The sequence below is a fragment of the Drosophila navojoa genome, chromosome 2 (assembly GCF_054131105.1).
Source record: "Drosophila navojoa isolate 15081-1374.11 chromosome 2, UAZ_NAV_1.0, whole genome shotgun sequence".
Lineage (NCBI taxonomy): Eukaryota > Metazoa > Arthropoda > Insecta > Diptera > Drosophilidae > Drosophila > Drosophila navojoa.
In genome coordinates, this window is record NC_142890.1 from 19,972,238 (window position 1) to 20,228,880 (window position 256,643).

Sequence of the window (256,643 nt, forward strand, 5' to 3'; positions counted from 1 at the left end):
GCTGTTGTTGTAGTCAACTCAATCGCTTGATTGGAAAATGCCTGCAGGTGATTGCTTCGCATTCTCATTTATGAACCATGTTTACGTATAGCCATCAATTGTGAGAGTTCCAATGAGCAAATAGCACAAGCGCACATACACACACACATACACACGCACACACATATCCGCACTCATTGCACTTTGCTTATACCATTTTAATTAAAACGCCGCGCGCAGCAAAGTATGCAACAGTTTTTCCTTGGCTCTTCCTTTGGCTGCAGCAGCGAACGCTGCGACAGGCTGATTGGATATCTCCGCGAAATGCCTTCAGAATCAACTGTTCGCGTCGTCTATAAGGCTTTGTTATTATTTCATTCAGCGTTGAGCTTGAATAAAACTTGAGCTCTGGCACATAATTTGAAATTCGTGTCATTTATGAGGCAGGCAACGAGCGTGCCTTGAGCTCTCAGCGCCTAAGTTGAGTTGTAAAGCGCTCGAGATGTTGCATTTTAACATTTACACACATACAGCCCAATAAGATTAAGGCAGCAGCGAGCTACACTGGAACTAATAAATGTGAGGGGGACAAATAAAATAAAAATTTAATAAGAGACTTTTATTTAATAAAATGAAAATAAAATTAAGTTCAATAAAAAAATATTTTTTTTTTACAAAATTAAATTAAGCTTATCTTATTAATTATAATATGCATATTTGGCAATAATAAATAAATAAATAAAATAATAAAATAGGACAATTAAATAGGTAAATTATATGGCACATGACATCATTTCAAGTTTCTTTATTTTTTTATGTCTTTTGGCTTTCTCAACAACATCTCATTCCTAATACATTCTCGAGTATTTCTTCCAGTGCATTCATGTTGTCGGTGCGCACTTGGGTCGCAGACTCCCGCTACTCATATGTGGCTATGATGAACTGCAGAAGACAATGTTGGAATTTTTATTAACCATCAAAAATCCGCGTGCTGTCGCTTCTCTCTGTCTTTCGCGTGCTTTATGGCTTGCTCTCTGTGATTGCACCGCACCGACAACCGCACCAGCAGCCGCAGCAGCACCAAGCGAGTTAAGTTCAGTTCCGGCCCTGGCCAGGCGGGTAGCTCTGGCTGTGGCGTGCAGCACGCACATTGCAAGAGATTATCTCATGCAACGCGCATTTCAAGCACACTGGGAGAGAGAGAGAGAGAGAGAGGAACCTAGAGAGGAGCACCTTCGGGTGTAGCTAAGAGGCGCCACGGCAATCAACGTGCCTTGGCAGTCATCATAATGGCAACAAAGCGGCGGGCAGGACATTACTGGAAGCAGGGCGGTGGGCCGGGGAAGGGGATGCAGGCACTTGTGGTCTTAATATAAAAATCACTTTGTGTGTTGTGTTTGCCGCGCTGTGCGCCGTGCGCCGTGCGCTGCTTTGCATTTCTAAGCAGCGCTGCCTGCCGGGCAGGGGGCCCGCCAGGCTGCGAACAACATTGTTGGCGCTGTGGCAAATGTGTAAGGGATGCGGATAGAAAAGACGGGGCCAAAGGAAAAGTGCAATGCAGTTGCTTTTGTTTTGTGCCGCAACGGAAACGGAAGTGGCGTACAGCTACAACTAACAGCAACAACAACAGCAACAACAGCAACAACTACAACTACGACAGCAAGTTGTTCATCAGTCGAGTGAGCCTGCCAGCATATGTTCGAGTGTGCCCCACTTGCGCTCCATGCAAAGGCCTTACCAAATTGAGAGAGAGAGAGAGAGAGAGAGAGAGAGGGAGGGAGTGAGAGAGAACGCCCACCGACAATGGCAAAGGTCAGCGATGCGTATGCGTAATGTCATAAACAGCTGCCGCAATCAGAATCACAGCGGCAGTCCGAAACGAAAGTCGACCGAGACATTCTAAGCCCTGTGCAGTCAAGCAAAAATGTCGCCAGGCCACAGACAATACACGAGCGCAGCGCCCACACGCCCACACGCCGTACAGCCTCATCCACTCCACTCGACTCTCTTTTTCATTTTATCTATCACTCTGTCTATGCACTGGCAGCCTTTTCTTTTACTTGGCCATTTGTTCAACGCCAGTCCGTCTGCTGGCTGGGCTCGCCTGCCTGCCTGCCTGCTTGCTGCTTGCTGCTCGCTGCCTGCCTGCGCTGATGGCTTAAATGGATAAAAGTTAAGTAGCTTTGAAGTTGGCCAGATTAGCGCGCATATCTCGTTGACTTACATCCACGAAAACAGCTTGAGAAACAAGCTAAAAAAATGGCGCTTTTGGCAAGGGGAATGTGAGATTCGCTGAAGCTATGATGGCTTATTAAAGCTGAAAAATAAAGAAAAAACGCATTTCAGCTAAATGAAATGTAAATACGTGTAGACCTATGGCAGATGACTCTTTTTTTAATATTACATTTTATACAAATTTATAAAATTCATGAAATAAAAAAGTGCCGCTATTTAAAAAAATTTATTAAATAAAAATTTAATAAAGTCGAAGCATCTGACTGTAGATCAGTATTAAGCGAGCAAACAGCAAAAACTCTGTTCATATCTGCCAAGCGACATGCATAAAAAAACTCTAGATAAATAAATAAAAATCCGCTTTGCGTACGTCAACAATAAAACAAAGCTAAAGTTTTAAGCAACTATGCGAAACGGGCGACATTCAACTTTAGCCACTCAGCCACTCAGCCAGTCTGCCGCTGAACCACTCAACCACTCAGCTCGTCCGGTGGCTTTGTCTTTTTCAGCCATGCTGTTGATTTGGCGGCAACGCGACAGTTTTTGATGCCATGTTTTCATCAGTTGCGAAAGTTTTCCATAAGCTGTTGGCCAAACAATAAACAATGCCGCTGTCCATTGTGCACATCACTAAAAACTAACTGAATTTTTAATTATTCGTTACTCTCGGGCAAGAAATGGACAATAGAGACTTGCAAAAAGTTGTTCGACTCCTGCTTGAGTGGCACTCAATTCGGTTGTCCTTTCGTATTGATACACAATTATAAATTCGAAATCCTGCTGTATGAATCTTACTTTTGTTTGCAATTTTAAAATTGCCCCACAATTTCCGTTTATAAAAAATTATAAGCCGTATCCTTTTATCAGCGCTGCCGGGATAAAAGTATGAAAGCTAAAACAAAACGAGCATAAGCCGTTATTTGCCGAAATCCTTTTGAATTTTTTAACAGCTTTTACTACGTGTTGCCTGGCTTTGCACCTGCAGCCCTTCGCACACATTATTTCAACATGTGAATGGCATAGCCTTTAATGTCATGCTAAGCCGCAACCCATTTTCATTTGTTGCCCTCACATCCATCTCTCTCTCTCTCTCTCTCTCTCGGTCTCTCTTTCCCAATCTCTCTCTCTCTCTCTCTCTTCGAGCCCTGCTGTGCGAGAGGCTTTGTTTATTATTCGCTGCTCTCAGCAATGATTTGGCACAAATTAGCTGCAATTTATTTATGTGTGCAATTAGGCGAGCGGGCATTGAAAGTGTCGAGCGCTGCCGTTGACAAGGCAACTGAGCACGCATATTTAAAGCCCAGTGAACGCTAATGATTGAGCCACAAGGCTCAGCACTTAATTTGTAAGCGTGAATCTAATTGAAATGCACTCTAGTCTCTGGTGGCTATAATCGTGATTAAATAGAATAGAACAAAGACACAGTCATGACACCTAAACTCCTTGAATTAGAGAAAGGAAAATATATGATATAAAATACAGTAATATAAAAATTGCATTCATTAATTTGAAATATTTTTCCACGAACTTCACGAAATTTAATCCAGTGCTTGTAGCTGTCGCATGGCTAAAATTGCTTTTCTATAAACAATGTGTGCGGTTAATGATTTGGCTCAAGTTTCAGTTTGTGGAAAAATTGTTAATTAATACTATTGCGCTTGCTTTCTCATGATACTTAGGTTACAACGTAAATTTCATGCAGAACGAAGTCTGAATAAATATATATAATAGAACAATTATACACTGCCTATCACGTGTTTACTTTTGTGAAAATAATTGGAGTATTTGTTGATTTAATGGCGCTTGATATGTCTGCTTGCGTGCAGATAAATTATTTAATTGTTCTGCCAATTATAATAAATAAATAGTGCGGCATAAAAAGGATATGCATTGCTTTAAACGTGTTTTATGGTTCAATTTCTTATCTGGCTAGCACAATCTGAATCGATTGCCCCGCAATCAGTTGACCCAGCAGGTGACAAAAAAAAAATAAAATCATGGTTTATATATAATCAAATGGTGGAGCTGTTAACTGCTCTAATTCATTAGGCCACACTCCTTTTGGCACACACACACACACATTTACTCATACACTGTGGCGCTGTTCCTAATGAAGTTGGCCTAAAAACACAGCAGGAATTAGCCAACATTTTGTATATTTCGTTGACACTTTTATGCAGCAGAGCTGTTGGCCCTTTGCTTTTTGGCAGCTTTCATAATTGCACTGAAAACTGGAACACCTGCTGTGTGTGTGTGCGTGTGTGTGTGTGCGTGTGTGTACCATTAAATATGTGAATATCACACGAGAGCGGAAGTAAATATTTTATATTTGCATATTCGACACTAGTTTTTCATAGCAGCAACAAATTTGCATATTTTTCCACTTTTTTCTGTCGCATTTGTTTCCTTTCGCTTTTATTTTGCGCGCTTAATGAAGTCGACAAAGCAAAAACACAAAATGTAAATAAGAGCCACCAAATAAAAATAAAGAGAACAGAAATATATGTATATTTGTATATATATAAATTGTAGAACGGAACTGTTTAAGCCTTGCGACAGTCGCAATGACCCCCGAGCAGCTGCCTGAAAAGGCCTGAAAAAGCGTCCCAATTGGCCGGCAGCTAAATATTTGTTATAAATTATGCTCTTAATTAAGTGGCTCTGCAGGCATGAGCGTTTCACAGGCATACGTGAGCTGCCGCGGCACCAGCTCGGCCAGGCATCTCATTTGCGCCGCAGCAGGAAACGGGAAGGGGGAGCCAGAGCAACGAGCCAGCTAGTTGTGCACAGCAGCACGTGAAGCTACGCAAACGCATGACAATCGCACAAAGCGTCGCGAGCGAAAACAAAAATGCGACCTGACAGCTGTTCCGCTTGTTTCCCTTCGTGTTGTAGTCAATGCTCCGGAGCGTGAAAGTAGGCAGCATTTTTTTTGCGTGTGATGTGACCACAAACGTTTTCAGTGCTGTGTAAAATATTTAGACACTCTTTACTGAGGGTACTGAGGCGGAAGAGACTATGTGTGTGCTGGCAAGAGACAATAGCAGAAAAGCTACCTAGGCAAGTGATCTTGGCAGCACGAGAGAACGAACTTGAAGCTAAGATTTCTAATGATGTTCCCCATGAATGTTTTAATAAGTTTATGTTAGCCTAAATTATCATTTTACCTTGATACAAATCTCCCCACATAAAAACTATTATTTTAAATAATATTTGTTTACTCAATTCATTTGTTCCTCAGCTTTTATTTATTCTCCTTAAGTCTAGCAGAGCATCAGCTCTTCTAGATCGTAGCGTTTCGCAATGGCAATTGTTGTCGCCGAGCTTCTTTTTTCGTGTGTTCACTGCACAGGTAACCTGCAATTAAGCTCATCAGTTTAATGTGTTCTCTGTCATTGTGGTTCAGCCGGTGCGCCCGGCGGATGCTGGGTATTAATTTGATTCACCCCAGGCAGCGAGCAGAGACTCTGCCAAGCAGTCAGCCAGCCAGTCAGGTAACAAGCATGTCGACGGGTCCTGTACGTGCTTGTGAAATTTGGCAGGATACAAGGATACAGAACAAAGACAGACACACACACATACACACACACACACACACAAAATATATATATGTATAGCTACACTTATGCTCTGTTGTATGGGTTGCTGAAGTGGCTTAAATTTCAGTGCTAGACTCCGACTTGCAGTTGGCTACTATTGACACATTTCGATGTAAACTTGGCAGCGCTCATAAGCCAACACATGGAACAAGCATAATCCTAGCACATCCTTGCGCACACATTTGCTTATGACTCCCCCCCACACACACACATATATATACACACACACATGCATACAATGCCAGCAGCACTTGCTGAGGCCATCGAAAGCTCAACTGCTGTGCGGCTTACGTAGCGTATGTGTAATGTCCATAGCTGACGCTGTTGCTGCTGCTGCTCCTGCTATTGCTGCTCCTGCTCCTGCTGCTACTAGCCTGACTGTTTATTTGCTGTCATTTTAGTTGCTTTAAATTTGCAGCTTAATGGCAATTCTACGCTTGACCACACACGCCCCCTGCCTCTCATCCACTTGAGCTGTTTGTCGCACTCCCCGTTTGCTGTGGATGCCCGTTCCGCCTGTTGCCATTGACTGTTGTCCAGGCTAATATTGCTGCCCGATGTGGATGTTGGTGCATGAAAAATTGTTGCTTTAAGTGCACCCCAACTAAATCAGCTTTTGGTTGCAAGCATCCCATCCCATCAATAGGCAACTAGCAGAGACCGAGGGTGATAGCCCATTGCCCATATTCAAGTATCACTTGACAATGCAGATAGGCGGGGTGAAAGCCAGTTCAAGTACTAAAAAATTAAATTAAAGTACATAGATAATATTGTTAGATTTGGTATTGTCTTCAATTGTTTTGAGGAGTGAAAAACTGTTTCAAGCTCTCAAACTTCCAATTCCCTAAACTAGAATTGTTGTAATTCATTTTACTCATCTTTGCTTAAGATTCATTGCTCAGAGGTAGCCAACAGTTTCATAGAAATATGCTTGAATATCTCGAAAACTATTTATTTCCTTAAAGTAAGTCCCATTTGATGGATTACTTCTAGCCTGCTCCCAGACTAAAGCCGTTAGCACGTGGGCTTGTGGCAACCGCAGCAGGCTTAGCCTGCAGCAAGCCGAACCGCAACTGAAAAATGTTTTGAGAGCATGCCACAAAGTCGCTGGCCTTGTTGAAGGGTTGAGCGCGGCGCTGCACAGGGCCGAGGGATAAGCAACTGTCGCACATTATCGCTTTGACTTTATTTGTGTTTGTGCCAAAAATAAATATGCCATTGCCCCGCCAAAGGCGACGCACTCAGCGCACAAACGCTTACGGATGGTCCCCACTGACAATTGTCTGTCTGTGCCCGGACAGACTACGGGGACAAAGCACGTTTAGCTTTAAAGCCGCGTAATTTGTTTGCACACTGAGCGTGCCCTTTGTGGCCACACTCATGCTCTGACTGAGTGCCTCCCTCCCTCTCTCCCTCTCTGTATACCAACACATATATGTTTGTGGGTGTGCTTGTGTGCCGCTCTTCGGATAACAAACTGCGCCAGCCACTGGCAATTAAAGCCATGGCCATTGACTTTAGTTGCGGCTCACTGTGCTGCGGCTCTTTAGCCTAATTAAACCGGCAACGGGCGCTGGAAGCACTGAAAGCGCTGAAAGGCGGACGAAACCTTCTAATTTACTAAAAATTGGTTTATAATTTTCTAAAATATTTTCTCTTGCGCTGCATAAATTGCGACAACGCTGAAAATTTAAATTTGAGCGAGAATTAGAATTTATGCCTCATCTTTTTGCGTGCTTCAGAATTCCGCGCGTCGCTTCAGCCATAACATTTTGTGGCATTTTCTTTTGCAGCTCATTGTTGTTTTTCACTGAATCTCTTATATTTTGCTTTTGTTTTTGTTTTCGTTTATGTTTTGCTCGTTTTTGTTTTTGCCTGAGTGCGACCCCTAATTGTTATCTATGTTGGCATCTCTGTAGCCGGGCGATAGAAATTTCTGCGTGCAGAGAAAACATTTGCTTCGACTTCTCTTTTATTAGAATTGTAAATATGCCTTCCGTTGAAAATGCGAATGAAATTTTAATGAATTTAATGCTTGCCAGCCGGGCGCGTGTCGGAGATACAAGAAATATGAAGTATATATGCCCAGATACATGCACATCTATGTACATACAACTGAATAAGAATATATCGAAAAGGGCTGCCTTGCAGGTCCTCGAACGCATTTCGTTGGAAACGGTACTTAAACAATTTGCTAATTGGCTGATGCTCTGAAGGGTTCGCATTGAAAAACTCTTTTAAAAATTGTTAAAAATTCATCAACAAAAATTAGAGAAATCATGATGGGAGCTTTCCCTAAGTCTACAGAAGAAAGCCAAAAACAGAACCGAAAATAAATAAATTTTTTATTGAAGTAATGAAAGCGGAGATAATAGGCCTGCATTAATAATAAATAGTTGAAAGAATTCTACGTTTAGCCTTTGCTAGAACTTTGGCAATGCCAAGTAAACTACTAAAATTTATAACAAATTAAAAAAGATGAAAATAAAATCAAGCAAGTGAAGCGTAAAACAAATTGTAGATTGATAAATGAATCACAAAATATAATATTAAAAGTAAAGTATTATAGATTGCTCAAACAATTTAGTTTTCATAATACATTTTTTGTAAACAATTGAAATCCGCATTAAATTTTGCACAATATTCATGGAATTTGCATTTGAATGCATTTCTACTTCTGCTAAATAAACATTGAGCACTCGACTAGGTGATAGGCAACAATTATTTCAGTCATATGCACTTCCGATTCATTGAGCACAATTAAGCACTTATGCACTTAATTTTGAGCCACGCCAGAGGCGTTCAGAGTGCGAATTCAAAGTGCTGCAACCCGCATGCCTCATGCCACATGCAACACACACGCACGCAGCCCGCCCGCCCGCGGTAAGCATTTATGGCATCGCAACAATTTAAAGAAGTTGCCAGCGACGCGGCGCCCAGTTCGGCTGAGGCTGGTAAACACATTCCGGACAGGCAGAAGACAACACAGCTGAGCAAAGAAAAAACATTAAGGAAGGGACAGCTGGAATAAATGAAGCAGCTAGCCACGAGCTAAGCGACTAGCAGTTGCCCTCCATTAACGTTTATAAGTGGAGAATTTTTTTATTTAAATTGTTTTTCATTTACAAATATAACTATCAGTGGGTTTCCAGTCAAATGTTTATGTAAATAAAATATTATTGTATAAATTATTAATTGGTAGTTGATTAAAAATTTAACCATTATTATAAATAAACAATGAATATATTGTTTTAAAATATAATTTATTTATATTATTTAAGTAATTAATTAAATCAGTTGCCTTCCATTCGAGTGTGTATGTAAAATAATATTAAAAATGATTAATAGATATTTGATTAAAAATTTTTATAAACTAACAATGAATATTTTATTTTAAAATATAATTTATTTATATTATTTAAGAAATTAATTCATTAATTAATCAGTATCCTTCCATTCAAGTGCCTATGAAAAATAATATTATAACTTATTAAAAGATATTTAATTAAAAGTTTAACCATTATTGTAAATTAACATTAAATAAATTAAATATTTTATTAAATATATTTATAAATATTTTATTTTAAAATATAACTGATTTACATTATATAAGTAATATTATTTATAATATATATTTCATTTTGGGCATTTAACAGCTTGCAGTCTCGTATACCCCACCTGCTCCTCTTTCGCATTCGTTTTTATTTTAAGGTCTGCTTCGTGGAGAAATGCAAAGGAATTGCTCTTTGACAATGCCTGTGGGGACACACACGCATTCGAGCGGCTCTCAGGCCACGGAGCGCCCAGCTCAGCGACCACGCCCAGCTGCCACGCTGTGAATATTTTGCTCCGATCCACGCGCTCATCCTCGCCCAGCGCCGGCCCTTTGATAGTGCTGTGGCGCATCTGTGTTTTATAATCGAGCCAAAGCGGAAGCAGCGAACGGAACAGAGCGTAAGGCAGGCCAGGAACTCGCTCGTTCGCGCACCTACAAAGACAATGAGAGGGAGAGAGAGAGAGGCATTGCAAGTGCGAAAAAAGTAAATTAGTGTTTTGGCACTTTCGGCAAACAAAGCGTTGCCCGACCCCCCGCCTGGCAGAGGCCCGCCCGCTGACCCAACCAGGTGGCAGTTCATGCTGCCGGGCTCGAGCTCAGCGGCAAGCTGAGTTATCGTCCTGCCGCTGGTTCAGTTAGTTAGTTTTGTGTCCTTCACTTTGGCTGTTGTTGTTTTTGCGTTGTTTTCGTTTTTGTTTTTGCTTTTTTCTGCTGGCCCTTGCCGTGTCCAGTGTTTGTTTTGTGCGCTGTACATTTTGTTGTTCGCTTTTTGCGCCTTCTCCTCTTTGCCTTTGTTTTGTATTTGCCTCTTGGCGCTCTTATTATTTTGTTGCACTTTCCCCAGCCAACAACACGAGCATAAACAACCAGCCTGAACTCTACGAATTATACTATTTTTTTGTTTTTTTTTTGCATTTGTCAAAGGTAAACTGGGCCCTTCGCCCACACGCACAATGCCGAGTTATGAGTTTATATCTAATACGCATTAGTCTGTCGTCTCCCAAGACCTGCTCCCCTGGCACTCTGCATAAATTAATTAGCCAGATAAAGAACACTCAGTTCACCCGGCAGACAAAGGCTGAAATTAATTTCGAATTAGGCTGGCGCCGAAAAGCGAAACCAAAACCAAAAAACTGAATAATGAAAGCTGAGACTGGGACTGGGACTCAGCTAGACTCGGAGTCAGAGTCAGTGGCAGAGTCAGAGGCGGCTGAGATGAGTGCATAATTCGCAGGGACCGCAAGTCGGGCAATTAACATGAAAGGTCCTTAGGCCCCTTTGCATTGTGGCGTATGGCACAATTAGCGATAAGCCATGACCCCAAAAATAGGGCTACTGTTGCGATGCCCCAAGGGAAACAGCTGCTCAAACCCAACTCCATGGGCCCAGGACTCGGCTCTCGTCCTGTCTGCGTGGCATCGCGAGCCCCTTAGGGCCAAAGGCTTTTAAGTGGCATACAAGACTTAATTGTCATAAATCGATGTGAGCATAGTGGGGCGAGCGTAGCTCAGGTGGGCGTGGTAGATGTTTCGAAAGTAAGAATAAAATACTGGGAATCGAAATCCAATTTCACAAATTGTCGGCTTGCCCCCTCAGGATTTATCCCACAGAGCAGCAGAAGTGAGTTTAATTATAAATCTAATTTTATTTGACTTTTGGATTAACAATTCTGCCTCCATATGGATTGAGTTCCCTGGAACTACAACCGTTTGTTTGATTTTTCTTAAATCTATTTGCCTTATGTTTATTTTAAGAATGAGTCAGATTTCTAAAGATTAATATGATCTAAAAATGAAATATATATCTGGACATGTGTTTGCCCTATATATCTAATTCGAAATATATATAGAAAGTCTTCAATCAAACTGTAAAATGATTGTAAAACTGTATTTGAGCTGTGACGATTGCATTTGTTTAAATTGTGTTTTAATGAAATATGCGACACAATGAGGTCGTTGGGCCTCGTTGACAGCGCCCGCCCGCCCGCACACATACATATATATAAATAAAAAGAGGGAAAGAGAGAGAGGGAGAGTGAGATAGAGAGGGACAATGGCAACCGCTTGACAAATGCTTTTTTAATCCATTTGCCCAACAATTATGTGTAGCTGTCAGTTGTTTGGTGGCAGCAGGGATTGAGGCTGTGGGAGGCGAGTGGGCGTGGCCAGTGTCAGCCAAAACTATGCACAAACATAAACATAAATCCATGCATGACAAATCTGTGCGCCACAAAACTGTCAGCCGGGCGGCATTTGCCTCCATGTCTGACGCGCTCTGTGTGTGTGTGTGAGTGTGTGAGTGTGATAAGCAAATGGCACACATTTAAGTTGCCGGCGCCATTTTCGTTTTTTTTTTTTTTTTTATGCCTATGTAGCATTGCTACAGCTGCAGCCTCCCGACATGTGTCTATGTATTTATGTTTTTATGTATTTATACACAGATTATTTATACATACACACACATACATATGTGTACATGTATAAATGGCGTGGTTTTGGCGACTGCATGACAGACTGTTAAAATGTCAAAATGACACATTTGCCTAGTGTGTCATTAATATGCGACAACAACAACAGCGACAACAACAGCAGGCATCAACAACAACAGCAGCTCATGAGCAACAGCCGACAGCTGATAGTGGAATTGCCGATTGCCGATTGCCGAGCGTCGTCCGTCGCGCACGTTGCCTGCTAACCGACTGACACAGAAACCAAACGTATAAAACGACGCTGCCCAATTGCGGCGAATTGAGAGCGAATTGCGCCAGCAGCAGTTACTCTCTCGCGTAGGCTCTCAGTTACGCTCTCTTTGTGCAATTTCCCAGTATTTTAGCACTCAATGTGCCATTATTGGAGCGAGTGCAGTTCACATATTGCGACTCAGTGCAATTGCGTGGGGCATTTTATCTAATACGCCCGCTCGAAAGTATGCAATATTTCGATTAATTGTCTTTATATAAATACTTTTCATTGCATACTTTAAGGTGTCAATTGTTAATTGTATACTTATGCATATGTCTGTAGTTGTGTTTGTGTGTGTGAGCCATTTGTTAACATTTACTTAATGGCGCCGTCATAAAATAACTATTTATCCCACATATTCACAAGATTTCTTTTTTCATATTCTATAATATGCTTTTGCTTTCATATGTTGCTCCATTCGCTGCGAGAAAGCAATTTTCATGCCTTCCAGCCGTAATTTTTGACAAAGCGCGGAAAAAGATTGCCTGCTTTGTTTTCTTTTTTTTTATATTTTTATTTTGTTTTTGTTTTTGTTGCCGCAATTTGGGCAAACGGGCCGCTTGCAACATTTTTCATTTCGTGTTTCGTATTTTGAGCGCTAATAATTCATTTTTAGCGCAATTTGCTTAGTACTTTTCGGCCCCCGCCACCACCCGATTTTGACGTGCAACCTTTTGATCTCATTGCGGCGCAAAACAGGATTAACTCGGCTGGCTGAAAGGAATGCCGTTCACTCAGGTGAACTCGGCGCGGAGTTCATGAAATTTTCAAACCGCCAGAGCCAAACAAAAACCATTTCGAGCCAAGTTCTTGAGAGCGTGTGTGTGGCATAAAGCTTAAGCCTAATGCATGCCATAATATTCAGGGTCAAGCAGCGAGAGAGAGAGAGGGAGAGAGTGTGTGTGTGTGTGTGTTGAAATATACTTTTGCCTTGGCTTTGCTTCGCTTCACTCTACTCTGTTGTTTTACAATTCTCATAATAGCACCTGTCATTACGATGATTATTTTTCAAAATCACACACACAAGCACGCACACGCACATGCACATGCTCACGCACACTAATACAGTCGCTGTCTGCCGTTGTCTTCATCGCTGAAGGCACTAATCAACAATTTAAATCCATTTTCCGGGGCCAGGCAGTCGCCACCTGGCCTGCCTCTTGTCGGCGTTGGTAATTTGCTTGGCTGCTCATCTTTCACACACACACACACGCACACGCACACTCAGACTTGTATGAACTCTTTGTGCAACCGGATATACCGCTTTAATGGCTCCAAAAGGAAGTCACGCGTATTTTGTTTATAACCTGAGCCGCTGCCTCTCGCTGCCAGCGCCGTCTAATGTTTAAACTTAATGTCCTTAGCCATCTCATTGTTGCCTCTGCTGCTGCTGCTGCTGAGCACCTTGTGTCCTCCCCAGTGGCGGAAGTATAGGCTAAGAGCAGCAGCAGCAGCAGCAGCAGCAGCAGCGACTCCATGGCGCGTAAATCACGAACGGATGCGCCTACGTGCCAGCCGCCCTGCGAAGCGAGAGTGCTCCATACTCGCTCTATTGGGCATAATTAGTTTCAAATATTTGCGCTGAGCAAAATTTCATTTCCTTCCACGCATCGCACGGCGCCAACGCCTCAGCAGCAACCGAAAGAAACATGCATAATGAGAGCATCAGTGTAATGTGCTGGTTACTTAAGCGAGTGTGTGTGTGTGACTGTGTGTGTGTGTGTACTCTTGGGGAATTTTCAATTAAGCTCGCCCGCCTTCCACATTGGATAGTCTGTCTGCAAATATTGAGGGCCTTTTAGATGAATGCAATTAAAGATTCGTTCTCGAATCTCAATAAACTTAGCCAAGTTCTCTTGCATTCATTGAAAACCTCAGTTTGACGGGTCCAAATATCCTCCGCTTTGAATGCCTTTTATATATATATTTATATTTGTATTTAATGGATATAATTTCCAGCAGCTTTAATTGGCTTGCATTCTAGACTGACTAACTACAACTGGTTTAGCAAATGGTATTTTTCAAAGTGGATTGATTTGAAGAGCTGCAAGTGCTAGGCCACTCGTTGAATGCAAACATTTATGCAGCGAGGCATTTACGTTTCAGTTGCCTCTTCTCTGCTCGACTGAGCACTCCTGAAAATTACGTCAATTAGCTAAAAAGCTCTCCAGCAAGATTTGAAATCGAAGGGCAGCGGATGCTTGATTGCTCGAAATCCTTAATCGCTATTGGAGGGAGCTACAGATATAACGAAATCTTATAATCTAATAGATGAACTTCAACTCGAATAGCCAGTTGATAATGTATTTCATCTCTTTGAGATCATTGTGTATATTTTTATTTTTATTTTTATTTCATTTTATTTTTCTACATAACAGTTGAGAAGTCTTAATTGAGATGCTCAGATAAATTATTTAGTTAGTTAGTTTGCACTAGAAAATCAATAGCTGAACTATTTAGCCCCCATCAATGTGACTCACGATCAGCATAATGAATTATATTGTTCATAAACAGCTGCACAGATAACTCGACTGTGAGGGGAACAAAACGCATCGTTCATAGCTGGAACGATAGCAGAGACGTCTGGCTATGTGCATATGTAAAGAGAAATATATACAAATAATTCTTGGCTGATATGAGAGCTACTTCTGGCATTCATTTCATTTCATCGTTTTCCCATCTGCCCTGGCTAAGTAGTGTCTATAAGCAATGTTTGTGGAATCGAATGGCAGGCAATGTATTTGTAATCGACTTTTAAATATGTTCCCTTAAGTTTTCATGGCACTTTGGCAATTGGCATTACTTCACTTGCCACAAAATTGAAATGTTGACAAAAACTTTTGCACACGCAGAAAAGAAAACTCTCTCGGAATCTCAACGAACACACACACACACACCCACACACAACATCGTATAAATATTCAATCAAAGCTAGAGAACCACAGATATAAAAGTTGAGCTTAGTCTCTGTGCCGTAGCGTTCGTCGTCGGCAAACTGCAAACAACAATAAAAACTCTATTAAATACGCATAAATTAAGGCACGATGCGATTTTATCTGAGGCGCAGGGGCACATCTTCTGCTTCAATACCTGGATTTACAGTGGGATTTAATAGAAGCAACCAGCCCCAGCCAACCACCAACCAGCAACCAGCAACCACTAGGACAGCTGGACACCCACTGGGCAACTGAGGTTCATGTGCAAAGTTTTATGCCGTTCTGTGGCTTTGGCAGTGGCCTCTGGCTGCCTCATTCGCATTCAAATCAAATGAACACATTCACGACTCCAGCCACAAAATGCAATGAATTCAATGCAGAACTTTTGGGCACGGCACACGGAAAGACAGTGGGCGCAGAGCAGCAGCAGAGCAGGGGTCGGCCACAACACCTGTGCCTGTACAAGGCCGCAGCAGCAATCGGAGTGTGCTTGTCTATGTCTCCGGTGCTAAGCCACTCGCCTTAGTCGCATAAAAGTTCAGACAAATTATGCATTAGACAGTTCCACTGTGGTTTTTTTTAAGTTTTTTTTGGCATAAAGTCAATTTTTTTTTTTTTAGGTATTTCAGAATTTTGTTAATTTTTATTTTTTAAACATTCTAGTTAGACAAAAAAATATGTAACTTTAACATTTGACGCAATAGTTTTCTGATAGAGCGCTGTTAAAGTCAGCTGTTTATATACCATATGTTTTGTAGGAAATTGGCGGCAAAAGTTTGGCAACTTTAATTGTTTGTTTTGGCGAAAGTTTACACAAAAGTGAAAAGATTTAATATGGAAAACGATTGTCCAGGTATTGAAAACAATAGTTTATTTATAATTGTATCGTTTTTATGTGTTTCTGTTTAGTTGTACCGTGTTTTGTAAATGTGTATTTTCAGAATGAACTTAACAAGCGTAGTTGTGTTTCGTGGATCAGTACTTTTGTATGGCAAAGCGTTGCAAAAGGTTTTATATGCAGAGTTATTAACAAATTTGTACAGATTAATATGAAACTAATCTTTTTTGTCCGAATCCACACGTTTTCGATCAAATTTAATTTTTCTAGTACAATATGAGTTTAGTCGTGCTAATCTGGTTGACATTTGGAGCAACAACAATCGCTCAGTCGACGCAGTACAACAACATATATTGGCAAATATTGCACAAAAACACTTATATGAGGAGAACATAAGCTTAATAAATCAAAAAGTTAAAGGCTTTGTAAATTACATTCGTAAGCACCTGCCGAAGTGTAATTCAACTCTTGAAAGATTTAAGATAAAACACTCGGAATGGCTTGGCAAAAGCTTATTCATTGACATCACTGGTCAATATGCCTTAACAAATAAAATGGGTCGCGCAAAATGTGATTACGAAAGCGCTGGTCCACGTCTAAAAAGAAAATTAGCCGCCGAAATTTCTAAAGAGAATAACAATTCATCTCCCTTACTCATACATGCAGCCACAGTTTCAGCTAAAAAATCAAAAATGGCTATTGTTTTAAAAGCAGCTGGGAATTGTGAGAGTATTGATGATATAAAAAAAAAACTTTTTACGGATGAACCAAAACAAATGTCACCCGACAGTGCTCTTGCTTTTATATTGTGCGAAAGTTTTTGTGGCATATCACGATAAATATCCTTGGTATCCCATGTCGCCCACAGTTCACAAAATCTTAGTACATGGGTACCAAATAATAGATACATGTTTAGTTCCTGTAGGCTGCCTTGGGGAACATGCATCTGAATCAAGAAATAAACTATACAAAAGCGATAGAAGAGGCCACGCAAGAAAATGCAGTCGACTAGACAACATCACTGATGTTTTTAATAGATCAATGGATAGTTCGGATCCATTGCTGTCTAGCACCTTTTTTAAAAAAGGATCGCAGCGAATCAAGTTAAAAGTAATACCAGCAGAAGTGATATTCCTACTACAAGAACCACTTATAGAAATACCTTCGGAAAATAATGAAGTGGATTCGTCAGACGAGGAAGATGAGGGTGAACTTGAGGTCATTGCTTCAGAAGATGAATATTTTGAGCCAGAATAAAGTAAACCTAATTAAAAATTTGTTAAATTGATCTATTCTTTTAAATATATTTACTTAAATTTCATTTCTTTATAATTATTTTTTTCTTTTTTAAAATACAAAATAAAAAAAAAAGTATTTTATGCAACATTCACCAATATCGGCCAGATCGGTTATATGGCAGCTATATGAAATATTGCTCCAAATCATATAAAACTTGGTAGGTCATCTAAGGAGCGTAAAATATTCATACTATCCAAATTTCAATGTAATAGCTTTAAATTTAGAGTTTATGCCAAAAAAAACTTAAAAAAAACCACAGTGAGTTCGTTAGTTAGCCGGCTGGGGCGGGGCCCCGTTGCCACCCGAATTTTGTGGCTACGACATAAAAACCTCAGGTTTGTGCCCAAGTGCTCGAATTGCAGCCCGGACAGGTTCAAGTCGATGCGGATGACTTTGACGTTGAAGGACGCACTCTATCCGAGGTGTGAGTGAAATCTCCGGCAAAGCTGTATCCTCTCCATCCACTGGCTGACAACTGGGCGGGTGTGAGTGTGTGCGTGACGTGTGTAAACATTTTCATGGCAAATTTGTGAAAACATATGCCAGCATATGTAGCTATGGAAGCGCCTTTGTATCGCCTTTGACGCTAAACACGATTAGACTCGCATTTGCGCAGCTAAAACTCTGCATATTATGACATGCGAGCCTTGTGTAGCGAAACTTTCTGATTGAGTTTGAGCTGATAAGAAGGCGAAAACAATGCACTTATCTGGCAGTAAATTAGGTTAAATTTACGCACAAAGCAAACAAAGTAATGCTGGCAAACCTGAAAATATTGTCGAAAATCTAGTTGAATTTTACAGTTTCAATATGGCTTCAACTACTAATTGGATCTGGTCGAATTGAGGATGCTTTACATATAGATATATATTAAATACATGAGATCTGAAAGTGTACTACCGTAAAGGAATAATGCTCGCCTGCAGAGCTAACTAGTTGGATGAGACTACAGTTATTAAATTTTCAAAAGGAAAACTGCATCACAGTCACATAAATATGAATGTCTGTGCATCAGACTGAAGCTGGGACTCTTCAGAGTAGCGACATCAAATTGAGATCCACAAGTTTCATCATTAAATTCAACTAAAACAGCTAAAACATATTCGTAAACGAGGAGCCAGCAGATATAAACATTTGAGAAGAGCTCATAAAATGTTTGATGGCTCTTAGCTCTTAGCTGCTCGCTACTCAGTCAGAGGGCGGAGCGAATGTGTTGTGATTGCGTCTGTCAAGCGGAAATTGCAATATTTGCAGCCATCAGTCAAATCACATATCATAACCGGTATGAATTTGTTAGGGTTAGGCTCTGTCTGTGGTGGGGTGGGTAGAGGAAGATGGAAGATGGAAGATGCAAGACGGAAGACGGCAGCAAATAACAAGCGATATAAATTTTAATTTATCCTAAAACCCTCGAGCGCACAACTACAAAATATTAGACACTAAAAAGTTATCAAGAAATTGTGTGCCATTGCGAGGATTTATTACGCTTGTCCTTTTAACAAATTTTGCGCATTATTTACGGCTTTTTTGCCGGCACACACACACACACACACACACACACACATACATATACATATAGTCACCCATTTATCCAAGCCCCCACTCAGAGTTTCATTTGAGTTTTTGTGCAGCTTAAACATTTTTTAAAAGTCACCAACACTCACGCATTTGTCAATCTCTATGAAAAGGGGATTGCGGCTACGGCAAAGACCAAAGGCGGAGAAATAAGAAATGAAAGCCCCAAAAGCCCAAAAGCTGATCCCAATCCCAGTCCTGCGTAGCCCGCATGCTGCCTGCCAATCCTCATTGACAGCAGCACTTCCGCTTTGGCAGCCAAAATAGCTGCGAGCGCCATAAATTAAACTCATGTGCCACAAATTTATTTCATCCAACGTGTGTCACGCTCTCCCTCTCTCTCTCTCTTACTGAGTGTGTGTGCGTGTGAGTGTCGCCAACTTCAAAGTGAAAAGAGACTATTATATCGAATCGAAAGGGCAGGCGCCGCTGCCAGGACGCCCTTGGCGTAAGCGCTCTTTCAGTTTAGTATACGGTAATTGACATGTAATGCGGTTACGATTGACAACAACAACAGCCACAACAACAACAACAACAGCAGCAGCATCTGCTTGGACTGGCGACTTGCAACAATGTTGCCCACATCCGGTCGCCATTTTGATGTGCCCCTGCGCCAGTGTTGCAGTGTGACAAATTCCCAGACATTCGCACTGCCAGAGACCACAAAAGCAGACGCCCCGTGAAACTGAGCTTCAGATTGAGAGAACAGTGCAATTTACTAAATAAATTGATCAACGATAGAGTATATATATATATATATATATATATATATATATATATATATATATAGGTAAGTCATATGAGAATTGGCAAGTAAATAAATGTATAGAATTTTAAAAAATAATATATAGTATTTACTTTACATATTTATATGTATTTATCTCATAAGTCAATCAATATAAACTATTGAAAATATATTTATATCCGAGAAATTTAAAAAAAAAAAAAACAAATTTTATATAGAAATATTAGAAAATATTTAGATAAATATTTAAATATTTAAAAGTATAGGTAAAAGTAAATACAAAGCGAAATAAAGTATATTAATTCAACAAATTTAAAAATACAAATGTTTTTTCCACTCAAAAATAAATAAATAAAATAAATAAAATATATGTAAAAGCTTGTAATATATTTTTCAACAATTTTACATAGTACTTTGCCCCACTGTACAGTTGAGCTTAGTGCGACTGCTGTGGCTGGCTATAAAAAGCAACTGAAATGAAATGAACCCCATGAAAAATGGCCAAGTGTTTGCCAAGAAATGTTTGGTTTGCTTTTTGCCGGCCAGCCACCTGACCGTTGAGGCGTGCATTGGGGCACGGCAATCGAACAGGAGCCACAACAGGAGCAGCCACAGGATGTCAGCATAAATCAAATGGCAATGGCAGCCAAGAACTGCCACTGAAGCTGAAGCTGAAGCTGGAGCTGGAGCTGGGGATGGGACTGGGGCTGGGGCTGGAGCAAAGGGAACAACCATAAGAAATCATTTCTAATCCGAAAAGTTTTGTAAGCGCTGCGCAGACATCGTCGTCCATGGCAGCTATCAGCAGGCTGCGTGGCCAAGAGAAATGTTGCTTACTTGTTACCAATTCGAGCCGAGTGCCAACGGCCAATCTCACTCGCAGACACTCCTTCATTCTGTCTAACGGCCTCGGCGGAGGCCTCGGCTGGGCGGAAGGGATGGGGAGGGGGGTGCATAAATTGGACAACCAATTTAAGGCCTAAAAACCACTTTTACCGTTTATATTCGTGCGCGTGAACTTTTTTATTTGTGGTGCGCTCAACTTAAATGCTACGACATTGGCCTCACTTCGGCTCCTGCTGGGGATTTGCTGCTGCTGCTGCTCCTGCTGCTCCTGCTTCTCCTGCTGTTGCTGCTGCTCGTGTTGTCTCTACTTCGGCTCTGGTTTATGGCGGCAGGTAAGCACGTGCAAACATTTGTCGTGGTTATTTCGTTTGGATTTGAATCGCTGCTCGCCCTCGTAGTTTACAGCCTGCTGATGGGCCGGGTCTGTCGCTGATAATGCCCGACAGTCAACAGCATTGGCCACGCGTTCGTTCACTTGGCCTTAAGTTGGCTTTTTGGATTGTGGCGTTAATAGCCGCCCGTCCGATAAGATACGCTTCACACTGACTGACTGCCTTCCTAATGGGAGTAGCTGTAAGCTGGGGCGTGGCAGATGCTGCACGACCCTAAAGTCCATTCGCCCGGAGACTATAAATGGAAATTATTCAGAATTTAAGAAAATGAAATATTATATTTACAGTTAATTAACAGAGTCTTGCTGCAATATCTGACTCTCACATTTAGTTCACGTTCGTTTGCAAAATTGAAGAAGTAAATCTGAAATTGGATCGATGCCAAGGTTGCACGCATTCGCCCTTTATTCTCCCCATATGATTTGCATTGATTTGATGAAATAAATAATAATAGTCTCAGCAGCGTTAAGCTCGCTGGCATTGCCGCAGATGCCATAGATTTAGAGACGATCAGCAGGAGCTGGCAGGAGCCAAGTTATTCATTTTACTGCCCGAGACCCATTTAACCCCGTGACCTCACATAAAGGCACAAGGCCCGTTCGAAATAGTTGCCAAAACAACTTTTGATATGTCTTCAGACCTGGAGCTTCATCTGGCCAACAATTTTCAGGACATAAATCTGTAGAATGTTGTGCCTTAAACAGTTGGTGTTTTATGGCGTGCTAGAGAGGTCGTTGAGCTGCTGGCGAGACTAAATTGCATTCCTTTCTTTTTTGCCTATTTTTTGTTGTTGTTGTTGTACCTACTCAACTTTGGTAGTTGGAATTTCAAATTTTCCTTTGGCACGAGAAGCAGCTTCTTTTTTTTCTTTCTTTTGGAACAGCCGTCGGGCAGGACCTTGCCAAGCCTATTCGTATTCATGTATGCTCCGAAAACGGCTCCTTAATTTGAGCATAATAAGTGCTGCTGCTCGGTCACGCTGGCGTATGATGAATATTCATAATTCAAACGTCGCAGCAGCAGCGTCTTTTTTTTCCTGCTCCGAAGTTTTAACAAACAAATGAAAAATGAATTTCCTGCTTATGTTTATGCTTGGCATATGTTGAATGCTTCACTCGACTTGCTAGCACTTTGCACATGTCTGTGGGTGTGTCTGTGTGCGTGTGTGTGTAACAAAGCGGACAAAAGCGGAGCGTGAATAAATATAACTCATGCGAGCTGCTGGGCAACATTCTGAGATGCCAGAGGCAAGTATTTACACCTACGGTGCAGCATGCCGCATTCAACACAATAAAATGTTACGTAAATGTGTAAAAAATGCATAATATGCTTAAATGTCTGCGAGAGTGTGTGTGTGTGTGTGCGTGTGTGTGAGCGAACAGTCTGCAACAAAATGGCTGCTGGCATAACAGCACAACAACGACTACAATGGCTGCAGCCAGTGCCGTCTGCAGATACACTCATAATGATTATCCATTGAAATGGAAATGCCAGCCAAGGATTTCATATAATTCCCAATGCGTAAAGTGCGCTCTGAAAACTTTTCGCACTGCGCCAACAGCAGCTGAAGAAGAAGCAGATGCCAAAGTAGGTAAAGAAGAAGCAGCAGCAGCAGCAACAGCAGCTTGGTCTGAATCAGACTAGAATGCATCTCTGCAGCATGAATTGCCAGCCAAAGAATAGAATTCAATTTAAATAGATTTCCGCTTAGAGGAAATTTAAAAGTGCAGCAAAAGGCAATTGTTAACGCAAACTGAAGCAGCTCCTCTTCTTCTTCCTTCACAGACTGTGCGTGAGTGTGTGGCACGTTGATTGAAAAACTGCTAACTACATACACTTACACACTCACCCACACACACACACACACACACGTAAAGGTATTGCAACAGTCATGCATTGAAATGAGAGGAAACCGGAAACATAGTAGAAGAAGCAGAAGAAGAACTGATGTCTTACACTTGCCTTATGAAGACGAAATATAGATTCCCTAACAATGTTATCTTGATGAGCGCGACTGCTGGATGGAGGCAGGCCTTCATTATTTCCACTTCAGTTTTCAATTAAATGTCAATAAATCGATCCACTCGAAATGAAGAAAGTCTGCGCGTTAAATTAATATAAACTGTGCCAAATGCAGCCACAGTTCCATTAGCGATGCTCAAATAATTAAGTGGGAGCTCGAGCAGTCTGAAATGCTTTCGAATTCGGCATCGATGAGCTCAATTTCCTGCCGATTCCTGTTGCTTGTTTTCAGCTTAAGCGTTCCTTTTGAGCATCGTGTAGAATGACGATAGTTGCTGGGCTCGCACAAAGGTAAAATGCTAAGCAAACGTGCGTGCGAAAAAGGTAATTGAAAAATAGTTTCCGTTTCCCATTGCCAATGCCTTGGCTGTTGCTGTTGCTGTTGCTGTGGCCTTTGCGTTTGGCTTTGCCTCTGCCAATCTCATTTTCCAGCTTTTCTCGAGCAATTGCAACTGCCAGTTGCCAACTGCAATTGGAATGCGACTCAAGACGGCGGCGGCTGTCTGAAACCTAATTCTATATGATATTTTAGCAGCTCTAGGTATAGGCAGCTCAGGAAGTCGATCTCAATTGCCAGCAAAGAACGTGAGGCGAGTCTCTATTAAATTAAATTCAATTTACATAATTGTTTTGGCATATGTGTGGTGCAGCTGGCCATTAATTGGTCGAGAGCTTGCGGCATTCTCTCTCGGCCACATGCTGGGCTCATATTTCAGTGTCGGCCAAATCACAGCGAGCTGAAATACAAATCTTGGCCCATCTGCGGCAATAAAACATAATAATTAACATTTGCGACGACCGTCCGAGTTTGATAAATGGCGAATGGGGCGTTTCATTAAAGTGTTGCATACTCTCGAGCGTTATGCTAATGGCCCAGCGGGAGCCGAAACAAAGACGGAAGCGGAAACGAACATGAAAATTAAAATGAAAATAAAAACTCAACCGCAGACTTGCATGGAAACTTTTAATTACATTTTGCTAGTGCGTAGGTGTATGTGTCACTCTTTCACTCTTTCACTCTATCTATCTCGCTCTCTCTGAGTGTGTGCATTTGCATGTGTATGACAAGCAGAAAGAGAGTGACAAACCGGCTGAAGGGTGTGGGGGGGGGGCTGCGTGCAGCAGAGCTAGCAAAATGTAAGTAATGACTAAATGCGCACTCTGACAGTTTAACATGACAAAAATGTTCCCTTTTTTGCTGAGCTTGATAAATGATACGCGCGAAACACACAACAACAACAACAACAACGAACAGTTGAGGAAGAAGAAGACGAACAAGCAACAACTACACAGCTGACAGCGTGTCCCCAAAAAGTTGGACTGGACAAGCCCTGCGTAACTGGGCATAGTTTTTGTTTCCTTTGTCGGCCTCACTTTCGCTGCGATTCACTTCGGTTTCATTTTTGCCTGCTTCTGTGGACAAACATTTGAGTGAATAAAGGGGATTTCCGGCATAAATACGCCAACACCTCGAAACACAAATGCACAATGAATACGAATAGGACTGTGAATGCGCAAAGGCAAAAGGCCAAGCGAAGGGCCAAAACAGAAAGCAGAAAACAGAAAGCGAAAGCGAAAGCCTCGACGACGCAGCTAAGCGCTGAGTGAAATAAAATGGAATGCCTCAACAGAGTGGAAAAGGTCAAAAACAACCGAAAAAAAGGAGAAGAAAAATAAAAAAAAAGAAATAATAATAATAGCAAAATAAAATAACAGAGCTCGTATGAAAAGGCGAGATTATTATTTATGACTTTGTGGCAAGGGCAATTTTTGAGGTTGAACATGATGTTTCTGCCTGTAACTTTTGAACAAAAGTCTGCGAGCAGACGGAATGAATACCCTGCACCAGCGAGGAGGACTACGACAATATATAAGTAAAAAGAATGAAATAGTATTGCTGGAAAATAAGTAGGTATATAAATATATATATACTAGTGTATTATATAAAAGTTCTATCCATATAGTAAACATTTTCATATGATTTCATTATACTTTGGCAACATGATTCAACTTATAAGCAATTTCATCAAGCAACACAGTCTTCTATTAGAAAATAGTACTCTTTGCTTTACCTATTACTCATTTGCATAATCTATAATACATATCATGCAGATAGTGTAATAGCCATGCCCAGTATTGATCATCAGATACATTTACTTTACTGCAGGTTGAGTAGAAGGAAAAGTAAGAAAATGGCATTCGATGTATGCTAGGTTCGGCCATGAAGTAAATTGTCAAATGGAAATAAATGCAGACCCTAAATTGCAAAGTAATATGAAATGGTTGTCATTTGGTCAAAGTAGTTGCCCAAACGAAAATCGTATCCACATTCCGATAGTCGCTAGCCTAATGTAATTGCGCAAAGTGCTGCAATATTCGATATGCCCAGAAGTGGTTTGGGCCATCGGCTGTAGTGCAAAGGCCCGTTTCGTGGCACTTTAATTGCCGTAGAGCATAATTAATTAACCATTGTTTTTGGTCACCCCAAAGAGGAGTCAGAGCAACCGAATTAATGTGCTCACATTTCGTGTTCCTCTGTTGCTGAGCGGCGCCGCTCCACTACGGCATTTTAAATATTTAAAGCACAGCAAATGAATTTCGTATTAAGCCTGCAAGCCAGGCGATAGCCGAGTGAAGCGAAGGCGCTGGCCGAACGACGAGATGAAGTCACTGCAGGCGTTGGCCACTGCCCGCTGACTGTGCAAATTGCAAGTTTCATTGATTTTCGTCACACACTCGCAGTGTGGGGCCTCCTTATCCTCCTTGTCCGTGTACTCAGCACGGCAACAGGCCAGGGCTGCATTTTTAATGCGCACTGCAGTCAACCCAATATTTAATAAAAATTTATTTGAAATGTACTTACAGCTCTTGCAGCTGACCCTCGAATTAAAGATTTCTTTTACATATATATTTTATTTTATTTAACATATGTTATTCCATGGTGAAGAAGCAATAGTAGTACCTATAAGTCTGCAATTGAGTATAGATTAACTCCATTCTCCAGCAGAGAAAGAGACACCAAGAGAAAACACACGCCGCTATTCCTATTCGACTATTTGAACTTTGTCGCTGCCCTCTCCAGTTCTCTGCGTGCCATCAGCGACGTGTTGGCGGCACGCAGTGTGAAGTGGTAGACGAACTCAATGGCGCTCAGGATGCTGGCGCCGAGAAAGAGGCCCAGTATGCCGCCGATGGAGACGACGACGTCCAGCTTGGAGCGCAGCACTTGGCGACGATATTGATCCGTGGGCCACACTGGCATCAGCAGTGTTACGTTAGTGTCCCTCACATTCCTCTTGGTGCTGTGAGAGAGTAATAAGCATAAGAGATAGGTGTAGGCAGGGAGAGGGAAGAGGGAAGAGGGAAGAGGGAAGAGGGGAGAGGGGAGAGGGGAGAGGGGAGAGGGGAGGGAAATGCACCTGATTTGGTCCTCGAAAATGGACTTCAAGTCCCCCTCGGTGCAGGAGGGCAGGCAGTGGCAGTGCAACGTGGGCGAGCTGATGCGAAACAGCCTCTTCACGTCCTGCTTGACCATGGAGGAGCTCTCCAGGCACAAGTAGCCGTTAAAGTCACAGTCCGGATAGCGAGCGTCGGGATATGGGCTCATGTTGTAAACGGAGCAGTTGCACAGCTCCATCTGGTAGAGTCTGGTGCAGTCGCTGATGCAGGCGCTGAAGCTGTATGCCTTATACATGCTCCAGGGCATCACCTCGTCGGGAAAGTAGCAGTCGCGCGCTGCTACCGGAATGTCCTTCATGCCGGGATCGTTCACCATGGTCTCCCTGTGGAACTGCAGAGTCTTGTGCTGTCCCTCCAGCACGATGACATCCACCGTGGGTAGTGGTATGTTCGGAACATCCTCCTCGTTCAGCACGCTCACCAGAGCGGCGCGAGTCAGATGCAGATCCATTTCCAGGTGGCTACTTCGGTCTAGAATGGCCGGCAGCCAGTGCTGCGATTCGGGATGGTTGTTCTGCAACGAGTTGAACAGAAAGCAGCGGCCGAACGGCGTGATCATCGGCAGAAAGTACTTGCAGCAGTCGAACTCCTTGTCCGCCAATGTGCAGCGGTTAAACAGATCCGAGCAATTGAAGCCAAACTGCAAGAGACCCTTAATGAGTATTTCCCAATGATGCACAACACTCTGTGTCCAGTGTACCCTTAACGATAGTTTGCGATAGTCCGTCTTGGGGCACTTGGCGCACTTCTCACACTGCTCATACGGCTGACAGCGGACAAACATTCCCGTCGTGTACTGATAGGGGAACAGCACAAAGGACAGATAGGACTCCACCTCCCAGTTGTAGGGATCGTTCAGATCTGTACCCAGGCTGAGGGAAATTTGCAGATACATACATGACTCCATACGCTTTTATATAAATGTCATACCTCTCCACATACTCCTCCACGTTGCGGGGAAAGTCGGTCTTGAAGCGCAGTTCGCAAACGCTGATCGATGGGAACTTCACCTTGGCGAATGGCGAGAGACTCTCGTGGACAATGCTGACGGCGCGTGAGGTGAAGTCACGCTGATATTGACTTATGAGATGATAGACTCCCACGGTCGACACGATTATGCAGAGCAGCCAAAAAAGGCGCTCCGTGAAGTGCAGGCTGTAGCCGAGTGAGGCATTAGCTCTATATAAGAAGCTCGCAGCTTACCTACTTGTGATTGGCTATGTAGGAGAAGCCCGCCAGACTGCAGCTCTGGCAGTACTCAGTCACAACGTCCACAAATCTCCAGCCCACCGCCCTCCAGTTGGTCTTCACTTGGGACTTTTCCTGCTTCATTGTCGATCGCCAGCTAACTGACTGGCGCAGCCATGTTGTGGCTTTTATATACATTTTAATTTTGCCCCATTTTGCTGGGCCTGTGTTTGTGCTGCGGCGGCTTAATTGCATGTACGGCTGCTTGTTTCAGCCACTGGCCTTGGCTTCCGTTTCCGCCTCGGCCACCCTGGCTCTGACTCCGCCTCCCGCTCTGTCTGCGTTGCGCTCACTCCGCACGCTGCGGGTGGGTTCGCTGCACGGGAAAGCTCTTAATTGGTATTTGCTTTGTGCAGGTGTCGCAATAAGGACTTAAGTCCACACCCACACAACACGCACTCTCGTGCGTAAATATATATGAGTGCCTATGCATATATGCAGGCACTCGAAATTGTTATTTTAAAGCGGGGAAGTGGGTTAAGCCAGGCGACGGGCGGCAGGCGACAGGCGCGTCACCTGTAAATTTATCGATAGAAAATGCAGAGGAACTGCACAGATAAAGCACAGAAACAAAGTAAAGTTCATAAATATTTATGCAAGAAATCATTACCGAGGTACATAATTACTAATATAAAATTTTAAAAATACTGTGAAGATGTAAGATTTGTATAGAAAATATAATAATAATTTAATAATAATTAAAATAATAAATAAAGAGTATTGTGTATACCTAAAATATATTAGAAATTATTTTGAAGGTATTTAGAAAATTCAAAAATATTTATAACCATAAAATAACTCTTTTTTAAAAATATTTTAATAAAAAAATATATAATAATAAATTAGTAAATATATAAACTATTTTTGGTACACTGGAATACATAATATTAATAAAGAAATAAAAAATATAATTAAACAAGTCGAAAAGTCAAGCTAATAGTTACTTTTCCTCTTCATGCACGTCGTTAACTATATTAATTATTATGATTAAAATGCTTCATAAACACGTTGCCTGCACATACCAAGCTAGAATGCATGGGAACTTGCAACCAGCTGTGCCAGGTAGCGCGGCCATAATTCGTAAAGTTTTTAACGCCAGCAGCGACTCGAAACTCCTGCTCAATTATAGCCGCCAGGCAGGTGGGTGGGCTGGCAGGTGGGTGGGCTGGCAGGTGGGCAGGTGAGCAGGCGCAGTGGCAGCGCCACCGAATGCACCAAGTTATTAGACAAAACGAGTGAATGAGCGACCCATTCACAGCGAATACCCAGGCCCAGACACCCACTGAAACTCAAACTGGCAACTCAAACACTCAACGTGACGCATGCATTAAATGTAGTCAACATGTTTTTGGTGCTTAGAACTCGACGCCAAATTAGAATTATGCAATTACGCCTCATTTACGTTGTTTGCAGTCTGGTGGAAAAACACTTAAAAACAATTAGAGTGCTTATTGAAATTTGAAACGTTGCAGCGGTGGCTCGCTGACAACGTGCCACATACCGCATGCCGCATGCCGCATGCCGCATGCCGCATGCAACATGCAATGGGTCCCATGCAAAACTAATGCAAGCGCTTTAATTATTTATGCGACCAAACATGACGTTAAATTGTTCTTGATAATCACACGGAGGCAATACGAATTCAGGCAACGCCCGCAGACCATTTTCACCTCTTGCCTCAATTGAAAGCATGAAGTATAAAAAAAAATATATAAATATATACATACGATATGTATTTATAAAGGAATTCACTGCAATTGTTGTGCTGTCGCTAGCCCGTGGCAATGGGAGCCCTTTCAATTTATTGCCCAACGAGCCAAGAATTTTTATAAAAATGTTGGCTATTATCACAGCTCACAAAAAAGGTTAAGATATTTGTAACACATTTATATTTATATACATATTTGTTAAGCATTTTATTGGAGAACAATTAACTATGAATGAATACTTAATTGATATCAAACTTAAACAATTAAATATTTCATCAAGAACAATGAAGAAATTCAATGCGCACTTTTTACTGAGACATCCATTTGAAATTTAAATGAAGGCAAGTTAATTAACACTCAGCCATCAGACTATTTATTTACCCGCATACAAATCTGCATCTGACAGCCTGCTCGATAAAACATTCACACTTAATAATATCATTTAAGCAAAGAGTGGGCGGTGGAACAAAACACTTATCATATATACGCCCCTCCCTATATAGCCATAGAGCATTATTTTGTTTTATTGCTGCACTCGAAGTAACAGGTTTATTTCTCTGGGAGTGCGACACAAGTCGCATTGAGTGCGAATAAAGTTGTTAAATATTTCTCATTTGCTTATTTTTCGGATTTTCTTTTATTTTTTTGTACTTTTGCATATTGTTGAGAGCACCAAAAATGGAAAACGAGTCATTTAAATAAAACCAAAATGCAAAATATTTATGTAACAATAAATAAGAGTTGAATAAATAAACTGCGGCAAATTAAGACTGTAAAAACAAAAGCTGTTGCCTGAAGAGAATATACTCTTATAAAACACCGAATGTGGGAATAATATTGTATTATATTTCATTTACTTAAAAAATAAAATTTTATTTTAATGATTACTCATTTAATATTTATTTATATTGGTATATTAAAATACAAATAATTTGAATGAAAATAATTAAAATCAATTGTTGCCAGAAAAAAATGATTTTAATTATTTATGATATTTTTCTATTGTTTTAATAGATGAAAATGGAAATTATGTTCCCTTAAAAAAGGTCAAATTTTGATGGATATATTATGTTGAAAATATTTATTAATGGCACAATTTTAATAGGGAATCTATCAATAGTTCAGTAAGTGGAAATACCCCTAAGCAATTATTATCAATTCCAATTATTTTATGGATAACAGCGCATTGAGTATGTCGATTTTGTTTTTTTGGATGAGATACGAGTGAGTCAAAATGTTGTTCTTGTTGTTATAGCGACCACAAACGCAGTCAAGAGCGGAGAGTGAAGAGTGGATAGTCGAGAGTTTGCTGGTCTGATTTTTGGCTTTTGTTTTGAAATCAGTTTCTATGCAGTTTATTTGCATGTGGCAGCTCGATGCGTGGCGGCAAGCATTTCGCAGGTGTATCGATAAAATGTCAGGCGCAATAGCAGCCGCAGCCAACATTGACAACAACAGACGACAAGGCAATTTAAATACTAACATGTGTACGAATAGAGTCAGCCAGCGGGCTGTGGAGTGGAGCCAGGTGGACTGAGTGGCGTGCTGGAGTCGTGGGAGAGGGGCTGCGTCTGCGGCTGCTGCTGATGTCGACACACAATTAACTCGAAAATACTCCAAGCCATGTTAAGTGTCAATTAGCTGGCATCAGCTAAGCGCCATGCATACGAAATCAGCCAAAATGTAATCAAGAAATATTATTTACATTTTACACAACAGCGCGAGCGAGGTATTTGATGATGTTCAGAAACTTTGGGATAAACTATCAAGTACAGCGTGGATTGAAATATTTATTAGCTGGAAGTTCAAGGCCTGAAGCCGCTACTTTGGCAAATATTTAACATTCACATGTGCCAGCAGCGCACTGAAAATAGTTTTTAGCTTTGCCATAGCTGAACAGATAAAGTTTGCCGCCCTGCACACGTGGGCCATTGAGAAATCAGTGCTGGCCCCTTGGCTGTGCCCCCTGCCCCCTGGCGTTGAACTCACATAATTTGCCAGCATTTCATCTAATAAATGAAATTGATTTTGGCCAGCCGCACTAACCAAAATTGGGCAGCCACAATGAACGAAATCGAGAATCAATAAAAATCAAAATGTGAATAGGTAAAACATGAATGCCCAAATATATTATGCAGCCGCAAACAATAAACGTGGCTAACAGAAATGACAGCAGCAAAAAAGTTGAAACAGGAAAAATCGTGTTCAAGCGCCACGTTTGGTCGTCTGATCGACGGGTCGGCAGCATTGGCTAGGGCCATGCCCCACGCCCTCACGCCCCCGTGGCCCAGTCCTCATGTCTGGGGCAGGCTTGTGCAAACAAAATGTGGTTGCTGCTTGTGTTTTTACAGGCTCTGACAATATTGCAACGGGAAAGAACAACAAACAAATGCCGCCCCAACATGAATATTTGTTAGGGCCTGCGCCGCTGTCAACGGCACGTAAACAATTGCCAGACCAATTGCTGGAACGGGATGCGAACTCTGAGCCACGAACGAGCGACGGGCATCTAGTTTGCATGCCACTGCGCCCAATTGGGTTTGTCCTATTGAAGGCATTAAAGACGAGCAGAAGAAGAAAGCAGCGCAGATGCAGTAAAAAGTAAAATGGCACTAACCATGCAATAATCATAACAATAACAACTGCAAACCAAAGGCTGGCCACAATGTTGCTGCAGCAGCGGTGGCAACAGTTGCCAGCAATATCAGCGATAAAAGTTGTAACAATTATCATTTGAAAGTGCATTGTTACAGTTGTCAGAAGCGGCGCTCAAGTGGCTGCTACGCCAGCAACATTACCAACAGCAGCAGCAGCAGCAGCAGACGGCAACAGCAGAAACAATGCGAGACACGACAGCAACAGCAACAGCAGCTCGTGCCGGCAACAGCCACAACAAAAACAACAACAACAACAGCAATAGCAATAGCAACAAACAACTTGTCTACGTCAGCACTGTGAGAATTAATATGCAGAAACTGCTGCAATTGCAATTTGTTGTAAGCGCTTGAAGAAACAATGAGAATGACGCCGCCGTTGAAGAAATATTTTACATATTGTGGCATAAATTTCCATGATTATCGTTGAAGAATATCAATTAGCTGCGCGCATTTCAATGGCTCGTCCAAGACATTGTCTAATGTGGAGCAGGCGCACATAATGAGTTATAGAATTGTCATTCACAAGCGATTAAATTGAATGAATTATGGCTAAGCCGGCGCTGCATTTCAGCATTGCGGCTTGAATAACAAACACGCATTAGCGCATTCGATAGCTCCGTGATGGATGCGACGAGATTCCGTGGAAAGAAAGCTAAGCGAAGGCGGCAGCCAAAATAAATCAAGCTAAGAATTTATTTCGACAACTTGTGATATGAGAAATTGATCGCATTGGAGTATTTCTAAGTAATATTTGTCGGAGTTCAATAACATTGGTTTTCTCTGAACCCTATCCCTATCCCTACCCCTACCCCTCCCCGATGTGTGGGGACTGCCACGCCTGCTATCATTCAGTTATAAATATAGATACATGTTTTGCGGCATTTAATTAATAGAGAAAATTACTATAAAAGCTTTACTCTACAACTTCTTTGGCAACCTTGGGAAAAAGAGATTGAAATTAAGGTTCAGCTATCTTGCCAGAGTTTTCAAAACAATTAAAGCAATTAACTTGATACCAAAATGTGGTGCTGTTGGGCGTTTTAATATTGCAGCCACATAAATCTTTTCATTAAAGTTCAATTAATCAAGAGCTTCCTGCCATAGCGCATAAATCTCATAGCGCATAAAGTGCAGCAACAGTAGCAGACAACAGCTAGAGATACAATTAGCAATGCAGTCAAGGGCGCACACGCACACACACGCACACACACACACGCCCACATTGCCATTCCAGCTATTTGTCACCATTTTGTGGGACGCACACACAGGCCAAGCAAATGTGCAATGTGTTGTACTTACAACGATATTTGCCACGCCTACAGCCAATGGCGCAGTGCACTGGCTGCCGCCCACAGTCCACAGTGCAGGCCGGACAGGTAGGTAATAACAGCGTCTGCCAGCAAATATTTACATTGGAGATGCGCACGTGAGCAGCTCGTGAGCTCGTGACAGGCACGCCAGCAGCTCAGTCACGCACGAGTGCTACGATTGAAAGAATGAAGCCAGCCCGATATTCTCTGCAGCTCCTCTCCAGCTTGCATCTCTGTTCGAGCTGGCGCTGGGCTGGGCTGACCACCAAGCGCTTTGCAGCAAAGTTAAACAGAGCTCCAGAAGGGACCGAGACGATGTTCTTGGTCAGGTGCACTGCATGCCATGGGCGTGGCTGTCGAGCGACAGTGGGCGTGGTGTTTGTGTTTCTGCTGGGCAATTAACAAGCAATAAAAGCAAGCAGCAGGCACAAGGCAGCCCTGATAAATGTTTTGTCACTTAACAAAAGTGCCAGGCATGCAATTAAGAAAAATAGATTTCGCAATGCCCAATTGAATTTAACTACAGACTGATTGACTGACAGCGGTGGGCGGGGCAGGTGGCAGGTCTTGCGGGCACGTATCTTGCTTGAACTTTTGCCAAAAATAAAAATGTTCGATCCGCTTGCACTTTGCAGCCCAAATGCGGCAATCAACACCTGAACAACTTTTCCGAGTTTATGAATGGAAACTGAGTCAGCAGAAGGCGGCAGTCAGCAGCCAGCAGCAAAGGCAGCCAAAGGCAGCGTGGGTGGTCGCCAACTCTAAATGCAAATTAAAAAGCCAAAGCCAAAGCCAAATGCAAGTGCAAAAAAGTGTTTCACGACTTACGGGCGCATTCATTGACTGCAAATCGAAACGTGCGCCAGCAACGGCCACGCCAACGCCAACGCCAAAGAGCCAACTGTAACGGAGTAACGGCGTACGGGGGCAGCGGCGAGAGCGACGTCAAAGCCAAAGTGACGCCAACGCCATTGACAATTACCAGCTGCTGGCCTCCTGACTACCTGACTGCCTCTTTGGCAAGGTTATGGCCCAGAGCCGCGCAAATATTTGGCATGCCAAGCGACAAAAACAGAGAGAACAAGAATGTATATAACATTGCATTACGCATACGCAATGTACGCCCAGGCAAATTTCAACAAAGGAAATTACTGAGTGAGAAAAATAAATTGAAATATGCAGACCAAGCGGCTTACTTATGACGAATCCACAGTGCACAGTGGTCATCAAATGCAATTTGAGAATTTCTGTGTATATTTTATAATAATGCATCATAAATAAACTAAAATTTTTTGGATTATAATACATCTTTAATATTTTCCAATTCAAAAACTAAAAAAAATAAGAATAATTTTATATTTTTGCCTCACTGTGCGTAGGTGGTGTTAATATTTTACACAGTCACCCCACAGTTTAAAATAATTGCCTTTGGGTGGTCGCACTCTCCGCACTCCCCGCACTCCACGCCCCGTATCAGCCCATAAATGCCGTACTCCAGTGCGCCCCGATGGGAATCTTGAATGGCCATCGCCGCTAAATGTCACATGCATATAAGCGGAATTATGACAAGCATTTTAACGACTGCCACTGATACGCGCCTGTGGGCTGGGCGATATGGCAACGCCGCGGCTTACGCTGCCCGTAAGCCTATAAAAACGAACGCGAAATTGAAACCCAAACAACGGAGCCTCGGCAACAGCATCAGGCCACGCCGCCAACCGCTGGCGAAATGAAAATGCGACAAACGCATGGCCGATGTACGTGAGATTGCGCCTCTGTTAATTGGCAAAAATTGGCCAAAGTTCGCCAGGGAGGGGAATATGAGAAGGAGCCGAGCAGCGAGGCCACAGGATACAGAGCTGGAGAGGGGCTGGAGATAGCAGGCGGCCGGGCATGTACATAAGTATTTATGCGATAATGCGTAAATTTTAATGAAAAGCAAAAAAATGAAAGAAAAAACAAAATATTTGCGCTGAGGCCCGTAAAGTATGCTGAGGCAGGAGCCGTGCCATCCGCAGCGCGTCTGTGCAATCGCCTGAAAGTTGATTTAATGAAGATTTCATAAAATGGCGTCGCCGTCAAGTGTCTGACATGTGGAAATCTGCGAATTTATGTGGCACGCACGTGCGTTGCGGTCTAGTCATGCGGCTGCCGCGCCATCCCGCGTTGCTTTAATTGGGTGGCTTGGGAAGGGCCTTGTCTGCCTGCAAAGGCGAGTGAAATGAGATGTAAAACTAAAGAAAAGAAAGAGCTGAATGCTCAGCTAAGCAAACTTCACCCGAACTTTCCCATCGCGTCGCTGGGCAGCCCTCTTGTCGATGTACGTCTGCAGCTCCTGGGGCGGCTTAAAGACAGTCCTGTGAAACGGCCAACTTCATAAGTGGAGAAGAAATCATAGCTATAATACTCACTCGCAACTGCCGCAAATCGGAGTATACTTGCAAAAGACTGAAATGGTCAAAGCAGGCATAGATGAGCAGAGTAAGGCTAAAGCTGCAAAGGAGACTACCCACCCGCCAAGCAGCTGGTGCAGACGAATCCCAGTTCGACGAACTTGTTGTGGCAGAAGCACATTGCGCGCAGATCCGCCTGGGGCTGGACCGGGTAGTTCAGATGCTGGCGCACATGGGGCGAGGGTAGGAACAGGCCGAGCAGGAACGTGGAGAGTGCGTCAAAGTTGCTGGTCGAATAGTAATAGCCGCCGGTTATGTCGGCTGCATGCCGCAGCATGTACGACGACTCCAGCTCCAGGGCGCACACATCAATGGTCACGCCCATTTTGGCAGCGGCATGAAAGACATTCATTTGCATAGTGGCCAAAGGTACCGACGGCTCCTTGGAGCCGCTGACAATCAGAATGCGACCCCGGATGTTCGCGACTTTGGCGATCTCGCGTCGACAGCGATTAAGGTAACTCAGGACCACGCCTACGGCACCAGGCAGCAGAGTAGTCACCGTCTGTTCGGTCTCCTCCGTGGCTTGGCACTTCAACCGGGCTATCTCCTGAGATATCAGATTGAAGAGCCGCAGCCTGGTGAGATCCTCCACAATGGGCAGCTCCTCCAGCTGGGAGTCGTTCTCCTTTTCCGGGTCTATCAGCTTTTCGGGATAAATGGGATTACTGTAAACGATTGGCCATTAGACCGTCGCACCGCACTCGATCTCATCGACTTACACGGCATTGCTGGAGCAGGACCATATGACCAAATCGTTTTCGCTGCTCCCCAGCAGATGCGCTTTGCCGAGCAGTGTCAGCGAGCACACAACTTTGGTGAAGAGCTCAAGGTCACGCTTCACATAGTTCTGATTGGCATCATAGTCTACAATGATGATCAACATGTTCTTCTCCGGCAGTTCTGCTTGGCAGCAGGCCCTCTTACCTTTATGCTAGTGTAACAAATATAAATATATAGCTTACCTGAGGCCCTGAGTGAACTGCGGCATCCTTGTCCAATGGGCGCTTGTTCCTGCTGTGCATCCATTTTACGAAAATAATAAAAGTCTCCGTCAGCTGTTAGTTCCGAGTATCAACCAAAGTCTCTAAATTAATCAGTAAAGTCTCGAAACATTAACGTCAGTTTGACAAAAGCTTCAAGGTTTCCATATAGGTGTAATGTGGCATGAAAGGCTTTGTCGAGCGGTGTGGCATCCTGGTTGCACGATAACAACAGGGTGGCAGCTCCATTAATAGACAGTGTTGAGAAGGTGTGGATGAAAGAAGACTAAGAAGATATTAGAAGAAGAAAGACGTACACGCTGTCACAAATACTCAATCTAATTAATACACAATTATATACAAAATAATTGTTACATATATTCGAGTTTAAATTAGATATTTCACTGCCTATTTAAGTTTCTTGTTCGATTTTTTTATGTATGTCTATTATGTTTATTATATGTTGAGACACCTCATCTGCATGTGCCTAGAATCACAATTGAACAATGCATTGTTACAACATGACCACGCACAAGCATTTTCGCGCCCAGGCATGCCACGGCAAACACCCGACTCAGCGAACAAGAAACAGTGTTGCATAATTATGCAATTTGGTTATGAGTTGCTGTGCCCAGCAGCCAAGCAGCCAGATAGCCAGGCAGCCAATGGTTAGTGCCGTCGATTTTTGGCGATTTAACGGCTGATTTGGCTTTTTTGGTCGATTGGCGCAAATCCTTTTTTAGGCAAATTAACCGCGAGAGAAAAAAAAAAGTTATGAACAGCTAAGCGAAGAAACAACAACAACAAAAATAGAAACACACAAGACAAGACAACACGACGCAAAATTATGAACGTGATTAATTCATAGATGGTGGCGCTTAGCCATTGTTTTTGGCCACGTTAAATGCATTGCACGATCCACGACGCGGGGTCCAGCCGGCCCCGAGGGGCCAACCATGTCGAGCTGGCCTGAGGTTGACATCCACCAGCTGAACTCCAGCCAAAAGCTAAATATGATTATGTGCGCTCGATTTAATCTCAGTCGATTTATAAACACCGCCCCGCAGCCCCCCACCGCGGCCCAGGCTCAAGACGTTGCCATACTCGTCGACTAACTGCTGCTTTTTTCCATATTTTTGTTGTTGTTGCTTTTTTTTTTCTTCTTTATAATTTTTTATTGATTTTTACAAACGACAACGCAATAGCAAAGCCAGGCAACATATGTGACCAGTTGCTGTGGCTGCCAAGCACATTAAAAATGAAGAGATTTTCCTTGAAAATTATGCCACCATACAGACATATGTGTGTGTGTGTGTGTGTGTGTATGTCTTTGTATTTTGGTCAAAACGACTTTGTGTTCAAAATTGGAAACCAAAATCTGTAAGAAAAAGAAAAAAAAAAAAAAAGTGCCACGCAGCAACAGCGTGAGTAAGTCAGACAGACACCCACTTTTATGATACTCGCACTCGCACTCGCACTCGCATTCACACTCACACTCACACTCGTACTGCTGCATGTAGTTGGCGGATTACGAGTTGCCAGGGAGCCACAGCTGGAAGTAGTCAACGGGCCAGGCGGACTATAGTCGACTACAACAACAACAACAACGTTAACGATGACAAAAAATTGGCTACTTAATTTGGTAATAACAATAATTACGCCTGACTGACTAAACGCTGACCAGCAGCATCAGTGGCCCGTCTGGCATGGCCAAGACCAGCTTCAGTTAAAAAAAAAAAAAAGGCCGACAATTTGATATTGCCGTTAAGAGCAGTCAATTGAATGCTCGTACTTTTGGCAGCTAGGCAAATGGGGAGGGAGCTTGCCTCAGTGGTTAATCCGCTATTAATTAACAATTAACAATTAACAATTATGGGCTAGACGAAAATCGAAGTTTCCTATTTTTATACCCTGAACCCATTGAAAATGGGAAATCAGGGTATAATGGTTTTGTTAAAAGTATGTAACAGGCAGAAGGAGGCGTGGCAGACCCCACAAAGTATATATATTCTTGATCAGGACGACAAGCTGAGTCGATTTGGCCCTGTCCGTCTGTCTGTCCGTCCGTCCGTCCGTCCGTCCGTCCGTCCGTCCGTCCGTCCGTCCGTCCGTCCGTCCGTATGTATGAACGCGTCGATTTCAGAAGATATAAGAGCTAGAGACTTCAACTTTTTTTTAAAATGTCCGTATATATCACGCGCAGATCAAGTTTATCACTAAAAAACGATAACTCATTCCGATACTTTTTTATCGATAAAAAACCTTATCGAAGATCACTTAAATAATTATATCTCCTACATCTTTCAAGCTAGAGTCTCCAAATTTAAAATGTATATTAAGATGAATTTTATACAATTTCGGTTTTTGTTAAAATTTACCCCCCACACCTAAATTCACCCCCTCACCCTCATCTTTGTAAAAGTCGTATATCAAATACTAGAGACTTGAGCTTCGGTATACACATACATTTTAACATTATGATTACGTTCTGAAAGTTTCATTACGATCGTACGTCTAGAAATTAAATTATTCAACAAATAAGTTTTCATAATATTGCCAACACTGCAGCGCAACCCAAGCGCAATCGCCTGTATATGTGAGTGTGTGTATGCGTGTGTTTGTTTGTATGCGTGTGTGTGTGCGTGTATTTGTATGTATGCGTGTGTGTGTGTGTGTGCGTGTGTGTTTGCTAATAATTTTTAAAATATCAGTTGCTTGTAGGGTTCAGGGGATCTCGTAGTCGAGCAGTCTCGACTAGAGCTTTCTTACTTGTTTTTTTTTTTTTTTTTTTTCAATTGAATGTGTTTGAAATATGAATATAGAGAGTTTTTTTTATATAGATTTATTTAGTTATGAATTACAATTGCCTAAGCAGGAAGAGAATAGATTTTTAATTAAAATATTATTATTTATTTTTATTTAATATATAACCAGATAACAATTTATTGAAATTATATATTTAATTTTATATAACATTATTTTTTATTTTTATTTAATATCACTTTACCAATTACATAAAACTTAATTAATTACATAAAACTTAATTAATTTATTTATATATATATTAATTTTATATAACATTATTTTTTTTTTTGAATAAATAAAAATTTTTAATAATAATAATTACATAAAACTGGTTCAGCTGAAAGCCATCTAACTAAACAATTAATTGTTGCAATGTTTTCATAATTAATATATAAACTAAAATGCAAATCTATTTTCATGTATATTTAATTTTAAAAGAGTTGCAAATGTACAATTCAATTTAATTATTAAAATTTTCCTTACTTAGTATTTAATAATGAAACTTTCCATTGTAGCAAAACTAGGAATACTTCCACAATAGCCTAGAGCATTGGCTAGTCAACTAGCTAGCTGAGCGTATTTCTGTCTTGTGCGCGCACACTCATTTCAATTAAAACGTTTAAAGATAATCAATTAATAATTTTTAAGCTACTGTGACAACGTTGCCTCGACTGTCGCTGCTGCTGCTGCTGCTGCTGCTGCTGGCTCTGCTGAGTCAGCGGCCAGCTCAATTAGGTGCAAAGACATTTTGAGCCGCCAGCGAGTTGTTGCGAAGATTTACAGTAGATTTATTGGCCAGACGCTTGGGCCAGTGCGAACAGCAAGTGGTTAGCAGTGTCTGGCCTAATTGGCGCTTGAATATTGATACTGCTGAGCTCAGCTGACTGAACAGCCACTTGACTCACACTCACATTCACACTCACACTCACATCCAGAGCAGTCTCATTGAAAAGCCAATCTGATCCAATCGACGTATAGACTGCGCATTGGCGCTGTCTGATATTTATCGAACTTAACGATGCTGACTATTTTTGGCAAATTTTTCACATTCGAGACTCATAATTCGTGCGATAATTTACACAAAATTAGGCTAGTGTCTCGCCAGCGATCCTTTTAAAGTATTCCCCGCAGCTGCTCACAGAAATTCAGTTGCAATAAAAAATAAATAAAAACAAGTAAACAAACAACAACAAAGTAATGGATGATAATAAAAAATAAATAAAAAAAAGCGGCACAGCCATTGCGTTTCCCACGCCAATTAGAATTATCGTCATATGAGAGATATTTTCTGTGCAACTGCAAAATAATTGGACAGCCCCACAGAAGAAGAAGAGGAAGAAGAGGAACCAGAATGAAAAAGTGGGAGAAACATTTTGGGAAAACTGTGTTTTTCAAAATTCAATTTACGCTGTGCAAATTGCCCCCGCAACGCAATGCGCATATAATTTTCATCACAAAAGTTGGCCATGCTGCCAGATAGCACGAATACACATAGATTGGCAACGCCGCGCCGCTGCGTACAATTTGTGCTAACAAAACTTTTGCCATAAAATGTGCGTGTGAAAGCCATAAAAATGAGAAGCTGCCCAGGCTGTATCTGCAGTGCTCCTCATTGCGGCTAAAATATAATTAATGTGCGGCAAGTTTATCCAGCGCTCTTCTGCTTTCCTTATGACCCTGTCCAGATTGCTCTCTAATCTGCGGCTATCGAAGAGTAAGTATTTCAAATGAAAAGCCACCTCTGCCTCAGTCTCAGCCAGCGCCACGAAGAAAGCAATTAAAAGTCCAATTAGAATATCATTAAGCTGCGGCCGCGACTGCGGTCAACAATTAAGAAGTGATAAACGCCAAAGGTGCAGCCTAATATAAGAGCCATAAATTAGGGAGAACTTTTCTAAATAACACAAGGATTAACAATGGCAATTTAATGAACTCATAAATGCAAACAGAGCCAAGCGGTTTATAAATCAAAAGTAAATTTGATAAAGGGTTAATTGTACATTACGCAAGTCGTTTGCTTCGCGAGTCGGAAAAGGGAGTTCTTAAACAGAGTTAACAGTATTCTAAAAATATATGTATATAACTAAGAACTTTTACTTTTCAGCATGAAAAGGTTAAGCTGAACTACAGAGGCAAATCGACATTAATTTATCCTCAGAAACATGGTTCTGTCACGCTTTTTTCTGGGTGGATTTATATTTTTAGTGACTTCAAGATATACAGAAAAAATGTAATTAATAAATTATTTAATTATTATTCTTTTTTAAATTTATTTACATATTTATTTTTCAAATGACTTTAATATTTTTCAATCTAAATTGTTTATATCTAAATTGTTTATATTAAATACTTATATTAAATATATAATTACAATAAAACATTGATTTATATGGAACACTTTATTTTCAAATAATTTATGGAATTTTATTTATTTATGTATTTTTATTTCATTTTATTATTTTTTTTTTTAATAATATTTTTAGCCAGTTTTTTGTATAAAAAAGTGTGTCTTACATTTTTTTCATACTTTACCAGCCTTCATTGACCAATCTATATGCCTTTGTTTCTGCCGTCAGTCGAACTGCTGCTAGACTTGGTGTCTGGCCTCAGTTTATAAAATACGTTTGACTGATATCCATAGGATTCCAAATTTAGTGTAAGTAACAGAATGACGACATATTTCTACTATCCGACAAAGGAGGTGCAGGAGGAATTGTCCTGCACGGCCAAGGCTCTAGTTGCGCCTGGCAAAGGACTCATTTCCGCAGATGAATCGATATCGACTATGGCCAAGCGATTTCAAATGATTGGCGTTGAGAATACCGAAGAGAATCGGCGCTTGTATCGCCAGCTGCTCTTCACAGCGGACCCCAAGATATCGGAGACCGTGTCGGGTGTGCTCATGTTCCACGAGACCCTTTACCAGAAGACCGACGGCGGCATGTCGTTCGCCGAAGTGCTGCGCAAGAAGGGCATCATTCCGGGCATTAAGGTGGACAAGAGCTCGGTTCCGCTCTACTGCTCCATGGACGAGTTCACCACCCAGGGCCTGGATGACCTGCATTTGCGCTGCGCTCAGTACAAAAAGGACGGCTGCGACTTTGCCAAGTGGCGCTCGGTAATTAAGATCGACAGGAACACGCCCTCATATCAGGCCATCATGGAGAATGCCAACGTGCTGGCTCGCTACGCGACCATCTGCCAGTCGCAGCGCATGGTGCCCATTGTGGAGCCCGAGGTGCTGATGGTGGGGGACCACGACCTGGATCGCTGCCAGAAGGTCACCGAGGCCGTGCTGGCCGCCGTCTTCAAGTCCATGAGCGATCACCACGTCTACTTGGAGGGCCTGATCCTCAGCCCCAGCATGGTGACTGCTGGCCAGAGCAGCAACAAGAACAACACGCCCGGCGAGGTCGGATTGGCCACCATTTTGGCCCTGCGCCGTACTGTCCCACCCGCAGTGCCCGGTAAGTGCTCAGTCAGCAGCCGAAACGCGTCTCACCTGCGTCCTTCACCCGCAGGCGTAATGTTCTTATCGGGCGGCATGTCCGAGGAGGAGGCCTCCATTAACCTGAATGCCGTCAACAATGTGCCGCTGTGCAAGCCCTGGGCGCTGACCTTTGCCTTCGGGCGTGCCATGCAGGCCTCGGCTCTGCGGACCTGGGGCGGCCGAAAGGACAACGTGCTCGCAGCCCAATCAGAGCTGGTTAAGCGCGCCAAGGTAAGCTCCAGATCGCACTTAATTGCATAGCAAACTTTGCTTTATGCCGATGTATTTAATTTCAAAGTTAATGCACTCCCATGCGCCATCACAGCCAATTAACATAAATAGCGTTAACTTTAGTAATTTGTTTAAACAATGCTTAAAGTATTCCTTGATTATTCAACAGGCGCACAGCTTGGCCAGCATTGGCAAATACATTCCCGGCTCCGTAGAAGGCACAGCGGGCGGCGAGAGATTGCTGGTCGATGCATATGAAATGTGAGCGGCTCCTGCTCGGATATATGTAGGTGAATGAAAACAACAAGCGCCACCTCTCCGATCACGAAGTTACAGTTTATTATTGACATGCGTAAATGTGCACAAATATATATATTCATATTTGCATTCAGCTGCATATCAGAGCGACTGCCCCACTGTGCGGCATCGATGACTGCCGCCTGGCCGCAGGCCACATGTTCGCCGCTCGAGCCGATGCTCGACATCGGCGGGCAACAGCAGGCAACAACAACTCGAAATATTGTTAACAAGCGTGCAAAAGAGCAAAGAGTAGTTGTGGCAGCGCCGGCAGCGCAACACGACTTCTGTTAACTGCAAAGTGTCGCATTAATCCGCGGAGATTACCAGGCGCAGCCACATGGCCAACACGCAGCCAGCGTCGTGCTGCGCCGCTGCAGCACTGCAGCTTAATTAACGCAAACGCATGCCAAAAGCCAGCCGAAGAGTCGAACCGACCCGCCAAACCGTGCATGGCTGCGAGCTAGTGAACCAGCTGGCCAACTATTCAGCTTAATCAGCCGCCTCACTCTGATGCGTGCGTAGCCGAGAGTGTATGCTTGGCAGCTCCGCTCTGGGCTCTGGCTGTGGCTCTGGCGCTGGCTGTGGCTGTGGCTATGGCTCTGGCTCTGGCTCTGGCTCTGGCTCTGGCTCGGGCTCGGGCTCGGGCTCGGGGCTGAGCTCTGGCAACAGTGTCATGTTGCTGGCAAATTAGTCAGACCCACATGGCCCCTCTGAGCTGAGTGGGGCTTGAGCCGAATGGGGGGCTGGCAATAATTAAAATTAAAGCACTGACTAAGTTATGGCCGACTCGTGGCACGCCCCGCATCGTCTGCCCATCGCTGCCTCATAACAGACACGCACAATTTTATTCATACTCTGCTCCTTGGGCAGGGTATAGTTGGCGGAATAAAATGATTTATGAAACATTAAGAAAATTATATAAAATTATTTATGAAAATATTTATTATAATATAAATTGGCTTAAATTAAAACAGAAGAAAAAGAAAATTTATTAGGGAGCCCTATAATTTTTTTAAAAATCTTTATATTAATAACTACATATATTTGTATATATATTTAATATTATTAATACAAAAAAAATTCATACATTTTTATTTTTACTGAATTTAATTATTTTCTATTAGTTAAATTAAAACTTTAGCGAAAAAAAATGCTATAAGGAGTCAAAAAATATTCTTAAGCCTGTATATACCAAAAAATAAATATATACTTATATATCAATTTATATTTTAAATTTATAAAAAAAAAATTATATATATCAATTATCTTTTGTTTATTTTTTATTCATGCATCAGTCTTTGCCTGTGGATATTCATTATAGAATATCTCGTAGTCGACTTGATACTCTCGCTTTCTTGCTGGTTTTCACCTGCTGCTTGCAACCTGTGCGACAACTGAGTTTTGTGGTTAATCCAATCGCCGTTCCCAATCAGGCCAACGTGAGCAGCATGTCATGTTAATTGCATCGCCCTATATATGTAGATATACGCAAGTGTGTAGCAGGCAGTGCGTGTCTGTTTCTCTCTCTCTCTCTCTCTCTCTCTCTCTCTCTCTCTCTCTCTCTCTCTCTCTCTCTCTCTGTGTATCAGAGAGTGTAAATTGCCATTATGCTCATGTTTCCTTAATATGTAGCACATAGTCCACTGAGCAGCGAGCGGCACGCAACGCGTCAAGCCAATTAAAGCCAAATTAAAGCAGCCGTTTTTAATGATATGCAACGTTTTGTGCCGCCCTCGTTCGCCCCCCGCTCTGAGCTAGCTGCTGGCAAACAGCTCGTCAGCACTTTCAATGCAGCTCTTAAGATTTATGGGCGTGCCGCCCGCTAATGTGTCGAACACACAAAGCCCAACTCCACGGTGCCGATCAAGCCCGCAGCTCGGCTGCCGGCACGCGTTTATAGACAAAGTTGCGACTAGATCAAAGCAAAAACGCCGTCAACTGCGACTTGGACCCGGTTAACGAGCTGCCGGCCTTAAGCGTTCGCGGTTCAAATGCAAACAAATCGAGCGACAAGTGGGCGTGCGGCCCTGCCCCGGCTCTTAGACTGCGACTTGAGCATAATTAGAAATTTCCGGCTGGACCGTGGCGCCAGTGCCGCGGCAATTGGGCGGCACAAATCAGTCAGCTGTCAAACGCTCGTTGATTAATTCGGTGTTAATAAACGCTTGGCCGCAAATCCTGTACCAGTCGCTGTCCCACAGCCCGGCCACGTCCACGTCCACCAATTAATGTACCATGGCGCATTGGCCAAGATGTTGTGACCAAACTGCCGGGCCAAACTTGGTCATAGAGCGTGAAAACGCTTTGCAGCGGCTGAGGATGCGCCGTGTGTTAATTGAAAGTTCGACTGGCCATATAAGCGAGGTAGCCAAAACTGACTCCCGCCACACACACACACACACACACAGAGAGAGAGAGAGAGACAGAGGCAGTTACAGACACACGCACAGACATGAGTTCGATTTGGTTGTCGGCTGATAGCCAAAAAACTTGCTGCCAACGACCATAAAAGGCCACACACGCGTCGCCGACTTACCTACCTGGGAAACTGCCAACAGCAGCATGAGAAGCAGAAGCAGGAGAAGCAGCAGCAGGAGAAGCAGCAGCTGACGCCAACTGAGGAGCTTTCCATGTGCCACATCATTTGCCCAAAGTAAGAGGTGTTTAAAATGCTAATTTGGACAATAGCAAATGGCAGGCCACCAACTGAACTCGGTTCAGCTGTCGCCGAGCTGAGCCAAGTTTCGTTTTTGTTGCCGCCTGACGTAATAAAGATCGAAAAGGTAACTTTGAGTTCAGCTAGCCCTAGACTGAATGCCATTTAAGCACTCAAGTCAAAGTCAGTTTATCGGGTTTGTTTGATCGGCTTGGCAATTGTAAAGCTTTCAGAATCAATTCGAAGTCTGCAGGGATTTAGCCACCCAAAATGACTTATAAAACCAAAGAATTACAGCAATAATATGTTGTCTAGACTTGGGCTTTCTTTGTGCCTGAATTAACCTACACAAAATTCCTTTAAAGACATTTCTTAAAATAAATTAAATTTAAATAAAATTTAAAGAATTTAAAAAAGTAGGGTACCCAGGGGTATTTAAATGGAATTTTAAATGGAAAATAATTTTTTGTTTTGATATCCAAGTTTCTTATATGCAGCCATGCCATTTCATTCAGTTTTAAACGCCTATTTGATATTAACAACATTTCTGCTCATCAGCTCAACTGCGTGATACGCTTTAAAAGTTATAAAAAAATAGTCGAGTGTATTTAGAAAAAATCATTTTTAATATGCCAACCGATGTTGGATGTATGTAAATAATTTTGACTGCCAGCTGCTGCCATTCCATCAACGCGCTTGGTCAGCTGTCGCCGCAGCAGCTTCCTGGCCAGGCCAGGCTAGGCCGGGCACAACTGCCGAAAACGTCAAAATGTCAATTGGAAAACGTTTAGGAAAAATCCTCCGGCTGCCCCGCCTGACTGTCAGCCAAATGTTTTGTTTGTTGCCAGAGAAATAAAACAAACAAAGAAAAACGTAGCTGTGGCTATTGACTTCAGCTAGGAATAGAGAGGCGTGCATGGGCCGGACCCAGTCCGTCAGTCTGTTGTTGTTTGGGCGGGTGGGGGGCGTGGCTGTGTCGTTGTCCCGACTTGTTTAGTCAGGTGTAGGCTCGTTTGTCTGTCACTCGCTGCAGTCGCTTACTTTTCCTTTATGCAAATGCCAATTGCAACTTTTTACTTTTGCTTTGGTAAACAGATTGTGCAATGAGCGGAAAGTGGGGCGCGCCATTGGCAGATAGACAGATAGCCCGATAGGCAGCGAGGCTTTAATAACTTGCATCTCAAATATCTCATCTCTGTAGAGCTAAGCTGCAGCTGTCACGGGGACAGTTTGTGCAAAGACCTCACCAGTGGCGATTGCCTCAAGATGCGTTTGCCTGACAATCGCACGACATTTCTGACAAATGCTGCTGACAAAAACTTCTTTCAAAACGTATTCCTATATTTATTTTTTTCCCCTTGCTTGACAAGACGCCCGTTCAGACATTGCATAGGCAAAGCATGTTGACATGTTGCAATTTTATGCAAGTTTTTTTTTTCTTCAGCAGCATTGTGTGCGCAGTAGCCAAAAATATCAACAAAAAGAAAAAAACAACTGTATAAAAAATAAAATAAATTATAGTCGCACAGCTTTACGACAAATTCAATGAAATATTTGCAATTTAAATAATGTTAACGGCCATTTTGCCTAACATCACAAATTTTGGACAGCTGGCGCAGTTGCATCACAGCCCCTAAGGGGGCGGAGTCTGCATAATTATCCACAGAGCCAACGTGGCGTATACTTAATGCCACTGGCAAATCAAATCAAATGTGTATTTAAATACAATGGTTTTTGTTATTCATCAGCGCCTCAAAAAAATCAGCACAGGCTTAAAAATGAATAAAAAATTTATGTATAAGAAAAAAATTATTTAGCATTCATTTAATTTTTGTTTTATACCCTAAAATATGTTTCATAACTATTAAAATATTTTTAATAATATGTTGCCTAATTGATAACAGTGTTTGAGCAATTTTGCTTCCATTTTATATTTTAAAATATATAGTAATTAATATTAAAAATAAAGAAAAAATTTATGAATAGATGAAACAAATTATTTGGCATTCATTTAATTTTTGTCTTATACCTTAAAATATGTTTCATAATTCTGAACATATTTTTAATAGTATGTTGCTCAATTGATAAAAATATTTGGGAAATTTCGCTTCCATAATATATTTAAAAATATTATATAGTAATTATATATTCATAAAGTAATTTCAGTGCCTTTCATTCCGTTTGTCAATTTTAAAAATATTTTTATATGCTCTGATTCAAAGAGACATTGCCAAAAGGCAGGACATAAAAATGATGAAATTAAAATATAAATAAAAGAAAAGTCTGCACGTACGCGCAAATGAAACACAGCTCGCGACTGTTGGAGGCTATAAGGTCGCTCACACACACACACACACACACACACACACGCATGCAGCCCGTCATATACACCCACAGCAAATAAATTCAATTTACAATGAAAAATGGCAGCGATGATGAAGATGGTGAGCAAAGGCGCTGAGAACAGGTGCGGGAAAAACTTTATTAACATTTTTCGCATGCTGCACGTGCGCATTGACAGCGTGGGCCGCGTATTTCACGCTTTTTAATGAAGTTTCATAAATTGCGAGCATCGAACGTTAATCAAATAAGGTGTGAGAGAAATCAAAGGCCTCGCGTCCGTGGCGCCTTAAATGGCCGCCGTGAAGCGACAAGCTGCAGACGCTGTCGCCACAATTGGCCGGCCGAATCTGTCAATAAATCAATTAGTGTAATATAAATCAAAAGTCGTGGAAACGAAGAAGTGGCCGCTGGAGGGCAGCCAATGCGACTCTGTGATGTTTCTATTTCTGCGGCTTTAATTAATTGCAACAAATTTATGTTGGCCTGTCGAAAAACGTGGCCAACGGACACAATTAGCCAAATGACAAAACCAACACGACGCAACGCGAAGCGACGCGACGCAACGCAACGGCCCATAACTCATGCCACACATCGTCTATGTCAAATGTGGCCACCTCTCACTCTGTCGCTCTCGTCAGCTGCTGCTGTGCAGCGGCGAGCACTTTTGCCTCAGTGGTCATAAATTCAACGCTTCCTTTGCACCATCCGCCAACGCAGCGGCTGCGTGTGCAACGGGGCGTATGCAAAACGCCAGCAAATGAGCCAAAACGCACGCAAAGTTTATGGCAAATGGCTGGAGGTCAACTGCTCTCAGAGAGCTCAAGCTCAGCAATCCAATCCAAAGTTTATCGGCAACACTGCTCAACATGTTTTCATAATTAGCTGCCACAAGAGATGCCACAGATTTTCATCTCCTGCTTAGCTTTTCTCATCCAGCTTAATCACACAAAAGGCGTCAAGCTCTAAGCTTTCTTAAGAACTCTTCTACTTTCTATTTTATTTTATGGTGAGGTATAAGTGCATTGCTTCCTTAGATCTCTCACCAAACACTAAATGGTTAAAGTCATTCATTAAATGTATTATTATTATTATTATTATATCTCTCTCTTTCTTCTTGATATCACTTTCATTTTTCTCCATTTTATTTCAATGTGAATTGCATGGAATGCCTGCTATCCAGTGTAATTGTTGGAAGTTGAACTTCTTTCGGAATTGTTTTCTACCCCAAATAATTTTGACATTTGACTAATGCGCCGCATTAGTTCTGCCAAAAATTTCTTAATTTAGCTTTGCAATTGCCATTGCTGCAGCCGTACACGTAACCCGCCAAGAAAGCTGAGCGAGCTGCCGGGTAGCTATGGTTCTCTAGCTGTGTAGAGGGATGGGGTGAGGGTCTTGTGGGTCTGCTTGCCGAATTTATTTTGGCCACAAACCCGTGCACAAGTTTTTGAGTTTTATCTGCTCAAAATTTGTCACAGCAAATAAAAAGTTTTGCTTTTCCATTTTACGCTCCAACGTTCGCCTTACCGTTGCTGTCACATTTTTGTTTTTTATTTTTCATTTTTTATTTTTTGTACCATTTGCTTTTTAATCCGTAGAGCAAGAAATAAAGATAAAACTTAAGCTAAAATAAGTTTCTTAAAAGCGTGCAAAAAAACGAGGTGAAAAGCGAGCAGAGCCAACAACAAATTTGAAGTGCAGCGCAACTGCAGAAATAATGAAATAACAGCAATGCAATTAAAAGGCAGCTGCTGCTGATTCGCTGGATTAAGGTACAACACACACATACACACAGAGAGCGTGGGAGTGAGAGAGAGAGAGAGAGAGAGATTGGGAGAGACACTAAAACATACACAAGGCCAAAAGGTACTGAATGTCGCGATAACCTTGGGGCAAGCGAACGCGTAAAAACTTCAAGTGGCTAAGGACTATAAAACAACGTTGCCAAATTGCGTTAACGTTAACGTCAACCACTTACGGAGTTACGTAATTGCTTGTCTCAAATGCTGCCACTTGGAAACTCTGCACCGAGCCAGAGCAGCAGCTGAAGGTGAAAGGGAAAGCATTTAGAGCAAATACGATAATCAAATGAATAGAAAAGAATGAGTTAAGGGGAGCTTGTGGGAAATTTAAAATTATTGTAATATAGAGATATGCATATAAAAATTGAGTTCTACTTCTTTCTAGTTCAACTTTCTGCTTTAACCAAAAGCTGAACACATTCGCCAGATTACAAGGAATGTTTGAGCAAAATGTTGATGCAAATAGAGTACCCAGGTGGCTTGAATTTAACATTTTCCACTTAGCTCTGGTAACGCTAAATAATTCAATATTCATCAGCAAGCGCCAACAACAATGCGTCCATTTTGCTAAAATGTCGCGACGAGCGATAATTTTGGCAGCACAAACTTTCGAGCGCACCAAAAACTCATACAGCAACACATACGCACACACACTCACACATAAGCAGATACATCTGTAAATTGTGATACATCGTTTTTGCATTCGGGGAACACATGTTCACTGCGGATTTAGTTGTCGCTTTTGAGCGAAGTTTTGCCGCAGATTCACCCATTGCATATCACATTAAAAGCATTTACGATAGATAGGCGAGACAGGCAGAATAATATGTAAATGAGAAAAGTAGACAGATAGAGAGAGAGAGGGCGATGAAGAGAAAGAGAGAGACAGAGAGGGAGAGAGAGAGTCAGACAAGTAGACATTTGGAATCCCCTTAGGTCTTGCTCATGTTATCATTTCTGCTTTTACTCTAGCGGTAAAATTATAATATAATTTCAACTACTACTCGTGCAAATAGCTCAAATTAAAGTTTTGTGCCTGCGGGGCAAGCACAAACACAAATACATACACACATACACACACACACACACAGTCACATGGCCGCATGCACACGCATGAGAACAGAGCAAAACCTCCTCCATCTTGTTTTTAGTTCTTGCAAATGCTAAGTGCACGCTCGCACACACACACACACACACATATCCAGCAGACGGCGGGATTTGGCTCTCGAAGTTTCCTCTACCACAAAATGGAATAAAGTTCTTAAAAAATTAGTTTAGCTAAACGAAACAAGCAACAACTTTTTGAATATTAATTGAAATAAATAAGATTAGTTAAATAAGCCTTGAATATTATTTTATTTTATTGAATATATACATTTAATATATATATTCAAAATAAAACTGATATCTTTAAAACTTTCAAAATGAATCAACTGCAAAGACTAAAACACTTTAAATTAATGTACTCTAAAATCTCTTATGAAAATACTTTAAAATACATATTTTTAGATTGTTATAAAATAATCGAAAGACAAGTCTTAAATCTCTTAAAAGGCTTAATAAGTTGACAACATCTGTGCCGCAGTTGTAGCCGCGCGTAATTAGAGAATAAAACTTGAGATTTTTACTGGAAAGCCATTAACGGAAATGCAAAGGAACATTATAATGTTGAATGCTTGAAGGGCAGTTTGCAAAGAGGTTCGCAACGTCAGCATCAATAAACTTTGACGCCGGCCGCAGTGCTGCAGCAGTCCAGGGAGCAGTTGTAACAACAACAACAAAAACAACAACAATAACTGGGTAGAAGAACAACCAGAAATTATGGCCACACTTTCGTTTTTTGCTGGCCGGCCTCAGGACAAAGCCGAGCGCGATAAGAAGCCCGCCATTGCAACATTCTTGAACTGCAGCCAACAACAAATGCAACAATGGCCACGAAGTGGGAGCCGCAGTGCGGCCCATAAACTTGCGACAACGTCTTGCAAAAGTTTTGGCCAGCAGGAGCAATGTGGGTGTTGGCTGGCTATCAGTTGGCCAAAACTTTACTGCTTACGTTCGTCATATTTGCGCGTGAGTTGCCCCTGCTGGAGGGCGGCAGCAGGGGGAGGGGGGCAGAGTGGGCAAGGCGCTGCTGCTATCTCGGCCAGGGCACACTTAAACATGTGGCTATTGAGGCAACTGCAGCGCCTGACAGTTGTCGCTTGCAGTTGCCACAAGGCGTTGCACGTGGCAAGCTGCGGTCGGTCGGTGCTGTGGCAGCGCCGTGCCAGCCACTTGTGACAGTTTCGAAATTGTCCAACAAGCCACCATGGACAGCGCCGCAACAACTGACTGATAAATGTCGCTGGCCAGGCAGCAAATACTACTGCTGAAAACATTTCCTTATTTCCTGCCTGCTGCCTGCTGCCTCCGACTGACTGCCCTGGCAGCCTGGCAGCCCGGCACGGAAAACTTTTAGGCCAAAAGGAAACCCCCAGCGGCGGAAGCATTCGGGGACCATTTTTATGCAAGTCATAGAAATTTACAAGCCCCAGTGACAAGACTGTTAGTTTATGGTGTCAGCAATGGCATACAATGTGCTCTAGCTTTTTAATGGCTAGATCAAGCTGGTTGTTTGTAGAAAATCTATTTTATTTGTTTGTTTGTTTTTTACCATTTAGATTCTAGAAATCAAATAACCAGTGCATAATCAGAACGTATTGTTAGACATATGTTTACAAATTCTATTTTTGCAGTTGATAACAATATTTATAAATATATACACTAAATGTATACAGTGAATCAACTTCATAATCAAACAAACTTTAACGGCTAATTTTCAGATTTATTGCTCAAAAGAAAAGTTAGGCTTGTCAAAATCGATTGCACTTTAAATACTTTTCAAGTTTTATTAACTAGAACATTGCAATGTTTAGCTAGCATTAATATAGCTAAATTTGATTGTAGCTATCGCTATTTGTTGGTTTGTTTTTCAGCACTGTTGAGTAGGATGGACATTTTTGCTTGGGGAAACTTTCGTAACATTGGCATATGCAATTGGGTTTGCTGCACATCCTGGCGACAGCTTGGACTTGTGGAAAGTTTTTCAACTGCTGCTGTTGCTGTTAAATATTGCAGCCGCTTTTTAGGCATTTGCGCTGGCCGGCAGAGGTGGGGCAAAGTTTTTAATGAATTTTATAGCAGCCGCTGAACCACTGAACCGCACACAGCTAAACTAAGCCAGCCGAGCCAAGCTATGCACAGCTGAAGGTTTGAGGCGTTCGATTACGTAAGCGCAAAGCGCCTCTATTGCACGTTGATAAGCGGGGTCCAGAGTGCCGGCACCCAATCACGCTAATCACGCCGGACTGACATACAAACGGACAGACGGACAGACGGACGGATGGACAATGAGACAAACCGCTTTGACTTTGATGCGCTGTCAACGTGGCTGCTGCTGCTGCTGCTGCTGCTGCTGCTGCTGCTGGTGTTAGTGTTGGTGTCGCTGTTGACGTGTATGTTGGTGTTGGCTGTTGGTCATTAAATGCAGCACATTAAAGCCGCAGGAGCTGATGTCGACGGCAATGTTGTCTGACAAGCGTTGAGTCAATTACATGGTAATAAACTAATGGCCAACGACTGCACGTCCGTCAGTCCCACCGTCTGCACGTCTGCACGTCTCTTGGCCATCAACAGCAGCAGCCGCAGCAGCAGCGGCAGCCGCAGCATGACATGTTCGTTAATTTGCGGCAATTGTTGATCTTTTAGGCCAACCACAGGCGCCCACTATAATAATTGGCTCGGGCATAATGAGCCTTGTCTGGATTGTTACACGCAATTCCCAAAATCTGAAAGCGTTTGCGTCGATTCTGTTCGCTTTTATTCGCACCCGACTCGATTCGATTTGACTTGTTTACCAAAGATTTAATCAGCCGCAAATGTATTCGATCCCACATAAACACATCTACATATCAGAGAGCTCAGGCGTGCACGCACTTGTTGATGTTTAGCTGGTAGTTGGACCCCGGCGGACAGGTGCCGTGCACCGGTCGCTCTTTGACGCACAGATTCTTCTCGGTGCTGAAGCCGGTGGGGCAGCTGGAGCCCCAGGCGCCGCCGAGCACCGCCAACAGCAGCAGTAGAAGCCAAGCACAATTGCAGTTCATGGTGGTTGTCTAGGTGAAGTAATTGCAATTACCGTTAGCCAAACACTTTCCTCCTTCCTCCAGTTCTCACCTGTAGCAAGTGCAAATGCAAGTATTTACGGATCGGCAGTCGGCGATGCGCTTTTATAGAGCCGACACGCGACTTATCAGCGGCAGCTGTTTACAACTCAACCCCAGAATGAATCGGGATCAGCTGCCGATCATTAGGTTAGTTGATAATCAAATTTGTGGAAAACAAGGCGATTCAGCGATTAATCGAATAGAAGCAAAACAACGTCCATCTGGCTTTTTAATTACATTTTATTTAATCAAGCACCGCTCAAAACTAAGCACCATAGACGCAGGCGTTAACGTTCACCTTGTAGGTGGAGCCAGCGGGGCACTCGCCATGAATGGGGCGCTCGGCGACACAATTTCCGCCCTGGGCCTTGAACTTGGCGGGGCAATTGGCAGCCGAGACGACGGCGAACAGGGCAAAGATGAGCACGGCAAACCAAGTGAAGTTCATTCTGATTGCTGCAGAAAAATGTACAAAAATATACGATTAGATATGACTTTATATAGTAAAAGTATAAATATTTTGGTAAATACTAAAACATAATTGAATTTTATTTTTGTTAAAAATAATATATAAGACTACCATATATGTGAATAAACTTAATTTAAATAATTATTATTTAATTTAACTATTGTTAAATATTTTTGATTTTTATTTTAGTATTTATTATTATTATTTTTATTTATTTTATTTTTTTTTTTAATTTTGTTTTTTTTATTGTTTTATTATTATTTATTATTATTATTATGATTTTTATTTATTTATTTATTTATTTTATTTTTTTTTTTTGAAAGTTTTATTTTAATATTCAATTTCTGTGGCTAAACCTAATCTGATAACAACATCGACTGCTGACCTAGCTAACTGGCAAATTAGTTACACAGCAGCACATATAATACACATACACATACACATACATATACATAAATGTATGTATCTCTAGCAATTGCCAATTATTCCTTGAATCACAATTTCTTTGTATTCACTTATAATTTCAACTCACTTACTTTTTGTCTCTGTCTGAGAAATATTGAAACTAAAGTATGCCAGCTGCTGCTGAGCTCTTTTATAGGGGGCTGGCCATGGGCAGCTTATCTCGTGGCTCGGACCTATGACACAATCAGTGTCGCTTAAGCGTCAAATTGATAAGGCTTCTGAAAATTTTGGGATTGCACACGTAAAACGTTCAACGAAGGCTTGACACATGCGAACCCCGGCGACAATTCGCAGAATGGAGCCAACAATTGCCGCATCGGACAAAAGGCCATTTGCATGGCCTCAGCGCTGGGCACTTGAGCGCCGAAGTAGGCGTCAAAATCGGCGAAATCTGCACCAGAAATTCCAATGAGCGCCAGCCCAATTGTCAAGGGTGAGCGGCACAGGTGAAATGCTGCGTGCCACATTGTCCAGGCGAAACAATGGACGGCCTGCAGATTGCGGCTCCGGCATAGGCGCCTTTTCAGCCCGGTGGCCTGCAGCTGTCATATTGACAATGGGCAAGTGCCTCCTGCACGTCTGCCCCAGCGCATTGGTCGTGCATATGTCATTCAAATACAATTACATTCCGAGGTATTCACTGGGGCTCCAAGAAGCGGTACAAAATCATTTCCAATGCTCTTCCTTACCCTCTAAGCGTGTAGCTGAAATAAAGGGGAATGAATGATGGGAGATATGAATGGACTTTTGAGTACTTGAACTAATCAGCAGTTGCACGTCATGGCAAGTAATTACTGTCATTGCAGTTCTAATATAGTACAGAGTCAATATCTTAACCTACACAGGGTATCTGCAAGTCCGGCCAAGCGAGCTTAGCCACTTTTTCGGCAGCTGCGCATAAATCAAATGCTAACGAGCCATAAAGTTTCATTGTCGGTTGCCATTTGAAGTGCCATGCGGGTGACTTCAATATTTGTATGTTATAGTTTGAATTTGATGTACGACAAACAGTTCTCTCCCAGCTCCCGCCCAACCGTTGCCCCACCTCCCTCACATCGACGCCTCGAAGGTGGGCACTCGCAGCTGAAATCGAACTGTGCGTCATGTCATAATTCACTCAGCACTTGGCCAACGTTGAATGGTCGGCAAATGGTTGCGTGTCCGAACAGTGGACACCAATATGGACAGTGGGGCAACAGCTTTGAACAGCTTTTGGGCCAAACACTTGGTCTTCGGCTGGGTCTGCTGCGGACTGGTCATGCCTTGCCTTTGAATTATTGATGGGCGTATTAAGAAGATTAATGTGATGAGCCATGGCATAGAGTTTTGTCGATGTCGACGCTGTCGCTGTCGCCGTTGCTGTTGCTGTTGCTGTTGCTGTTGCTGTCGTTGCTCATGTTAATGTCTTCATTGTCGGCTTAAAGCTTTACCTTTACCGTTAGCTCCTGGCAGCCACCTCTCTGCCTCCCTTTTCTAGGTGTGTGTGTGTGTGTGTGTACGCTTTATTTTCGGATCGCTCCAATTGCACGCCAACAACAGCAACAACAGCAACGCAGCAACAACGGCCATAACGTTCATCAACGTTAGCATTCGAGGGTCAAGTCGATTGGTCATTTGGTCGCCTCTCGCCGCATCCCTCAGCCATTCGATTCATCCGATTCACTCGTTTGTTTCGCTGCGCGTCCATAAGCCATTTTTCTTCCTGATGCACATAAGTTTTAAGCTTTGTGTAATTTATTTTTATAGCCGTGTAGTCGACGTAAAGATTGCAAATATGTAGTTGGCGTTTGCCATACACATGCATATATGTATATGTATATGTATATGTATATAAATAAAAAAAAAAGAAACGTCGTGTCGTTAGTTGCAAATCAAATGCTTGTCATGGCCATGGGGCAGCACCTCCTTCAGCTGCCCCACTCAGCGCCTTCTATGCAGGATATGGCTGCTAGCTGTGAATTTGCAATTCCGCCACAGTCAAATGGACACACCTGAAGGACATTCAATGGCAGCGGGTGTAACAGCAAAGCAGAAGCCATGAAAACTCATCCATAATTTATGGAAGTGGGTAAAACTCTTTAACGATGTTAGACCTCTACAATTTTCAATGAAAATCCAGCAAAAGAATTAAATACACCTTCGTCAATGATATTACGCCAGTTTACTAGCAAGCGAACTAAATTAACAAATTGTATGCAATTATTTCTCTAATTATAAGTTTAATTTAATAAGCTAGAAGGCTAAAGACTCTAAATGCGAAGAAATGCCTTACAGAATTTCAAATGGATTTTCAAATGGCTTTCGTATAATTCGTTTCTCCTTGTGTAATTCTATGTGACTTTTATACTTTGATCGAAAAGAGCGATAATTTAATGTCAAAGACTCAGCAAGAAGAGCCCTTGGCTTTCAATTATTTCAGCTTGCCTTTTTAGCTATAATTATATGACTTTTTAATAAGTTGAGCCGACTCGCTATTCAGTTTTCTTTCCTCTTTTCTCTTTTGATATTGTAATTACACATTTAGGTTCTCGTTTACTCTAGTTATCTAACTCTGGGAACTATATGTACTATTCCGTTGCTCCAATTATGCCCTGCTGCCATTTTAATTGACCGTTGTCGTTATTTAACTCAGTTAATACACATGTTGCACATGTTGTTAGCGATTGCAGCTGTAATTATTATTGACTGCAGACGGGAGTCCTTGCAGCGTCCTGCTGCCACCGCAAAACCAAACTATTTGCGCGCCGCTGATGCATTTCTCATTACGTTGCTTATGTTGGCGCTGGACGCGGTTGCTGCCAACCTCAGACATTGACTTTGGTGGAGCTGTGGCTGGCCATGTGGCACAGATCTGGGAGCCATCAGTTAAACAGTTGCGCAGCCAAAGCCATGGCCAGCAGAGCTAAGCCACCCCCCTCGGCTGGGCTGCCTGCCCTGAGCTAAATCCGTAGCTAAAGCCAAAGCGAATGCTGTTTTTATTGCTGCCGCAATGTTTTAACTTTTGTGCCACCGCCAGCCAACTGTCGCGTTGCATGTTGCCGCTATTACTGCAGCATTTAACCACTCAGGCAGCGAGGCGATCACCCGCCCCGCCCCGCACCGCCTCGCCTTGCCACCACAGCAGCGAGGCAGTGGGGCATCGGAGCACACAGCATGGCAAAACGTGCTGAGTTTACGTAATTAGTGCGCCCAAGTGCAGCTTGGGCTCCCCCATCCGCGAAGAGGCAGACAGAAAGTGTAACTCCTAGCGCCACCCATCCCCCCCCATCCCCTGTCACCAGCAGCACCACCCTATCCTTCAACCTATTTAGCTGACTGCCAACTGCACGTTCATGTCGCTCAGCTGCTGCTGTTGCTTTGGGCCTTTTGAGTGTCACATGACACTGTTTGTGCATGTGTGTGTGTGTGTGTTTTCTCTGCAGTTTGTTTGTTGGTTTAAGTAAGTTGTTAGTTGCGTCGCGTATGACACACAAGTTGTCGCCTTTAAGCTGCTCCTCCGAGTACTTGTTGCCAATATTAAATCCAAGCCCATAACTCTGAGAAACCATATATGTATGTGTGAGTGTGTGGGTGAGTGGGTCTGGGCCTGTGTGGTTGGGGACTATTTACAGATTATAAAAACTTCACAAGTTCTTTCACAGCTCACAGAGAGATTCGTAGCTGAGCGCATGTAAAAGCTGTTCAAAAACATTTATATAATATTATCCGCAGCATAAGCAATTTAAAAGAGATTTCCTTTTTTTAGAATCTTAATTAATGATATGTAGAATGACAGTTTAGATTATATAAGGGTGCTTAAACTGAGTGCATAAAGTGTAATTATAAGCAACATATGCTAAAGAAATGTGAGCGCCTAAGGAAACTGAATGCATAATTCGAGGTGATAAATCATGCACAAGGCTTTATCTAGGGTAATAAGCTTTTAATGCAAAATAGAATTTTAAAATGTGTCTGAAGGTCGCAAAAAAAAATGGTTGATAAAAAAAGGGAGAATAAACACGGCCAACTACTGTTTATGGCTTTTTGCAAAATGTTCTGGCCCAATGCTAACGACATTGGCAACGAGCAGCTTTCAGCCTTCAACTGCCACGGCCTTAATTTTACTGATTATGGCAGCAACAGCAGCAGCCGAGGCAGCATCAGGAGCAGCAAACTTTTGGCCATTAAAAGGATTCGTTTTAATGAGTTTGGCAGTATAGGCAAGCCAGGACAGGACAGTCGGCCAGCAAGGTCTCGCAGCCCAAAAGCCTCGCCCACTTTATTGATGCCAGTGCAAAAAAAAAAAACAAAAAAAAAGAAAAAGAAAAGGGAAACACAAACTGTAGCTGTTTATCTTTTCATTTTGGCAGCAGCCAAAAACTGAAACTGGAACGGGAACTGCAAGAGAAGCGACAAAAACAACAAACAATACAACAACAAAAAATATATATCTGCATTTTGGTGCAATTAACAATTCGACTTGACAGTGGACCGAGGACCTGGGACTGTGGACTGCATAAATCAACTTAAATACAGTGCGTAAATAAAGTAATTGTCCAAATGTGCCTCAAATTTATGCCGCAGCACTTGCAGCTCGCCTTTTACGGCTGTTAATTTCTGGGCCAACACCCAGGTAGCCAAACCTTTTGGCCACGACGAAGAGCAGCCTGAATTGCTGTTGAATTTTTGTTAATAAGTCGGCAGCGGGCGCTATAAAATCACTTGTACCGCTAATTGAACGGCCGCCGCAATTAAAGCTGCCAACTTTCTCGTAACAGTGATGCATCGCTCCTTACTTATACGAGTAAGTATAAGTGTGTGTGTGTGTGTGTGTGTGTGTGTGTGTGTGTGTTTCTCTCTTATTTGATTTATTTTTTGCCCAACTGCCCGTTGCCAGCTGATTGACAGCTGTCACGGCGATAACCGCAGTGGGACTCGAACTGCGAAATGAGACCTGGGATTTGAGCTGCACTTTTTTCTCTCTGCATAAAATGCAGATCGAACCATTGCGCGTCTTGTTAAGGAGCTGCTTGTATAATTTTAATATTTCACAATAAATGGCAACGCCAACGCATTCGATTGGAGTTCAACTAAGGCCCCGGGCACTTTCACCCAGTGCATAACGGTTTGACAATTTGCAATGCCAGCCAGTCCGAAAGCAAAGCCTAAGGATGGCCACATGAAAAATGCATGAACAACTACGTATGAAATGCATAAGAAAAACTCAAAATAAATAAAGCAAAACAATGATGGCACTGCGCGCAATACTTAATACTGCTGCTGACCCATATCGCCCTATATGGACTTGTTTACTCCTTATGTTTATTAGCTGGACAGACTGCGCCCACTGGCCAAATGAGCGCAAGCCGCCAACGTCGCCAGCTGCGCCGTCGATGGCAACGAGAGGAATCGGCGTCTGCTGCAGCCCCGCCCCAACCCCAGCGTCAGCCCCAACCTCAGCTTCAACCTCACGCAAAATAAAGTCATTTTTTCTGCCATAAGTGTGGCAAATTAGTTACAATGAGGATAAATTGTGCAGTCACAGCCATTAAAAGCAGCTGCCAACTGCAGCCAGACGATACAGACTTGCCAAGTTTTGTGAACCCAATTGTAAACCGCTTGCCTGCAGTGATTTGCGGCTTAGGGTTTATCTCTGAAGCCAAAAAAAAAAAAAAAAAAACGCTTTAATTGGGGCTTCAAATGCACTTAAAGTGTGGTAAATGACGAAACTTATTCAAGAAATAAATAGTTTAACAAGAATATAAATTGAAGAAATGTTAAATAAATGAAGTAAAATAGTTTATATAATATTTATCTTATACTCATAGAAATAATTAAAATAAATATGTAAGCTAGCATGCCAAAAACTCTTTGAACTAACAGCTTTGGCTCAACATTTGTTTTGGCCCATTTGAGGTCGACTTTGTGCATTTGGCTGCTGACTAATGTTAAATTAAATGTCCGCAAAATGTTAAATATTTGACCAAATCCAGTTTGTGGCTTGTATAAATCAGAAATCTGTCAATCAGATGGCTCTGGTCGCGTCAGAGCTGATTTGGGTTTGGGCCAGGTAAACGACCCAGCGGATGGGCATTCATGCGGCAACGATTTGCGATTGATGCTCAGTGCCTCGCATAATCAATAATTGCAATAATCATGTAAAGGCACTAATTTCAACGCTGTGAGCAATTAATATTATCAAGGGCGAGGGGCGTGTTGGCCGAGCTCTGTAAGGGCATCTGTTACAGTTTGTGGCCTGACTTTGGTTTTGCCTATTGCTCTGGCAGTTAATTAATGCTCGCAATTTGATAAAAGCATAAACGATATATTTAACTAGGAAGACCCTTAAGCGAACGCACGCACATGCTGAGGGGGAGCCGGGGCAGCACTGGCAATAAAATTAATCAAATAATTAGAACAGAGATCGAAGCAGCGAAGAGAAATGCGCCGCACTTATCAGCATCCATAAACGAGACATTAAGAATGGTCAGGAGAGGCAGCCAAGTAGCTAACTGGGCCCACAGTCACAGACTGCCTCTATAACAATTGTGTATGTATGTGTGTGTTGCTTTCCTCTTTCATTTTGTTTTTTTTTTTTTTTGTCTTTTACTTAAGCGCAGTCAGGCATTTATCATTTTTAATCGAATGCGGAAACAATGGAGCGCGTCTAAGTGGAGCATTTGATGTGGGCGCCGATGGCGGAGCCGCTGCTGCCGATGCTCTGGTCTGGTGGGCGGTTTAGCTGGCAAATGGCAATGCGGAACACAGCCAAGAAGCCAACGAACCAGCAGCAGAAGCACCAGAAGCACTGCTCCAAAACAAATCTATAATAATTTCTTTTAATTGTTGCTCTACACACACTGGGGCAGAGCATATTGGCCGAGTATCGAGTAACAAAAGGCTGGGTAGATTAGCTTGTCTGCTGCGACCTATTCAATCTCAAGGCCTCAAGGCCTCACGCCTCTTGGCGTGCTTCCATTTTGCACTTTTATTAATTAAAAACGAGGGAGAAATGCGATTCACAAGAGTTAATTAAAATATCACAGCAATGCAGATAGAGTTTGGAAAAAATCAGAAAATACTGCACTTGAAATATCTAAAATATATTTTTAATCTACATATGTGGCACAAAGTAAACTTAAAAATAAAATTTAATTTAATAAAAACAAATTTTTAATTAATTAAATTAAATTTAGATTGATTTTTATTTTTAATAATATGTGTTTTGGTATAAAAAAAATGATTGCTCATATATAAAGTTAAGATATATGAAATTCGAGCCATAAGCGTAAATCATAAAGTCCACAACTATGGTCAAAGTGCTCAAAATGTTAATCGAAATGAATTTTATGCTTATGGGCCGTAAATATGACGAAAAAGGTTTTGCCAAAGCATCAATCGCATCGATCAAGTTGGAATGTTATAAATAACTCACATACATACATATATCACACTCTGACGCCCACTTTCTGAGCTTGGCTTATGGCAGCGTATTGAAAAGTCGTTCAGCTACAGTTCACCAATTTACTGGGCCGATTTGCCATCTTGTGAACGCCAAACGCAAACCTAATGTAGCAGAAAATTACTTTATATGCACATGGCAGCGCCGTTGCCGTTGCCGTCGCCGTTGCCGCCAGCCGCCAATAGATGGCGCTTGGTGGCGCACACACACGCCTATCAGCAGCCAATCATCGGCGGCTGCACAAAATTTAATTTGCTTTAAATTGTTGTTAAATGCGAGCAATTGAAATTTATGCCAAAGCAAATAAGCAACAACAACAACAACAAAACTACGATAATCTCAGCTAACTTTGTGTCTTTGTCTTCCAAATGTCTCCCAGTCTCCCACCGCATGCCCCAGCTCTGCCCTCGTCCACACTCTCAACGTCGTCGTCATCAATTTAGCCAGCAATCGGCGACGGCGCCGTCTGGGGGCGCATGCGCAAATGTCCTTGTGTGCTATTTCCAGTTAAATTTAACATAATAATTTTTGTGAAACGCCGCAATTTGCGATTGGCCTCAGTTACCGTCTGACTAGCTGTCTGTCTATCTGTCTTTATGTCTGTCTTTCTGTCTGTCTTTCTGTCTGTCTGTACGAGTTGTCGCTTAATGCGGCATAAAATGTCAATTGGGACTGGCTCTGGCTCTGGCTCTGGCTTACAGTGGGGCAACCTGTGCGCCCAATAACTTCATATACAATAATCAAATTCAAAACAAATTTGTGGCGCTGCAGCAGCAACAGTTCTCAGTGCGAGCCAACTTGCAACAAGGCTCGAACGGCTCGAAACTGGTTTAAAGTTATTGTCCATCTTTTGATTTCTTGGGCTGTCGACGCTGTTGTCGCTGTCGCTGTCTGCTCTGTGGCACTTGTTGTTGTGCTGCCGCCGCTGCTGTTGACTCTTATTGGCTTTTTGGCTCGGTGATTAGTAGGTCAGAGTTTTTCATTTCCAATTGGATAAGTTGCACAAGCCAGTGCGAGCGCGGCACACACACACACACACACTTACACACAATCGCGCTTACAAGCCTATGCTGGCCGCCTGCCCATATTAGGAAAGGGTACAGCTCACAACTCAAAACAAACATTGACTACGAGTGTACTACCAGCACTCGTCATATATGTAACTACAAGGCAATAAGAGCTGGCCAACAGGCAACAGCTAGCTTTGATTATTTCAAATGCTTGGCTTGTGGGAAAACTGCGCGGGCAAAGCCAAACCAATTGGTTGCAAGTCAAAAAACTAAATAAATAAATAAAGAAATTGAAGAGAGCAAGAAAGAGACCAAAAGAGCCAGCCGTCTACGAGCTAACAAGTGCCTGCCCAAGCTGAGGACATGAAGAAACTCTTCTGATAGAGAGAAAAATACAAAAAAAAATATTATTAAAATATGAGGAGCATGAGGAAACTCTTCTGATAAGGAGAAAAATACCATGAAGTATTATCATAACTATAAAAGTCAATCGAGAGTAAAATGCCAACTCAGAAGCTGCTTCACTTGTGTTGGCAATTTACTCTCTATCAGTCGATCAATCGTCAGTAGTCACAGTATTTTTAGTATTTTGTAGTATCCGTACTAAATACCAAAAGTACATTGAAATTGTTTTCAATGCTTTTTATATCCCACACAGCACCGCTGAAACGTCTGCCCAAGGTGGTCTATGTGGTGCGTGCATTGCTTTGATCTGAGACAGTATTTTTTGGTTATAATAATTTAGTATTTAATTGAAGGTTTTCTTAGTGGACTGGGCCTTGTTATTAATTGTATTTGTGACGTGCTTTCTCAAGGTTAACTAATAATTGCAATATTAATGATAAAATTTAATAATAAATTAAATAAGCTTCTTAATTTGTTCCCTTTTTATAGTAACTAAAGTTAGAGTGTCGATGGAAATACATAAACATAATCAACATTGGATATATGTAAATATCAAAGTATTCAAAAAATACAAGCGAAACTCTCACTTTATGCAACTTCTTAAATATTCAACTATTCATTATATATTTACAGATGTGTATTAGTCAAGAGGTCATTAAATTTGAACGCCAACACAAATTCCAGGAAACGTATAGTAAATACTTATATAAGATATTCATGTCTCAAGTCTTATAATGACTACTAATAATTTCCTGTGCTAAAATGCATTTAATAAAGGTGAGATTTTGTGATAGCGTCCCTGATAAAATACCAAACATGCTAACCAAGTTGGTCAATTATTATAATTAATGTGCTTATATTTATTTAACGCGAATTATAATTGATTCGACCAACTCTCTGGGCTGACCCACGATCACGAATGCTTGTTTATCTAATGAGCATATTTGTTGCTTGGAACGCGGGCTACGCCTGCGTCTTGTGCTCTATCTCTCACCTCGCCAATGGCAATATTTATATATTTGGGTGAGAAAGCCAGAAAGCCAAATAGAAAAACGTGCCGATAGCTGTGAGCTCTAAGGGGGTGGCGCCTAGCCAGCGGAGTCCAAGCACTGCTGGCCTCCAGTAACAAAATAATTCGCACGAGTATTTAGCGTCCAGTCAACAATAATAAAAACAACAGCATTCAATGTGAAACAACAATAAAGAAAAAATACAGCAACAAAAGCAAATGACAACAACAACAACAACAATAATAATAATAATAAGCGACTGGCAACCAATTTGAAATTGAAACGCGTTTTATTGCCCTGGGTAGGTGTCTCTTATTGTATGGACCCGTGCGTAGGCCACTTGAGTTGCCGTTTTATTTTTTGTTTCCCTTTCTTAAATACCCTGCCATAGGGTGTCATTACATTGTCATTTAGTGTGTAACCTACGGAGTATGAAAGACTTACGGCAATCTTTATGAATAACTGCCACGGCAGATATTCAAATTGTCAAATATAGTGAAAAATTTTTTTAAATTAATTCTACTATAAATGAAAGTCGTCTAAAGATACATAATCAAGAAATGAATATTTTACATAATAATATAAATATTTTACATATATATTTATATAAATATTTTACTAAAATCAACAAATATATAATTAAATAAATATCTCGACTAGTCCGTCCTAAGATTATATCAAACTCGTATAGCTCTGCTAGTTATGGCAACAAATATGTAGATCTCTATTTATAGAAAAGCGTATACAATGTGCAGCATCAGGAACATAATCAACCTTTTTGTTTTTCTTATATACTTCTTCTTCTTCTTCTTCTTCTTGGCTGATCGGTCGACTGGCTTTTGGCTGTGAACCTCGACGCTAGCGCCGCAGCGTTTTGGCCACGCCAATTGACGGTGATTATTTGCAATTACAGGCCGAAACCCAAGGCGACATTCGTGATGTGACACACAGCGACGCTGGCGTCCCGTCGCTGGCGGCTCGATGATCTTTAAATAACTGACTTCAGTCGCATATAAATAGCTGCTGTCATAATTTAATGGCCCTCTTAACACTTTGCCATACTTCTTCATGTTTCACATTTCGCATTTCGTTTTTCGCTTTTCGATTTCGATTTTGAATTTGAATTTGCGTTTTTCGACTGCTCTGCTCCACCAAATGATTGCATTTTGATATGCGTAGCAGCACATGAACTGCAAGCATCGCAACATCAAAGACTCGCCAATTTGTTAATAATTTTCAAGCGTTTTAAGGCGCATCGCCTGTAGTCCGTCATGTGTCAGTGCTGCGAGGCGATTTGCGGCCTATAAAAGACAAGTGAAAATAAACATCAAATTATATGGGTATATATATGAATCGGATTTATTGAGCAAGACCTGTTGAAACCCGATCATAAAACATTTACGTAAGTGTTCTCTCTTCTTCACAATTAGTTTTTGAATGTGTGTATATGTATATGTATATGTATTCATATTTGTTTTATAGATCAAGACCTAAAGTATGCATCATAATAAATCAGATTTACGTCAATAAATCTACATTTATGTCCACACATTGTTATGGACTGTTTGCCCTTTGATCTGTGTGACATAGATTTAGCATGTTCATTTCGCTTTGTATCAGATTATGTTTGTTGTTCATCTTAAGTTTATTTACGTACTTAACCCCATTCGCAGCATATTCGCCCAGTCGCTGTCCCCAAGGTGCGCAGCTCACCTGCCAACATGGGCACTTGGCTATCTTTATCCGAGGCACTTTATTTATAAAGCAGACACGCACCTATCAAAACTACAGCCTATATAGAATCTCGGCCAGCGTTTGTTGTGGGCGTCGCCGTTGGCGTTGGCGTTGGCGTTGGCGTTTTGTCAACATTTTCGGAGAAGAGGTGAGGCAATATATTATCCCCATGCAGGCCAATGAGAAGTCACTTTGATGAGCATCAGCATTGACAAGTCGTTGAAATTATTGCCGCCTGTCAGTTTGCATACGCATTTATTCACTCATCAGCCGCCTGCAGCGACTCATTTCCATGGCCCGCTCGCAATGCGGCAGCAATTAGAATTGGCAGCAAGCATGGGCATTGTGAGAGTGAGCCAATCAATATTTGCTTACCCGGTTTGCGAGTAGTTTGGGCCAGATTTCGATTTTGATTCTGCTGATTTTGATTTTGATTATTGTTGCTGGCGCTGATGAGTTAATGCCGCCAGCAGACATTTTCCGGGCCAATGGACTTGCACACACGCACACACACACTCACACTCGGACAATGTACCCCACATCATCCACATCCTAAACCAAACCAATCCAATGTCATGTTCGCTGTCCAATTCCAGTTTGTGGCCCATAGAGATTTGCATTGGTGGCGATTAGGAGTGGATTGCGTTTGCGTTTTGTTGACAATTTGTAGCGTAATTAATTGAAGGAAAATTAATAAAACCAACAGCATCAACAGCGGCCGATGCCGGTCGATGACGACAACACTGCTGGGGATTACAGCTGGCAGCATACATCTGATATATAATGTTAAATGACTTAAATGCTGACGGCCGACCAGAAGGCAACAACAATAAGTGGGCAATCGCAAGTCAAAATCACGTTTCAATGAGCAGCAGACATAACACACACACACTCACACACTCACACACAGTCACAGCCATCGCTCACGATTAACTTGGCCAAGATGTGGCTGTTGCCCGTGCCTAGGCATGATTTGTTATGCTTTGTCAGCCAGGCAGTGAATGCGTATTAATTTGAGCACACGATTAGCTTTAGTTTATAATAGTTCTCATATTATTTTATTTATGCATGCAAAATAATGCAGACAGAAATTAATTCTCCGATTGTCAGTCAATTTTGCTGTCATTAGTTAATCTGAGCGATTTTACAACTTATTAATCCGGCCTTACCTACGCTCGCCTAGCAGTCATTGAGCAATCGCCATGGTGAGTGTAAAATGAAGGCATTCGAATTTCCAAGCTGTCAAAGTTAATGAAACAACGCCCACCTTGGCACTTAATGTAAATATCAGCTTAGGAATTTAGATGCAGACGTCAAAGTTCGATATAAATAGCATTCAATTCAAAGAAAGCGTCTAAATTCTAACACAATTCCATGAATTTGACTTGCTTTAAGTGAATTAGCAAAGGTATTTAATAAATTGATTTGCCAAATTCTGATAAATTTATTATAAAATGTATAATTAGTTTATTTTTAAAATTGAATAATTTCCAATAACTAACTTTGATGTGGTTTGGTATCTACCTGTTGCTCTCTGAGTAGAAGCGGGAGTTCAGCAAGTTCCGACTGAGAATGAGCTATGAATATATTATAAAGTTAATATGAATTTATGATTTATTAGTTATAAATGTATTCTAATCTACTAAATCTAGCTTGGATGCCGCTAAATTTGCATCAAATTATAGCTAAATACATATAACCCAAACTAGTAGGAGCTGCTCAGCTAGACTAAATCTAACCCGCTTTACCTGCATAAATATAGAAAATAAATTATTAAAATAGGTAAACAAATTTTAAATTGCTTCTCAGCCAAATACATATTGCTCAGCTGCCCTAAAATACATACCCAAACTGAATCGGTGCACTGCCATTCATGAGCTGATAAACGAGTTAATTAAAGACACCCACGTCCATATACTCAAAGTCAGGCATACTTTCTAGGTGGCCGTCACTTATGCAAATTATTTCTGAATAAAAAATATAAAAAAATAAAAAACAAATGAATGTATAAAAACTGAATGAAAATGCGTATAAAATTAATTAGAAACAACGACTTAATCGCGCGGCATTTCCGCTCGAGAGTCAAGCCGTCTATTCCACTCAAGCGCTTATCTTGGCCATAGACAAAGATCATTCTCGGTCGCCAGCTTCCACTTCCCCAGCTGAATGAATGAATGAGTGAATGAGTCGGCGCAGTGGCCCAGAGTGCAGGTGGTTGTTGTTTCAGCTTTGGATTGGGCGCGTGGGCGGCTGCTTGGCTTGCTTGGCTTCGACTCGAGTGTATTTCCGCTTGAAAGCGGCAATAACAATATTTGTAATAATAAATTTACGTAAAATATAAATAAAATCAACGTCGCAACGCCCCCGCACACAGGCGACGGCCCAGCGCCAACGCAAAAAGCGCAGCTAACAGCGACGCCAACAACTTGTCAAGAAGCTGGCCCAGAGCGATGCTCACAATTAGCCGAGCTCGGCTGAGATACTTGGCTTTCTCACCGCTTTCCCAAAGCGATCCATAAAAGGCCCGCGTCGCGTCTCCTGCTTCCTAAGCGGGCTCCATTACCAGGCCGCGGCGAGCACTACGAATCATCGGCGTTCAGTACCCCCAAACGACTCATAGACTCGGTCTCGCATTTTGTTACCATATTCAGGCAAACGCGATTTTGCAGGCTGGTAATTAAAAGCCAGAGCGAGTAGAAAATTCAAATGCGTGCATAGTCAGTCGCCTTTAAAGCATTTGCATGAGCAATTGGCAGCCAGGGGCGGCGACAGAAGGGGACTCTGCTCACAATGATAGCAGTTCTATAGAACCCTGAATCATCCATCTCAAGTAACTCGAACGCTTTGAAAGTATTCTTAATATTATATTATATTCTTTATATTTCTATAAGCAAAATATTTTCTAATTAAATTAAAAATAAATATAAAGATTATTATTAAACAGAAATGTTCTTCAGTCTGACTTAAGACTTTATTCAATCTCAAAGCAAATCATTGACTTGACAAATATAATTTTCTCTCAATATCCATCTATTTGAATAAATCCTCTTTCAGCTAAGCCCCTGTCTTTCTAGACTGTAGCATAAAAAATAAAAAAGGAAAATAGATAGACAAGCATAAAAATAATAAAAATGTGACGTTTGTTTTTTTAATTATGGCGCGTTTGGTCATGTTCCTGTCTTTGGTCTTGGCTGGCTGTAGATTAAGTTGTCAGCGTATTATGGCCGAATGCTATTGGCCAATTTGTAGACTTATATAAGCATTTTAAGTATGTATGCTTTGTGTCTTTTGCTGCCCCACGGAACAGTCGCTCCCCAAAAAAAAGCAGCACGATTCGCACGCAAATCAAATTAATGTTGCATGCCTTAATTTTTCACTCGCTGACCTTGCGACATGAATATAATTTATGCAGCGCACTGCCGAGCAGCGAACACCGTACAGGCAAACAGCTGACGGAGCTGTTGAAAAATTATAATCAAATTTAATTGTTATCATCATGATTTATTTGTTTCTCTGTGTGCCAGAACACAAAACGCCAAAGACAACAATGACGAACTGATCGTCAGACAAATGAGCGTGCCAGCCAGTCAGCTGCTGTTGGCTCGATCAGTCGATCGGTCGATCGGTCGATCAGTCAGTCAGTCAGTCGATCAGTCGATTCATCTTGTCAGCCAGCAATTTATCAACGGCCATTCATATGCATAATATCTCGCTTGAGCATGTCGTCATTCAACTTGTTTTGCCCGCAGGAGCAAATCCATTTTGCAATTATCAATTGCCTGTTGCCATCAATAATTATAACTATTTGCTTATACAATGAACATAGCAGAATTTCCATAAAAGTCTAGTAGTATCTAAGCTAGATTAACTTAAGTGAAGATTTATTTTAATTGTTTTTATATATTTTAAATAATATTCATATAGATTAATGTTACTTTTCACATAAATTAAATGCCTGCGTATATATATTCTAGCAGAAGAAAAAAATAAAAAGTCTCATATAAATAAAAAATATATTATATTAATTACTTAAAACTGCAGCACGAGACTGAGGGGGAGCATCTGCTATGACATAAATGATATGCTATTAACAAGTTCATCAAGATTATGCAATTAACATTTTATATTGCTTTAATCCCTATCTAAACATCTTCATATTAACTGAGCTATAAATACATTTTTTAAGCAAACAAAAAATCTTAATACAGTTTTAATGCAGAATATATTAAGCAAACAGAAATTAAAACTAATTTCTATGCATATTATTTACCTTTAGTGCTAAAATGCTCAACACAATTCAGAGATGCCATTAATATGATTTGGAGATCTATGTATGTCATCATCATTCTGAATAGCCGCTGGTTGTGCTGCGAAAGAATTCGGCAAAAGTTCCAAAATAGTGTGGAAAACAGTCGAAGGTAGTCAGAAATGAACAAATTGCAATTGTATGTATCTGTGGGCCATAACAATGTTTGACTGATATATAAATGAATGTCAAGCAGCGCAGCGACATAAATAAAAAATTTGTAATAAATTTAAATAAATAACTGCCTGGCAATATTAGATCATACCCAGAGCGCAAACGCAGCAAACAAATCTCAGAGAGAGCTCCAACGCAACGAACTCAACTCGAAATGAAAACGAAAATCCAGCACGAATCGCACTAAACTCACTCAAGAGCATCGAAAAATGTTCAGATCGAGTGATCCGACCAACCGGCCTGCCAACGCAGCGACACCCACACAGGCCGAGTGAATTGAGTGGGTGAGTGCGAGTGGAATGAGTGGAGAGCACCGAGAACTGGTTTGTTGTTGCTCTGCGGGCTGCGATGACGCTGTGTGTTGGCGTTGCCGAGAAACGATCTCCGCTCAGACAGTGGGTTTAGCGGTTTATTGGTCGCTATAGAGCTGGCGAGCTGGCGAGCTGGTGAGCTGGTGAGCTGTGGCTCGTACTCGTATCTGTAAGATACAAGCGTAAAGTGCTGCTTTTTAATGCCGCATTTCATTCATTGATCGTTTCAATAGCGCGCCGCACGCTCAGCGCAACAGCATGTTCTGTGTGGGCAACCAAGTCAGCAGCCACAATAACAAATACCACAATAAGCCTACTCAGACAACGCGTTGGCTTGGCTAACGGAGTCAAAGCCAGAGCGTGGACGACATTGACGCCGGACAGCAGACGGCGGACGGCGGACGGCGGACAGCGGACGGTTGACAGTTGACGGCTGACGGCTGACGGCGTCGCTGGCAATCGCTGCTCAGTGCATAGCGAACTAGCGCAGCGAGCAGACGCAGCTCATCGAAACCGAAAACAGAGACGCAAACGCACCTTTCTCCAAGTAGCAACGGCAACGGCAACGGCAACGGCAGCAGCAGCAGCAGCCACCGCAACGGGCAGTGTATTTTTGTGCGCCATCTCGGGTTATTGGATACAGATACATAGATACACATCAGCCGCGCGCGTACTCACGGATATTTTTAGCAGCCGGCCGCACACACACTGGCACACACACACGCATACAGTGGCAGTCGCAGTTGCAGAGGCACGCTGCTGACACACGCGGCTCGCACGTTTTGGAAAAACTGTTCTTCGAGGCTTTTCCCACATACGCGGCTGCAGCGCGCATATCCGACCGATTCTTGGCGAGCTGCGGTCCAAAATAAAAGCACAAAAAATAATACAAAAATAAAAATAAACATAAATAAAAAAGCGCCAGCAAACATATACAAATAAAAAACATCTATATGCAAAATGATATCAAACAAGTTTCGCTAAGCAAAGTCGTGGAAATAAAACGGATTTATTCGGAAGATAAAACAAAAATCAAAACAGAATTTTTATTGTGTTAATCAGCGCGAAATCTGTGTTTGTGTGTGTTTGTGCATGAGGCAAGCGTTAATTTAAAATACAGTCTCAAAAAATTAATCGAATATTTAAATAAAAACAAAATAGATTTTTAACAAATTCTATGACTAATTAGCTAATGCTGTGGAATTTAAATTGATTCAGATTCCATTTCGGATTCTCGCAATGTGCGCGCGTTGAGCTTAATGAAGCAAGAATTTCAATCAAATATCAACAAATCTCCAACACAGTGCTAAAAAGTGTTAAAAATAACAGAATATACATTAAAGTTTTCACAATTGAAAAACAAAGAAACAAAACCCAAAACAACTGCAGACGGCGACGGCGACGACGGCTCACACATTTTTTTGGATTTATGAAATCAAAAAGGTAAATAAATGTCTGCATAACTCATATGTTGTTTTTGTAGCTCTTGCTTGCTGTTGTTGCTGTTGTATCAATAAAAATAGCCAAGACAGAAGATATGAGCAGCGGGCGGGCATATGGGGGCGCTGCTGCTTGTCGAGGCAGGCGACGCATTCGGTTGCCCAAGGTGTTGAAAAGTTTTGGTCCATTGGGGTTGGATTTCGGACTGGGGGCCAGGCAGCTTGTCAACAGTTTCAATGTACCGACTCCCCCCACTTTTGTGGGCCCAGCAGACGGCTTGGCTGGCTGGCTTGCCCTTTGTGAACTTAACATGGCGAACAGAGAAAACTTTCAATTCAATTGAATGAAATTTTGGCAAGGAACTGCCCGAAGCCAATAAATTTCAATTAATGCCTCAGCTGTGAGTCAATATTTGTTAGACTATTTAAAGCATTATTCTCTGTACATCACCTTTGCCAATTGGCAAGATCAATCATGATTTGTATACAGAAATTTGATTTGATTTGCGCCAATCGTTCGTGATTTATTAAAGACTTTTTTGTTTCATTTTTATTTGTAAATAAACACTGAAACATGTTTGCGAAAATACATTTATATGTATAAATGAATAAACACATGCAGATATACATAAATTTTACTTTTTTCAAGATTTAAAGATAGAAATCTAAATATTGATTTTATAAATATTTTAGTTTGGATTTTGCTGATATTAGTTTAAATAGCTTTATATATAGTTGCACACATAAGTTGACAAGGAATTTGAAACATTTAAAATACCATAATAAAATTTCATTTGTTGCTGAAATTGTTGATAAACAAGTCCCTGACACCGTGACCCACATAAACGGGAATAACACAGATAAGAATCTCCTGTCCAACTAAAAGACAGTGAAACATTTAAGAAAAATATCCAAGCAAAATCAAAACGATAAACAAACTGAATTGGAAATATAAAACCAGAGAGTGCGACGAAAATATGTTCACTTAGCTAGGGATAGAGCGGAGGAGGCCCCTTCTGCCCCCTCTAAAGTAGATGCACGCACATCACACATACGCGCCGTGTGCCAATTTTAATAAACAAACTGAACTTAAATGGAAAATCAAACAAATTCAAGCAAAGTGAACCAACAAAAAAACGCACACAAAAAATGGCAACAAATCAACGAGCACAACTACCACAAAAGACATAAAACAAAAATCGAAAGATGCGCAAAAAAAAAATAAATAAAAAAAGAAACAGATAGAATAAAAAGAAAAATGAAAATGAAAGAATTAAAATCGGAAACCCGCCGCAAGCAGACTAAAAATAAAATTCAGCCCAACGCAAATGGAAACTGAGATGCAGGCGGAAAGCTGAACGAAAACAATAAAGGCGGCCACATGCAGCTGGCAACAGCACGAGACAGCAGCAACAACAACAACAACAACAGAAAAAGGACAGCAACAGCGATGACAAAATCGCATTAAAAACTGCAGATTTTGGATGCTCTTCACAGAAAGCAAATAAGGAATTATAATTTTAAAGCATTAAGAGAAGCAACTACAAAACTTGCATAAAATAAACTAATTTTAGAGCTGCCCAAAACAAAAATAAAAATAAATTAAAAATTTTTGTTAAAAGTTCTTTGGAGAATAAACAAAGCAAAAATGCTTCAAGTAAAATTGTTAATAGGACAGATTCAGTCGGCACATTAACAATAACTAGGGAGGCAGAGCGTGCAACATAAGCATAATTTGTTTATGCTTTAATATATGTATATATAGCCATTAACATTAGAATCTTCATTATTTATTAGTTTGAGTAACATTCACATCTTTTATGATGGCTTTTCTGCACAGGAATTTCATTAGTCGAATGAAACGATTTCCATGTAGTGGAAAGCGCCAAGAAATTCTTTGGCTAATTTCTTTTGTCGTTGGTTCTGTAGGTTAGTAACAAATGCAGCTTTTCTCGCATATTTGATGCATTCTGCTTCATGCTCCAGCGCTGTCTCCTGCTCTGCTTTTCTCGCGTGCAGACGAGCGTACAGCAGAATAGTTCTAAATTTAATAGCTACACCTAAAAATGCAGCGACTGCAGCAACTGGGGCGGAGCTGGGGGACGCCGCTAGTCAGCAGTTTCAAGTGCACTTTGAATAGACAGTAACTCCCTGCAGCGGCCCAAAAAAATAAAAAATAAAAAATAAAATACCTAATAAAAAAAAACTCTAACCATACCACGCCCTGTGCCCCTTCACGCCTGGGTGGACGCACGGCGCGCCTTTTGTCTGCTTCGTTGTTGTTGTTGTTGTTGTCGGTGCGGCGACTGAGCCGGGTAAACAACAAATTTATTTGAAACAAGAAAAAAGAGATTGCCAAATGCATTTCTCTCATGTTGCATGTGAGCATACATACGGCAAGAACTGTGCCAATGGCGAGGCGCAAGCGCAGCAAGCAGAAGATTCTTTTACGCTGCTCCACTATGCGAGCTGTCTGAGTGAGCTCCAATGGACTAATATAGTGCCAATGAGGCGCACTAAAGGGAAGAATCTACTTGACTGCATAAACATTACGCGAGTTTCTGTTGTTGTTAGTTTTTGTTAGGAACTAGCCACAGGCAAAGAATGAGGCAAACATCTAATAACTACTCTAGCCTGTTTCAATTTGCTGTCCTTTTGGATTATATTAAAAGTGAATCATAAACCTATGACCGGGAATTGGAATCATGTCACGATCCACAGAATATCTCAATATATTTACGAATTAAATATTGGCGATTAATAAGGAGTATGGCTCTATTGGTCAAAGGGATTATCTTGAGGGTCAGAATCTTGTCAAACTTATGAAGAATGTAATCGCGATGCTTCCATATCAAAGTAAACTTAATGACAATGCTTGTCTATCCAATAGAAACTATATTGTCCTGGACCTTCAATAATAAATCAAAAGCCAATAAAAGTCGTAAGCAAACAATAGAAGTTAGATATTGCAAAAAGAAATCGTAAATATCTTAAGAACTAAAAAATATATTTTTCTATAACTACACCATCGATAACATGTTAATCGATTAGCCAATCGTTTTCAATTTTCAATTTCCAGCAACAGTTTTGTACATGCTCCTGCAACTCGGCCCAGTTCATTCCCCGTCTACTGCTGCTAGGCCACTCCATTGGCCCTAGAACTAACTGCTACAGCTGTAATGGCTATCCCCAAAAATGCAGACAGTAGGTTCAAGTTCACTTCGAATAGACAGCAACTCCCTGCAGTGCACACCAATAAGAGAAAAGAAATAAAAAATGCCCGAAAAAAAACACACACACACTAAAACAAAAACAAACAATTTGAAAACGAACTGCACCAAGCCTCTTCACGGCTGGGCGCACGCACGACGGGCCTTTTGTCTGCTTTGTTGTTGTTGTTGTTGTTGCTGGGTAAAATTACTCCAAGAGGGAAATGTTAGTTGTGCTTGTTGTCTGCGCATTTCAATTGCTTTCGCATTGTGCTGCCGCGTAATTGAAAACTTAAGCGGCGTGCGCCTCGAATGCGCCAATCAACAGGGCGAGCAAGTGCAAAAGCCAGAGCCCCACATCCTGTGTGTGCTTCCAACACATCCTGCCTGCCTGCCTGCCTGCCTGCCACGCCCACGCAGCCCACCAGAGCTATGCGCCTGCCGCAGTTTGTCGAACAGCATTTATTAGCCGCGAATATCTCTAATCGCATGCAATTTGTAGAGCCCACACACGGAACTTGTTAATTTTCACGTCATTTCGGCGCCAAAAGCAGCCACAGGTAACCAACCGCAGGGCGAACGCCGTCGCAGGTGCAAGGCGGACTCTGAGAACTTGCACTGCTCTTAATTGCTGCTTGTTTCTTGCATGTCGCGTAAACTTTTTGTGCACCTACTTACAGTAACGAGCGCCTCAAGAACTACAACTGGAGGGGTATATCAGCTTGGTGAATTCAGAATTTTACAATGAAAATATATTTGAAATTACTTTGCATATCTTTGGCAGCTAAACTCGATTTATTTACTGCATTAATTATTTTTTAAATTATTTATTTAATTTTGAGTGTGGATTTATTGTTTATTTATTTATTTTAGTAACTCTTGTACAGTTATTAAAATAAATAAATAAACAATAAAACAAACAAGATAAAGCAAAAGTTCATAAGATATACATATATAATATATTTTATATCTGATACAAATTCCAATATTCCAGAACTATATACATTCATCAGCCATATCATTTTAGCTTCAATATAATTTTAAAATTATTTTTGTATATCAATAACAATTTAAAAGATATAAAATATAATTTGTGTGAAAAAAAATGCTACGAATTAAAATGAGAAACAAAATATATATAATTTTGATGAGCTAATGAATTTTTCCTAGGGAGAGGCAGCAGTTTTTGATCGCTTATTAAAATTTTCGACTTAGTGGGGGATACATTGATATTTTTTTATAGCTCACAGTTCAAAGATTAATTCGCCTCAAGTCGCGCGACTCATGCGCTAAACATGTCCATATTTCGTGATTTCTGGCGAAATCGTTATGCGTCAATAACAATTTGTTGAGTGTCTCATCACAGATATCATTCATATCAAGTTAAGAGTGTATGTATAGTATAATAATATAATAGTTTCTCTCTTACAATATCATTTTAATATCGAACGCTGAAGATCATTCGACAGTCGTTGGCATTAGAAAGCCAGCCGCGTTTCATGCAAGCAGCGTCGCGTGGCAAGAATTAATTGCCATGTAAATCAGGAGGGCAACAGCAGAAATCAAAGCTGGCACGAACAGTGCAAAGTGAATTCTTTCCTTGTTTTTTATTTATTTTTTATTTTTTTTTTATTTTCAACGTGTTGAAAGTGGCGGATTTCGAGGCTCTGTTGGCAGTCGAACACGAAGATTGCATAGGCAGCGAGCAGTTGGAGCATTAGCATTGGCATTAGCATTAGTGGCTGGCCAATTCATCTGGTGGATAGGCTAGAGGAGAGATCTCTATCGCATAGTCCGGGCCTTATAGCGCGCTATAACGGTAAACGATGAAAAGTGCAATGCTGTTAGACAGACAACGCACAACAGCAATTCACAAGCAACAGCAACAACAACAACAACAACTTGTTTCATGCCACGATTCACTTGGAATGGTCAAAGCTATGCAACAAGTGCCAGCAACTGGCCAAGCCAAGTCCAACTGGGACTGGGCCGGGTCGTACAAGAATATCTGTTGCCAATTTTGGCAATCTGCACTAAATTGCCCATTTAAGCGAACCTGACACGATCTCTACCTCTCTCACTCTCTGTCTATCTGTCTGTCTCTCTCTCGCTCGCTGATTGCAATCAATCTGATCAGATTTACACCTCTGCAGCACAGTTGACTCTAATCTGACTGCTTATGAGGCCAAGGCGCAATCCGAGCAATAGGCAAGGGCGTTAGCATCAGTGCAGAAACATTCGACATATTGTTTAGGCGGTAATAACATATTGTTGTTGCCGCTGCTGCTGCTGCTGCTGCTGCTGCTGATGACGCTGTGACGTGCCTCAAGTTACATTTCATGTAACTTAATTCTTGCATTAAAATGCATTCATTAATAGCAGCCATTTGCCTAGCTCTCGCTGTTTGTTGTTGTTTACTTTAGCCGCAACCGCAAAGGAAAAATTAAATAAACAAATGTATAGAAAATGAAAAGCTTGTGGAAAAAGTCATGGAAAATATTTAGTACAGTTGACCTACCACAAAGCAGTGAAAAACTTTCCCAACAACATTGTTGCACAAGTTGTTGGTGGGGCAAACATTTAAAGACAACTTTTGCCACTGCAAACAGCAACTTTTCGACATTTTGATTCAATTGAATAAATTAAAAACTAGGTATGCTACGTGTATACTGTAAACACTATCAAATTTAAGTTCATTTCGATAATTACTTTGTGACGTCATCTGCAATTTGTTGCTGCTTAAGTGACCTAGTCAGAGAGACTACTGAACCTTACAGCTTAGACAATGGCCAGAGTCAGAGTCGTGCTATTAATAACTTGAGATTAATTAATCGATTCGGTCTGCGATGAAAACGAACAAAATATTTGATATTGTGAATTTCACATTAATTAAAAACAGCTTTTTAAGTACTTTGCTGTCTGATGTTTAAACGAAGCTAAGGCAAATGACTTTCATTAAATTCTAGGTTTAATACAGAAATTTTAATGGAACAGATTTTAGAAGCGAAAATTAAAGAATATTAAAGAAGATTTATATACTTATTAGAAATCGAAATTCATATATAATTAATAAACTTAAAACTTAATAAATTAAGTACAGGCAACTGGGAACTTGGGCTTGAGATTTAAGAAGATATTTAATGAAGTTATTTACTGAGCTAAGAATATTAAAGTTTTGCTTTAAATTCATTGTAAGTACGTGAAAAACTCAAATGTTTATGTCTGAATCATTTTAAGTATTTAAATAACATATTTTGCAATCTTTTTAAGCCACTTAGTAAAAGATATAAAACAAGAATACTTCTTATATTTATAATAAATTACTAAAATAGTTCTTCATCCTCAAAACCTCATTTAATGAACTAAAAATCTAAAAGTTTAATTTTCAATTGTTTACAAATATTAATGTGAAGGAGTCATATAATTATATCAAGGAATCTGCACTTAGATAGGTTGAATCATTTTCTAGATTTCAGTTAAGTTACTTAAATATATGGCCATATCAATTTAGTGAATTTAAAATCTTCAAGTTAAATTAAAAATATATACTGATAATATATACTTGCATGTATATGTATGTGAAAGAATCCAACATATCAATCAGGCAATCTGCACGAAGGCAGCCTGAGTCACACTTTAGTTAATATATATTATCAATCTCAGTCCTCCATTGGCCACGCCCATGTGCATAGATGTGTGCGCTGGCCAGAGATCGAGCATAGCCTTAAATTTGATAGGCAAACGTCAATTGCGCAACGATTAAAATCGAGATGTTTGCAGTGGCGCGTTGCAAGTGCCGCAGCTGCCGCCTTGAGGCAACCTTTTTGGGATTAGCAACGCGATCCGCTGACGAATCGAATTGTGCGCATTGTCCGTTTCTGGGCGGCCGGGCATGAGTCAGGCCAACGATTGAATATGTGAGGCACTCAATCACGCTCAGCCCAAGACTCCGACTCCGACTCAAACACAGACTAAGACTCAGGCGATTCGCAGCATTTGCGATTGCGCAATGTGCAGAGCGTCTGATTGAGGAATTGGAAAATAGTTTGTTTTAATGAAGTCCAAATTGGAAAAGCTGAGCCCTGCCTAAGAATAAATTTGTTTATGACTTTTTGGTCGATGCGTTTTTCGGCTTCACTGGGTTTTAACGACGGTGGCATGAAGGAAGCGCCCACACCACACCACACCACACCACCATCACATGGCACCGCCGTGGTAAACTGCGACTTCAATAAGCAGCAGTTTCTTTTTTTTCTTTGGCGGGTGGGCTAGACACGTTACGGTCCATTGATTTGCCCCGTTCGACAGTCGATTGTGATGGAACAGCATTTTTGGGCAATTCAAACAAATTGTTAATTGCTTTTGATTGCTGGGGCGGCACAGCCCACGCCTGCGTTCAAGAAGCGTTCAGCCGCCCAAAAAACTTAACCAATCAATGAAATATTAGAACTGACGCGAACTTTCGCTCTTGAACCTCGTTACAGATGAAATCGGACGCGTATGAGCTGCACAACTACGCCGACTCGGACATGGAGCTGGACACAGATCAAGCGGAGCCGCCGAGCGCGAAGGATTCACGTAAGCGGAAGGCAGCCACTGCGGCAGGCAGTCGACGGGGCGAGAAGTACTCGCTGCGCCAGAAGAGACAGAGGCGCCTGCCCAGCGAGCTGCCCGCCCCGATAGCCGCGCCCGCCCCAGAGCTGCAGCCCGCAGAGGCCGTCTGCAGCAAGGCCAAGAGCAAGAACCCAGCCAAGACGAAAGCGCCTCCGCTCAGCAAGTATCGCCGGAAGACAGCCAACGCCAGGGAGCGGACGCGCATGCGGGAGATCAACATGGCGTTCGAGCACCTGCGACACTGTGTGCCGCAGTCCATTACGGGGGAGGATGCGGCCAACACCAACGAGAAGCTGACCAAGATAACGACGCTGCGGCTGGCCATGAAGTACATTGGCATGCTGACTGAGTCCCTGCAAGATCCCAGCTACGAGAGCGAGTTCCTAGTCGAGTGCCTGCGCGAGAGTGCCAGCCGAGAGGCGCACGTCAGCGTGGACACCGAGCCAGATCTGGACTTGGACATTGAGCGGCAGCGGGAGCCAACGCCACCAGCCAAGCCCAAGAAGCCAGTCAAGTCCAGCAAGAAGACGCCTGCCAAGCGCCAGTGCAAGCAATCCAAGGCAGCTGTAGCAACAGCCACGCCCACAATGACAAATGCCAAAAACGTGCCCATTAGCTCGCCGGAATCATGCTATGCTTCCTCTTCCGTGGGCTCGCCCGCCTTTTGCGCAGCCGCCTCCTCGCCCAGCTCGGCCTATGCATCGCTCTCCTCCGCCGCCTCCAGCAGCAGCAGCAGCAGCAGCGGCAGCGTGCACGGCAGCGCAGCTCTGGACACGGACAGCCTGCTGGGCATGCAAGCGCTGGACGAGCTGAACACCCTGCTGCTGGAGTCGGACAGCGACTCGCTGCACTGCCTCAACAGCTATCATCCAGAGCTGCTGGTTCCCGCAGACGCCGCACTGCCCTCCCGCGGCGACCTGCCCATCTCGATGAACCTGACGCTGGAGAAGCCGGATGTGGAGCTGAGCTTGCGATTGCTGGACCAGTCGACAGACTCCTTTGACTTTGCCAGCGATCAGCAGCCATCGGCCTGCATCAGCCCGTTGGCGGCCCTGGACGGCTTCCATCCGTTCGCGGATCTGCTGCACGGCGAGTTCTCCGACATATTTCTGACGTGACAAGCGCAGCAGAGCGCTGCCTAGATTAATATTTAATTAATTAATTATTTACACATACATATGTAATTGTTACTCGCTGCGTTTAAGTTTAACCTAGCTCTAAAAGCAAAGGCGCGTTAACCTAACCTCATTCAAGCAATAACCGCGGAATTCATCGTGTCATAGCAGGCAGCTAACTGCCCATGCATGCTCATAGCAGACAGCCCATGTCCATATGTTTCTCTGATAACCAAATTAGCCACTTAAGCATTTCTCTGAAGCATTTTTTTTTACACTCTATACACAACTTGAATACTGTAAATAAATCACAACATTTTGTTCACTCCAAATATGATATTTCATTCAACAAATGTACACCGAACAAGCAACATCTATACACAAATACCGCACACAAAGTCCACAAATATACAAACACTGTGTACAAATTTCCCGGTTTCCACACTTACTCTTTCCCTAAGATGACTAGGTACCATCCCGAAACCGACTTCCCGGAGGCGTGGAAGATATTGAAGCCGTTTATGCTCAGCGATGACGCCCTGGTAACCATCCGGAACTCGATGACCCGTGAATTACTCAACGGTCTGGGCAAGGATACCCATAGTCGATCCTCCATACCCAGTTGGCTCAGCTACGTGCAGCAGCTGCCGTCGGGAGATGAGCGAGGTCGTTTCCTTGCCCTAGAGATGTGGCCCTCCAACTGCCGTATCATGCTGGTCAAATTCAGCAGCGAGAATGACATTTACATGAGCTCTAAATGCGTCATCATACCACATACGATAGCCGCATCTCGCGGCACCATACTTTTTAACTTTTTAGCCCAGAATATTGCATTATTTGTAAAAGCTAAAAAGGTGGAAAAGGATAACTTGCCCATGGGGATCGCATTTGCATTCGACCTGAATCAGCTTTCGCTGGATGTGGGCATTCTGATCAGATGGACTCAGGGATACGGTGCTCAGAGCGCCATTGGCAAGAATGTGGTGCAGCTACTACGGAACGCCCTGGACGAGTTCAAGGATATAAAAATAAACCTGAACTCAATTGTTAACATTTCCACCGGCTCCCTGATGGCACTCGCCTGGTCTTGTCCCGATTGTAGAATTGGTCTTATGGTTGGATTAGTCACAAATGCCGCCTATGTGGAGCATGTTGACGCGTGCGAAAGGTTTGAAGAGGATACAAAACGCCCACTGATGATCGTCAACACTGACTGGGGTAATTTTGGCTCCAACGGCCACTTGGACTTTGTGCGCACTGAGTTCGACAAGATAATTGACGAGCAGTCGAACAATCCGGGCATGAAATATTATGAGAAATGCATCAGCGCACTGAATTTGGGTGAACTGGTGCGTCTCATAGTTGTGCGTCTGATAGATATGGGAGTGATTTTTAAGGGTGCGAGCATGCAGTCCTTAAGAATACGATGGAAAATGGAAATGAAGTCGATCTTGGCTATCGAGTCAGATCCACCAAATGTCTACATACAAGCTCAGAAAGTCATGGACAAATTCGGCATTCATAACTGCAGTGAACGTGATTTGGCCACCTTGCGCTTCATATGCAAGATAGTCGGAATCCGCTCCGCCAAGCTGGTGGCTGCTGGCTTAGCCTGCCTGATCAATCGGATGAGCTACCCCCGGATTTCTATAGCGGTTGAGGGCGGTGTATATCGCTTGTATCCCACTTACCAGGAGAACCTCTATAAGTATACCTTAATGCTGACCGATCCCCATAATAAATTTGAAATCATCGCCTCAGATGATAGTCCAGGAGTGGGTGCTGCTCTTGTGGCTGGTCTAGCATTATCATCCAAATAAGATATTTTCATGTAACATGTATGCATTAGATTGATCCTGACATTGAATATTGAACTACTTGAATACATCTACATATTACATATTAGAAATTCTGCGTATTGACTTCACCGATTCAAGTAATCCGAGTTATTAAAACCAACTAGACACCAGGCCTCCGTCAGTCTAGTTGAGTTAGTTAAGTTAGTTAGAGCACTTGTGTTTGATTAGGGCGACAATGAATGCACTCTGTAATATTTAAATATTGCAATATAGAATGACTTTTCAAATGTATTTTTATCAAATTTGAATGCCTTATAATCTATGAATTTCTTATTCTGAGTTCAATTCATAAAAATCTTTCAAGGATTAGGGATTAATACCTTACAAATGGACAGTTAAGTCAACTACTAACTAACAACTAACTAACTGCGGCATCTCTTTAGAATGTGTTTGGATCCTGAACGAGTATAAATAGCTTATACAATATTATCAATTTAAATAAACTACAAAATATATTTCAATCTAAATTGTTTGCTTCATTCAACACTATAAATAGGTAGACAATACAGCATAGCTTTCCAGAATCAGAATCAAAATTTCTCGTAAATATTATTTTAAATAAGATGGAAGTATATGATCCCGAGAAAGACTTTCCAGAGGCGTGGAAACTATTGCAGCCATTTATGCTCAGCGACGATACTCTGGTAACCATCCGAAACTCAATGACACGCGAGCTACAGCACGGTCTGCTCAGGGACATGCACGCACGATCCTCAATACCCTGTTTACTGAGTTACGTACAGGATTTGCCGACTGGACACGAACGAGGGCGTTTCCTTTCCCTGGAGATGTGGCCCACCAACTGCCGCATTATGCTGGTCAAGTTTAGCAGCGAGAAGGACATCTACATGAGCTCCAGGTGCGTCATTGTGCCCCATACGGTAGCCGCGTCGCGGGGAACTGCGCTCTTTAACTTTCTGGCGCATAACATAGCGGTATTTGTGAGAGATAAAAAGGTTGAGAAGGATAATCTTCCAATGGGGATTGCGTTCGCTTTTGAGCTCAACAAGCTATCCCTCGATGTGGGTATTTTGCTTAGATGGACCAAGGGCTATGGCGCTCAAGGCGCGGTGGGCAAAAACATCGTGGAGCTGCTGCAGAACGCGTTGGATGAGTACAAGGATATACGCATCAATTTGAATTCAGTTGTCAACATCTCCGCCGGCACACTGATGGCGCTTGCCTGGTCGTATCCCAACTGTAAAATCGGCCTGATCGTTGGCACATCCACAAATGCCGCCTATGTGGAGCAGACCGATGAGTGCCAAATGTATGAGGGGAGTACGAAACAGCCGTTGATGATCATCAACACAGAGTGGAGAAACTTTGGAGCTAATGGCCACTTGGACTTCATACGCAATGAGTTCGACAAATTAGTTGACTCTGTGTCCAGCGAGCCGGGCAAGAAGTTGTATGAGAAGTGCATCAGCACGTTGTACATGGGCGAGCTTGTGCGCCTCATAGTCGTGCGTCTAGTGAAAATGGGAGCCATTTTCAAGGGTGCGAGCATGGACTACTTCGATATTCAATGGAAAATGGAAATGAAATCGATTATGGCTATCGAATCGGATCCACCTAATGTTTATACAAGTGCGCAGGAAGTCATGGAAAAGTTTCGTATCCGAAATTGCAGCGAACGTGACTTGGCTATGCTTCGGTTCATATGTCGGATAGTCACCCTCCGGTCCGCCCAGTTGGTAGCTGCCGGTGTAGCCTGCCTGATCAATCGAATGAACTACCCCAACATTTCGATTGCTGTCGATGGAGGTGTATACCGCTTGTTTCCCGCTTACCAGATACATCTCAACAAGTATACCTTAATGCTTACCAACCGAAACAACAAGTTTAAGTATGTCATTTCAGAAGACAGCCCCGGGGTGGGTGCTGCTATCGTAGCTGGTCTAGCATCGAAAGTAAAAATCACTGAAAATATTGATTAAATTTTGAATAAATTATCAAATGCTTTTAACATGCACAAATATACTTGATATTTGATAAAAGTCATTTAGTCCTCTTTAGTTGTCTTTAAAATGAAAAGAACACTAGCCATGCATGGATGGTTTTAGAAGGCGTGATCAGGATAAGCATATAGGAACTTGACGATCTCAGACATTATAAGGACTAAATAGCACGGGCAGATCGTCTACTTTGGATAGTCGGTGACAATTACCGTTTCAGCATTATGTATTCAAAGAGTTTTTTCAATTTTAGTTTTATTTTCAATATATTGAAGCTCAGTTGCAAACGTTGCAGATATAAAATGTCAGAGATTGGACCACCAACTCGGGCTTGTTTATAACTGCATTCAAGCAAGTTTCTCACCCGTTTTTGCTTTTTAATCATTTTCAAACTGAAAATAAATAACTAATACTCTCCAATTCAAAATATTGTATTCAATGGAAAAATACGAAAAGAAAAGTATATAGAAGAAAATTTTCAAGAAAAATTAATATTCACAAAATTCACGTTTCTTCTCGAAGATGCAGAAATATGATCCCGAAACTGACTTTCCGCAGGCGTGGAAGATATTAAAGCCATTTATGCTCAGCGATGACGCCCTGGTAACCATCCGGAACTCAATGACCCGTGAATTACTCAACGGTCTGGGCAAGGATACCCATAGTCGATCCTCCATACCCAGTTGGCTCAGCTACGTGCAGCAGCTGCCGTCGGGAGATGAACGAGGTCGTTTCCTTGCCCTAGAGATGTGGCCCTCCAACTGCCGTATCATGCTGGTCAAATTCAGCAGCGAGAATGACATTTACATGAGCTCTAAATGCGTCATCATACCACATACGATAGCCGCATCTCGCGGCACCATACTTTTTAACTTTTTAGCTCAGAATATTGCAATATTTGTCAGAGCTAAGAAAGTGGAAAAGGATAACTTGCCCATGGGGATCGCATTTGCATTCGACCTGAACCAGCTGTCGCTGGATGTGGGCATTCTGATCAGATGGACTCAAGGATACGGAGCCCAAAGCGCCATTGGCAAGAATGTGGTGCAGCTGCTGCGGAACGCCCTGGACGAGTTCAAGGATATAAAAATAAACCTGAACTCAATTGTTAACATTTCCACCGGTTCCCTGATGGCACTCGCCTGGTCTTGTCCCGATTGTAAAATTGGCCTTATTGTTGGATTAGTCACAAATGCCGCCTATGTGGAGCAGGCTGAAGCATGTGAAAGAATCGAAGAGGAGTCAAAGCATCCACTGATGATCGTCAACACTGATTGGGGAAATTTTGGTTCCAACGGCCACTTGGACTTTGTGCGCAATGAGTTCGACAAGATCATCGATGCGCACTCCAACAATCCGGGCATGAAGTATTTTGAGAAATGCATCAGCACCCTTAACTTGGGTGAACTGGTGCGCCTCATAGTTGTGCGTCTGATAGATATGGGAGTGATTTTTAAGGGCGCGAGCATGGCCTATATCGGCATTGAATGGAAAATGGAAATGAAATCGATTGTGGAAATCGAGTCAGATCCTCCAAATGTCTACATACAAGCTCAGAAAGTCATGGACAAGTTCGGCATTCATAACTGCAGTGAACGTGATTTGGCCACCTTGCGCTTCATATGCAAGATAGTCGGAATCCGCTCCGCCAAGCTGGTGGCTGCTGGCTTAGCCTGCCTGATCAATCGGATGAGCTACCCCCGGATTTCTATAGCGGTTGAGGGCGGTGTATATCGCTTGTATCCCACTTACCAGGAGAACCTCTATAAGTATACGCTAATGCTGACCGATCCCCAGAATAAATTTGAGATCATCGCCTCAGATGATAGTCCAGGAGTGGGTGCTGCTATTGTTGCGGGTCTAACATCAACAATCAAACAAAAAAAAATATTTATCACGTAGTTTGTGTTTTCGTATACTTCTGATACACTTATTTAACTATTTAGATATATTAATGCATTTTTTATAAAATAGTTAATTTTGTTTTCTTTTGCTTTTAAAGATTTCTTTGGTTTGCTCACATCGGGATATAAATATGTTTGTTTATTTACATATATGGAAATCTAAGCACTCGGAAAGAATGATGTATTTATTTTTTGAAAAAGCTCAACAAATTCTACGTCTGAACAAGCTCATAACGCATCTGGGCGATGGGTAAATTAGAGCAGCAGTTCCCAGAAGTTTACGAAATCTGTCGACAGTTCGCGCTTGACGAAGGGGCAATGAGAAAGATTGTTCGAGCAATGACCCACGAAATCTGTATGGGTCTTGCAAAGGAGACACATTCGAGTGCTTCGATAAAGTGCTTTGAGACCTGCGTGCAAGACTTTCCCACTGGCAACGAAAGGGGAAAGTACCTAGCACTGGATCTGGGGGGGTCGAATTTTCGCGTACTTTTGGTTAATTTAATTTCAGCAAGGCAAATTGATGTAGTTAGCAAGACTTATGGCATTAGCAAGGCAATTATGGAAGGCCCGGGAATCAAGTTGTTTGATTTTCTTGCCGAGAGTATAGCACAGTTTTGCAAGGAGCATAAAATAGAAAATGACAATTTGCCCCTTGGTTTCACATTTTCTTTTCCATGCAAACATATTGGTATAGACCAGGGAATTCTGGTAACTTGGACGAAAGGCTTCAAGTCTGAGGGAGTGGTTAACAAGAACGTTGTTGAGATGCTTCGAGAAGCCATCAGCCGTCGAGGTGACTTCAAAGTCGATATCGTAGCCATTCTCAACGATACGACGGGAACTTTGATGTCCTGCGCTTTTCAGAATCAGAATTGCAAAATCGGAATGATTCTAGGTACGGGCACAAACGCCTGCTACGTGGAGAAAACGTCAAACGTGGAAATGTTTCCGTCATATCAGACCAGCACAAAGCCCCATATGATCATCAACTGCGAGTGGGGCGCGTTTGGGGAGAATGGTGAGCTAGATTTTGTGCGCACTTCGTACGATAAGGCAGTGGACAGGGAGTCCTTATATCCCACAAAACAGGTGTTCGAGAAGTGCATCTCTGGTAAGTATATGGGCGAGCTGGTGCGCCACATTATGGTGGATTTGATGGACAAGGGCGTCCTCTTCAAGGAAGCAACGGCCCAGATTCTTCGTGAGAGGGAGAAGTTTGATACCCGTTTTTTAAATGGGATCGAGTCGGACAAACCGGGTGAGATACGCAATGCCTGCAAAGTGATGGATAAGCTAGGCGTCAGGGGAACTAGCGAGGAGGATTTACTTTGTCTGCGCCACATATGCCAAGCGATATCCACACGATCAGCCCAGCTGGCGGCGTGTGGACTGGTCTCTTTGATCAAGAAAACGAAAGTCAAGGACATAGCAGTAGGCATTGATGGCAGTGTATATTGCTCTCATCCGCATTATCATAGGCTGTTGATGGAAAATATGAAATTACTGCTGAAGGGCTCGGCTAAATTTGAGCTGAATCTTTCCAAAGATGGTTCGGGTCGTGGCGCGGCTTTAACTGCTGCCGTCTACACACGACATCCACCGACTCCACCGCAAGACTTGCCGTCAAAAAAACAATCAAGTTCGTCTCTTTTAAATGCACCGGCACCAGCAAGCTTGCCAACAGTGCGTCGGTTTATTCAGAAAGTTTTTTGGACATTCAGGCACTTTTGATATTCTTTTCAAAGACCTGCTTCAAACGTATATAAACTCTTAATTTTTTTTATAACAGAGCTAACGTACTAGGTAGATCTTTGTATTAAAGAATGGAACCCATAAAGTCTCACTTAATTTGTTTTGGTATTTAAGGATTATCTAACTAAAAAACTACTTGATACCCTAGCGCTTCAACTTTTTCAAAATGCGCTACTCTTATCGTTTCATAGCAGCCAGTTAACTGCAGACTCATCCATATAGCAGACAGCCTCTGTAAGCGTGCGCATCGTATGAGGTTTGAAACTTGGATATAATATTAAATGTGACTTCAGTTGAATTAGTGCCAATTTGCGTGACTATCGTCTACCCTTTCAAGTTGAAAGTTTCAACTTTAGCCCTGCAAACCCAACTAACTTTACTGTTAACCTCTTCTACAGTAGATATTATCCCAGCCTACTGGGGTATTTCAAATCGAGGAATACTGCATGGTAATTTAGCCATCAACAATTCAAGTTAATATCATTCTAATTTTAGAAGACACTATTGAGTCATATTTTACAGTCAGAACTACAATTGTTGACCTCTTGAAATGAATTATTTAAAGAGGATCATTCCACATGGAGCCACGTGGTCTTATTTTCAATAACATTATTTGCAAATCAAGTTATTTTGAAATTATTGGACTGTGTAGGCGGTCTGACTCAACGTAAATTTAAAATGTCACTTCTATTTTAAATTTAGTTTTAGTTAAAAATCACAAAGCCAATAAAAATTCTAAATTCAAAGTAGCTGACAGAGCGCCCTCTTCCTTGGATATTCCTTGGCCATGGATGAAGTACGAACACTTTATCCCGAAGCTTACAAAATCTGTCAGCAGTTCGAAATAGATCAACACAAAATGGAGGAGATTGTTCTGCGGATGACCAGGGAAATCTCCATGGGTCTTGCAAAAGAGACGCATCCAAGAGCTACAATAAAGTGTTTCACCACCTACGTACAAGACCTGCCCTCTGGCCGTGAGAGAGGAAGATACCTGGCGCTGGATCTTGGAGGAACTAACTTTCGAGTTCTATTGGTCACGTTGGAGTCCGAGTCCTCTGTTAATATCGATGGCAAGACCTACAGCATTAGCAAGGAGCTAATGGAGGGTTCCGGTGTCAAACTATTCGACTTTATTGCGCAGTGTCTATCTGACTTTTGCAAAGAACATAAGCTCGAAAATGCTAATTTACCTCTTGGCTTCACATTCTCTTTTCCATGCAAGCAGCAAAGCATTGACAACGGCACTCTAGTCGCCTGGACGAAGGGTTTCAAGGCTGATGGCGTGGTTAACAAGAACGTCGTTGAGTTGCTTCGTGAAGCTATCACCCGTCGGGGCGACCTTAAGGTCCAAATCGTGGCCATTCTCAACGATACGACGGGAACTTTGATGTCCTGCGCCTTTCACCGGCAGAATTGTAAAATCGGTATGATTGTGGGCACGGGAAGTAACGCCTGCTATGTAGAGAAGACATCGAATGTGGAAATGTTTCCGGGATATCAAAACAGCTCGAAACCCCATATGATCATCAACTGCGAGTGGGGCGCTTTCGGGGACAACGGCGTACTGGACTTTGTGCGCACTCGCTACGATGTTGAAGTGGATAGTCATTCCATTAATCCCAAGAAACAGATTTTCGAGAAGTGCATCTCTGGCATGTATATGGGAGAGTTGGTGCGTCACATTTTGGTGGAGTTGATGGACAAGGATATGATTTTCAAAGGAGTAAAGTCGCAGACCCTGCAAGAAAGAGGCAGATTTGAGACTCGTTTTATAACGGAGATTGAGTCGGACGATCCGGGCAAGTATCGCAATGCTGCAATGGTAATGGATAATCTGGGCATTAGAACTTCCAACGAAAAGGATCTAATGTGCCTACGCTATATATGCGAAACTATATCTACGCGCTCCGCTAAATTGGCAGCCTGTGGACTGGTCTGTCTGATCAGGAAAATGAATGTCAAGGACTTGTCAGTGGGTATTGACGGCAGTGTTTATCGGTTTCATCCACATTATCATAGGCTATTAATGCAAAATATGAACTTGCTGCTGAATGGCACTGTAAGATATGAGTTGGTTCTGTCTGAAGATGGTTCGGGCCGTGGAGCAGCGCTCATTGCAGCCGTTTGTGCGAAAGACTAGTTTCGTAGCATTGAGCCTGCAACACGCAGCAGAATAGTAAAAGCGCAAAATTGAGTCGCTGACGCAAGTAAGAGCAGCTGATGTACCTGATTGTTGACGTTCCTGCCTGGCGCTTTATTAAATGCCATATGATATTTTTCATTGATATTTAGTAAAATAATTTGGATTTATTAGAAATATCAGCAAAAAGAAAATCACTTTCCTACAATTACATGTCTATAAACTTAGCTATCGATATATTTGCATTGTGCAGCCACATCATTTATTTTGGTATTTTTTCGCATGTGAATTGCTGCCACATTGCGTGCAAGTTTTAAGCGAAAAGAAACAGAATGTGCGTATTTCATCTATCGCCAACGTTTTTGGAAAAGAAAAATTAATTGTAAATCTTCTAGGTATGCTCTCAGCAGCTCTCTTATGCGCTCATCAGCGCTCCGCCAAGGCCTACAAAAGGCCGCGGCCAATCGTCAGGTCTCCCTGAAAGTTGTCTCTGTCGGCTCAACCATCAAGGATGAGAGCTTCTTTGAGAAAAACCAACGCCTGGGTCGCGAGATGTCACCCCACTTGACCATCTACAAGCCGCAGCTCACCTCCATACTGTCCGTCATGCACCGCGGCACCGGCCTGGTCCTGGGCGTCGGCGTTTGGGGCTTGGGCATTGGCGCTCTGGTCGCCTCTCAAGACATCAGCCACTACGTCACCATGGTGGAGGGTCTACAGCTGAGCGGCGCCTCCCTGACCGCCATCAAGTTCATTCTCGCCTATCCGTTTGGCTACCACGCCGCCAACGGCGTCCGCCATCTGCTCTGGGACACTGGCCGCTTCCTCAAGATCAAAGAGGTCTATTCCACCGGTTATGTAATGGTTGCCACCTCCGTCGTGCTAACCGCCATCCTGGCCCTTCTCTAAACGCAGCGCGGACCCAGTTAAATTTTAGTGCGAACATGTCTATTATTTGTTAAATGCATAATACATGTACAGTTTATTTATAATATCTGTATCTGCATTTTGCTCTGTTATGCAATAACCATCACCAGTTCGTTCTAGCCAGTGCAATTTGCCAGATATCGTGTTTTGTGCTATTAGCTTACTAAATTAGTGTCGAAGCTGAAGCTTGATATCAAACTACTCTACCTTTGACATGGGCTCCATTAGCTATGCTAGTGGGTGTGCAACACTGTGAGAAAATGACGTCACAATAAATACGAACAAATTCGAATCTGTGCTGTAATGGAAAGTTTTTGTATTCTGATGTGGGACTATTTCCATGGTGGAGTTCAAATCACTTGATCGCATTGAATAACATGTATATGTCTTATATAAGACTGGCTATCCCTAAATGAGTTGCTAAGACAGTTTGAGGTATGTTTCAGACGCAGCCGTGGACAGAAATACATCCAGCAAATAATTTTATAATAAATATCGAATCCGGGCTCAGGTGATCTATACCAATATCAGTAAGAGCATCTGTGAGTGCGAGTATCATATCAAAATCGACTAACGATGCTATAGGTTACGAGTGAAAGCTAAGACATCCCTGGAAAAGGTGATACGCCGCAATGATATAATATACGATAATATATTAGACTGCAATCGATTTCTGATCCCATCGGCCTCAGGCGAGGCCTGTCGAACCTACGCTGTTATATCAATTGTTGTACTTTCACTTTTTTATAGATCCAATGCTGGATTCCCGCCCAGCTTTGTATAGAATCAGGCGTTCTTTTGTGTGTCACCATATACAACTAATTGATTTCCCTCTAAAGGAGTGGATACTATGATAAAGCGGTTTCCATTTGATTAAGTGGTCTGATTTGGCCAACCAATTCATATTCGAAGCTTGACTAGCAGAGGTATATAAACATGTATCCAATCCAATATCTAAATAATAGAATATAAATTAATCTGTAGGGAAATCAAATTGCCTATCTAGTCTCCTGGAAAATAAGTTCAGATTCGATGACTCCACACAGTTACTAAAAATTATTATTCACAAAATTTTATACACTATGAAGCTTACAGTTTAAATAGACATTTAGTAATATTTAAAGTTAATAATGTATAGAGAAACACTAATATCAAATTCCAGCCAGAATCCTTGTACAATTAAATGTGAGAATCTCCCCTTCTTACGTGTTATCAAAAATGAAATCTGAATCCAATTATTCTATAGTTTAACATACAGTTGATCCTACAAAGTTACACTCGTTTATTGAGAAATCTGTCTGTATTGATGTCTCGCCTTAGCAAGCTTTGCCGTGCTACGCTCATATATAGTATGGATCGTACGTACATATTATGTATAGATGGCTAAAAATGTATCTAAGAGCTAATATCACAATTTATTATGTAATTGCTGTATGTGTGTGTTTTTGTTTGTGTTTGTGTAGCTGTTTGCGTGCACGGACAAGCTCTACTGTATGGTGCCATGCGATTTGCTCTTGTCTTCCGAAAGGGGCTCATCGAGCAGCTCAAAGTCGCAGACCAGCGAAAAATGATCCGAGGGATATTCAAAGCAGGGCGCACGATTCTTGCCGATCTGTTCTCCGGCCGGAAATTCCAGGCAGTTCTTGATCTGCGAAACATCATTGGAGATTAAAGTGTGTTTTATTTAATTTAGTTGCTGCCACGCCCACTCACCTTCAGCTGCTGCGGCGTGTAGAACACATAGTCGATGGTATGGCACTCTTCGCCATCTTCGCGAATTTTCCAGGTGGTGTACGGAGGCTCGCGCTTGATGGACTGCGCAATGAGCTCATTGGGATCGTCGCAGCTGGCCGTCAGCTGTTCCTGATCTGCCCGTTCCCGTTCCCGCTCCCGCTCCCGTTCCCGTTCCAGCTTAATGTCCGCATACGCGCTGCCCAGCTTGAACAGATCGCAGCTGAGAATCGTCGCATAGATGGGCTCAATGGGCTCCGCATTGAAGTCGCCGCACAGCAGCAGGGGACTCTCGCCGGCGAACTGCTTCACAAAGCGTATCAGATCGCGGCCCTGCTCGTTGCGCAGCTTGGCCAGCAGAGCACCGTGGCGCGCCTTCAGGTGGGTGGTGCAGACACAGAACTCCCGGCCGGTGGCCTTCAGCTGCAGCCGCGCAGCAATGGCCACCTGGTTGCTCTGCACGCGCCACACCTCCAGGATGCGTGTGTCATAGCCGATGAGCTGCAGCTTGTCGCGCTTGTAGAAGATGGCACAGCCATCGGGGCCATTGTTCTCCTCTATGTACAAACAGGGCGAGTCCGGCTTGGGAAAGAAGATGCCATCATAGTTCTGGCTGCCCAGCACATTCTGCAGAAACTTGAAATGATCCACCTCCTGTCGGGTACAAAGAGCAAACGAGATGTTAAAGCGCGACTGCATTCCACCAAACACTGGGCACAAATAAATACTTGCAGACAAACAACATCCGGCTGATTTTGCAGTATCTCCTGCACGATCAAGTACCTGCGATGCTGCCAGGTTAGAGCCTCGTCGGGGCAGCGCACAAAGCCATCGTTGTGCTGGCCGAGAGCTGCGAAAAGATTTACGGATATTACGATTAGCAATAAATTACGAGACATTGTAAAAGATTTATATTTTATATATTTTTATATGTACTTAAAAAAATTTTGTTTAAGATATTGATGAATTTAATGATTTCTATATATATATTGGATTAAAATTTGTATTTATATTCCTATTATTATTTTATAATCCGTAAATATTCGATAGATAAATAAAATGGATCACGTTCATAAGCTTTTGAGAGACTATAAATTAATTGACTATCTAATAAAATTATTGAAAAAATATAAAAAAATAAATATATAATAAATTTTACATAAATTGAAAATTTTTAAAAAATTTTTTAATGTTTTTATTTAGTTTAATTTATTTTTATTTATTTATTTTTTTACCTTTCTGTTTTATTTTTATTTTAATTTTAATTTTATTTTATTTCATTTTTTTTTTTTTTTTTTTGGAGAGAAAAATATTAAATTAATATTAGAATTTGTTTTATATTTTGATTTACATAAATTTAATTCTTATTATTTTTGTTTTAGTCTTTTTTTCATATCTAAACATATACACAAAGATATATTTTAACAGAGTGCACATATTTTACTTACTTTGCGAGAGAATGTTCCACTGCAGCAATCGAATGTGCTGCGCGCCGTCGCTGGGAGCACTGCAAACTGTGTGTGGATGGGACGGAGATGTGAGTAACGGCTGGGAGTGCGATTGCTTTGTGTGAGCTTACCACGTGAGACGGAGTTCAGCTGGAGGCAACGCAGGCCGTCGGTCACGTCTTCGCTGTTCAGGGGGGGCCTGAGGAAGCAGCGGCTCAGCAGCGAGGGCTTGCCCACGCCTGAGCCGTGCAGCTGTCGCACATGGTCGAGCAGAGCGTCAGTGCTTAGGCCCTTGGGCAGCTCCAGGCCATCGTCTTGTGAGTCCACATTGTTTATTTTGGGCGCCGAGTTGAACGAGCCCATCCTAGGAATAACAAGTGAAAAACATGGCAAATATAAACAAAATGAGATATTGTTGCTTACTTCAATTGGAATTTGAACAATGTCATAACTAAGAAATTCATTGCTGATGCGGAATGTTTAGAGTAAATATTCTAAATTACTTCGAAACCTAAGATTAAACTTGTATGACACAATCAATGCCTATAACAACAACAACAACAATAATAACAATAATAGCAGCACCCATCACAGCAAAATATAATGAAAAGAAAATAAAATGGGAGAAGAACAAGAAATAATAACAACAACAATAGCAACAATTGGCATCTTTACAGCATTGCAGCATTTTTCGTAAACAATTTGATCAACGATACTCACAGCTCTTTCGGTTTTCTATACAGAATCTTTCGTAGAATTATGCTGAAAATAAATAAGCTGTGACTATGCCTTTTGCTAACGTTGAACTCTGCCATAGAACTTTCAACTCTGCTGAAAGAAAACATTGAATTTAATCTTGAGAAGAATATTTCGAATACTTCAAATTTGATGGAATCATGAATGGATATCGATTTAAGGAATTTAGCAACAAGCTCTATAAACAAAACTATATATTATTTGTAATTTCTATACCAAATTTTGCAATTCATTCTGTTATTTACATAGAAAGAACATTTGTTCTATTTACTATTTATAAATATTTACATCTGTCTATGCATTATATTGAATATTTTGGAATATAATGAAGAAATTTAGATATTTAGTTGCAGTCTAAATGATTTGTTACTGAGGTTTCGTATCGAACATGATATTTGGGTTTCTCTTATCCAGAATGTTATGATTCTTTATTCTGTTGCTGTTACGAGGATCGTAAACTCTTTGAGCATCATAATTTGCGGGCTTAGGTGAGAAAATTCTGAGCAAGTATTTAGCTCGGGCTAAACGAACGCGAGCGCAGCTTTCACAAGCTAGAGAACGATTCATGCCCACCCACACGAATCGATTCGGACGAGTCAAGACGACGCAAGCAACAAAAAAAAAAAAGGCAAGAAAAAATGTCGCTCGGTCAATAGCTTTACAGCTGTTTAGCTGGTTTTCGGGCCAGCGGTTAGAAACCAGTTGGGATCGTTTTGGCAACGCAATCAATCAATAGATGGGTGACTCTCAGTCTCACCTGGTCAGCATCACCCGCTGCAGGAAGGCCTTGCGGTCGTTCTTGCAGGGCGCCTTGTTGGCGCGTTTCAATTGCAGCGCTTGCTCCATGTGGCCAACAGATTCGGTAGCGAGATGCGGCTGTAGCGAGATGTGGTGCTGTTGGTGGTGTCGGTGGTTGGGAATTGGGTGAATTTTGTTTGGATTGTGGGTTATGCCGAAAATTGTGCGAAGTGCGCTTGTAAGCGACATTTGCGAAACTGAATGGCAACTGAAGTGCGGCGTTTTATTAGAGATCAGCCAGGCAGAGCAGCAGAAGAGCGTGAGCGAGGCAGGGCGACAAAGAGAGTGTGTGTGTGAGGGAGATGGCGAGGGATCGAGAGATAGAGAAAGAGAGCAGGCACGCATAAACGAGTATTTCAACGTATACACACATGCACACACACACACATACACAGAGATCGAGTCGAGCGCACATAAAGTGAGATGTATCTGCAAGATACAGAACAAGATCAATACGTTCTACTCACGTGCGTTGCTCAGTTGCGCGAAAACTGAGCAGCGTAACAACAAAGACAACAACAACAACAACAACAATAAGAATACGAATAAGAACAAGAACATCAAGAATCGCATAAGCTACATCGCTAGCTGGCAGCTTGGTAAATATTTATGCGTAGCATTCTTTATGTATGTAGATACATTCACATGGAGCTGCACGCCATTGTCTCACTTTCGTTTCGTATTGTAATGAAAACAAAAGTATATTTTCCCAATACGACTGAACGGACGCTGGGCATGACTCTAATGGCCAAACTGATTTATGCCTAAACAAATTTGTGCTCGCATGCAAATCGCAGACAGACGGACAGACGGACAGACAGACAGATAGAGAGGCAAGCAGCCAGACAGAAATGCGCATATCTGAGAACATATATTGCAGGCGAAAGATATACAGATACACATATATTTGAATGTGGGATAGACGAGCGCAATTTATACAACAACGCAGTTACATGCGTAATGAATCCGACCCAGGTATCTGCTCTGCCACTTAAAGATACTGTATCTTTTCGTTGTTATGTTACCTGGGTATGGGCACCGCCACACGACGCGCAAAAGTCTTCGCAGTGACAATCAAACGCGATGTTTTCATTAAGAACTCCATTTTGCTGGGGTTTTTGCACGCCTTATTCTTGCTTAGGTTAATTAAGTAAACGTCTTTTAACTGTAAATCGCTTTGATTGGATTCAGATTACGATTTAGTTTCGATTTAGGCTTTAGCTGCTTCAGCTTTATCAGCACTAGATTAACTGGAAATGTTTTATATTTAGTGTCAATATGGCAATGTCAAAGAGACGCGGTTCAAGCTGTATTTCCTAAAAAGAATAGAGTAGAATTATGGGATAAGCATTAGTCGATTGGTTAGTTTCGAGACGGTGGGACGGAGGGACTTGCACATGTCGAACCACTTGCACTGCATAATAGATACCGAATCGCAGATACTCAAATACCAGACACCCATTGCTATCGACAGCCACGTGACCCGCTCTCAAAATCGCCAATTTGTATGTTGACACGCAGCTGCGGCTGCATATTAAGTTCAGATAGTATATTATCATACATATATATGGATTGTCGGAGTCGAGCACTAAATTAACTTAAACCAGTTCAAGATTCAAAATTCTTACTGTCAAAATCTATTGTGAAAAAAATGATAATAGAACTTCTTTCGCAAATTAAAGAATATACAAAATAATACACTCAAAATTCGCCTTAATAATAGATGTTAAAGTGTATCTATGCAAATATAATATTTGTATGTATATAAAATATTTGCATTACTAAGTTTTTTCCTTTCTATTTTAATCATTTTAATTTCATTTATAGTTTGAAGCTATAGAAGCACTTCACATTAATGAAATATTTTCTTTAGGGGCAAAAAAAAAAAAAAAAAAAAAAAAAAAAAAAAAAAAATAACTACTTAATATTGCAGCTGTAGGGATTCACACAAGTTTTACCATAAATCAAACTTTTATTCCCTCGGAATAGAATGTGAATATTAGTTACTCGGGCAACTAAACAACGAAAAATATAGTATAGTATATATATATATTTTTAAAATATATTGTATACAGAACATTTAAACAGATCACTTTATTTTCATACTGCTACTACTTTTTTTCCTTCATATTTATATGATTCTGCTAAAAGTACTATTTCAGTCATTCTTCACTTTCTTTATAGCATTCATAAAATGCGCAGCAGCTGCTTTTATGGACTGAACTATGAGAAAGTAAACATTGACTTAGTTTACCTCTCAAGACAATTTGAATCAAGTTCAATAATGATATCCAGATGTGCTTATAGACCAGCTAACAATTCATTAGTATTTTTGGGGAAGGCATCCAGAATCCTGGTTATTCATACAAAGTAAACTCGTGTTTGCACTATGTAAATCTACTAGAATATAGTTTTATAATTTACAACCATCAGCTGCATTCATAAGAAAAGCCAGACAGTAGAGCTTATACAAATATGCTTTATGGGATCAGCCGCGCCTGCTTCAGTCTCTTGCATACATTTTAACAAAAGCCTTTAACTGCGCTCAGGCTATAAAAATTTATATCTAAGTGCCGTAAATATGTGGCTGGCTTATCTAATCGTTGGTTAAAATTAGATTCTGAAGCCGCTAGCTAACTGCAAAAGTCAACGAAGCTACTCTGCATTTGGCTAAACAACAATTCAAATTATTTATAAAGCAAATATGAAAACTGCAATTTCAAGTTCAAGAAGAGATTCAATTCAAGTCAGCAATATATCTATAGGTATTTATAATACGACAAATGCTTGATACAATTATTCATAGCTGTAAGAGACACAATAGCTCATTATCTATCGGCGTTCGCTTCTGTTCGCTGCCAGAGCTCTTGTAATTGTGGCTTATATATAGATAGATACATTTTCGCATTTCGCACGAATTGTGCAAGGTTAGTTATGTTATTTTTGATTGAAGCCAAGTGGATTGGGGCCTCACAGTGGCTAAGAACACTTGACACTCTGTCAGCATTGGCCATGAACTTGATTTATAAACGCCATAGCCGCTGGCTAGCAGCAGCAGCGGCAGCGGCAGCAACAAGTTTTGAGTGGAGCACGCCTGCTCGCATTTATCTCTCACCTCACAAGATACAACAGCAAATCTCGCGGCGGCGGCTGCTCATAATCAGCGATTGGCGGCAACGTGTCTCCAGCAGCAGCAGCAGCAGCGGCAGCAGCAGCAGCAACAACAACGCTAGCAGCAGCAGCAGCTGTTGTTGCTGCCGCCTTGTCGCTGGGTGTGGTTAGCCAGGCTGGCTCTGTGGAAGCGGCTGCCGCCTGCGTCTCGATATCCATTTCCAGTTTGCGTGCGGCGAGCCGCTGTTTCATTTGCGTGGTCGAGGTCATTGCCGAGGTCTTGGCCAGCGCTTCCGCAATTTCGTATTGCTTCAGGAAATCCTGCCGCAGCTGCTCGGCATCCCGGGTGGCCAGGCAGCCAGTCAAGCTGAGGCCGCGTCGACACTCATCGCTGCACAGGCGCTGGCACATCTCGTTGATGGCCAGGCCGGGTCCACTCAGCTCCAACGGCGCTCGCTGGCAGCAGTTGAGGCAGGGCACTGCCGGCTTCTCCACACCGAGCAGCGCTGGCTCCGTGGCCTTGTTCTCGCTGGGCGACGGCGGCTGCTGCAGCTCCTCGGCTATGCTGAAGTAACGCGGCGGCGGCTCATCCTCGTCCAGTGGGCCAGCTGGTGCGCTGCGCGCATGACTTGGCCTATTGCTCTGCGCCAGATCCAGATTGAGCAGCAGGGCTGTGACGGGCATGGCCTTGCCCAGCGCTGGCTGGCGGCGATGGCCCAGTCTCTGCTCCTGCTGCTTGTCACTGTTGGTGTCCATATTTACTGTTGCTACTGCACTCTCTGTCACTATTCACTGTCGTCAATATTCAGCTTAAATCAGTGGCCACGCGGCGTATGCGCGTTATTCGTACGACCGTTGCGCGTTTAGAACCGAACATCCAATGTATTAATACGCGCGTGCGTTGCTTTTCCTCATTTATATATCTTTGGACGGCTCTAGCCAGATCGAGGCAATCAAGTGGACGCTGCCTCGCTGTCTCGCTGCCAGATGCTGCCCGCTGCCCGCTGCTCATTAATTGTTGCTTATGTTTTGCCATTGTTGTTGCTGCCGATGTTATTGCTGTTGTTGCTGTTGCTGTTGCTGTTGCTGCTGCTGCTGCTGTACAGTCATAAGTACATGACTCGGTTGCTCTCTGGCTGTGCGCTCCTCTAGTTAAGGCAAACGAGATTTTGTTCGCACACTTTCCAAAATGTCAAAACACGCATTTAGCAACCAAAAATTGTATATAGAAATAAAATCGAAATGAAACAGACAATGTTTCACGTCATATTCATATTAATGATTATTATTATTTTTATTGGCTTTCCTTTGACGTGGTCGTTGATTAGTGGCAAGAGAATCAATCTGCTCTAATCTGATTATTAATCTATCCACATCCAATTACAATGTAGACTGCACGTGGAACTACCTGCAGCTGATTGGCAGCTGTTAAACTTTGCTGCACTCGGCTAATGATAAATGTTGCAATTAATTGACTCATTCTATGTTCTGTAAAGCGCACTTGTAAGTCTAAATACGATCACTTTTTCCATTTTTCATTTTGTATAGCCATAATCTTTTGGCTTCATTCTACTACTTCATTCCATAATAAATTAATATAAAATATGTTAACAGCTAAAGTGAGTTGGCTGTTTGACAGAGCGTGATAATTTAAATTAAATATATCGCACCTTAAAGAAATTAGTACATCATTATTTCTGATCTCCCCTAATATTAATTTTAATTTTTTCATTTTGTCGTATTTTATTTCTAGTATATATTTATATTCTAAATTATCGTAACACTTTCATTCTCTCTCTCTTTCGCTCTCTTAATTTCACCTCCTCAGCAATCGCTGCTAATAAATTTTCATGACATTTTTTATTTGCCCGTCACGATTTGCATTCATTCAAGTACGAATTAAATGCATTTCCAACTGTTTCATTTTATTTAATTGATCTAATAATAGAAAAAAACCTTTATTTCCGCAATATGCAAATGTAAAATTTCTATCATTGCGTTTGCTAATAAAGAGATATCATAGAGATATGCTCTCTAAATACAGTAAAGCCTCGTTAAGTATAGCATGATTAAATTATTTAAAAAATGGAATAGTTGTTTAAGTAAGTCGAGTCAATATAATAAAAATATTCCATAAATATTTAAAAAATATTTACTGATTAGTTACATTTATTTAAAATGAATATATCTTATAGAAATCCCATTTTATATAATAAAACATAAAACTATAAAAACTGTTGCATTCTTTGCGGCTGCAAATAAAAATTCGACTTCTTGCTCTAGATCAACATAAATTGGGTTCAATATATTTTGGCTGGCTGGTTATTTATAATGTTAGTTCAGCTGATAAGCGTGAGGTAGATAATCAATATACCGTTGCTGCTAACAATACATACCCCAAGATGATGTTGATTAGATATCTACGTGGACTTGGACCTCCCACTAAACTTCCTACTAATTAGCATTAGGCAGTGCTGTTTCCACTTAGAGCCCGGATGCTAATTGAAGATAACACACTAATTTCTATTTAATTTTACAATTTTATTTATTTCTCATTGCCTTTTTGCCTTTTGGCAATGTAGCACGGAAAGCGGAGCAAACTTAACAAGCGCAGCGTCCGTCATTGAATTTTATTTTTATATCTCACAGACAACCGCAACTACATACGATTTTCATGTGGCTAAATATATATATTATATATGTCTAGCGATTCGTCAACATGTTGAGATTGTCTCTTGAACTTGGCAGTGAGCAATCAACTCTCGGGGCAGCTGGACACCTGGGCGTCGGCTGCCAAGCGAAAGCTGATCAATCGTCCTTCACATTATCGAGCCCTACTCACATTTGCTTAGCGGGCACATTACTAATCCCATAATACGTGTCGTCGTCTAGCTAATTGATAACCTTATCGGCAGACGGCCTGTGAGTGCGCCTTTGTAATAAGTAACTCAATAAACAGATACCCTAGGCACTAGGCATTGGGTAATATAAACAATGGGAGAGTAACGCTTGTAATGAACTATGCACTCGCCTCATAATTTATTTGAAAAAGTTCCTCGGTCTGCCATAAATTACGAAAGTCTTATCGCAATAATTTTGTTTTTTTTTTTTTTTTTTTTTTTTTTTTTTTTTTTTTTTTTTTTTGCATATTTAGTTAGATTTTTCCGATTGCAACAGAAGCTAGCGCCCTTTTTGTTGTTGCCAGGCATATGTAGAACATCGCCAGCTGTACGACTCGGTTACACATATTATATGCACAAGTACCCTTTGTTTTGCGAGTGAAACGAAACGATTAACAGAGAGATTTCGTTATACAACAGCAGCATTGGGGCACATGGTCGGACGCGCATATCGCGCTTTGGAAATAACTGGTTCTGCACCGGCCTAGACTGACATTCTCCGCCTAAAGTTGACGAAGTCCAGCACTACTAGAACTATGCTGTAGATTGCCGGGTCACCGGGCATCGTTACGCATTTGCAAGTGGTTCGGGCGGGGGGGCAGCTGGTCAATGGGGTCTCTTTGAGTCTCGCAAGGATTCAACTCACCATTTTTATGCCAGAGCCACGCCACAACACATTATCCAAATTGGAATCGAGTGAATCTAGTTAAATTTGCTCTCAGATCAAGCGAACGCGAAATTCACAACGTTAAGCAAATTGGCTCCTGCAGGGCCTTTTTGAACTGTGGGTCAGCGATTCACACGCCCAGCCAAACCGCAAAGAACTAAAAGCAAAACTTTGTGCTTTGCACCATTTATAGAGGGCGCTAAATGGCGCTCTTCGCTCGCCACTTGCTAGCTGATAAGGATACAGCACACAGAGCACAGCACCAGAGGCGAGTGGAGCAGCAATTGCTCTGGTATGCTCAGAGCATTGCACAATGTGAGCAAATTACTTACAAAATGCTCTCACTTGAATCGTTCTCTCTTGTGGCGTGCCTATCACTATGCCAGCCTGCCTCTGCCTCTCTGGTGTTCTCACTTATAGTTTGACTATCTGACATCTCAAGTGCCTCCAGTTCAATGGCTGATTCCCGCCGAACTTGTAAGGCAAGCAGGTGCTGTAAAAGCCAAATCTAGGTTATTTGCGGGTGTTGAAGGGTGTTTGTTGTTAATGGGATTCAAATATATTAATATTATATTTATTATTAAAAATGAAACCTATGTGATTTACATAGATATTGCCCATCATATATTATACCATAATATATTTATTTTCTAAAAATTATTTATATAATTTTCTAAAAATTCAAAGCTATTTAATATGCTCTAAGCAATACTATATATAAATTATATATTAAAAATTAAATTTTATGTGTTTATTTCTTCTTTATATAAAATATATTCTAGACTTTAGTACATTCTAAATGTATAATCATTAAAAAAAAATATATATATATATATTTTTTTTTATTTATTTAAAAGTTATTTTTAATACTTCATTAGTATTTTAATGACGTATATGTATATACACATTTATAATACGCTATAATTTATTCAATTTACTCTATTTAACATGGCAGTAAAGAACTTTAAAAAGTCGCTGTGGGTCGAGCCACACCCAGGCCTATCATAAAATTGCATTCGATAAGATTTGAGATTCGGTCTGCGGCGTCTGCACCTGAGGCTCTCGTGTCTGGCATGACGGAGTCGTTATCTTATCAAAGACCACATGAGCAACTAATTTTGTGCTGGGCGCTACTTGAAATTTGCAAAAATGGAATTTGTCATCGACCTTATCGGAACATGGCCATAAAGTGGCCGAACATTAATATTTACGAAGCCAGCGAACGTTCCATGAGATAAGGCACACGGCTAGCCAGCGAGTGGACGAACGGCGAAAGTGACGTATGGAACCAGGAGTCCAGTGTGAATCGGAATGATTTAGTTGAAAGTGGCTATATATACGCCGCAATTCAGCAAACCTTATAAGGTGTATACATATGTATATAGCAATGGCTGATCGATCTAGTGGGGCCTATCGAGGGTATTGGGTCTAGAGCACTATTGTTCGGCTGATTAGCAGTGCTAGCAATGCTTGCATTTCAGTCCTTTATGGCTCGCAGTTAGTGGTCTAGCCGGTGGCGATTAGATAACCACTGGCCTAGCTGACGGCCTTGCTGAACTCCATTTATCCTACCTACGTGGCATGCGGCACATTTACCTCAAATGCTCCGGAACGATCTCTACATACATACATATGTGAATATGTTTGTATACACATATATATATATTCATTGTGCTGCAGTGATTTGTTTTTGTTTATATGTATATTTATTTATTTTTTTTGTTTACGCCGAACAGCAGTCCGGCTTATCAATTTGGGCAACGTAAGCGTGCCATGAGTGTGTACTATATAAATATGCTTCTTCGTTTGTCTGTACGTCTGTATGTATGTATGTATGTATCATAAATATGTTTACAATTTGGAATTTGATCCGTATTGACTTATCACTGAAAGTGATTTCTAGTAGCGCTGCCGTGTCGAGTGTGGACTGCCAACTGGGCTGGATTATAGCGCTGTTATGCCGGCTTGAACAGATTTTGTTTTTGATGAATTGCTTTGTATACAATGGGGCATTTTAATTAAATTGTTAATGGGCTTGGGGTAGGTAAGGTATACGGGCTTTCGACTGGTCAGCGATAGGCATGCGACTGGGCCCGTAATCAACGTGGAAAGGGAGTCCCTGGATTTATCAAAGCAAGGTAAATATGATGTCGACAACATAACATTAGAAAATCAATGCAAATTAGAAATACAATTAACATATAAACTGAGGTTGAATCTTCAGACCTGTTTTGTCGTCAACAAATGAATAAATAGTTTTTACTCTAAGCAAAGAAAGCGGATAGTGACTCATCGAACAATGGGTTGGGATACGTGTCTGGAGTTTCGGTTCGTGAACTCCAAAACAATAATGCTAGTTGATAACGCGAATGGAAAGTTGAATAGCACAGCTTGGGGAAGTTTTGAAATTTGTTGGATCAATTTTGGTATATTACGTATGAAGTTTTTAATTTGTTATATATGTATATTCTATACCTAACTTGACCCTGGGAAATAAGCCTAAAACTATTCTTCTGGGCCATACCACATTCGTTGAATATATAACATATATACATACACATATAAACATAATTGCCGGCTCGCCTCTAGTCGAGGTGATTCAACCCCGAAACGCAGCGCAACAAAAGGATACCATTTGGAGAACAAAAGCTGATGGAATCGTGCAGGCAACGCCCTCAACAAGGCCTGCTGATGTGCTTCTTATTGTTTGTTACACACGCACACGGATACACAAAGTGCCGTTATATTAATTAAAAGCTCATTTGTACTAGCCGCACACGCCTTCACACAAGCAAACAAACACACACACACACACACACTTATATATAAAGCGGCGTCAAACCCAAACAAACCGAATCCGCAATTGAGATTGAGAGTGAGAGTGCGATTGAGGGAGAGGGAGAGCCAAACAGAGATGCATAGCCGAATCTGCTCTCAGCTGGCACTCTCACTCTCACGGTTTGACAGTTCGAATAGCTCTTTCAGACGCATTGAAATCAAAGTCACAAATATTTATTGTAAAATATTACACAATATGATAAATAAACAAAATAAAGAAGGTAACCGTTAAATGGCTTAATAAATGCACAAAGAAAATATACAATATGCTGGCTGAACCTGGTGAATGCGGAAAAATCCAATGGCATGCAAATGGATTTCTTTTATTGCTGCTGTAGTCGCTGGAGGCAAATGTAGTTGTTGTTATAGTTGTATTGTTGTTTCAAAGTCACTTTGTCATGCGATTTGTTGTTTTATCAATAATTTATTTAAATGCCGGGGCATGCCCTTCATCTAATTCAACTCACAGAAATTTCTTGAAGAACTTGTAGCATGACACCAACAAATACACAAGGGTTGAAATGATCTTCATGTTGTTTGTTTTTGTTTTTAATGAATTTTGTCGAATTTGATTTCGTTTGTCAAATAGCAAATTGCACAAGCAGCTGAGTTGGCTTAATACTAAACATTTGGTTTAACTTTACATAACACGAATGCTATTAACGCTTTGTAACAGTTAGTTGTTATTTAAATGTCTTGTCTGGAATTTATTTGCTATCTTTTATTTTATTTTATATATATTTTTTTTTTAATTATTTTTTTTTTTATCCTATGCCTTTGAACTTTATGCACCTAGATGAAATTTCACTCTCAATGTCATTTCCGCGTTGAACACGTTTTTCACACTAAGCTGACATAAAAAGAGGAGACTACGCTTTGGTGGTGCTCGTGTGTGTGTGTGTGTGTGTGTATTTGTGGTTCCATGGTTACGGACAAAGCGAAACTCAGATGTGTATGTTTGTGTAGAGAGAAAGAAAGAGATACAGAGAGACAGACTGTGGAAGGGGGAGAGCGCGTACAAAATCCAAATGCTGGAGCTCCGGCAAGGAAAACCCAGCCAATGCTTTCGGCAAAAGTTGACGCACTCGATTGAGCTATATGAAGCTGTGAATGCACTGCAAAGCAACACTATTCATGTTTAAATAAAATATATAAATTAGTTATTATTTATTTTTTTATTATTATTTTTATTCAGTCTTTTTAGAATTTTTTAAAATTGTATTTGTTAAGATTATATATATTATAAGAAGTAATTTATTAGTTGCTCATACTTAATTTTAAAATTAATAAATTAGTAATAATATAGTTGAATATAATTTTAGATTTATATCTATTGTTTTTTGTTTAACACCTGTTTCTGCCTGGCAACAAATCAATATGCCTTGCTGGCGTAGCGTGCGCAGACACGTTCACTTGCTCGGAGCGGGGCAATAAACTTTTGTGTGGGCGCGTTTAAGAGAGGCCAACGCTGACTGGGTTAAGAGCAAACGCAACAAACTTTTGCTGAGCGAAGCCAAGAGCACAGCCGGCAAAATGCAAAAGCTTTCAAGAGCTGCAAACGCGCCGTCAGTTTATAGTGTGCTTCAATTTTAGCTAAGCGTTCCGAAAGCTAAGACAGGAAAGCTTTGTTGCAGTAAAAGCTTAAAGCTGCCAAGCGCAGTTCTGCCAGCTGTTGAGCTTTCGAATAAGTTGAATTGTGGATAAAAGTAGGCATACGAAAAGCAGAAAATATACAAATTTCACAAATTCTTTGCAACGAATTTTTTTTTCTCATCATAATACAATAAAAAAATCAAAGATAAATATTATAAATTGTAGTATTTCCTCTGTGGTTCCTCTTAGTGTTTCCTCTTAGTATTTCCTCTTAGTGTTTCCTATAAGTATTTCCTCCAAGTCCTCGAAGTCTTTAATACCTAGCTGAACGATCACAAACTTCACTTTACGTCACTGCCCGAAGACTCCAACCAGGTGACTGAAGAAATTCTGTAGCTGCAGCCCTTTATATAAGGCGACGCCCACTCAAGCCCTTAGTTGCACTCAAATGTTGTGCTCGGTGCCAGGTAGGAGTCGTTGCAGTCGAGTCTTAAGTGAGAGAGAGAGAACACTCTCTATAGACAACTTTAATGATCTTCGGTTCGTCTGTTCTTCGTCGTTCGAGTTCTGCCACAATTTCAGGCTATTCCATTCCGTACTCATATTCAATAGCCAAATCTAGACTGAAATAGGCTAAACTGGCAGCGCTGGTCAAGTACTATAAAACCTAAAGCACTAAAGCTTAAGTTACCATAAAAGCTCAACAGTTTGACAAGAAAATATACTGAATGCAGTTCAGGTTTCTTATTAAAGCTTTATAAATACACCGCTAGTTGGAAAACAAAATATATGCTTAAAGCTCATACAATTAACTAATTTCTCTACATCTTAGAGCTATGCTTCTGCTTTGGCTATGAATTGGAAGGTCTGTAGTCGTAGGCGGGTCCCAAGCGAACAGACAGATTAATGGGCTGATTCAAGTAATCCTTGATGCGTCTAATAAGTAAACAAATATATTAGATATCTATAATAAATATGTGGTCGAGGTAAACAATAATAGCAGGCTTATCTGCGTGAGTTCCACTTACTGTTTATCTGCTTCAGTCTCATAGTGCTGATAGCCCTTCCGCTTGGCCGATTTATTCAGACGCAGCGATCGACGCAATTCTTTTGGCAGTGGTTTATTCGTCTCCCGTTTCAAGAACTCGGTCAGCTGCTGGCATTTGGCGGCCAGCGTCTGCCAGGCCACACGTATCAGCCGCCGGTGCCTGGATCCTGTGGCGCCAGTCGCGCTTGGTATGGCGTCACTGAGGTTCGTGTTGGAGACGGCCCAGGCGGACATGTTGAGCTGCCTGTGTGCAGACATCGACTGAAAGCTGCGAGCAGAGACGGCCAAGACGATTGCCCACTTGCTTGGGGCTGATAAGATTTACTTAGCTCTCACACCAAATACAAATCGAATTCAATCGTTACGTTTAGACGTAACACTAATACGCTCCACACGTGCGAGTCGGCTATTTCGCCATATCAATTGTTAATTAACTGGCCCAAAATCATTTGGCATTTTTAGTTGAATAGTAATTCCAAGAATCCAATATTTCCCAGTGGGAAACCATGGCTCTCCATAAGGAAGGTGAATGAATGCTGTATCAGTATTGCTTCCGTTTGCTGATTTTCGGCCAGGCAATCAAGACCCAAATGTGCCGTTTTGAATTTTTCGCATAGACTATTTTCAATAAAATTTGCTAGCCTGCAGCCTGGTCGCTCTAGCTGCGTTTTCTGTGCGCTCAGAGGATATGCCCAATGACATCATGTCCTGCAACAAAATACAAATAGCAGTGCCAGCTTCCCGCATAGTCCCTCCGCCTGCCTCGGCGCCCTCGCCAGCAGTGGCATTTGGTCTCCAGCTGCAACTAGATGGCGCCCCGACCCTGGCCACATGCCGCCAGAGCGCCTGCAGCAGATATCCAAACAAAATTGCATGTGGTTGCACGCAGTTTGCCTACACTGGCGACCGGACAGTGACCCAATGTGACTGGGTTTTCGGCCAGCTTGCATTGTTATAAACGAAAATTCGTTTATTGCCATATTGTTGGCACGGACTCGAATTTGTCTTCAAAATGTACACATTTTGGCCGCAGGCCTCTCGCCTGCCTTAATTAGCAGCATCATTGAGAAGCGCATAGAAGGGCATAGAATTTTTCCGCATGCCCAACGTAGATCATTGAAGTTGACTCAATCAAATTTCGACGAATCTTGCGTGATTCAATACAGAATTGATTTCGCTTTCGGTTTTATCGTTAACTGCTCTAATTGAGATTCGCATAGAGAGTGCCGTCAACTTGCTGCAAATGTGCATGTGAATCACTACAAATGACAAAATCATTTGCTCCAGCTGCTGCTCAATGCAGCCACTCGTATCTCCTGCTAGACAATTGAATGTCTTTGCCGTCAGATGAAATCAGTTGGCCTCCAGCTACGTTTATTGATAATATGCAGATGACAGCAGGTTGAGGTGATTGCCTGGTGCCTTATCCCTGTTGCCTCATGCCTCGTGCCTGGTCGATGGAACCCAAAGCTGACCGGAGAGGCTAGTGACTTACCACAAAACTTACTAGAGCAAGCTACACTGACTTTCACACACACCCACACACACAGAGAGAGAGGGAGAGTGAGAGAGTGAGATAGAGAGAGAGAGAGAGAGTGACGGTGAGCTTGAGCAGGAAAGAGTGAGAAAGCTATCTATTGCTGCAAAGCATGCATTTAAAATTCCATTTAAATACCAAATAGCAATAACGGAGAGAAAAATCTTTTGTGAACTACAACGAAAGAGCTGCATAAGTGAGAGTGGCTTACGAATATCCTACAAAAGGCTGTAGATTAGTATATGCTTAACATCAGTCAGCAAATGACTCGGTTCGATATATATCATGAAATGACTGAAGCGGGAAAATTTCCTCTTTTCTGCATGGAATGGCTCTAACAACAGAGCTAGAATTTCAGATTGAATAATTTTGTATATGATGAATATGATTGAATATTATTCCAATATTAATAAAAGAGTTTCTTGACAATGATTCTTCATTCATTTATTATAAAAATTAATAAAATATTCAGCTAGAGTGCTCAGCTTTATCAACGAATATTATCAAAAGACTGACTTTAAAATTTCATACTCACCTTTATGCACACCCCGCCGTGCAGGGTATACAACTGTGACCTCAATTATATCCATTGGCTGTTGCTTTGATAGTCAACTAAAATGTAATAAAAGTAAATTTCAGAAACTATTTACTTAACCTCCTTGCATCCATTACGGGCCATGGCTTTCAGTTTTATTAAATTTTCAAACAAAAGTCTATGCAAAATATGACATTTGGTCTGCCTTAGTTAGATTTGTTGGATTTGACTACCGGAACCTCGGAAGCCTAATCGTCGTATGTATATTTGGTTTCAATTTATTAAAAACTTGTTTGGCTGGCCTTTGCCGTTGGCCCCGTTGGCCAGTCCTTTTGAAATGTGTGTGTCAAATATTGCTATTTACCGTTATGCAATAAAGCGCAATAATATTTTTGAATCAACTACGGCATATATCAATCAATTTTTGATTAGTCGACCTCGGCTCGGTTTGTATAGGAGAATCGGCTCTGTTTGCAATGTCAGGCAAATATTTGAGGCTGTTGCAAATAAAGTTTCTGAGGGGGGGAGAGCGGCACGCAGATTAAGGTAACAGTTGCCAGCAAAATTAAATAAGCCCGCCTGTTGCCAATACTAATGCCGATGTGTGCAGCTTAAAGGCCGGACCAGCTGCTAAATTAGACCAACAGCCAAGAGAGGGTGCGAAAAAAAAAAATAGAGCTGAAAAAATTGTATGTAGGAAAAACTTCAAGGATTCGCTGCACGTTCGCATCTTTAACGCCATATGTTGACTCTTGCTACATTTTTGCAACAGCACAGAGGGAGATAGATAGAGAGAGGGTGAGCGGGAGTGGGAGACTGGCACATATCCTTTATCTTATATGCGCTATTTTATGCCTGTGGGCAACAACTACAGCAACAATAACACCCGCCTCTGGCCTACACTTTCTTTCACTCCAAATACCCTCACTTGGGGTTGTCTAACTTTGTAAATAAGTTTGTAGAGCCTAAACTCCTTGAATATATTCTTGATAAACAAAAAGGACTTTTAATTTATTTATATGGTAAATGAAATATAATTAAATGTCGAACTATTAAGCCAATAATAAACTCAATATTTTACATTTAATTTTAAATCATACTCTACTACATATTGATATTAATTTAGATGTCTATATTGAGTTACTTTATCCCTACACTCGCACAATTATTTTTGCAATCGCAGCTGTACTTAAATGGTATATATACCTACCCAATGCAAAGTGTTTCATATAAAAACAACATGACTTTCATTGTCAATATTTACAAAAATAATAATCACATTTATTTTATTAATATATATATTTTTTTTTAATATTTAATTTAATGTTTTTTAAGATATGGAAGACTTTGTTGTACTTTATTTATTTTTATTTTTTATTTTTTGTGTTGTATTTTACCTACTTAAACATAATCATATATGCCCTGGAAGTTTATTTGCATAAAGAACAGTAAATTTTTATACAACAATAATTAATATTTGCTCTCTTTCTTGCACCTATAAGGGCATTTGGTGCTCGATCCTCTCTGGCTTTAACTCTTCTCTCTCTCTGTGCTTTCAGCCGCCTCTGTCAACAGTTTTGGTGTTGCTGTTGTAGTTGTTGCTGCGACTGCTGTTTCGCTTGACTTTTTGCCAATAGATTGTGTGCCAGAGTTTGGCATTTTATAACATAAACTTTCATTTATTTTCGCTCGTCTTGTGCCACATCTTTGCTGCTGTGGTGCCCAAGTTGTTGCTCGCATTGTAATGGGTAGCCACATATGCCATGTCCACAAACAACTATACAAGCACTCACACTCACACACACACGCATGTCTATGTATGTGTATGTAGGCATACATAAACGAGTACACAAGAAGTCGTCTGCTGCTGTCTTGACATCTGTCTACTCGGCCCCAAAGCCCGCCGCCTGAAAATCGCCCAAAAATGTACATTTGCATGCACATCAGCGCTGGGCGTACATTTATCTCGCTGACTGTGGCTGTGAGTGTGGTGCTGGCAGCGCTCGCCAAAGTAGGCCGCCAGTTGTTGCTTAATGCGGCAAGGATATCAAAGCAGCCAACTGCCCCACGCTCCACTTGACTGAAACATGTCGAGTCCCAACTCCTGCCCCAGCAGCTCGCGACTCCGCTGCAGCAATTGAGCGTTTTTAAAGAGAAGTTTTCCAAGTGGAGCTCCAAGTCCTTACACATTCATATAATTATGCATTATTCAGCAGCGGCAAGAAATGCTCTCATAATGAACTATAACTCAAAATATCTTGCTTAAATATCTAATCCAAATGCTCTCTGTTGGCCCATTGCTGAGCCTAGTCGACCTTCTTCAAATGAACCAAACTATGCAACGTCTCCCAATGTCTCAATTTCTCAGTCTAACCAAAGTTGATTTATTTCACATTATTTTCTGTTGCCCCAAATATGTAAATACCGATTGCAAAGTGGAAACAAGGCACCCCCTCGAACGCCTTGCCCTCGTTCGTTTCAGTTTTCGGGCTTGACAACAAATCCATACCGCATATGTCATTGGCGAAGTGGGATCTGTCGTTTTCGCATAGCCTTAGGCTGTCAGCTCTGCCAAGTCGATCACGGCGTGCACAGCCAACGGCTGTGTCCGGGCCTCTATAAGAAAGCCATTCAAGCGCTACTGTTTTCATTTTTTTTTTTTTTTTTTCACATGGCAACCCACACAATCGACCGACCATTTGGCTTAAATATTTTATGCAAATTTTCAATGTAATAAAAATTTCTTCATGTCCACACACACACACATACATATGTATATGTGTGGGGAAATAAAAGTTGATGCCAATGCCGTTTGTCTTTCAATACATTTCTCTTCGCTGCTCAGGCCGTGTCCCATCCAAACCCCTCCGCCCCTCCTCTGCGCCCTTTAGTGTACAAGTGCGCTGCCAATGATTTTCAATATGTCGCAACTTTCGGTCCCTGCTTGCGCTATCTTCCGGGGCTGGGTTATCTGGACCCCGATACCTCCAGCTCTGGCGCTGAACCGCAGCAGCTTGAAACAAATGTCGAGTTAATGCTTCGGCTGACGTTGCCACAACGACACAACGACGTCACAAATTCCAGCGACAATGAATGCCGCATGGACATGACCTCAATTGCATAGACTACACACACACACACACACACACATGCAAATTGGTTTGATCGACACCAATACCTAAGGGTTGTAAGTGTATGTGTGTGTGTGTGTGTGTTAACGACCTCAAGCCCAACTGTGTAACACATTGCCATCACTGTCATCTCCTGGGCGGACAAGTGCGAGATGTCGCCGAGTGAGCGCCAATGCAGTCAGCTCCACTTCCATATGCCATAAGCCGCGCACCTCAGCCAGAGTTTCCAGCTCAGTTTCAGGCTCACTCTCAGCCACGGCCTCAGCCTCGGCCTCAGCCCAGCTTCAGCTTCAGTTTTTCCTTTTTTTTTCTGTTTATCGCGCTGCAGTTTTTCCTTTTTCCTGCCGGCTGGCTTTCGCCCTTCGCTTTTATTTTATTTGATATTACTTTATCAAGGCGTCAACACGTTCTCAAGGTAACCTTGCCGGCTGCCCGTCTGCCTGGACGCTGGGTTCATTGTTTTCTGTTTATGATGCACTTAAATTTAATATTTTATTTTAATGTATTTCGACAGCAAATGCAGCAACACAGTTTCCACTGGCTCCCCGAGCAGATATTCGGATGCTCTACGCAGCTGATGTGTGATGTGATATATGTATTCGGCTATGCATTATAAATTTGCGAATTAAAGTTCCGCTCTGTTGTTTCTCTAAATAGTTTCAGGAATTCACTTAATGGCTTATGCTGAAACGCACTCGAAATTCTGAATGATTTACCAGCCTTGGAGCAAAGTTGAAACTATGTGCGCGGCAGAAGGATTTTAAAATTAATGAAGCTCTTTTTTATTAGTCTCGCTTAAAGCTCTTGATTTCAATGTGTTTGACTGCGCTTAAGCGAGAGATACGCCTTTGCTTCAATTTGCTTTCTGCTTTCGCAGAATACTCTTTGCATTCAAGATGAGAGTTGCTTTCGCAGAATTTTGCAATCAGTTGGTGTACCCTGCTCGCTCACATATGCTGACGCGACTCCTGTGCGCCTTTGATGTGGCACGTGGGCACGTCCCGTTTATGGATGGGGCCGTCTGGCAGGCGGCTTGGCATTTGGCATTTATTTCTTTTGTTGTGCCTAACATAATTCCAATCAACAGTTTGTATCAATAAATAACGGCAGCAGGAGGCTGGCCAGCAGCAGCGGCCCGCCTCCGGCCCCCAGCTGGGCCACGCGACCTGCCCGCTAATGAGGGCTCAAAGCGGCCTTACCTGCCGCGAAAAGGAAAGCGCTTTTCCTTTTTATGCACAACAGTCGAGTGTCTCGTAAAAATTTCAATTATCCTAAATGATTAACTTTGTTTATTACACAGCTGCAGGAAGCTGCGCGGATGGCGCAAGGACGCGCCCCGTCCTGGCACATCATTTATCAGTTTATGACTTGATTCTATTATTTATTGGCACTCGAATAGAGGGCCTGTCGTCGGGGCGTGGCAGGCAGGGGGGGCGGCCATGCGGGGCTGCTTCGACGCGGCGCAATTTCAATTATAATTATGTGCAAATCGTAAAAAAAAAGGCGGAGCGAAAGAGACGGCACCTTGTGCGCCTTAGATAAAAATCACTTAGTGTGCGTCACACACACACCCACACACACACACATGCAAAGTTTATAGCTAACAAAAATCGTTAATAAATTAAGCGGAAATATATTTTCCCAGCCATTGCCGGAGGTCATTGCTGTTGTTGTTGTTGCTATTGCTACTCCTGCTACTGTTACTGTTGTTGTTGTTGTTGTGGTTGCTGCTGCTGCCTCGCTCCATTTGGTGCTTTTAGCAAATACTTCTCGTGCCATGCTCTTGGCCGTGTAATGGTTTTTTAATTTTAGTGTCGTTGAAATTATGGTCGAAACAATAATTTAATAAGTTAATGTCTTCTTTTTCCACTCTCTCTTGCTGGCGCTCGCTATTTGTATTTTATTTGGTCGTTGTTGTTGCTGTTGATGTTGCTGTTGCCGAAGGCGAACGCTGAATGTTGGCAGCGTAAACAATTTTCATTTGCTGCCACGCCCCCCCCAGACGCCCCACCTGCCGCGCTACTACGTGTGTAAAGGGCAACCAGCAATTTTCTCGCAGTGGCAACAATGTTATTTATGTATACAGTTTGTTGTTGTTGTTGTTGTTTCTATTGCTGCTGCTTCTCCTGCTCCTGCTCCTGCTCCTGCTGCTGCTGTTTTTGCGGCCAGCAGGTGCAAACTTTGCGGTGGCTGCTGCAGAGCCAAGCAGAGCTTTGGCAACTGGAGTCCAGGAGTGCCGGAGACGTTTGTATGCCTGCTGCTGCTGCTGCTTCTGCTGCTGCTTAAATTGTTTTCCCCAACGGGGGAGCTTCTAAACAGCTGCTGGATTGTTGCCATAGCCTCTGGCTATTAGCTACTACCAGGAATAGGCTAAGTGACTGATCAACTTAATATATATGCATGTATAGGTAAACATGCAAGTTTTTCTAGTTAATGCTAAGACTAGTCGCCTCCCAGCTACCCGCCCCGCCAACTACCCGCTCGCTGGGTGGACAACCCTTGATGGGACCTCAGACACAATTGCGCCCGGCAATGGCAAGGACTTTATGACTCGGGATTGTTTTTTATTGCATATATCGTATGTAATTTGATGTTTTATGCTTTTCGGGCAGAGTTTGAAGGCTTTGCTGGCTTGCCGCAACTGGGCCGGCTCCAGTCATCCAGTCAGCCAGTCATCCAGGCAGCCCAGTCAGCTAACCAGGTTAGCTAGCAATTTTGCATAAATATTTTAGCATTATACTTTATGATTTCTCTTCTATATTTTTTTTATTTACTTCTGACCATCCCCAAAAAGAAGAAGCCAACAACTCTGCATGCAAAATATGCACACTAGGCAGATACTCTGTCTGTTAACATGGGAAACGAAGATGGGCAGGGATAGCTATATGATTGACATCGTATTTTGGGAAAAAGAGCGGTAGCTAGAGCATTCCAGCATATATAGACCGAATCAAGGTTTGTCTGCGACTGTCTGCTGCAGAGATAGGCAACCAATATACCCGCCTAGGAGGTGTACAGTCGAGCAGCTGCAGAGTCTGGCTGCATAGCGTATACATTTTGGAGCAAGCCAAATAAAATAACATGGGCAAAAAGTAACGAGAATGACGACAAGCCTGACATGCCATGTGTCCTGTATCCTGCCTCTAGATGGCCTGACATTTTCGGTTGTTGCTTGCTAAAAGCAAAAGAAACAACAATGTGGAAAAAACTCCAGTCGGAAAAAAGGGCGGCATATGACTTGACGGTCTGGCACGGGGCACGAGGCGGGGCACGGGGCACATACCCAGTAAGCCCGAGAAACAAAAACACATACGCAAAAAACATAACCAATTTGTGTCATCATAATTGTAATTCGTAGTCGGCTGCTGCACCACTCCCGCCCGGGCGGTGCTGGCTGTGTGTTTGTCTCTTCTGTGGCAACAAAAAACAAGCGAACTACAAAATTTAGCATATTTTGGCATAACATATGCAAATTTCAGCTGGCATCCTTTATTTTAGGAATTTAAAATTTTGATATATATATATATGTATGTATACAAATAGAGAGAGAGAGAGAGAGAGAGAGAGAGAGAGAGAGAGAGAGAGAGAGAGAGAGAGAGAGAGAGAGAGAGAGAGCTGAATTGCGAGTCAAGTGCGAGCGAGAGGCATTCATTACTTGTGTCAAATTAATTTGCCAAATTGAACTCGAGATAAAGCTGGAAAGCTAGAAGAGATAGAGAGAGTGAGAGAGATAGTGAGAGGCAAAGAGTGAGGTGGGTGTACGCATCAATAAACAGATGGAATGCCAGTCATCTCTTGGGCAGAAAGAAAAGATCTAGCGGGCATTGGTTGAGGTCGCAAAAGGTAAAAAGGTAAATGCTACCCTTAAGCGCAATCAGTCATAAAATCCATTATGATGATTGTTAAAAAGTATTTCTTGTGGCATTGCACGAATAATCGTGGGCAACCCATAGCCAAGTATTTAAAAAGTAATAAAAACATTGCCAAAAATGTTTTCAGCTCAAATGATAAAGGTTCGAGCGCAAAAACTTCTGGCCAAAAGGAAATTAATAACAACAAAAAAGACAACTATGCGAGCACACAAATATAAAGCAAAGCTGCAAAAACAATGCGAAATCAAACCAACAGTAAAGAGCCATTCCTCAATAATGATGCCAAAGTCAGGAGCAGACAGAGCGAAATAGTTGATGAGGGAGAGGGAAACAGAAAGACAGCGAGTAAGAGAGAGAGCGAGAGCACAAGTGGAACTCATAGCCAAGCAATCAGCGCATAAGCACGCCCTGTAATCAAGCATAGACCCCTGGCAAGAGCCCCGAACCCAGCCGAACCCATCCAGCAAAACCGAACTGATGCGCAACGTGGCAAAATGAAAAGTTTTATAATTAAAATTGGAAAAAGAGAATGAGTGGAGCATGCTTTCTCGCACTCACTGTGTGCGCTGATAATCGCCGGGTGTTCCCAAACAATACACTTATTCAATTTTCAACAACATTTCCGACGGCTTAAACTGGAAGCAAATTTTGCTACCATATTGCTGTTGAATCGGTTCTCGGGAACATTTGCCCACCTGCTGTGCAATTGTGCATAATTGATGAGATTTAATTTGAATTAAGTTTGCTTAAAAAGCTTAATACATCGACATGCTATGTTGGCCAAGTCTTTGGATAATGCAAGTTGGCTTTTATCCGAGTTTTTCCGAGTTTTTGTTTGCTGGTTGTAATACTCTGGAATTTTGAAGCAAATAGTTTTGCATATAATGGAAGTAAAGTCAAGGTATTATACTCCAGAAAGTTTGCTTTAATGAAGTATGAAAGTGAATTATGTATCAGTCCTAGGATAGGTTCAATCTATTCCATTTACATCCAAGTTCCAAACGAAAAATTCTTGCAGTTGCATTGCTTGAAGAATTAAGAAGAATTAATTAAGCTGTTAAAGACATTTTTAGATCAATTTTAGATAAATATAAATAAAATATAATGAAATATTAAAATATAAAGAAATATAGAAATAAATGATATATATAAAGCATAAATATTCTTAAAAAATAAATATTAATAAAGTAATAAATATTCCTGCAGTTAAATTAAATAATTAAAGAAACTAAACGTTTTCTGGTTGGAATCTATGTTGGGAATGCTCGCCGCATCGCTCACTTCCCGCTGACCATTGGCGCATGATTGAAGCTGTTCAACGTCATTTGGTAATAATAGCAGCGATTGCCACGGGTAGCACTTCTTATAACATGTGTCAGATGCGAAGTGGCTGTGGCATGTCCGACATGCGCATGCATGCTGCTGATAATGGCAGCGCTTCATTCAACAATTGGCGTTTCTAATTATAGCCAGTTATCCATGTGCAGCATAATTGCTTGGCCAATTTGCCAGGGCAGAGTTCACGAGAAATGCTAAGAGCTGAGAGCTGAGAGCCGAGAGCGGAGCAATTTCGGCGGCCTCAATGTGATAGATGCCAATGCATATTAGTTGACAATTAACTTTAATTTGTGTGATAAATGCGTAAAATCAATTATTGTGTCATGCGTCATTTCTAGCATTGACATGTGGCATATTAATAGTTATGGCAAAGCATTAAATATGCATTTGATTCAATTACCTAACAGATGTGCGATTGCATGAGTGTACACATGTATATATGTGTGTGTGTAAAAATGTTTAAAGCTATTTTAATGCTAATTACAACAGCTAGAGACAGGCAGTTACGCGTACTTGTTTGCCGGTTGAAGATGTTTCGCTTGGGGCATTTAAATTTTCAAGTTTTAATGCAAAAGCCACACACACACACCCACACACGCTGACACATATGCATATATGAGACGCAAATTAACTTATGGCAACAATGCGACTCTCAGGCGTCGCCCACATCATCAACAACTTCATCATCCTCATCATCTACGTCGTCTTCATTGTTGTCGTTGGTTGTCGTTGACGACGCTGGATAATAGCTAGGTATCTATGTGTGTGTGTGTGTGTGCACACTCTCGCATTTGTATATGCAGGCTATATGTATGTATGTGCATGTAGGCATATGTATGTATGTATATGTAGATGCATGTGTATATATACGAGTGACACAGTTATTACCCAAATGCCTTGACGACGCAGCCAAGTTATACAATTGCTAACAATAAGAAATAAACTAGGAAATTAACTATATTCAAATGCTCTTTCGAGATGTTGAATGTTGAATATGAAGTCTTCTGCAGGAAAACACCGAGCACATGACGCAGCTTCGGCTTATTGACTAACGGAATGCAATGAAGTCAATATTAATAGATATTATAGATATTTATGTATATAGTGTAGATAGATCAATAGTAGATATATAAATTATGCATTCATATTTAAATTAGTATATACTATCACATAAATTGCATTGCATTTAATTGCATTGATAGATTACTCTAATTCAGAGTGTAGCTGTAGAGTTTTAATTCATTAATTAAATTATTATTATTAGTAATTAAAGAAATTTTATTTCATTTTGCTTATTTGCTATTAAAAATTGCAACAAAATTTTTTCTTTATCAAGTTCGTGCCGCTGCTTCCTCAATAGTTGAATATCTTATGCCTTTAAGGACAAGCTTGACTTCCATTTATATTACGAATTGAAGTACATTAAAACTTTATTTTTGCAAGCTTAATTTCTTATATATTTTTTGGATTTTCATTTATTTTTATATATATATATTTTTTTTGTATTTTTATTTATTTACTTTTTTTTAAATTTTTTTTTTATATGTATATTAAGTTTTATTTATTTATTTATTTTTTTTTAAATTATGATTTTTATAAAGTCTTCCCTTATTTTATATGTATATATATATATATATATATATATATATATATATATATATATATATATATGTTTTTTTTTCATAAATATATATTTTTTATATATATTAAAAGCCTATTTAAATTCTTAGTTATTTAATTAATTTTTGTGAAGTGGCATTTAGTTCCGACTACTAACTACATCAAGTAAAATATGATTATTTTGGAATCGTATTTTCCCTTTAACTATATATCCGAAGAAGGCCATCAACTAATATCGAATATCTCAACTTTCTGTACCTCTGCAATCTGCATTGCCCTGCACCAGCTTTATTCCCTTTGTAATTACCCCTACAGAGTGCAGAGTATAAATTCGTTGCACGCCTAAAGGCGTCTCAGGAAATTGTGGCAATTTCTCTAGACTTTTGTGCAGCGAAAGTGCGCGTATGCAACTTACTTTTGCTTGTTTTCATTCTTAATTAATAATTAAGAAATAAGCATGACAACCGGCAGCAACGACGACGACGGCTTCATTGTAGTAGTTGTTGTTGTTGCTGCTTCTTTTGAGTGTGGCATTACTTTGGGCGCTCAATGCACGTGGTTTAATTAGCTTGGCTTAAAGCAGCTGCTTGCCGGCTTAACGGTAATGGCCCTGGCTGCCTAATTGCCAGCATTTGTTAGACAGCATTTGTTTGCCCACTCATCTGTCGCCGAGTCATTTGCGTTTCCATTAACCAACCAATATAAACACACACACACACACACACACACATATACAGCGACAATCACAAATCTCGCCATTTTCAATTCAATAAAATGCAAAAATATTGAAAACGAAAAAAAAGAAAGAAACAAATAACGGAGGCAAAAGGAGAAAAGCAAAGCTGTGAAGTAGCTCATAAAAATGTAAAAATTTTGCGCCCGACGCAGCACTTAAAAACCGAACCACAATGCGTAACGTGCTCTATGTGTGTGTGTGTGTGTGTTTGTGTGTGTCTGCCACCAATGCATAGCCAATATGGCTGCGTGTGCGTGTGCGCTCAAACCAACGCACTTCCGGTTTAATTAAACGGAAACTGATTTAATTGCATATTTGATGAGCTGCGAGGCAGCGGCCAAATGAATGGCTAGGCACAACAACCGAGAGGTCCTTGGTGTTATTGTAATCCTTACTGAGGCTGTAGATGCTGTTCCAGCTGTTGTTGTTTCTGTTGTTGTTGTTTCTGTGTCGCACTTAGTTATGCAACAGTAACAAGAAACAGCCGCAACGCCCGGGACTATATGACTTGACGCTTTGAGAGCTTAGCATAAATTGTGATGAATACTAAAAAGGCATTTTATTTATGCCTCACTTAATTACACACCAACAACATCAACACCAACACACACAGACACACTCACACACACACACATACATCATTCGGTTAAGTTGATCTTTGTCGCCATGCAACTGCGAAAAAGTGGCAATATCCTTAGCGTCCTTGTCACCTTCGTGAAGTAAATAAATAAAATGCCAGCGGAAAGACGTCCACAGCTGCAGACACAGCCAGTTCGTGGCCCGGTTTATGCGTAAATTATTTGATGAGATGCGTGGCCAGCACTTGTCGAAGACAAAGTCTTTAAATAAACAACAATTTCAATTCATTTTAAATGGATTCTGTGAATTCCCGGCTCATGCGTGCGCTGAATATGTGAAACGATTGATTGATTGAACACCCAAAGCAATTGCCACAGAGCCGACTCTTTGTACTTGCTCTAATTTTATATGGATTGCAAGTTGAGTAATTATCAAGTAATTAAATTTCCATTTTATGGAAGTAAAAACAAAAACCAATAAAAATTTATAAATATGTATCAAAGTCTACTTCAGCCCCGATTGTTCCATCTTCTGTTTGAGATTGTGTTTTATGTGGCTTATCAATGCTGCCCGAAACGAAAACACTTTTCACGATATAACTTTTCGCATAAACGTTGGCCTCCACTTGTGCGCTGGCCGTGCGCCTTGGCCAGATAGTTAATTTTTATTATTTCCTCTTCGCGCCACAGCCAATGAAATTGACAATGTCCAGTCTTGGCTCGGCTGCTGGCTTTTAATTTAATGTGCGCATTTTTATGAACATGTTAATTTGATATTCAATAAAGTTGGTTTGATTTTCGGCTTTTAATGGATTCTCGCATTTAATGACGGCTGCCACTACAGCCGCAGCTCCTGCTTCCTTTTTGCCGCTGCTCCTTCTCCCATCTCCTGCTCCTCTTTGGTGCTCTGTTTTAATGCCATTCAACGCTTCGCTGAAGATTACCCAGCTCTGGCTACGGGGGAGGTGCGAATTGCTGCACAGCTTGTTGGGTTTGTGATTTGTGTGCGAATTGCACACTTCACTATGAGGCAGAGGCAGAGGCAGAGGCAGACGTGTGGGTAGGTGGGCGAGGCCAAAGCAGCGCTCAGATTGTAAAATCTGAAAATCTATGCATAAAAGCGCACCATTAATATTTTGCTTGACATTCGCGTTGGATTTGGATTTGGATTTCGGTTTGGTTGGCTTTCAATGGCATCAGCTAATTACCGTTGAAAGTTAGTTAAGCTAATGCATCCAGGAGCAAATGACACTTTTTACATTAAGATTTTCCGAACTAATCCGAATGCGAAAAGAAATGAAGTGCAAAACGGAATAATGAAATATTTCCATTGAATTTTCTATCATACATTTCGAGGTACATTATCTTTATCATCTCTCTCTCTCACTCTCTGTCTTACTTTCTAATTATTTTTCAAGTCCATTTGCACAGTTCACAAAATAGAGGAGCATTTAAATAAATGAAGTATTGTTAATTGAATTTATGTGCATGTAAATAGAATGTTTGTTATATTCTGCTGTAATTTGTATATATAAATATGTACTTTATTTATGTATAGTCTAGGTTAATGCATGTTTTATAACTTATCCTTCTAGTAGCCAAAGCCCTGCTATGCACAGCTAGATAAAAAGAAATTCGCTACCAAAATAGAATCAGAAGAGAGAAACAAAAATGTAGATATATATATATATAAATGTATATGTATCTATGTATATAAATATGTATGAGAGAAAGGCAAGAAAAGAGGGAATCATTTTATTACTTTGGCGCGGCAACAGATTTCGCTGGCACAAAAATGAATTTAGCATAAATGAAACATTTTTACGAGCTGCCATTACGGGCCAAAGCAACATGACAACAATAAAAACAAACAGAGAACACAAAATGGAAAAGCAAAACAAAAAAAAAAAACAAAAACACACACACACAAGAAGACAAAGCAACAGACAGACAAACAGACTGCAAAACAAAGTGCAAATATTTGGTCAGACAAGACGCAAATGATGAACAGTCCAACAATTTATGTATGCGCAACGCGTCCTACATATATATATATCTATATAAGAATTCTATATAAAGCATAGGTATATATGTGTGTGTGTTAACGTATGTGTACACTGAGGAAAATTCAAGTCTGTTTGTATATAGAAAAATATATATATTCAATAAGCTATGAAAAATGCATAAGAAATAACAATTTTATAAGCTAATTTTATAAATTTAAAAATGTATGAGAAATAATGTATAAATATATATACATATACAATATATCGTATATAATATAATATACAAACATTAGCATAGTTCAAGCTCTTGAATGATGAAAGACTTCAGCTAGATATATGCAAAATGAATGAGAAGCTCGTGCTGTCAATCTAAATCTCAATATTGATGTTTTCTCAGAGTGTATGTGTGCAAGTGTCACAAGTCAAAGACACACACATACACACACAGACACACACACGCATACACATACATATAGCAAGCTGAGATAGCTCTGTGCAATAAAAAACATCATCGAAGCCATTTGTCAAAAGCAGCAACAGCCCAAAGAGCGAAACCGGCGCGGAGCACTTCGTATTTCGTATTCATTGCCAAAAATCACAATAACTGCGCTGCAAAGCGGGAGGACGTGAGCAGAGGCGGGTGTGGGTGGTGGGAGCAGTGTCGGCTCACGCTTTGCTCATTGTAAGAGCGCCCGCGAAGTAGGCAACATAAAGTGGCAGCTACCAATTTTCCCCATACCAGCCATGAATACGGGCAATACGCTAACTTGTGTCCAAACACGCGCGTCTACAAAATGCGTTGGCCACACTCACGACCCGCTACAATCCGGATCCGGCTGTGTGCTAGTGCGGGTGCGAGGGGGCGCGTCCGGGGCATTTTAAAGCGTGCCTGGGACTGGCGCGTCGCATCGTCTGCTGTGAGAAGCGCATAAATAATCTTGCTGCCTCACGGCTGTTGAAATGGCGTGAAATAATAAAAGCGACGTGAAAGCAATAGCGACCAGGCAATAGCAACAGTAACGGCAACAGCCATAGCAGCAGAGCCCAAAGGCCGTTTAGTTTCCCAGCAGATATTGCTGCTGTTGTTGCCCCTGATTCGTTGTTGTTGCTGGCATTTGGCATTGCGATAGTCCAGCTGCAGGCTGAATAGGACGGTCGAGTCGAGTCGAGTCGAGTCGAATCGCATCGAGTCGAGTGGGTGCTAAGCGAAATCGCGATTTTTAGTGCTGCCTCCCATCTATTTTTGCATAGTGCATTAAGTGTCTGCTTCGATTGCGTATACGCAGTGTGCAACGTGAATGGAAACGGGGCAATGGGCAAGGGCAACAGGCTGCAGGGGATACAGGTGACTGCAGTCTAGTTGCAGTTGAAGAAGAGTTGACTCAAAACTACGTATATTTAGTAGTAATCAGGGACCGTAACGATTAAAATTTGTATAGCAAAAAAATTAAAATAATAAATAATATAAATTATTTTTATAATAAAAATCAAAAATAAGAGTTATGATTTGATTTTTATATAAAAATTGTTCTATAATTATTATTTTTGATTATTATAATAAAAATCATTTATAATAATTAAATATAATTTTTTTTCAAAAAACTGCTAATAAAAGTTTATCCTTTTTTTGAATTTGCCGTAAAAAAATAACTTATGTGTGTTTTTCCCTCTCTTCTTGGCGCTTCCTAAAGGCTTCAATTTTTTTAAATTCATAACTCTTATTTGCGGTCCCTGGTAGTAATTATTGATAGCCCAAATTAGAGATAAATACAGTTGCATTATGCAAATCAAAATAATTCAATTCAATTCAATCTAAAAATAATTAGCTTTATTTTATTAAGATTAAATTTTCAAATGAGAAATCTAGCAAATAGAAATTCAAACATATTCAATTACAATTGATATGCCTCATTGAGTATTTGCATAGCTTAATATTTTCTTAAGAATTGCTTGTATTCATTTGAGCCATCAAATTTAAAGTAGCTTTCGCTCTGCACTGAATTTATTTACAATGTAATAATAATTTTACGTTTAGCACTTTGCATTTCTACTGTGAAGTAAATATATGCTCACTTTTTATTTTCCAGCAAAATTCGACTTTAATATTTCGCTGCTTGCTTACAAATCTGTCGCTAAACGAAATGTTATTCAAATTTATTTGTAAATTGAGTTTTACACTCAAAGAGAGAAAATGCTGCAAAATTTAGCAAGTTGCTTCGTTCAGCTTTTGCATACTTGGGCTAAGTAGTCCAGAATAGTTAACAAACTGTAACTCGTTAACTTCTTGAAGACTTGCTCAAGTATTCTCTCTTCCTCTCTTCTTCTGTTCTCACTCCATTTTCTTTCGGTGTGACCCACATATGAGCAGGAGCAGCGCACACAATGCAGCCTGATTGAGCGGGCCTTCAATCAGAAGCTTAAGCCACGACCTGGACCTTGTTTACCTCCAGTGCGCCTCGTGCGCTGACAGCGAACTCGGAAATTGTTTATATCTTTTTTGAGATATGCCTGGCTCGCCTGCTATGTATATATGTTGGCTATAAGCACCGAGTTTCGTATATATTTGGACAATTTATGAAGGACGTCGCCTGGACGCCGTGTCAGGATGAGGGGTCGGAGCAGAGGGATTGGAGTAAACCAAGCCACAAAATGCCCCTAAGACGCAAAGGCCATGAACTACGACCTCAACTCCGTGCCCTTTGGGATTAGAGACAAATTAAAATTGTAATATTTTATTTATGTTGTGTATTGTTGTTGTTGTTGTTGTTGTTGTTGTGGCACAATAAATGCTGAGGCAGGACATTCGTCCTGCCACATTGTCATTCGATGCGGAAGGGGCTTCCATAGAGACGGCAACTTTTGGCATGGTCGGCAGTAGGGTGTGGGGGGTAGGGGAGGCGGGCCCAGTTGGTCTGTTGGTATTAGGGGTTAATTTGTGTGTTTATTGCAGTTGGACAAGTTTGCGTTTGTGTTTGTATTTGGTCGCCGTGGGTGGGCGGCAGATACTTAAATGTATTTACCAGCAATACAGCAACAGCAACAGCAACAGCAGCAGCAACAACAAACAACGACAACAGCAGCAACACCAACAATAAGTAACAACAATGAGCAAACGGCAAATGCCGAACGGCAACGAAAAATTGTAGACTATTTAAGAAATTTATGTGCGGATGTTTCGCCGTCGGGATATTTCCGGTTTATGATGATTATGTTTTGCGCGCCAGCACCCGCACTTGCCTCCGTCCAGCTGCGCTCTCCCTCACTCACATACACACTCTCTCTCTCTCTCTCTCTCTCTGTCTGTCTGTCTGTCTGCTACCTCAACTCAATTCCCTGGCTCGCCTGTCGACTCCTTGTGGTGCTACGTTTTATTTTCGTTCATTTTTAACAAGCGGATTACGCTTTTGCCACGTTATTGTTGTTGTTGTTGTTGTTGTTGCTTTTATAACTCTGTCTCTATGCAATAGCTCTGAGCCGGAGCTTGGGTCGGACTTTCATTTCTTTTGTTGCTGCCAGCATAATGCATAATAATAATCATAACAATAATTTCTTTTATTTCTATTCGTTTTTATTTTTTATACGCTGACCAAAGTTTTTTATTTCTTCGACGCATAATTCTTGTGTGCATTTTAATTATTATTTGAAAAGCATTTTTACGCATTTGCATTTCATTCTATATTTACTTAAAATATAATGTTCTTGAATTGCTTTCCATGGCTGAAACACCTATCATCCTTAGGCAAATGCGATTTAAAGTTTATCTTCCACTCTCAGCATGCAAATACATTTAATATACGTTTGCTGGTCAGTTTGAATATAAAGCTTAATTAGTTTTTAGCATTAAAATGTAATAAGTTTAAGAGCTTAAATCAATCTTGATTTGATTTCTTTGATTCATTACGTTTTGTTTGTGTGTCCCCAATGCGTGCGATTCGCATTCATTTCCTGTGCTGAATCCCGTGCTGCAACTGTTTCACCGCAATTCCGCAGTTAAATGAACAGAGCTGGCAAATTGCTGGAGCAACCACAGTAAATGTGGCTTACAAAGCCACCAGAAGCTCCCCTCGTACCACTTCCAACTAGCCAACTTCTTAAAAAGTGAACAACTCCGAATTTGCAGTACGCAGAGAGAGAGAGAGAGACAAACGGCATGAAAGGAGTGCAAATTAATTTGCCTGACAACAAAAAGAGTGCGAAGAGTAACGGCAGGAATACACACACGCACACGCACACTCACACAAAGAAGTGGGGTATTATTTTTATTTCTTCATACAAAGGCGACATCGTCTGGCTTTTATTATGGGTATTCCGCTCACTGGCATTACATTTAGTGCCTGGCCATTGTTGACGCTACTGCTGCTGTTGTTGTTGTTGTTATTGTTGTTGTTGCTGCGATTGGTGTTGCCTTTGGTCAACGGCCGGCCACAAAAAGTAATCTCTGAGCATAAACGCATAGCCTGGCTGCAATTATGCCGAATGCTGAGCATAATGCGACCACAATTTTCATTACCACACACAGCGAACGGGGGCTTTTTGGATATGTCCACCCAAATGTCACTCCAACAACAACAACATCAAGAGCAACAACAACAAATAATGCTAAATTTTTATATTAAAGCTCCTGTGTTTGTGTATGTGTGTGTATGTATGTAGTATATTTATGTATGTGCGTCTCTGGTGCTAAGCCTGAAAACGCGGCCACGACAAAGTCGCGCATAAAGCCAAAAACAATAACTGGGCTTTAACCCGTCGCCTAGCTGCATGCACGCCTCATAAAAGTCTAATTAATTAAAATCGTGCCCGAGTCGCCCAGAGGCATCACCGACAACGCGACGAGCGCCCCCAACGGCAGCAACAGCCGCAGCAGCAGCAACAGCAGCAGCAGCAACAACGAAAGCAGCAGCAGGAGTCGCTGTGGGTGCGTCAGCCAACGGCTCGTATGCGTAATGCGCGCTGGGACTTTGGCGGCAGACGCTAATTAAAAGCCTGCAGCACAACTTTTCTAACAAACAAGATATGGCAATTGGCTGCCATTAGACCGAACGTAAAATACTCTAACAGATGGGAATTTACATATATGAAAGATAAGGTTTTTTTTTTTTTAATATTTATATACTTATGTTGTAGCTAAGATTGAGATTGAATAGATATAATCTATTAATTTATTAATTTGTAAAAGATAATTATAGTTGAGGCATTATCAGCTAGAGACTCAATAGGGATGAGTTTTTAGTTACAAATTAATAAAAATAAAACTATATTATTTTTATTTTTTTATTTATTTATTTTACTAAGATTTTTAGATGATTTTTTTTTTTTTTTTTTGCCTAATATTTTAGAAATTTGTATAAAATATAAACATAAATAAAATATATAATTAATTTGCAGTATAGAGTTGTAAATATTCAGCAGTATGCCGATATACTGTCTGTCTCTCTCTCTCTCTCTCTCTCTCTTACACACTTTCGCTCTCCCCTTCTCTCCCTCCCACTCGTGGCACATTTAGCAAAGCTCTTCGCTCAGTCAGCATGCCCAGTGGGCGCATTGAACGGCTGCAAATATCAGCTGCTAGAATAGTAGTTACAAAGGAACTGCCAACACACTTTTCCAGCGAGTTATAAAGTTAATCAGGCCTCAAATGTTATCCCCAGTGAAAAGCTAAAGCTGCGCCAGCATCAGACGCAGCTGGAGCCATTGGAGCCGCTGGAGCAGCAGCCGCATTGGAATTTGATTAAAAGTACTTTTAATAAAGTTCCTTTGCTACCATTGATGATATTTATTGCATGCGTTTTTCATGGCCTCCTCCCCTCCGAATGTTAATTAGTTTTTATGATGTGCATGTGTGCGTGTGTGTGTGTGTGTAGACGAGCGCGCACACAAGCCGGATCAAGCCTGCAGGATTATGGCTTATTAAAAGGCTTATGAAAGTCAAAAGAAAGTTTACTTAATTTCAGTTAGTTAAGCGCCAATGAAAGCGGCCCACTTGAGCATTGACCAAAAAACTTTTCGCTGCCCTTGCCAAATGGCCAATAAAAATGGCTTAGCTCGATACAGCGGCCAACAGGGAGTTGGCAATTTCACAAGAATTTTTTTGGATTAGACACTCGCGAGTTTATGGCCCGGACATAAATTCAAATGGTCCAACATAAAATCAAATAAAAATCTGCAATAAACATCAAATTGACAACACGTTGAGCACAATTCCGGCCATTGTCGTGGGTTGATCTCGGAGCCAACTTATTTGCATGCTTGGCTTTGCCCATATTCGGTTTAAAGCAAATTGTTTTCCTCTTCAATTTTCGCTACAAATATGAGCAATTTCTTTCAATTACGGCGCAACTTCAAAGCATGTTTGGAAAACTACAGACGAGTGAAAAGAAGTCAGCAGAACGAATAAATTCGACTAAATTGTAAGCATTATTCGGTCAGCTTTTCGCTAGCCGGGGCCAATTAATATTTTTGTTGTGCTGCAGCCTTTGCTCTATTCGGTTTCCTTGTTAGCCGCGTCGTTGTTTTGGCCGGTAGCCAGGGACAGTCGCCTAACGCTTCAATGACCAAATGCGTACCTTTGTCCAGCCCCTGCCTGTGGCCGGGCACGTTTCTGGGTATTTTACCCCGCAATTATGAGCGCAATTGTGCGCACTTTTTCCCCGGCTTTGACTGCGCATTTTAATGTTTTCTCCAGTTTTCCCTTTTATTTTAAATTTTTCCTTTTGGCAGAAATAAAAAAGGAAAAGAAACATAAAATAAAATAAAAAAGATCGTTAAGAAAGAGTTTCAGACATGCTGGGCACGTGCTGATTGATGTAAAATGCGTAATGAGCGCGGTTGCACCTGTGACAGGTGGGTGGGTGCCCAAGGTATAGATAGATAGATAATGACCGCTCTGTGATAAAAAGTTTTCCAATTAGAATATACCTAGCAGTTACCCAGTGCACTTGGAATGTTCGACCCTTTTCCCTGGCCACTCGCCAATGAGCCAATTAAAAGCAATCTAATGTAAAATGTATTAAAAATTGCTTTTATCTTATTTTATGTATAGTAATTATTATTGTACAGTATTTTCTAGGCATTTAGCTTTTATTTATTATACTAAATATACTGCAAGCGTATTAAGTAAAGTAATATTAATAAACTCCTATGTAAATAAATAAATATTTTTGTAGACTTTTATTATAAATTAAAAATATTAAAAATTAAATACATTAATGTTGTATGCTTTATTTCATATTTTCTATTTAAAGATTTAAAACACCCACCCTTTGTTCATGTTTTATCTATTGTCGCTTAGCGACTTATCGATTATTGTGGCATTACAGCAAAGCACTCTAAAGTTCTCTTCACTTTGCAACTCTTTCTCTTCATAGCAATCTCTCTCTCTCTCTCTCTTTCATTCTATATCCATCACTCTTTCTCTCACTCTCTATCTATCTACCTCCCTCACTCTCTTTGTACATCTGTCTCACTCCGCACTCTCTCTAACTCAATGACTTTGCCTCTCTCTCACCATTATCGTTTCCTCTCGCAGTCTGTCTCTCTTTCCCACTTCTATCAGTCCTCAGTAGAGCAGCGGAACAGTCAGACGAAATCGTGAACGCCGCAGCAGAACACTGACTAGCTTAAGGCCCACGCAGACAATGAGCAGTACGGCCAATCCAGATCGGAGAACTAGAACCGATATGAAGCCCAGATTGTAGTACTGTACGATGGACATATCTTCCTTCCAAATGCGCATATGCGGAGCACCTTTGTGGCGCAGCACATATTCAGTCCACCAGACGGCGTTCTGCAGCGGAGTCATGGGCATGTCGCGCAGCCTCCTGGATGTTTGATGCGCATTTTCTGAATAAAACGGATTCTCGATGAGCTCCTTTATTAACTTCGTTATGGAATCAACAGTCATCGTGGACGGATCCAGTATTTGAGCCAGTCCGGATTGCTTCATTAGCTCGGAGTTGGCGAACTGATCGTAAAACAGCGGCACACACAGCATGGGCACCCCGTAATAGGCGCTCTCAATAATGCTCAAGACTCCGGCATTGGTGATGAACAATTTCACATTCGGATGAGCCAACAAAGCCCGCTGCGGCAATATTTGTCTCACATATACTTGATCCGATTTGTTGGGCAGCGGCTCCTCAAATTTGAAGACGACGCGCTGCTGCAGCTGCTGAAAGCTTTGCAGCATCATTTCGACCAGCATGGGCGGGAGCCAGCTCGCAGCTACCTCCAATCCCATCGAGAAGATGATGACTCCATGCTCGGCTGCATCCACAAATTGCTGAAGCTCCTCATCGAGCTCAGCGCACGGCTGTTCCAGGTGCATGCCCGCCACCTCGATGACATTGGGAACGTTGGAGCGGGCCCGCCCCAGGCTGAAGTGCTGATTGATCAGCACCAGAGCGAAGTTTTGCCGAATATTATATAGACTCTCCGCACTTTCATGGAAGTAGCGCTTATACAGGGCCAACTGCTTGGGCAGATACACCATCTGCTCCAGCAGCCACTCCTCTGTGATGTATATCCAGTTCCTGATCTTATTCAGAATGCTGAACCCATTCGAATAGCCATTTGCCACTATTGGCTCGTACACACTGATGGCCCTATTGCCAGCCAGGTAGTTAATGCTCCAAGAGGTTCCACAGATCGACAGCCCCACCAGCGGGGCCTTGAAGTGGTGTGCAAAGCCAAAAAGTGCATCTGTGAACGTTGCTTCGACTATCACCATGTCGAACTGGGCACTCGCATCCTGGAGCAGCGCCTGGACACCCGGCTCACTGAGCACACAGTTCGAGGACTTGTAGAAGAACGATGCGACGAACGAGGCCTCTTCCCACTTGGCCAAGGGAAACTTCATGTCAACGGTTGACTCTCTAACATCTACAATTTTTGTTGAAATATTCGAATATCAATTAATGGAATGTAAAGAGTGAACTGCATGGCATAAAGATAACCCAAAGATTTCTATTAACAATTGTAAAATTGCTAGCCTCCTTTCAAGAGCATATTCCACTGCAATCAAAGATCGAATTCGTATACCTTGTGTGTGTTTCATCTATTGCTCACCTGCCATTAAGTGATCCAGCGCGTTGACCCGTATATGACGAGCGCCGTCGATGTCCGGTAAATATTTCCTTCCAGCTGAGATGATGGTTACCTGATGGCCCTTCTGGACAAGCGCCGTCATGTAGGGCGTCAGGAACAGGAATGACGACGCAGAGCTATATGAAAATATGGCTAAAATATTGGCAGCAAGTGCCTGCTGTAGGCAAACACCGATTACTAGCAAAGCGCCACTCAAGTGCCCCATCATAGTGCGGCACCACGACCGAACATTTCAATGCTCGCGTTCGTACTGGGCTCTATTGAAGCTATCGCCGGACTTGGATAGTCTGAGGACTCAGCTGTGGAGAGTGCAACTAATCTTATCACTGGCATTGGCATTGATATCGACTCCCAACGACGAGTGGGCCGAATACCGTTTCAGTTGCATTTCAATATTGGCAGCAACAGGAAAAGCAGACTCTGCAAATTGATTTGTTTTGATTGTTTACTGAAAATAAATATTGATTGGCCTTCAGATATAGAAGTTGTTGATTATTTAATAAAAGTCATAAAAAATCTAAAATATTTAAAGATACTAAAGTTTATTTGGCAAAACTATACACATTTGCGTGCTTATCAAGGTGCTATCTATAAAGAAATAATACATATTAATTGCCGTGTCGTTATCAACTGATAACAGCTGAAAATAAAAAGAGCAGAGAAGCGAGCTAGTGAGCGCAGCTATACGAGAGTGCTCAACTTGTAGCTGAGCGACTTATGGAGAAGAAAATACAGACAATAAACCTAGACTTTAATATGATATGAAGAATCAGTCCTCTGGGAAATGGACTTATCCGCATGTCCAAGCTTCTCTACAATGATGTCTTCAGATTCAATATCGACATTGTGAGAATACTATTTATTCCCCAATCCAAATTTATCATAGTGGGAAGACACACAGAGCATGGAAGCTGCACAGTAGAGCTTTTCTAGAAGCCAATAGCTAAAACAAGGCTGTTCTACAGTTGGATGTAGATGTTGTCCGACTTTTGCTGCTTGTCGTGCCCAAAGATGAAAGGAACTACTCAGGCTTCAGCTCGGCTGCATCGAGGACACTTAAAGCTGAAGCGATTGCCAGCTGAGATTATTTTTACTTGAGGCCTTTGTCGGCATTCGCTCTATATGGACTCGCACACAGAAAGCGCGAAAATAAGGCTGAAATGCAGGCAGGTGAAAGCACACACTCAACGCCGTCAAGCCATCGCCCACATGAGCTGCGCTGCTCCGCCGCCACGTCCGCGCATATCACTGGGCGCGCTCGCACTGGGCATTATTGAAATTATCGACGGGCCTGGGTCGATTGTGGGCAGAGGTAGGCAGAGCAGGGCTAATCTTATCAGTGCGCTGCTATGGGTAGTTGGTTGAGGGGTAAATGGCGAGCATCTCTCCACTTCAGTTGGATTCCGCACTGTGAACGGGCGGCTTGCACAATGCGGCTGCAGCTGCTGCGGATTGGGGGCCTAGCCCTCATGACATTACTGCTGTCGGGCTGCCGGGTCTGGGCTGGCAGAATATTGGCCGTGTTCCCCTATGATATGCACTCGCAGTGCATGCTACTGACGCCCTACCTGCTGGCGCTGCTGGAGCGGGGTCATCAGCTGACGCTGATACACAACCTTAAGAGCTGCGAAGTGGTTGAGCAGCTGCATTCGATACGCATCAGCGAGCACTATAACGCAACATTTGGTGAGTGGAAGAGATAATTATGAATGAATTGAACGTAAATTCAAATAAATAAGTATTCACTATTAAAATTATTTATTAGGGATAAATTTTAAAATTATTTAAAGAAATAAATTATTTAAATAATAATAAAATAAAATAAAAATGCACCTTCAAATTTATATATAAGGGGCAGTTTAATTAAATAAAATTGCGCTATTATAATTATTTGATATTTGATATTACTTTAAATTATTAAAATTCAATTTAAAATTTTTTTAGATATTAAATTGAAATTAGTTAAAAAAATTCTAAATTCTATATTAAAGATAATTTCTAATATTACGGAAACCAAATTAAATAAAATTAAAGTTCACTCTTAAAATTCTTTACTAGGTATCATATTTTAAATTCAATTAAAATAATAAAAAAATCATTGGTAAAAATATTTGAATACATAATTTTTTTAAATATTAAAATTAAATTATATAAATTATCTTATAGATTTTGTTTTTTAAATTATGGAAATTATATTAAAATAATTTTAAAATTCTAAACTCTTTATTAGAGGTAATTTTCCAATTTATTGCATTAAAATAGGTAAATTAAATATTTAAAACAAAGTTATGAAATGAAATGATGTCAACATTGTTTATTAGATTTACTAAATTAACTCAAAACGCATTCTGAAAATGCTCATTCCAAAACAGATTACAATCCTGAATCGTTTACGGTAACGTCCCGATGGGTGGAGATGGACTTCATCAGAAAGTACTTCATCAAGATAAATCTAAATGTGCTCTCCACGCCCGCGGTGCAAGCGCTCCTCAATTCCAATGCGAGTTATGATCTGGTGCTCATAGAGCCCTCGTACACGGATGCGCTCTTCGGGCTGGCGACGCATTTCAATGCCAGTCTAGTTGGTCTGGCCACCTGTGGATCGGATTGGAACGTGGACACCTTGGTGGGCTACATTCCCTCCTCATCCCTTGAGCCCCTTATGCCCAGTGGCTTTAAGCGCGCCGTGACGCTGCTGGACCGCATCAACAACTGGATCCTCATCGCGGAGGAGTGGCTGATACACAAGCTCATCTTGTTGCCATCGATGCGATCAGTGCACGAACATTTCTTTGGCAACCTCAGCCAGGGATTCATGGACATACGACAGAGCTTCTCGATCGTGTTGCTGAATCAGCACTTCAGCCTCTTCCCTGCACGCTCGAATGTGCCCAGCTTGGTTGAGGTGGGCGGCATGCATGTGCCAAAGGTGGTGGAAAGGCTGCCGCCGGAGCTGCTCGAGTTTATAGAAGGGGCGCAGCATGGAGTGATTATCATGTGTCTGGGCTTGGAGGTGCAGAGCCGGCACCTGTCGCCAGCGACGCAGGCACTGATGGCCGAGGCTTTTCAGACGCTGCCTCAGCGTGTCATCTGGAAATTCGAGGACGATTCCCATCCTGCGGTGAACAGCAGCAGTATCTACTTCAGCCAGTGGCTGCCACTCCAAGCCCTCCTCGCGCACCCCAACGTGCGCCTCCTGATCAACCATGGCGGCATGCTGAGTGTCTTGGAGGCCGCCCACTTCGGCAAGCCCGTGCTGGGTCTGCCCTTGTTCTTCGACCAGTTTCGCAACATGGAGTGCCTGCGCGAGAGGGGCGTGGGCGAGCTGCTGGACATCAACACCATGACGAGGCTAGACTTTGTCAAAGCAATCAAGCAAATCCTGGAGCAGCCCCAATACAAACAAAATGCGATCAAGCTCTCGGAACGCATACGGGATCAGCCCCTGCATCCACTGGACCTGGCCGTCTACTGGACGGAGTACGTGCTGCGCCACAAGGGCGCACCCTATATGCGCATTTCCAGCTCCCACATCAAGGTGCTGGACTACTATTGCCTGGACAATCTCTTAGTAATCGTCGGCCGCATTGGCCTGCCCGTTTGCCTCCTGCTCTATGTGCTGCACAAGATAATTAAAAACAGGCAGCCATAGAAAGCAGTCGTCGAACCGGTCACATATTCCGTTATCTTATCAGCGAATGGCAATTACGCTTTTTAATCAATGGAAATGTTTGTGTGGATAAGTGTGGATGGTGTAAGTGTTTATGTGTGTAAACCATATTATAGAGTATTATCTATTGTTAAGTATTGTCGAAAACTATTTTTAGCAATATAATAAAATAAAGATTACAATTCAAACGAAAACTAAAAAATTGTTATTATGATTTTAAAGCTCATCATAACAATAATAATTAAGTTCATAAATCATGCGGCACCTAGTCAACAATTTGTGTGTTGTACGAGCATCAACAAATTCTATTCTCCGAGAGAGTCAAAACTTAATTGAAACTGGAAAGCGTCGCTCTATAATATACGCTCTATAGTGCGGACAGAGCGGACGACGTTGTATACTAAAAACACGGCAAAAAAGCTTAAGTTGAGCGAGACAGCAAGAGAGCGAGAGCGAGAGATACAGACATAAACAGCAACAGGGAGAGCGAGAGAGACACATAGTGATGGAGCGTGAGAGCAACGACGACTCGACTCTTACATAACAACAGAAAATTAGTAAACAAACAAATTTGTTGTCAAACGCGTGCCGTTGACCGAGCAGCGCCCACATAGTATACTTAAGCTGTGCTAAAAATAAATGAAAATACTAATAAAATATATAGATGTACATATATAAAACGGGAGCTACGTTACGCTTCAACAATTTTTGTGTTTTCTAACTGGCGGCCTTCAATTTCCACAAAATAGCGATCATTGAAAACACTTTCGATTGTTAATCTTCAGTTAGGAGCGAACCGCCAGCCCATTTGGTTTACTGTTTTGCTGTAGTCCGAAAATGCAGCTGCTTTGCTTGGGGATTCTCGTGGGGCTGCTCCAGCAGCTGGCTGGGGGCGTGCAGGGCGCCAAGATATTGGCAGTTTTTCCATTCCCCGGCAAGTCGCAGTACATATTCGCGGAGCAGTACCTTAAAGAGCTGGCCAGAAGAGATCACAATGTTACGGTCATAAATACTTTCGGCAGCCGGGAAATGTCGCCGAATTTTAGAGTAATTGGCGCGACTAAAATACACGAGATAATGGCAGGTGAGATTATTATCCCTTATCAATGTAAGTGCGCAAGATAAGATAATCCGGACTAGCTTTTGGCAGTGCGGACTACAATCAGCAGGCCAGCCAGTGGACAACGCTCACCATGACCACGGAGTTCCTGAACGTGCTGACGAGCTGCGTGCTGGAAGATGACAAGGTGCAGCAGCTGCTGCGCGGCGACGAGACTTTCGATCTGGTATTGCTTGAGACTGTGCAGACCGAGGCATTGTTCGGTCTGGCGCAGCACTTCAAGGCACTGACCATGGGCATCTCCTCGTACGGCACAGATCGCCACATCGATGAGCTGATGGGCAACCTATCGCCACTCTCCTGTAACCCCATGCTCCTCTCGTCGCGCACCGAGCGCATGAGCTACGAGCAGCGGCTGTGGAACGTGTGGGACGCCAGCCTGAGCTGGGTGCACAGGCGCCTGGTCCATTTGCCCAGCCAGGAGCGGCTCTATGCGAAATACTTTCCCAATGCCAGCCGCACACTGGAGCAGGTGCTGGACAGCTTCTCGCTGATGCTGCTGGGCCAGCACTTCACGCTCAGCTATCCGCGTCCCTATCTGCCCAACATGATTGAAGTGGGCGGCCTGCACTTGCAGCACTCGAGAGAGCCTCAGCCGCTGCCCGACGACCTGGCCAAGTTTGTGGCTGAGGCCGAGCATGGCGTTATATATTTCTCAATGGGCTCGAACATCAAGAGCGCCGATCTGCCCGTGGCCAGGCGGGAAGTGCTGCTGCAAGCCTTTGGCAAGCTCAAGCAGCGCGTTCTGTGGAAATTCGAGGCGGAAGAGTTAACGAATCGGCCAGCCAATGTGCTCATTAGCCAATGGTTCCCCCAGCCGGACATCCTGGCGCATCCCAATGTGAAGCTCTTCATCACACACGGCGGCCTGCTGAGCACCATCGAGAGCATCTACTTCGGCAAGCCGGTGCTGGGGCTGCCCGTCTTCTACGACCAGCACTTGAATGTGCAGCGCGCCAAGCAAGCGGGCTTCGGACTATCCCTGAATTTGTGGACCATGACGGCAGCTGAGCTGCAAGATGAGATTCTGGAGCTGCTCAGCAACGAGAGCTACACGCAAGCGGCACAGCTTAAGTCGAAGCTATATGCCGATCAGAAGGACACGCCGCTGGAGCGCGCCATCTGGTGGACAGAGTATGTACTGCGCCACAACGGCGCACCGCACCTGCGATCAGCGTCGCGCGACCTGAACATGGCTCAGCTCCACGGCCTGGACACCTGGGGGCTGCTATGTGGCTTGGCGTTCATTATTGTATTGTTGTTGTTGTTAATCTTCTCGATATTCTTGAGATTTGTGCAAAATATTATTGGTAGGCGTGGCATGAAGAGTGACTTTGATAAGAAAACCCAGTAATGCCAACAGTTATGAGGAAAGATTGAAATGGCCATTTTGACGGTTAACTAATAAACTAACGTTAGCACATTTGATTTTTCTTGTTAATATAATGTAACATTGTACTTATAACAGCCATGACATGGCGTTCGAGGCACTCTGATGGGAGATTTTTATTATATTCTATTGAGAAATTAATTAATTTTGGTTGAGGTGATGAGAAGAAGACTAAAAGAAGAAAGAAGGAGAAGAAAAGAAGAAGAACAAGAAGAATAAGAAGAAGAAGAAGAAGAAGAAGAAGAAGAAGAAGAAGAATAAGAAGAAGAAGAAGAAGAAGAGAAGAAGAAGAAGAAGAAGAAGAAGAAGAAGAAGAAAAGAAGAAGAAAAGAAGAAGAAGAATAGAAGAAGTAATGAAGAAGGAATACGAATAATAAGAAGAATAATAAGAAGAAGAAGAAGAATAAGAAGAAGAGAATAAGAAGAATAAGAATAAGAATGAAGAAGAATAATAATAATGAATAAGAAGAATAAATAATAAGACATAATAAGAATAATAATACTAATAATAAGAAGTAAGAATAATAATGAAGAAGAAGAAGAATGATAATGATAATAAATAATAATAATAATAATAATAATAATAATAAACAATAATTATTATAATTATTTTCTATAATAATTATAATAAATCAAATAAAACTGTAATATACCAATATGCTTACCAGAAAGCCAGTTTAAGAAGTCAAGGAAATACTCAAATATTTTTCAGATTTTTTATTCTACTCAAGATGTAGTAATATTCAAAAAAATCCATTGAATTGTGTGTGGCACAGCCATTAAACATGTCTATTATACTAAGTAGACTGACGCCTTACAATTAGATAAGTAGATTAGAGAGCTATAAACACAACACTCAACTGATATCTTTCAGAGTCCACAAGCCTTATCTTTACGAGTATTTCAAGTTCGAGGCAAGGCTCTCAGTTTTGAGAGCTCAATGCCAACCGGGAGCACTTTTGTTTGGCTACACAATGACAAACAGTGTAAGCGAGCAGCGTACTATTTTTCCTTTATCTTACAGTATTTTCGCCAGTACAGTATTTTCGCCACTTCACAATGAGCATTACAAATTTTTGCTGATGATCATGACTGGCACATTTTGCACGCAAATGAGATTTCAGTCGAGCCCAGCCAGAGTAGCTACATATGCGAGCACTTGCATCAGCAGAGACAGAGCCTAATTTAGTAATCTAATGCTGAAATGCTGGCACAGCTCGCTGCGATCTACATGGGTGAGATTGGGTGTGGCGGCATGCTGCGGTGCTCATATAAATGATTGTAATCGCCGCTGTAAAGGCTGTTATCGCATGCACGTCCATCACTCTAATCTCAGCGGAACAATGCTTTCCATGAAGCCCAGCGTGTCTCGGCAGTTCAGTTGCACACGAGAATTGTGGGCAATCGCACGGCCTACGAGATGCTCTTATTCCGACTATTCCTTTCGCTGTTATTCTCCGCACTGCCACAGCTCCTTGATGGTGCGCGGATTTTGGCAATATTTCCTTTTCCGGGACCCTCGCAATACATCAACGTCGTGCCCTATCTGAAGGGCCTCGCGGCTCGCGGCCATCAGGTGACATCGGTGAACGCCTTTCCCCAAAAGAAGCCTGTGGAAAACTTCCATGACCTTGTGGTTCCTGAAGTCTTTCAGTCCTACGAAGGTACGTCTACAATCTAGGCAGATCGAACGGTATTCTAAATCAGTCTTTTTTATGATCATTGCAGAGATCATTGCTGATCTGGACATCAGTAGAAATTCGTGGCAGGAGAACAGTTTCATAAACGACTTTTTTCTGAGTGTCACCAAAACAGTGCTGCAGAATGCGAAGGTGCAGCAGGAGCTGCTGCAGCCCGGCAAGGCTCAGTTCGACTTGATCATTGTGGAAGCCTTGCGCACCGATGCGCTCTACGGTTTCGCAGCGCACTTCGATGCACCGATCATTGGCATCTCCACATTCGGCACGGACTGGAACATCGATGAGCTGGTGGGCAACACTTCGCCGATTTCCTATATACCGCTCGTTACGGTCGGACTGACCGATCACATGACCTACTGGGAGCGAGTGCACAACTTTGTCGAGACTGCCATAGCCTGGCTCAACTGGAAGCTGGTCTATGTGCCGCTGCAGGTGAAGCTCTACGAGCAATACTTTCCACACATTGCCCATAAGAAGCCTTTGGTGGAGTTGAGCAAGAACTTTTCGCTGGTGCTGCTCAATCAACATTTCTCGCTCAGTTTCCCCCGGCCGTATGTGCCCAACATGATCGAGGTTGGGGGACTGCATATTGCTCACAAGCCGGCGCCCTTGCCCAAGGCGATGGAGGAGTTCATCCAAGGCGCCGGCTCGGCAGGTGTTATATACTTCTCACTGGGCTCGAACATCAAGAGCAAGGACCTGCCAGACGAGCGCAAGCAGATGCTGCTGCAGGCCCTGGCAAGTCTGCCGCAGCGTGTGCTCTGGAAGTTCGAGGACGATCAGCTGCCGAATAAGCCCCCGAATGTGTTCATCAGCAAATGGTTCCCCCAGCCGGACATCCTGGCGCATCCCAATGTGAAGCTCTTCATCACCCACGGCGGCCTGCTGAGCACCATCGAGAGCATTCACCATGGCAAGCCGGTGCTGGGGCTGCCTTTCTTCTACGATCAGTTTCTGAACGTCGAGCGCGCCAAACAGGCTGGCTTTGGGCTGGCTCTCGACCATAAGGAGATGACAGGCGCCGAGTTTGTCCACACCATAAAGCGCTTGATCAATGAGCCGAAATTTAGCGAAACAGCGAAAGTAATGTCGGCTCGTTACCGAGATCAGCCCATGAGTCCGCAGGAGACGGCCATCTGGTGGACGGAGTACGTGCTGCGGCACAAGGGCGCTCCACACATGCGCATCGCTGCCCAGGACCTGAGCTTTGTGGCCTATCACAGTCTGGATGTAGTCGGCCTCTTCGTGGGCGTGGCCGTGTTGATCCTAGTGATAATAACTTACCTGTTACAGAAGCTGCTGTGCAGTCGGGGGAATGCAGGAAAACAGAAATTGAAGAGTCAGTAGATACTCCGTAAGCACATTAGATCAATTGTAGCTAGAAGCGGGCGCCATAGATTGCGTTTTATATAATTTATGTCTGCTCAATGTTCAATCTTTATTTAAAGTTGCCAAAATATAATTGGATTATATGGGTATATAATATATATATATATGGGTGTGGCATTGGTCAGCTGCGATGCGCGGTCGCATATACATAAATATCGCTTCATTACTATGCAGTTCATTATGGTGTGGGTAACCCAGAAATATGCATTAACCGCTGTCCAATCAGCTGCACACGCGGCATACGCGGCGTATGCGTAATATTAAATTGCAGCGCAACTTCCGTTATATGTGCGTCGCTTATTTTTAGCCGCAGCGCCAAATGTGTAATCAAAAATTCATGAGCTGTATATGCAATTGGTTTCTGTTGTTGTTGTTGTTGTTGTTGTTGATGTAGTTGTAGCTGTTATTAGCACAGACATTTTGCATAAAAAGCTGCAGCTGCCATTGTTGGCATGCAAATGTAAATGATTTCATCGAATTAAAGCTGCCGTTGAATGCCTTTAAAAATCCCGTGAGACGCATTCGCTGCAAATTGCCTGGTGTCCTGCTCTGCGGTCGCGAAGCCTTTAATGAGTACACGATTATCATCAATTGTGCTGCTGCTGGACGTGCGTCGCAATCAATTCTATGAACAGATTTATTTTACTTAAAAGTTGTTTCTATTTCTTTAACAGTGAGGAAAAAAATGTAAAATTAATATTAAAATATTAGCCACTTTCCCATTGCAAAAGAATATATATGTATGCATTCGATTCGTTTTTAAGCTCTGTAAAATATGTGCCAGCAGCAAATCAGTCGAATCTCTGACTTTTCTCGCAGTCCGCTCGTTGTTTGCCTGTCGATTGAGCGCCCCATTTGCATATCCATTTGCACGCCGAGGCAGCTTTGTTTATTGTCACAACAGTTTTCCGAATGCGGTGCGAGGTGTGGTGTGGGCGGGCTCAACGATTTGCTGGTATAGTAAATTGCAAGATATTTTCTCAAGTGGCTGAGATTGCTTTTCCAGCTATGATACACTTATCAAATTTTCCTCAAAAATATATCGTTACGGCTTCTTAATATGCAAATCATATATTTCTATTTATATGCTTGTTCATATATATAATTATAAATACATATATATGTGCATAAGAATTCATTTAGAAGCTGGGGTAGGGAAAGAGCTGATCCCAGATCTTGTAACGCTCTTCATAAACGTTGCCAGTTTTTGGCGTTAGATTCGTATCGATTTCCAAATACGCCTGATTTTGGCGATTGTATTGGGGCCACTGTACGTGACGTAAGTATTCGTCCGTTGCACTATTGGGATCACTGAGTAGGCCAAAGATTAGTATATTATGTTCGATCTGATGTCTTATATAGTTACCCCTTTCTGGCAAACTCTACCCATAGACGCGTCAGCCGCTCGATCAGCAAGTTCTCTGGGTCGCTCTCTTTGAACACTGGAGCTATAAGCGGCACTCGGAACAGATATAAGAGCTCATCGTGGTGCACAGCGCCTGAAAAAATACCGAATTAGCCCTGGCCGAGCATTTGACTAGGAAGCAATATGTACCAAAGGTTTGATTGGTGTCCGGATGCATCAGGAAGCTATAGCGCCCCTTGTAGCGGAAGAAGTACCTAAAGACTGGTGTGTGAGGAGCCATTAAACTCATAAAGCGATGGTACTCGAGCCCAATGAGTGCATCGCTATAGGCCCTGCCCAAACCCTGGAGAGATGCGGGATTCTGGATGTTCCCATTTCCCAAATATTCCCTTCGTAGCACAGCGCTGGCCTCGCGCGATTTGGTCGTGTTCTGCTCATAGAGCAGCACAATCGGAGCAAAATGCTCCCACCTATCATTTAGCTTCTGACGTATGCTCTCATTGCGCAGATCGTCTATAAGCGAAAGCCATTAGAATGGATAACTCATCCCATATGTCAACTCACAGAAGGCGGCCGATAGAAACTCAAACTCAGTGATGCCCGTGATGAGGGGCACCTTGTAGAACTTTCCGCTCAGAGCCGTTTTGTACGGATGCTCGAGCAGAAAACGCTCCTGGCCAAAGTCCTGCTCGATAACCGGAAGCCAGTTCAGCACAGGGTGCCAGCCAATTTCGAACATGCCGTTGTAGGAGCTTACAAAGTCCAGCATGGGCTTGCCGCGCAGACAGGCGACCAAATCTTTCACTGGTAGCTCCGGGCACTTGAGCAAGCGTGCCTGGCGCTGGGCAAGCTTCAGATCTGATGTGGGGTATTCCCATTGGCCATACGGCGAGGCACTCATGCATATTCCTCGATGGAACAGGCCCCGGGACATCGGAGACAACATGTGCAGGCCAATGCTCAGGCTGCCCGCGCTGTAGCCCAGGAGCGTCACCGAGCCCGGATCGCCACCGAACAGATGGATATACTTCTGAATCCAGCGAAGAGCCAGTACCTGATCCTTGAGTCCAGCATTGCCGGGGGCATCGGCGCTGCCCGTGGCCAGGAAGCCCAGGCTGCCGAGGCGGTAGTTCAGTGAGACCAGCACACAGTCGCGATCCATGAAGTGCGCCGGACCGGCCAAGTACTTGCTCTGCCCAGAGTAGACATAGAAGCCGCCGGGATGCAGAAACACAATGACTGGCCGACGAGCAGTTGGACTCAGATTCTTTGAGTACACATTCAGGCGCAGACAGTCCTCGGACACGTCCGTCATATTGTCCCACGGCTGCGGGCACATGGGTCCGTCCTGGCTGGCATCAAAGGTCTCTGGTGCCCAGGGCTTCACGGGCTGGGGATTTCTGAAGCGCAGCTCGCCCAGCGGTGGCTCAGCGTAGCGTATGCCGCGAAAAGCATGGAACTGCACGCCCAGCCGCGATGTCAGATTAACTCCACGTATGCGGCCCAGCTCCAACTGAACCTCAACGCCCAGCACAGCAGCACAGCAAAGCAGCCAAACGAACGCCGTGAAGCTGAACATCTTGCGGCTTATTGTCGACTGATACTGATGGGAATAAAGTGCAGGCTTTTATATGGTATACATACATGTGTATATGTACATATACATATAGCTGCCTGTATGGTTTTTTCCCCATCTGTCACTCAATATGTGATCCAAAATGGGCGAATAAGATTCTGAGATTTACACTACGTCTCAGCTGTATACGCCACATATTTATAGTACAGCAGCTTTATTTTACTTATATTTATTTTTTAATTCTTGCCTGGTATTATACAGAAAAAATAATTAATTCATAGAGTATACAACGATATATAACAATGCTGAAGAAAATTTATGTTTCTGGAGAAATAGTATTAAATTTACATTTTAAATAGGCAATTCGTACTCCATTGGAGAAAGTGAATAAAAATGAGGTCATGACTGAAATAAAGTGTAACGCTTTAAATTCATTTCATATTTACATCAATGAGCACTGAGAGAGTGGAGAGTGCTTCGTTAGAATGACACACTGGGGAATACCCTGGAAACCGCAACAGCCACGAGCCGTTGTACTGAAGCAAATCTCGAGGCCTTTAATAGATCTTCTTTATTTCTCTTATTCTTTCTTTATATAACTGGAATGACGGCCCTATTTATAGCCATAAAAACAACACTACCAAGAATTACATCAAGTATTCAGGTTAGACTACTTAATAGCTAAATCTAGAGTTAAAGCTAAAGCGGCCCTTATATACTGTGCAGAGTAGCCCATTCAGACTCTCGTCTGAGCAGTTAATGAATATTTGAAATATTATAATTTGGAAAGCTCAACGCTTAAGCGCATCAACAGGAAGCCCAGTAAGAACGGCTTCCAGAAAAAGGAAAAATAAAAGGAAAATAAGAGAACAACAACAACAGTTGCCTCTTTTTAGCTGGCACTTTTCCATAGTTTTCGCAGCCGTTTTTAGTCTTTTGTTTTTTTATTTTTTTTTTTTATTTTCCTTTTTCATTTTCTTTCGTTTTTTATATTTTTTTTATTTTTATTTTTTTTTTATTCCTTGCCTTGTAGTTTTAATGCGGCCGTCGCCATTACAGCCGCCAACATTTCCGGCGCGGACGTTGATTTTCCAGCACGGCCATGGCCCAAAACAGTTTCAATAAGTTGCGCTAAAACTTTTACACGCCTTTTGCACGCCGCACGCCCACAAGCCCAAGCCCAAGCACCACAGCGCCCCTTCGCTCCCTCGCCCCCAGCCCCCCGCCCAGCACTCAGCGGCGCCCATGCCCGACCGGCAAACAACTGGGCGTTGAGCGCTGTGCATGGAACGGGACACTTTTAACAGAGGGGGCGTGGGCGTGGCCGTGGCACTACATCTGCTCGGTTCACTGTTAAAATTTTGAACGCGCTGATGGGCATTTTTACAACTGAAGCGTTAACTATGTGCAACTAGCCAAAGAAAGAAACAAAGAAAATTGAGGCAAAAACGCACACTCCAAAAAGCGAACGAGTAAAAGAGCTCCACTTGGGTGTGACTGACTAGCAGACACCCTAGCATAGCTATAAAGTTGTGATAAGCTTTTGATATACATGAACTTTTGAGATCATTATAAAAGTGAGACTCAGACGTGTCTGATTTCCAAAACAAATGACTCTAGAATTAATGGTGGAAGTATTTTCAAGAGATATTTTTTTTAGTTTTACTGAATCGATAATAAGGTTGGGAAGGAAGGAATAAGTTAGAATACCTAAAGTATAAAAGTATATTTTTGAGGCTTATTACAACTAGATGTAAAATAATATATATAATTAAAAGATCATGTATTTTAAGAAATTAAAAGGTAATGGGATGAGTTATCGAAAGACAGTATATAATGATATTCATGTTCATACCAGCGAACAGTTGAATATTGCAAGATCGACTCAGCTCTAATGTAATTGAGCTTTGAATCCACCAACCCCCTTCGACTGTTGCAGACATTTTAAAAATCCTCCCTTACATCCAGAACTCCCAAGCTCACTGGACTTAGGGTATATTGTATTAGAGACTGCCGAAAATAAAAGCTTCAATGGCTCTATAAAAATTTTTTTCTATTTTATTTTACATTTTCGATGCCGACTGCCAAACTAAACCGCAGCACGGACTGAAATTTGCATGAGCTGCATTCAAAGTAGCACCGTGGACTCCTAACCCAAACCAATACAGATACAATTTTAATTTAGCAATATACACGAATATGAATACAGACTCCAGTATGAGCTCAGCTTAGTGACGTTTCTGCTTGGGCTGTGCCGCCTGGCGACCCATGAAGAACTGCTGCAGAGCACGCCACACCAGACGTATGAACAGCATCAGGCAGTAGAGGACAAACAGAATGCCGCCATAGAGTATGAACATTGCATCCAGATTGTGGTACTGCACAAAGTCCAGATCCTGCGAGGCACTGCGCAGATATCTGGCGCCCTTATGCCTGCTGACATGCTCCACCCAGAAGACGGCACGCTCCAGCGGCAGCTGCGGCTGATCCTTGTAGCGTGCGGACATCTCGTTGACCAGTTGCTTGGCGTTAGGATCTTGCAGAAGCTGTTGGATGGCTGCCAACAGCCGCTCGGCCGTCAGCTCCTCATAGTTCACAGTCCGGCCATAGCCATTCTGTTCGGCCCGCGCCATATTTAGGAACTGATCGCCAAAGATGGGAATGCCCACAAAGGGCTTGCCGTGATAAATGGACTCCGTGGTGCTGAGCAGACCGCCGTGGGTGATGAAGAGGATGACATTCTCGTGGGCCAATATGTCGTCCTGCGGGAACCAGTCGGAGATAAAGACATTCGCGGGTTTCCCAACCAAATTGGGCTCCTCGAATTTCCACAGCACGCGCTGCTTCAGCTTGCCAAAGGTTTCAATTAGAGCCTGACGCTTTGCCATCGGCAAATCCTTGCTCCTCAAGTTGGAGCCCATCGAGAAGTAGATGACGCCGTGCTTGGCGCCCTTGATGAAGTCCTCAATGTCTTGGGGCAGGGGCTGGCGCTTGGGATTGATGTGCATGCCGCCCACCTCGATCATGTTGGGCGAGTAGGGGCGGGGAAAACTCAGTGAGACGTGCTGGTTGAGCAGCACCAGCGCCGTGTTCTTGCGCATTTCGTAGAAGTTCTGCTTGTTATCGGGGAAGTACTTGGCATAGAGCACCTCCTGCTGCGGCAAATAGTACAGCGTCATGAAGAGATATTCGTAGTTGATGAAGGCAAAGTTGATGACGCGCTCGACCAGCGACATATGGTCCGAGAACTTGAGCAGCGCGTGCGGCACATAGGAGGGCGGCGAAGGCGATCCAACCTGATAGGGTAGAATAACTGTGAGCTGGCGTTACTCAGGCACCCAAATGCTTCACTACCTACCAGATCGGTGTTCCAGCTGATGGCTCCGAAGGTGCCAAGTCCAATGAGCGGCGCCTTGAAATGCTCGGCCAAACCGAAATGAGCCTCGTTGAGGAACACCTCGCTGATGACAGCGTCGAAGGTCTGATTGGATTTGCGCAGCTCTTGGATTTTCGGTTCCTTTAGCAACGCTTCTGTGATGCGTAGGCCTATATATACATGCATATAGATATATATTTGTGTAAAATATATTTAAAAGTTGTTAGCTTACCCATGGCATAGAATCCAATAATTTGTTGTATTATCGGCTTTTCCGACTTTTGAAGGAGGCTGCCTAAATCGCCTAGAAAGTGAGAAAAGTGAAATTAGTGCGTGTTGCTTATTCCATGATGATCTAATATATATCAACTTGTAAAGTCTATTTTTATATATTCTATTTATAAAGGCGATAATCTTGGGTCTCTCATAGCATACCCGAGGGAATATTTTCTATATACTATGTACATCAATAATACATACATCTTAAGTACATCAAACTTGCTTTACAAATTTGTCTTATAAATGAATGTTGTCTATAAATAAGAAACAGGAGCATTACATTGTTAACTAGTTCCACAGTGTCTGACGCAACTGAATATAACACTTGGTATTTAATTAACAATACGTTCAAGTGCATTTTTCCAATTCGTAGGCAAGATTACGAGTGTCGATCGGAGAGTTACTTACCGCTCATCGCTTTTAGTATGTTCGGCACTGGGAAATCGTTTATATTCTTGATGGGCGTCTTTAGGGGAAAGGGCGAGACGAGTGTCACTTGATGACCAGCGGCCGCCAGGCCCTTGGCCAGCGCCGAGCCCACATTGTAGTGGGAACGGGCAATGGTGGGCAGTATAAGGAGGTAATTGTAGGCCGTCGCGCTGCTCAGCAGGCACATTAGAGCGAGGCCGATGAAACTGGTTCTGCGCTCCGAGTGGGACATTCTGATAGTTGCTGTTCTTAATCACAGTAAATATTACTAAACTATTAATGACTGCGGGGTGAAATGCACATTGAGCACCGGCTTGCTTGCTATACACGATCAACGCCAAATGCGACCCACACGCGTTGCTAACGCGACGAAAACTAACGCAATTCTCAGAATATTTCGGTAAATAAAGCGTCTCTCGTTCTGTGGACTTTCAGAGCGAAATCACAGCGACAGCTGGAATACGCTACACTCTGCTTCAGCAGCTCAAGCTCTGGCTGATCAGTTTGATTCACTCAGTCAGCATGACTCGAGCGCAGCGCAACTGCTGCCCAGCACTTTAGAGTCCAATCACAATCCAGGAAGAGCTACATATATGGACTGGCATTATCGTAGTGTATTCGACTGCCTGCTTGTCATGCTGAGCGAGTTGTTTTGCTCTCTCCTACTCGCTCTGTTATTCGTAACTCAAAGAGTCGCGACTCGCGAGTCGACGCCGGTCGAGTGTGTGAGAGAGACCAAACAAATCGACTGGAATAACAAATCACTTTTATTTGCTTGATCATTTTAATTGATATGAACAATATTTAGTTTAAGCTTACATGAAATTCTTTGTTATGAAATAGCTTTTATTTTTTCGTGCGCTTTACATTAATGCACGTGTATACATACACACATACAGATGTTCACAGGTAAAGCTCAATCAGTTACAAGTTCTCTTTGCTCTCTCGCTCTCAGCTTCAGGCGTTTTTGCGTTTGCTCTTCGATAAGAGCGCGATTCTTCTATTCAAATGCGAACGCATTTTGCATGCGCAAGTGTTTGGCGTATTGTAAATATACATACATATACATATACATACATACATACATATATATAATAGAGTTTGAAGACACACTCATAAATGTAGTAATTTAATTTTGTATGGATAAAAATACTTTACAATACTTGAACAGTTCTTGTTAGTTTAAAATAGTACTTACATACATATGTACATACATACATACATACATGCATACATACATACATACATATATTGCTTTCCACTTTTTATTTTAATATGGATATATTAAGAAAAATCTGATCGTAAGAATATTTACCGCAGCTCTATTTTTTCTTTTTCGAACTCAATTTTGTTTTACTTTCCTGGACTTGCCTCGGAGTGTTCTACGTATGAATCTGACGACTGCTGCCAATATATAAATAACAGCAAACGTAAGAAAGCTCAAGCCACCCACTATCATCGCGAAGACATCCAAATTATGGTATTGTATGAAGTTCAAGTTCTGTGAAGCGCTTCTTAGATACTTGGCGCCCTTCTGCCTGGTCACATGCTCCACCCAGTAGACAGCCCGTTCCAGTGGCGTTTCATGCTGATCTCGGAATCGGGCGGACATCTCACGCATCTGCTGGGCGTAGTGTGGATCGGTGAGTACCCAGTTAATGGCCTGATGGAACGACTCAGCTGTCAGCTTGTCAAAGGCGACTGTAACGCCGTAGCCCAACTGCTCAGCTCGAGCCATGTTGACAAACTGATCGCCGAAGATGGGAATGCCCACAATAGGCTTGCCGTGATAAATGGATTCGGTGGTGCTGAGCAGACCGCCGTGGGTGATGAACAGGATGACATTCTCGTGGGCCAATATGTCGTGCTGCGGGAACCAGTCGGAGATAAAGACATTCGCGGGTTTTCCAACCAAATTGGGCTCTTCGAATTTCCACAGTACGCGCTGCTTCAGCTTGCCAAAGGTTTCAATTATTGCCTGACGTTTTTCCTGGGGCAGGTCTTTGCTCTTCAGATTTGAGCCCATCGAGAAGTAGATGACGCCATGCTTGGCGCCCTTTATGAAGTCCTCAATGTCCTGGGGCAGGGGCTGTTGCTTTCGATTGATGTGCATGCCGCCCACCTCGATCATGTTGGGCGCATAGGGTCGGGGAAATCCGAGTGAAATGTGGTTGTTGAGCAGCACCAGCGCCGTGTTTCTGCGCATATCATCGAAGCTCTGTTTGTTGCGGGGAAAGAATTCCTTATAGATCTGCTCCTGCTGAGGCAAATAGAAAAACGTATGGTAAATGTACTCAAAGGCCGTGAAGATGAGGTTTTGAGCACGCTCGAAGAAGCTCATGTGATCGCTGAACTGGAGCAGAAAGTGCGGCACGTAGGAGGGCGGCGATGGCGTGCCGACCAGCGGATTGCTCCAGGAGGAGGCGCCGAAGGAGCTGAATGCTATCAGCGGCGCCTTGAAGTGCTCCGCAAAGCCGTAGTGCGCGTCGTTCATGAAGATTTCGCAGAGGACCGCGTCGAAGGTGCGATTCTCTGCGAGCAGCGTCTGCACTGATGGCTCCGCGAGGAGGGTTCGGGTTAGATTGAGGCCCATCGCGTGCATAAAAGGCAGGCGGAACACAATAGGTATTTTGGCAATTTCGAATATTCTCGCTTTGTTGACTGAAAGAGAAGCAGAAAATTAATTTCTCATTGAGTACAAATTAAATTATTTCACAATTGCCCGTTTTGCGGGCTCATAATTATCGCGTTGCTAACAATTGATAACAAAGGCGTAATCCGGCGATAGCTACCTTCCATGGCTGGTATTACGCTTAGCGTCGCCACATCGACGAAATTCTTTAGAGGCTTCTTTTGTGGAAATGGCGAGACCATCGTCACTTCATGCCCCGCACCGACCAGACCCTTGGCCAACGCCTGGCCCACATAGAAGTGCGACTTGGCTGCCGTATGGGCTATCACCAGGTAGGAGTAGGCCCACGCCTGACTCAAGCTGGCCAAGAGCAGCAGCAACAGTCGAAGCAGTCGCATTTTATATTATATTTGATATGTTTAGCTCTTGAGGTTCAGCTGCGCACTAAACCTGTTACCTGTTACCTGTGCGGCATTTATTATAATTCAGACGGCCCTTTTTTATGCCTGATAATTTATTATCAATAACTTTTGAGTATAAATACAATTAGGCAAAATGAGAGAGTAGCCACGCTCAAAAGTCTCTCTTTTTCCATATGAAAAGCTTATGTGTTGATTGCTTTAGTTCATTTTTGTTTAATTTATACGGTAAAAGGTGGAGTTCGATCGATTCAGGGTTCAGTTAAAGTCACTCTAAAGCAAGTTAGACTTCTTTGTTTTCTTTATTTATATTTATATCAACTGTTTTATATTGCTTGCATTTACTTAATTCTATTTTCTTAATTTAAAATATTGAATGTAATTATTAAGATTTCGCTTTAGCTCTGCATAATCATCGTAAACAACTAAATTTATGTGTTTTGGACAATTATGCATAGAGGCAAAAACTATTAGGCAAGAGTCGCATTTCGTTGAAGCCAATTTTCAGGGGAGTCTACGCCCACTTCTTGTGCCCTGCTTAGCCATTTGTCTCCCCTTGCTCGGGCTGGATGGCTGCTTGGCCTGCCAAAATTCTCTTCTTGGCATCCATAAACGACAACTGTTGCCAAGGCAAGTGGCATAAAGCAAATCGGCATTGGCATCATCGTCAGCATCCGCATCAGAATCAGAATCAGCGTCTGCCTCTGCCTCTGCCTCTGCCTTTGTCCGACTTCAGCTTCAGCTCGTGGCAGGATCTAATTAGATTGTTCTGGCAGCCGTACAAATATTCCGCCTGCCGAGTTGGCGCCAGCAGCGGCTGCCAGTTCAAAATTGTTAAATAATTTAAAAATAAATTAGCGGCAATTCCTATCCATGTGTTCGCCTGAAACAGTGGAACGGAAAGATCCTATGAAAATCGCAACCAATTTCCTGCATAACAGTTAAATAAAATTTAATTTGGCAGAAAAACGAAGTGAATGAGAGCTAAAATGCCAGACAGAATGCGAAAAAAGCAAACGCTAAATGCACAAATGACCGAACAATATAAAAATCTCAGCAATGAAAAGAGATCGAAAAAAACGAGATGACGACGGAACAGCTACGGGGAATGGAGAGCGTGACTGCTCCCTGGAGGTGCTTTGGGTAGGAGCTACTTGGCTTCTAATGAACGCAGCACAACAAATTTGTATAATAGCACCAAAAACGGGCACTAAAACGGACTTCATTTGTCCACATTTATTATTAATTTTAATATTTTTAAGTGCGCTCAAAAATATGACCAACACAGCCGAAAAAATCAACGAGACGGCCTGAACAGCAGAGGTATAGTGGAATTCATATATTAAATCCAAGCTCTTATAATCAAGTCAAATATTTTTGAAAAATAATATGTGCTGCCTTATGGAGTCAATCTTAGTCAATGAAAGAAAAAATCTGCAATATTTTTGTTTATTACTGTAAATTGTATTATAATATATTATTGACCTTCGCACTATAATTGGATACAAAAAATCAGTGGGGGGCAACGACGCGTCGCTCTGGCTTATATCTGTTCACGCTTACATAAGCATATGCCACAGCTTTAAGCCCTGGCTATAAGGCCGAGTAATAATTTGATTTGGTTGTTTTTTGAGCGGTTTGTTATTGCAATAACTTAATATGTCATTTGCCGATTGGCCACAGTTAATTGGTACTGACAATATTCTGTATGCGATTGCAGCCTCTGGGTATTCTGCAATAAAATAATATTTATTAAATTTATTACTTGTAAAAAAAAACAAGAAAGAAAGCTTTAGTCGAGACTGCTCGACTACGAGATCCCCTGAACCCTACAAGCAACCGATATTTCAATAATAATTAGAAAACACACACGCACACACACACACTCGCATATACAGGCGATTGCGCTTGGGTTGCATTGCAATGTTGGCAATATAATGATAACTTATTTGTTGAATAATTTAATTTCTAGACGTACGATCATAATGAAACTTTCAGAACGTAATCATGATGTTAAAATGTATGTGTATACCGAAGCACAAGTCTCTAGTATTTGATATACGACTTTTACAAAGATGAGGGTAAGGGGGTGGATTTAGGGGTGGGGGGTAAATTTTAACAAAAACCGAAATTGTATAAAATACATCTTTATATACATTTTAAATTTGGAGACTCTAGCTTGGAAGATGTAGGAGATATAATTATTTAAGTGATCTTCGATAAGGTTTTTTATCGATAAAAAAGTATCGGAATGAGTTATCGTTTTTTAGTGATAAACTCGATATGCGCGTGATATATACGGACATTTTAAAAAAAAGTTGAAGTCTCTAGCTCTTATATCTTCTGAAATCGACGCGTTCATACATACGGACGGACGGACGGACGGACGGACGGACGGACGGACGGACGGACGGACGGACGGACGGACGGACGGACGGACGGACGGACGGACGGACGGACGGACGGACGGACGGACAGACAGACAGACGGACAGGGCTAAATCGACTCAGCTTGTCGCCCTGATCAAGAATATATATACTTTGTGGGGTCTGCCACGCCTCCTTCTGCCTGTTACATACTTTTAACAAAACCATTATACCCTGATTTCCCATTTTCAATGGGTTCAGGGTATAAAAACAAACAAACAGAAAAAAAATTGGAGACAAGCGCAAAAGAATCGGGAATTTTCATTCATAATGTAACAAAAAAAATAATGTAAAAAAAAAAAACATGGAATAGGTAAGATTAAACAATGTGGATTTGATACGTTGAACTAAATACCATAAGCCAAAACTCTAACGAGAGAGTAGATATAATGCGTAAATGGTGTAGTAAAGAAATCAATAAACTCGCTTTATACTTTGTGAGCAAGTATAGGGATTAAAAAGTGACATAGAACTCTTCTTCTCTGAGTTTTTGCACAGGGAATTAATCGTAAATTTATTTAAGCAAATATGATATACACATAAATTTAAATACACTTTTTATTAAAATTTGTATGCTACTGTATATACATATAACACGTTTCTGATCCAAAGTAAATATATTATATACGTTTAAGCCAAATTCACCTGAAGTGATTTCCGCAAGTGTTTCGAAATAATTGCAAATAAAGTTTTTTACGCTAGCTACATTAAATATTTTTGTATAGGGAAACTTAATTCTCTTTTTTTTTCACATCACAGGCAAATTTAGCGCGAACGTAAACTTATCATATAACGTTGTAATTGGTGCGTGGTAAGAGCTACTCTGGAAAAAGAAAATAGTAGATAAATTCAACAAGTAGAAAAATAAATAAAAAGAACATGGGGAGAGAGATGGAATGAACTTAATTTCAACGACAAGCTAAAATAAATGGCTGAAAAAATTTAACAACGGCAGCAGCAGCTGCAGACAGACGAAAAAAAAAATGGATAACAATGGAAACCACAAAGCGCCGGTTTTGTTTGTGAGTGTCGCATGCAGGGATGCCACACACACACACATACATGTATCTGTATGTAAATGTGTGTGTGTGTGAGTATATGTGCGCAAGCTTGCGCATATTTCGCCTGCCAATCAACTCAACAATCGCAATCAATTCGCACGCTACTGCTGCAGGCAGGGAGTCCAGCTCGAGGGTATTGTCACAGTGCAGCTGCAAATGTCATTTTAAAGTATGTGTGTGTGTGTGTGCGTGTGTCTGTGTGATATATCAGCGAAAACCAAAATAAAAAGTATTGTCGCCGCAATGCCTTTTTTAATTACGTTACTGCGCCATTAAGGACCGCAGTGTCTGGCCATGAATCAACACAATGAATATGAAATGCGCTTAAGATTTGCGGCAAACGTTTCAAATGCGATGGGGGAAATCAACGCCTGCTCTCCTCCGGCCGCACATATTTTGAAAAGTTGGCCAAATTTATGGCCATTATACTGAAATCGTAAGCGGAATATGCGACGCCTTCTCATGTACAAATTGCCAAGTATTGTTATGCTAAATTTATTTGTGCTCACTCATAAGCTCGCCGTGTGACATGTGTGAGTGTGTGTGTGGCTGTGAATGTTGTTGCTGCTGCTAACTTCATCAGGCGCACGATTGAAGCGCAGCTTCCGCTTCCGCTCCAAAATGGCTGCCGCTGCCGCTGCCGCTGACGCTCACTGACTTTGCTTGCAAACAAATCAGCTTGAACTTCCGTTTCATTTCGCATTTTTTGTCATTTCGTATTCTTTTGCCAGTTGGCCCCTCCCGCCCAGCAAGAGTCGCCCCCAGGAATAACTCAACATTTTCCACTGTGCATTTTAGACACTTTTGCGTAAATTTACTTTTCACTTTCCGAGCCCAGCATCAGAAAAGTTTTGTGCATAGCTAACTTTTAGCCCGCATAATGTATATTTTCATATACGTATATGTATATACATATATATGTATTTTTTTCCTCCTTTACCCAACTGTTTTTCAATGTCAATGCACACACACACACACACACACACACACACCAATGGCGCTAGGTATGAGGAAACGGAAACTTTGTCTGTTTGGCATTTCATTTCCTTCATTTCGGTTTTTTGCACCTCGCAGCATTGAGCATGTGTGCATATTTCAATGGGTCCGTGATTCTGTTTAATTTGATGCTTGGCTGCTTATTTAAATTCTTATTTTTGCCCTCGTCCACATTTAAATTCAGCTGTTTGTTTTTGTTTTTTATTGACATTCTATTTCGAAATCAATCAGCGGGCACGTGTTCTGCTTGGGGCTGATAGCTTTCAGCCATAACAATGCCAATAACAATATTTGCGGGCATCGCCAGCCGACGTTCACAAATAGGGCCACATAATAACGGCTCCCATTTAAATTAGCATCTATTTTTGGGCCGACAAGTGATGCGTATCGAAAAAAGAATTGCAAATGTCAATCTCATCAGGGTACAATAGAAATTGAAATTTTTAAAGTCAAAGAGTTTTGCAATTAAGCCATGCAAATAAATCACAAAATAACAGAATAAATAATGAGGAATTGACAGAGTGAGTGAAAGACTGGGCGATTGCCTGAGCATTGTAGAGGGCTAATATTGAGACTGGTATCTTTCTACGGCTCTTTAATATATTTATACTTATTTTTATTTTCATGTAAAATATAAAATATATATAATATATACACTATATATATATACAGACATACATGGGTAAATTTTAATGGGTTAAGATAAAATAATAATTACAATAATAATTATTATACACCCTTCGATCGATTAGAATTATATGAAATGTTGCTGGAAACAATGTCAAATGTATAAGAAAACTGTTTGTCATTGCATAAGTTACTATGATAAAGAAGTTGATATACCATAAGACATTTTTAATATAATTATAAACAATATATTATTAATATTAAATTAAGTTCCAACTATAATGGGAAATAAAAGTAAATATATAAATAAATGTAATATTCAATAAATTTGACAAAGAATTTTAATTGTAATATTGTTAAGCATTGCATGTTTCATTTCGATTATTATATAAGTATAGAGCTCTCCAAACTATAGTATTTCCTATTTGAAACACAAATACAATACAAAACCAATATACTCATTTCGTTTCTGTGAATGAGCATATATAAAGTAGGAAAGAGCTGTTGACTAACCTTTTAACTATTTTCGGTCGAATGCTAAATATAAAACTGGCTGAGTTATTTGAGAGCCATAGTCCCCAGCTCCTCTTTTAGCCCGATTCCTGCTCTTTTGACCCTTCCCACTTAACATATTATGTTTCCTGTTCCACTTGTGAGTGTCGATTGATTCGTTAGGTGAGGGACGACACTTGGGCTGGCTTAGACTTTGAGCCGCATTTAAGAAATGACGGCAGCTGCAGCGTTGCCAGCTATAATAAATGCATGCACTGATTGCCTGTTGGGCGTAACGGGCATTTATAATGAAATTATAAAATTTACGCTCGTTGGCTATGGGAGCGTGCACTTGTCAGGCTATTGGCCGTGCAGGATGTGGAGCTGGTGGTGGTGCTGTAGCTGGATGCTTTGACTTGTGCCCGGGTCGGCGACTTGCATCAACTGAATTGCCAATTAAAGCGCATCAACATTAATGCTGGCCATGATAATGACGATAACGAGCCGCCGCCAGCTATCGCACGTATGCCAGCAACAACAAAACCGCAGACACAGACTGCAGGGGCAGGAAGGAAAGGCAGCCAAGGCAGAAAAAATCTGTTGAAAAATAAAGAAGAGAGCGAAAGAGAGAGAGAGATAGAGCTGGGCAGCCAATGTCCATGATTGCCTCAGACTGTGGAGCTGACTGCGACTACGCGGGCGCTTCTGTGGCGCTGACATGTCGCCCGCAATGTCGTGGTCCTTGTCGTCCTTGTTGGGCTGACGTCTGACGGTAAATTAAAAAGCATAAAGCTCTCGGACAAGCAAACTGCATGCACTGAGCACAGAATGGCAGCACGAAAATTTATGCACGACTTGCATATTAAACGTGTGTTAATTTTAGAGCAGCCAGCAGCTATGCCGCCATCTCGCTCGCTCGCTCACTCCATCGCACTCTTCATTCCGCTGGCATTCTGCGGCTATTGCTGTGCGCTCGCACAAAGGCGCTGTCAATTTCCATTGCATGGACTGCTGTCCAACGCGTCCCGTTCAAATGGCGCATGAAACGTCATTCTGAGACGGCCCTGACTGACATTTGTGGTCATCATTGCTGTTGCTGTAGCTGTTGTTGTTGTTGTCGCGTTTGCCTCAAGTACACACACTACAACGTGTACATGCATATGTATGTGTATGTGTGTGTGTGTGTGCTAAAAAGTAAGTGAGCTCCTGCTCTCCGCAGATCTCAGCTCGGTCATGCAATTTTCCAGTTCAAAAGCTTAAAACTAAATTAAACTTTATGACTTGCCACAGAGCCAAACAGCCAGAGCAACAGGATTTGCGGCAACTACAAAAAGGATTACCACATGCCATATGAAGAATAATGCGAGGATTCACGTTATTGTTATACCCAACTACTTTGCTACACCGCGCACCACTCACAGTCGAGTATATTAGATCCAGAGCACACTGCTATTTGCGAATATGTTATAAGCCGTGCATAGCCCGTGTTTTATATGTTTTACATATATATGTAAATGGGTCCATATGAAAAGCACTCAAAGGCTTTAGAATTTTAAGCAATAAATAAATTTAATAATTTGCATTAAAATAAATAATTGAAATAAAAAATTTGTATGTTTAATTTAAAATATATATTTTAATTACAATAATCGTTAAATTAATTTAAAAAAATATATATATATTTTTTTTAATAATGCATTTTTCTGAATAAAATTAATTTTTAATTATATTTAAAATGTGTACGACATTCTTTTTAATATATTTTAAAAATTAATATTTTTATTTATAGAGTTGTTTCTTCAATTATTTATTTACAATATTGATGGTAAATAATATATGAAAACTAAAAATAATAAATAACAAAATTAAAATAAATGTGTCAACATTTCATATATTTTAATATTCCTATTGACTTATTTTTTAATTATTTGAACAATTGAATTTTTTTTAGATATGCATATTCAACTGATAAAAACTTGTATACAGAGTATCTTGATGACTTGTTTCTCATGTATGCAAAGCGAGTTTATTTGTTTCGCTTGGTTTCGCTCAGAGAACAAATCGGATTATCTGGTCAAGCCAAAGAGGCGAACAAACAAATAAATGTAATGAGTTTAAGTGCCAACGACAAAAATTGTCAGACATTTTATTGAGCAAATATTAAAAATATTACGAATCGCTGGCCATTAGAGGCAGCCGTTGCCCAGGCTCTGCAAGCTGCCAGCTAGCAAGAAGAAGCACTAACGCAAACACAGTTAAAGATACAGATGCCCACACACACTCACACACACACAAACACACACATAAAGACTCGGGTAAGAGCCACCACTTAATGCTGATATGTATGAATGTGGCAAGTGAGAGGCAAAAACAAAAAGGGATGTCGAATAGAGGGGAAGGAGCAAATTCCCACACACAAACACACACACACACACTCATACAGAGAGAGAGAGACTAAGAGATAGCAAACTTAATGTAATGGCCAAAAATACCAAGAACCAACAAACCAACGCGCACAAACATTTGTGCTGCTCCTCGCCATCGCTTAGTCCTGGCCCTGCTCCTTCCTTGGCTCAATGCTCACACTGTGTTTGCTGGACATGTGTTTCCAATGGTTTTTGCGCCAACGGCTCTGCCATTTAAAAACGCACAAAAGTTGGCGTCAGGCAAGCACAAACAAAAAAAAAAAAAAAAACCAAACGAAAACAAAAAGAAGAAAACCGAAGCGAAAAACTAACTTTTCAGAAGAAAAAGCCAGTTGGCATTGCAGTTGCAGCTTTTATTTGATTTTTACACACCGATTTTGAGCTATTCTTTTATTAGATTTTCGGTTGGCTCTGGCAATTTCGTTGCATTTTCGTCTTTTTCTTCAGATTTTTTTTGTAAAACTCTTTTCCATTTTTTTCATCGTGTTGGCTGTGAATTTGCGAGATTTGATTTTGAAATTGGCCGGACGATAAGTGAATGCTCGCAAAAGACACAGAGGCAGCGGGCAACAGGAGACATGAGATGCTAAGCTGCAGCAGGGCAATAAGAGGGAGTGCTGCTTCTGCTGCTGCTGTTGCAGATGGACTGCATGAGATATCATGACGAGTCTCACAATTTATCTAACTATACATCTTCAGTTTACATGCCAAACTTTAAAATGTCAAAAGGAAAAAGTCTTTCAGAGTCTGGAAAGCTGTCTAGAATCAAATATTGCTGTTGTCTGTTCCAAAGTAAACTAATTTCTTCTTTGCTAAATTAGTTTGATTTTACCTAGATATTTCTGTACTTATATATTTCTGATTTCTCGACTGTGGCGAAATTTGAGTAGCTTCTACGAAATTTAGGGGCATTACATTAATAAATAATACGCCAGAATTCATCACTCATCGCTTCTATTCAGTGCCACAGCACTTGGGGCCTGCATCCAACTTTGCTGACAAGCTAAGCCTAGGCTTCATATGCTCCTTGTGCCCTGTAATCTTGAAATGCAGAAGATATGGTATTTCAAGACTAAATTCGTTACTCGACTCGCGGAAAGCAACTTCCTCTAGAGCATAGTATTCTAATAGACTCTGTATAGCTCTACTGGGTATTGCCTGCCCAACGCATACTCTCTTCAAGCATTCGTGTTTGTGCTGGGTGCTGAAGCTGTGACAGAGATGCTCTTGAGAGAAAAAATTCATATGTTGGTATTGCTGCTGCTGCTGGCTTCAATTGCTCTTGGCGGCGGACGTCGGCAGCGCTGCCTGCCATCGATGGCTGCTTTCAATATCTAATAATATTGCGCATACGCGCTGTGTGCCGAGCAGACAAACTCTTTGGATGATGCCGTTGCCGTTGCTGCTGCTGCTTCACTTACACTGAGTGCGTGTTGGCGCAATAATCAACAGTTATATTATGAATGCATACAAACACATATACACACATGCACACACACATACATTCATACAGTCACAGACACAGAGAGAGAGAGAGAGTCGCACAGATGCGATGGGTTCATAATGCGCATTTTAACCCCTTTCGATGTTGGGCGAGGGGCTCTGTATGGCACTCCATCTCCCCCATATGACACTCCATCTAAGTGATACGATAAATTTGGGATTTTCTTAGCATTATGCGCAGATTTGGCTGATTTCTCCACCCCAGCCAACACAGCGTGCAGCTTGAAACTTTTTTAATAATAAATAAAAGTGCTTAACTTAATTCGAGCTGTTCAAAACGTTCTCTCATTTCACCCCAAGCCTCCCAGCTGCTGCTATGGATTTTCTGCTTGTATTTGCCCATTTTATTTGTTTCTTTGATTTACCCACACACAGACACACAAACGCACACACATTCACACAACCACACAAAGTGTTTATGGGAGTGTGGATGAAATTTTTCGATTATTGTTGAGTTTTGGCTGATTTTCTCTCACCCCCCAACGAGATTCTTCTCTCATTTTGTGGCATTTGCGGCTGTTTACCTCGCCAGCGGCCAAAATGCAATTTATGTGCGTTGGCCAAGTGTTGAGAGTTTGGATTTTTGCTTTTCTTATTTTTTTTTGCTGTTCTGATTTCGTTTCATTTCTTTTTTTTTATACTTGTGTACGGATTTCATTTTATGGTGGGTCGATGTTATTGCCACTTGTCATTTGCGTGATTTACGCTTATCGGTGGAGCCAAATGTGTAATTTGCGTTGCTTGTCAGCTTAGCGATATTATTGTTGATACTCGATGACATGGCCCTTATATAACAGCTGCTTCACACGCAGGACTCGCGGCGAATTCATGTACAAATATTTGCATAAAAGAGTTTATCCTGATCGAGTGTCTGTTGATCAGAAAATCTTTTGTGAGTTAGAGAACTGTATTGCTTAGTGAGTGGGAAATGCATTGTGGTCTCACTAACAGCCGCCGTATATCATAAGTTAATCAGAAAATGAGCTTAGCAAAACAGATTCCATATGTACTTTGAGAATATTCTGAGGAAATTCCAATTCAACTTTTTGGCATTCTGAACAGATATTCAATTGAAAAGCAATTGAAATTGTAGCACAATGCAACAATAACAAGCATGTTCAATTTTCAAAAGAGCTCAGCTGATTGGATTCTAAAAATCAATGCTAAACAAACATGTGCACTCATTGCATTCCCAGATCCATAAACGGAGCAGCATTGGCAAGAAATTCGTTTAGTGCAATGAAGAATTTACAATTTTCGCTCAAAATTCATCTGGCTTCAGCTGAGAAATATTCGTAAATATGGGTTAGTCAAATTGAAATTCATGTGCGACATTTGTGTGAGTCTCGTCTGTGACTGAAGCGAAAGCAATTTGCGAAAAACTCTGCTTGATAGGTTTGACAGCAATACAGAGCGGCTAGCAGCTTAACAAGATGGTTCAGATATCCGAAATGCGCGTGACTGAATTATCTGCTAGAGAATTGAACTTGATCGATTCTTGGCAATAAAAAACATGTTGAGCTACAAACTTACAATTATATTAAATAAATAATGAATGACTGAGATATCTGGACTGGATCCTTCTGACTATTTATGTTTTAATATTATTTAATATATGGGAATACATATTTTGTAAGGAAAAATCCTTAACGTTATTAATATTTATTTTTAAGTTTTCAATTGATATTTTCTGTGTTTAATAGCTGCCATTATATTACCCCAGAATTTTCTGTACTGTTCCATAAAATAAAATACATAAATATATTTTTTAGTTTATGCAAATGGAGACAGGTAAATAAATAAATTAATAATAAATAACTAAATTTAATAATATAAAAATTTAATAATTTAAAAATGTAATAAATTAAGGAAATAATAATTTTATAATTTTATAATTCAATAATTTAATAATTTGAAAATTCTATAATTTTATAATTTAATAATTTTATATTTTATTTATTTAATAATTTCATAATTTGAAATGTTAATAAATAAATTATTTAATAAGTTAATAATTTAATAATTTATTAGTTTAATGATTAAATAATTTATTAATTTATTGATTAAATAATTTATAAATTTAATAATTTAATATTTTAATAAATTTAAAAGATAAAAATTTTAAAATTTAGTAATTTTATATTTTTAATAATTTTCCATTAACTCCTTTCGCAGTTCGACTCGCATTCATCGCCGTTGGTTACCGATGTCTGTATGTGCCCAGCAGCCAATCATGAGTTAATAATTGAATATTTTCGGCATAGACGGCGCAAATTGCAATGATTTAGCAGAGGCCACGACCACCATGAGTCGAATGTCGGGCATTGGGCGTTTGGCTTTGTGCAAATATTCCAATAAAAAAGCAGCAGCAGCAGCAACATTTTGGTTGATACAAATACACATACATGTGCATATGTACATAGATATCTCGTTGCATATAGCTATGGACAAGCTGGCTAGTGCTGTGCTGTGCTGTGGTGCAGGGTGTGGTGTGGTGTGGTGCTGCTGCTCTCTGGCCATGGCCTTTTGTTGGCTCTCTGGATTTCCTGAATGACTTTTTGGCACTAATTAAAAGCAGCAAATAATTTTCTATCCCATCTCATGTACAGTGTCGCAAATGCAAATTTCCTGCACAACTTCTATACCCCCACTCTCTCTCCCTCTCTCTCTCTTCCTCTCTCTCTCTCTCTCTCTCTCTCTCTCTCTCTTTCTCTCTCTCTATGCATGCGAGTTTTACAGTTCTGGTTGGCTGCGTTACTGATAAGCGTTGCTTATTGTCTATTTGCCAGGAATCCTGGCCCAGGATGTTATTCCGGACGGAGTGCTGCAGCCGGAATGAGCTTAATATGTTTGAATATTATTTTTTCTCTGCAATGCAGCTCTTTAATTAGCTGTAAAATAAACTCAACTCTTGAGCTTAAAATGGATATTCGGAATTCAGAATAACGACAACAAAGAGCAATTTGCTTCTTAAATTATTTATTCATTTACTTTGTTACATTATTAAATGCACGATTACGGTCCAATTTATTGCTTTGGCTTTAAAACACACAAACAGATACTTAAATCTTTGTACTCCAATGTTATCTACTTCATTTTCTCTTTCATGCGGTTTAGGGCGCTGCCAGCCTTGAACCACTCAATTTGCTCGGCGTTGAAGGTGTGGTTGAGCTGGATCTTGTCGCCGCTGCCGCCGTTCTTGATCTCGCACTCGATGGGCTTGCCGGGAGCCATGTCCTTCAGATTGAGCAGCGATATTTTGCTGGTGGGCTGGATCTTGTCGTAGTCGCTGGGATTGGCGAAGGTGAGCGCCAGCAGGCCCTGCTTCTTCAGGTTCGTCTCGTGGATGCGGGCAAACGACTTCACTATGATGGCCACCCCGCCCAGGTGGCGTGGCTCGAGGGCGGCATGCTCGCGGGAGGAGCCCTCGCCATAGTTGTCCTCGCCCACGGCCACCCACTTGACCTTGTTGGCCTTGTAGTCGCGGGCCACATCTGGCACGCCGCCGAATTCGTTGGTGCGCTGGTTCTTGATCTTGTTCATCTCGTTGTTCTCGGCATTGACGGCCCCAATGAACATGTTGTTGGAGATGTTGTCCAAGTGACCGCGATACTTGAGCCAGGGCCCGGCAGCGGAAATGTGATCCGTGGTGCACTTGCCCTTGACCTTGATGAGCACGGTCAGATCGATGTAGTCCTTTCCGTCCCACTTCGCGAAGGGCTCCAGGATCTGCAGGCGCTTCGACTTGGGATCTACGGCCACCTTCACCTTGCTGCCGTCAGGCGGCGGGGCGGCGTAGGTGTCTTGGCCGGGATCGAAGCCCTTCGAGGGCAGCTCCTCGCCCTGAGGTGCCTTCAGCTTGAAGCCCTTTCCCTTGGAGTCCTTCAGCTCGTCCTTCAGTGGATTGAAGTCCAGCCGCCCAGCAATGGATAGCGCTGTCACCATCTCTGGGCTGGTCACAAAGCAGTGCGTCGCCGGATTGGCATCGTTGCGTCCCGTGAAGTTGCGATTGTACGAGGTGACGATGGTGTTCTTCTCCCCCTTCTTCACATCCTTGCGGTCCCACTGGCCGATGCAAGGGCCGCAGGCATTGGCCAGCACCGTGGCGCCGAATTTGTTGAATGTTTCGATCATGCCGTCCCGGTCAATGGTCGCTCGGATTTGCTCAGATCCGGGCGTGACATTGAAGGGTACCTTGGACGTGAGGCCATGACTGAGGGCGTCCTTTGCGATGCTGACACAGCGACCCATGTCCTCGTACGACGAGTTCGTGCACGATCCAATCAGGCCCACTTTGATCTCCATGGGATAGCCGTTCTTCTTGGAGTTCTCGCCCAGCTTGCTTATCGGGTGCGCCAAGTCAGGCGTGTACGGCCCGTTCACCAGCGGCTCCAGCTCGTCCAGATTGATCTTGATTAGCTTGTCGTACTTGCAGTCCTTGTCTGGCGTCAAGAGCTTCTCCTTGTACTTGGTGGCCTCCTCAGCGATGTTGCCCCGCCCCGTGGCGCACAAATAGGCGATCATGCGCTCATTTAGGGGAAAGAGCGAAGTAGTTGCCCCGATCTCAGCTCCCATGTTGCAGATGGTCGCCTGCCCGGTGCAGGAGATGGAATCGACGCCTGGGCCGTGGTACTCAATGATGGCGCCAGTGCCGCCCTTGACGGTCAGGATGTCGGCCACCTTGAGGATGACGTCCTTCGCCGAGGTCCACCCGTTGATTTTGCCGGTCAGCTCGACGCCGATCACATTGGGACACTTCAGCTCCCAGGGCATGCCCGCCATAACATCGACGGCGTCCGCACCGCCCACGCCAATGCACAGTCCGCCCAGGCCGCCGCCGTTGGGCGTGTGGGAGTCGGTGCCGATCATGAGCAGGCCCGGGAAGGCGTAGTTCTCGAGTATGATTTGGTGAATGATGCCGCTGCCGGGCTTCCAGAAGCCCAGGCCGTACTTGGCGCTGGTGGAGGCCAGGAAGTCATACACCTCCTTGTTCAGGTCCTTGGCGCGCTTCAGGTCCTGCTCGCCGCACACCTGCGCCTCGATCAAGTGGTCGCAGTGCACCGTCGAGGGCACGGCCACCTTGCTCAGGCCGGACGAAATGAACTGCAGCAGTGCCATTTGGGCGGTGGCATCCTGCATGGCCACACGATCCGGACGAAGCAGCAGATAGGACTCGCCGCGCTTGATATCCTGATCGCCGGCACTGTCCAGGTGCGAGTAGAGCACCTTCTCCGACAGCGTCAGCGGGCGCTTGAGCCGATTTATGACGCAGTCCACCCGCTCGCTGAGCAGCTTATAGGGCAGCGGCGTGTCCGGCTCAAACTTTGACATCGCCACAATGGCGGACTTGGAGCTCATCGAAACGTTCCATTGATTGGTCAACGGCTTCACCGCCCTCCTGCACAGCTTGCGCAGCCTCTCAGCTGTGCGGGCCAGCATGCGCTTCGACATGATCGATCCTCTAGCGATGATACGGTTTATGGCAAAATATATATACAGATATATACAACTAAGACTTTTTATAATTTTGTCGCAATAATAAATAATCTGAACTGTTTTACAAATTGGCTCTGATATATTTGGTTATTTATTTTTTGACAGCTCCTAAACAGCAGGCACGAAAAGCCAGGCGATGCCATGCCTTGCCATGCCAATAATGCCAAATTATTATTAATTATTAATGGCATTTGGATAGTGGAAAAGCTCGAATTTCCTACGGCTCTCGGCTGAGCAACATTTAAGCAGGTGACTTTTGCCAGAGTTGCTCTGCGCATATATGATGTGGACTAAGGTCACACAGAGCGATGTCAACGGGCCAGATGTCGCAATAGAGTGAGTGAGGCGATGCATATAAAACTATGCGGCACTCGGGCGACTCGTTCAGCTGAGCTGACGAGAGTCATTCCTGCCATAGGCCATCTGAATAGCAACAACAATGCAAATGGCAAACACATGGACAACACGTCATTTACTTGAGTGCAGAAAAGCGTGGAGGGTGGCAGTGGCACTGGCTGTGGCAGTGGCTGTGGCAGTGGCTGTGGCAGAGCCCAAAGTGTCAACTGGCAGTGAGGCGAGGTGGGCGCATCCTGTGATTGTGTTTGCCACAGTGTGCCGAGTGTCACACACTGCATCTGCGACTGGGACAACGCAGACACTGGCTACAGTGGACGAACTGGACAATGGCCAGAGCAGTGGCCAGACCGGTAGTTGGCTGCACCACATTCAATTGAAATCGACGTGCCTGTTTGCCACAAAACCGTTGATGATGGCTCGCTCGGTCGGTCGGTCAGTGGGTCGCCTGTGCGGGTCGGGGTGCGCTGGGCGCTGGGCGGTGGGCGGGGGCATAAGTAGGCAGTGGCCGTAACAATGCCAAAAATTGATTGGCAACTACTTGACACAAGCTCACCCACAAAGCTCTTCCATATGGACTACTAAGCCGTCAGGCTGGCACAACGTTGACTATGATTTTCTATAATTGATGGATTTCATTTTGTGCCCCAAAACCTGAGCGCTGGCAATTGCATGTCCTGGAGCATGGAGCAATTCAGTTCCTCGATGCTGCACACTCCAAAACACAATTGTCTTTTGTTTCGGTTTGATGAAGTGGACAATGCTCCATTTTGAGTAAATTAATTCCCTGCTCTCTGGCATAAAATCTATTTTTGAGCTATTATTTTGTGCGAAATGTGAGTCTGGCTCAGATATATCAATCATCTTCAAATGGCATTGGAATTACAGGTAGTTTGCAGTTTAGTTAAACTGCTCTTAAATGAAATATATTTGCTGCCTTTTCAGAGTCTTCGATTGCAGTCAGTGCGGCGAACTCTTTTCTGCGCTTCTCATACGCTTAAATTATTGCGTCTTACAACTTTTGCAATAAATAATGGAAAACTTATTGCCTGCAATTGAACTTAAAGAAAATAAGAAAACGGCAAAAGTTGGAAGCACCTATGCGTGAATATTACTTGAAAAGTGCGGTACAGCAGGTTAAGTGGGTATATTGATATAAAGAAAATTATCTATGATTTATAATGGATGAGCAGATGGATTGATGGATTAATAAAAAAAGAGTTACTATAAAATTAAAAATAAAATTTAGCATTGGAATTAGGCTTGAGAGCAAGTATGATATTAAAATCTATACTTTTCATAGTCTTCGATTTTTGCTGTGAAGCGCATTAGCTTGTCGTAGAAGTTTTGCCATTGTCCGTTGTTGTCTGATTGGGGACAAAGCAAATGCAGCTGCAGTATCAAAATGCCTGAAAATTGCTGAGGAAATTTATGTACTGTCCCGCAGTTAGGTGTGGGCAGCTGTATTGAGCCGGGTGTGGCATAGTGTAGTGGCCGTGTGGTGTCGGTGTCTGTGGCCAAAGTTGCAACAAAACTGAAACTTTGAACTGAACAGAGAAAAGAACAAAAAATGAAACGAAAAAAAAAATAAGGAATTTTGTTAATCCTCGTTTTTGCAGCAGGCAGCGAACAATACGTTTGTTTTTGCTGCCAGTGCACCACAGTGGTGCAGCGTGGCTATGCCTGCATCCAAGCTCAGCACAGCTTGCGGTAAAACTTTTCAATAATATTCCCAAAAGTCCAGCCCAGACGTCGACAGCGACGACAGCGACGACACCGACGACAACGACGACACCGACGAAAGCGAAAAGAGACAGCGTACGGCAACGGAAGTGCCGGACGGACACACAGCATAGTTTTTGGTGCTCGGGCAGCCATATTGCAGCAATGCCCAGCGCGAGCAGGACGAGTGCGCATTTATATGTGTTCCGAAAGCCGATTTCTCGCCCGAATCCCGGCTAATTAAATTCCTTTTCAACACACGAAAGAGTTAACAGGGAGCATAAACTCATTCTGCTTTCGATGTGTGTTCAGGCAAATTTGTTTACCGTTATTTCTGGCCGAGCTTATGCAATATGCTAAAGCAAACAATTGCCAGTTCGAAAAGTCATTCTGCCAATTTAGGCATTTGCTGGTAATTGTTTCAGTTATTACAGAATCTGATTTTCCAAAGCTCGAGTTTTCTATGGAAAAGCCAAATAGAGATACAAATTTTACAAATTTCTGCGAAATTTCTGAAGCCTCAAGAACTTAATTTCGGAAAGTAAGAAATTCTAACAATTTTTAATTACAGAAGAAATCTCTCTAGAATCGCTAAATTACGAAATTTGAGTTTAGAAATATTTTAGCATATATTTTTCCTTATAAATAAAAAAGAAATAAGTATTAAACTTTTTTCTTTTTGATTTATTCAATTCATTTTATATATGTATATCTCTATTAATCTTTGCATTTATCTAACATCGCGCAGTTTCTGAATTGTGGAATTTATGAAATTGTCCAGGAGCAGGCTCTGGTGGTGCATGCTGGACGTGGCCGTGGCCACCCACGAGCGCAGCTTTGTTTTAGTGCGCCCGGCAGACAAATTCAGCATTTCCCGCACACGTGGCTTTGGCGATTTCCTTTTGTGCAAACATATTTTACCGCAATTGCGGCACATGAGTTCTAGCTGCATTGAGGCGTAAGTAACTCAGCCGCTGGCCACGCCCACGCCCACACCTACGCCCAAGCATAGCCATAGTGAAATGCGCGTCTGTGTGTGTGTGTGTGTGTGTGTGTCTAGTGCGTCTAACTAGCGGCCATAACTCGGACAGAGGCTGAACCTAGGCAATCCCCCACTCGATTCAGCTGCTTACATTTATTTTTATTTTACATTGGCTTGCTCCTATTTTGCTTTTTTCTTTTTTCCTTTTTATACCCTGAACCCATTGAAAATGGGAAATCAGGGTATAATGGTTTTGTTAAAAGTATGTAACAGGCAGAAGGAGGCGTGGCAGACCCCACAAAGTATATATATTCTTGATCAGGACGACAAACTGAGTCGATTTGGCCCTGTCCGTCTGTCTGTCCGTCCGTCCGTCCGTCCGTATGTATGAACGCGTCGATTTCCGAAGATATAAGAGCTAGAGACTTCAACTTTTTTTTAAAATGTCCGTATATATCACGCGCAGATCGAGTTTATCACTAAAAAGCGATAACTCATTCCGATATTTTTTTATCGATAAAAAACCTTATCGAAGATCACTTAAATAATTATATCTCCTACATCTTTCAAGCTACAGTCTCCAAATTTAAAATGTATATAAAGATATATTTTATACAATTTCGGTTTTTGTTAAAATTTACCCCCACCCCTAAATCCACCCCCTCACCCTAATCTTTGTAAAAGTCGTATATCAAATACTAGAGACTTGTGCTTCGGTATACACATACATTTTAACATTATGATTACGTTCTGAAAGTTTCATTACGATCGTACGTCTAGAAATTAAATTATTCAACAAATAAGTTTTCATAATATTGCCACCACTGCAGCGCAACCCAAGCGCAATCGCCTGTATATGTGAGTGTGTGTATGCGTGTGTTTGTTTGTATGCGTGTGTGTGTGCGTGTATTTGTATGTATGCGTGTGTGTGTGCGTGTGTGTTTCCTAATTATTTTTGAAATATCAGTTGCTTGTAGGGTTCAGGGGATCTCGTAGTCGAGCAGTCTCGACTAGAGCTTTCTTACTTGTTTTTTTTGCTTTTTGTTTTGTATTCACTAAGCTCTTTTTATTCTCAGTTGCTGCCACCGCTGCGCTCCGATGACGTCGCATTAAGGCCACTTGGTGGCCAACGTGGGTCTGGACCTGCACCTGCACCTGCACCTGGGATGCTGGGAAGCTGGGCCCAGCTGGACGGCAGGTGCATAGTGCTTCGCTTTTGAGCGCATTGTTTCCGTCAATAGACGCATTTGTGCGGGTCAGCTGGGCACAAAGAAAGCAGAGAGTGGACCAGCTCCGGGCCAACTGGAAGGCCGGACCTGTGCCTCTGCCCAGCGTAGGGGAACTGCCTGATATAGCTGCTGCTGTTTTTGTTGTCGTTATTGTTGTTGTTATGACTGGAAGCTGTTGGCCGCACATAATTAGATTTAATTTGCAGTTTTCCATATTACCTGCCCTGTTTTTGGGGCCACGTATAATGCAGCAAATGAACTTTGTTGTAAAATGGGTCCATTTAGTGGCACTGCAGCTTCAAGGAAATTATGAGCCATTTCGGGCTGATCTACGGCCATTAAAGCTGGCCGTAAAGTGGGCGAGTTGAGAGTTCTTTGGGCACTTTTGTTAGCGATTTACTCCTGTTTATTGAGCCGCAGCTACCCAAGTCGAATGCTCTTCCATTTCGTTACTTACTTTCCAACGTAAATAAGCTTTCAGCGAGCAGCACTTAAAAATACGCAAATTTATCGCTCATCTTTCATTTGCCTTTCAAGACATGGCGCGATTCGAGCTGGAGCACAACTCAGACAGGATGCTGATGGACCGACGCGTCGGCGCCTTCGGTCCATCGGGGCGGCGATAAACTCTTGGTTTTTATGCCACTATCATAATATGTACACAATAATTATTCCCCGGATGGATTATAACGTGAACTTGGCGCAGTGCAAATGCCACACAGAACGAACGAGCGTAAAAATTGCTCGAGCTGTGCCGTTGAACTCCCTCGGTTGAGGCCAATACCAGTCCAGAAGCAGCGAACGCACTCAAGCGCAACAAAATGGATATGAAACAATGAACAAGCAGCTGAAGCTGTTGCTGTTGCTGTAGCTGTTGCTGGGAAATGGAGCCTTATCAAATACTTGCTCAAAGCCAAGTAACTGCCTGTTATGGCTACGGCTACTCGGCGCCTGCTAAAGCCAAGTAAATGTTTGTTATTGCCACGGCTACTCAGGTCTCGCGTTTACCTTCTTTCCGCATTCCATTATGGCCTTCACACTGAGACAACGACGTGAACTTTCATTTCCTGTGCCAGCTGCAATGCATATTGTAAAACTACTCTTAAACAGCTCGAGCTGTTGATACTTTATCCAGGCTTTTAATACAACGTGCGAGATCTATAATATATACATCTGGCAACCCATATGGAGGAGATGGAGTATGGAATATGATATCACTCAAATGGCTGCCTCTGTCAAGCCCTCTCCCTACATAAGCCTCTCCTATAACGAGATACCAGAATAGTTGCTTCCACATAATATATATTCATTTCTAAATGATGGAGCGTCTCATTAAAATATTCTATAAATTTCCAAAATTATGTAAACTTCAAGCATGGCTTGCTTTCCAATAAATAGATGATTGCTTTCTTATCGAATGCCCAGGAAGCGACTCGAGCTGTCAATGCCGTACTTGTCGGCGCAAACCGGAAATTGTGCTCATGCCATGGCCATTGGCGCAATGCAGCACACTGCATATTCAAAAAATGTGAATAAGTGCTGGCCAAAAAATGCTGAAAAAAAAAAAAAAATAGAATTGAAATGTCAAAAAATTCCAACTCTCTGCTCCGAGTTTAGACAATGGTGCGTAATTTGCTGAGATGTTAAGTAAAACGTAATAGCTGGGAATTGACAAAGTCGCTTCTGGGAATCTGGGCATCTGCATTTGAATCTGAATCTGAATCTGAATCTGGATTTGAACTCGTCGTCCGAATTCCTTTTACGCCCGCCCTGTCAGCAGCAATAAAAGTCAATTGTCAGCGCTGTCTGGCATTCCTATTCGTTCGTTATATTTGTTGTTGTTGTAGTTATTTGTTGTTGTTGCTGTTACTATTTTCGAGCTAGCAGAAATGCTCAACATTGCATCTACAGCTGACTGCATCTGCCTCGCCCCGCGCCGCCTTTCCTCATCCCGGCTGGACCATTTGCCGGCATGCAGCTCTTCACCTGGACCTGGACTAGCAGCTGCAGCTGAAGACCATGCAACATCCAGCTGTCACTTAACATGTTGTCAAGCACCAACTGAGCACACGCCCAGCCCGCCCGCACCCCTCCGCCCCACATACGCACACACACACACACACAGATGGCAATTGTGTGGCAGCTCTGCAGAAATCAAAATGCATCATACTAAAACGGAAATGAAAACAAATGAAAAATGATTTTTACTTATGCGCAAATTGCTCCACTCCCAGCATCCACAGCCAGGATATGCACTCGTGCTCATTGTTGTTGTTGTTGGCTGGACACTTGCAGCAACTGCTCGTTGAAAACAAATTGCATTTGCACTCAAAGCATAGGCAACGTGCCAGCTGTTCTTGCCACACCTTTGGCTGCATGCCACATGCAAAACTGAAAGCAGAAAACAACGAGGCCAAACCTGATTAATTAGGAGAGTGTGGCCCGGAGTGCTGCTTTAAAAGTGAGCATTGAGTTATCTGATGAATCAAGGAAATATCGATTAGAATCAGCTGTTGCCGCTGATCGAGTGAGACTCAGACTCAGCAGCATTAAGAGTCGAACTGTATGCTGATAAATGCAACAACTCTCCATTTGCTCAGCCACGAACGAGTACAGGGTGGCATAGAGAACTCACAGAGAAAGGCAAATTTGATTGCCATATTTTTATCATCTCCTCCGAGCAGAGGCGGCGAACAACAAGCGCCAAAGGATGGCCCACTTTTTCTGTGTTTATTTATGTGTGTGCTGATACTTTTCAGTGGCGAAAATAAGCAGGCAACTTAATTAAATCAAGCTGCGAAGAGGCCGAGGCCGGCCATAAAAGGCGAAACCAACACCAGAAGAGGACACAATTTGAGCGGCGCAACAACAGGAAAACATGGCCAACAACAAGGCGCAAACAAAAATTTGTTCAAAAGGAGTGAAAATTCGCGCAAGAGGGCAACAGCACAAAAAAAAAAAGAAAAGAAAATTTGAAGTGCAAACAAATGGACAAATATAGCCGCCAAGCAACAGATCCATGACGAGGGATAGGCGGCGGCGGGGATGGAGCGGCAAGGTTGGGTTCCGGCTGGTCCCAGCAGCGACCCAAGGCAGCTCGACCTTATTTATAAATTAACAGTAACGATTTTTCCCGCCGGACATACACTTAAAAATTTTGCAACCATAAAAGATTAATATAGTATATGGTAAATAGAAATATATACATAAATACATATATATATATATATTTTTCCTCCTGGTTGCGTTGGCGGCAAAAGGAAACCCGGACAAGGCCCTTTACCGTCGCTTAAGCAAATAATTTCTTTTCTTAGGCATCGCAGGGGCGCCATAGCTTTTATGCTTGCGCTGCTTCACGCCCAATGGACTCCGCCCTCTGCAGTGTTGCTTGACCAAGCCCACTCTCTCCTTCACTCTCTTTTGCTCTGTCTGTCTCGTTCCGACTCTCCATATCTCCATCTGCCTGTCTTCGTTTCGTTCCGTTTCCTGTTGTTCGCTTTGTTTCTAGTTGTCCGCCCTCGCTTGTTTGGCCTGCACTTCTCACGCACTCACTTTTGGGAATTTGCCGAGCACTCTGTCTCAGCTACTCGTCCGCATTTTAAAGACCAAGGTGCACTTAAAGCGTTTCCACATTTGTTCCTGGAATGTTCTTTGAATCTATGCTAAACTGGAAACATTTCCGTATTGCCACGAAGTAAATTAATCTCAAGAGCCTTCTTGTCAGAGTGACCTATTTTGATCGGCAGATATCTGTCATTCTGACATTCCCATAAGCCACTCGACTGAGTTTCTATTAATGTGCTGGCTGATAAGATAAGGCATCTATCTTCCTAGCTTAGGGGCAGCACGCACAATGATAAGGCAACGCGACAATAATGTATGTGTTCAGGTAGGTTCTGTACAGAACCTGAATATTGAATATATGTGATATATAAATCGTAATATATATGGAGACAATGTGTAAAAACAATAAATAAATAAATAAAGTAAAATATATAAAAATTATATACCCTCTCTCTATCTCTCTCTGGCAAGCCTTTCTGGTTATTCTTTTTTCCTAAACAAGTATATATCGCTTGCTTGATTTATAATATGCGAATCAAGTATCAAGCAATCAACTGATTAAAAACGAACCAAATTAAGCAAGTTGTCTTGCCTATCTAGAAAAACAGCTGACTTCACGCTTACAACAGCAAACCTGATCTTCAAGTTTCTCTTGTGCCGAAGCTCATCATGCTGATGAGGCGCTTTTTGTTTGCCAACCGAAGAGAAAAGCTCTCTGCTGCTGATAAGCTCACACGCCTTGCAATCGCTGAGAGAGAGGGAGAGAGAGAGAGAGAGAAAAAGCACGCTAAAAAAGAGCTTTAAAAGCGAGCCACATCGAAAGCACAAGCTCAGTCGATAGTCAGAAATCTAATAACTAGTAGAGCCCAGTATGAAGTGCCTAACGCTGCTTTTCTTGGCGCTGATAACGCTTGTCGGCCGTGCTCCATGGACAGAGGGCGCCAAGATCTTGGCCACATTTGCGTTTCCGGGTCGCTCCCAGTACATATTTGCCGAGGCGTACTTGAAGGCGCTGGCAGCACGCGGCCATGAGGTCACCGTGATCAATACATTCGAAAACAAGCCAGTGCCGAATATGCGATTTATATCGGCGCCCAAAATACACGAGCATTACGCAGGTAAGAGCTGAATTAAAGATTAGGTTATGCAAACTTTGCCCACTTATGTATAAATACTCCCTCTCAGAGGCCATACAGCTAATGCAGGCCGACGAGTCGTTCTTGCAAAAGCAGAGGAGCTTCAGCTGGCTGCTGGAAATGATAGCCGAATGCCTGTTGGAGAACGAGTCAGTGCAGGAGTTGCTCAGGTCCGGCGAAACGTTCGACTTGGTCATTGCCGAGGTGCTGCACACGGAATCGCTGTACGGCTTCGCTCAGCACTTCAATGCGACACTCATGGGCTTTTCGACCTATGGCACCGATTACAATATCGACGAGCTCATGGGCAACATATCGCCGATGGCCTACAATCCGCTTATCAGCTCACCTCGGTCCAATCCCATGAGCTTCGTCGAGCGTCTGGAGAATAATTTGGAAATTTGGCTAGAAAAATTAATGTACGTGTTCTACCACTATCCCAAGATGGAGAAACAGTACTCGAAATACTTTCCCAATGCAACACGAACTCTGCCCGAGGTGCTGGATAGCTTTACCCTAATGCTGCTGGGCCAACATTTCTCCGTGAGCTACCCGAGACCGTACCTGCCCAATATGATTGAAGTGGGCGGCCTTCACATCTCGCACAAGCCGAAGCCGCTGCCCGAAGACATCAAACAGTTTATCGAAAGCTCCGCTCATGGCGTCATCTATTTTTCGTTGGGCTCCAATGTGAGGAGCAAAGACTTGCCCGTGTCCACTAGGGATACTCTGCTCAAAGTGTTTGGCAGCCTCAAGCAGCGAGTGCTCTGGAAGTTCGAGGACAATCTGCTGCCCGGCAAGCCGGACAATGTGTTCATCAGCAAATGGTTCCCCCAGCCGGACATCCTGGCGCATCCGAATGTGAAGCTCTTCATCACTCACGGCGGCCTGCTGAGCACCATGGAGAGCATCTACTTCGGCAAGCCGGTGCTGGGGCTGCCCGTGTTCTACGATCAGTTCATGAACGTGAAGCGCGCTGCGAGCATGGGCTTCGGCCTGGGCTTGGATCTGATGAATCTGAAGGCTTCAGAGCTGGAGCAAGCGATCAACACTCTGTTAACTACGCCCAGCTATGCGAGAGCTGCCTCGCTGCTCTCCAAGCGGTACCTGGATCAGCCGGAGCCGGCCCTAGACCGGGCCATTTGGTGGACCGAGTACTTGACCAGGCACGAGGACCTCTCCCACCTGCGCGCCCCCTCGCGGGACATGAGCTTCATCCAGCTGCACAGCCTGGACACCATGTCGGTTATTTTGGGCTTGCCCCTAATCGGATTGTATCTGCTCTTCAAGTTGACTCGCCTGCTGCTGCGCGTGCTCTTTGGCAATAAACGAAAAAATGCGAATAAGCAAAAAAAGCACTAAGACTCTGATAAAATACTGATCTGAGAACAGATAAGGGTATTCTGGTTTTATGTCCAGGCACACGGATTTCCACAGTGAGGATAAATTGTTTTATTATATAAGTAAAAACTGTAAATATTCAACATGCATTAATTAATAAAATTGTAAATAAATTTTGCTATGCAACTCAGTTGTCTCTCATTCCTTTTTAATTGATTCTTACAATGCACACAGGCACATTTCAAATCAAAAGAGAGCAACAAAGTGCTGTAATGATATAACAAGCCCAGTCGATGTGCTTCGTAACATTAATTGAATTGACTTTGGAATTGGAATTGACATATATAAACAATATTCGTACCCGCTCACAAGGTCACGTTGCCTAGGTCCGCAATAAGAGCGACAGAGACTTGAGATATTAAATGATAAATGTCGTTAAATAACAAGCTACATCTCTGTAGTTGAGAACGTTCGATGCTCGTAATATAATTAAATATTGATATTTATCAGTTGGATTATTAGTTAGATTAGATGATATTACAAACGAAGCTTGACAGCATTCAAATTGCAAATCATTCTAAGCGGGAAACTAGAGAGCTACTGCTCTCTACGATAAAGCTGGGGATATTAAAGCCGATTTCTCCCAAGAGGAATGAGTTTTGTATATTAAGTTCACAATCAGAAATGCGCAGCAGCCAGTTTTTAATTCAAACGCTAGATTAAATTTTATTTGTATATTATAAAAATAACTAAATAAACATATAGATAGATCAATAAATAAAAAACAAAAATTAATTAAAAAAATAGAAAAAATAAAAGAATTAAATAAGTAACTAAACAAATATTTAGATGAATAAATAAATAAATAATACATTAATTAATAAATGAAATGAAATTAATAAATAAAATAAATAAACAAATAAATAAATAAATAAATAAATAAATAAATAAATAAATAAATAAACAAATAAATAAATAAATAAATAAATAAATAAATATATAAAAAATAAAAAAATAAATAAATAAATAAATAAATAAATAAATAAATAAATAAATAAATAAATAAATAAATAAATAAATAAATAAATAAACAAATAAATAAATAAATAAATAAATAAATAAAATAAAATAAAAAAATAAATATATATATATATATATTCATATTAGCGGCAAAATACTCTTCTTTTTTGGGAATGGACGTAAATATACGATATATTTATATGCATACATAAATAAATAAATAAATAAATAAATAAATAAATAAATAAATAAATAAATAAATAAATAAACAAATAAATAAATAAATAAATACATAAATAAAATAAAATAATAAAAAATATATATATATATATTCATATTAGCCGCAAAATACTCTTTTTTTTGGGAATGGACGTAAAAATACGATATATGTATATATGTACATACATACATCATATAACAACGTCGATTGCTTTTACTATTAATGCTTAATTTTAATTGAAGACAAATATAGATTCTCTCAATTTGTTCTTTGTTTTTGTTATGTAACGTTATTTGAGCTCGGGTGGCCAATGCTACAGATGTCCGTGGCCGTTGCCTGGACACGCCCTAAATCTCTGGCATTTTATCAACTTTAACTTGAAATGAAATTCAAATGTTGCGCTCGTACTTTCTTTTTTTTTTGTAGCTTCCCATTCCTATCCCAATTTCTGGCTATGCGTGTGTGTGTGTGTGTGTCTGTGTGTGTGTTGGCCCTAACAACTGGGTGCCCCAAAAAGCTCGCAGTGGCCACTTTGCACTAAGTACTCACACCGAATTCCGTTTGAAGTTTTACACTGGCCACACCTGCACACACACACACACACACACGCATACACACACGTATATATGCACGTGGGTCACCCTCTCGCACTCCTCCTCTGATTTGAGATTCCAGCTACACGTACGCCGCGCCTGGCTTGTAAATTGTATCCGTTTCAGGCACATAAATTGTTGTCAACTTCCGTTGGCTGCGACAACGTCGCCGGCACTGACCACTTCTAGTGCTGCTGCCGGATCCTCCGCCCCATAACCTGAGCTCCACACCGTGTCCGAGCATCCTCCTGCCCCATGCTCGCATCGCGCGCTTTGACTTGAGTGGCGCTCGCTTGGCCAGGTTTGTCTTTTTGCTCGGTCAACTTTTGGTGTTTTTCTGTCTCTCTCTCTCTCTATTTTTTTTTTTTTGATTCCCTTTTTTTTTCTTTTGCTGCTCGATGCAGCTTCAGGTTCAGCTTCCAACTCCAACGTAATTGAATTTTTAATCTCGTTTATAGTCAAGTGATCTCTGGCATATACCGAGCGTGTACTGCTGCGCATATTTTACGTGCCTGGCGACTGCTAGCCCGGTCGCCACTCGGGTCCAGTTTCTGGGCAGGCTTCCAGCAGCGTACGGGCCAAATACACGGCACAAATAAAGTTGCCGCCTGTCATGGCCATGGGCCGTGGGCCGCTGGCCGTGGAGCCACCTTCTATGCGAGCTGGCCCCCGTAATGAGCGCATGTCGTTATGCTAAATAGTTGGCGAAAAGGTAACTTTTCCAACGGTCAGCCGGCAGCATGAGTCGGGCAGCAGGAGCCGGGCAGCGAGCAACGGGCAGCGGGCATGGAGCATCGGGTTAATATGCACACTAAATTGCAAGCTCAACTTTTCGACTGTTGTTATAAAATATACGTATTTCGTTTTTATTACAATTTGGGGGCGTTGGCTTGCATAGATGCTGAATGGCAATCCGGCCTATCCGGCAACCGTTTTAATGAACTTGTGCCGGATTATGCGCAGCCAGGCAAGTCTAGAAAAAAAAAAAAAACAGCCCAAAACTTGAGCCGATTGCAAATTGAGTTTTGCGTTTAGCGTTCGCACATGGCCGCAGCATGTCGTGTCAAAGGCTTGTAAACGATTGCATCATTAACTTGCTTACGTGTGGTGCGAGGAGCTGTGGGGACGGCAAGGACGCTGGCAACGTTCAATTAAGGCTTAATTATAAGAAGCCGAGAGTCAACCGCGTCGCGTCGCGTACTTTCCGCCGTGACACAGTTTCGCCGGGGCGTAGGGCCACCACTGCTGGATGCAGTTACTCAATTATTGCAGCACAGCCGCAAGTTAAGCGACTCCAGCGACACGTTCATGTTACGCATAATGTTGCGAAAGCGACCTCAATTGCTGACATTAAACTGTTGACATTACTGAGAAAATTCAACAGAGTGTTTAATGGGAATTAATACCTGATAATACTTGGGGAAAATGGGATCTTGGCCAGTCTAGGTAAGCCTCGAATTGCCATAGAAATGCCTTTGTGAATATAAGCTGATATTGCTACTACTATGTATATGTGCCTACTCCTGCTCACTCATTCAAACATAACCTGTGAAATTTCGATATCTGAATCGATATAGCCACAATATCCGCCTCATTGTAGCCGACTGAATGGCAAGTGCTTTCAGGCGACTACTCAATGCATTGCCCACCGAGCACTGAGCAGGATCAGCATCATTGGGTCAGGCATTAATTAAATATTATAATAGTCCGTTGTGCCTCTGTCCCAGACAGTGGGGTAGAGGCAGGGCAGCCACTGGCTGAGCATATGGACAAAATGGAATATCAATGGACTGACCGGGCAATTGAGTTTGTGTTGCTGTCGGAGTTTGGTTTGTGTTTCGCTTGGCAAATGTTTGATTTTCATTAAAACCACTCAACCGAACTGCTTATCTTAATTATAAGATTTTGCCATAATATTTACATTAGCTGGAGTCGGTGAGAGTGCATAATGCCTTGGCTATTTCTCTGGCTGCAGCCATTTGGCCTAATGCTTCTTCAATGCAAATATTTGTGGCATTGCTCATACGTTGCGTATACGCAGCGTGCTCCACATATAGTCCCGTCTGTCTGTTTGTGGTTGTCCCTCACTCTCTCTTCTGCAACTAGTGTGCCATGACGTATCGCACGGTCAAGGATTGCATTTCAGCTCCAGCTGCCATCGCCACTGTCTGCCGCCAACTCTCCGCCGACAATTGTGCTAAATTTTTTAACTGCAATAATTATACGGCAATTAGCAAAATGTTCAATAATGCAGCATAGCTATGCCAGGCAGCCGTTACAGTTTTTGACTGCACTCGGTAAACTTCTAATTGCCATTAGCGCACTTTACTTTCTCCCAGCTGCCGCCGGGCACGCCCACTGGGCGTCGAGTGTGAAGTATCTGGTGGGTGGCAGGTGAACTCCAAGCGCGTAATTAGACCGCGCTGCTGCCTCTGCCCCAGCAGCTGCTGGCTGACTGCCTGGCTGCTTGGCTGGTTGTCTGTAATTTAGTACTAATGGCGCACTTAAAGCGCAGGCAATTATTTTGGAACTATACCTACAGCCGCAGGCAGCTGCATCTATGCCAATACACAGGTACCACAATATGCGCTCCGCTCCGTTCCTGCCACACAGAGCTGCCGCTCGAGTAATTTCAATAGCCACCTCGAAACACAATACGGCCATCGGCCTATTGGCTCCATTGTTGGCCAATTTTTAAGTGCCTGAAGCGAGCAGCACCAACTGCATAGCAAATGCGATCTTCCAAACAATTATTATCAGCAATAAATACCTGAAACTCCTGGACAAACGAAATGAATGAAAATAAGGATGAAATTGATTATGATATAGTGGGCGAAGACCTTGAGCTTATTTACTTTTCTACTTTGTTCCCAAAGCAAAACACTCTCTCTTAGCTCAAAACCTGAGAGAGATTTGGAAAATATCCTCGTGTATAGCCTACACTTTTGCTACAATATGATAGTAATAGATAAAGACATGGAATACCAACGCATGTCTAAACGGAATGGATTCAAAGCATAAACACAAAGTGAAATCAGATACAGCAGCGCTCTTACTTTTTACTCCATTTGCGGTTTCTGTTGTTTAAATTAAATTATCTCTAAATCGAATCGAAAAAGAGTTTTTGCGAAATAGACTCGCACTGAACATTTACCGCATATGCAACCAACTGCGATTGCGGGCTCTGAATAAGCCCACAAAATGGAGAAAAACAATAGTGATAAAGCCCGCGCCAAACAAAAGACCGAATGCGAGTAAAAAATAAAAAATAATAAAAGAGAAGCAGAAATCAAACCTTGTTGCTTGTTGTTTAGAATCCCCCAAACTGTCAGTCATATAAATCTTATTGAGCAAAAGTTTGAAATGCTAACACTTTCGGTTGCACACATGCAGAAATTGGGCAAATTTGTGTGTGTGTGAGAGAGAGAGAGAGAGAGAGAGAGAGAGAGAGAGAGAGAGAGAGAGAGAGAGTATGTATGTGTGTGTGTGCGCCAACAATCAGACTATAACTGCGCTTTTATGTGCCAGCTCACTGGAGACTAATGCCGGCGCTATCAGAAATATGCAAAAATCAACTCGGCTGTTGCAAGTGTGGCAAGTGTGGCAACTGCCGCAAGTGCTGGGCTGCCAAACAACGGAAGGCAAAATGTACTGGCAATTTTTTGGCGTTGTTGTTGTTGCTGTTGTTGTTTCCAACAACGACTTTCCTCAGCAACGAATGAAAATATAGCCAAAAACAATAGCAAAAAACAATATAGAGACCCGCGCACAACAAGTTTTGACAAGTTCAGACGGCTGGGTTGGGGCAGGGGAAACAAAGAGATGTGTGCGGCATGTCTTGATTTGCATAAGCCCGGATCTGGATTCTCTCTTTTTTAGCGTTTTTATGACAGCGACAATCGATAGTCAGATAAAGCCATAGTGCACTCGCTCGCCGGCTGGGGAGCCATCAATCAAAATTTCATATGTCCAATGGCATGCCAGAGCCAAAACCAGCCCCATTCTCCATTCTCCATTCTCCACTCTCCCATCCGTATTCCCCATTCCCCCATCCCCATACCCGGCTGCAGCCGTAAGCCGGGCCATCAATTGCGGGCTTGTTTAATTAAAATTCATGTGCCCGGTATTTATAAGTACAATTCTTGCCACTGCCAGCGGGCTATCAATAAAATTGACAACGAAAAGGTCGAGGCCAGCACCAGCCTCACTGGACATCCAGCTGAGACTAAAACTCCAAATTCTATTCATTTCGCATCAAAGGTGAAATATTTCTTTATCAATTTAAATCATTTTCTTCAGCAAATATTTCGCATTATTCACATGCACATTCCACATATTAGTTGTTGCAGTTGCCAGTAAAATTATCTTTATGGTATTCGACATATAAGAAAATTGAGAAATAATGCACATATCATGGAAATTAATCATTGATGTTCGATAAAGCTTGAAATCGTAATAGACTTTAGTTACTTAAAATGATATTAATCGTTTTGTGTATAGCTGAGTCTACATAACAAAAAGACAGACGGTCAGGGATAGATTGACTAAGGCCTTAATTTTGATCTATAATGTGTGTATATAAATATTATTTATATCCTATATAGTCCTTCACGACTTCTTCTGGCTTCATCCATATTTTAATCAAGCAAATACTGGCTCATATGTACATGTATATTAATATTTATACTATGTTAAGTATATGTATAAATCGTAGCTCAGACATCACAGTTGACGCTTTGAATGTTCATGCTCTGCTTCCCAGAAAACAGATAAAATACTATACCAATACATACGACATTTGCTTTCTCTGTCTGTGAGCAAGAGTTTTTATTTTTCAAGTTTTTAAAAATACTTATATTCACAGGAGCTTTCGTGTTTCTTCGTTTTCGTATAATATATTCTCTCTAAGCTATTCTCAAAAGAGCGTCGTTTTATGAGTGATACGATTAACGCTTGGACAATGAGATAATGGATAACTGTAAGAGTCTTTGCAGTCCTCACTTTCAAATACCCATGCAAACATTCACGTTGGCTGCTGATGAGTTTAGTAATTGCAGCCTTCGCATACTACAATACAAAGAGAAAATGAATTTTCTTGTCTTGGAGTTGCGACACGGGAGAGCCGAAAAATCAATAAGCTAATGTCTGAGCGCGATCAATCTCGTTAAAGGTCGTCCCACTCAGACCGTGACTGAAAGGAGTGACTGAAAATTAATTAAATATCAATTCCATATGTGTATATGTGCGGACTTGGAGAAACACTGGACGGTTACTTGCGAGAAATGATATAAATCCTTATCTCTCACTCATATCTCTTCTCGATTTCACAGTAAATTTCCTAGATACGTAATATAATATATTTATATTTTATTTAATAGCCAGATTATTTTGTGGTGCTTTAACTGGCTGTGATCTGTCATCGATATATATATTTCTTTTCTTTTGCTAATAATTTTCACGTTTGAACTTGCTTAAAACTTGAGAGCTCAATATATTTTGCTGTCGATTCGTGTCGTTGGTATTTCTTTTATTTTTATTCGCCTCAAAGTTGTTGTCGTTGCCGCTGTTGTTGTTGTTGTTGTTGTTGGCGGTGGCGGCACCCAAAGCGCTCATAAATCAAAAATGCTCTTGTTTGCTTACAGGCGCTCCCACTCTACGCTTGAAGTGAATGTGTGTGTGTGTGTGATGTGTGTGTGTGTGATGTGTGTATAAATCACAAAGCATGTCCTTTGCCAATACAAACACAATTGAGCATGCATATGCAACAGCAGCGTGTCTCAGTATGCAGTCTAGCTAGCTAGCAAAAACCATGGAAAAGAAATGGCGTTAAAAAAAATTTGATTAAAAAGTTTGTCGCCAGCCCTCTGTGTGTGTGTGTGTGTGTATAGACACACTGCTCTATGTGGCTCGTTAGGTATGTGTGTGTGTGTGTGTGCGTGAGAGTAAGAGTTTGTATGTATCGATAACTGTCAGTGACACCCGCAGCCCCGAAATGGAAGGCCAACAGGCATTGTGCTTATCGATATGGGGCCAATGCCATGTGAGCCACGTTATAAATCTTTCAGAAGCCAAACAGAACGGAGCTTAAATTCAATTTTACAACTGACAGCATAGACGAGACGAGACCTTCACCTTCACCTGCCCCAGCCCCTGCTCCTGCCCCATCCCCTTCATCGGCTGCTCCGGCACTCTAAAATATTTATAATGAACAGCGTATTACAGGGCTTGTCAATTGCACAAGCGCCTTTGTTTAATTTTCTTTTGCAGCACACCTTGAGCAGCTGGCAACGTGTGGCTGGGGCACTGTAATTGCCAAGGCGGCATGCTTGTGGTTGGGCTTCTCTTTTCAACGCTTCTGGCTTTTAATTTGTTGCAAGTTGTTTTGATGTGCGCAACCTGTCGTATGCGCAATTAAAAGTTTTGTCCACTTTTCCATGTAATTGTCATTTGACAGCAGCTGCAGCATGTGAAATGTGTAAACGCTTGGCCCAGCTCTCATTTGTGTCAGCTGCAGCTGCAGCCGAAATTAGCCATGTTAGCTTAACGTGACAACGAGCTGGAATTATACGCCGCACCTAACCCTCGGCCGCTGGGCCAGCTGCGGTGCGCAAGTTCAAGGTTGTGCACATATTGTCATGCAAATGGCATTTTCCAAACACACACACACACACACACAGATGTAGTTAGAACCACATGAGTCTGTGGCAAATAGTCGTTAGGCGCTAACAAGCATTTTCCTACTCATATCCAACAAAGGAAATGGGTTTTCCGTTGCATTTGTTACCAGAAAAAAAGGAAAGTTGCCTGGGGTCGGAGTAGGCAATGGAAGAAGCCAAATGGGGAAAAGAAAAAGAGAAATTCAGCTGCAGCCTAGGTGCTAACGAAATCTTGTTAAATCACGTAGTAAGCAGCTTTGGCACGAAAGTGCGTAGCTCTGCTGCCCAGCCAAAGTGAGAGCCCGAAAGTATGCAATGCGAAATGCATTTGCTGACACGCAAAGCGGACGACAGAGGAGGACTTTGAGTGTGTGTTCGATGCGACACTTACCACAAAAAGTTGTGGCTAAACTTTTAAGCCTGTCTTGAGCGGAAAAGCAGGCGAGTGTGGAAGATGAAGCTGAGGAGAATCTATACTAGATCAAGGCAAAGTAAGCAAGTCTAGCATGATAAATATTAAATAGATGAACATGCGAATGATGCAAGGATATTTGGCAGTATGATGAACAAGAACAATATGATAAATATGCATTTATTAAAGGAAAGTTGTGTATATAGACATTCAAGCATAAACTTTACTCATTTCGTCTTTATTTAAGAATCAATTAGAGACCAACTTAGCTTTCATTTAACCACTCTACGCTTAAAACCTATAGCCCGTACTTGTGGCCAACATCTTCCGCCCACGGGCTGCTCACCATTTAATCAGTGCGTACATCGCCTGAGTCGGCTCGCATTCGTCTGCTTTTCCGCGTTTTCGCGCTGCGCCAAATAAATACGCAGGCAAATCCGCGCGAATCAACTTGGCCCACTGACGAGCCAACTCAATGGCAGCTAGGTGAGTGTTTGTCCTTGGACGTGTTTGTGCGAGAATTGTAATTGAAATCGCATCGAGACGTGAAATGAAACGTAAAGTCATCGAATCAATTGAAATGAAAATTAAATTAAATGCATGCGCTCATACATTTATTCATGCTAGACTCTCTCTCTCTCCCTCTCTCTCTCTCTCTCTCAGTCTCTTTTCGTGGCTGTCTTTGTCTGTGTGTGTGTGTGTGAGTGACAGCGCGCAGATCTCAATAAACTCGCACACACACACACACGTACACACACTCAGAGCCAGTCGCACTCTTACACACACTCATCAACTCAATCTTAATTAAACACAGACACGCATATTGAGCTCCATGAATGGAAGAAGCAATCGCTTGACTATGACTCACAATGTAATTGATGGGGCGGGGCGAGTGGGCGGTCATATAAGAAACTTCGTACACATTATGAAGCTGTGGTGTGTGCATATAAGGGTCACACTGTTGTATGCTGCTAAAAGGCTTCTCTCTCTCTCTCTCTTTCTTTATATCGCCCTCAGTCTCCCTTTTACACATTTATTTCCCAAAGCTTTCTTTACAATTTCGTTCATTCAATATGAACATGACCTTTATGCTTACATCTAAAATTGGAACTTTATAAATATGAATATTAAAATATTAGATTGAAAGACTATTTAAATGTATATAAATATATTTGGCCTTAATATATATATGTATTTCTATTATTTATTTATTTCTTTTGCAAACTGTTTTCATACAGATTGATTGATTAATTGTTCGTCTTTGATGTGTCTGACGCTTCAGCTCTTAATTGAGCGTAAAGTGTGCAGCCAAAAAAGTCAAAAGTGGTTTCAATTATGCTGACAAATTACACAAAATAAAATATACACATACATACACATGTACTACGCATTTTTAGAAACAGCAAACGCACTGCATGGCTCTGTGCGGATGAGGTTGACAGGCTTCAGTCAAATGATATTTAAATAAAATATAAAAAAAAGCAAAACGAGAGAAACTCAACCGAAATGAATTTTATTAAATTGAAATGAAAGCGATGTCTTCTACTCTGTCTCTCTCCGATTTGCTGTGTGATTTCGTTGCTCTGTGGCACAGTGCGTATTTATTTAGTCAAACGAACGCAAAGACGCAGCCACAAATCAAATTCCAGCCACACGAAATGCTGCTGGCGAGTGGGACAGGACTCGTGATATGCTTTTAGTGATGCATATTTAAATTAGCTGCTCTGAGGCGAAAAGAAATCATAAGTGGAAATCTAATAATGAGACCGCCGTAATGCTGGCTATCAAATCAAATAAGCTCACCCAATCGTCGCATAAATTTATGACATATGCAAAGGCCAAATGTGGCTGGAGTCGCCTTCTGCTCTGTCCTTTGCCGGACTGGCCACTGCTGTTCTCCTGCTCTGCTCTGCTCTGGTCTGCTCCGCTCTGTTCTGTGCTGTATTCGTCGCAGTCAGGTAATTCCATTATGGAGCAATCGCATTTCAAATGTGGCTAGCACAACAGCAACAACAACATCAACAACAACGACATGAGTTGAACATTTTATGGCATATGAAGTATATGCAAAGGCTCCAGGTCCAGTCTCAGTTGGCAGCGCTTGGAAGAAGCAAAAACTGAAACTAATTTTCCACCTTGCAGCACAATTTAAGCCAATCAACTAGCTGGTGCTTTAAATTCAAGCTGGAAATCTGGCGACAAAGTCCCCTCAGATGCAGAGCATGTGCAGCTGCATTGGATTTCTAGTTGGTTTATAATTTTATAGAATTTAAATATAAGTAAATATATTATTAAATAAATAATATATGCATGTATTTATTTATTTAAAAATTGTTCAAGTTTCTAAGAAACATTCTTACTAATGAGCAGACCAGACTTAATAAGATGGAATCAATTGGAGTCCAACGACCCCATCGAATATTTTCCTGTATGCTCGATTGCAACTGATTGCATCGGTCAGTTGATTTTAATTGAAATTTGATCAAGCAGTCGATGGTAAGGCAAGATTTAATTGCCGCAATCAGCGAGTGGGCCTCAACATGGGTTAAAATTTCATAAATGCTGTACAAAATATGAAGCCAAAGAAAAACAGCAAAATATAAAATCATAAAAAAAGACTCCAAAAGATGCGAAGCAAGAGACAAGGCAACGTTTTACACTGAAATGTATGAGGAATGAACATTTTGTGGCCACGGCACAAGTACACACAAACGCACACACACACATACACACACACGCACACAGGGACATCAATGTCAGGGCGAATAACAAGGCAAGCTGGCAGTGCATGGGAATTGGGGAGCTGGGCAACTGAACGCCGGGAAATGGAAAATGGTAACGTGTGACGGGTAGCTAGTGGCTGGTAGATGGCATATGGCATATGGTAGATGGTAGATGGTATATGGTTGGTGGTAACTGGGAATAGGGGTTGTCAGGAGCTTCGCTGCGTTGGCACCAGTTTTGGCGTTTCCTGCAGTCACTCGACTGATTTAAAATGTTACCGTTATTTATACACGTAGCCGGGCTATATAAACAGCAGGTAGCAGCAGTAGCCCCCTATTCGCTGCTTTCACACCCAGTCCCAGAGCATGTCAGTGTGTATGTGTGTGTGTGTGTGTGTGTGTGCGAGCAATTTTTTCACATTTTTCATCGTTTACTGTGGACGGCTGTGCTGTAGCTGCAGCTCGACAGCATCGTGCAAGTGACTGACTGTGACTTGGCAACAACAACAACAGCACCACCACCAGCAAGTGGAGTAACTGAAACAGCAGCAACAACAACAGCACACACACATCCGCGCCTTTTGGCACAACCCTTGCCCCGCCCTCCGAGCGCTGTCAAAAGAGATTTTTTCAAATTAACTTTTCATATATTTATGTATGTTTAAATTTGAGCTCAACCTTTTTGTCAGTTAGCAGCAACACATCGTCATACACATGTACTTTACTTTGTGCACGTGTGTATGTGTGTGTGTGTGTGTGTGTGTGTGCGGCAAGTAGTGCTGGCATCCCTGCACATTCTTTAAGTTGTTATTTTCCCTGGTACAGCCTTCTGGCGCCTGAATGAATGTGTCATAAACGTTTCAACTGGAAAAGAATAACCACAACATCAAATAAATAAACCAGAATTCTCGAAATGACAGAGCCAGAAAGATCATACCCTGTAGACAGAGGATTCATATGAGCTGCAAATATGTAGAGCTGAGAAATATAGAACCAGGTTATAGAACCTGGTTATACAGCAGGGATTGCAAATATATCTCAGGTATTTATTCTGTCTGACATATGATTAAATCCAAAAACAGATTTTGATATTCCTTGCAAATGCTACAGAATTACAGGGTATGCCGCAAAGAATATAAAAAGGGAACACGCGAGCCAAACGCACACATATTTTAGCATTTGGCTGCAGGCTTTTAGTGCACACAAATATGTGGCAAAACTAAACTTAAGCTGACATCTGTGCGTTGCGAAAAGTCAACATTGTGTTTTCACCAAATTTTTCAGTTTGCTGGAGTTGGCTTCATTTTGGGTTTTTGTTTTTGGTATTTGCTTTTTGTTTTTTTGTTTTTTTGCTGTCCCTCATGCATATTTGAAACGCTTAACAAAATTTGTGCCATAAATATTTGATAATGCGCTTGGCATGTGGCAAAAGTTTGGCTCGGATATTCCCTCGAAATTGGTAACTTATAGCAATTAAGAGAATTCCGAAACTCCCGAAAAACTGGTTTAATTATCTAGTCTCACTACATGAAGAGACTGCCAGGCCAGCCAGCATCCAGCAGCGAAATTGTTGCTGAAATTGAAGCTACGAATGAGGCAAACCGAGCTACATTAGTTTAAATGAAATTAATCAACTTGGAGTTTGTTTAAGTGGCATTAGAACAGTGGGAAAAAATTTGAAAGGAAGAACTTTTTTTCTGAAAGACTTATCAAAATTTTCTATCAATTCAATATGATTAATGCTTAACGCGGAAATAAAAAATAAAAAAATGTGAGCAAACTCCTTTTAAAGAAAATATTAATAGAAATATATTTGTAAATATATTTATATATAAAATTAAATATATATTGATATATTTCTTTTGGTTTGCTTTGGTATAATAATTTCTTTTAAGTATTTATTCAATAAATTTCTAAATTCTAGGGTATATGTGTGTATATTTGCATGCATGCAAACATCAGTCTCACATGACTCAGAATACTATAAAGTCACCTATTTCCGGCTAGTTTGTATGTCTCTCTTTACCAACAAGCCATGCAAAATAATCAATAGAGCCTCTATTATTTTCCAGTTATACATATGTAGTCTTTCTTGCCGATCGCAGCGTGCTGGCATATGGAAATTTTAGTTGTATTTAAACACTTTGTTATATAACACATGAAGTTTTCATGAAAATAACAAAAGTTACGATTTTACACACATTTTTCCTAAGTTCTTCAGAATGTACCCCAAGTAAGTAGCTATGCGAATACAGATGCGAATGGAGGGCCAGTTAATCAGTTGAGTCTTCCAGATATTTTAAGTCTTTCACACCAATAAAGCGCTGCGCCCACGTAGCCAATGCTTGTCTATTGGGATGCTCGCCAAGCTTCGGCATGGGCAGGCTGTCAATATTACAGCTCGCGCACTACTCGAAGGCGAAGGGAGGCGACAGCAAGAAGCCTCCGTCTGCTCCGACGGGTAAGCTGGGGATGCGAATAGTGCCGGTTGTTCAGAACAAGTTGAACTACGACGAGAAGAACATGAAGCTGGGCCGGGCGCTCTCGCCGCACTTGACCATCTACAGAAAACAGTTAACCTCGATGATGTCCATATTTCTGCGGGCGAGCGGCGCTACCCTGGGCCTGGCAGTGTGGATCATTGGCTTGACAGCGCTACTGTGCAAGCTGGACATCAATGCCTTGGCTGAGAAGGTTGAGGGGCTCAACCTGGGCGGGGTGACCTTCACGGCACTCAAGTTCATCTTGATGGTGCCCTTCAGCTACCACGTGATGGCTGGCACGCGCCACTTGATCTGGTACCTGAACATGTTCCTCACCAAGCCAGAGATATACACCACCGGCTATGTGGCCATAGCAATGTCGCTGCTGCTGGCCGCAGCCCTGGCGCTCATCAGTGTCAAGCCACCGCACACGGAGCCCCAGCCGGTCCTCCACGACAAGCCCGAGCCCAAGTGTCCCGTGGTAGAAGAGGATCCATGCAATGTGCCCGATACATACGATGAATGCGAGGAGCCGGCTAGGCCCGACCCGGTTAGGCCGGATCAGAAAGGTTGTGGGTGCGAAGACTAGAAACGTGAAGACGCGAGCCTCAAGGTCTAGAACAAATGCCAAGGCCCACTCATGGGTCTCACAAAATTCACTGGGTGAATAGCTAGTTTAGAAGCCTTCTTATCAAATTGTATGATCTCGTCTCTTCACGGGCAAATTGATGGTGTTCGGTCGTTTCGCATGATTTGACTGCGATACTGATTGTAATTAAATTGCAAATATATGTATTTTTTAAATATTGTAACTAAATATCTTTGCATTTTAGTTCCATAGAACTGCCGTTAATTAATACTGCATAAAACTAGAATCTGAGAGTAGCACAATTTAATTACGGCACAGGTGTGCGAGCATCAAGTTACTGAAATGAAAACGCGTTATTTGCTTTTGAGCGCGTCATCAAAGCCAACTCTCAAACGCAAAAATCATCTAATTTAATGAAACAATCCCAAAAATGCGTTTGATTGTGCGAGCCACCTCTGTGTGGCAATTGTAGTGCATAATCTACGGTTCATTGGAGCTGAGCATTGAGTCGGCGAGGAGGCGTGGAGGCGTGGAGGCGGCCGGCTATGTAGCGAAAGCCATTAAGTTTATTAAGAACCTTTAATTAGTTTATGTGTAGCTGCGCAGGAACGAAGCGCAGAACGTGTCTACATTTCATTAATTACAGAGCTGTCAGGGCAACCAGCGGCCACTTTAAGACACTGCTTACCTTTTGATGGCCCCATCCGAAAACTGGCAACAATGAAGCCTGCAAATGGAGTTGGCATGGGGAACAGGGAACGGGCAGAGGACGTGGCTGACTGGACGGGGAAGTACTCTATGTACACAGTTGAGAGTCGAGGGTTTTGATTGAACACTCGCCTCTTAAGTTGTGACGTTAATCTTTGATAAGAGAGAGCGAGAGAGAGAGGGAGTGAGAGGGGGAGAAGCGGTGTCAGTTTTGCTGACACTTCATTATGCGATTTTAATATGAATATATATAAATATCTATATGTACATTTGTATGTGTGTGTATTTCCATGGGGCACAACAATGCCGTTAGTCGATAAAATCTCATTTGGCTGCGAAACGTTTGATCTTAATTAGTGTACTTGAATGTTGGCTCATTCAATCGAGTGTCGGCTTTACATCAGCATCAACAGCAACAGCAACAGCAGCAGCAGCAGCAGGAGCAGGAGCAGGAGCAACGTCAGCATCAGCGAAAATAAGAAAATGTCGCAAATCACCAAAGGGCATGGCCTGTTCGAGGGAAGTGCTTGGGGGTGGAGTGCCTCAGCTGCCTTCCACTTCACGCTTGATTGGCAGCCTTGCCTCCTGCTCTGGCACCGATTTTCTCAGATGCGTCCGCTCTTTGTCTAAGCGGATTTCATCCGCATATTAATTGAAGTTTACACAGCGACAAAACACGCTCGCTGTGCCTCTAATTAATTAGAGTTCGCTGCGCGCTAGCTGCACACCGAATTTCTCACAGTGTAGCTGCGAAATTCGCGTCAGGCTGTCAAACACGCAGCTAACTTCTTAGTGTGGGTCAAATATTTTTCAATTAAAATGGCTGCCCGGCTATTTGCTCAGCACTTTGGCGTTTTGCATAAAAATTTAGTGGTCTCATAGAAGCCGACGACGATACGAAGCCGCCCCGCTCGAAGAACTAACATGATGGGCATTCGCAGAGACATAGCTGAGCCAACCACACCGCCTTCATGAAGGTAATCAGAGTGTGGCTGACTGGAATTAAATTAAAACGAAAAAAAAAGTATAAATCGATTAGCTGAGGAGCTCTAATGTGCTGGAATGGTTAATAGATTTCGCTGTGGGCACATTTAGAATCAATTAAAAGATATTATCCTATTAAGCCCACATAAATAGCAATCATTATTCTGTTTCTGATTTTTCTTTTCTTTGGTTAATTAGTTATTTGTAAGATTGGAATACGATATTAATAAGAATCAATTTCCAGATGACCTATAATTCCATTTAATTTTTTAAAAATTCCACACTTGCTCATATAGCCCAAACACTAATTAAGTTTATCTCTTGCCCTAAGTACGCGCACAAATAAAATTAAGCATACGCCACGTAGTGCAGAGTAAACCCCATTTACAGCATACGCTGCAGCCAAATGGCTTAATTACTTTAAACTGTACAGGGTCTGTGTGTGTGTGTGTGAGTGCAGGCTTACCTTTAATTTTACTAAACTCGAAAATCGGCGCTTAACTTTTCGAGTGGGCAACACGAATGGCAGCCCGAGCACTGCAGACATTCAAAGCGAAAACTAAGCCAAAACCAAAACTCGTCTTCTGGCAACTGTCGATAATTAGCTAGAAAAGTTTTAACTTGGCTATTAACACGCATTTGCTGCATAATGGGCCTGTCTGGCATAGAATTTGTGCTCCGGCTCCATGGCTTACCTTTCAGCTGGGCCACGTGGCGCATTAACTCAAATGCCTGGGCAATAAAGCAATGTCTTGACTTTGGCCAAAAACTTTTGCCACTCGCCCCTGATTGGCTCTGGCAGTGGCAACAGTGGCAGCAACAGCAGCTACATCCTCAGCATTGGCACAACAATTGCCGCACACTTGACTGGCGTTGAGTGTTTCATAATTAAAGGCGAACAGCAAAAACAAAAAATGCCACACTAAAGCCTTGAACTCATTCCCCAGCCGCTTGCTGCCTTTGCCTTTGCTCTGGCTCTGGCTCTGGCTCTGGCTCTGGCTCTGGTTCTCGCTGTGGCTGTGGCTGTGCCTGTGGCTTTGCCTGCGGCTGCATTGCGTGTGGCGGCTGGCAGCATGGCCAAGTTGCAGCCACAATTGTTGCACGCACAGCCCCAGTCAAGTGGAAAAATGGCTGCAGGCGTGGCTAGCCCTCTATATACATACATATGTATGTATGTATGTATGGATATTTGCACACAGTCTGCCTTGGTGAGCAATTTCATTTCATATTTTTGCCACCAGCCCTAGTTTTGCATGGCCTCTAATTACCTTGCTGGCGTGCAACTTTTCGGCCTGATAATTTCTTAATACTGAACTCCGTTGATTGCAGCAGTCGCATAAGACCGCCCCCTCCACCTTCGAGGCCCGAGAGCAGCAGATTCATTAGCCAACTGATTTCGAATTGATAGCAGCAATTGCGTATGATTTGAAAAGTTTTTTACTTCGGCTCTGTGACTCGAGTAATAAGCGATCTTCTGTGCTTCAGCTTGCCTTACAGAAATCTGTGCTGAGATTATGATTATGATATATGTACATAAATGTATACCTAATGCGAAAAGTTGCATACTTCGAACTAGGCAATTGAGCTGCATAGATGATAACTCTAGCTGAGCTTTATTTTCTTTCAAAATGTTTAATCTACATGGATCTAGCTATACTGCACTCCATATCTAACTTAATCAATGAGGAGCTTTCAACTAACAAATTCATCTTATTCATCTTCTTTGCTCTGATCCCCTTCGGTTTGTAATTGAAAGTCAAGTATTAAGATGGTCCTCAATTCCTTGCTCATGCTTATTTAATAATAAATTATTTTTGACTCCCATTTGCAGTGAGAGTTTCACTGATGCTTCTTCTGCACTTCAGTGCCAAAGATTTCCTTCTCCATTTAATGCATTCTTCAGACTGTCTCTGGCATTGAGTTTACAAATTGCAAACTCATTTCAAGAACTTACAAACGATGCACTGCTCTTAAAGCGAACAACAGTGCACTCGTGTTGCACTTGGCCGAGCTCGTTGAAGGACTGCATTGGGCCACTTTGGCCGTTGCTGCTATTGAAGCCCTGCACACATGTCAATTGAACTGCTGCAGACATAAATCAATAGCTCTCTTACGGCAATGCCAATTGCCGAGACCACGACATGTCTGCCTTAAAAATGAGCTGCAGCTGCAGCTGTAGCCGCAACTGCAATGGGCCAAGTGTTCGTTCGTTTTGTCAGCGGCTAGCAGCTAGCAGCTAGCCGGGCCCAGATGGGCCAAAATAAGTAATTGCATTCAAGCCAGAAAAATTGCAGGTAGTTAAGCTGCCAGCCCCGACGCGACAGCCACCGTTGCCTAATTGAATTTTTCAGCGCCTCGCCCATTTATTAATCCGATTTCAATCGACTTGCGAGTCCCAGGTGTGACGTTGCATTTCCCGTCGAACTAATGACATTCATTAGCCACATTTAGATTGCCATCACTGAAACTGAAACTGAGACTGAAATTGAAACTGTAAATGGAAACGAAAACGAAAACGAAAGCAATTCATTCGCTTGCGAATCGTGGCAAACAGTATTATCCTGAACTCTAATGCACTCTACTGCATTTAGTGCATTTCATTTAAAAGGCTTATAAATCCAATTGTTTTTAGCGAAATTGTAAAGTTTGCAAATTTGTGTGAAATATTATTTAAAATTGAGAGGTATTTATTTATTTAAAGGGTATATTAATCATAATTTCCATCATATTATTTTGCTTGACAAACTTAGCTCTTTATTTATTTATTTTAATCAATTTATGGTATATAAAACTGTTGTGTTTTACATATTTTAAATTCAAGTGTACGGGACACATTATCCTTTATACAGTGAACTTTGAATTGGTAGAATTTAACATAGGTACGGGGGGAAAACTTATATAAAAACCCCATAAAAATGATCTTAACTTAACTTAAAAACTGTAACTTTAATTCAAAACTTATTCCTACTGTGTTTGTAAAATAATAATTTAGCTTAGCTTTATTACTATGAAACGTTTATCAAATGTGAATGGCTTTCGGTAATATCCAAATAAATATCTCAGGTCAACTCAAAATTATGATCGCCAGACTCACATATACAGATTTGCCTGTCAATAGACAGACATAGAAAAGTGTCTCTTAGGGCATCTCGCCCGCTGTTCGCTATTCTGCTGTCCGCTAACCAAACATTCAATAACTCAATGCCCTCAATCAATAAATCAGTTGCATTGTCTGCGTATGGGCTGTCAAATGTGGAGCTGATGAATGAATTTCGCAAGAATTACAAAGGAATTCGCATGCTAGCTGATTTGCGCCACGCCCATTGTGCTGTGTCTATAAATTGGGTCAAATTTTTTGGTTTTGGCTCTGTTCGTTTTCGTTTTTTTTTTGTTTTTTTGCTTTTTGTTGAGGCCGCCTGCCTTTTAATTAGCATGTTTATTTGACTTTGACTGTACGAGTGAGAGAGCGCAAAGTTTGCGCCACTCAGAGGCGCAGTAGCCCGAGGCGCACAGGACGTATGTGTAATTTCAGTGCGTATGTGTGATGTGATGTGCTATGTGTGTGTGTGTGCCTCCGAGTTGAGTGTTGATTAAACAAATTGCAAATGAGTTTGGGCCTTTTTTTTGTTGTCGTTTTTGTTGCTGTTGTTGGTCTAAATAAATACACAATGCTTTGGGTAAGACATGCACTTGAATAAACTCTTATAAAACTAAATAAATAAACACGCACACAAACTAGAGAACTGTAGTTAAACGCACAAATAAAAAGCAAATGCCAACGGCAAGGCGGGCTTCCATCTATCTCATTCTGTGTGTGTGTGTGTGTGTGCAAATGACAGTGAGTTATTTAAGAAATGCAATTTCAATTAAATATGCAAAATACTCAAAGTCTAATTTAGACAGCCACCCATTTGGGCGAATCGCTTTGGCTCGCAACTGGCATTTTGCTACAAAAACTAGCTACAGCTACAATGCGCAGATACTTAAATATTTATATGAAGAACAGCAGCAGCAGCAGCAGCAGCTGCAGTTGCAGGAGAAGCAGCAGCAGGAGAAGCGGCAGCAGGAGAAGCAGCAGCAGCAGCAGCAGCAGCAGCAGCAACTGCAACAAAAGTTTGTAATCAACAATTTGCATATTTGCTTTGGCAATGGCAAAAACTCTGCCGCCTTCACCTTGCGCTCAGTGTATTTTGTATTTTTTGTTGAATTTAAATACTCTGTAAAAAAGAACAAAGAATGGGGTATATTAAATTATCATAAAATTTAAATACATTTAAAAATCTTTTAGTTATACAAATTTTCTTGAAATAAATTGACTAACTCAATAAATATTAATATAATTAAATTTATATTATTATTAATTAAATTTATAAAACAACAATTTTTGGTCAAATTCCTTAAGAATTTTTTGCAACAATAATTAAAGTATATACTTTAAATTGACAGAGTTCAATGAACATAGTTTCTTATTATTTATATTATTTATTTATTAATTTATTTTACAAATTCCTTGTTTTATTCAAATTTTTATAGAATTATTATTTTTATATTTATTTAATTACCTTTTTATTTTTGTGAAATAATTGTTCAAGCATTACATTACTTGTATTTCTACCTTCATTTATATATTTTATTTATTGTTTTTTTTTTTTTTTTTTAATAATAATATTTATTTATATTTGTAGATAATATTTAATTATATTTCATTAATCGTTGATTTTTTTCTTAGGTTTATAATAATGATGTACATATATTATAATTTAGATAGCTGCGATTAAATATACTTACGTAGGAAAATATATTAATCTTTATTTTCTATCAAAAAAAAAAAAAAAAAAAAAACTCATAAACTGACATACATGTATATATGCAAAAACACAAAAGAAAAAAAAAAAACAGAGTATCACTCAATCGTGATTTCTTTGTTTGTAGCATAAATCTATTTTTTTTTGTGTTGAGTTTACAGTTGCATTGTTTTGTTTTTAGCTGTTTCATTTCTGTTTTTGTTGTTGTTTTTTGCTGCTGTTGTTTGTTGTTGTTGTTGCTGTTGCCACTGCACTTTGCACAGTCGTTGTTCGGCTGCTTTTTGCAGGCTTTTAAGCATTTGGCAAGCATGAAACTTACTTCATTTGCGTTTATGTGATTTTACGCTCTAATAAATCCAACTAGAGGTGCTTCGACAGGGCATGCCCAGCCACAATTTAAATAAATGTGCATATACATAAAAATATGTTTACAATTATATGGAACAGCAGCTATTCGAGTTATTTTACCTTTGGTTATTTACGACGCAGTTGGAGAAGAAACTGTCGACAGACTTTACACGTCTTTGCGAGTCTTGGCCAAGTTAACACCTGCACCAGTGGGCGTGGCCACACCTCACACACGCCCTGGACCACTAAGCACTTGGCCACTGGCTAATGCGAGTGTCCAATGCCATCCATTCGATGGCTATTTAGCGTTTGTTGACTGGATAATTATGTGGTGCGTGCGTGATTTATAAGCGGCGGCTGGTCCGCTGGCGCCGTCGTCTGAATGCCAGCCAGGATTATGGCGAAAAGACAGGACTTTTCGCATCGTGGCACCGACTTTGCTGCATGTGCTGCAAACTAATTGACTGTCTGTGTCGGCGGGTCGGCGCTGAGCAAACAATGCGGCCTCCCAGCCTGACACTAAATAACCAGACTAACAATGTGTAGGTGCAAATGTGCCACGGCACGTGGATACGTACGCATGTGTGTGTGTCTGTCTCTGCTCGCATGTGGTTGTGATTGTGTGCGTGGGTGTGGGTGTGGGTGTGGGTGTGGGTATGTGGATGAACAATATTCAATATTGCAGACACAACAGCATGGGCCTCAGTTCGTCGGAGGTGCGCGTGCCTTGAAATTAAATGTCGTTATAAGTAGGCATTTATATACAGCGCAAGACACACACACACACACACACACACACACAGACATCTACTGCCATATAACTGCGTATGTGGCACACATTCATTTACCCAGTCGCTTGTCGACAGCCACCAGGTCGAGCTCTGGCTCATGCCCAGGGTCTCATTCTCATTCTCAGTCTCCGTCTCCGTCTCAGCCAGAGTCGGAATCGCGTTTTGTTTGTGCCCGAAGTTTGTCTTTTGCCACACAAAACAAATATTGAAAAAGAAATAAAACGCAAGCCAAATAGCGCAAAAGAAAGAACAAAAAAAAAGAGAGAACAGAAAAGATGAGCAAAAAATACGAGGCTGTTCAATAAACTTTTTCATTGGAGTTTCTTCTGATTTAATAGCTCTATTACAGTTTGTCATGAAGAAAAAGTTGCCTAATTAATATAACGAGCTTTAAAAGTGAGCCCCATTTCAAATACCATGAGTCCAATAAGTCGACAGCGACTCAAGAACTCAAAGTGACATTTGAAATGAATAATGAATAAAGATTCTTGTAGAAATCGAGCTAAGACATGTCATATCATGGAAATGTATGGAAAATCTTTGCCAATAAATGTGATTTGATAACAGATTCCCATTACGTTTAGTCGATTCTCTTCAAGTGCTCTTTAAGCCTTTAAAAACTTTTCATAGACTGGCGCAACAATTTTAAGCACAGCTGCAGCTGCTGCTCTGCAGCATTAAGACAATTTATATGGCACTCTGAAGACTTTAGTTCTTCATTAAGTACAACCCAATTACGTTCTGCAAGCGCATACAAATAAAGCTTAAAATACACACACACATACATACACATATATATATAGAGAGAGAGAGAGAAGACGCAACACTCATCTAATTATTCTCTCAATTATAAATCCTCTCATCTACACCCCCTGTCCATCATTCCGTTGCTAAGCGTTTCAAGTATTGTGATTGTATGCGTATGTGTGTGTGTGTGTATGTGTGTGTGTGTCCGTATGTCTTAGTGTGTGGATACGCATTGGAATTGCAAACAGGCAGCAGGCAGCATCATTACAAACTGAACTGTAAGCGTTTACAATCGATGGCAGAGCAAATCATTGTCATTACGTGGGCGTAACCGCACGCACACCCAATAAATACACACACACACACACGCGTGCACAGTCACAGCGCCATAGTTAGAGAGCTGCGTATGGGAAGGAAACGGGGGGCAAGACTAAAGCAATTTCCGCACATGTTTGTGGCCTGGCTGGCAATAAGTTTGTATTTAGTACGAGTATTGGGCGCGTGCATTGCAACAGTAATGAGTTTTAATCATAATTGATTTACTGCTCTGCCTGCTTGGCTCTGCCTGCAATCGGAGGAGGCTGTTGGCGTGTTGGCGTGCTGGCGGCCTGTCATCGCTGCTATTCAGGGCAGATCGGGGCCTCCAATTCCAATTCCAAGACCAATATCCATCACTTAAACCGCAAACCCGATTTATGCGCTGCAATAAAGTTTCGCCAGACAAATTATGCCATCGCGCGCAGCCTTGACGGCGGAGTTCATTTTTCAAAAACTACCTTCCCCTCTCTCGTCAGCCGCCATGCGAAAATAAACGATGCGAAAAATGAAAAGCCAAAAATCAAATAAAAAGCAGGCAAAGAAAAAATAAAAATAAAGTGAAAGAGAGGAGAACAAACCAAGTGAATGCGATGCAAAACTTGTGCCGCTTTGCAACTCAACACTCGGTTATTGACTTATAGCCGTGGCTGGCAGTCAGCGAGGAACAAATGGCTTTCGCACAAAACCCAAAAGTTTCATTTTTTCCTTTTCGGCCGGCGACGCGGCAAAGAGGCAAAGCCGGCTGCAGAGTAGGCCACGAGTAGTGCGAGAATATGCAAATATTTTCAACAGCCCAAAAACTTTTCACAATTGCAACTTATTCCGAGTCTGTTGCCACTTGTCGTCCTCTGCGCTTAACAACAGTTTAAAATCAATTGCATTATTGATATGTCCCAGATGAACTTGCCTGGATTTGCCCATGCATAAGCTAAGGCTAAGAACATGACATTTGGCGAGTGGGCGCCGTAAGCCGGCTATGAATCGAGAAGGAAAGTGGGGGAGTGGGAAGGTGGGATGGTGGGAGCGGGCAGTAAGTAAAGTCAACAAAATAAAGTTTATTTGTGTGGAACTGAACTATCACGAAGAAATAGACTAAAAAAAATGCAATGCCAGCTTCAAGCGGCGAAGAGCAAAGAATAAAATATTTGAGGAATTAAAAGCGAAAATAAAACTGCAATGGGGAATTTTAATGCGAGCTATACAATAAAATCACAATAAAAAACTTGAAACAAAGATGAGCGATGGGCAGTGTAGCATTGAAGGAGAGAAGAGAAGAAGAACAATTGATGTCAAATGTAGATTAAATAAATGTATATAAAGAAAAACAATGAAGAAATTGTCACAACTTTAGCAGCAATCAGAGTGGGGCTGCCAATTGAATTGAGTTAAATGAAAAAAGGCTGGAAGAAAGGAAACAAAAGAGTTTAAAGTTAATTGCAAATGCAAGGAGTAATCAAGAGGAGCCAGTTAACGGTTTCTAGTTTTGATTGGAGTTTGCAGACTTGCTAATACCCTGTAAGCGACAGCTCTCTTTGCATTGCATCTTCTGTGTTTGCTTTAACTAACCGTAGCTAACCGTAATATAATAATGCACTGCTAAGCGAAAAGAGACTGTGTTTAAAGAGGGATTATTATATGATCACAATCAAAAGATGAGCAGTAATATAATAATGATATATGAGAGAGTGTGAATAAGAACAGCGATTAATATACTCCCACTCTTACTCTCACTCTCACTCCCTCACTCAGTCTTACTCACTCTCTTTTTCGCTTGCTATAATTGTGATGTCGTCATATGAAGGAGTAGGAGTAAGACTAGTAGAGCTGGTTCTATTCTGAGAGTTTCTTTTCACAACTACAACTAGGGAATGAAATCAATCAATTACTCATTGAACTCTAAGTATATGTGAAATTGTAGAGAGTAAACTTATTTCTGCCCGCGATTTTTGACTAAAAATAATTTACCCCAATAATGCATAAAGGTACCTCTGCTGATCTGCCTATTTAATTTCAAAATAAAATGTGCTCTGATTTCAACATGCATACGAGCAGAATTTCAGGCAAACGAGCCTTATTGTAAAGAAGAAAACTAGGTCTACTCTGAAATCTCGAAACTGACAATTAAGCCACTTTTGATTGATTGCCAAGTTTGTCGGACATGAATGCCATCCGCCAAATTTGCAACTCAAATATGATTGCTGTGGCTGCAGTTGCATGGGAACAAGTCTGAAGTCAATCGGATTGCCAGCTGCAGATGCTCTGATTGGCCTCTAGCCATGCGACGTAAGCAGCATATCCAGTATTTCGAATGGGAGTCAAATGATGTAAGATCACAAATAACATTTGATTACTCTGAAGAGCACATGAAATTAAGCAACTCTTGAAATTGATTATTAAGCGTGCCTCAAGGAAAATTTGTAGCTCAAATTTCATTTGTGTGGTTGCAGACGTTGGAACTGGAGTTGCATTGCTTGGCCAGCCAGCTATGGGACACAACAGAAATCCGCAACAAGTAACAAGCAACAGATTCTGATTTTCAAAATATAAAATTGCATTCAGTAAAATACAAACTCAGCAAATGCATGGCACATGACAATCCCATACGATTAACCCGAATAGAGCACAAAATAAAGTCAGTCTTGGCATTGATTGATAAGTTTGATGGAGCTTCGTCGCACAGCGCCAACCAAACTTGCAGCTGAAGTATATTTGGTGTGGTTTCACCTGCATGGAGCGAGTGGGGCATGGCGGAAAGACAAGCAATTCATTTGCCAGCTGGAGATGCACTGATTGCCCATTTAGTTATGCGACGTCATAAAGATAAGCAACTTGCTGTGCTGCTGCTGCTGCTGCTGCTGGGCTTGATGTGGTCCGCTCTGCTCCTGCGTCGTTCATTAGCAGTGGGCAAGCGTTTAGCTGTCGCCTGTCCTTCGCTTAGTTAGTGTCGTATGCAAATTGCTGTTGCCTTAACTGGAGCTGGAGCTGGTGCAGGAGCTGGAGCTGGAGCAGGAGCAGAAGCAGAGGCACTTCACTGGCTTGAAGGCTCGAGGTCACACAATCTTGGCTGAGCTTAAGTCTTGGCTTTGGCTTTGTTTGTTTAATAAATTTTGCCCAGGCAAAGACAATTTCAAATTCTTCCAGCAATTGGCAAACAGCAGCAGCAGCAGCCACAGCCATTGCTCGAGGCCCCTGACCAGCAATTGCCAGCTGCTGCTGTAACTACAATAGTAGCCGTAACAGTAACATCAGCAGCCAAGGATCCGTTGCCGTTCTGAGGACAAAGGAAACCAATTAACAGACGCCATTGTTTCACTTGGTAATTCAACTAAATTGCATAGTGCTGCTGCAGTAGTTGCTATTGCCATTGCTGCTACTCCACCTCCTGCTGCAGTTGCAGTTGCAATGGCAGTGGCAGTGGCAGTGGCAGTGCATAAGCAAATGCGCTTCAGCTCCCTGGAGTTCAGGAGTTGAGCTGCTTTATAGCCACAAAATGTTCACCATGAATATGGCGTAAGGCTGCCGGTGCCGGCGAGCCAAGGGGCAGCGTTCGACATTTGTTCTCCGGCTCCTGTTCGGCCATTGTAGGTGCTTAAAGGTAAACAACAGCTCAACGGCTCAAAAGATGGCCAGCTGGCTAAGCAACCCAGTCGAGCCAGAGGAAATAAAAGCGTATTACTTGGAAGTGATATAATGCACAATAATACCGTACGATGCCAGATAGAGTTCACTCGAGCAATCGTACAAGTGATTTTCTCACTTCATTTACAAAACCACTTTCCAGAGTTTATTTAGTGTTGCACAATATGAAAAGCTCAGAGACTCTCTCTAGCGCAGCTCTAGTCCATTCGATGCTCCTATTGAATCTTACCCAAGTTAGCTGCCTCTGGCTGGGAATATGCGGAATCGTCTATCATTATTCCATCCATACCATTTTCAGTTAAATTTCCCGCACTTTGTTTTAGGTGAAAATCCCATCGAATTTGGGCTCGTCAAATTCGAGCAGCTCGTTACGATTTTCGCTCAGTGCGCACACGTACAAAAGCTCGTTGCTATGGGCACTCGCACCCCAGCCCCAGCCCCAGTCAGCCAACTTGCTAATCAGCAGCTGCTGAATGGCATGCAGCCATTTGGGCACGACTGCTGCACAAATTAGCTATGGACCAGCTGCGGTGCGGGTCAGCACATGGCACACTGCATGTGCCGCCAGAGACACAATTTGAAGGGCCAAACTTTTGTTCGCTTCCCATTTTTTTTTTTTCTCTCTTTTTTTTTTTTTTTCTTTGACAACAAGCAGTCACAGCCCGGCAACAGCTGGCAACGGGGCAACTTTTCATTAGCATTGGCTCCAACAAATGTGCCCAACATAGCGGGCCGCCCACTACATGTCAGGCGGCTCGTGCAACCTGTCCGATGTGGAACTCCGGAAAACATTTTCATTGGTTTTCTTGGTCGAGCGTCGCTTGGTCGTTGGCGTCGCATTTGAAGCGCGTCGAAAATGCATTTACATCGCGGTTGACGGCGTCGTCAGTGATCGCAGCGTTGCCAAGGCTATTTCATTACCTGTGTCTATATATATATGTGTGTGTGTGTGTGTGTGCATGGTGTGTGCGTGTATCCGTGCCTCTGCCTGTTTGCTTGGATAAACGATGTAATCCAATTGAAATGGAACTTTTCACATTTAACGGCACACATGCGGACGGTGTCGATGAGAAGTGAAGGGCGGGGGAAATGACGATTCTGCTGCCCCGACTCAGGCCCGATAATGAAAACTTAAATCATGGCAGGCATGGCCGTGGCCGGCCTCAGCATTACGAAGGTACAGACTAAGCTATACTCTGAATCTTACGAGTTTTACATGGCTATGAATCGCCAGAAATAGTTTTAGGATTGCTTGAAAGTTTTCAGAAAGTTAATTGAATTCTGAATATAGATGGGATGCTAAAATTCATTATAAGATTCAAAAGATTACATTTCTGTTTACTTAGAAGAAATTGAGTTCCATTTTTTTTCTTTGTTTCCCTTTACAATTTTATTAATTTTTTTATTAAGAAGTAAAGTCAAATTTCACTGTCACTGGCAACAAAGGCTTTTGTATTTTCTTATTAATATATAGCCTAGCTTATCCAAGGAAATTATTCCTCGCTCTATAATGTTAAGTTAAGGTCTCACCAAAAATCAAGAATTGTGCAACTTTAATCAAGTACTCTGATGCCTCAGATGAACATCAAGAGGGAAGCCATATTACTTGATGAGGCCAGAGTTAAGTCTGGCCATGATATGTTATTTACCTCAGCAGATGGCCATAAGTCCTCGTTCAAATGGAGCGAGTGCCTGGCTGCACTTCGCATCGTGTTCGATCTTAAGCTCCTTCAGTTTGCGAGCATCTGATGACGGCACGAGCTCACCGGGCGGCTGCTCGTGCTGTCATAATACGCATAATACCCATCTTGGAGGTAGTGCATGGCAAATGCAATTGAGCCAGCTGCTCAAACTCCCTCCCACTCCTGCTCCTGTGGCCGAGCTCTGCTTGGTGTCTTGCTCGCTAGCTGTCTCTGTGGGAGCTGCAAAGTGTTTTCGTTTCGTTTCATTTACGTGGTCCGTTGCGTGCCAAATCCATGAGCGTGCAATGGCCGCAAAAACTTGTCCTCGGACAGAATGGCCAGGACGAGCTGCGTCAACCTTTAGTAGCCTTTTGATGACTTTTCGCCGACACCGCCGCCGCCGTCGCAGTCGCTGTCGACGACGATAGCACTTGTTGTTGTTGTTGTTGTTGTAGTAGTCACACGCCCCATTGTTCTTGTTGGTGTCGTTGATGGGCGTTCAAATGAAAACTTTTCCAATTATTGCGGTGAGCCTGGAGAGAAAAGTGACCAAAAGAAAGCAGAAAAAAAAAAAAATTGGCAAAAAAACCTAGAGAAAGAAGTAAGGCAAAAGTAAAATGGAATGGGGATGAAAGAATCCGTGGCAGACAAACAACTAAATGAGCATCAAATCGAACTCGTGCGGCGCATAATGAGCGTGCGGGCTTTTGTGTGGGCCCGGTTCGATTCTCGGGCAACACCCAGGTCATTAATCTAATTTGCGGGTACCCCAGATAGCAGCAACCAGAAAGCAGCCAACAGCCAGGAGCGACCAACGGCTAACGGGCAGCCGAAATTTAAAATGGATGCCGGACTGCAAGGTGTAAGTACATCGATCAAATTATGCTGCGCCCGCCGCCGCGTTAATGATGATGATACCTACCAGCTGACCACTGGCAAACGCTAAACAAAAGCAGCAGCAATGACAATGATTCACGCTGACAATGACAATGACACGTTAAGCCTGCCCTGTCCACTCCCTCTCCTACCTAAAACAGCAAAGCAGCATGAGATTGCAATGCATTGGCTTGGGCCAGGCCGTAACAATGGCTTATGCCATGGCGCTAATGCGAGCCGGAAGTGACGCCATATTGTTTTTAGAGCCTTTGTCATTTAGTAACACTGTTGCGATGACAATGCGCTTGTCCCCCGCCGAAAGGAGAAGCATAGAGGGGCACATTTGACCAAAGCATTCATGTTACAAGCGATACTCTTTGATTGAATGCTTAGGCTTTAAATTCTTTAAATTACTTCATTATTTTTTTTTTTTTTTCACCACAAAAATCTGAGAAACAATTGTCATCGTCATCGCCCTAGAGTGAAAATACTTGCTGTTTATATAAAATTTGTAATTAAACTTTGTACGCGAGCGTTGCGTATTATAACCGTTTTCTTCTACTACTTTTAGTCTTACTCTCGCTCTCCCACTCACTCACGCTCTGTCTGTCTCGCTCGGTCTCTCATGTGCCGATTAATTACACGTCTTTGCTCTTTTGCAAAGTTTAATTAGTTTCGCTTTTAATTGACAGTTGAAAAACTTCAGTCACGCTGCCATTTGACATTTGCTCTATGCGTGGCTGTGTGTGTGTGGGTGTATATGTGTGTGTGTGTGTGTCGGTGTCATTGTTTGTGTTAGCCTGAAATTCTATGGTTGAACATGTGCAATGTTAAATAATTATATTTTATTCCTCTAATGTATGTTTTGCAATATTGCAATTTGTCAACGAGGCTTTTAAGAAACAGGTATCTAGAGATACAATGTGGTATGGTATAAGTGCTTATAATATATTCACACGATTGCTGGAAAATGAAGCATTCATCTCGTGTCGTTGACCTCCTGGCATATTTTGACCTGCAATACTCATTATTCATTAGCTTCTAATGGGAGACAGGCTAGTCGTGAAAGCAATTTGAAGGATAAGTGCTAAATCTCGTTTTGTCGTCAAATATCTTCAATTAAATTAAGTTCTGTCTAGTATGCATACTTAATTTCCATGTATTGTATTGACAGAATATAAATTAAAAAGTTATTAAAAAAAAAAAACCAATGTAATATATATAAAAAAAAAAAATAAATAAATAATATTTAAAAATAAGAAAAAATATTAATAATAATAATAAAATAAATATACAAAAATAAAAGTCTTTTGTAACATATTTGTGAAAGATACTAAAGTAGAAAAATATATTTAATTTTAAATTCGATTAAAATTTATGTAAATTTTATTTTAATTTATTAAAAACAATATATATACATAAAAGAGAATAAAAATGATTTAAAGGGGAACTGAAATGGCTAAGCATGGATAAAAACTGTGTGTACTCTATGAGGAAGCTCACGCCTATCGTTTATTTCCATTCTCTAACTCTCGACTAGCAGCTCAATTAAAAAGTTAGTGACTATTGTCTCTGCGAATGTCGATGCACTCTAACTATCTAACTATCGCAAAGCAGAGCTCAGTGAAAAGTCAATGAAACACGCTTTATTTGCACCATCTCTCAATTGTGCTAAACAGAGAAAAAGAGAAAAGATGCGCTGAGCAGCTGAAGAGCTGGGGAGTGGGGAGACTCACTGACTGAGCGGCTCATATTGAACTGCCCTGCCGTTGGCCAGATGAGTGGAGTGAGTGTGGGTGTGCGGTGTGAATAACGGTATTTTGCTGGCAGTCGTAACTGTTTCTTGTTGCGTAAGTCAACAGTCGCAATGTTGTGTTAATGTTGGCTATATGTTTTCTCAGTTTGTTCCTGCGACTGTCCTGTGGCTCTGTCTCTGCGCCACATGGATGTGTATACAAATGGGTGTGTTTGTGTGTGTGTGTGTGTGTGTGTAAATGTCCTGTCATTTGTTGACCAAATAAGTACATGGCAAGCAATTTGTATTTGTTTTAGTTCAGCAAAGCCGACACGGTGGAGTGAGTAGAGCCTCGAAAGTCGAAAGTCGAAAGTCGAGAATCGAGACTCGACACGCACCGTTGCCGAAAAACCAAAGGACTTAACTAATTTCATATTAAAACATCGTTTTGCATGCAGGAACAGCAGTCAGCAGTCAGGAGTCAGCAGTCAGGAGTCAGCAGGAGTCGGTGAGGAGCTGCTCCTGCTCCATACCAAACAACATTCTGCATGTTGGCACTTTGAAGCGGGCTTTAATGAATTTGATGCCCAAAAATTGTTTAGCCCTGGCTTCGGGGCAGTTATTGTCATGTGCGTGTGCGTGTGTGTGTGTGTGTGAGCACACATAATTGTCAAACTCATTCTGTGCAGCTGTCGGCCCGTGGGCGGCCAGCCTAAGCTGGTGGGCTGGTGGACTGCGTGCCATTGCAATTAACATTTATGGCATTTCTCTTTGGCTTTCTCTCTTTTTTTTCGGCCATGGACTAAGTCCCCGTTCCGCTCAGTGCTTAGAGCAAATCAAAGTCACATCGGTCGGTAATCCAATGAGCTGGCATTTCATTTTTTCTCTTGGAGCGTCTGCTGATAAATCGCATATATATATTTATATACACAAATAGACAGTTAAAGTGAATTACAGATGAGTGGGGCTCATCTGCTCAGCTGCTCGGCGATGCGCAACCACAGATGAGAGAGAAAAGAAAAAAAACCAACGAATAAATATATAAAAGGGGGACACAGCAGAAAATGCTGAAAAACCGAATTATCGACAGAAATTTCGTGCTCATTATTGAAGCCGAAAAGGGCGACACATAAATTTGATGCGCTGTCCTTTTTGGCCCAGCGGCAGGAGGAAATTGTCGGCCACACAATTTGGGCTCCGCTCAAGCGCGCCTAATCAAAAGATAAATTCCCAAAGACATATACTTAATGCTCGGATTAAGCATGGGTAGTTACAGCATGAAATACTTTCAAATCAATAAACCATTAAAGCCGCATTGATGAAAGCGCTCGAGGCATCAAAGAATAATTTGCTGATGTATTTAATATTCTCCTGCTCACGGAGTGGACAGGCACTTGCAATTGGATAGACCTGGCACGATATGTAAAATATATACTATATATTTTTATATTTTAAGCATTATGCTTTGATTTAAATTATTCGAATGCATATTGATTTCTGGCTGCGAGAAACTTTCGAGATTAGAGAGCCTGCGGCCAAAAATATCACGTAGAACAGCAATGATGACTACTTATAAAGTCAACTCGGGGTCAACTCTAGAATTTATGCGCTCTATGCGCTACCATCCGGATTTCCTTTGACTCGCCTTTGCTTCGTTGTAATTCAGCTTGATTTGAACTTACGCCTTGATTTGGATTTTCTCTCATTTGCCTCATCCCCCTCTTCGTATATGTATTTTATTTTATTCGACCGCCTGTGCTGCGGTCGCGACGGCTGTCTGCCTTGTGGGTTACGCCCACTTTCCAACTGGGCACGCATCATTATTATGCGATGCACAGTTATGTGCCTGACCCAAAAAATATGTAAAAAGGCCGCGTAAAAATCCTTTTTGGCTTGGCCAAATCGTCCAATCGACCAACTGCCCTGCCTCTGCTCTTCTCCCGTCGCCCTCCGCCCTCCGCCCTTCATCTCATATCAAATTCAACTTTTGTGCTGAATTTTTGAGTCAGTCCATCTGTGCGTCTGTGTGTGAGTGTGAATTTTATGCTGCCTGATGTCAATTTCGGCTTGGCTCAATTTCGCTTTATGTTAATTTAAACATGTGCCGCTCTCTGCGCATAAAATATGAATGCCCCCCACTGCCTCCTGCTCCTCCTCTTTTGCAGTTGAAAGTCTTGCTCTCCTTTTGCCAAGCTGACCGCTGCCTTTTCTCCTGCTGCTCCTGCTATTTGTTCTTCTAGTTTTTGGGTCAACCAAGTTTCTGGTGTGTGGGAAGATTTTCGTTTTTACTTTTACTTTTACATCCACTGCCCCGCAGCCCGGCCACGCCTCTGACCAGCGCCCTGCCCTTTGCTCTCGCATGCCCTTTGCGTCTGGCCACATGTGTAGCAACTGATTTTTTGTTACGCTCCCTTTATTCGTAATGTTCGTTCGGTTATGCTTTCCATATATGTTTTGCTGATTTCTTGTTGACTTTTATGCAGCTTACTTCATGCCCGCCACGCCCCTTAGCCAGCCGGCTTGTTTGTCCTGCGCAAGGCGCCCAAAAGCATAAACAAATACGTGAGTATAAGCATAAGTATACACACATGCATACACATAAACGTTTGCATATCCACGCACACACACACACACATTCGCACATAAATAAATATGCGTATTTGCTCAGACTCTTCAGCATTTACTGGATGTTGTTATTTCGACCGAGGTGATTTAATAGCTTCCACTTTATATTTTTGCACTTGCCCCCAAGGCTTTTTAACTGCTAAGCTCTTTGGTTTTAAGACAGAATAATCGGCTCTTTCATGCATTTACCAGCATTTTTCTATCAATTCAAAGTGAAATGCTGAAATCCATTGTACATATTTTTATAAATATTTATTGAATTTGTTAATTGCCATTACAGCAAGAGTCGAGCTTGGTCAATATCTGCATTTGGAATTCAGAGTCAGCTTTTATTGCCAGTCCATCCACATTTTGTTTTGCATGCTAATTGCTTTGTCAGTCATTCAGAGCTTATCAAATATTAATTAACTCAAAAATGAAACAGAAAGTCATAAATTATTGAAATTTTCTGTTACAAAAATTCGTAAAACATTGGCGAATCGCTTCGAGCCGACGCCAATCAGAAACTAAAATAAAACAAACTCAAAATACAACAACAGTAGCTCGATTTCTTTTTCACTTGTCAGTTAAATATGAGATTAGTGCCCAACAACAACAACAACAACAACAGCAACAGCAAAATGAACTCGCACTTCTTCTGCCTTTTGCTTGTTGTGGAATTATATTTTGCTATATATTTGATTTTCTTGCTTAATTTTTTGTTCCCTCTTGCATGGGTTTTCTCATACGCTAAAAATTTTCATTTTTTTACATTTTTCTTTCGTGTTTTTTCTTCTTTTTTCCTAGCTAAGGGTCAAATTTGTTGCTAAAATGTTTTTGACATTCAACTAAATTGAAATGTGTGCGTGGGCATGTGCATGTGCATGTGTGTGTGTGTGGGTGTGTGTGTGACTTTGCTTTTATCTTATAATCATTTTAATCATACGCTCACTTTTTTCGGGGCAATCAAATTCTAGATTTTAATTAAATTGTTTGCTCATATCCAACTGGTTGGAGCTACGAACGAGGGGGGTAAGAAAAGTTGCTGCCTGCTTGTAGCTCTTCAGCTTTGGCGTCTTTTTCAATCGCACGCCAAGACAGACTAGTTTTCTGGTTGAATTATTATGAGCCATAACTATCGTCATAAATCTTGGAAGAGTCGCTCACGAATTTGTGAGTTTACATAATTTGTTAATGATTTCGAACGGCGCCATCGTAGAGTGTCTCATTGAATCATTGCGATCAAGAGACTCACGTACAGTTGCTAGTATTTATAGGCGCCCAGGTGGCATGGACATTTAATAAGCTCAATTCTATCGGTAATGGCGTAAGCAGGCATTTAATTAAAGTCTGTATACTCTCTCTCTCTCTCTCTCTCTCTCTCTCTCTCTCTCTCTCTCTTTCTACCATGAAGAGCTTAAACGTATTGCCAGAGTCTCAGTTGCAACCCAGCTCCACAGACGTCCACAGACAACCACAACAAATGCTTCGTTGCAATGAATTGCATTATGAACTGCTCTTAATTTATTTGCATGCCTCAATAACAACAGTAAAATATGCAATAACAATGCATGTGTGTGTGTGTGTGCACAAAAAAATGTCAATATATCAAGTATTTATGGCATGTCTTATTGGCACTCACAAAAGTTTTGCATTCCTTAAGGTGCGAAAGGCAAATAACTGCGGTAACTGAACAAGTGGAGCAACTGTCATGATTTATAAAATCGAATTCAGTCTGTACAGTAAAACAAACAATATACATGCATAAAAGGCTATCGGAGAAATGAAGAATTAGTGAAATATTTCAAATTCTTTCTTGAACCAATATATTTAATAAATATATAAATATAAATAAGAAAATGGCATGGCTGTCCCCTCCACCTAAATATTTGTAATGAATGCAAAATTGCTAAGAGATTTCTCTATTCATCTGCCCACATTAAATATATACATACATATATATATATCGTTTCTATAACAAAAGTACTTCATTGAAATCGCTTTAAGGGCTCTCTGCATTTCCATGGCAGAGTTTGAGGTCTAAGGAAGCTTTTTGTTTTCCTTGACTTGTATATACTTAGCCTTCATTAAGCTCTCTGTCACTTTCTGTCTTTCTCTCTCTCTCGCTCTCACTCTCTCAGTTACTGTCAATTGGGTAGACAAACGACAAATCGCGCAACGGAAGAAAATGCAATGCTTAAAACAACGAACGTTGTTTGCAATTTTCCTGCTGTTGGATTGATGCAGCTAATGAACAAACCGAGGCGATTGCTATTTATAAGGAACTTTGTTGCTTTCAAATTAATCGATTTAATTGAAGACCGAACAATGAGAGCGATAGTCAAGGCAAAAGTTTCATTTTGGGCCAAACTTATTTTTAGTTTATTTTGCAATTGAAATTCACAGACAGGCAGGTGCAAGTGGAAGGGCTTCGAAATTCATTCGAAACAATCAGCTGCAAGTTATTTGTATCTGTAGCTCTCTCTCACTCCCGCTCTCTTTCTCTCTCTCTCCCGCTCTCTGTCTATGTGTGTCTGATTGATGCCGGAGCAGCTGAAGTTGGCGCTGTTATTACTACGTACTGCTGCGAAAGTAACCTGGCCCGAAGCGCTGAAAAGTGCACAAAATGCTTCACATTGTAGATAATTGAGTGGATTGCATAGTCGCTCCCGGGCAAGCGCTGCATGAAGCTCTGCCATTCACTACCTGTCCAAATGGTGGCTACCTACTAAATGTAAATAACCAACAATGCCTCTGGCTCCGAAGACGGTGCCATGGCTGTCGTTCCGTAAATAGTTTTTGCCAGCAAGTGAAAAGCAAACACAATTCGTTGTGAGTGCAAATCGAGTTTGAATTCGCTGGGAGAGAGCAAGAGAAAAATGAGATAGAAATCGAGAGAGAGAAAGAGAATGGGAGACAGAGATGGCTAGAACTACCAGCATATGCCAAATACATAATTAGTTTGTCGTCAGAGCTTGTCTTCCCCCAAGTCAGATCAGCCAATGAACTGATAATATATATACATATATATGAATGAATATTTTATGTAAGTGTCCTCTGCAATCGATAAGCTGCTGGCTTCTTTACGCTCTAATATGGTTTTGTTTTAATGATTGCCATTTTACTCACATTCAGCTCAGCTATTTTATTTTGGTGGGCGCTTGCAGCGACAAATTCAATTAAATATGCTGCATTGGTGCAGTTGAGCTGCCTTCCTGTTGACAAGTTGTTGCGACAAATCGCAAAGTTGCGTCAAAAGTCGGCAAACAGAGCTAATTTCATATGCCTTGCAGCCAGTTTTAACTGCATTTGCAGCTGCACTAAAGGCAGCAGCAGCCGCAGCAGAGCAGCAGGAGGAGGAGGAGCTGGCAGCCGCGGGAGCTGCTTTTCAACTTATGACAGGGAAAATAATGTGGGCGAAACAATGAATTATGCACTTGGTAATAAGTTTGGCGATGCGAAATAGGAGCGACGTGGCTGTCAGAGAGAGAGAGAGAGAGAGAGAGAGAGAGAGAGAGAGAGAGAGAGAGAGGGAGCCATGAAACCGGCAGCCATAACCAAAACCAGCCAGCAAATCACTCATGAACGGCAAGCGGAACATATGGCCAGTGGGCCAAAATATTTGGCTGCTCAGCTCGCAACGGGGCGCCCTCTCGCCTTTCTGGGGCTTAGAAACTTTTGGCGGTGGCAATTTGCAAATAGAAGCAACAGACAACAACAAATTTAGTGCCATTTAATGTTGCAAAATGCGTGCGTGGCTCATAATAATTCATAAGCAACATTTTGCAATGGCAGCGCGCGGGCTCCGCCTGTACGTGTGTGTGTGTGTGTATGTGTCTGTATCTGTATGTGTGCAGCACATTATGAATTTCACAATCAACGCGTTAAGTTGAAAGTAATGCATCAAAATTGTATGCAGCCAGCCAGCGCAGCTAAGCAGCACAGACAACAGACAACAGCAGGAGCAGCGGGAGCAGCAGGAGCACCGGAGAACGGAAACAACTTGCAAGAGTCTGTTGCAAATAAAAAGCAAAACTGACACAGATCGAGTGATGCAACACGAAAGTCAAGAAACTAAACTTTGATCTTTGCCAGTAAGCAGTTGAAGCGGCTAGCAGAAATATTACGCATACGCAGCGTGGCACGCTTAAAGGTCGGCTTTAAGCTGACCCTAATATAATTCAAATGTTCAATGTGATAATATGAAATGCTTGTGTGCACACCTTTTATATAAGTCTACAGAGTGATAAGCAGTGGAAGTCTAAGGCTTACTCGAATCACAATGGTTTGAATATTTTTGCTTAAATAATTTCAATTAATTTGCATTCATTAAATTTAATTTCAATTAAATTTTAATGTAAAAAATTTGCGTATAAATTTCTAATTTTATTTACTATTTGAGTAATGGATAATGGATGCATAAACAGAAAAGACAACAATGGCGTCCCTCCCACTGTGAGCTTTGCTTTGGCATTGCAGAATTTCTGAGTCAAATATCGAAAAATAAAAAAATGTGCCATGTTCTATGCGAGCCAAAAAGTATATTTACTCGTTCGAACGTGCAGTTTTAATTAATAAATCCAATGCATTATGTGCTTGGATTGCTTGGCTGTGGCTGTGGCTGTGCGCCCTGTGCTTGCCCGTGGCACCCTGTGGCTGTGGCAATAAAATACGTGCAATTTGCATAGTCTGCTCGCAGGCGCTTCATGCATCAGATGTGTTATGAATTTCAATGCAATTTCAGCTACAACAAAAACATGAATATAATAACAAAAACTGTAAAGAAAATAAAAAACAATGAACAGCGCTGACGATGCCGTATTGAATGCGTTTTTCCGTCGCACCAAAAGTTGCAAAGGCAGCAGAAGCAGCAGCAGCAGCAGCAACTGTGACAACAGCAACAACTACTTCAATATGTGTGTTGTGTGTGTGGTTGTGTGTGTGTGTGTGTGTGTGTGTGTGTGTGCGGCGCGACATTGAGTTCTTGACGCTGTCGTTGACATTTTACATTACATAAACGTATTTATGCAAATGCGCTCTGAACTTTGCTTCCCACGAGTTGTTTTTGCTGTTGTTGTTGCTGTTGTTATTGTTATAGTTGTTGTTGTTGCTGTGAGTGTTGCCCACTAACTGACTGGCTGAACGACTCGCTGCCGCTCGCTTTTTTTTGGGGCAACTCTGTCGGTCTGTCGCTGCTGCTGTTGTTGTTGTTGTTTTTGTTGTTGTTCTTACTTTCATTTCTCTTTTTTTCCAGCTTGCGAATGCGCCATATTTGCATGCATTTTAAATGACTCGGATATCAATTTTGACATATCACTTGACAGCTTAAAAAGGTTTATGTATTTATACAAACGAACAGGCGATACATGTATCAGTGTGTGTGTGTGTGTGTGTGTGTGTGTGTGTGTGTGTGTGTGTGTAGAGCGAGCGAGAGTCAGAGCGAAGCGACATCGACAGACAGAGCGACATAGAAAGCTGAAACACCAAAAGCGTAGCTGATTTGACATACCCTGCAAATTAATGATCAGCTCAGGGTAGATAAAAATGAGTACAAATTATTTATTCACTCTCATTCATAGTCATATATTTATTTAATATTATTTTGGTTTATTTACTTATTTATTTTTATATATTTATTTATTTTAAATTTTTTTTTTTTTTTAACATAAAAAAGTATTATTAGTATAAATGGACAAAAACTCGTCCAAATTATTTATTCACTCTTATTCATAGTCATATATTTATTTTATATTACTTTTGTTTATTTACTTATTTATATTATTTTTTTTATGATATAAAAAAGCAGTATTAATATAATTATTTATTCACTTTTTTTCAAAGTCATATATTTTTTAATATTATTTTTGAATATATAAAAAATTTTTTAATATTATTTTTGAATATATAAAATATATCTTTAAAAAGGAAATTTTAAGTCAGCAAAACAAATTTATTGAATATATAGGCAAACAGGTAAACGTCACAAATGTCACACTTGATAGAGTATTTTGATAGCTAAGCATTTTTTGAGCTCTTCACAAAAATCTCACGATTGTTCATTTGTTGTGAGCCCGGAAATAAAAAAAATGCGTACTTTAAATTTATTGCTTCATTAAAGCTTAATACCCAGAGGCATGTATGCATATGCCTCTCTGTGTGTGAGTATATGTGACTTTGTTATATGTGTGTGTGTTTGAATATCAGGTTAAATATTAACGAGCTGGCCTCTCGTTTCTCTCTCATTGTTTTGGCTCTCGCGTTTATAGTTGTTTTGCTCGTGCTTTGTTTCAGCCTATTTTCCTTTGTTGCTGCAATTGTTGTTGTTGTTGTTTGTTGTTGCTGTTGCTGCTGTGCGGCTTAAAGCGCTAACCAATTCATTTCAAACACATTCCGTATTAGCTCGCCAAAGAGAGAAATTCTATTATTGAATATTTATTGCACACATACATATATAGATACAGCTCGTCTATGCAGGTGTTGTTGGCATAGTTTTATTATTGTTATTGTTGTATGCTTCGCGGCTTATTGTAACAAATTGTAAAATATATGTTATTTAAATAGTTTGCAGCCTCTAAGCATTGTGTAAAATGGCAATTGAATTATGCAAAGTGCCAGCGATATGTAAAATTTGATTGTAAAGTTAATTGCATTATGCATTTGAAGAGGGACAGAGAGAGCTAGAGAGCGAAAGAGAGAGAAGCTACCAACAGCGAGGGGCAGAGCGTGTCGGCGATTTGCATGATGTATGCGTGTTAATGCATAAAATCTGATAAATACGTCGATTATTTAATTTTCATTGCATTGATTTGCATGAAAAGTATTTGTAAATTCATTTAAGTAAATTAGTTGAATTATTTTTAGAGCACATTACTATCGTAATGAGAGCTTCAAGAGCCAGCAAGCACAGCGCAAAGCCGCAGCTCAACTCCAATCCAAGTGCCTGGCAGAGGCCAAAGCCCAAAGTAAATAATTAAATTTGCTGCGTAAATAAAAGTTCAAGTGGCCGACTGGGCACAGCTCAGATGTCCGCTGCTCAACTGCGTGTCTGCTCATCCCGACAGCCGGCAACAGGAACACGAGCACTCGAACCGATTGTCTGCCATGTCAAAGGCCTGGCTGCCAGCTCCGTGTCTTCCACTGCCGCTGCCACGCCCCACTTGGCCACTTGGCCATGGAAGCTCTCATGCTCGCCGTCTGCCGTCTGCCGCCTGCCGGCGGGTAGTTGCTTTCGTTTGGTATTCAGTGAAATTGCTTTTATTAGCGTATAAATCAACAGTACAAATATCGTAGCATACTTTCCAGCGCCGTCCGTGCGACCACCCGCCATGGCTGGCGTACTGTTTAAATTAAATTTATGCGTCATTTCAAGTTGTTTACAAGTTGGCAACACTTGAGCGCAGCAGTCAACTTAATGCAATTGCTGCGGGCCATAAAGCCGGGCTAAAACAGTGCGAATGCAGGCAACACGGCGCCTCAGCCACGGACAAAGGCAACAGGCAAAGGTTCAACGACTAACCGGCAAAGACAGTCAATTTCGGCTTGGCTCAAGTCACGGTGCGACGGCCGTATTATGTGCTGAACATAATAATAAAACTATAAATTAAATTAACTCATAAAAATTCCGTGTGCATAAAAGCCAGGAACAGTCCGAATAATAACTTTGTTGTTGCAGCAGAGGCAGAGCGGCAGCAAAAGCAGCAGCAGTAGCAGCAGCAGAGAAGGGCTATCTATCTATTCCATGCTAGTCTGTGTCCGAAACTGCCCACCAGAGACCATTCCATTTCGTTTCGTTTTTCGGCCAGCCGCACCTCCTGTCCCGCCCCCAGCCCCCTGCCAGCACTGCGGCGCCTCCTTTATGGGCATACATATAGGCGCTTTGGCTTGTAAGTAGCATGTAAGTCAGCTCAGAGAGCACATGATTTAAATTCTTGTGAGCACGCCAAATGGACAGTGGAAATGGCCAAAACAGTGGGACACTCGGGCAGTTGCCTTACACACACACACATACACAGAGATACATATATACATGAGCGTACATAAAGCGTAAGCGTGCATATTTGATTTGATTTCATTGCCAGCCACGCCCCACAGCGCAGCAATGAGAACGCGATGTGCCTGTAAATATTTATTAATGCTGTGAAAGTTTTCCTTTTGCTGGGTTTAAGTAGATGCGATTTGTTGCTGGGGGCGGGCTGACTGGAAAGCTGCCCTGATTTTTATGGCACTGCGAATGAAAAACCGATCAATAAAAGGCAAAAGACCCCGAACTGGGCACAAGAGCTCAACATTATATTTATTAACTCCAGATTAACTCTGTTCACTTTAAATTGCCGGCTTGCCCACAGGAAGGTGTAATATCATGCAAACAAATATAACATTATCCCTATAAGCATTGACTTCTTATTTAAATTACTTTCAAGCATCATTCGGTAGTTGAGCTATGGAATTTCTGAACTCCCTTAGGTCTTATACACAGTTTTCCAGCGCTTGCGCTTGTCGATCGTCAAGTTCCTCTCCAGTTCCTTAATCAGGAGTGACTTCATGAGAATGCGCGCCTTAAGCATGAATATTTCTATTTGATAACCTGCGAATTTTCTCTTCTGTTTTGCAATGCGTTTCCTAATCTTGTAGAATTTGCGGTCCTTGGAGTGTTTCGATTTGCGTGAGATGCCATATTCCAGCCACGGATCGAACATTGATAAAAAGAAAACTGAAACGAAAATTTAACAATGTTTTGATTTGAAAGGCAACGCCCGGGGAGGTGACGATATTCAGAAATATAATAAACTTGCACAGCTCTTGGCAACGTGGCGGGCGACAACAAAGCGAGAGTCAGAGTAAAAGCCAGAGCGAGAGGCGGGACCAGAGCCATACCCACTGATGATGACGTTTAAAGCAATTACACGAGACCAAATGAAAGCTGTAACAGCCATCCCTGGCCACTTCTAGTCCCGCGCTCTTGTAACAACATTGTGCATACAAATGCAAATTGCTCGCCGGCATACGTTGCGTATACGTAACGCCAAATGCCAGCTCCAAGCGAGGAACAGAAAGAGAGTGGCAGCATGAGAGCGAGTGAGGGAGGGGGGAGAGAGAGAACCAACACAACAACAGCAAAAACAATAGCGAAACATTTTCGCATTGCGTGAACAAAATAGTTTTGTGTTGCGGTTGTTTTTAGTGGCTCAGCCGTGGGTCGCGGGTGGCTGCAACAACTGAACGACAACTGGAACAGCAACAGCAACAGCAACGACAGCAACAACAACGACAGCAACAACAATGTTGGCAATTACAGCCAAGTAGTCGCACTCCACAGCAAGGCCACCATCAGCAGCACCACAAGCCACGACAGTGCTCCAGTACTCGACAATGCCATAACTGCGAGGACTCCGCGAGTTGCACTTTCTTATGCGCGCTTTACAAATGCATAACACTCGCGAATGGGAGCACAAACAGGGCATAGACGAACTGCGAATACTTTGATAATTTGAAATGAATTTTAAAGTGAAGCACAAGGAATATGAAAATAAATTAAATAAATATTTAAAATCATACAAGCTCTCCTTTAACTAGAGAATATATTGTGCGCAATGATTTGGAGTCTCAGAGTACAGCCAACCATAACAATAGTTGGCTCGCTATATTGTCAAAGAAACATAAACATTTCAGCTATATATACATATTTATATAAGTTGAGTTTAATAAATAAATATGTTCGCTATATTAAAGTTGGCTTACTATTAAATAATTTAAACTGGTTTACATATTTATTATTTTATGTATTAAACTTTTTAATTTTTTGACACTTATGTATTTTATAGAAATAAAAAATTAAAATATATGCAAGACGAGTATGCTGCCATTTAATGTGTATAATAATTTACAAATATTTTATTTCAATTTTATTTTAAATTTATGAAACTGCGAATCTCTTCAGCAATTTAATACTTTTAGCTTTAATTATTTTAATTAATAAATATATACATATACGCATTACGTATTAAACAAAATAGAATAAAAATATGCGAGTATGCTGAAATTAAATATAAAATGTTAAAATGGAAATTGATTAATTTAACATTGATTTTAAATATTATTTGTTGTGAATTGGAATAGCTTTAATATGTTTAACGATAATATATAAAATTTAATATATTTTCTATTTTTATATATAATATATCTACACATTTTATATATATTACTATCAGCCCTAATTTCTAGGCAGCAAAGCCACACTTTCAGCTGTGCCGTATTTAGATGCCCTGATTGTCGCTGCCAGGGGATTGCGTTTTGCATGCGGAGCATTTAGTGACACATTTAAGTGGGCGGGGGGAGGGGAGAGTGCAGCGCAATGCAGGTGCTAATCGAAAGATGTTGTCGTGCCAAAAGCAACAACAGCAGCAACAGTGCCAACAGCTACATGTATATATATATACATATATAAGTATATATGTATGTATATAGAAAATACAATTTGGAGCACTGCGAGAGTCCATTAGCTTGCAGTGCCACGCATCAAATCATAATCATTTCAAACTAAACCGAAATTGACTTGCGCAAAATGCGCAGTATAAAAAAAAATATAAATGAGGAGTATGCGACCATGAAATGCCCTGCAAATGCTCCGAGGCAGCTCACAGCACTTTTTAATAATTTATTTTTTTTTTTTATAAAACTAATCTTGATTTATATATCTTCTTATTCTCTTCTGACATGCCGTTAGCTTAGACATCAGTAGGGTATATACATATATATATATATATATATATATATCAGACAGAGTTCGCATCGCATATAAATAAGCTGGCGTAATAATAGAAGTAGGGGGAGTGGGGTTGGGGTGGGACGGGGCTAGCGCTCGTCGCTCGTCGCTCAAACTCGAATTCCATTTGTGTGCATTTCAGTTTCTGTTTAAATCAAGAGGAGAAGACATACATACATATATAAATATTTATATATATATATATATGTGTGTGTGTGTGTGTAAATCTATCTATCTGCTGCCTATCCTTTTCGTTGGCTGCTGCGTGGTCTTGACAATCATTCAGGCTGACAGGATGTGCGCTTCAGTGCGCTGATTGTGAGTCGAAAAGGCGAACAAAATACAAATACCAATACATGCGGACACACATACACAGCCACGGCCTATGTCTCGGCCATCTATGGAGTTGGCATTGGCGCTGGCTGGTCTCGGGTCAGCGCCGGCATCTCCGATTCCCTTTCGTATGGCTGCAGCTTGAGGACACTTTTGCTAATTGAATTTATGCCACGGCGCCAACTTGACAACTTCCTGCGACGGGCCGAACAGACAACGGACAACGGACAACGTCCAACATCCAACGGCGGACAGCTAGCAACAGTTGGCAACGTGTTAATTCAGCAGCGACAACAAATTATATGCCACACGCAGCGGCTGCCCCGCCACTTCCGGGCCGCTCATTAAGCATATGTCTATGTGGCAGCAACAAGCTGTAAATACGTTTGCTTCTTTCATATTTTTCATGCCCGCTGAATGAGCATTTAAAAAGAAGAGGCAGCACAAGCCGCTGCCGCCACAACTCCTTCGGCGAGTCCTTTTCTTAGCACCGTCCTGGCGCTGTTATCCTTGACAATTTAAATGCCTGTTGCCTGGCTGGGCGTGTGCGTTGGGGGCGGATCTGGCAGTGGTAAGTAATAGCTGCCATTTGCTGTTAGACTGCGGTCGCCACTCTCCCGCCTCCCGGCGCTCTTCATAAACCATCTGCCTGCCACAGACACGCACTCGCACTCGCACTCGCACCCGCACATGTGTCAGCGCTTTTACAAATTCCTTGAAATTCATGTAATTACAAATATAACTTGGTTTGCTGGGGAGCAGGCTTCGGCTGTTTGCCCGCCAGGTGCGAGCAGCTTAGTATCCAGGTAACGCAGCAGTAAATACAGCTTCCATTCAAACTACACAGGCGACGAGCTGCCAAACTGATTTGTAAACTTTAATTTTTCCTGGGCAACTAAAAGCAGGACGAATAAAATATTTGAAAAAACTTCAGGCGGGAAACTACAGTTGTAAGTTACTATTGTATTCTATTTATAATGTGAAAGTGAAACAATATCGTTTTATTTTTATGTTTTATCAAGCCAACGTTCACTTTTGAACACCTGCAAAAGTATGTGTTATGCAAGAAATAATAGATTTGAGATCCATAGCAAGGCTATCCAATTCCAGGTAAATTAGAAGACTAAGAGAACAATAGTTTGAAAAACCATTTCTTATAAGCTTAAGCTGAGATGTAAATAAGAATTTAATAAATAAACATACATATATTAAGCAGAGTTCATAGGCAATTACAGTCGAGTCTCGATAGTTTATAGATCTTTGTCTTCCACTTTACGTGAGCGTCGCCGCATCCAGTCCATAAGTAGATTCAACTAGTCGCTGCATTTCGAAATCAGCTTACAGATATTGCCTAATGACCATGGTGAAGCGCTTGGGCTATCCATAAATAGTCCAGTGCGCCCGAAAAATTGATGAAGTGCTGCCTGCTCATTTGTAAGCCTCGAAATGCTGCAGGATTTTTGCCAATTAGGTCGCGGCACTAAAATGCAACGGGCCAAATGCCACAGCTCCATAATTCAGCATGGCCGCAGATCGGAGGAGGAGCGGGTCTGCTTCGGTTCGATTTCCCTCCCCCTCTGTCACTTTCTGACTCTTTCTGTCTCTCTCTAACACAATCGCAGCTAATAATAAATTAATTGTGCAATTGCATTTCGGGGTTATTGGGCAATTGATTACTTTTGGCGCCGCGTTGCGGGCTTGCACTTATAATTTATGGATGATGGCGCTGCTAAGCGCGTGGCTGGGCTCCCGGCTGCCCCGACTGGCGGTTGGCTGCGCCTGGTGGATCCAATCAGTGTGCGCTGCTTTAACTTGCCGCGTTACCAATTTTCGTCATATCTTTGCAAGCTGGGGGCGTGGGTCGCCTCTCGCCAGCTAACCCACTAATTAAAACTAAGTGGCGGGCGTTGAAAAACGCGTTCCAACCTCTATTAACCCAGCGACGCCCAATTACACTTTCGCTTAATTTTTTAGCTACTCCTGCCGGTCGGCGTCGCTGCCAGCCCTTGGCGCCCATACGAAATTTGACATTTTGACAGCGCGGCAAGTTTACAAGCACCAGCAACAGCAACAGCCAACAACCAGCAACAACAACCAACAACCAGCAACAACAGCCCACAACAACAACGAGCAACAACACGCATTACGCATACGCCGCATTGGGGCGCCCGGATTCTAATTTGTTTACGGGCATTAGGCCAAAATTTTAACTACATTCCCCTACCCAGAAAACACTCAAACTGAGGTGAGATGTGAATGTGCTAGTCGGTGTCTGTGTGTGTGTGAGTGTGTGTATGTGAGACTTAGGTGCGAGCCGCTTTTCAAATAGATGCGAACCCCTGTTAGTGCCGTTGGCAGTGCGTCGCTTTAAGGGTCTATTAGGGACACCTTCTGCCTGTTTAAAACTGTTTCAGCCGATGCTGGTAATTTACATGTGCTCCGCCAGTTTGGGGGCCTGTCAGCACTACGACAGCAATAGAATTAGGAAGGGATTTTGGCCAAAATTGAATTAATTTGATATAGATGACAGATATGTGAAATATATCGAGTAAAAAAAAAATTAAAAATATGGAAATATAAGCAAAAGTTCACTAGTTTTATGCCTAAGAATCTGTGGATTTCTGGAACTTCTTCTCATAAGAAAATTGAATTCTAAAACTATCGAATATTTCTCCACTCCCATTCTCTTACCAATAGCTGACTATTCTAGAAATAATTTATGTTTATTAATACCAGGCCCAAGTTGACCTTCATAGCCTGCTTCAAGCTTGTTGAGGTCCACGCGTAATTCTCTTAGTCATGTTGCTGGCAATGCTTAAAATGAAAATATTATTTTTGCTGTCATGTGCTTAGCTTTTACAACTAGTATTTAAGACTCTTACACACACACACGCACACGGACACTAACTTAGAAGAGCCAAGTATGCGCGCTGTCACCTTGTGCGTTTGTATTCTGACAAATGGCGCACGTTTTACATATGTATACCTGCCCCGTGCCACTGGCACCCCCGTAACTTACACCACACCGCACCGCACCCGCCCGACTGCGGGCCGTTGTGTAAATGTAACATAAAATGCCGCAAACGTGTGCGTGGCAAATTTGTAAAGTGCAAAATTTATGCGTAATGTGAGGGCGTCACCCAAGCACCCTACACGCCGCCGCCTGTCGCCCCTTTCAATGGCCACGCCCACTGCGGAAAGTTGCGGCTGTGGCTTACAAGTTTGAAGAGGCTTGGCAGCGAGGACGACGCCGACGACGACGCCGACGCTGACGCGGCAGCAAAGTGCCAAAAAGTTGCAGTCAACGGCAGCCCAAAAATATAACTGTCTAGCCTAAGCATATGTGCGTGTGTGTGAGTGTGCGTTTAATTTTCTCGCCAAACTAAAATATTTTTGTGCGGCAGCAGCCAACAGCGAATGCTTTTTTCTTTCGCGTCTCATGCAAATATTTGGCTCTATGGCAACCAAATCGTGGCAAAAGGTTAGCAAAATAACTTCATATGCGCCGCGTGAGAGCAACAAAAGCTATACAAATACACACGCACGCACGCACGCACACACACACACACATACTCACCCAGCCATGGTGTGCGTGAATTTGGATTTTGGTGAAATTCATTAAAGTTTATGCTTGCGTATGTTTCAACAGTTTTACAGCGACCCGCCCTCACATATACCCAACTACGTGTGTGTGTGTGTGTGTGTGTGTGTGTGTGTGTGTGATAGAGGCAGATAACAACCGGCAGTAAAACAACACTGTCGATTTCAGACTTTCAGGGCCTGCCTTTTTACGCTTAATGTGTTAAAACTAATTTAAATTTATTTCATTCGTGTAAATTTGCCAAGATGCTGCGGCAGGCACAAAAACATTTTTCGGGTCTATCTCTCTCCCACTCTCCATCTGCCTCTCTCTCTCTCACTAGCTGCTAGCCAGACGCAGCGTTCAAGGGGTTAATAAATAAATTACGTATACGTGCACATAAATTGTTGTTTGGGCCGAAAGTTCATGCTGCATGAAGCAACAAAAACAACAAATTCGGGTCAGGGGTAAATTAAGAGAGCGAGCACTCACAGCGGCACAGCGTTGAGTGGGAGGGAGGCCTTCTGATTGTCAGCTATTTGTGTGCTGAATGTGCCGTTAAATTAGCCAAATTACGATGAGATAGAAAATTCTTAGCTTATTCGCCAAGTTTGCGGAGGCGCCGAAAAGTATGCAGCGAATTTTTCAATGTGTCACTCCTGCTTGTACTCAGCTCAGCCACGCCCCTCATGTTCGCTTCAGTCTCGTTTAGTTATTCCAGCAGCAACATGTTTAATTTACGACCATTCCAAATAATAACAAATATCCAGCCATAGCAAAGCCTCGAAGCAAACGCAAAAATAAGCCAAGCCAACAAATTTCCTATGAAATAATTCGGCTAAAGCGAAATGCTCTATGAGCTACACTTGACTTTTACAATATTATTATTATCATAGATAAAAAATATATAAATTTTAGTTGCACTACTCGGGCAGGAGAAGAGGACTTGAAGAGCTCGACAATGCTGTGCTTAAATTCCCTGGAAATAATTTGTAGATTTTGCATGGAATTTGTAAACAAAGTTAATTAAATATTTAATGACTAAATATTTAAAAAATGTAGCTTCCTTCCTAAATATTTATTCCGTATTTTATTTTGTTTCAATTCTCATATTTTATTCACTTTAATCCAGACAACTCGTGATATTATTATTTTTTCCATTTTGTTTTATTTTCCTTTATTTTCTTTTTGTTTTGTTTTTATTATGTAGCGTGCAGGACGCACGAAATGCGCACTCAAATGCTAAACTATGCAAATAAAGCATTGAAATTTCAGTTGCGTTGGCAATTTAATTAAATATGAGGTAAATACATTTGCCTGCTACCATAAAGAGGACATGCACAAAAATTGCATGCGACAGAGAGAGTACAGATGTGTGTGTGTGTGTGTGTGAAGCAAACAGACAAACTAGTTAAAGTATGTATAAATGTGGGAGCAGGGGCAGTGTGCGAAGGGGAGGGCGGAGGGCAGCTGGTTTGTTTGTCGGGCCAGCCGCAGGCAATGGCAGAGCCAAAGGCAGGCAGCAGCGAGTCAAGTGCCAAACAGAGGCAAATCCAATGCGAAACGCTTGAAATGGGGGCGTGACCCCAAATGACACAGACAGTTAAGTGAAAGCGTTGAGCGTTGACACGCAATACACCAGCAACAGCAACAACAACAGCAACAACAACAACAGCAGCAACAACAATAATAACAACTGTTAAGCAATAACAAGATACAGTTAAGCCTGCCATGTTTTTTGGCCAGGCCGACTTCTGTTTCACATTTAATTTCATTTGGCAACTTTGTCGTGCGTCGCTTTTTTATTTGGCCTTTGTTTTAAATCGAATTGTACAAATTGCAAATTGTAAACATGCAATAAATTAAACAACTTGCAAATTAAATTAAATTTTATGTTTACACATACGCACAGACACACACACACACATGTATGTGTGTATGAATGGAATGCTGAGGCTGAAGGCATTGCAGATTTCCGGCTCTGCTAATGAAATTTATGTAAATTATTACTGGGCGTGGGCGTGGCACAAATGTGGGCTTTAAGAGGAGGCACTGCCAGTGGCTTGGTCTGCGGTGGGGGCAGTGACAGGGGCAGTGGCGGAGGCAGCGTGTGCAACTGCGGCGCAGTTTGTTGCCCCCAGCGAGAAGACGCATTAAAACTAATGCTGATGCGACGTCTGAGAGAGCGCTAGATGAGGCTAGGCAAATGGCAAAGCGCGAGAAAAAAAGAGGAAAAGGCAGGAGAAAGCAAGAACAGATAGCGAACGAGACAGAGAGAGAGAGAGAGAGAGAGAGAGAGAGAGAGGGGAGTGAAAGTGCGACAGTGTGTGCCGGAAGTTCGGCAGGGTGAGTGACAAACAGTCTTAGACAGGAGCTTATGGACAAGTCCATAAGGCCGCCCGTTAACACCTTGTAGCAGCCACGTCCACGTTGCCTAATGCCAAAGCTCAGAGCCATTGCCACAAACTGTGTCAGCATAGCAATTTTTATACCCAGCCAATGGGTGCCACAGTCTAGGCACGACTAAAGAAAACTATGCAGACTGAAGAAGACTGAGACTGAGCGAAAATAGTTTTAGATTCATATTTCAGGCAAACAATATACAATTAAAATAGTAAATTTGTTATATTTTAATCAAAACTTAGTTCTATATATCATTAATTGTAATTTAGCACGAATTTCTAGTACAATTGAATCGAAGATGAGACTATTCACTTTTCTGATTTTTAGTTCAATTTTCTTTCATTTTCTTTTTCATAATAGTTGTAATTGTAATTTTACAGAAATTTAAAGCTATCTTTATATTTAGTTTCATTTTTCATTCTATATTTTATAAATTGCTCTCTCTTCAACTCTTTCGTTCGTTTCATCTCCACATAGGGTATATGCTAGTCGATCACAGGCCGCTGGTCGTCGCAGTTTTACTTGTTGTTGTATGTGCTACCGCCAAAGATACTACAACCTTCTACAAGTACAGCAAATCCCAGGCACACACTGCCATGGCATCGGTCTGCAGTTGAGGTCTTCGCTTCGAGACTCTCCCAGGGGGCTGAGAGGGCGGCGCGCACGACTGTCTGACATGTAAGGCAGTGTATGTGTCTGTGTGTGTATGTGGGTGTATGGGTGAGCGTGTGCTATGTAAACGTGTTTTTTGACAGTAATAGTTTGTAATATAAATTCACACCAGCACGCCAATGCCAAACGCAGCGCTGTGGGGCTCCATCCAACCACCCAAGCACACACACATACACTGGCATATACCTACACACACACACACACGCACACACACATAGAGACAACAAAGTATTTTGGTACGTGTAACAAAAAAGCCATTTAAGCATTTTGAGGTTGGCTACGCCGCCAGCGACAGCGATGCCAGCTGCGAGGAGCTCTGCTGCTGTTGCCTTTCTTGGCTTACCTTTCCCGGCCCGGATGGCGGGCTGTGGGCGTGTGTTTGGTTTTACGAGTATAACCTCACAATTTTATAGCGCACACTCCATGTGAGCAGCAAGTGTGTGTGTGTGTGTGTGTGTGTTATATCCCTGATCCCTTTTAATATATACCCGAGTGTGTGTTACCTTTTGAGCCAAACTTTTTTATGGCTTTAATGCCGCACAAAACAATTTTATATAAATTAAACTAATAGAGCGAAAGTGTTGCTCCGCATATACCGACACTATATATACAGACACACACACACACACACACATATATATACACATGTGTGTGCCACCTTTATGACAGCCTCAACACAGATGGACTCGCAATTTATTCCATTTGCTGCATAATTGAAAATTTCTTTTCCGAGCGCCTGGCCGCGAGCTTATCGCATAATATTTTGCAAGTGATTGCCTTTCGCAGGACGAGCGAGCGGCCAAGGACCGGGCGAACGATGGGCGATGGTCAACGTTTTGGGCGGCGGCTCCATTGTTGATGATGCACATTTCATGTTAATGCAATTAAGTTTTAATTGTTGAATTGTTGATCTTAACGCATGATTTCATATTTATGCGCATTACTGCGAATCGCTTGCCCAGCCAATGTCGTCTCTCATTTCTGTTGTTGTTGTTGTTGCTGTTGGCGTTGGACACATCGTTGTCATTGTAATTGCGCCTCGATAAACATTGCAGTTAAATGTCGCATTTATTGTAATTGCATAATTTTGTTGTAATCATTTTAATATGCACGCATCTGTGTCGCCTTTTGTTTGCTTTAATCAACTTGATTAAAGTCTCTGAAACGAATTTGCGAACGCCTTTCGTGCTAGCCAATATTTATGGTATTTTCGTTCCAGGCCTTTTGTTTCAAAAATCATATCCGTATATATGTATATACAAACAGCGACCGATTCAGACAAATTGTCAGACAATGAATGATTTATGGAGGTATTTTAATTGCCAATTATTGTTTAAGGTCTAACGGGTTAAAATATGTATTATTTTAGCTCGCTTTTAATTTAATTTAGATTGAAAATTGCATAGCAAAATTTATTTACATATAATTAAAATTTTACAATTTTCAATAATAATTCAGGCAATCAAAATGATAATTGAACGGAGATTTTTAAATTTGTCATCGTGAATTTCAAGCAAAAAATTGTATAAAATGTTAAATAGCATTGTTTGATATTTATTTGCTGTTAATTTAAATAAATTTATATTAATTAGTAAACTATTAAAATGAAGTTTACAAACTTCAAGTTGTTTTAATTAAGAGAATTTCTAGTTGCAAGATCTTCTCATTGGGAAGGAGAACTGTTGCAATATTCTATATTTTCGTTTGATACATTTACAGTTAATATTTTTGACTGGAATTTGCCATAAAACAAGCATTTTTAATAATACAAACTTTCTACACACACGCACGTCACGCACACACACACACACACACACACACACACACACACATAACTGAAGACTTTGACAAGTTTTCTCTCCCAACCGCAAAATGATTTTGTTTACTTGTTAGCTGGCAACCTGTGTGCCTGCCTGACTGCCTGACTGCCTAGCTTCGTGGCAACCAACCCACACATTTGTACAATTTTTTTTCCGTTGTATTTGTTGTTGTTGCTTTGTGGCCTTCTCTCTTTGGTGCTGGCTGCCACATGCAGCAAAGTCAAAGTTTTCAATCACATGTCAAGCGTTGAGTTGACTCGGGTGCGAGGCACGTCGCCTGTTGGCTTTTTCGACAGTTGTCGCACATGGCTCATAAATGTAGCAGCCAGCCTGACCCAGCACCTTTCACTTCAATCAGGCTAACCGCAGCCCAACTGAAAACCTCCGCCTGCCACAATTTACGTTCCAAAGCAGCAGGCGAAACTCAGTTAAGAGTCGTTGCAGTCGCTCTCTCTCTCTCTCTCCATCTCTCTCTCTCTGGCTGCTGAGTGTGAGTATTTTCCGAGCTGGCAACTATTGTGGTCCAGGGGTATTAAAGATTTGCTTAGCATGTGATTAATGGTGTGGGCAATGGGGCAACAGCTGCCGGAATAATTAAAATTTTGGCTAAAAATCACAAACACGCTCGCAAATCGTTTTAGTTTGCCTTTCAACAACAACAACAACAGCGTAAAGTTTGAAAAGGGCACTCGGTCGAAATCATCATTAAAATTTTGCACAAATTAGTGTCGAAATAAAACTATTTTTAGCCTATTTGCTTTTGTAATCTGATTATCGGGGCTTTTGGGTCATTTTACGGTTGAGCAAATGCCAATGAAAATAAATGTCGAATGAAAATTATACAATCAGCAATTTTAGCAAAATAACTTGGTTAACTACTTCCAAGCGCCATCAACTGCATCAGTTTGGCCCAATAAATTCAAAATGTGGAATATTATCAACATATACCTCTGATTAGGGGAAATGCTGGGGCAAGGATAGCTGAGACTGAGACATGGATATGCCGTAATCTGAGTATGTAATTGCCAGCACTGGCATAATTGAAGGGCAATCGATGAAAAATGTTTTCGGCTTGAGCCAAGACTGGTCTGGACGTTGGTCAATTGTTGCAAGTTGTTGCAGGTTAATACAAAGCAAATAATCAGGTAGCTGCAGGCGCTGTCACTATGTGATGGACCTCAATGCCGCCCTGCCTGGGCTCTGTTTGCCTTGGTCAGTTAGTGCTGTTGTCCTGTCGGCAATTGGGCAAATATGGCATGCATAAACATTAGTTAGGCACTCACTCGGTTGGCCAGTCGACTGTGGGTTTTCCGTAGACGAGTCGGCCCAGCAGCACAATATGAGAGCCATCAATGCATAAACCAACAATTGCAGGCCAAACATGCCTTCGCACACACACACACACACACACACACACATACTTGATGTGAGCAACGTGGAGATAGAAACAGAAGACTGGCTATCCAGCATATATTGTGGGCACTCTGCTTGTGCTTATCTAAGTAAGTTAATATGCCATTTGAATGTTGTGATTTGGCCTGTCTGCCCAGAGTGCCCGACCCCGCCCTGGCAAAACAATGAATTTTAATTAATTAAAGCCCGTTTGTGCCTGCTCACAAATCATGCAGAATGCGAGCTGCGGCTATGCAGATAATATTCTTTAATAAATATGATCCGAGCAGATTATTCCAATTGCTATCGCTGGCCAGATTCCATAGACAGCGACAGAAAGAGAGAGAGAGAGAGAGACAGAGAGAGAGAGAGACAGAGACAGAGTCAAGTCTTGGCCAGGCAGCGGTTAAGCAAGTCCGGACTTGCTTCGGTTCCCTGCACAGATGGCATATAACTAATTAGTTATTGCTCTGAATGCATATCAATTTATGCATATCTGAATGTCCATACAGAATGAATTACCTTCTGTCGACTGCTTGAAGTGTTGCCAGGACCTGTTGTAATTGTTTGTTCGAATTGATATTGTTTTGGGTAAATACACGGAATTATTGATGCAGAACTGCAACGCAATTGAATCGAAATTCAATTTTAATTAATCAAATAGAATTACTTTAATGCAATTGAATTTTGTATTGCAACTATTCCATTTACTTGTGCACATTGCTGTTGCAATCAATTGAAATCGAAACAACTTGAATTTCATTTCTGTGATTAGCTCTAAAAATAGAAATTCAGTTAATCATTGCTGTTGCCAATCTTTAACAGATTAACTAAATTTACATACACTGTTAATTGTGCTATTCATACCATATATATAGATTACAATCAGCAATAAACAAAGCTGAGCTAAACTCTGAGACATAATTACTTGAGCAGAAAGTAAACTCAACTCCCTGCAACTTCTTGCTTTTCGAGCATGACTTTGGGAGTGCCCCTCTCCAGGAGCCTGTGCTCATACTCATATTTGTAGGTTTACGGCAAACAGTCAATGGCCAAAGTTCAAGTGGAAAGTTGCCAAAGTACAAAGTGAGTTGGAGCTGCCAGCATTGACCTTATATCAACTGTGAAACCAAGAAAAATGTTTGCTCTGCTGAAATGTTTAAAGTTTAGTGAACGCCAACATTGTTGTTATGCTCACACGCATTAACACACACACATACCACACGCACGCACACATGCGTAATCTAACACTGGTCCGCCTTTGTCTAGCTGTCAGCGCAGCACTTGCAAGCACTGGCCGCTGCACGCCGAAGGGCGGGCTTAAGGCATCATCATAAACGTTTATTACGCCCATAAATAGGTGAGAAATTACCGTTTGTTTGGCCAGCTAGCAATATTGTTGCCCACGTCTTGGCATTTCAGCTGCTGCTGCTTCTTCCTCTTGATAATTTCTTGCGGTTCTGTTGACGGCCACGTCGGAGGGTGGGGGGAGAGCACTCAAGTATGCCAACTGTTCGCCAAATAGTTGTTGCCACGACCACAGAATTGTTAACTTTGTTGCAGCTTCTGCTGCCCTCGCTCCTGCGTAATTTTCCTCTTTTTTCAAAAATATTTGCAATTAAAATTTGCTTAGCCCGAACGAGCAACAAACTTGCGTTGGGCAGGCAAATTAATTGAATTTCCACAAAAAACAAAGACAGCTGACCCCAAAATCTATATGCAATTAATAAGCAGAAAGCGATCTCTTAGCTTCTCTGTAAATTTCCCTTATCAAAGATCCATGTTGAGTGATAAGAAATGCAGAATGAGACATATTCTGTATACGCACTGTGAGCTCGTTTTTCGACCCACTTAATTAGGCGAGACTCGTGGAACTCTTGGAACTTGGCTGGTGTGTAAATAAGCGCATTAGTCGACTGTCAACACTTTTAGAAAAATTTATCAAAGTGCGTGAGTTGTGCCCTTTGCTGCGTTGCTGCTGCCAGTCCTGGACACATTTCGCGGCACATTTGCAGCGAGCATAGATTTTTCACACTAGTGGATTAGCTGCGTCTGCTTCTGCTTCTTCTTAGTCGTTTTTTCTTTTTTTTTTTTTTTGTTGGTGTGAGGGGGTGAATGACTAGTGTTGTAGGGGTAAGGGGCGTGACAACTTGACAAATGCTCGGTAATTTGTTGCGACGTAAATTTGAATGGAAGCGCCGTGATTGCCACTTGAGACATTTGTGAGGCAACAGCTGCCAGCCAAAGGGAATTTTTCTCTTTTTCTTCTTCTTCTTCTGGCAAGGCTATGTCACTGTAGCGGCCGTTCCGGCTGGCTTCTGTTAGCTACTTACTCAATTTTCCAGCCACGCCGGAAATGCAAATTATAATGATATATTGGCTGTGAAAAAAATGCGCGACAGCCGCCACTGAAGGCGCTGGGCGGCAACAATTTTAGCCGTACGCCTAATGGCGGCTCTGCTTACCAGACATCAGAGATGGATGGCCGGACTGAGAGTGCGAGGCCACCACAGGCAAGCCACACGGCGCACTGAAATGTGGAGGCCTGCAATCAGCAGACAATATTCGATTTGCAATCTTGTTCCACATCCGTTTCACTTGGGCACATGCTAAGCTGCTGCTGCTAGGGTATTTGTTGGCCTGGCACTCGGAGTCTTCTCCAGCGCTCGCTTATTGCGTTTGCTTCAGCTCGACGCCGTCGTGGCTTAGGATTACCGCTAACGGTAATAAATAGACCTGCCACGCGTGTGTAATTTAAAGGGGACTCCAGCCAGCAGGAGGCGGGAGAGCGTGCTGTAGAGCGAGCCGCGAGCCGCGACGACAGGCGACCGTTGACAGTAATGAAATTATGACATTGCTAATAACAGAGTATTTCGACGAGCTGCAGCTTAAAGTTGTCTTCTGAAGGCCACGCCCCCAGCTCCGCCGCCACATCCCCTGGCTCAAATGGCGATGAGCATGAGCGAAAGTCCTAAAATATGATTAGCTGGCATTTAGCTTGTCCTGGGCGCACAAAAACCCTTTTCAGGGGCCGGCAAGGGCGCATCTTTTTTTCGGTCTGCGCTTGTAATTTATTTTAATTAAACTCGGCGCTGATGAAATGCTGTTGATTAGACTTGAAAGACGTGCGCACACAAAAGACTGCATAGAAACAGCAGAGCGCAAAAGAAACAAATCAACAACTGGCGAATAGAGAAAAAAAGAAGCTCCAATTGATTGCCAGGACGAAGCAGCTGAAGGCAAAGCGCAGCTCTGCCCATTGCTGCTTCGCCTGACAATAAGCCACTGCACTTGCCCCTCATTTATTGTTGTTCTGCCAGCCCATCAATAGGACGCCCACTGAAATGGCCATAACTTTTACTATCGAACTGTGCGAATATTCAGATATCAACTGCTAAAATGAAGAAGTTGCAGGGACGAGAGTGCTTTTGTGGCTTACAAGGAAGCTGGTTTTCCTGGAACTGAACTTTTATTAACCTCTGGCCCCAATAACTGTGCGAACTTGGCAGCTATTTCGAATGCCTATTATTGCACAACACAAATTTCAGCTCCTTTGACCTTCTACTCTGTGGTTAGTTGATCAATTTAATAAATAAATAATAAGAAAATATCTTAATTTACTAACCGTTTCATGATTTTTTAAATATGAGAAATTACTATTACTTTTTGGAGAACTTGATTGAATTTATTGACAAGTCTGCATTATTGAATCTACCCTAGCTATTTTTCTTCCTTTACCTACATTCCTATTAATATATAATATTCGACTATTATTAACAATAAATTATAATAGAGTCGAGTCTCGAAAATTTTCACGCTGCTAAATCAAAAATCACGATAAATTGCTAAAAATTTTATCCCCTTGAAAAAAATTCGTTCTCAATAATTCTCGATAATTTTATTTTTCTGTGTAAGGAAAAAAAATGATTCCTTTGTCATTTCGAAAAATCGGGACTCTACTGTATTATATTGCACTGCTTTTAATAAATAAATAATTATAAAAAAAAATTATATATTTATCTTTAGTGTTTTGCTTTGGTTGTTTACAGTTACACATAATACCCTAGATTTTCTGTTTATAGCTTTAGAAATTATCCGAGTGTGTGTGCAGATGTCTCTTTGTCTTATACTTGGGCAGTTTAGTTGTTGTTGTGGCAGGTGTGGGAGGCATTGCGAGTGGAGCGAGTGAGCAGTGAGCAGCTGCAGGCTCCATGTAAAGACATCGCCAGCTCCTGCATTTATTTTAGCGCTGACAACAAGCAATCGATTCGAGCAGCGCGAGCGGCTCATCATCAGCTACTGGTTATGCTGATGATGATGATGGTTGTGTTAGAAGTGACGGCTGCTGTTGATGATGCTGCTGCTGCTGATGCTGATGCTGATGGTGATGCAGTTGCAGGCGACCGCAGCGTTCCGTTCCGTTCCTTTCCGTTCCGTTCCGTTCCGTTTGAAGTGGCAGCATTCTCGCCAACATGCCTGCTGGAGTGCTACAATAAATCACTGTGGGGCATTTTCTTTAGCTGCAGCTGTATTATGGCGAGGTCTGCTGGTGGTGCTGGTGTTTACTGGCTGCTGTCTGCACCACCTTCGACTCGTCCTAGTTGTCTTTTCCGACATCGCCTTCATCGTCGTCGTCGCTGTCATTGCTCATGTCTTTTGCTATTATTTCGCTTGACATTGCGCTTGGCTTTCATGTTGCATGGGGCGTCGCATTGCATTTATGTTGGTGCGCGCATAAAGCAGCTGCCGCAGTCGCCTGCAGCTCGGCTCGGCTGCTGCTCTAAACCGACATTGAGTTACATGCAACAAACGTATTTTGACAAGTGAACATGCACAGGCCGAGCCAAAATCCGAGCTGAAACTGAGCCCCGCCAGCTCCAGCGCCGTCCCCGGCTATAGCAGCTGCAGCAACTGCAGCTCTATCTCCAGCTCCAGCTGCTCCCCGGCTTGAGGTCGAGTCAAACAATATGCGGGCGGGCAGGTTCTTTCATGTCCGACATGACAACACCAAGAGTTATGGACCCTCTTGCCATATGAGATTGTATATCTACCACTCACTCTTCCTCAGCAACCAGCTCCTGCTCTCTCTCTCTCTTTCGCTCACGCTCTCGAGTATGTAGATAAGCAAGTGTCTGGCGAGCATCTCATCTGGCTCAACTACTTTAGAGGACTCGCCCACGCTCAGAGTGAACAAGGAGCGATTCGAGTATTGCTTGAAAGGAAAATCAATTAGGCTGCAGCAAGCTGTTGACTTAGAGTCAACCATGTGAGTAAATCAACTGGCAGATTCTCAAGTATTTAATGCTGAAACAGCTTAGCGATATTCATAATTAATTCCATGTTTCGCAAGATTCCGCTGCTCTCAATGGCTTCATTATCCACGGACATCAGCGCTCCGCCTTGTTGCGAGGCCTCTTTATAGACCTTCTCTCGTGCTTAGTGGGTGACAAACTACAAATTGTGTAGCCAGTGGTTGGACAAGGATATTGTACACGTAGTACTTTGCATATTGCGGTAAAATTAATGCTTCTCGCTTTGCCACAACACTAGAGATCATTAATCTTTCCTACCAGCTGCTAGCTACCAGCAGCGCCAAGGCCAAGTCTGCTCTGGCCGGGACTTGTCAAGAGGGGGCGCAGCCAGCACGTACTTACAGTTGCTTAGGCGCCGCCATTCGCAGTAAATTCCTGGAATCTCTCGAATGCTCTCACCTGCAAAAACAATGTGATGGCATGAAATGGAGCAGAATGAGAGGCGAAATACAATCATGGCAATGATTAGCAGTTGGGCTGGATTACGCGACAGCTCGACTCCAATTGTCAGCGCGGACAACTTTGTTTGCCAATTGCTATGATAAATGGCAGCCGAGTGCACTCTGGCACCGGCTATAGGTCAGTTATTGGATAGAGAGATATATTTGAAGCGTATGCAGCACGCGAATGCCAATTCGACTTGATTGATGGCGTGTGGGCTGTGGCAAATTTGTTTGATTGGCTCGGCAGCTTTAAAGAACCATCATATTGCAATTCAGTATGACATTGTCCTATATACACACACACACACACACACACACACACACAAATTTACATTAGTATATGTAAGTGGAAACACACACACACACATTAAGGAGCATACACCACTCAGCGGCTGCTGCCAGCGGCGGCACACGCAGCTCCTTTCAAGCTCGGGCTCCAGCTCCTGCTCGGTCTCGGCCGCAGCGTATAAGTAAATATGAAAAGATCATAAATTTTCATTCAATTTAATGCCTCAGCACACAATTTTTATAGTCGAGGCAAGCAACTGTCAGCTCGGCAGCGGGCAGAGGCCAGACTCTGCGGGCTCCTTCGGCTCACATGCAGCGCAGTCTATTGGCTGCGAGAGAACTGAGGGTCGGGCTCACTTGTTTTAACAACTTGTTTTGTACTCATCTTTATAAAATTGCCGAAAAGGAATATGTTTTCTGTTTTCCATTTTCCATTTCATAGAAAATGGCATAAATATTGTGCTGTATGCGAAACTTGTCTATCAAGGCGCTAACATTGAATGCCGTGAAAAGTTAAAGCTGTCAGAAAATCATATATGAATGTTAGTGTATAATAGAAATTATATGATTATTTATATATGAGTGTTTCATTTATATTAAATTTTAATTTCTGCAAACAAAAGTGCAAGTTGATTTACTTTTGATTCAGCTTGGTTAAATTTGCAATCAAATTGTGAGGCAGAAAGATTTATGACAACATTAATTAATACGCCTGCCAAATTAATGTTAAAGTGTCAGTTGAGAATATGCAGCACTCTCTCCTCTCCTCCTTGCTGCGCTCGCTGCTCTCCTTGCTAGGTTGCTAGGCAACCTAGTCTGGACTTTGCAGTGGTCATTCGTGGCGTTCGCCTAGAGCAACGTCTGCGCAGCTGCTCATAAATCACAAAATAATCCTTCTTGAGTTTATTAGCGGGAATTGACGTGACTCGTTATCTGTGCGTCCGAGCAGCGACCCTTAAGCCACTACGCAAGCGACTAGACCATTGACAACAACTATAAATTATGCCGATGTCTCAACAGTCATTTCTTAGGCTTCTTGCTAAGTCTAAGAAGTTGATTGGCCCAATTTACAAATGGCCAGCTGCAGCTAAGAGTTAAGAGCCTGACTTCAGATACTTGTGTAATAGCCTGAAGAATCTCCCGGGGCAACACGCCCTCAGCATGAACTTTCGCTTTGAGGTTCAATGCACCGACGTGCTTCGACTTGGCTGATGAAATGCAAATTGAACAATCTCTCAAAAGAGTCTAACTCCTGTCTAGACGCATCGTATATGGCCTAGCGCAGCAGGTGGCAAGCATATATTATCAATAAATATGGCCAACATATGCGGGCTCAAAGCTAAGGTGCTTATGAACTGTGACTTGGCTACAAAAGCGTCTCTAAATAATGAATACTTTTAAAAATAAATCAAGCAACTTAAACGTGGATCGAACCAAAAGCTGTTGAATCACATTCAGCAGGCTGGCGTTCAAGAGTATGAACTAAGATTTGAAATATCTAGTTTTCTCTCAATCAAGCCCAACGGTCGATTGTTGGATTAGAGAAAACATAAAATGGAAACCTTACGAGAAAATATATATTCTATAGAATGATTGTGTTAAGTAATTTCTTAGAAGAAGTAAGCCATTAAGAACTTGAAAGGCATTTGGAATGGCAACAATACAGCTGAATATAATTTCTATGCACTCACAAAGCCAAGTGCTGCTCGTGACAATTACATATTTTATTCATATTTTCATATTCTCGCGCACTCTGAGGCGTCGCGTCGGCATTGGCTGTATCGATAGGCATAATAAGCTCTAATGATATAATTTGCTTACGACCAAATAAAAATGTCTTCTTTTGGTGGCATAACAAAGAGGAAACGACGCTGAATCACAAACAAAGCCATCGAAGCGTTAATGGCTCCATGTACAAATAACAAATTGAATTTCAGCGGCGAATTATTTCGAAACTGATTTCAATGTGATCAACGGTCCATGGCAGTCAGTTTAGAGTACAGACCGGCTCCAGGAGGCGGCGAGGATGAAACTGAAAGCGAGGCGAGGACGAGACCAAATAATTTGAGACTCCCAGAAAAAAAGAAGAAGGAAAAGGAAAAGTAACCCAGTGGCAGTCGGAGTCGAAGTCGCAGCTCGACTTGGAGCAACTTTTTTACAGTTCAAGCAGTTGTTGATGTTGTTGTTGTTGTTGGTGGTGCTGTTGCTGCTGCTGGTGTTACGCATCCCAGTCACGTGTTGCCACAACAACCGCCAAAATTGTCAACAGCGAAAAATTGAGCGGGCGTGAGTGTGGGCGCGCGTGTTTCGGGTGCCTGACTGTAGCCAGGTTGGGCAAGGAGGCCGCTGCATGGGTAGGAGGCAGGGCTGGGGTTGGGGGCAGTTGCCTACAAATGAGCATGAAAAGCAGTACAAAGAAATTTCCGGTAGTTAAAGCGTTGCCTCCGCTGTGCCAGCTTCGTTCTTTCCTCAATTTTTTTGCCCAGCTCTAACATATTTTTCAGTGAGTCCTGTGTTGTCCTTTCTTGAAATATAAAATTCAAGGGAATAGCTAATGAAATAAGCACTGCAAGGCTACGGACGGCCTGGGCGGCTGGGCAGCCGCTAGGCGTGGCACGCACACACACACACACACGCACAGTGAGCGAGCCAAAAATCAGCAAGCTGAAGTGTTCGCGTTTTTCGTGGCCGCAAAAGGAAGTCATAAAAATATGTATGCGAATGTAAATAAATAATAAATAATATGCAAATGTAATAAACAAAGCAATGAAGAAGACAAACAACAACTGTAACAATAAGGAAAACGAAAAAGCAAAAAAAATAGCAACTTGTTAGAGGAATTTCCACGCATCTTTGGAGTGTTAGAGTGCCTAAAGTGAAGCTTTCAGTGCATTGAAAAATGTTTAAATATTTTTCGGTATTCAAGTGGCATTCTTAACCAACCTTTCTTCCATTTTTTTCGAGTATACCTATGCCAGGAAAATGTCAGAATTTATGCATATATCTTCCATATTTTTTTTTTTTGGCCATTTTAGTTGGTAGCTCGCACTTGTGGCTGGCTGTCAAAATCACAGAAACTCAACGAACCAAAAACTTGAAATATACATATGTACCCATGTGTATATGTATGTATGTAGAATATATATATTTATCCTGTGCCCAATATCTAAATGCGTGTGTATGTCTGAGTGCTGGCAAGTTATGCAAAATGGCCAGCAAAAAAAGCTGGGAATAGGACAACGCATGCCATGCAAATGCTGGCAAAACAGATTTTTTAACCGGCTATTTTTCGTATTTTTCTTTTCTTTTTTTTCATTCGACTTGCTCCCTTTTTAATGCGAGCGAGCCAAACGTTTAGCCACACATTTCTTGGCAGGACGCTGGCCAAACTGTCTGACTTACTGGCTAGTTAGTCCTCAACCAAATTGGCTGCCAGCCAGCTTATGTAGATTTCGGCAAGCCAAACACGTGCCTGGATTTTCCGTTGAGTTTTAGTTTTGCAGCTCTGTCTGCCTTCCGTGGGGAGCGGACTGGAGGATCCATGGCTGGTCTGTGGCAATGATGAAGCCTACAACTTGGCCGGGTCATATATTTTTTCAGACTAGCATAATTACATTATATGTGTGATTTATGCTTATCAAAGTGTGTAGCAGAGCCTGTGCCTAATTTATTGGAAAGTTGTTCCTTTGCTCGATGAAAAAATAGAAAGTTTAAAGTGTTATGTTGAAGAGTTTAAACAAATATCGAAATATTTAAAATTATTGAAATCGCAATTAATGATCATTTATATATTTTTCTTTGTAACTGAGCAAATAATAAAATTTGGAAAAAATACAAATGGTATTTGTCTGTCAATCGATGGGAAAAAACATAAATATTAATAATTAATCTGGCATGCACAATATTTAATACAATCTATTTAATAATTTGTTATCACAATTCTAATGATTTAAATTGTTAAAATATTGGCATTAAAATTGCAGACATTTGCCTGGCTCTCAATAAAGAAATTAATAAAAAAAAATAAAGGAAATAAAAAATGCTGCAAATAAAAAGAAATATTAATCACAGCGCATGCCAGCGCAATAATTTCAATTTGCGCGCCAATGTGACAGCAACAACAAAAGCACAAACAAACACTGCTGCAGATGAAAAGCATAAAGTACACACACACACACACACACACACACACACACACACACACACACACACACACACACACACACACACACACACACACACACACACACACAATGCACATACACACAGATATACATATATGTAGAAGCTGCGATTGCATTGCATATGCAACATGTTCAGCTACAGCCAACGGCCACGCCCCTTACCACAAGCCAATCCCCAATTACCGCCCCTCGGCGGCCCACTCAGCGCGTTCGTTCTCCTTAGCGCTTGTCGCTGCTATTGAGATAAGAAAATTTATTGGCTGCGCATGTTCTTTGTGACAGATTTCGATTTATGTGCCTTTTATATGTTTGGCATGAGCATTTTTTATTTAAATTTCCTTTTGTCTCTTGCAGCAGTAGCAGCGGCAGCAGCGACGACATTTCTGTTCCTGCTTTAAGTGGACATCCTTTAAATGTAGCGCATAATGAGAGAACACTGTAGCCGAAGCTCTCTTTAGCCATTATTAATGAGCAGCAATTGAAAAAGCCAGCCAATTTCAAGGCACAACTGAAATTGTTGAGCTACCGAAAATTATATTTTTATACATATTTATCTTAAATATTTTAGTATTTAAAATTATGCAGAATGGGAATTTAACATATATTTAATATTTATATGCTCAAATTAAATGTTTTAGAATTTTAAATCATTTTTATATATATTATATATATTACATATGCCTAGACAATCACTTATCTACTTATTTCATTTCAATTATTATTTCATATGAATTTTTGTTATAATTTCAAGAAATGGTGGCAAATGTTTTTATTAATTTCTATATATTTTTAAATTATTAGTATTTTATTATTTACCCATTTTTTTTTTCTTAAATCATGTTAATATATTCAAATTAAATGGTTAAAACAAAAACATTGATGCATTTTAAAACTATTAAATTGAATTAATTTTACTTAACAGAGAATACAATAAGGAAATATATTATGGAAAAATAAAATGCATCAGGCAAAAAAATTTCAATTAATTGCGGATATCGTCAGAAATTACAGCAAGTACGTTGCAAATTCTTGAAGTGTACTTTATGTATATATGACGAGGCGATAGCCTTGTGGCGGATAAGCGCAAAAGGGACCTGCAAACGAGGAAGACGGAGAGGAAAATCGAAAGAGCTGGGCTTGTGGTTCAAGCTCATTTGGCAGCTGCTCTTTTCAGTCCATGTGCTCCTCAATTTGCACTCTGTCGGGAAGCAACAGTAAGAGGGATGCAGGAGTGGCCCAAGGAGCAGGGCTACCAACCGAAAATGTGCCTGGGCTCTCGTTCAGTCTCGAGCTGATTCTTAAAATCCCAATTAATGCTACAGGCTGCTCTGCCCCTTTGAGTCTTCTGCCAGTGCTGTCAGCTTAATGTAAATCATGCGCTTCGTGACCAGTGGCACAGCTTGGCTCATGGCAAAACAGTAGGCGGGAGTCGAGGCAGTCTAAGAGCACATCAATTGGATGCTGGGAGTCAATGCTTGCGACATACTATGGATCAGAGACTCTGTGAGACTTTAAATATTTTGATTAATGGCAACGTAAATCAAAGCCTAAATGAATTCAAATGATTTGGAAATTGTTGAAAATTGTGCGCACAATGCGATTGCAGGTTATTAATTAGTGTGGCAATTATGAGCAAAAACTTGGACAGGTAACATTCTAAAATTAACATTTTCATTTTGATTTACAGTTTGTGCTTCATTTCCATTTTACCTTGCTCAGTTCCTTAGGTCCTCAGCTCCTCAGTACCTCAGCTGCCATTGACCATTACCATTTGCAGCTGGCTGGGGAATGACATTTGTGCTGTTTATTTATGCCGTTTGACTTTCACTTCCAAGTGGAGAGCGAATGAATTTTCACTTACACTTTGCACTTTTCTTGGGCCACACGTCACTCGTCGAAGTTGGCAAACTTTGCTTGTCATAAATGAAAAGCCTGCCTCAGTGAAAAACAAAAACAGAAACAACACACCAAAAAAGAAGAGGAAAACCAACAAACTGCAAAACTGGAGACTGGCAAAAGTAATGAAAAGTCAGCCACAGTAGGCTGAGCAAAGAGGAAAGAAAAAGAGACGAAAATATGGAGAGGAACTTTTCTCGAAAAGTGAAAAGCAACAAAATTACAAACGCAAGTCTTGCACAAGTTCGCCAAATACTCGTCGAGCCTCAGCGCAAGAGAGTAATTGAGGGAGCACGACGAATGCGTATAGAGTGTACGTTAAAAGGGATCAAAGTTGCTTTTGCCTGCCGTTTTCTCGTAATTTAATTAAAGGCCTTTGCATTTGGTCCACTCACCCACACGCACACACTCACAGTCAGCTGGCCAAGCTAACCAGCCAACTGACTGACAATCCCCACTTAAGAGCCGCCCACAGTTAAGCATCCTCCTCTGCTGTCCGACTGCTAGATATACATATATTTTTTATCCTGCTCTCCTCGCCTTACAGTCTCAATTTCAATCCGAAGTCATCAAGTTGACTCTTCACTGTTGTGTTTCAGTTATTTGTTTGTTTGCTCGGGTAGCTTTCCTTTCGTTTCGTTTTTTTGCCTCTTTACTTTCTTGTGTCATGATATTAAGCGGCCGGGTTGACTTTTTGGACATTTTAATTTACATTAAATTAGTCATAATGTCAATTCGGCGGTGGCTTAAGAGATTGGGTAAGTGACATTTAGAACCCGCTTGCTCAGCCATAATGAAATATATGTACAAATTTTGTATATACATTTAATATTATGGTAAAGTGTTTAATAGAGAGGAAACGGAATGCAAGCATATAATCACTGTATAAAAGGTTATTTCGTTGATTTACCTTAGCCTTACATTCATTTTAAGTTGTTATCCTTCTCCGGTCTTTGCAGCATCGCAGCTTTCGCTGTCAATGCTAATGAAGTATGACTGAGTGGGATTCGTTGCTTTCTAAAGACCTTGACAATCCATAAGCACTTTCCAATTAAGCAAATGGAACAAATTCTTGTAGCTGTTGCACATATGGGGCTGGGCTGGCATTGAGAGAGGTGTTGATAACAGGGCCCAGACAGCTCTGACGGCTTTCAGCATTAGGCAACAATCGTAACAATTGTCTTGCCGTTGCTCATTCGCTGGCCAAGTGCATTTTTTTGTTAGACTTGTTATTTTAGTATCCTTTGCAATCCCCATTCCCCGATCCTCGCATTCGCAGTGTTTATGTGGGCTTTACATTTTCATGCTGGCATTGGTCGACGTCGCAGCATCATTGCCTTCGCTGTTGCCCTCGCTTTCGCCCCAGCATTCGTTTCAATTAAGCAAATCCCCCTAAGTGCCAAGGCGTGTACGTGGGCCGCTCTGCCGGCCACTTTGTCAACATAGACAAGGCGAATTGCTGCCGTGCCATGGCCTGCTATGGCATTGCCGAGTCTCGTGCCGACCCTCCCCCCCCGACAGGGCGCTGCGTTTAACAATTAAAGGGATGCACTTGAAATGCCATCACGTACACGGCGCGTAAACAACACGTTAGGCGTCGTGAGCTGCAAATCAAAACCGCCCGCCCACGGTGCCGTCCATTGACTGGACCTGCCTGCACAGAGCAGAGCCTGCCAGCCCTCCTGATGGCTGCTGCTGAGTGCCTGATTTGGCCGGCATGCCATCGACATGCCGCTCCCTATTTGCATATATGCGGGCCTCGATGTGTGCAATGCGTCAGCTGCAATGCGGTTTAAAACTGCACAGCTACACACACACTCACACAAATACAACAGTGCTCCCACACCCACACACACACACACACACACACACAAAGTCAAACTAAGCGCCGCGGATTTGATGATGTGACATTGAGTAAAGATGATGGATTCATCAGCGTATGCAAAATGCTGTCACACGCTTTGTCGTCGTCAGTCGTCCTGTTCCCGTTCTCATTCAACATCTCCTGCTTGTCCTCGTCTCCATCTGGCTGCCTGGCTGCCTCGCTCATCAACATCAACATCATAGTCGAGCATGATGCCAACTCCGACGCGATGATAAACGAACGTGATTTCGCTGCTGGCTTGCTCACACTCGCCGTCTCTCTCTCTCTCTCTCTCGCTGTCTCTCTCTTTGCTGCGATATCTATCCCAGTTCGCTCTGCCTTTTTCCCACTGCACAAGTTCTAGTGTGCGGCGCATAATGAAAATTTCATGTAAATGAGCATAAAATATCTTTTTCATTTCACTCCGGCTCAGTCAGCCAGGCAGCAGGCGGCGACCGAGACAAATGTCATCTTATGAATTAAAATGCCTTATCATGCTGATTTTTTTCACCCACCATCTCATTTTCTTCCATCAGCAATCTGTTCCCCACTGAGGTGCCGCCAGCTCCTCCCGTTGCTGCAATTCTGTTTTGATGGACATCAAAGCTGACTAATTAGTGTGCATGATCTGCGCTTTAATGTCAGCGGGAACTGTGAGAGTCGCATAACCAAATCGAGTTCAGGTTTTGGATGAGTTGATTTTGCTCTCAGCACTTCTCAGTACTCTTTGGTGTCAGCTCGCTCATCGTGTCAGTTACTGGGTAATATGCATATACATATATTTATATATATTCAGCGAGAGCTTATCCATATTTCTCTCCAGGATGACCTCTGCCCTTATCTACCTCTTCAACCGGCTTGAATTTTAATTTCGCAAACAATCCCTGGAACACTTGTAACATGTGTAAGCAGAGCTTATTTCACAGCGCTCGAGAGACGGCGACAAAGCTGCGGGGCATTGGCGTCACCTCGCTTGGCTCTACGTTGGAGCAGCGGGGCAGCCTTGTAAGTGCAGACCGAACCACTTGATAATGAGGGTGTCGCCATAATGCCCAGAACGGACGACACGACCCCCGCTTGGGCTGACCTCTGGGCGGCCATTTAATCACTAATTACATGCACCGCTGCCATGGCAAACAATCAGCCGGCAGTTACCTGGGGTCATAATTAGTGTAAGCAAATGTAGAAAAGAAATCTTAGAGCTGGCACAGATAGCCAAGGCAAAGAAGAAGAAGCATAAAAAACTTGCCTTGGAGGAAGCAGACAAAAAATACAGAGAGAACCAGCAGAAATCCGAAGACTCAAACTGTGCAAAAAGTTGCGGTTAAGGCAAATAGATGTCTCGCTGTTGCTGTTGTTGTTGTTGTTGTTGTAGTTCTCGCTGAGCAGCATCTTCACAGCGCATTTGCTGGCCAAAAGGTGTGAAAATACAAACATTTAGCTGTTTCTCTTTGCTGCTGCTGCTGCATCTTTGGCGTTTATCGTTTTATGCCTTTGCCTTTGCCGCTGCCTTCGCCTTTGCTTTTGCCGTTGCCACTGTCGCGATGCGAAACTGTAATTAAAATTAATTGGAGGCTTCTCTTGTGGTCATGCTGAGATGCTGTATCGCTTAATTAACACAGATAAAAAATATAAAAAAAAAAAAAAAAAAACAGAAAAATCGAATAAGCTTATTCTAATGAATTTTCGCTCTTTAAAATTCATAGAGCTCGACTTAAACGCAACTCCGTTCGATAGATTCGACTCTGGACTTGCTAACTTGGCCGAACGTAACTTTCGAGCAAGTTTCCCAAAAGCACACTAAGCAAAATAGTCAATAAATTGTTTACATGGCAAATTGATCCCAGGCGTGCATTAGATGAGAAGAAATGAGTTGACTTTGAGTGAAAATAGCAACAACAAATGCATTGAGAAATAATACAATAGTGGCTGGAGCGAGGATAGGAAAGTTGCGCTCGGGCTCTGCTCAGGACATTTGGGGCACTCATAAATATCTAGATCTCGGTGAGGCTTCGGCAAAATGGCAAAGAAAATACATATTAAATACAAATCAAGATGGGAAAGTAAAAGGAGATAAAGAGGAAGTATTTTAAGCTTAAATATGTATTAAAAATATTTAAATAAATATAATGTATAACATAAATAAAACATTTGACACTGTATACCAAAGCACAAAATAAATAAATAAATAAAATAAAATTAAAATATATAAGCAAAGTGTAGTCAGATTGATGACTGGCTAATGTCAGCTTTAATTGAAATGGATCTATAATCTGCACTTGCAATTGCAAAACACTTCAGTGCTAGTTGTGGATTAAGATTGAATCTGATTAAAATGCCATTACTACTGTCTCTTCAAGCTCTGCTCCATGAGCATCAACTGCAAGAGTAGTAACAACAATAATTTATATATTTCCACGTACAGATAGTTCAGTCTTAATAAGATAATCGATAAGCGGCGATGCTCTGACAGATTTGCATATAATCAATTGCTGCGGTGTTTGTTTCTGTTGCTGATGCTGGCGCTGCCTCAACTACGGCTGTGCAACGCGGCGTATGAAATTAATGCTGCGGTTTGTAACGCATTAATTGATAATTAATTAAACATTGCGCAAAACTGCAAGAGTTGCGGCTAACAGTGCATTTAATGCACACAGTCAGCTGCGGAACTGCGCCATCAATTAAAACACGCATACGCAGTGTATTGCCGCCAGGACAACACTTCTCCTGCCACATAAGCAAATTATTATTTGTATGACCCGAATGGGAAGTGCGCTCTAATTATGGCAAATAGTAACGGCACAAGGCCGACGAGACTTGATACGGATTATAAGGGCACAGTTGCGTTGGTGTTTTAAAAATAAAGCACAAATTAATTGCAGTATATATAGAGGAATTTAATTTATTGGCAGCATACAAAGTTGTCTATAAATATTGAAGCAATATATGCGCTGCTCCAGCTGAATTATATTGCTGTTATCAATTTGTCGTATGTGACCGGGACTGCAATGGAATATTGGAGAATAAACTGGGAGGGATGGACAAAGAGAAGCTGACGTGGTTCTGTTAAATTTCTTGAAGAGCTGCATAAATGAATTGAGTAAATGAGCTTCTAAAACCAAGAGTCTATCAAGGATCCGTCAGTATGTGTTCATGCTTGTTGTGGAAATATATAAATAGTGCGCATCAACGCTATCATACCTTTTCCACAAATAATTATGACAAACCCTTTCAAGAGTTCGGTATACGCTTGACTAAAAAGCGAAAAAATGTGATCGTCGTGAGAGAGAGAGATAGAGTGTGAGAGAGAGTGAGAGTGAGACTAAGACAGAGAGTGGAAGTGGTAAAGAGAGAGAGTGAGAGAAAGAGAGTGAGTGAGTGAGCGAGGGAGACTGAGAGTGAGAGTGAGAGAACTCAAAAATAGCACGAATCATATGAAAATGTGATCATCCTCAGCCTCACGCAAGGGTGACGGGAAATTACAAAGTAGTTTATTCATGCAATACTTTATTCACTGACTCGATGCCTTTGCTCTTTGGCATCTTTTTCATTCCATTTTAAGGCTTCATTTTGCTTCTTTATTTTCGAATCTACTGAGAGCAGTAAGCTAAGTTGCCTAAAGCATACTCCAGCTCAAAGTCAGCCATTCTGTTCTGTACCTATTCGACTTTATATCGATTAGACTGTATGTGCCATATTTTCTGAATTTATTTGGCAGGCAATGAAAATGATTTGTGCCCAACATGCAAAAATAAATAAATAAATATTTAATTAAAAATAATGTTAATATTTATATGAAACCCTTTCTTTATTACCACGATGAATATGTAAAATAATGTTAGTATTTACTGCAAGCCCTTGCTTCATATCCCAATCTGCAAATTCACTCTGCCTCGGTCAAGGAGAAAACTTTCACTGCGGCAATTGTCAGCTCATTTGATATTTCACTTAATAGTTGCACTTTGACTTGTGACATGGGACTCTCAGTGGCAGCTCCTTGGAATATAAGTTATTGGCGTTTGCCCTTGAAGTGGCGTCCATAAGCCCGTCTTGTGGCATGGCAATGGCAACATCCATTTGTTGTTTGGGAGCACTGTCAACTGCCTGCCGAGTGCCAGCAGCTGCAGCGTGAGGCCTGCGTGCATTAGCGTCCTTTCAATTCCAGGAGCTGCCACTTTCACTTGCCACTCGCATGCGGTGCACTCTGAGGCTGAGCCTCAAATCAGAGCTGGGCAAACGAATGACAGCGAGCCATTAACGAAAAATGGCCTTAAAGTGTCAGCTAATACTCTGGCAAGGCAGATAAGTAACTGTATCAGCGGCAGAAGCAGCTCATGTTTGGCTTTTGCTAATGCAGAAATTATCATTAAAAGCGTATCACTCGCTTTGAGCGGGTTCATGTGAGTCTCCCCTTATCCGTTTGCATTGGCGTGCAGGGCGTACTTTTGTCATTGCATATTTGGTGAATACGCATTCCCTGCTCCTGCTCATGCATGCCCCAAATGCCTGCTGCAAATGTGGGTCCTGCCGCATATTTGCAACAGCATGCGCTGCGCTAACGATGCCACAGACATTTTTGTATTTTGTTTGCAGTGCAGAAGTTGAAATATATTTCATATTTTACGTTTGCTTTGGGAGCCACTCACTCGACGGCATGCCCGGCTTCCCACGTAATCTGTGCCGCCCACCACCCGGGCCCTGTCCGAGCTGTCGTTGTCTCTGTTGCGTCTGTGGCGTATACGTAATATGCACTTTCTGCAGAGTGCAATAAAATGTTTTGCGCTAAACTTTTCTGCTGCTTCGGCATCGCTAAAGTTTTTGAAATACTTTTGCCATTGTTATTGTCGAGTTTTTAGTTAGATTTGCACTTTTGTTTCGCCTCGGCTTCTGCGGCATGATACTCGTAATTCGAGCATTGTCCAAAACTGTCGGCCATGCCCCATTCGAGAGGCGGGCAGCGTTGGCAATAAATGATTGCCAGCTGCCAGATGAACTTTCCACGGGATTTTCCCCAGTTAACGCAACTAAGTTTTGGCACGAACTACATCAAGTTGGCCTTAGAAATTAATAGAAATGCTGCAAATTCAAAATGTGAGGTGATTTTATTGACAAGCTTGCGCAGAAGTGAGATGAAATCTGAATAGAAATCGAAGTTATATCAGACTTTGATATTTTAAAAAATTACTATAAAAAAAGATAGATATTATATTATTATTGTCATCAAATATTGATATAAAAATCAATTAATTTTTTTTATAAGTTCCTTAACATGAATAACATTAGAAATTCTCTTAAAATACATTTCTTACTTCTAAAAACTGACTCCATTGCTCTACATGAATCCGGAGCTGTGCTTCCTCTCCTTGTTGCCATTAATTGAGTAATTTTTGGTCACAGGGGTCAACAAATTATTTCAATCATATTTGTTGTACAGATGGAACAATTTGTTGGAAATATTCTCGGCTAAGCTGCAAACGCAGTTGGACCTATGACAAATGCCTGTTGTCAAACTCCGGCTGCCATAAAACTTGGAACGTGCTCGCCTTTCAGAACTAATAAGACACGCAACGGAGCTGAGTGGCGCGAAGAGAAACGAACGAAACGAGACGAAACGAAACGAAACGAAACGAAACGAAACAGAACCAAACAGGAACTTCCAGTTTTGGCTAATAGATCATTAGTTAGCCAGTTGCTGTGAGAGCATTTGGGTGCTGGTCATGTTATTTGAATATTTATAGCATGCATAACTGTAATTTATGGCCAAACATTTGTCACTGGAGCCAGTGCAAAGCTTGACGCTTTGTAAAGCCAAAGCCAGGCTGGCAGTCCTGCTGCTCTGTGTACGTCCTGTCGTATGCGTAATATTAATTATGGACCGAGTCAAAGTCGCTGTTTAAGGGAACGAGAGGCTGTTGAAACATACTTTTTACTTTACTTTTTTTCAAATACAAAAGCGTATATATTATTCGAGTATTTATGCAAGTATATCTGTATATATACGAATGCTGTTTAGCTTGATGGCTGATGATTATGTTGATGACATTGTTGTCAGCGTCTGGGCTGTGCCCCATCATTGTCAGCGTGCAACAGAAATGCAAAAATAATTCATGGCTGATAGGGCGGCAGCAGCCGAACAAAAGCGGCAAAAGAGTCAAAGAGCGATGCAGCATAAAAAATGCAGCAAAAGGAGCAGCGACGAGTCGACGAGTCGAGAGTGCATTGACAGTTGCCAGCGGCGAGTGAGGGTAGGGGTAAGGGCATGGACTCGACTGCTGACGACGCAGGCCATATTCCGAGCTAGACTCTTTGCATGCATACGTGCTCGGTTGCCAGGGGTTGCCAAGGCTTGCCAGGGGTTGCCAGGGGCTGGGGAGAGGTATCCTGATGTTGCTGCTTTACAAAATTGCTTGTTTACTTCAAAGCGTGCATTTCTTGTAGCATCAGCTGCGTCAGGGCGCAAAACAATGCTGTCACTTGGGCGCCGCTGACACACAACACAAGCAGCAGCAACAGCAGCAGCGGCAGCGGCAGCAACAACAGCGATAGCAATAATAACAATAAGGCTAACGACAACAACAATGGCTTTGACGCAAAGTGTGTTGAGTGCATTCTCGGGCGCTGCACCGCACAGCGCGGCGCTGCACATGAGACACTACTTGAGATTTTGTTGTTGGTGAGCGCCTGGTGCGCCTGGCGGATATTGCAGCGGAAATTGATAGAAAGTTTGAAGTTTGCTGCTGCTCAAAAATAATAGTAATGAGATTGTTTTGCCTCAGACGCTGATACGACACAGGCACAAGCGCCATCCAGCTGCGATGTCATTTACCTGCCATTGCTGCAGCAATAATCTCCAATCCCAGCCAGCTACGCGGACATATCTCATGCGAATATTGCGCATACGCCGCGTGTTGCTGTTCCTTTTCCTGTTCCTTGTTTATGCCCCGTCAAACGTAACAAATACGAGCGTATTTTGCGTTCACAGTTTGATGTATGCCCGCCCCGAACGAGTTGCACTGGCTTGCTTAACAAATGGCCAGCAGATACCAATGGATGAGTTACACCAGCCGGCGATCGACCGACGCCGGTACTCGGCAAACAATTGCTGAGCTGTTATTTTTTATGCATTTGCTTTTTATTTTTTACTCCGACAGTGATGGACAGCTGCAGCACTCGAGCGATTGTTACATGCGCTGAATTTCAGGTTAAGCTCCAACTGATTTGTCAATATATAAATAAGGATTTCCTCAAGCCCGCGCTTTAAGTGGGCGACGTGCTGTAGCAACATAAATCAAATAATATTCCTACAAAAGATGGTCCCCTATAACTTTATGCAAATCGGAAACAAAAACTTTTTCAATAAGCTCTACCCCTTCAGCATATATAATATTAGTGTATATTATATTTCTATTCCAGAATTAATTTCAAGCCAGCGCCACAATATTCTGGAAATATAAAAGAGGTTGACTACAAAGTAACAAATTTCCATTCAATTTTCCACACAGCCAGAAATTAAATGGCCATTTCGAATGATCTGGACGCACACACTTAATTGAGCGAACATTTCAAGTTTTAATTTGAAGCCAGTCGCCTGTGGCAGGAACAGAGAACATCAAAGCTGGCAGAAATATTGCTGCAGGAGACATTTACGTCGCACGAGGGGCAGCCGAGGGTGTCGAGGGGTCATGTGACATATGAGCAGTAAGTGCAGCGGCGAGCTGTTGTTGCATTTGCAGCACTGATTTCTCTGGCTGGCTGCCTCATTTGCTTGGCCCCTGCCAGTTGCCATGCTCGGAGTATGTCAATTTTGGGTTTCCTTGTTAATTTCGAGCAGCGTGACAAAGTAACGAACGCTGCTGGGGCAGGGAGGGTGCTGGCATGAAAAGTTGTCAAACATGACCATTTGGCATTGTCGTTGCTTTTCTAGCCACAAATCTAAGTGATGTCTGTGCCTGCGCTGCTTTTTCATTTCTTTAGATCTACGCTCCAGTGCACAGGCAAACGTTTCCCCAGCCCCGGCTGCGCGCCGTCCAAAAATGAATAAAAAAATACAAAAATGAAGAATACCAAATTGTTAAAAGCTCAATGTAAGAAATGTCCTTACGTATTCTTCTCTCACTCTCTCACTCTCTCTCTCGTTTCCTCCTCGCTACACACACGCGCACACATAGCTCATACGCCCTGTTTGCACAGACAGATGGGCAGACGGGCAGACGGACAGACGTAGTGAGTCTGTCCTCGTCGCTGCCAGCTGTCCTCGCTGTGTCCATTTGAGTGCACAATTTGAAAAGGCTATTTGGCTCCGGCTGCCCTTGAGGCAAATTCAGCAGCCGCGCTGCAAGTCACAGCCAAAGATGCAGGCGACAGGTCCCTCGGCTCTGCCAGCGTTGCACTGTCAATTTGTGTGTGTGTGTGTGTGTGTGCATTGAAATTGTTGCCAAATAGCGGCCCTAAATGGCCGAATAGCTGCAACAAAATATTTCTGGTGCCATGCGCCAGCCAAGGTTGGACTTGCCCCAGCCACCGAAGGCCTCACGTGGAGCTAAGGCCTGATTGAAAATATGTCGAGAGCTTAAGAATTGAAGGGGCTGAAAACGGAATTCAATAAAATTGCAACTGGATGAATTTTTTGAAATTTTTCGAATTTATTTATTTTTGAATGTATTTAGTTTCTCCGTTTGTTTATTGTATTCCTTGTATTTTGGTATGGGGGACATCTTATCGATTTCACTTGTTATCTTGGATTTCATTTGCTCTTTGAGTGCTTAAAATAACATACATTTATATCTTTCATAATTGTTTAATTTTAATTTACATTTAATTTAAATTAATTTATTATCCAATTGGCTAGACTAATCTCATTCTGAAATCCTTACATACATACACTTAGCCAACGATCCAATTCTGATTATTTAATTTATTTATTCATTAAACTTTTTTTAAGAGACATCACGTTTAAAATACATTTATATTTCTATAATTTTCTTCTTTTTTTTTTGCAGTTGTTTTTCTTAATTCGAATTTTTCTGGCGCGACGAATAGTTTTTGCAACA

The 256,643-nt window shown here is 41.9% G+C and overlaps 23 protein-coding genes, 1 long non-coding RNA gene and 1 pseudogene across 33 annotated transcripts; 14 read left to right on the plus strand and 11 right to left on the minus strand.

The window, feature by feature from the left end:
- Positions 1-25,812: 25,812 nt before the first annotated feature.
- ppk15 (pickpocket 15) lies at positions 25,813-27,554 on the minus strand. Its single transcript, XM_030390664.2, has 5 exons — positions 27,430-27,554; positions 27,153-27,377; positions 26,923-27,094; positions 26,183-26,862; positions 25,813-26,065 (listed from the first exon to the last, which is right to left on the minus strand). The coding sequence occupies exons 1-5, from the start codon at positions 27,552-27,554 to the stop codon at positions 25,816-25,818; spliced, it is 1,452 nt and encodes a 483-aa protein (XP_030246524.1). The 3' UTR covers positions 25,813-25,815.
- Positions 27,555-35,069: 7,515 nt separating this feature from the next.
- Positions 35,070-36,704, minus strand: LOC108659932 (general transcription factor IIH subunit 3). Its single transcript, XM_018113112.2, has 5 exons — positions 36,565-36,704; positions 36,322-36,502; positions 35,660-36,267; positions 35,558-35,594; positions 35,070-35,503 (listed from the first exon to the last, which is right to left on the minus strand). Exons 1-5 carry the CDS (start codon positions 36,626-36,628, stop codon positions 35,410-35,412), a joined length of 984 nt encoding a protein of 327 aa, XP_017968601.1. The 5' UTR covers positions 36,629-36,704; the 3' UTR covers positions 35,070-35,409.
- Positions 36,705-41,960: 5,256 nt separating this feature from the next.
- Positions 41,961-43,601, plus strand: Ald2 (Aldolase 2). Of its 2 annotated transcripts, XR_016197629.1 has the most exons (4): positions 41,961-42,854; positions 42,909-43,108; positions 43,278-43,437; positions 43,501-43,601. XR_016197629.1 is itself a non-coding variant. In XM_018098153.3 (3 exons), exons 1-3 carry the CDS (start codon positions 42,056-42,058, stop codon positions 43,371-43,373), a joined length of 1,095 nt encoding a protein of 364 aa, XP_017953642.1. In that variant the 5' UTR covers positions 41,961-42,055; the 3' UTR covers positions 43,374-43,483. The 2 variants fall into 2 exon arrangements, 1 of the variants encoding a protein (XP_017953642.1); XM_018098153.3 differs by lacking the exon at positions 43,501-43,601 and having other exon boundaries at positions 43,278-43,483.
- A 4,819-nt stretch (positions 43,602-48,420) lies between these two features.
- On the plus strand, positions 48,421-48,834 carry LOC115565711 (uncharacterized). The gene is made up of 2 exons (XR_003980855.2): positions 48,421-48,508; positions 48,586-48,834. It is a non-coding gene; the product is annotated as an uncharacterized LOC115565711 (long non-coding RNA).
- Positions 48,835-54,051: 5,217 nt separating this feature from the next.
- On the minus strand, positions 54,052-54,418 carry LOC149092230 (uncharacterized). Its single transcript, XM_089265359.1, has one exon. The coding sequence runs from the start codon at positions 54,352-54,354 to the stop codon at positions 54,169-54,171; it is 186 nt and encodes a 61-aa protein (XP_089121485.1). The 5' UTR covers positions 54,355-54,418; the 3' UTR covers positions 54,052-54,168.
- On the minus strand, positions 54,052-55,438 carry LOC108659919 (uncharacterized). 2 transcript variants are annotated; one of them, XM_018113090.3, is made up of 3 exons: positions 55,420-55,438; positions 54,425-54,870; positions 54,052-54,363 (listed from the first exon to the last, which is right to left on the minus strand). In XM_018113090.3, the coding sequence occupies exon 2, from the start codon at positions 54,860-54,862 to the stop codon at positions 54,680-54,682; it is 183 nt and encodes a 60-aa protein (XP_017968579.2). In that variant the 5' UTR covers positions 54,863-54,870; positions 55,420-55,438; the 3' UTR covers positions 54,052-54,363; positions 54,425-54,679. The 2 variants fall into 2 exon arrangements, with proteins under 2 accessions (XP_017968579.2, XP_089121486.1); XM_089265360.1 differs by having other exon boundaries at positions 55,416-55,432.
- A 15,866-nt stretch (positions 55,439-71,304) lies between these two features.
- Positions 71,305-82,448, plus strand: tx (Helix-loop-helix protein delilah taxi). The gene is made up of 2 exons (XM_018113086.3): positions 71,305-73,182; positions 80,872-82,448. The coding sequence occupies exon 2, from the start codon at positions 80,872-80,874 to the stop codon at positions 82,117-82,119; it is 1,248 nt and encodes a 415-aa protein (XP_017968575.1). The 5' UTR covers positions 71,305-73,182; the 3' UTR covers positions 82,120-82,448.
- Positions 82,158-83,982, plus strand: LOC108659921 (hexokinase-like protein). The gene has a single exon (XM_030390907.2). The coding sequence runs from the start codon at positions 82,302-82,304 to the stop codon at positions 83,934-83,936; it is 1,635 nt and encodes a 544-aa protein (XP_030246767.1). The 5' UTR covers positions 82,158-82,301; the 3' UTR covers positions 83,937-83,982.
- Positions 83,983-84,408: 426 nt separating this feature from the next.
- On the plus strand, positions 84,409-85,975 carry LOC108659914 (hexokinase-like protein). The gene has a single exon (XM_018113084.3). The coding sequence runs from the start codon at positions 84,539-84,541 to the stop codon at positions 85,913-85,915; it is 1,377 nt and encodes a 458-aa protein (XP_017968573.1). The 5' UTR covers positions 84,409-84,538; the 3' UTR covers positions 85,916-85,975.
- Positions 85,976-86,389: 414 nt separating this feature from the next.
- Positions 86,390-87,911, plus strand: LOC115565483 (hexokinase-like protein). Its single transcript, XM_030390681.2, has one exon. The coding sequence runs from the start codon at positions 86,456-86,458 to the stop codon at positions 87,833-87,835; it is 1,380 nt and encodes a 459-aa protein (XP_030246541.1). The 5' UTR covers positions 86,390-86,455; the 3' UTR covers positions 87,836-87,911.
- Positions 87,912-87,985: 74 nt separating this feature from the next.
- LOC108659912 (hexokinase-2 pseudogene) lies at positions 87,986-89,751 on the plus strand (annotated as a pseudogene).
- A 479-nt stretch (positions 89,752-90,230) lies between these two features.
- LOC108659915 (hexokinase-2) lies at positions 90,231-91,960 on the plus strand. The gene has a single exon (XM_018113085.3). The coding sequence runs from the start codon at positions 90,380-90,382 to the stop codon at positions 91,733-91,735; it is 1,356 nt and encodes a 451-aa protein (XP_017968574.1). The 5' UTR covers positions 90,231-90,379; the 3' UTR covers positions 91,736-91,960.
- Positions 91,931-92,729, plus strand: SdhC (Succinate dehydrogenase, subunit C). Its single transcript, XM_018113088.3, has 2 exons — positions 91,931-92,069; positions 92,131-92,729. Coding segments are annotated over exons 1-2 (516 nt in total). The 5' UTR covers positions 91,931-92,067; the 3' UTR covers positions 92,645-92,729.
- Positions 92,730-93,695: 966 nt separating this feature from the next.
- Positions 93,696-107,767, minus strand: cu (NADP/NADPH phosphatase nocturnin). 7 transcript variants are annotated; one of them, XM_089265252.1, is made up of 8 exons: positions 107,379-107,767; positions 98,421-98,711; positions 96,562-96,669; positions 95,973-96,205; positions 95,842-95,907; positions 95,122-95,243; positions 94,376-95,047; positions 93,696-94,310 (listed from the first exon to the last, which is right to left on the minus strand). In XM_089265252.1, the coding sequence occupies exons 2-8, from the start codon at positions 98,498-98,500 to the stop codon at positions 94,149-94,151; spliced, it is 1,443 nt and encodes a 480-aa protein (XP_089121378.1). In that variant the 5' UTR covers positions 98,501-98,711; positions 107,379-107,767; the 3' UTR covers positions 93,696-94,148. The 7 variants fall into 7 exon arrangements, with proteins under 7 accessions (XP_089121378.1, XP_017968566.1, XP_017968569.1 ...); XM_018113077.3 differs by lacking the exon at positions 107,379-107,767 and adding an exon at positions 104,053-104,546; XM_018113080.3 differs by lacking the exon at positions 98,421-98,711 and having other exon boundaries at positions 107,379-107,765.
- A 1,459-nt stretch (positions 107,768-109,226) lies between these two features.
- LOC108659918 (uncharacterized) lies at positions 109,227-109,945 on the minus strand. Its single transcript, XM_018113089.3, has 2 exons — positions 109,533-109,945; positions 109,227-109,440 (listed from the first exon to the last, which is right to left on the minus strand). The coding sequence occupies exons 1-2, from the start codon at positions 109,808-109,810 to the stop codon at positions 109,356-109,358; spliced, it is 363 nt and encodes a 120-aa protein (XP_017968578.1). The 5' UTR covers positions 109,811-109,945; the 3' UTR covers positions 109,227-109,355.
- A 22,103-nt stretch (positions 109,946-132,048) lies between these two features.
- Positions 132,049-134,389, minus strand: Ugt303A1 (UDP-glycosyltransferase family 303 member A1). The gene is made up of 2 exons (XM_018098207.3): positions 133,972-134,389; positions 132,049-133,785 (listed from the first exon to the last, which is right to left on the minus strand). The coding sequence occupies exons 1-2, from the start codon at positions 134,216-134,218 to the stop codon at positions 132,464-132,466; spliced, it is 1,569 nt and encodes a 522-aa protein (XP_017953696.1). The 5' UTR covers positions 134,219-134,389; the 3' UTR covers positions 132,049-132,463.
- A 766-nt stretch (positions 134,390-135,155) lies between these two features.
- Ugt304A1 (UDP-glycosyltransferase family 304 member A1) lies at positions 135,156-137,817 on the plus strand. The gene is made up of 2 exons (XM_018100701.3): positions 135,156-135,696; positions 136,383-137,817. Exons 1-2 carry the CDS (start codon positions 135,360-135,362, stop codon positions 137,660-137,662), a joined length of 1,617 nt encoding a protein of 538 aa, XP_017956190.2. The 5' UTR covers positions 135,156-135,359; the 3' UTR covers positions 137,663-137,817.
- Positions 137,818-138,150: 333 nt separating this feature from the next.
- Positions 138,151-140,187, plus strand: Ugt35A1 (UDP-glycosyltransferase family 35 member A1). Of its 2 annotated transcripts, none has more exons than XM_018113100.3 (2): positions 138,151-138,764; positions 138,821-140,169. In XM_018113100.3, the coding sequence occupies exons 1-2, from the start codon at positions 138,518-138,520 to the stop codon at positions 140,152-140,154; spliced, it is 1,581 nt and encodes a 526-aa protein (XP_017968589.3). In that variant the 5' UTR covers positions 138,151-138,517; the 3' UTR covers positions 140,155-140,169. The 2 variants fall into 2 exon arrangements, with proteins under 2 accessions (XP_017968589.3, XP_089121580.1); XM_089265454.1 differs by having other exon boundaries at positions 138,594-138,764; positions 138,831-140,187.
- A 1,368-nt stretch (positions 140,188-141,555) lies between these two features.
- Positions 141,556-143,373, plus strand: LOC108660211 (UDP-glycosyltransferase UGT5). The gene is made up of 2 exons (XM_018113531.3): positions 141,556-141,854; positions 141,919-143,373. Exons 1-2 carry the CDS (start codon positions 141,611-141,613, stop codon positions 143,235-143,237), a joined length of 1,563 nt encoding a protein of 520 aa, XP_017969020.1. The 5' UTR covers positions 141,556-141,610; the 3' UTR covers positions 143,238-143,373.
- A 1,043-nt stretch (positions 143,374-144,416) lies between these two features.
- On the minus strand, positions 144,417-146,263 carry LOC108660210 (juvenile hormone esterase). Its single transcript, XM_018113529.3, has 4 exons — positions 145,210-146,263; positions 144,835-145,158; positions 144,646-144,778; positions 144,417-144,590 (listed from the first exon to the last, which is right to left on the minus strand). Exons 1-4 carry the CDS (start codon positions 146,222-146,224, stop codon positions 144,419-144,421), a joined length of 1,644 nt encoding a protein of 547 aa, XP_017969018.1. The 5' UTR covers positions 146,225-146,263; the 3' UTR covers positions 144,417-144,418.
- A 1,994-nt stretch (positions 146,264-148,257) lies between these two features.
- LOC108660374 (UDP-glycosyltransferase UGT5) lies at positions 148,258-150,691 on the minus strand. The gene is made up of 4 exons (XM_018113748.3): positions 150,285-150,691; positions 149,830-149,901; positions 149,580-149,767; positions 148,258-149,517 (listed from the first exon to the last, which is right to left on the minus strand). Exons 1-4 carry the CDS (start codon positions 150,535-150,537, stop codon positions 148,450-148,452), a joined length of 1,581 nt encoding a protein of 526 aa, XP_017969237.1. The 5' UTR covers positions 150,538-150,691; the 3' UTR covers positions 148,258-148,449.
- A 379-nt stretch (positions 150,692-151,070) lies between these two features.
- On the minus strand, positions 151,071-153,386 carry LOC108659913 (UDP-glycosyltransferase UGT5). Its single transcript, XM_018113087.3, has 2 exons — positions 153,098-153,386; positions 151,071-152,966 (listed from the first exon to the last, which is right to left on the minus strand). The coding sequence occupies exons 1-2, from the start codon at positions 153,333-153,335 to the stop codon at positions 151,648-151,650; spliced, it is 1,557 nt and encodes a 518-aa protein (XP_017968576.1). The 5' UTR covers positions 153,336-153,386; the 3' UTR covers positions 151,071-151,647.
- Positions 153,387-165,853: 12,467 nt separating this feature from the next.
- On the minus strand, positions 165,854-168,513 carry mAcon2 (Mitochondrial aconitase 2). The gene has a single exon (XM_018113738.3). The coding sequence runs from the start codon at positions 168,336-168,338 to the stop codon at positions 165,975-165,977; it is 2,364 nt and encodes a 787-aa protein (XP_017969227.1). The 5' UTR covers positions 168,339-168,513; the 3' UTR covers positions 165,854-165,974.
- An 8,534-nt stretch (positions 168,514-177,047) lies between these two features.
- On the plus strand, positions 177,048-178,759 carry Ugt35C1 (UDP-glycosyltransferase family 35 member C1). The gene is made up of 2 exons (XM_018113073.3): positions 177,048-177,352; positions 177,420-178,759. The coding sequence occupies exons 1-2, from the start codon at positions 177,106-177,108 to the stop codon at positions 178,730-178,732; spliced, it is 1,560 nt and encodes a 519-aa protein (XP_017968562.1). The 5' UTR covers positions 177,048-177,105; the 3' UTR covers positions 178,733-178,759.
- A 13,671-nt stretch (positions 178,760-192,430) lies between these two features.
- On the plus strand, positions 192,431-193,635 carry SdhCL (Succinate dehydrogenase, subunit C-like). Its single transcript, XM_018101864.3, has 2 exons — positions 192,431-192,568; positions 192,630-193,635. The coding sequence occupies exons 1-2, from the start codon at positions 192,558-192,560 to the stop codon at positions 193,405-193,407; spliced, it is 789 nt and encodes a 262-aa protein (XP_017957353.2). The 5' UTR covers positions 192,431-192,557; the 3' UTR covers positions 193,408-193,635.
- Positions 193,636-256,643: the final 63,008 nt, after the last annotated feature.

Coding starts and splice junctions, on each gene's coding strand:
- ppk15 (XM_030390664.2), bottom strand. CDS start 27,554: ATGAAGCAGGAAAAGTCCCAAGTGAAGACCAACTGGAGGGCGGTGGGC. Junction 27,378..27,429: donor TCCTACATAGCCAATCACAA/GTAGGTAAGCTG, acceptor ACTCGGCTACAG/CCTGCACTTCACGGAGCGCC. Junction 26,863..26,922: donor ATCGCAAACTATCGTTAAGG/GTACACTGGACA, acceptor GGTCTCTTGCAG/TTTGGCTTCAATTGCTCGGA.
- LOC108659932 (XM_018113112.2), bottom strand. CDS start 36,628: ATGGATGCACAGCAGGAACAAGCGCCCATTGGACAAGGATGCCGCAGT. Junction 36,268..36,321: donor TCCTGCTCCAGCAATGCCGT/GTAAGTCGATGA, acceptor AATCGTTTACAG/TAATCCCATTTATCCCGAAA. Junction 35,595..35,659: donor CTGCACCAGCTGCTTGGCGG/GTGGGTAGTCTC, acceptor TGACCATTTCAG/TCTTTTGCAAGTATACTCCG.
- Ald2 (XM_018098153.3), top strand. CDS start 42,056: ATGACGACATATTTCTACTATCCGACAAAGGAGGTGCAGGAGGAATTG. Junction 42,855..42,908: donor TGTCCCACCCGCAGTGCCCG/GTAAGTGCTCAG, acceptor CTTCACCCGCAG/GCGTAATGTTCTTATCGGGC. Junction 43,109..43,277: donor AGCTGGTTAAGCGCGCCAAG/GTAAGCTCCAGA, acceptor ATTATTCAACAG/GCGCACAGCTTGGCCAGCAT.
- LOC149092230 (XM_089265359.1), bottom strand. CDS start 54,354: ATGAACTGCAATTGTGCTTGGCTTCTACTGCTGCTGTTGGCGGTGCTC.
- LOC108659919 (XM_018113090.3), bottom strand. CDS start 54,862: ATGAACTTCACTTGGTTTGCCGTGCTCATCTTTGCCCTGTTCGCCGTC.
- tx (XM_018113086.3), top strand. CDS start 80,872: ATGAAATCGGACGCGTATGAGCTGCACAACTACGCCGACTCGGACATG.
- LOC108659921 (XM_030390907.2), top strand. CDS start 82,302: ATGCATGCTCATAGCAGACAGCCCATGTCCATATGTTTCTCTGATAAC.
- LOC108659914 (XM_018113084.3), top strand. CDS start 84,539: ATGGAAGTATATGATCCCGAGAAAGACTTTCCAGAGGCGTGGAAACTA.
- LOC115565483 (XM_030390681.2), top strand. CDS start 86,456: ATGCAGAAATATGATCCCGAAACTGACTTTCCGCAGGCGTGGAAGATA.
- LOC108659915 (XM_018113085.3), top strand. CDS start 90,380: ATGGATGAAGTACGAACACTTTATCCCGAAGCTTACAAAATCTGTCAG.
- cu (XM_089265310.1), bottom strand. CDS start 101,262: ATGGACACCAACAGTGACAAGCAGCAGGAGCAGAGACTGGGCCATCGC. Junction 96,670..100,510: donor TTGCTGTTGTATCTTGTGAG/GTGAGAGATAAA, acceptor TTCTTTCAGCAG/AGTTGAAAGTTCTATGGCAG. Junction 95,908..95,972: donor GCTGAACTCCGTCTCACGTG/GTAAGCTCACAC, acceptor ATCCACACACAG/TTTGCAGTGCTCCCAGCGAC.
- LOC108659918 (XM_018113089.3), bottom strand. CDS start 109,810: ATGTCTGCACACAGGCAGCTCAACATGTCCGCCTGGGCCGTCTCCAAC. Junction 109,441..109,532: donor GAGACTGAAGCAGATAAACA/GTAAGTGGAACT, acceptor TTTACTTATTAG/ACGCATCAAGGATTACTTGA.
- Ugt303A1 (XM_018098207.3), bottom strand. CDS start 134,218: ATGATGGGGCACTTGAGTGGCGCTTTGCTAGTAATCGGTGTTTGCCTA. Junction 133,786..133,971: donor GCTGGATCACTTAATGGCAG/GTGAGCAATAGA, acceptor CAAAAATTGTAG/ATGTTAGAGAGTCAACCGTT.
- Ugt304A1 (XM_018100701.3), top strand. CDS start 135,360: ATGGGTAGTTGGTTGAGGGGTAAATGGCGAGCATCTCTCCACTTCAGT. Junction 135,697..136,382: donor GCACTATAACGCAACATTTG/GTGAGTGGAAGA, acceptor ATTCCAAAACAG/ATTACAATCCTGAATCGTTT.
- Ugt35A1 (XM_018113100.3), top strand. CDS start 138,518: ATGCAGCTGCTTTGCTTGGGGATTCTCGTGGGGCTGCTCCAGCAGCTG. Junction 138,765..138,820: donor AATACACGAGATAATGGCAG/GTGAGATTATTA, acceptor AATCCGGACTAG/CTTTTGGCAGTGCGGACTAC.
- LOC108660211 (XM_018113531.3), top strand. CDS start 141,611: ATGCTCTTATTCCGACTATTCCTTTCGCTGTTATTCTCCGCACTGCCA. Junction 141,855..141,918: donor AGTCTTTCAGTCCTACGAAG/GTACGTCTACAA, acceptor TGATCATTGCAG/AGATCATTGCTGATCTGGAC.
- LOC108660210 (XM_018113529.3), bottom strand. CDS start 146,224: ATGTTCAGCTTCACGGCGTTCGTTTGGCTGCTTTGCTGTGCTGCTGTG. Junction 144,779..144,834: donor GGACACCAATCAAACCTTTG/GTACATATTGCT, acceptor GTATTTTTTCAG/GCGCTGTGCACCACGATGAG. Junction 144,591..144,645: donor GTAGAGTTTGCCAGAAAGGG/GTAACTATATAA, acceptor TGGCCTACTCAG/TGATCCCAATAGTGCAACGG.
- LOC108660374 (XM_018113748.3), bottom strand. CDS start 150,537: ATGTCCCACTCGGAGCGCAGAACCAGTTTCATCGGCCTCGCTCTAATG. Junction 149,902..150,284: donor CATACTAAAAGCGATGAGCG/GTAAGTAACTCT, acceptor CTCACTTTCTAG/GCGATTTAGGCAGCCTCCTT. Junction 149,768..149,829: donor TATTGGATTCTATGCCATGG/GTAAGCTAACAA, acceptor ATGTATATATAG/GCCTACGCATCACAGAAGCG.
- LOC108659913 (XM_018113087.3), bottom strand. CDS start 153,335: ATGCGACTGCTTCGACTGTTGCTGCTGCTCTTGGCCAGCTTGAGTCAG. Junction 152,967..153,097: donor CGTAATACCAGCCATGGAAG/GTAGCTATCGCC, acceptor CTTCTCTTTCAG/TCAACAAAGCGAGAATATTC.
- mAcon2 (XM_018113738.3), bottom strand. CDS start 168,338: ATGTCGAAGCGCATGCTGGCCCGCACAGCTGAGAGGCTGCGCAAGCTG.
- Ugt35C1 (XM_018113073.3), top strand. CDS start 177,106: ATGAAGTGCCTAACGCTGCTTTTCTTGGCGCTGATAACGCTTGTCGGC. Junction 177,353..177,419: donor AATACACGAGCATTACGCAG/GTAAGAGCTGAA, acceptor ACTCCCTCTCAG/AGGCCATACAGCTAATGCAG.